General features: G+C 34.5%; 37 protein-coding genes, 6 non-coding genes and 1 pseudogene across 93 annotated transcripts; 26 read left to right on the forward strand and 18 right to left on the reverse strand.

The window, feature by feature from the left end:
- The first annotated feature begins 1,107 nt into the window (after positions 1-1,107).
- LOC102611221 (delta(3,5)-Delta(2,4)-dienoyl-CoA isomerase, peroxisomal) lies at positions 1,108-4,131 on the forward strand. Of its 3 annotated transcripts, none has more exons than XM_006482977.4 (3): positions 1,108-1,264; positions 1,366-2,013; positions 2,471-3,107. In XM_006482977.4, the coding sequence occupies exons 2-3, from the start codon at positions 1,374-1,376 to the stop codon at positions 2,659-2,661; spliced, it is 831 nt and encodes a 276-aa protein (XP_006483040.1). In that variant the 5' UTR covers positions 1,108-1,264; positions 1,366-1,373; the 3' UTR covers positions 2,662-3,107. The 3 variants fall into 3 exon arrangements, 1 of the variants encoding a protein (XP_006483040.1); XR_001508596.3 differs by lacking the exon at positions 1,108-1,264 and adding an exon at positions 3,766-4,131 and having other exon boundaries at positions 1,301-2,013; positions 2,471-2,716; XR_008054262.1 differs by lacking the exon at positions 1,108-1,264 and adding an exon at positions 3,837-4,131 and having other exon boundaries at positions 1,301-2,013; positions 2,471-2,716.
- Positions 1,202-1,273, forward strand: TRNAQ-UUG (transfer RNA glutamine (anticodon UUG)). The gene has a single exon. It is a non-coding gene; the product is annotated as a tRNA-Gln (tRNA).
- A 2,326-nt stretch (positions 4,132-6,457) lies between the features above and the next one.
- Positions 6,458-9,336, forward strand: LOC102610916 (glycerophosphodiester phosphodiesterase GDPD3). The gene is made up of 8 exons (XM_006482976.4): positions 6,458-6,663; positions 6,793-6,986; positions 7,505-7,564; positions 7,670-7,750; positions 7,874-8,074; positions 8,166-8,261; positions 8,601-8,797; positions 8,869-9,336. The coding sequence occupies exons 1-8, from the start codon at positions 6,564-6,566 to the stop codon at positions 9,053-9,055; spliced, it is 1,116 nt and encodes a 371-aa protein (XP_006483039.1). The 5' UTR covers positions 6,458-6,563; the 3' UTR covers positions 9,056-9,336.
- An 8,520-nt stretch (positions 9,337-17,856) lies between these two features.
- On the forward strand, positions 17,857-19,195 carry LOC102610605 (NAC domain-containing protein 83). Its single transcript, XM_006482975.3, has 3 exons — positions 17,857-18,305; positions 18,398-18,672; positions 18,768-19,195. Exons 1-3 carry the CDS (start codon positions 18,125-18,127, stop codon positions 19,059-19,061), a joined length of 750 nt encoding a protein of 249 aa, XP_006483038.1. The 5' UTR covers positions 17,857-18,124; the 3' UTR covers positions 19,062-19,195.
- A 3,860-nt stretch (positions 19,196-23,055) lies between these two features.
- LOC102610297 (uncharacterized) lies at positions 23,056-25,246 on the reverse strand. 2 transcript variants are annotated; one of them, XM_052440218.1, is made up of 3 exons: positions 25,048-25,246; positions 23,385-23,533; positions 23,056-23,312 (listed from the first exon to the last, which is right to left on the reverse strand). In XM_052440218.1, the coding sequence occupies exons 1-2, from the start codon at positions 25,189-25,191 to the stop codon at positions 23,414-23,416; spliced, it is 264 nt and encodes an 87-aa protein (XP_052296178.1). In that variant the 5' UTR covers positions 25,192-25,246; the 3' UTR covers positions 23,056-23,312; positions 23,385-23,413. The 2 variants fall into 2 exon arrangements, with proteins under 2 accessions (XP_052296178.1, XP_006483037.1); XM_006482974.4 differs by having other exon boundaries at positions 23,056-23,533.
- Positions 25,247-28,560: 3,314 nt separating this feature from the next.
- LOC102609498 (uncharacterized) lies at positions 28,561-34,290 on the forward strand. 9 transcript variants are annotated; one of them, XM_052440344.1, is made up of 11 exons: positions 29,425-29,481; positions 29,556-29,623; positions 29,993-30,110; positions 31,007-31,790; positions 31,881-32,027; positions 32,113-32,220; positions 32,317-32,478; positions 32,564-32,809; positions 32,896-33,367; positions 33,448-33,762; positions 33,825-34,290. In XM_052440344.1, the coding sequence occupies exons 4-10, from the start codon at positions 31,011-31,013 to the stop codon at positions 33,609-33,611; spliced, it is 2,079 nt and encodes a 692-aa protein (XP_052296304.1). In that variant the 5' UTR covers positions 29,425-29,481; positions 29,556-29,623; positions 29,993-30,110; positions 31,007-31,010; the 3' UTR covers positions 33,612-33,762; positions 33,825-34,290. The 9 variants fall into 9 exon arrangements, with proteins under 9 accessions (XP_052296310.1, XP_052296311.1, XP_052296302.1 ...); XM_052440350.1 differs by lacking the exons at positions 29,425-29,481; positions 29,993-30,110; positions 31,007-31,790 and adding exons at positions 28,561-28,696; positions 29,247-29,382; XM_052440351.1 differs by lacking the exons at positions 29,425-29,481; positions 29,993-30,110; positions 31,007-31,790 and adding exons at positions 28,563-28,699; positions 29,247-29,382.
- MIR536 (microRNA MIR536) lies at positions 28,943-29,078 on the forward strand. The gene has a single exon (NR_161554.1). It is a non-coding gene; the product is annotated as a microRNA MIR536 (primary transcript).
- On the forward strand, positions 33,712-34,223 carry LOC127901897 (uncharacterized). Its single transcript, XM_052439944.1, has 2 exons — positions 33,712-33,762; positions 33,825-34,223. Exons 1-2 carry the CDS (start codon positions 33,712-33,714, stop codon positions 34,221-34,223), a joined length of 450 nt encoding a protein of 149 aa, XP_052295904.1.
- A 6,958-nt stretch (positions 34,291-41,248) lies between the features above and the next one.
- LOC102608638 (pyruvate dehydrogenase E1 component subunit beta-1, mitochondrial) lies at positions 41,249-45,558 on the forward strand. Of its 4 annotated transcripts, none has more exons than XM_006482967.4 (16): positions 41,249-41,404; positions 41,628-41,706; positions 41,788-41,841; positions 42,125-42,205; positions 42,304-42,330; positions 42,443-42,505; positions 42,755-42,841; positions 43,478-43,603; positions 43,808-43,941; positions 44,034-44,106; positions 44,218-44,283; positions 44,403-44,441; positions 44,533-44,657; positions 44,751-44,865; positions 45,076-45,181; positions 45,319-45,558. In XM_006482967.4, the coding sequence occupies exons 2-15, from the start codon at positions 41,653-41,655 to the stop codon at positions 45,142-45,144; spliced, it is 1,113 nt and encodes a 370-aa protein (XP_006483030.1). In that variant the 5' UTR covers positions 41,249-41,404; positions 41,628-41,652; the 3' UTR covers positions 45,145-45,181; positions 45,319-45,558. The 4 variants fall into 4 exon arrangements, with proteins under 4 accessions (XP_006483030.1, XP_015387230.1, XP_006483031.1 ...); XM_015531744.3 differs by having other exon boundaries at positions 41,249-41,395; positions 41,623-41,706; XM_006482968.4 differs by having other exon boundaries at positions 41,256-41,404; positions 41,623-41,706.
- A 1,934-nt stretch (positions 45,559-47,492) lies between these two features.
- On the forward strand, positions 47,493-54,172 carry LOC102608148 (uncharacterized protein At2g33490). The gene is made up of 12 exons (XM_006482966.3): positions 47,493-47,842; positions 48,087-48,354; positions 48,700-48,772; positions 49,053-49,127; positions 49,734-49,795; positions 49,880-49,948; positions 50,137-50,165; positions 50,265-50,472; positions 50,565-50,801; positions 51,107-51,160; positions 51,972-52,938; positions 53,715-54,172. Exons 2-12 carry the CDS (start codon positions 48,238-48,240, stop codon positions 53,723-53,725), a joined length of 1,902 nt encoding a protein of 633 aa, XP_006483029.1. The 5' UTR covers positions 47,493-47,842; positions 48,087-48,237; the 3' UTR covers positions 53,726-54,172.
- Positions 54,173-55,024: 852 nt separating this feature from the next.
- LOC102607853 (leucine-rich repeat protein 1) lies at positions 55,025-57,245 on the reverse strand. The gene is made up of 7 exons (XM_006482964.4): positions 56,918-57,245; positions 56,678-56,810; positions 56,289-56,360; positions 55,815-55,958; positions 55,659-55,730; positions 55,475-55,546; positions 55,025-55,353 (listed from the first exon to the last, which is right to left on the reverse strand). The coding sequence occupies exons 1-7, from the start codon at positions 57,003-57,005 to the stop codon at positions 55,278-55,280; spliced, it is 657 nt and encodes a 218-aa protein (XP_006483027.1). The 5' UTR covers positions 57,006-57,245; the 3' UTR covers positions 55,025-55,277.
- Positions 57,246-62,207: 4,962 nt separating this feature from the next.
- LOC102613982 (leucine-rich repeat protein 1-like) lies at positions 62,208-64,594 on the reverse strand. Its single transcript, XM_015531667.3, has 7 exons — positions 64,086-64,594; positions 63,854-63,986; positions 63,661-63,732; positions 63,440-63,583; positions 63,251-63,331; positions 63,025-63,077; positions 62,208-62,921 (listed from the first exon to the last, which is right to left on the reverse strand). The coding sequence occupies exons 1-7, from the start codon at positions 64,090-64,092 to the stop codon at positions 62,872-62,874; spliced, it is 540 nt and encodes a 179-aa protein (XP_015387153.1). The 5' UTR covers positions 64,093-64,594; the 3' UTR covers positions 62,208-62,871.
- Positions 64,595-64,749: 155 nt separating this feature from the next.
- On the reverse strand, positions 64,750-68,341 carry LOC102607557 (zinc finger protein CONSTANS-LIKE 14-like). The gene is made up of 4 exons (XM_006482963.4): positions 67,220-68,341; positions 65,956-66,159; positions 65,045-65,292; positions 64,750-64,950 (listed from the first exon to the last, which is right to left on the reverse strand). The coding sequence occupies exons 1-4, from the start codon at positions 68,108-68,110 to the stop codon at positions 64,848-64,850; spliced, it is 1,446 nt and encodes a 481-aa protein (XP_006483026.1). The 5' UTR covers positions 68,111-68,341; the 3' UTR covers positions 64,750-64,847.
- A 5,467-nt stretch (positions 68,342-73,808) lies between these two features.
- MIR169B (microRNA MIR169b) lies at positions 73,809-74,011 on the forward strand. Its single transcript, NR_161503.1, has one exon. It is a non-coding gene; the product is annotated as a microRNA MIR169b (primary transcript).
- Positions 74,012-74,569: 558 nt separating this feature from the next.
- On the reverse strand, positions 74,570-76,134 carry LOC102607260 (hypothetical protein). The gene is made up of 3 exons (XM_006482962.4): positions 75,806-76,134; positions 74,976-75,102; positions 74,570-74,866 (listed from the first exon to the last, which is right to left on the reverse strand). Exons 1-3 carry the CDS (start codon positions 75,997-75,999, stop codon positions 74,783-74,785), a joined length of 405 nt encoding a protein of 134 aa, XP_006483025.1. The 5' UTR covers positions 76,000-76,134; the 3' UTR covers positions 74,570-74,782.
- A 4,675-nt stretch (positions 76,135-80,809) lies between these two features.
- Positions 80,810-82,198, forward strand: LOC102606966 (hypothetical protein). Its single transcript, XM_006482961.4, has 2 exons — positions 80,810-81,223; positions 81,703-82,198. The coding sequence occupies exons 1-2, from the start codon at positions 80,987-80,989 to the stop codon at positions 82,045-82,047; spliced, it is 582 nt and encodes a 193-aa protein (XP_006483024.1). The 5' UTR covers positions 80,810-80,986; the 3' UTR covers positions 82,048-82,198.
- Positions 82,199-86,822: 4,624 nt separating this feature from the next.
- LOC102606662 (GEM-like protein 5) lies at positions 86,823-88,282 on the reverse strand. The gene is made up of 3 exons (XM_006482960.2): positions 87,818-88,282; positions 87,380-87,654; positions 86,823-87,275 (listed from the first exon to the last, which is right to left on the reverse strand). The coding sequence occupies exons 1-3, from the start codon at positions 88,116-88,118 to the stop codon at positions 87,066-87,068; spliced, it is 786 nt and encodes a 261-aa protein (XP_006483023.1). The 5' UTR covers positions 88,119-88,282; the 3' UTR covers positions 86,823-87,065.
- A 544-nt stretch (positions 88,283-88,826) lies between these two features.
- LOC102631263 (protein CYSTEINE-RICH TRANSMEMBRANE MODULE 13-like) lies at positions 88,827-90,709 on the forward strand. Its single transcript, XM_006482959.4, has 3 exons — positions 88,827-89,009; positions 89,134-89,332; positions 90,468-90,709. The coding sequence occupies exons 1-3, from the start codon at positions 88,964-88,966 to the stop codon at positions 90,514-90,516; spliced, it is 294 nt and encodes a 97-aa protein (XP_006483022.1). The 5' UTR covers positions 88,827-88,963; the 3' UTR covers positions 90,517-90,709.
- Positions 90,710-91,901: 1,192 nt separating this feature from the next.
- On the reverse strand, positions 91,902-93,648 carry LOC107177609 (coumarin 8-geranyltransferase 1b, chloroplastic-like; annotated as a pseudogene).
- Positions 93,649-97,239: 3,591 nt separating this feature from the next.
- TRNAV-UAC (transfer RNA valine (anticodon UAC)) lies at positions 97,240-97,312 on the forward strand. Its single transcript has one exon. It is a non-coding gene; the product is annotated as a tRNA-Val (tRNA).
- Positions 97,313-102,758: 5,446 nt separating this feature from the next.
- LOC102630561 (protein TIFY 9) lies at positions 102,759-105,038 on the forward strand. 3 transcript variants are annotated; one of them, XM_006482957.4, is made up of 7 exons: positions 102,759-103,055; positions 103,175-103,325; positions 103,439-103,526; positions 103,652-103,766; positions 103,920-103,977; positions 104,292-104,326; positions 104,709-105,038. In XM_006482957.4, the coding sequence occupies exons 1-7, from the start codon at positions 102,950-102,952 to the stop codon at positions 104,711-104,713; spliced, it is 558 nt and encodes a 185-aa protein (XP_006483020.1). In that variant the 5' UTR covers positions 102,759-102,949; the 3' UTR covers positions 104,714-105,038. The 3 variants fall into 3 exon arrangements, with proteins under 3 accessions (XP_006483020.1, XP_052296261.1, XP_006483021.1); XM_052440301.1 differs by lacking the exon at positions 104,709-105,038 and having other exon boundaries at positions 104,292-104,702; XM_006482958.4 differs by lacking the exon at positions 104,292-104,326 and having other exon boundaries at positions 102,761-103,055.
- Positions 105,039-108,687: 3,649 nt separating this feature from the next.
- On the forward strand, positions 108,688-115,183 carry LOC102630063 (putative pentatricopeptide repeat-containing protein At5g13230, mitochondrial). Of its 7 annotated transcripts, XM_015531767.3 has the most exons (4): positions 108,688-111,805; positions 112,204-112,344; positions 113,141-113,174; positions 114,846-115,183. In XM_015531767.3, the coding sequence occupies exon 1, from the start codon at positions 109,227-109,229 to the stop codon at positions 111,723-111,725; it is 2,499 nt and encodes an 832-aa protein (XP_015387253.1). In that variant the 5' UTR covers positions 108,688-109,226; the 3' UTR covers positions 111,726-111,805; positions 112,204-112,344; positions 113,141-113,174; positions 114,846-115,183. The 7 variants fall into 7 exon arrangements, with proteins under 7 accessions (XP_015387253.1, XP_024956894.1, XP_024956893.1 ...); XM_025101126.2 differs by having other exon boundaries at positions 112,204-114,257; XM_025101125.2 differs by having other exon boundaries at positions 112,204-114,246.
- LOC112499117 (small nucleolar RNA SNORD36) lies at positions 108,762-108,846 on the reverse strand. The gene has a single exon (XR_003066640.1). It is a non-coding gene; the product is annotated as a small nucleolar RNA SNORD36 (small nucleolar RNA).
- Positions 115,184-126,872: 11,689 nt separating the features above from the next.
- On the forward strand, positions 126,873-134,634 carry LOC102613682 (protein LAX PANICLE 2). 2 transcript variants are annotated; one of them, XM_052439191.1, is made up of 4 exons: positions 126,873-128,307; positions 128,426-128,476; positions 128,618-128,690; positions 134,076-134,634. In XM_052439191.1, the coding sequence occupies exons 1-4, from the start codon at positions 127,367-127,369 to the stop codon at positions 134,241-134,243; spliced, it is 1,233 nt and encodes a 410-aa protein (XP_052295151.1). In that variant the 5' UTR covers positions 126,873-127,366; the 3' UTR covers positions 134,244-134,634. The 2 variants fall into 2 exon arrangements, with proteins under 2 accessions (XP_052295151.1, XP_006483687.1); XM_006483624.4 differs by having other exon boundaries at positions 126,888-128,307; positions 134,079-134,631.
- A 1,467-nt stretch (positions 134,635-136,101) lies between these two features.
- On the reverse strand, positions 136,102-140,044 carry LOC102629192 (uncharacterized). Of its 8 annotated transcripts, none has more exons than XR_008054252.1 (3): positions 138,938-140,040; positions 136,898-137,105; positions 136,102-136,365 (listed from the first exon to the last, which is right to left on the reverse strand). XR_008054252.1 is itself a non-coding variant. In XM_052440096.1 (3 exons), the coding sequence occupies exons 1-3, from the start codon at positions 139,815-139,817 to the stop codon at positions 136,399-136,401; spliced, it is 1,125 nt and encodes a 374-aa protein (XP_052296056.1). In that variant the 5' UTR covers positions 139,818-140,044; the 3' UTR covers positions 136,102-136,398. The 8 variants fall into 8 exon arrangements, 5 of the variants coding, with proteins under 5 accessions (XP_052296056.1, XP_006483015.1, XP_006483013.1 ...); XR_008054251.1 differs by having other exon boundaries at positions 136,102-136,509; XR_008054253.1 differs by adding an exon at positions 137,737-138,016 and having other exon boundaries at positions 136,102-137,031; positions 138,938-140,038.
- A 905-nt stretch (positions 140,045-140,949) lies between these two features.
- On the forward strand, positions 140,950-144,119 carry LOC107177608 (uncharacterized). Its single transcript, XM_015531665.1, has 7 exons — positions 140,950-141,025; positions 141,673-141,956; positions 143,095-143,184; positions 143,297-143,397; positions 143,520-143,566; positions 143,715-143,791; positions 143,895-144,119. The coding sequence occupies exons 1-7, from the start codon at positions 140,950-140,952 to the stop codon at positions 144,117-144,119; spliced, it is 900 nt and encodes a 299-aa protein (XP_015387151.1).
- Positions 144,120-153,954: 9,835 nt separating this feature from the next.
- Positions 153,955-157,227, reverse strand: LOC107177606 (transcription factor bHLH137-like). Its single transcript, XM_015531663.3, has 7 exons — positions 156,829-157,227; positions 156,588-156,743; positions 156,442-156,507; positions 155,188-155,256; positions 155,018-155,104; positions 154,769-154,887; positions 153,955-154,079 (listed from the first exon to the last, which is right to left on the reverse strand). Exons 1-7 carry the CDS (start codon positions 157,123-157,125, stop codon positions 154,040-154,042), a joined length of 834 nt encoding a protein of 277 aa, XP_015387149.2. The 5' UTR covers positions 157,126-157,227; the 3' UTR covers positions 153,955-154,039.
- Positions 157,228-161,923: 4,696 nt separating this feature from the next.
- LOC102613389 (uncharacterized) lies at positions 161,924-165,393 on the forward strand. The gene is given in 7 exon segments (XM_015531662.1): positions 161,924-162,058; positions 162,142-162,249; positions 162,337-162,384; positions 162,539-162,605; positions 162,711-162,942; positions 165,007-165,115; positions 165,196-165,393. Coding segments are annotated over 7 exon segments (897 nt in total).
- Positions 165,394-166,452: 1,059 nt separating this feature from the next.
- On the reverse strand, positions 166,453-167,964 carry LOC102613095 (GDSL esterase/lipase At5g03980-like). The gene is given in 6 exon segments (XM_025101567.2): positions 166,453-166,676; positions 166,789-167,047; positions 167,136-167,281; positions 167,388-167,609; positions 167,782-167,892; positions 167,895-167,964. Coding segments are annotated over 6 exon segments (1,032 nt in total).
- A 1,574-nt stretch (positions 167,965-169,538) lies between these two features.
- LOC102628749 (acyl carrier protein 1, chloroplastic) lies at positions 169,539-171,606 on the forward strand. Of its 2 annotated transcripts, none has more exons than XM_025100576.2 (4): positions 169,539-169,776; positions 170,790-170,888; positions 171,017-171,119; positions 171,239-171,606. In XM_025100576.2, exons 1-4 carry the CDS (start codon positions 169,705-169,707, stop codon positions 171,328-171,330), a joined length of 366 nt encoding a protein of 121 aa, XP_024956344.1. In that variant the 5' UTR covers positions 169,539-169,704; the 3' UTR covers positions 171,331-171,606. The 2 variants fall into 2 exon arrangements, with proteins under 2 accessions (XP_024956344.1, XP_006483012.1); XM_006482949.4 differs by having other exon boundaries at positions 169,551-169,776; positions 171,017-171,139.
- Positions 171,607-173,889: 2,283 nt separating this feature from the next.
- On the forward strand, positions 173,890-180,315 carry LOC102628448 (RNA polymerase II C-terminal domain phosphatase-like 3). Its single transcript, XM_006482947.3, has 11 exons — positions 173,890-174,842; positions 174,941-175,073; positions 175,160-175,215; positions 175,313-175,373; positions 175,483-176,865; positions 177,056-177,658; positions 177,768-178,183; positions 178,281-178,392; positions 178,479-178,736; positions 179,009-179,055; positions 179,153-180,315. The coding sequence occupies exons 1-11, from the start codon at positions 174,271-174,273 to the stop codon at positions 179,214-179,216; spliced, it is 3,705 nt and encodes a 1,234-aa protein (XP_006483010.1). The 5' UTR covers positions 173,890-174,270; the 3' UTR covers positions 179,217-180,315.
- Positions 180,316-182,485: 2,170 nt separating this feature from the next.
- Positions 182,486-187,747, forward strand: LOC102627769 (coiled-coil domain-containing protein SCD2). Of its 4 annotated transcripts, none has more exons than XM_052439727.1 (17): positions 182,486-183,075; positions 183,163-183,341; positions 183,450-183,507; positions 183,647-183,688; positions 183,779-183,841; positions 183,982-184,031; positions 184,121-184,148; positions 184,388-184,462; positions 184,583-184,693; positions 184,766-184,825; positions 185,223-185,328; positions 185,488-185,609; positions 185,787-185,856; positions 185,963-186,004; positions 186,418-186,458; positions 187,054-187,180; positions 187,499-187,747. In XM_052439727.1, the coding sequence occupies exons 1-17, from the start codon at positions 182,692-182,694 to the stop codon at positions 187,570-187,572; spliced, it is 1,632 nt and encodes a 543-aa protein (XP_052295687.1). In that variant the 5' UTR covers positions 182,486-182,691; the 3' UTR covers positions 187,573-187,747. The 4 variants fall into 4 exon arrangements, with proteins under 4 accessions (XP_052295687.1, XP_024956956.1, XP_006483007.1 ...); XM_006482944.4 differs by having other exon boundaries at positions 182,487-183,075; positions 184,766-184,826; positions 185,212-185,328; XM_006482946.4 differs by having other exon boundaries at positions 182,927-183,075; positions 183,171-183,341; positions 184,766-184,826; positions 185,212-185,328.
- Positions 187,748-193,002: 5,255 nt separating this feature from the next.
- Positions 193,003-195,968, forward strand: LOC102627177 (serine carboxypeptidase-like 45). The gene is made up of 10 exons (XM_006482942.4): positions 193,003-193,377; positions 193,467-193,568; positions 193,695-193,790; positions 194,180-194,272; positions 194,367-194,446; positions 194,566-194,847; positions 194,955-195,082; positions 195,268-195,360; positions 195,463-195,580; positions 195,669-195,968. The coding sequence occupies exons 1-10, from the start codon at positions 193,125-193,127 to the stop codon at positions 195,816-195,818; spliced, it is 1,395 nt and encodes a 464-aa protein (XP_006483005.1). The 5' UTR covers positions 193,003-193,124; the 3' UTR covers positions 195,819-195,968.
- Positions 195,969-196,086: 118 nt separating this feature from the next.
- LOC102625744 (protein NEOXANTHIN-DEFICIENT 1) lies at positions 196,087-200,315 on the reverse strand. Of its 9 annotated transcripts, none has more exons than XM_052440148.1 (12): positions 199,840-200,315; positions 199,634-199,720; positions 199,262-199,347; positions 199,080-199,163; positions 198,933-198,996; positions 198,779-198,825; positions 198,149-198,203; positions 197,745-197,783; positions 197,375-197,543; positions 196,817-196,880; positions 196,663-196,719; positions 196,087-196,403 (listed from the first exon to the last, which is right to left on the reverse strand). In XM_052440148.1, exons 3-12 carry the CDS (start codon positions 199,324-199,326, stop codon positions 196,145-196,147), a joined length of 903 nt encoding a protein of 300 aa, XP_052296108.1. In that variant the 5' UTR covers positions 199,327-199,347; positions 199,634-199,720; positions 199,840-200,315; the 3' UTR covers positions 196,087-196,144. The 9 variants fall into 9 exon arrangements, with proteins under 9 accessions (XP_052296108.1, XP_024957226.1, XP_024957227.1 ...); XM_025101458.2 differs by having other exon boundaries at positions 199,836-200,315; XM_025101459.2 differs by having other exon boundaries at positions 199,262-199,329; positions 199,840-200,311.
- A 1,878-nt stretch (positions 200,316-202,193) lies between these two features.
- TRNAR-ACG (transfer RNA arginine (anticodon ACG)) lies at positions 202,194-202,266 on the reverse strand. Its single transcript has one exon. It is a non-coding gene; the product is annotated as a tRNA-Arg (tRNA).
- Positions 202,267-205,999: 3,733 nt separating this feature from the next.
- LOC102625184 (annexin-like protein RJ4) lies at positions 206,000-207,870 on the forward strand. The gene is made up of 6 exons (XM_006482933.4): positions 206,000-206,163; positions 206,286-206,431; positions 206,547-206,765; positions 206,893-207,105; positions 207,200-207,295; positions 207,387-207,870. The coding sequence occupies exons 1-6, from the start codon at positions 206,091-206,093 to the stop codon at positions 207,588-207,590; spliced, it is 951 nt and encodes a 316-aa protein (XP_006482996.1). The 5' UTR covers positions 206,000-206,090; the 3' UTR covers positions 207,591-207,870.
- A 124-nt stretch (positions 207,871-207,994) lies between these two features.
- Positions 207,995-209,991, reverse strand: LOC102625467 (annexin D4). Its single transcript, XM_006482934.4, has 6 exons — positions 209,825-209,991; positions 209,368-209,537; positions 209,036-209,254; positions 208,722-208,946; positions 208,507-208,578; positions 207,995-208,414 (listed from the first exon to the last, which is right to left on the reverse strand). The coding sequence occupies exons 1-6, from the start codon at positions 209,859-209,861 to the stop codon at positions 208,205-208,207; spliced, it is 933 nt and encodes a 310-aa protein (XP_006482997.1). The 5' UTR covers positions 209,862-209,991; the 3' UTR covers positions 207,995-208,204.
- A 3,595-nt stretch (positions 209,992-213,586) lies between these two features.
- On the forward strand, positions 213,587-215,844 carry LOC102624042 (annexin D3). 4 transcript variants are annotated; one of them, XM_052439774.1, is made up of 6 exons: positions 213,587-213,911; positions 214,014-214,159; positions 214,424-214,651; positions 214,809-215,021; positions 215,094-215,207; positions 215,448-215,844. In XM_052439774.1, exons 1-6 carry the CDS (start codon positions 213,806-213,808, stop codon positions 215,649-215,651), a joined length of 1,011 nt encoding a protein of 336 aa, XP_052295734.1. In that variant the 5' UTR covers positions 213,587-213,805; the 3' UTR covers positions 215,652-215,844. The 4 variants fall into 4 exon arrangements, with proteins under 4 accessions (XP_052295734.1, XP_052295736.1, XP_052295735.1 ...); XM_052439776.1 differs by having other exon boundaries at positions 213,593-213,881; XM_052439775.1 differs by having other exon boundaries at positions 213,596-213,911; positions 215,118-215,207.
- A 67-nt stretch (positions 215,845-215,911) lies between these two features.
- LOC102624329 (uncharacterized) lies at positions 215,912-220,401 on the reverse strand. Of its 6 annotated transcripts, none has more exons than XM_025101070.2 (14): positions 220,107-220,401; positions 219,822-220,013; positions 219,672-219,747; positions 219,496-219,549; positions 219,196-219,253; positions 218,870-219,084; positions 218,321-218,614; positions 217,951-218,161; positions 217,646-217,738; positions 217,459-217,550; positions 217,158-217,275; positions 216,934-217,019; positions 216,682-216,733; positions 215,912-216,565 (listed from the first exon to the last, which is right to left on the reverse strand). In XM_025101070.2, exons 3-14 carry the CDS (start codon positions 219,674-219,676, stop codon positions 216,047-216,049), a joined length of 1,797 nt encoding a protein of 598 aa, XP_024956838.1. In that variant the 5' UTR covers positions 219,677-219,747; positions 219,822-220,013; positions 220,107-220,401; the 3' UTR covers positions 215,912-216,046. The 6 variants fall into 6 exon arrangements, with proteins under 6 accessions (XP_024956838.1, XP_024956840.1, XP_024956839.1 ...); XM_025101072.2 differs by having other exon boundaries at positions 219,367-219,549; positions 220,107-220,400; XM_025101071.2 differs by having other exon boundaries at positions 219,367-219,549; positions 219,668-219,747; positions 220,107-220,400.
- A 1,935-nt stretch (positions 220,402-222,336) lies between these two features.
- LOC102612792 (CSC1-like protein At3g54510) lies at positions 222,337-226,124 on the reverse strand (the record flags this gene model as incomplete). Its single annotated transcript, XM_052439945.1, has 10 exons — positions 222,337-222,493; positions 222,587-222,657; positions 222,754-222,863; positions 222,964-223,243; positions 223,387-223,685; positions 224,269-224,457; positions 224,829-225,041; positions 225,198-225,261; positions 225,502-225,651; positions 225,793-226,124. Coding segments are annotated over 10 exons (1,725 nt in total), but the record flags the coding sequence as incomplete, so codon positions are not given.
- A 547-nt stretch (positions 226,125-226,671) lies between these two features.
- On the reverse strand, positions 226,672-227,947 carry LOC107177605 (mediator of RNA polymerase II transcription subunit 28-like). The gene is made up of 3 exons (XM_015531660.2): positions 227,658-227,947; positions 226,971-227,083; positions 226,672-226,874 (listed from the first exon to the last, which is right to left on the reverse strand). Exons 1-3 carry the CDS (start codon positions 227,926-227,928, stop codon positions 226,740-226,742), a joined length of 519 nt encoding a protein of 172 aa, XP_015387146.1. The 5' UTR covers positions 227,929-227,947; the 3' UTR covers positions 226,672-226,739.
- A 3,717-nt stretch (positions 227,948-231,664) lies between these two features.
- Positions 231,665-235,347, forward strand: LOC102623752 (U-box domain-containing protein 44-like). Its single transcript, XM_052440136.1, has 3 exons — positions 231,665-232,909; positions 233,020-233,320; positions 233,730-235,347. The coding sequence occupies exons 1-3, from the start codon at positions 232,130-232,132 to the stop codon at positions 235,181-235,183; spliced, it is 2,535 nt and encodes an 844-aa protein (XP_052296096.1). The 5' UTR covers positions 231,665-232,129; the 3' UTR covers positions 235,184-235,347.
- Positions 235,348-235,395: 48 nt separating this feature from the next.
- Positions 235,396-236,214, reverse strand: LOC102623457 (protein CYSTEINE-RICH TRANSMEMBRANE MODULE 12). The gene is made up of 3 exons (XM_006482926.4): positions 236,049-236,214; positions 235,838-235,922; positions 235,396-235,732 (listed from the first exon to the last, which is right to left on the reverse strand). The coding sequence occupies exons 1-3, from the start codon at positions 236,125-236,127 to the stop codon at positions 235,666-235,668; spliced, it is 231 nt and encodes a 76-aa protein (XP_006482989.1). The 5' UTR covers positions 236,128-236,214; the 3' UTR covers positions 235,396-235,665.
- Positions 236,215-237,766: 1,552 nt separating this feature from the next.
- Positions 237,767-240,689, forward strand: LOC102623180 (uncharacterized). The gene is made up of 9 exons (XM_006482925.4): positions 237,767-237,994; positions 238,095-238,178; positions 238,298-238,407; positions 238,524-238,574; positions 238,669-238,812; positions 238,903-238,992; positions 239,740-239,846; positions 239,960-240,044; positions 240,152-240,689. Exons 1-9 carry the CDS (start codon positions 237,883-237,885, stop codon positions 240,248-240,250), a joined length of 882 nt encoding a protein of 293 aa, XP_006482988.1. The 5' UTR covers positions 237,767-237,882; the 3' UTR covers positions 240,251-240,689.
- The last annotated feature ends 1,809 nt before the right edge of the window (positions 240,690-242,498 follow it).

Consider the following 242,498-nt stretch of genomic DNA (forward strand, 5'->3'; position numbering starts at 1 on the left):
ACTGACACGAGTTACGGCTATAGTTATATAATAGGTGATTAATCATTCATCCTAGAATCCCACTATCGCAATCGATTTTAAGATAATCATAAGGTAATTCATGGTTTAAATAAAAAAAATGGTTAATCAACAGCGCTTTTGGTCCATTGAATGATGAAATCGATGGCTACTGTACTGGAAATGATACCAATCAACCTGTACCTGCATGAAAGATACTGCTCGCAATGATATGAATACTGCTGGGGTTTGCATCATTGATCGACATTTAAATCATGAATATCTTTTGTAGTAGTATCAAACATCAGCCGGAAGCGTAACGCGTGTCGACATTTATTATATTGATGTGAAAACATCTCCTATAATTGAGGCGATATTCCAGTTGTAGCTGGCGATTCAGATCAGAGCAACAGTGCTTATGAATTCTCATCATTAAATTTGAGTCAAAGACAAATCGATATTCGATTAGTGGCTACAATATTTTAGTGTCCCTCCCTCATATTTTGAGCCACTTCACCATTAATTCATCATTGAGAGAATGAGAAGGTGGTGGGGCAAAACATGACAACGACGAGAATTAATTTTATACATTTAGAAAAAGATTAATTAATCAAGCTACCACAATTTTACAATTAAAACATGCCAATTTTCACGATAAACATGCAGAAATCCTGTGTTTAAATTTGATTGAGAATCTTGTCATGAAGTGTACAAATGCATGCATAGATTAAAGGTATCGATGATGGCTTAATGCTTTGATTACGTGCAAGGTGGAGGACTTGATTTCAGCTTAATTTGTGCAAACTTTTAATACGTTTCGTCCATGACACATCATTCTTTGTGATAGGTTAACGTAACTAGTAAAGTGAATGAATAATTGATCATTCGAGGTCATCAAAGAAATAAGAAATTGCCATTGAAGTGAAAGCTGTGTACCCCACCCTAATCATCTACCTAGTAAGCTTCCGTACACTGCACACAACTCTCTCTTTCAATCATTTGCAAAGTGATAAGCTTCTTATTCAATCTTCTACCAAACATATCACCCAATTGCATTCATCATTTAATTGGGGAAAGAACGAGCATCCGCTGGACGGCCAAAATGGAATGGAGTGTTGGCATGAGGTTTCGGCAATTTGAATTCTATTTTAAGTCAATTTCAACCCACAGATATTTATAAAAAACATTAATATTAACAAATATTGGTTCTATGGTGTAGTGGTTAGCACTCTGGACTTTGAATCCAGCGACCTGGGTTCGACTCCCGGTAGGACCTTTTAGTAGTTTTTTTTTTTATCCTTAAATTTGAATTTCATGTGTTATTAGACTCCCCATTTTCATTCAGTTTTCTTGCCTTTTTCACATCAGCCAAACAGATGGAAGAGAGTTACAAATCGATAAAAATCGAGGGAAAAACTCCAAATTCTCGAGTCATTTATCTGTATCTTAACCGTCCATCGCAACGCAACGCACTATCACGTGAATTCTTCACTGAATTCCCTAAGGCGTTATCTTCCCTCGACCAAAATCCTAACGTCCACGTCATCGTCCTCTCAGGCACCGGCGACCACTTCTGCTCCGGAATCGATCTGAAAACACTAAGTTCCGTCACCGACCATTCCACTTCCACCGACCGCGGCCGCTTCTCCGAGAAGTTCCGGCGAGATATCAGGTTCTTGCAGGATGCGGTAACTGCCATCGAGCGATGTCGGAAGCCCGTCATCGCTTCTATCCGCGGGGCGTGTATCGGAGGCGGCGTCGATATTGTCACTGCCTGTGATATTCGGTTCTGTTCAAAAGATGCTTTTTTTTCGGTCAAAGAGGTTGACTTGGCTATCACGGCAGATCTCGGGACTTTACAGAGGCTTCCGGCGATTGTCGGGTATGGTAACGCGATGGAATTGGCGTTGACGGGTCGTAGGTTTTGGGGTTTGGAGGCTAAGGAGTTGGGTCTGGTTTCTCGGGTTTTCGGGTCAAGTTATGAATTGGATCAGGGTGTCAGGCTTGTTGCTGAGGGTAAGTTGGTATTTTTCAGCTCTTTGTTTTATTTATATATTTTTTTTAATCAGTATTTTGGAATTCCTGTCCTGTGCGAATGGTTATTACTTATAACATTTCTACTCTATTTAAGGATTTCAATTGAACAATAACTTTAAGTTGAAAAAAAAGAAAACTAAGGATAGTTTGTTTGTTCTGCAAAATTCATCTCTCTCTCTCTCTCTCTCTCTCTCTCTCTCTCTCTCTTTCTCTCTATATAGATAGATAGATAGGTAAATAATAGTTGTAAACAAGTAGCATAGCATTTTATTTCCAATATTTGTCCGGGTGGCAATGAAGTGTGTGTGCGGACAGTCAATTTTAAGTTGCCAATGTAATAATAAGACTGCTCAACAAACATTTTATAATTTTATTGGAGAGTTCATAACTCCTCACTAGTCAATTTGTGCTGAGCTGAGAGACTGCTGTTTGATAGGAATTGCTGAAAAATCTCCTCTTGCCGTCACCGGGACAAAAGCGGTTTTACTGAGAAGCCGAGAGCTCACTGTGGAACAAGGGTTAGATTACGTGGCAACTTGGAACTCCGGTATGCTTCTGTCCGATGATTTGAAGGAGGCAATGTCTTCAAATATCCAGAAGAGGAAGCCTGTTTTTGCCAAGCTCTGATGTTATTATTACCCCTTTCTTCTTTCATTCATACTTGGGATTGGCCTTTTGGAAGGTGCTTTTGAAATTGAGGTGTCGTATTTTTTAAGTTACATCTGCTGTGGAAAAAAAAAATTATAATTATAAATAATAATTTTGATGAAATTATTAAAGATATAATAGATTTTTTATTATAGAAGTAAAAAATTATATCAACATATTTTTCAAGTTACAGCAGTTAGTGTTTACCAAATATTTTGGTACTGTAGTTTTTAAGTTACAGCTGTCCAACTTTAATTCCAAACGCACCCTTAATTAGATAATATTGCGTCTTTGAGAAACACCTCTATGTCATCAAATCTTGTATCTTTTGCCCAATAATTAGATTTATAGTGCGTGTGATTACCAATCTATAGTCAGAATGGGCTAGAATGAGAATGGATTAGAATCGAAGTGGGAAATGAGAGTCGAAATAAATTATTTACTTTAGTTGTATGAATCTAAATTAGAATGAACTATATTGTCATTGATATGTTTATTTTATCTTAAAATTAGAATGAATTATTACAAATTCTTAAAATGACCTTAATTGATTTATTTCATTATTTCTTATAATAATAATAATAATAATTATTATTATTATTAATTTCACTTCTGTCCTCAAATAAAATAACAACAATAATAATAATAATATTATTATTATTATTAACAACAACAATTAATAATAATAATAATAATATTATTATTATTATTATTGTTATTTTATTTGAGGACAGAAGTGAAATTATAAAATTGGGTGGGAAAAATGAGAAGTTCAAATAATAGGAAGTTGATTCCTTACCCTTTCATTGGAATCAAGTTTTCATTCTTTAATTTCAAAAACATGTGAATTTTATATATTTTACTCTCTTTCCTATCTCTATTTTAGTAAATAAACACCATCAATCATTTTCACTTTAAATTTTGATTCTCTAGTCCGTTAAGTAATCGCATCATTAAAATCTTTTGCTCTTTCTGCACTTCCTCGTTTTGGGAAAGGGCACAATCAAATAATGCTCGTTCTTTTTCTTTTATTTATTTTGGTGCTCCTAGCCCATTGGGCCGATCTTACTCATTGTTTTTTAGGTTTGTTGGACATTAAACAAGGCCCTGGCAACAAAACTTCTTATGGCCCGTGGGCTTTGCTCATTTTGCAGAGCAAGCATCTACAGCGGTGAAAATTTTGTCAAGAGGTGCCGACGACGACAAGTCAAAAAACTGTCACCTCAGCTCCAAAAGAGCATGAAGCCACGAACCATCTAAAATCTCAAATGTGAATATGTAATAGTTTTTTCTAAGCAATAATTTTTGTTATGTTTTTGTTCCTTTAAAATTTTTCCTTTTTTTAATTGTTAAAAAAAAAAAAAAAGCTGGCCAACAACAACGTCAGAACGCCGACATACCACAATTAGAATTTAGAAAGTAATAAAAATACTTTTATCTTTTTGTCAATATTTTTATTTTTTTTTAAACTGATTTTTAAAGTTTTCTTTTAAAAAAAAAATTGCTCACCATTATCTACACCTTTTGCATCAAACTCAATGGGAGATATTTTAATACCCAATCACCATACTCTCTATTCAGTAACGTATATCCGATAACTCGTGATTTCATTTCACATACTGTGAATTTAAAGATTAGAACTTTATTGAGTAAATGGTAAGCTGGTTTTGAATCAAATGAGAATATAGAATATGATAGCTTATGAACAGAATGTTGAGGGACCAATAAATGTGAAAACTAGATTTGTAATCTATCAATTGAATTCGAGGCTGAAAATTAAGGGGAGCTTTTCTGCTCATATGCAATTGAACGTGTTGCTAAAAAAAGGGCATCGAATGAGATCTTTCAAATTTAAACCTTAACATCCAATTTCAGCTGTGACCACGCAAAGTATCTGTTCCCGTTTTATTTATTAATCTCAGTTGACATATCAAATTCACGATCTCTCGAAAAATCTACAAGTTCTGTTGCAAGGCACTACCCGACCAAACATTGTAGCAGCAGCAGTCTGCTTTCGGCGGAAGCGGAAAGGAATCGTCTAATGGACTTTAAAGTCTAACAGAAGAAGAAAAAGCAGTCATTCCACTACGCTCACCGTCGCTAATTAATTAATGATGAAATTGAGAATGCCCATCCCAGGAATGGACTAGCACTTTCCTGCTGGCTGTTGTTGATGAGTTTTAAATATTGTGTTCGATTATTTAATTTTTTTTATTTTTTAATTTTCACTCTCTCTCGATCTGGAAACTTCTTCGTTGTTGCTTTCGATGATCTCCCTGTTTCTGGAAAAATCTATCACATTTGTAACATATAACAGTTTCGCCCTTTTATGTGTATAAATCCTTTCTGCTTGCAGGTTAAAGTTTGTCTTATATTAAATTCATTTCTACGATGGTCTAGAAGATTCAACCATGAATGCCTCAACCGTTGAATTAAAATCTTCCTCGTCAACCATCACTGCACGGTCCAAAAAATTCTCAAGAATAAGAATCTTCACGGTCCCAAACATCATTAATAGAAAGAAAAAAAATTAAACTATGTACAGTCTTTTGACCTGTAGCCCCAAACACGCCTTCCATTCCATTTACTAGCAAATCCAACGTTCTATCGCATGGTTGTTTCACCCGCATTTTGTGTTTATTATAGAAATTTGTCTTTTGACATGATATGTCATAACAACTTTAGTAATAAAATAATAATATCCTTAAAATAAATAAATAAAATTTTCCCATGTCACATGCTTTAATAAAATATATTCATATTACGTTGATTCAAAGTAATATAATGTATCATATTCAATAAAAAAAATTTAAAAAAAGTTCTATAATGTCTCAGTCACAATGCTAAAAAAATTTACAGTATTTATAGGTACCATTAAATTCACAATCAAATTTTATTATGTCATGTGTCTAACATCGCTAAAATAATAAAAGAGTACATAAGGAATTAAGGAAAAGCGAATTAGAAAGGATCCTATATAGAGGGATGATATCAAGAAAAAAAAAAAGTATGCTAACTATAATCATATATTTTTATATCACTCGTCTCTCTACTTTGCGAGGAGGTTAAAGCATTCTTTAAGATGAAAAATAGAGAGATCTAATGCTCTTCCGGATTACTGAGAGTGCGTTTGGGATTGAGATTAGGTAGCTGTAACTGTAGCTTAAAAGATATTGCACTAAAATGTTCAGTAAACACTAATTGTTGTAACTTGAAAGCTATATTAATATGATTTTTTTACTTGTATGATAAAAAATCTATTATATCTTTAATAATTCTATTTAAGTTATAACACCTCAATTCTAAATACGACTTAATACTCTCTTAGTGCTTTTATAATTTTTTTTTTTAACAACTAAAAAGCAAAACTCGGAGTTTTAGAAATCAAGAATGAGTTCAAATCCAACAACTGCAAGTACGAAGAAAACTGAGCTTCTTCAATATTGTTAATCCAATATTAGTTGAATAGTTGCACAAAATAAATCAGAAAAGGAAGCGGAAATTTTGGGGAAAGAAAAATGAAGATAAGAAAGGTGGTGTGGCAGTGGCACATGTTAATTAAAACCAAATACGACACGTAACGCGGACACGCTTCCAGATATTGAAGGCCATACGTTGTTATTATTACTGAACTGGAAAGGCCCAAAACCGAAACCCATTCACTTCAAGTTTTGCAAAAACTAAAAAAAAAGAAAACAAAAGTTTAAAAAAAGTTAAAAAGCCAAGGGAATATTCGATTAAAAATTCGAAACCAACACTTTAAATGCGGCCTTTTGTGTGTCACGTTCTAGCCAAGCTCCAAATTCACGTCGCGTATTTTCTTATATTTCCCTTATCCTTTTCTTGAGTTCTTGCAAAAGCCAAAAATTAAAATAAAAGAAATGGCTCTCAAAGCCGTTCATGTCTCTGACGTTCCCAATCTTGATCAAGTTCCCGGAAATGTTACATTGAATTATCTCCACTCACCCCGCGTCTGCAAAGGTCAGTTTCTTTTATTAATTAATCCACAGGTTATTTATTTTCAAGTTCTTTAATGTTTTTGTAAATATAGAGAGGTCGCGTTAATTGATTTAAGTTTTTGGTTCCGAATGGGATTATATTAAAACACAGGGGTTAATGAGGATGGTGATGAGACAAAGAGTGGATATAAGTTTCCAAAATTTGTGGTGATGGGCCACAGAGGGAGTGGGATGAACATGTTACAGTCGTCCGATCAAAGAATGAAATCAATGAAAGAAAATACAATTCTCTCTTTCAATGCAGCCGCTCGTCACCCTCTCGACTTCATTGAATTCGACGTTCAGGTGAGCCTAAATCTTTTTCTCCGGCGAATCATTTTTTTCCTTTTTTTTTTTTCTTTTTTCTTGGGGGGGGGGGGGTTAGTGGCGGCAAAATGGCATCCGACCGAGCCCCGTTTGTTTAGGGGATCGATTGCATGTGACTTCAGCTCGGTTCTTTCGCAGATTTATTGGATACACGTGTCTGGTCAACTCATACGTGTACTTTAAAAACAAAGTCTAATAAAGTAGCCGGTCAATTATCTCCAATCCAAATAATGGATTAATTGGTCGTTTATTTTGTTGTCACGGTCAGGCTCTTTATCCCCAATCCAAAAAACCGTGCTTGCTTTCTCTTCTGTTTCCCAGAATCCAAATATATTTAATAAATAATTAATGGGGACCGAATTTAGTTTCTGTGTAATTACTGTTAAATTTTAATCTCAATACAATACAAGGGTACTGATCTTGTTTACTTCCGTTCGTGTATCTTTGTTGCGCCAAGAACATGTTTGTCATGAACGAAACAAAAATATTTCTTGTAGGTGACGAGAGATGGCTGTCCGGTTATTTTCCATGATAATTTCATCTTCACCAAGGACGAGGTTACCTTTTGTTCAAACTTGACTGAGGATTTATTATTATTATTATTATTTGTAAACTTGATTTATGCTGATTAATTGTTTTCCTAATATTGGTGTTTAATTTAGGGTGAAATAATTGAGAAAAGGGTTACGGACATTACTTTAGCTGAATTTCTTTCCTATGGACCGCAGAATGACCCTGAAAATGTAAGTGTCATTTGGCTACTGGACTACCGGCTGCTACCTCCCTGTGCATAATTAATTATGTTCTATTCTAATTAAAATTAATGATGTATTGATTCTAATGGTTAATTAATGAACTTAATTCAGGTGGGGAAGCCTATGCTTAGAAAAACAAAAGATGGGAGAATATTTGAGTGGAAGGTTGAAAAGGACACTCCTCTATGTACATTGCAAGAGGCTTTTGAGAAAGTTGATCAATCCGTGGGTTTTAATGTTGAATTAAAGTTTGATGATCAATTAGTTTACACGGAGGAAGAACTCACGCATGCCCTTGAAGCTATCTTGAAGGTACACTTACAATTTCTTTGCATCAAACACTATTTGGTTAAATTCTAGCCATTGGGGTTATAATATAAATGTGTTAAATTCTGTGGAGCAGGTGGTGTTTGAACATGCCCAGGGCAGACCGATCATGTTCTCTAGCTTTCAACCTGATGCAGCGCTGTTGATTAGGAAACTCCAGAGCACCTACCCTGTAAGATTCAACCTCTCCTCTGCAGTTGCTTCTTGTCTATGAAATAATCTAATAATTTACATTTAAGTAACATGACATTGGCAATTGGACTTGCGATTTGGGTCATATTCGAAATCAATGATAGCCCTGTGAATCATAGAGCATACTAATTACTGAATACTTTTGAGTTACGCGCCCACCAAATTCAAAAGTATAGCATAGTGTCTTATGATTCTCTTGTGTAATAACCCGGATGCACTGATGTTATTGATCTAATATTGAGATTCAGATCAAAAACCAAATTAGTTATTTGAATTATATCTGAAGGTGCTTGCTAATGATGTTGCGGCTGCAATACAGGTGTTCTTCTTAACAAATGGAGGTGCCCAAACTTACACGGACGTAAGAAGGAGCTCCTTGGATGAGGCCATTAAGGTGTGCTTGGCAGGCGAATTGCAAGGAATTGTCTCTGAAGTGAGAGCTATCTTTAAAAATCCTGGAGCAATAAAAAAAATCAAGGAGGCCAAGCTTTGTCTTGTATCATACGGGGAACTGAAGTAAGCTGCACATTTTGCACTTTGATTTTGAAGCAGTTGCGGAGTTTTAATCTTGGTTTCTGAATTTGCAGCAATGTGCCAGAGGTGGTGTACATGCAACGTTTCATGGGCATCGAAGGGGTCATCGTTGATCTTGTTAGCGAGATTACTGAGGCAGTCTCGGATTTCATTAAGAATGAGGAGGAGATTAAAGAAGAGATCGTCTTTGCTGAGGATGGGAAGCTCCTAGTCAAAAACAAATCCCCAATTCTCAAATGAGGAAATCTCATTCTTACTCAAGCTTATTACCGAACTCATACACCATTAACAGTGTAAAATGATGAAGACTCTTAGGCCCTCTTGTTGCCCCTCCGTACAACATTTAATTTGTTGTTTATGGTGAGTGGTAATTACCTTTTCTCTTGTATCATTTTGTACCAATTATGTATTTCTCAACTTTGTTGATTCGGAGAAGCTTAAAATTTGTAATCTTTGGACACAGAAGGAAAAAAAAGAAAAGAAAAGAAAAGTAATACATTAGTGAAATCGTTTTCGAGTAATGATTTCAAATTGAGTAGCTATGAATTCATCATTTTAGTCAGTACATTCAAATTGGAGAGACAGAGAGAATGGCGAAGTTATAATTAGAAGTCACAGGACCCGCCATCAACTACTTCGCGTTAAAAGTGTTTGGTGCCTGATAGAATTTTTCTCTTGTCATTTTGAACGTGAGGCAGATAATTTTTCCTGTGTCCGATGTTCTTCACTCCCGAAATTGTTCTCAACTTTCTCAAGAATTTTACTACTTCCCTCGATCCCTTGAATACCGAACAGAGCCTTAATGGCTTTAAGCCCATTCAAATTTTCAGCCCAATCTTCTCCCAGGAAAAATGAAAATTTTGAGCTCCAAGCCAACCAAACCATAATGGCCCAGAAATTTGGACAAGGCAAATTAAAACAAAAGGCCCAAAACACAGATTTTTTTGCCACTCTAATAAGATCGGTCATGTTTTCACACACACACTGCGTAACAAACAGGACCAATTTCTAAGACCTTCACGTCAAACAAAACAACATTTAATTCGTTGTTTACGGTGAGTGAGAGTGACCTTTTCCCTTGCATCATTTTGTACTAATTATGTCTTAGCTTTGTCAATTAGTAGAAGCTTAAAAGTTGTAATTTTTGGACAGAAAAGCAAAAAAATAAAAATAAAAACTTTTAAAAAAAAAAAGGAAAGGAAGTGTAATACATTAGTGAAATGGTTTTCGAGTAATGATTTCAATTTGAGTAAGTTACTAATTCATCATTTTAGTCAGTAGATTCAAGTTGGATAGAGAGAGATTGGGGAAGTTATAATTAGAAGTCACATGACCCGCCAACAACTACTTCACGTCAAAAGTGAAAAGTGTTTGGTGCTTTACAGATTTTTCTCTCGTCATTTTGAATGTGAAGCGGGTAAATTTTCCTCTGTCAGATGTTCTTCAATTCCGGAATTGATCAACTTTCTCAAGAATTTTGCTACTTCCCCGAGATCCCTTGAACACCAAACAGAGCCTTAGCTACCTTGGGATTGAAACAATGGCTTTAAGCCCATTCAAATTTTCAACCCAGTCTCTCTCCGGTCAGGAAAAGTAATTTTTTTTTAGCTCAAGCCTCTACCATAGTGGCCCAGAAATTTGGTCAAAGCAAATTAAAACGAAAGGCCCAAAACACCGGTATCTGCCATTCTATCAAGAACTGCCGTGTTATCGCACACAAAGTGGGTAACAAAACAGGACCTATTTGGCTATTTCCAAGATGTTCACGTTAAAGCGTTTGCTACTCGAAAATTCATAAAGAGTTATGATTAACACTCATCCAGTGACCGGTGAGTGGTTCCCTGAATTATTAGTGTTTCGAGTGAGAAGATCTTCGGAGTTGCTTTTTGAAAAGCAAAGTTGTGAAAGCAAAAGTGCTTTATGAATGCACGCACATAGGAGTTGGAACCGAATCAAGTTAAAAGAATGACAGCACTTGGCTTCCGGTACTGGAATTTGTACCTTGTAAGTTTCGAAGAACATGTCAATACACGATTTGTGTAACTAAGTTACAATGCTACGTGAATTATGACGTCACACATGCATGTTTTTTCCTAAGACTCTTTGGCCCCTTTTTTTTTTTCTTTTTTAACGAAGTTTCTGTGAAGGACGGCTTTCAGATTCGAAGCTCTGAAAGCAACTTTTTTTTTTTTTTTCTCTCTTTAACTTTTTGCTTTTGTTTTTGGAACATTTAAGTGCTTCTTGTTCATCACAACATGTACGTCTAAGCATCAAATCAAGTGACAAATTATACGAAATATTTTATCAGCTTATGTTCAAATTGATAATCATTAATTTGAAACTGATTAAAATCCATTCCAACCATTTTCCCTTTTTTAGCCACCCTGCAGGTTCATTAATTTTAACAATATCACGCGCATTCATCTTCTTTTTTTTTTTACCCAACTTCCTGTTGCCAAGCTAAATAATTATTCAATGACTTCCATACAATTGTCTCCTGTAAGCTTTGGCCTACACTAAATAAATTTTTATCAAGTGACACATCCATAATTTATGATAATATGTAGATTTATACATAACACAGCTGCTAACTAAGTCCACATACCCAAATCGCAATTAGTTTGGGGGAAAGAAAATTCTGTGGTACTAGTCTATTAGTAGGATTTTGTCATATAGTAAAATAATGGGTATGATATTTTTACTATTTAATCTATTCTGTCACGCGATAGAATACTATTAAATTGTCTGATATATGTCCTTATCTAAGTTTAGATTTTTGTGTGGTTTAAAGCACGAACAAAACTATAAAAACTCTTAAGTTGACATTTTTAGGTTCAAAACAATCTTAAAGGGCAGATCGGCATTTTAAGAAGTGAAAGCATGCGTTGATGCGAGGATGGTTAATTAAGTAATTTATTTCCTAATCAAATGGTTGGCAAGTTGCTGGGTTGCATCCGACAGTTGGCAATTTGGATGCAACACAATGCTGTTAAGTGTTAAGCTTGCGGGCACGGGTCCGCTTCAAAGTTTACGTAGTAAAATTGAGAAGGCCGGGGCTAGCTATTCAGCTTTAGCTAATTTGCTACTTATTCTGCAAGTTTGGGGTCTTGGTTCAACTTTAATGATGATTATATTTTGTCTCAAAATTCTATCTTTCCTGTAACCGAAGAAATTAAGGCAGCCATCTTCTTATCTGCTTTTTGTATGTTGCTTTGCATATATTCTTTTGGAAAATTATCAGCCGTCTTTCTTCTTCTTGTGGGTTGACAATTTTTTGCTTGAATCTGAAGAAATTGGGCCAAAAATTTCCGTGATAAAGTTGTCTCTTTTGAAAGCCGTTTACATCATGACATATATGTAATGATGTGTACATATGTACATATATGGGTCAACTTTGAAATCAATTGCCACTTTTGAATTTTTCTCCACCTTTGTTCTAGAAATTGTTCCAATTGGATTTAAAATAAGAGATAGAAAATTGATTCATGCATTGATGTATATGTGGGTATTTAAAATTTGTATTATATGATTGCTTGTGGCGTATATTTTATTGAATAAAATCAATTTATTTTTGTATATTTGTTGGAACAAGATGAGATCGAGTTACGACTTCAATATATATATATACATGAGAATAATTTTAGAATATGAATTGTTTATGTCAAAATCAGTGTCATAGTGATGAAGGAACCACTTTAAAAACATGGCACATGATGCCCAAAGAAAAAAAGCAGAAAAATAAAGGGTATAATACATTAATGATTGACGTAAAGGATTAAGAATTATTCCAATACCGGCTTCCTGTTCACCAATAGCACCTCTTTTCACTTAATAATTAGATGTAAATTAAAGATTGGCTAATTATGTTCTTGGATTAATTATTTAGTATTCTTGTATGTCGTAAAGGCAATATTAATAATGCTTCTTTCTTTTTTTTTATCAATTACAGATTGACTAGAAAAGCTAATGAAAGGCCGCTCCTTCAAATTAAAGTAAAATTAATTCTTGTGCTGATAAGGATACCCATAATGATTTATTAGGCTAGTTTAAAAGTCTTTTGCGATAAATGATTCCAAAAAAATATTGAGTAATATACGAATTAACCCAAGCATTTTTCGCACAAAATCTCCTTTACGGAGAAAAAAAAAAAAAAGGAATTTTAAAAACTAATAAATTAAAAGGAAACCAAAAACTTGTTTTAAATTCTACAGGACTTTTTTCATTTATTCAAATTAAACTAAAAATAGGGATTTTAAAAAATGTTTTTGATGGTTTTTGTTTTTTTCAAAAACACCACCAAATATCTCTTAGTTCTTACATGGGCACATCAACATTTTACAAAATACAAATAGGGGCAATATAATATTATGTAATTATACACAATTAGAATGTATTGCTCCAATTTACATTTTAAAGATTTTCAATTATTTAAACTATGAGTCCCACTCTGCATTATTTTTTACCAAATATCAACCACCCGTCTAAGTTAAAGCATAATAATTAATAAACCCCTCACCGCTCCTTCAAAACTCTTTTCTTTGTATTACAATGTGAACACGTAAGAAGTTGCCGGGTGTGACTCCAGTCCATGGAATTCAAATGCTTCTGGGAAGGGCAATCTCAAAAAGGTGTGCCTCACTTCAAATTACCAAAGTGGCCTCACTTCAAATGAAAAGACGAGCCGAGGGGGAAAGCAACCCAGACCCATCGGCATCGCCATTCGCCAGCACAAAGACAGCTTATTAATAATACTTGTAAATTATAGACTATTATTATAAGTCGAAGCACACAAAGATTAGACAGCTTCCGCTCGGCAGCATATTTTTCTCAAAACCCAATAATTGTAGCCTTTGACGTTTCTCTCTTTACTCCCTAAAACCCTCTTCAACACCCACACGCAAACTCCTTTTGACTCACAGAACAACAACAAAAAAAAAAAGAAAAAAGGATTAAAAAGAGAAATTGTATTAAAATTAATTTAAAACAATAAAATAAAATCCAAAAGGTGGGCCAAAAAAATCAGAGCCGCAATTTGGCTTACGAAAGCCTACTTTTCTCCTGTGCATACTCTATTTCAGTCCAAGTGGGCGTGAGAGCATTTGCTTTGGTGGGAATCTCTTCTTTTTTATTTTTTTTATTTAAAAAATTTAATTCATTGATTTTTTTTTTTATAAAAAAAATTATCCCTTCAGATTTTTTTATTTTTTTGTAAATGAATTTGTGGAAAAGGAGTTTCCCTTCTCTTTACGGTGTTGGGCTTCTTCTTTTGTCAATGTTTGAGGCTCCCCGTTTAACTAAATCTCAACTGTCCCACGTTACCTCTACTTCATTTCTTTAATCCCCTAACTACCCTTGCTGTGAGCGTAAAACTACAATACAGCCATTGGCTTTTGAGTTGTTTTGAAGACAAAATGTTATCTAACGTTTCTTATTCTGCTAATGTGATGCTAGGATCATGAATAATGTTAATTTAAATCTAATTGCGGGAATCAAATACTTGGATAAAAACACATATATGAATTATCGATTTTTTTAATAATTTTGTATTTCCAATCGATTTCTACATGTTCTTATAAATTTATTATAAAAAATTTCACAGGATCCTTGAATTATTGATTTGCTAAATGTTTATTTATAATTTTTTAAAAAAATTTTTCATTAAAATATTCTCCGATGGATCAGTATAAAAATGACAGTTTGTATAACTTGGCAGGAGCAGAAAAGTGCAATTTTACAACTTATTTGAAAGAGAAATTAGTGTTAATACAACCAAAAATTGTGTAAAAAATCAAACTAGCAAAAGTCTTCGTAGGGCATATTTGTCTTTTCCTGCAAGAGAGACTCTTGTAGACGATTTCTCCTAAAATTTCCAGCTGATTCAATCAAAAATGGCGAGACAAGAAGATTGCGAAAATCTTGAGATGGGGCATCATTTGAAGGTGGCAGTTTTGTCAGCTACCCTAAATCCGACGTGGGTGCCCGTCGTTTTGGAGGCAAGTAGGCCCCTTATCTTTATTCCCTCAACTACTTCCCACGAGGCCACGCCTCGTCCAAATGATGTAAATGCCCTTCTACCCCCAAAATGATTCTTTCTATGTGCTCTTAGATAAGCTTATGAACAACAACTACTTAAAAGATAAAAGAGAGGATGCCCTTTTCTCAAATGAGTTGTCAATTTCGATGACCCCCCGAAGCATCAAATATAATTTATTAGTTTCTACGAAATAATTAGTTGAGTTTAACACGCATCTTAATGCGTGTATAATAAAATGTAATTAACTAATTAATCCCATTTTTTTCAATATTAATCCCATGTTATTGGCATCACTAAAATAAGTAAAAAAAAAATACCAATTTGCGTTAGGATTGTCTTGGTTGATTTAATTTTTTTTTTTTTTAACAAGCAAACTTTGCCGACTGATTGAAGATATGAAATTGCACTTTATATGTGCTCGTGTTAGGATGTTGCTAGAGTTTAAGAATGAAAATGCTTTAGAAAGTTATTTAAGATTTTTTTATGTTTGATTGAATTTTTTATTTTTTATTTTTGGGAGGGGGTTCTTATATCTTTTCGAAGTAAAAATACAATTTCATATACATACATACACACACGCGCGCGCTAGTTGTGGCGCTTTTTTTTTTTTTTTCATATGGATCCATTAATAAGCAATATGACTTTATAGTTGATTGAATGTTGATTCTATTAAACTACATGACTTACTAATAAATTAAATCACTGAGTCCATTAAACCATATAATTTAATAGCATGTTTGTATAAAAAAAAATGAGGGCGCCCACATGAGAAAATAACTATATATAAATATATAGATGAAAATATCAATTGTTATTTGGACATTAATAAAATAACATTTATCCTTACCTAATTTTGTACCAAGATCTTATTTACCAAAACTCAATGAATTAATAATATCTAACTAATATCACAAGTCAAGGTCTAACGATATTTTGAGGGATACTACAAGTATTATGTTCTATTGATCTTCTTGATCCATGCTTATGTTAGAACAACAAAATTATTGTTATATATGTTGTGACATATAATATATAATTCATGAAAGACGAAAAAGCTTTTATTGGACTACTTAGATTTTATAATTACACCAAAGAATTCTATGCTTTTTACTTCCAATTTTCATACTCCTGTCTCCATCAAGTTCCGTGAATATTAATTAAAGAAGACCTTTTCATTTTTTTAATTATATTTACATGTTATTAAACTTAAAGAAAAGAAAACTAAAGTTTTCAATTGTTTTTAACCAAATGCATATTTTGATAACGTAGATTATAATTTAGAATGTATTAGAGGTAGAATAATTAAGAGTGTGTTAATTTATATAGGGTGCGTTTGGTACCCTTGTAAATAATTAATAATTGTATTATATTATAATAATAAATATATGAAAATTAATTATTATTTAATAATTTAAATATAACTAATAATAATTAATTAATTAATTTAAATAATATTAATTTAAAATTAATAATAATATAAATAATGATAAAAAAAATTATCACATATGCTACAATTTATATAGCACCAAATATGATATACATATACCATAATGCAATGCAGGCAGCAAACGCGCCCATAAATCTCGAAGAGAATTGAGACAGTGCGGCGAGTGTGTATGCAATGGCTGGGGCTGCTGCACATTTAAATGGCAAGGCTCGTTCTCATTTGATGCAAAAATATATGAACCTTTTGATTTCGGTTCGGGTTTTAGAAAATGATAAGAAACTATTTGAACCAGCTCGATGATTGCCCCACCCCGACAATGACAAAGACAGATCTCTAAATAACTAAATTAGACGATTAAAAAAAAAACACCTCATTAAAAAATTAAAAAAAAAAATCAAGATTCCTATTTCCAAGGCACAAGTAGGAAGCATAAATGCTGCTTTTGCTTGCAAGACTACGAGTCTTTGAAATTTTTTTTTAAAAAAAAAAAAACAATTTTTTTATAAGAAAAAGAAAATGAAACGGACATTTCGTGGGGGTGTTTTTTTGATTCCGAAAACCAACTAAACAGCCAGCCAACAGTAATTTGTTCCCCGCGGGATCAGCAGCGCCTTACCGCAACGATATGTATAATTGTAAAGACTTAAGAGGGCGGGCCCCTGAGGCTCACCCCTGACCCTCGTATTTGCCGTGGGGCTACTTTTGTACTTTCACCTTTCACGCCATTAAAAGCTTTTGGTGTTCGACAGCTGTTAGCATGACATCAGGTGACTTCACCCTCACGAGGCGTTGGCTCTCCTCAGTCACCCTTTTTATGTAAATTACCTAAATTACCCCACTTCCCCCCTTCCCTTATTCCAGTTGCGGCTGGGCAAAGAGAACCCCAAGTTGCGCGCCAGGACTAAACTGCCCCCACCACCGTCCAAAAATTTCTTAAACATTTATACAAAAGAAAACAATTTTTTTTTTTTTAAAATACGTTAGACGGTCAATATTTATATTCTATATAAGATATACCCAGAACATCTAAACCCATAACTTATCTGTTTCGTACACATACAATGTCTCACATGTCGAACACATTCTGATTTATAATAATAATAATAATAATAATAATTCATCTTATATGCGTGTTCAATTTTATAGCTGTTATCAAATGTAATGGGAATTGGTATAATTTCGTGAGTGGTTGAAAAATGTTAGTTGGCATGTAAAGGTGGATGTTTAAGATATATTTTAATTATTGTGCTTTCAAAATTGATTACAAATGGAAAAAAGAAAAGAAAAGGTGATTTAGAGCAAAAGACAGAGAAAGAAGTAATAAAGAAAGAGGAATTATGGAAGCAAAAGAAAACGTTGAAAAGCGCTTTAACAGCATCGGTTATTCCCACACACAAAGGTCGAAACAGAAGTATAGGAACAAAGCTACAGACACAAAGCAATAGAAGGAATCGTGGGGGGGTTTCGTTCAAATAAAAAATTTTAGCCTTTTCGTATAGACCCAAAATTAATTAACTGCGCTTAAATCTTAAATGTTGTTGGCTTCAAAAGAAAAAAAAAAAAAAAACAGAAAAGAAAGAGCTTGAGTCTTGTTTACGCCAAAATGGGTCGCCCTTATTTATTCCCCTGTTCCTCTTCTTAACAATCTATAAAGAAGCCTCGCTTTTCCAGCCCCCTCTCTCAATTTACCCAGCCGAGGCCAACCCGTTCCCGTTCTTTTCATGTTCCTCAGTCTTTCACTAAATTTGATGGGTTTTTAACAAAGTTTGCTCTGAGCTGAGTTTTGGGCTTTGCAAAGACTTTTCGGTTACAGTGAAGATTAAGATTAATGGAGAAGATCAATTTTATGAAGAATGGTGTGCTGAGACTGCCTCCGGGATTCCGGTTTCATCCTACGGACGAAGAACTTGTTGTTCAGTACTTGAAGCGCAAGATTTTTGCCTGCCCCTTGCCCGCTTCCATAATTCCAGAAGTTGATGTTTGCAAGTCTGATCCTTGGGATTTGCCAGGTATGTGTACATGTTACCTTGCAATTGCGTGCGAACAAACACAACTGTCGCTGGCGCGTCATCAAATTGTTTTGGGTGATTTTTTTTTTTAGGTGATGTGGCGCAAGAGAGGTATTTTTTCAGCACAAGGGAAGCTAAGTACCCAAACGGGAACAGATCGAACAGGGCCACGGGGTCTGGTTATTGGAAGGCAACTGGGCTTGACAAGCAAATTGCGACTTCCAGGGGCAACCAAATCGTGGGAATGAAAAAAACTCTCGTTTTTTATAGAGGCAAGCCACCACACGGCTCTAGGACTGATTGGATCATGCATGAATACCGCCTTGTTACTGCTGCCAATGCCCCTCAAAAGAAAAACTTTGCCCAGGTAAAATTATACTTTCATTCTCATAGCAATTGCTGGGATTCCCAATTCATCAGACATTGTCTTGCAATTAATTATCAACTGTTTTACTCGTGAAGACCCCAGCTGTGGCAACGGACAATTGGGTTCTATGCCGCATCTTTTTGAAGAAAAGAGGAGCCAAGAGTGAGGATGAGGAAACGTGCACCGAAATTGGAGGAACCAGGGCTAACGGGCCCAAGCCGGTTTTTTATGATTTTATGAGAAAGGAGGAAAGGGCTGACTTGAACCTTGTTCCAACTTCATCTTCCTCAGGCTCAAGTGGAGTCACTGAAGTTTCTTCAAATGAATCAGACGATCATGAAGAGAGTAGTTGCAATAGCTTCCCTTACTTTAGAAGAAAACAGCAGTAAACATTTTCAATAATTTCTCTCTTTTTAATTAGTGTTCTGTACAAGTAATTGGCGTTTCTGATTAGAAAAATCAGAATACCCAATTATCCATCATCATCAAGTAATCTAATGTTTGGTCGTTTAGTCTTTTGCAACTCTTGTCCCGTGATGATCATCGACTTTTACAAGAAAAAGAGATATCAAACAGAGAGGGGGAAAAAAAAAAATCGGCGTTAGTTTTAATTAATTGCAAAATCTCCTTATCTCTGTGATTAATTTAACTATCCTTTTTTTCTTGTGCATGTAAAAACTTTATTTGGGTTACCACGCAGAGCCAATTTCTTTACTAAAAGGCAAATGATTTTCAGGGGAATAGAATTGAAAAAAAGTCAGAAAAGAGACAGCATATATATCTATATGTATGCCGTATGAACTTTGCCAAAAGAAAGACTCTTTTTGATGGAGAACAAGAATAAGCATTTGATCTTTTGCAATCTCGTGATTCAATGGAGAACCCAATTCTTCGATATTGAAAAGGGATTCTCAGCCCGAACCCAAAAATCACAATCTTCAAACACGCTCTAATTCAATCTATGCAATTCTAAAATGGGTTCAACAGGAACAGACATTCTTGACATTTTTTCTACAACATTTGTTACAATTGTCAAGCACAAAAAGGTAGGTATGTTGCTGTAGGGAACATGTGGCTAACTAAATTTTGAAATTATAAGACCAGTTGGTGGATGTAGTAAGCTACAAGTTACATGAATTTCTTGAGCGAGGACGGTTAGCATTTTGAAAATAAGCTGAGCTCCTGGGGTCCCAATGGTCCGAAAATTTTGATTCTACGACTTTCAAGTGCCGATAAATAAGTGATTGCTTGCACAATCCAGCAAAGGTTTCAGTTCCAATGTAATAATAATAATTGGACAGTTTTTTAAGTTTCTTGTACATACAAGTTTCCAGTTTACTTTAATTTACAATTAAAAATATCGTGTTTGAAAACGCTGCAAATTAAACAACCGATATCAAATAGGATTAGAATTCTCTCATACCAGCACATGAAACAATGTAATCCACTGTGAGATCGTCCCCACTATTTCCCAACAAATTCTCCAACTTTGACTCTGTGTTCCATCTAATGTATTGTATGTAGGATGTAGTATTATACATTTAATAAACATGTAATCAAAAGAAATTAGTAACTGTCTTCACTGCATGTGTCGACACGTGTCGTACATGCAATGGCCAGGACCTAGTTATTATAGTTGACCGAGACAACATGGAATCGTAGAATAAGATGAATTGCAACTTATCGAACGATAATTAACAATAATTATTCATTCAGGTAGTTGTAAAATATATCAAATACAAAACTTGTAAGTTAGGTTGTGTCACCCCACAGATATAAATGATATCATAATCATATTATGCAAGATAGTTGGGTCACAAGCCCTTTATGTGAATGACAGGTGGCCACCCGACAGACACGGGACGGCTTATAATAAAGCTTGATTATGAGCTTAATAGTTCATTAATCGGGGTTATTGGCTTAGACCCATTTCATTAAAACCCAGAAAGGATTAAAAAAAATAAGCCGACTAGAACAGAAAGCTTTCTTGTGACAATGGGATAGAGTTAGATTTTAGAAAAGCATAGGCCTGGCTCTGGCTGTTGGAGTTCTTCACGTCACTATATATATATATTTTACTTTTCTTTTCTTTTTTTTTTTCTATAATTCAATATTTCATTTTCATGACAAAAAGGATTGGATTGAATTGAGATTGTGAATTGCTGACTTGGGCTAAGACATTTTTGTCAAATCACGTGGGCAGGCCGTCTTGGTAGACCACACAATAAATTTTTTTGATTGTCAGCCACTTAGCCTCACCTGATCGTGATTAGGTCAATTTCATAAAGGAAGACAAGCCTTAGCCGTTGTCGTTACGGCCTTATGTCCTGCTTGGAATTATTTTGAGGAAGTTAAAAAGAAATTTAAAAAAATTAAAAGTTAATTTTAATATTTTGTAAATTTTTTATAAATTATTTCTAATAAAATTATTATATTTTAAAACAGATTTTAAAAAATAAGGAAGTCGTAGTTTTTCAAATTATGATTTTGAGAATTTATTTTATACTTAATAGTTAATACAAATCCATATATATTATAAAAAAAACTAAGATTATGCTTATTAACTAGGAAATAAAATCACTAACTTTAAAGAGATGATTATTTTTATGAATTGGTTTGAGATAACAAAATAAAAAAAATAAAATTAACAATAAAATATTTATTTTAATTATCAATGATTGTATATACACTATAACAAATACTCTCACTCTCTCTCTTTCTCAATTCAATTATATATAAAAGAAATTTTATTCAACATTATATTTAATTTAATTATTTACATTCTTACAGTAATTTAACAATAAGACTTATTAAACATATATAACTATTTTAAAGCTCATATCACTTTTTAATGAAAGTTTACCAAATGTTTAACCGATCTGCTATAACACAACTAACAGTAATTTTTACAGCATTATCAAATTGAACTTTACTCTCGTACGTCTTAGAAATTAATTATACAATAAATAAGGGTCATTTTCATTAGTGGGCAATTTTGACATTTTACATGTAATGCCTTGCAGACAGGGAATGTATAATCAATTATGTAAGTTGACCATTTCCAAACCAACCACTTTTCTATGCTGCTTGTTTGGACAAATTTAAGTTAAAAGGGGTTGCTTGGTATCTCTGCAACAATGACACCTCCGATATTATTATTTTTTTTTTTAAAAATTTTAATTACCTTCAAATAATAGTAATATGTTTTAAATCAGATAATTAAGCATCATGGGGTCCCCTTCATTCAACCTCAACTAAAAGATCCCTCTCCGCAACAACCAGCACGGCAAATGTGCTTATCATCAATCTTTTAAATCTATATCTCATTTCCATTTCAATTTCATTTTATCATTAAAAGGGATCCAAAGCTTTTGAAAGTCTCGAGCAATCTAGACAAGAATAGTCTATTGTTTTACAACTTTGGCTATTACTAAGAAGCTAAAACATTAGGTGGGTAAAGTTGCCTGTAACAAGGCATCTTGAGTTTAAAGGGTGAATGATATTTCTGGCAATTTGCTTTTGCTTTGCCTATTTGCAACAACCACCTACGTTGTATATGTGGGTCAGCTCTCGGCTGCATGTTCATGCCGTAATTGCAGCCAAAAGACAACTTGTGCAATCTTGAATATTTTCAGCCACAGGCCGTGCACTATCAGCTGTTACACTAAAGGACGTAAAGTACTTGAGAATACTTTCCACAGAACCAACCACACCCATTAGAGAGAGTTGCGTGTAAGAATACGAACTTGCGCAAGGAGGGAACTAGATGACCGTGAGGATTACTAAAATGTAACAGTTATAAAGGGACACTCATTAAGGTTCGTCTAAACATTTTCGATGTCAAAATCATGTTTCTGGGCTGGAGAAGGAGACTAAAGCCAAGGGCGAAAGATTTCAACTTCTCTTTCCGCGGATTTCTTGTTCATGTTACCATCGAACCACGTTATCTCTACGAAAGATTCACTGTTATCCCACCTATGACTTTATGATAGAGAAAATATTCCATCAAAACTTTCAACAAAAGTGACCTAAACATGGCAATGACACCAATACATGCTGTAAAAACAACTGATCATCTATTCAATCAAATGTATGAAAGCAAAATCAGCATATCCTTTCACAACCCTGTTAACACTTCCATAACTGAACAAACAACTGCCAGGTGAACTTTCAAAGCAAAGTGCAAAAACACAATGGACTCTTTTCACTGTCTCAAACCAGGTTTCCTAAGCAAATATGCAACTGAAATGTTTGTGCCCATGTCAGATCAAATATAATTACAGAAGACCAGAAAGAACAACTAAGAAACAAGAGCCATAGATTACAAGTTCCACAGTCTCTTACAAGTCAGGCAGCCAGTCAAAGACTTGTGTCACTATCATGAGCATTCAAACTTTTTTAATATTCACCTTGATTATTCACTTCGGCAGTGGCCGAGTCATAAGAGATTATAACTGCATTTCGTACAAAAAGGAATAAGCCGCCATCCAATTCCATGCCTGAGACTTTTCATGCCATAAATTAATATTTTAATCCTCATCAAGATCAGGAGAGTGGCCAGTTACAACATTTGACTATGTTTTAATATGAAAACATAACAAAAAGTTTGGTATCATGAAGCCACCGATCACCAAAAACACCTATCTTTAAGGGTCCGTCTATACTTTTTTCAGTCATTTTGTCATCATGAAGCCACCGATCACCAAAAACACCTATCTTTAAGGGTCCGTCTATACTTTTTTCAGTCATTTTGTCCCTTAGCCTGGCTGCCTCCACTATCTCCCTGACCTCCTCCATCAGCACTAAACTCCGAAGTTTTTGAAGGTGGTGGCTCAGAACATGCCCTTAGGACAGCCTCGTTCTGCAAGGAGGGGGCAATTTACACAGCTTCAAATTTTGACCAATTGCACCAACATCATACACTAAGAACGCAGTTAAAAGTAGCATAGCCTAAATTATGTTGGTAGATGCACACAAAGGAATATATGATGAAATCAGATAGTTACAAATGAAAATATGGAAGCCAAAAAAACAAATTCATTTCACAGGTTGAGTTATTCTTGAGGCCTTTCGATTTCTGGGATCCCTGGACTAGGGAAGGCACATGAATAAGATAGGTGGCCAGCAATCATGGCTGCACTGCTCGACTTACATAAACTTGGTTATACAATTTTTACCGAAATCAACTGGAACTCATCTGATTTGTACTTGAGTGATCTTTGCCCAAACCATTACTTCATTTGAAACTGCACACATGAAATAATAGGTACATTGCTGACAGCCTTCTCTGTGCATATATCATAAGATTTATGACTAATTGGATCCTGGCAAAAGAGAAGAAGCAAAGAAGAAACAGAGAAGGCAGATTCATTCCTTATCAACTTGATGCTGGCATTACAACAGTTGATGGCAATCAGTCAAATTAGTGTGATAAATCTTGCTACAATGAGCGGAGCATAAACAGTATTCCTTCTAACTTAATATATGCCTACAGCACTAGCAAGTAGCATCCCACACATACACTAAGGCTCCGTTTGGTATAACTTATCAAGTAGAGCTTTTGATAATAGAGCTTTTACATAATAAAAAGTTAGTTGTTTGCTTATCAATAAGAGCTTTTATTAAAAATCTATGAAATTACTTTAATAGGCAAGTTTTTTTAAGTTATGTTATGAAAAGAATAAAATAAGATTGTCAAATAAGTAGAGAATATTTTGGATACTTTAACATTTAAAAGGAACTTTTCAACCTCTACTCCCAAAAGCCCAAAATTTGAGCTTTTGTTAGTAGAGACAAAATAACTTATTTAAGCTCCAAAAACTCTACTAAAAAAGCAACCAAACAATAACAAAAATTATGATAAGAGCTTACGGGATTAAATAAGCACTTATAGCTATTAGATACGTCATACCAAATAGGCATTAACTCATAAGTTATATCAAATGTCATTGAGACAGGCAAATTTTAAGCCCTGCAAGATTATGTTGGTATGCCAGCCCCTGACCCTGAGTTCTATACAAATGTTAACTTAACCAAACGGACCCAGATACTAACAACCTTCCCTAATAATAGTCCTTCAGAAGAAACCAAATCAGAACCTCGATTCTCATGAGTTGAGATATTTTTATTGTTACACAAGCACCCATTCTTGTCCAACATTCAGGCATAGAGTGCATCTTACAAAACCGGCTAAGATATTACTGATTCTAAGACAGTATTCATATGGACAAATCAAATGTCAGGATCACAATTTTGCAGCCGAGAAAAGTACTCGTATCAGAATCAGATTTCAAGAGAGAATCCTGATGATAAACCCAGTAACTATACATCCTAGATGATCCAATGCTTAGGGTTTAAGGAAGAAGAAGGGGATACCTGCCAGACTCGGAGGAGACGCTTCTTAGCGTTGGCTTTACGAGTAGTCGTCAGCTTTATTCTCTTCCAAACGAGCCCTCCAGAGTCATGTTTTTTCACAATCTCCATTACTCTTGTCCCCCAAAATGCTCCTCCCATATTCATTCTATCTCCCTCTCCCGACTTTTCAGTTTCCGCTTTCCAATCCCACTCTCTACTTTGGTTTTCTATGGAATTAGGTTTTGCCGCCGTTGGGCTAATCTTGGCAACTGCTCATTTTGGGCCTCATTTTTATTCTTGGGCCTCCTGAAAGAAGCAAATTACACAGAACAGAAGTGAATTATGGAGTTGAGCTTAAAGCTATTTATTAGTAGGATCAGGCTACGGTGCAACTGTGGCACGGTGCCACAGTTGTACCTAAAGTTCCCTATATTAATTTCATTATGTATTTAAAAGTTTTATTTCTTACGAAGATAAAATGAATATTGAGATAGAATTGATTAGTGAGACCAGACAAGGGATAAAATCTCACAACTCTTTACATCAACAACTACCTTTTTTAAATTAATTTAATTTATTCTAAAAATATCTTTTCATAAATAAAATTAAATAAATTTTATTTTTTATCTTGTTCTCTAATTATCTGCACTCTCTCTCTCTCTCTCAAACATTACCATGACAACCACCGCTTGTCTTTGATCCTGTTCGGGATTGACGTTGGTTAGTTGTAAACTACAATACTCTAAAGTGTTTGATAAACACAAATCATTGTAGGTTGGAAGGTAAGTTAATTTAATTTTACATTTGCGTGGTAAAAAATATATTATATCTTTATCAATTTTATTAAAAATATTATTTTAAAATTATATCTACTATATACCATTAATTTTTATTTTATAATTACAATTTATAGTAACTGTAGAGCTTAATGCCAAAGAAGGCTTTCGTCATGAGTCGCCACAAAATCCATTATCATCAACCATTACCATCGCCACAAAACTTTTAAAAACAGAAACGAAAATTTGAAAATACCGGTAAAAAAAACCATAGATTCATCTTCATTATTCTCCACACCTCCTTCCCTTTGTTTTGCATCTTGATTTTACATAAACGATTTTCCACCACGCCTTGATTGAATCACTCAAATCCCAATCTCATGATCCTACTCCCCATCATGGATTCGTAATCATGTGCAGAGCTTCCCGGTCATTAATGGAGGACTTCGAAAAATGGATTGGTGACTTTGTTTCCCCAAGACTTGTCGTGCAAAGTTTCACGTTCTTGGCAATAATCATTCATCTCTGTCAATATTGCTTCGGTCATCCATGCAGAGGAAACGGAAAAGTTAACTGAACCCTTCATTACATATATATATATATATATGTGTGTGTGTGTGTGTGTGGAAATTTTAGAAATTTATAGAGTTAATTACCAAAATAAAGGTGATGAGATAAAGTGATGGATCAAATATTTTACTAGTCCACTCTACCACTAAAGTGTTTTGATGATGTTTCTTTACGGTGAAGCAGCTGCTTGAAGGTGTTTTGACAATGTTTCTTTACGATGAAGCACTTCTTGGATTGAAACAGGCTTTCCGACATTGAAGTGGAACTGTTCCTAATATATATATATATAAAACCTGTGATTAGATAGTGATTAAAAAAATAAATATATTGTTTTGACTCTTAGGCTTCATTTGGTGTAACTTTTCAAATAGAGCTTATTTAAGCATCATTTTTTTTATAGAACTTTTACCCCAAAAAAATTTTAATTGTTTCGTTATCAATGAAAAATTTTATTAAAAATTATAAAATTACTTTAATAGATAATTTTTTTAAAATTTATATTATGAAAAGAATAAAATAAATAAGAAAATGATATTTTAGATATTTTAACATTAAAAAAACTTTTTTTACCTTCACTCTCAAAAGCCCAAAATTTGAGATTTCTAGTAGAGACAAAATAACATTTTTAATCTTTAAAAACACTACTAAAAAATGACCAAATAATAACAAAAATTTTAATAAGAGCACATGAGATCAAATAAACATTTATGATCATTAGAAAAGTTATACTAAGCAGACACTTAAAGTAATAGTCCATTTTATTCTTGTTTTTTAAAAATAGTCTAAAACATCCTTCGTTAATTTATCATTAGTTTATTGAGGACAAAATATAATTTTCAATTAAGAAGTCACAAAATATTTTAGAATGAAATTTGTAAACACAATTAAATAGCATTTGATTTCTATATATAACTTAATAAATCAACAATAGTAGCACTAAATAATATGTAAAATATATATTTAGGACAAAAATAGAAAACATAGATTTCACAAGCACTAGAGTGTGTTTTTTTTCTTTTTGTATATTTTAACTTGTCCTTAACTTTATTATAGTTAAGATAAATAAATAAATAATCAATCAATACATTTATTTTATCAAAAGTAAATACAAACACCTTCATTTATGTTAAAATAAACACAGTAAAGAAACAAAAACATTCATTTAATACACTACGAAAATAAAATACAGTGTGTTAGAGTGTGGTGCTTTTTTTTTTTTAGCTCATGCTTAGTTTTAATATGGTTGGTGAGAAGAAGAAGAAGAAGAAGAAGAAGAAGTGTGTGTGTGTGTGTGTGTATGCATATTGAGTTATTTTTGTTTTATTAAGTTATACTTAAATTTTAAATTTATATAGAAAGTCAAATTTTATTTAAATTGTGATTGAGATTTTTACTTTAAATGATTTATATAATCATTGTTTTCCCTTCAATAAACGAAAGGGTATTTTGAATTATTATTTGAAAAGTAAGAATAAAATAAATTATCATTTAAAGAGTAATGATAAAATATATTATTATACCAAACCCAAAGTTTAAAAGGGACTTTTTTTAAAGAGAAAAAGAAGTGCATAAATAATTTATAGCAGTCGTAACTTGGTTGTATTATGTAACCTGCTAGTACTGCAATATGTCTCTATATGTGGATGAGGCTAAGCGCAAAATGTAAAGACTTGAGAGCAATCATAAACGGAACAAAATTTTCGTCCGACCTTTATTTTTATTTTTTTTCAAATATTAAAAAAATAAAAACAAAAAAAACTTAAGAAAAATTTTAAAATACATTTGATATATTACAATGAATTAATATATGTATAACATATATAATTATATTATAATTAATTGATACATACATAACATATATAATTAAATTTAATATAATTATTATTTATATGATTTTTTTAAAATAAATACATATTTCATAATATTATTTTATTATTATTATACAATTGATATATTCTAAAATTTCGTTAAATGTAGGACATCACCCCCTCGCCTTTATTCCACGCGTCAAGTTTTTCTTTTTATTCTCTGCTGCCTTAAAAAAAGTGTAAATATAACTGTAATTTTACAAAACTCCACTTGTATTAGTGCATTATGGATGATGGTTTCTTCATTGCAGGGGACAGGACGCCACTTGGCGGGTGCGTAACAGAATAACTGGCGCGGACAAAACCCCAAAACGATTGTGAGCCATAAGAAATTTCCAAACCGACGTACGTGTCGTCTCCCAAAATTAGCTACTGAGAGAGAGGTTCAGGTTGAAACCTCTTCATCTGGCCCGAATCTGGACACATATAGATATGCACACATGTCGCTCTATCCAGGTGGTTGCGTATCGGCGGATGTTGTCTTTTTATTTCCTTTTTCTACAATTCCAACGAACAGCCCACTTGGTCCCGTTTGATTATTATATTATTTTTTGCCGTTTGCCTTTGTGTTTTCCGATTCTTCTTATCGGCCAAATGAATCATTATGCTATAAAAAGAGCAATACTCACACTCCACTCATTTTTGTGTCTTGTGTTGTTGGTATTTTGAGACTAATTTTTTATTTTTTTAAAAGTTAAATTGGTGAAGTTATGATAAGAGTAAGGATTGAGGCGCACCCCAGCGTGGAACCATCAAAAGTTGTGATTACAGTTAGAGCAATGGGTGATGGTGCCACGCTGTGTGCGTCTTGAATGCTTATTCTTTGCGCTAGACAAGCAAAGCAACCCCGGCTGCGTGCCCTTTTTTGGACTCTTTTTTTTTTTTTTTTTCTTTCTTTCAATCACTCCATTTTTTTATTTTTTTATTTTTTTTGGGGTTTGTGTTGGTGTGTTTCAGTGCCGCTGTATATTGTTTTATTTGTTTCATGTTTTATCTTATCTTTCAGGGGCAGTGAAATTGAGGATGGTTTGAAGCGAGCAGCGAGGGCAAACGTGCAATATTTGAGTGGGTAAAGAGCTCAAGTATTCAGTTGATGGTTCAGTTGCGTTCATCTGGGCTTCTTGTTGTTTTGCCAATTTCAGGCACGTGAGAGCTTGGCTCATCTTCTTATAGATCATATACCTGTGCCATGCCATCATTACCCACCAACGACATTCGAATCGGAACTCTAAAACTCTGTGGTGCGGTGTTCATTATTATTATTATTATTTTCCCTTTACTGTTTCAGCGCATCAGGTTTGAATCTGGCTATTAGGTGAAGATGAATGTTTCCTCCTAAAATACAACCCAACATCCCTGTCCATTTTTTTCCTTCCACACCATGTAAGTAAAACACTAGTGGTTCGTTTACTTTTTCTTAAATTACTAATTTATTTATTTTTAATTTTTAGAGATCACAATGAGAATAATAATTAAAATAATTTGTTTACTGTACCTTATAATTTATTATAAATTATCAAAATGTTCTTAATCACAATTTTGTATCAACATCTGTTGACTATTGAAGTAAGGGAAATTTACAAAACAAGCCAAAAAAAGAAGGCATTTTTCAACTTTAACCCTTCAAATTTTTTTCTTTCAACATTAGTCAAATCACCAAATTGTGAACGAAATTACCCTCCTCATTCTCACGTTTTCCTCAAGCAAATTCCTTCCTCTCTCATCAAAATCTCATCACCGAAAGTTTTATAGATTGTCGGCGGCAGCGTACATCGGCAGCGGAGGAAGTTGTTGGCACTTGAAAGAAGCTAAATCACATTGAAAATCTTCGGAGATCTCCAAAATCAAAGAAAAAAATTGAAAACCCTAGGTGAGTTGTTATTGCCGTTTTTCTTGTTGTTGTTTGGGTTGCTGTTGTTGTTTGGGATGTTGTTGTTGTTTGGGTTGTTGTTGTTGTTTGGGATGTTGTTGTTGTTGGTGGTGTTTTAATGGCGGTGCTGGTGAGATGCATGTGGGAAAGGGAAGAGAAGAGAAAGGGGGGAAGCCAACTCGCGCTGCGTCGCACGCGAGATGCGCGCGGCGTGCGCACCTCGCGCGCGCGAGATGGGCGTGTCGCGCGCATCTCGCATGCGACATGCGCATGTCGTGCGCACGAGGTACGCACGCCGCACGCATCTCGTGTGCGACGCAGCGCATGTCGCACGCGAGATGCGCACTGCACGCCCATCTCGCGCGCGCGAGGTGCGCACGACGCCCGCATCTCGCGTGCAACAGGCGCATGTCGCGCGCGTGAGGTGCGAACGCCGTGCGTGACATGCGCATGTCGCACGCAAGATGGGCGCGACACGCCCATCTCGCGCGCGCGACATGCGCGACATGCGCATGTCGCACGCAAGATGGGCGCGACACGCCCATCTCGCGCGCGCGACATGCGCGTGTCGCACGCGAGATGCGCGCGGCACACCCATCTCGCGCGCGCGAGGTGTGCACGCCGCGCGCATCTCGTGTGCGACAGGCGCTGCGTCACACTCGAGATGCGCACGTTGCGCCCATCTCGTGCGCGAGGGCGCGGCCTCGCGTGAGCGAGTTGCGCTAGGCTCGCGCGAGGGAAGCCAAGCGCGCGCGAGTTGCGTGCAGGCAAGCAGCTCGCGTGCTTGGCTTCCCTCGCGCGAGCCTGTCGCACCAAGAGGCAGTGCGCAGTGTTGACTTAATTTTTTTTCTTTTGTTCATAATTTTTTAATGTGTGATACTTTTAACTTGTACCAGATAAATGGGCAAATCAAAATTTGCATTGCATAACCCATCCGGACCGATTAAAGAACCGGGAATGATGAAGATACCTTGTGTTGATCACTTCCCTGGGCGTATCACGAGTATGTGCAAATTAGATGTCGTTGTTAATGCCATCCGGGAAAAATTAACAAGGCAACAGTTAAAGCTATTCAAAGACGATATATTTGGGCATTTCCTACAGTGCCGGAGCTATCCGTTCAGTGGCGTGATTGTGCACAATATATTGCTTCGGCAAGTGTCACATGGCGATGGAAATGACAAAGATGAGTTATGGTTTCAAGTTGGCGACCATTTGATACGGCTATCGATTGGAGAGTGGTGCCTAGTAACGGGACTTTGCTATGGCGAAAAAGTATTCCTGACGAAGCATAAAACAAATCATAGGTTACTTAATAAGTACTTTGGAGGCAGGATTCGCGATATAAATCTTGGCCAGTTCGAGGAAATATTTATGAACTTACGCTTCAAGACTATGAATGACACTGATGCGCTAAAAATTGTCATGTTTTACTTTGCTGATAGAGTGCTACACGGAAGAAAGGATCATTGTCAAATCAATTTCAATTTACTTAATGAGGTAGATGACATAAATCATTTTCGAAGTATTTCGTGGGGTCATTTGTCATGGGAAACAATATATAAAAGCATTGATAATGTATTGAACGGCAAAGCCAAAAAATTTAAGAAGGCAAGCGCAGAAAATCCATTGCATAGAATTGAGAAATACAACTTTTATGGCTTTACGTCGGCAGTGCATGTGAGTGAAGAAGTTTTTTTTATAACTTGGTTTTGTTATAATAAATATTTAATGACACATTTTTTTACTTCATATCTTTCCTTGTTGAAGGCATGGATTTTTGAAGCGATCGAAGGACTACCATTAGAGTGGGTGGAGAAAATTAAGAGGAAGGGTGCTCGGATCGTGCGATGGAAGCCTGTGGCTTCTTCAAATATTAACTTCGGCGAAGTGTATTCATACCTGAACGAGCATCTTGTAAGTCATTTATATGTATGTTTGTATATAAGTATTACATAATATATGGTTATACTAATTGGAAATTTGGTAATCTTTACGACAGGATGACACCATTTTCCAAACCCTGAAACCGGATGCAAAGGAGAGAGCCACAAATTATTGGAAGAGTGTCGAGGATTACGTGCCATATTTGCCAAGTTGGGTCCGTAATGTGGGTATCATCTATAATATCATTGAAAATCGGATGCAAAGTCATTTATATGTTTGTTTTTTTGGTATTTACTGTTTTCTGTTTTACTTGGTGCAGCACCAGCCTTCAATCAATGCGCCATCCAGTACAAGGCCAAACGAGGTGGATCCTGACCCCACGAGCCCAATAGGACTGGAGCATAGTCCTGTTGAGGATGCCGGTGCTACCGACGACCATTATGAATCCGCACATGATTCAGATGACAGAAATGAGCCAGAGGTAACTTCTGTCGTCCTGAACATTTACAATGCACATATACATATCCGATATTTTGTCATTACTTTCTTATTTGTGTAAATTATAGGCAAAGACTAAGTTCCGCAATGATTATTTCGTTGGACGACTGGATAAAATAAAGTCTTCCATTCACGAGTTGAGGTCGGAACTTCAGACTGGACACAGTTCCATTAACGAACTGAGGTCAGAACTTATGGCGGAACGCAGAGAAGCACAACAATATAGAGCAGCGGCCATGGGGTTTATGGCTTCGTTTGGCGCGGGTGCTTTAAAGGGCGCGTACGATGATTCTTTGTTTGGTCCCGCACCCTCGGTGAGCAAGTTTCGTATGTTTTCGTTATGTTATTATGATTTCAAACCCGAAATTATGTTAATATGTTCATCTCCTCGAAACAACAGGCCCCAGATTGCTATGGTCCGAACGTTGATGCTGGCTATGGTACGCATACTGATGCTGGTAATAACGACGAGCACACCCCTATGTCCTTGTACAATCTACATGGGGACATATGTGATAACGGTGTACAGATATTCACGGAGGCACCTCCCGGTGTTAGTAAGTTTGGGCGTCCGTACCGACCGTCGTATATATTTGGCAGTCCTTACTTTATTCCTCCTTTCAAGAGAGTTAGGAATGTCAGGGCTTTACCCGCACTCAACATTACGGACTATGAAATTGATGAAAGATCGAGTGTGGATATGAATCCGCTTAGGGGACTAGAAGACTCAAGACTATGTGAGGAGTTTGATCAGTGGTTTGCCGGCAACATTTCCGTGGATCGACTCGTCCAACAGTCTCGAAATTTCTTTGAAATACTCATGGGCAATGCTTCGATGAGGTGGCTTGGTGACGAAGTAAGCGTGTTTAATGGTCAGTACATTACAATACACAATAATATTTCTGCTGGCATGGATATTGATATAAATTTACTTGGTATAATCCCTTCACAGCATATTCACACGTATTACCGCTTGATCAGCGAGAAGCAACTGCGGTTTCCAAATGCACTACCACAACGCGTCACGCATACAGATACATACTTTTGGGCTTGTTTTCAAATTTTATAATCATTAATTATAATTTCGATGTTTTAAATATCTCGAAATGTTATTAATTTTCTACTCATCGTGTAATAGGTGTTTCTAAAGCAATTATGGAATAATGGTAGTTGTGATGTCAATTCATTACAATATGGCAACAACTTGAGCAGCTATATGGATGGGCAGGAAGATCTCATGTCCAAACCGTTTACGGATGTCAATATGGTAAGAATTGTCACTCAATCTTATGGTAATTGTGTATAAAATATACTAATTTATTTATGTAGATATTCATCCCTGTGAATTTGGGCGGCGATCATTGGGTACTAGCTCGAGCGGACCTTCGCGCAAGGAGGATGCAGATTTACGACTTGTTGGTTACCTTTCGCGAGGACAAAACATATTTGCGTAAATTCAAACCTCTTCAGGTCGTCTTCCCTCAATGGCTTCAAGATGTTGGATTCTACAATATTCGATCTGAGCTGCAGAGTACCGACCCTTGGAAAGTAAGAATCGTTAAGGATGTGCCCCAACAATCACCTGGAAGTGGTGATTGCGGTGTATTTATGTTGATGTTTACAATGTATTTGATGTTCGGGCTAAAATTTGATTTTGATAGTAGCCACGGGCATTACTTCAGGAAGAAAATTGCTGTAGATATATTCACTGGCGATATTGCCTTGTAAGTCGTATTGTATTAAGACTTGATGTATGGATGTAGATTGTTTTTTTAATAGATATAAACTTTTGATATATTCATATATTTAGCTATAAGTAATTATTGATCAACTTTAGTACTCATCATGCAAATGAACATAACATAATATACCTCATTACATATAATTGTAATATAAATTATAATAAGAGTTCATAATTCATAATTAGTTACAACGACACAGTCAGTTTGGATTCGACACAATGGGATTTTTACATCTCTTGCGGTTATGACCTGGTTGGTTGCATTGACCACATCTCACAGTTCTTCGGTTAACATCCTCATCGATAGAAGGAATTCTTAACTCTGGACGACGACCAGGTGGTGGTGCTTCGATCGGTGGGTTAACTTTAATTTCCTGAATTTCTTCTGGAATGTCCCAATCTGTCATGTCCCCAACCGGCTCTACTAGTTCTGCATATACCATGACCAATGAATCTTTAGAGTAATAATCAGAGCAAAGACTTATGTAATCCACACGGACGATCAGACAAGCAGCAATTGCATGCGCACAAACAAGCTGATCGAGTTGGAATACTCTACAGGAGCAAGTTCTTTCATGAATGTCAACTATCCCTTCCTTCATACCACCACCCAAAACATGAAATCGATGCTGAGACACTGGCCGAACGGTCATTCTTTCGGCCAAAATTCTCCTTTCGCCGACTATCTCATCTGCCCACGTCGTTAGACGAGTGCTCATCAATTCAGCGACAATTTTCCTGTCATAAAACCATTGCTGTAATGTTTTTCTAAAGTGATCAACAAGATAAGTAACAGGAAATTTTCGCGGTTCCCTCATTAAAGAATTCACGCTTTCTGCAATGTTGGTGGTAAGTATGCTGTATCTCCTACCTTCAAATTCGGACCTTGCCCAATTACACGTGCCCACATTATTCTCTAAGTAATCAGCCGCGGCCGAGTGGAGCATCCACAACCCTTCAAGTTGTCTTTTAAATTCTTCGTGTCCATATGCCTTTGCTGCATTAATAAAAGCTGGCTCGAATTGATCCCAAATAGCTTTGGACATCCTGAATTTAGACTTAATGTTGCCTTTGACATGATAAAAACAAACTCCATGACTAGCAGTGTGAAATGCTTTTAAAACGGCTCGCTTGATGGCAGTGCATCGATCAGAGATAAATACTAACTCTGGCCTATCGCCAATCACTCCGTGTAACTTCGTCATAAACCATTCCCAAGCATCATTGTTTTCTGAATCCATGACCCCAATAGCTAACGGATACAGTTGATTATTACCATCCAGACATGTTGCTACAAACATGCTTCCACGATATAGCCCCTTCAAATGAGTGCCATCTACAGCGATCACAGGCCTTATGTACTGTGTGAAGCCCTTAATGGAAGATCCAAGCGCAACAAAGTAGTATAAGAAATTATCATCTCCATCTCGCTGGAGGTGTGTCACTGTGCCCTCATTCGCTTTGGTCAAAACGTGAGAGTATTTGGGAAGTAAGTTGTATGACTCTGCAGGGTTCCCTCGTACTATTTCAAGACCGACTTCTTTAGCCCGATATGCTTGCTAATATGTTAACTGGACCCCGTATTCTTGCTGCATGTCTGCTCTAATGTCATTCGGCGTGTATATCCGTTTATCCTGAATAAATTTATCTGCAATAAGATGGCCAACAACCCGACTCCTAACTTGGCGGAGGCCACTAGGCAAAACCTCATTAGAGCACGTATGAACATTGTCAACTCTTCTCACTACCCAAGGAACATTATGCTCATCCGAACCTCTTGTTGTGCGAAGACGCCAATTACATGATTCCGAAGAACAATGAGCCTCAAAGCGTGTCGTTGTGGACCGTGCAATCTTGAAATCAAACTTTTCCCGCAAGGCCACTTTGCGCAATTCCAGTATTAACTCATTCTTCTCAATGAACAACTTTCCCACACCAATGTCGGCAGAATTACAGCTTCTAACTAAGTCTGGAGCAACCAAGTTTGAAGGCAAAACTGGAGCAAGACTCACCAGGTGATCAACTGTTGTCCTCCTCCTCGAACGGGCTATCGGAGGAATAGGTCTATTCTCTCTATTGTTAATAGGAATATCATACTGATGCTCATCCTCATTATTGATAGGAATATCGGAATGACCAGTGTCCCTATCATCAACTTCAGTATTAGAGTTCATGCCTTGCACATTATCAGCTTCTGTGTTGTTGGTGTTATAACCAGGATCATCATAACTGCGGAACTCATTATTTTGAAATGGAGAGTAATGTTGCCCTAACGATGTCCCTAATGGTAACACATTATCTTCAACATCCGCTATCGTGATGCCATTATCATCAATAGTGTCATTGTTTTCGTTGACTGGTGAGTAATGTTGTTGGAACGACATTTGTTGTGGTAACACCTCTTCCTCAATATCAGGGACAGACTCGTTTGCTCTAAGCGAACTTTCACTTTCCACAAGTGGCTCAGGATTTTCGGCCAGAACTCGAGGATGTGTGGTGACAAATATAGGGATGCATCCATAATTGACCACATCAGAGGCCATGTGCAGCACAACATTAACCATTTCATCATTAAATATATCCATAGGTAGTGAACATGCACGATACATTGTGTTACTAGATCTCAAAGTTGTCTTCATCGACAAACTATATTCAATATGATTTATCTGTAAAACTTCATACACCCTTGCCATAAATTGCTCAAACGTACAATCTTTCCGAACTAAAAATGTTGTATTCTTCGCATTCACGTATTCCGTACGGCCATCTGCTAATGTCTCCCACCAACCGTCATAACATAATTGAAGTACAACGGAATCCATTAAACCTAAAAAAAAAACAAAAGAGATAAGATTTCACGCTACAAAACCTAGTAAAAATGAATATGCAGTACATTTATGTGGATAAAATGAAGTATACAATTTTTGATTTACTTCGTCTCATCGTAAGCTTCGAAATGATATATTATACGCCTAAAACGGACACATGTAGCCCAAGTTATTACTTTCGGAAAATAACTTAAATTTAGTGAGACAGGCAGTGGGACAGGTGCATGTCTCACATAAAACCAGTAAATTTATGTGAGACAGGCGCCTGTCCCACTTGCCTGTCTCACATAAAACCAGTGGTAACAAGTGAGACAGGCGCCTGTCTCACACGCCTGTCTCACACGCCTGTCTCACACGCCTGTCCCACTTGCCTGTCCCACTTGCCTGTCCCACTTGCCTGTCGCACATATTTTGGTGAGACAGGCAAGTGAGACAGGTGCCTGTCTCACATAAAACCAGTAGATTTATGTGAGACAGGTGCCTGTCTCACTTGTTCTGGGTTTTTGTTTTACTCGATTTTTCAGGGGTTTCAATGATTGATTTTCATTTCTCAACTCAAACTAACTACTTTAACAAGTCACATTGTTTTGTTAATGAAAAATAACAACATTTGCAATAAAAACTCACTTCAATTTCGAACTCAAATGATAAAATCAATAGATTAAAAGTTTAGGTTATGGTAAGAGTATAAACTAACCTTAAGAAGCTCTTCAATTGATAATTATATCTTCAATTATGTAATACTTGTTTGATGAAATTTGCTAATTTATTGAGAGTAATGGAGTTTGTTGAGTGATGAAATTTGTTAAGTTGAAAAGGGAAAAGTGGTGGAAGTGCTGGACTTGATAAGGGAAAGTGGCATGCCTTTATAAATTTGATGAAAATGATGAGGATAATGTAGTCCAAAAATAGGGTGTTTGGCTAATTATGATAGAAAAAAATTTGAGGGGTTAAAGTTGAAAAATGCCTAATTTTTTTGACTATTTTTATAAATTTCCCTTGAAGTAAAGGGTTAATATTTAAAACAAAAAATATTATTATTTTTTAATTGATTAGATAATTTCAATTAAACGTGGATTTAACAAAGAATTGAGAAGAATGTCAGAGGTTCTACTCTTCCCAAAAGCATCGGCTGCAGCTGCACAAAATTCGTGGGATTCGTGTGGGCTTTTCAAGGTCCAGATGACCAAGCCCATGTGTTTTATACAATTTGGTCTTGGGGCGCTAAAATTGAAGAACAACGTTTGGCACGAATTGGTCGTACACATAATTATCATTGAATATTTGATAGATTATTACAACAGAGCAAAATATCCAACATAAAATACCAAAAAAGAATTTTAGCAAACATAAAACAGCAAAATATCGGGAAATAAGATATTTTCAAATGGAGATGTTGTCCGGATAAAAATTTTATAATGCTGTAATTAAAAATCTATCTATCTATTTATATGTATTTATATATCTATATAAAGTTGAGACTATTGATGTGGCATCAATATTTTTTATTTTCGTACATTATTTATTATTTAATAAATAAAGAATTTTTTTTAAAATTTAACTTTTCATCTTCTTATAATTAATTTGATTGTTATTAGATAATTAATATATAATAGTTCATCAAAAGATTTATTATCTTCTCTAATTGAAACATTCTTATCATAAATTAAGCAATAATTTATAAATATTTTTAATTACTCTTTTCCTCTGTCTTACCTTAATTGATAAGCAGCGACAAAAAATATGATATCTCACGTAAATATAAACACGACATAAAAGAAAAAAAAGTAACAATGACTCTAAAATATGTGTTTTTTTATTTTATTTTAGCTCTCACTTGCCTAATCATGACAAATATTGTAAATGCACCTAGCATGATTGATCGCCTTAACAATAATATGAAATCATGTTATGATCTTGCAACAATACTTGAAGTTAGCGGAGGCCTAACGAGTGCTGGAACGCGTTAATGGTGCTGAAATTATGTTCAAATGAGGTTGTTATATTCTTCCTTAATAGCCAGGCTGATATGGGCCCTGACTGTTGCGCGCTATTGATATCATCATCCGTAATTGCTGGCCTGTAATATTCACCTCTCTCGGATTCACTGCCGAAGAAAAGAACAAACTGAGAGGCTACTGTGATGCATCTGCTCTTCATTCTCTAGGTGGCCTCGCGATTATATATCAACTTTAGATTTCTAAGGTTTTGGCTTAGACAAGGTGCATTTATGACACTTCTATTTTTGTGGTGTTAATTTAGCTAATGTAATTTTAAATAATTAAAAAAGTATTTTTGGTTTTAGTTTTGTTTTATTTTTTCATTTTTTTTAAGTCTTGCCTCTTAATCAAATAGAATAAATCGTTAAAAGTAGAATAAGAAAAAAATGATAATACTAATTTTTTTTTTCAAAACCACATAAAATGCGGTTCTATTTCCAAGTTATAAATAAGGGTCATCTTATAAAATAAATTACGTGTAGTAAATATGATTTTTAAATAATAATTTTGATAAAAATATGAATTTAAAATATTAAATATTATAAATTTTTTATCATATAAGTATGAGATTTAATGTAGTATAAAAATATGTGATAAAATCAATTTAATTTTAAAATCATAACAGTTAGGGTTTATTAAATATTTTAATTCTATAATTTTTAAACTATGGCTATGGGAACTCAATAATAAACAAGACTGAAAAAGTTTATTCACTAAGTGATGATTAAAAGAGATGCAGAGAGTCAGGAGATAACAATTTATTGTCAGCAACAAAATTGTATTAATCATTGGACGCAAATTAAAGTAGTTCATTTATGGGCATTATCATCTTCGAACGACGTTGAGTTCTTTTACAAGCCTACCACATTTCACAGGATGCCACCAATAAAATTTGACTTAAAAACTTTTTTTGTAAAACACATTATCATTATAATTTTTCATACAGTATTTTGAAGAATCCAAATCTCCGATCAAATTTTCATTTATAAGAAAAGACTTTCAGATCCTGATATTAAAATGAATTACTAGTCATCTAGTGAACCTTTTAATGACAGGACATTTGAAAAATGATAATAGCTTTTTCTATAGAAGTGAAAAAAATAAATAATATTAGAAAATACACAATGCTAAATTTGCACTGTCAAAGCGGCAGCAATACCATGTAAGTTGAATTGTGCAAAAATATTCGACGTGGAACAAACACGATACATACAACACATTTACAGCTACACTAATGCAATCGAACAGCAACAGACGAAGTGGGGTTCGTAGTGAAAACCTATTAGATTATTTTATTTCTCTGGTACATTAATTATTGTGGAATATTTCATGAATTGGTAGTTAAATGAACACTATCTGACGATCCGTACCTACTGCCTTATTCATACTTTTTTTTTTTTTTTTTTTGCGGAGAACGACTATTAGTGGGTACCATACGCTAATTTTGTTATAATATTAAGATTTAATATGCTATTATTATCTGTAAGGTGTTTATTCATATTACTAATAGTTAATAAAACTTAGACCTATTGATGGGTTGGTAATGGAGAAAAAGAAATAGAGAAGAAATAGAAAAAACAAAAGGACGGAATCAAAAGCGACAAAAATAAAGAGAATCTTCATTAAAATTAATTTAAAGCATGGACTTTCGATTTTGCCCCTTACCGTTAAATTTAACTGAGAAAATTACGAAATTAGGCTGTGTACATTGCTGTACAACGAGTAAATTTTATTAGATGCGCTCTGTAAAATGTCAATTCATTGCGGGAGTAGGTAGAAAATTACGTTATTGCATTAGCGCCCGCCAACGGCTCTTCAACTCCTCAAGCGACACACGATCCCAGATTCCGGTATAGTTATGTTGGGCTCCCCGCAATATATCCTCGCGTGTAATGACCATCGTATCCCTACAGGCACCCCCGTCAAGGATATTTATCAAAGTCCCGTGGATCCAATAACCCCCAGCCACGACAACTAGCATTTAAGCATTCAGCTCAGCATAAGGACTACGATCCTCTACAGCGGATTCATTAACTAAGATTGGTACCCGCAGTGGTTTATCAAGTGATTGGATTCTCTCGTGACCACCTGATCATCAAAAGCAGTCTAACGTGACCAAAAAAAGTGCCATGTATATGTACATCATACCGCATTCAATTCTAACCCGAAGAGGAAAATTTTGAAAATTCGTCTAAATGAAAATACCATAATAAATAAATACAAAACTGTTTTATATTAGAATATTCGTGCTCTTCGTGTGGGCTGTGCGTTGCAACTTTCAACCTATTTCCCTCTCCACGGCGATCGGATCGCTGATAACTTTCACTTCTGGTAATCTCGGTGCGTCTTTTTTTTCAAATCTCATTTTCTTAATTGCTATTGGTCTTATCATAAACACGATTTTATTGTCTAATAACTGATTATAGCCTTCGATTTGCATTCACTTCCATACGATACGATTGTGTATCCTCTTTTTTTTTTTTTTTTTGCCCTTCCTTTTGCTATTCGCTGATTGTGTTATCTATGGTGCTGTTATTGGCGGTTAATATGGTGACTAGGGCAGGATTTTCATTGAAACAGAGTTGAAGATGTGGGGAATTATTAGGCAGAAAGTGGCTGCTGGAGGAGGTTCTCCTGTTGCGGTACTTCAAAATAGTATTCATCATGCTTCTTTTTTTAAACTGTTGACTGTTGTCTTATTGCGCATGCGATTTTTATTCCAGAGAATTCGCCCTGTGGTATCCAATTTGAGAAACTACTCATCTGCAGTTAAACAGGTAATTGTGCCTTTTATGACTTATTACTTGCAATGCGTTGATTTTGGCTGTATGATGCTTGTATTCTATCTATCTATCTGTATAGGCTTGCCTTCTATTTAAGTATTTACTTTTTCTAAGTTCATTATAGTTTTTTCTTTTCAGAGAGTTAATGGTATGAGAAATTACACATTTAATATTTATTTAAGGTAGCAATTTCTAGTTTGCGGCACATTGTTTGGGAATTCATTTTTCCAAAGTTATTTTGTCTACTACTGAGCTTAAGATGTTGTCGAATGCACAGATGATGGTGAGAGAGGCTTTAAACTCTGCTCTTGATGAGGAGATGTCTGCTGATCCTAAAGTTTTCTTGATGGGAGAAGAGGTTGGGAAAATTGATTTGGGATTTTCTTTTTCCTGGTCTGAACCTTAACCTTTCTTTTCTTGGTTAACGTGCGTTCATTCTATGTCTTTTGAGTGCAGGTTGGGGAATATCAGGGTGCTTACAAGGTTAGTTTTATTGTTGGAGATATTCACTCTGGTTCTTTTGTGTTTCTTGAAGGTCTTACAAGTATGTTTACGTTTTTCTAACTACTGGATTTTTATTTGCTGTTTTGTTTAGATATCCAAAGGGCTATTGGAGAAATATGGCCCTGAGAGAGTTCTTGATACCCCGATCACTGAGGTTATTGCTTTTACTTTATTTGAACAACTTTGTTGTTCCCCCCCCCCCCCCCTCTTTTTTTAAAAACCTAATTCTTTTTGTTAGTTAATAAAAAATTTTATGGATTCTCTTTCTTTCTCTCGATTTCTAACTATCTATTTACCTATCTTGTATGCAAGTTTATATTAGTTATCGACCAATGAATCTTCTTGTTTTATTCTTGGCGATAGCTGTCTGCCCATAATAATTTGTGTCTTGCATGTTTGGCAGGCTGGTTTTACTGGGATTGGAGTTGGTGCTGCATACTATGGTTTGAAGCCTGTTGTGGAATTCATGACATTTAACTTCTCTATGCAGGTCAAGAGGGTTCATACTTTGCTTATATTAGTTGATTGAAGTGCTAGATTTTGTTCATGAACGTTAGAATCATATTTGATCAATTAAAGATTTTTACTGAAAAGAAGAGCCACATTCTTGAAACACAAGAGTTTATATTGAAGTGCTAGTCTCTCTTCATTAATGCTAGAATCATATTTGATGAGTGAAAGAATTTTACTTGTTAGAAGAGCCACTTTGTTAAAACACAATGGTGGATAGTTGGCAGTGAAATTTTAGCAAATTGCGAGGGGAATGAGATCATATCTCTGATAATTCAGTTCAGAGCATACAATTGAAAAAGGACTTATATTCTTAAATCAGAAAAGATGGTACTTGTGTTTAAATGATCTTATTCTTGTTGGTTATGAAATCTATTCAAAACGCTATATGGGCCTACCAAACCCTTTCATGTTGACATAGACATGGTGTGTTCTTATAATTGCAGCATTAGAGGTGGGAATCCTCATAATTTCACTGCTAGTTTGTGTTATTCTCTTACCATGGCAGTTTAGGAATATCATGCTTGTTCAATATGATTTTCATTATAGGAATTTGTTAGTCAGATTTCTTCCAATGAGTACTTCTTGTTAATCTCTGTTGTGGTTTTTGTTGCAGGCAATTGATCACATCATTAATTCTGCTGCAAAATCAAATTACATGTCTTCTGGCCAAATATCGGTTCCTATCGTCTTCAGAGGGCCTAATGGTGCTGCTGCCGGAGTGGGTGCCCAACACTCTCAAGTATGGATCCCCAGTCTCTTCCATACCGTTCATCTTAATTGTCAGCTTTTAGTTTCTTCCTCTCCAAAATTATGCCAATTTGATTATCGTGGACAATTTATGCATTGTTTTCACACTTAACTTCTGATATCTTCAAATGTATCTTTGGTTCTTCAAAAATTTGTGAGCTAATATTTGACGACACTGCTTTTGTGTTCCTTGTAGTGTTATGCAGCATGGTATGCCTCAGTCCCTGGGTTGAAAGTACTGAGCCCATACAGTTCTGAAGATGCTCGTGGACTGCTAAAAGCTGCTATAAGGGATCCGGATCCTGTTGTTTTTCTTGAAAATGAGTTGTTGTAAGTAGTTTTGTGCAGTTTGATTCTGATATACTATTAGAATTTATCATCGGTTAACAAAAGTTAATGTTAACTTGAAATTTGTGCCTCAGATATGGTGAGTCATTCCCGGTATCAGCTGAAGTTCTTGATTCCAGTTTTTGCCTTCCAATTGGGAAAGCTAAAGTAATGGTCTTTTACCTTTGAAACTTGCTTGTTCTTTGATTGTCTTATTCACTCTTACTGCATAATACTGTCTTATCATCCGTTTACATTGCGATTATTTATTTCTAACAGATTGAGAGAGAAGGAAAGGATGTAACTATTACAGCTTTCTCAAAAATTGTGGGCCTTTCACTCAAGGTTTGTAACAGAGGGAGCTCCTCTTGATTTCTTTGAAATGTTTCCTTCTGAAAGTAATATAGTTGTTCCAAACAAGTCTTCCTAATCATATATCTAAATGAACGTTGCTTGGTTTTCAGGCGGCTGAGATACTTGCAAAGGAAGGAATAAGTGCTGAGGTAAATTGATGCTGGCATAAAGAACAATGTGTAGTTTCAAATGGTTCAGTCTTTTTCTTGCTGGACTCAGTTGCTGTCTCTTTTAAAACAGGTTATCAATCTGCGGTCAATTAGGCCACTAGATAGATCCACAATCAATGCTTCTGTCAGGAAAACTAACAGACTGGTAACAGTCGAAGAAGGGTTCCCTCAGCATGGAGTTGGTGCCGAAATCTGGTGTGCTTTCTTTCCACCAGCATGGTTAATCTCTAGTAATAAGTTATGAGACACTCTGGCATACATACTGACTCTGCTATTCCTTCCAAACAGTGCATCCGTTATTGAGGAAAGCTTCGGTTATCTTGATGCACCAGTTGAGAGAATTGCTGGAGCTGATGTTCCAATGCCATATGCAGCCAATCTTGAGAGAATGGCTGTCCCACAGGTCTTGTGTTTCTTATATGATTCTTTGATTGATGGCTGTTACAAGTTTCTTGTGTATTAAGGCACTTTGTGGGATATCTACCCTTGATCTGTGAAATGGCTAAATTGTAAATGTAGTCATTGTCCAATGGAACTGTACTATCAAATGCTTGTAAATGCTAGTTATTGTTTTCTTAGAGCCTTATGATCTTGGTTAATGGGTTTTGTACAGGTTGAAGATATTGTCCGAGCTGCCAAGAGAGCATGCTACAGATCTGTGCCAATGGCTGCTGCAGCATAAATGAACTGATTCTGCCCTGAAGCTTTGTCAGATCCTGGTTGGTTTTATTTGCACAAACTATTGTCTATTTATTAGTTTTATAAGGCTTTTTTTTCAGCTGGTGGCTTAAGGTCAATGCTATGGTTCTGAGTTTCAATTTGCCTATTTATTTAACGACTATTGGATCCTTTCCAGGAACAATAGAGGGATTGTACATTTTCCCCGTTCTCAACACTTTTTTGGGGGAATTGATCATGAAATAATTGGAGATTGTTGATGACAGCAGGAAATTTTGTGGCTTAGTTTTCTCTTGTTAATGTGGAAAATCAACAAGAAACCAGAGTTTTATTGTTTGATTATCAATGTACTGCTACAAGTTTTGTCAGTTACATGATATTTCATTAAATGGTGCGTGAATCTGAGTCGTTTGAATTCTTTCTTCGGATTTTTGATAATTGTATTGTCACTGTGAGAAAAGAGAAGGTGATGTGGGATTACAGAAATAATAAATTTGATGCATTGCCAACAATCCCTCCCTACATATTTTTCATTAAGTATCGTGCGTAATAGCAATAATAGAAACATGCTGTGTTTCGGGCCCCATTTTCTTTCAACGAAGGAAGAGCCGATTCAGGGGCCTAGTGTTTGTGACTTGAACAGGGTTTTTGTACCGCCGAAACTCAAAGGCTAGCTTTTCTTACGTGAGATGGTTATTCTCACGAGTCATTAAACACTGGTAAAGGGGGCCTAGGAGTATCTGTTCTATTGCGCGACAGAAACAACCGAATTAACAAATAAACCTAAACTCGCCGAGCCGGAAGAATGTACAACCCACCGGAGTTAGCTGAACTGAAATACACAAGTGGCTAAGAAGTTGACTTGCTGGTGAAAGTGAAACCAAAGCTTTTGTTAGTAAGTATCATGATTCATGATTAATGCAAGAAGAGCATATGTAATTTCAATTTTCAATGCTACAAACCACACAATAATAATTTTACATCTGTCCGGTTTAAGTTTTAATTTCTAAACTTTCTTTTTGTTAAACACTAATTTATATGGTAAAACTTACATAAATTAACAGTATTGGTATCAAGAATTTTTTTTTTTTAGTTAAGCGAATATTAAGTAATTGAATTATAATTTAGCAAGTTGACCCCAGTGGGGATTGGAAAAACTTATTGTTTAAGTGATGTTTTAATTTATTGAGATTCTACTGTATATTACAATCAAAATTCTACAGATATTTACAATTAAAAATTTAATGAGACAATATAAATCAAGTTTGTTATACACACAATTCATATTTTTATCCTCACAAATATTGGAAGAAAATATACTCCACTCACATGCTTGTAGATATAATTACCTCGATTCAGTTCTGAAATTGAGAGGGAAATGGAGTAACAACCAATGATAACACAACAAGAAAATCTTTTATAAATTTATTCGTTTACAAAGAGATGTGGTTTAAATTTATTGATTGGATAAAAATACAAAATAATAAAAATAAATCTTTTAAAATGAGATTTATCTAATCCAATCAATTAAATTATGATATATTAATTTGTATAAGAGTTTATAACTCTTGTCTTGTTATAATCACTAACATGTTCTGAGACTTCAACTCCCACCATAAAGTTGTTTAAGGGCATGAGTTAACAACAGAGCGCATTAGCTAAGTTATAAACTTAACCATGAGTCAAAGATAAGACAACATAATTCAAACATCCCTACTGCGAAACAGCGAAAGGCTGGGGTTGAACCTTCTAGGAATAGGAATATGATAGTTTTACTGGAACACTATTCTACAAAATGGGCGGTTCCAGCATTTCAACCGAAAATATATCGGAAACATCAAACGAGACGGGGCCTCAAACTGAGCCTTTTTTTTTCAATTTTTATTCTTTTCCCTTTCCAGAGTTTTCTAGAAAGAGAAGTTAACATCCGGTAGTGAAATTGCAGAGAGGCTAGCAAATCCTTGTGCTCTACGAAACACGTTTCCTTGACCAAAGAAAGTATCAGGTCTTCGCCCTAATGATTCCATTTCCATCCCCCGTGTTCTTTCAGTGTCCAATGTTCGCCAAATGCAATTTGGGATGGGTCTGGGTCTGTGACTTTTGATTTTGAGACTTTCAACTCAACTGCAATACATTCCAAAACGCAAATAAAAATTACCCCTGGTTTGTCGTCAGCTCGCCTATCCTAAACCCTCTTGTCTCTTCTGGTGTTGACTGATTTTTTTATTTCTTTAAAAACAGCAGTAATATGAATATAAATTATTCCACGACGCGGCCCCGCGCCGCGCACTAATGGTCAAAAGTTAGTTCTTGACCAGCTGAAACGTGCAATCCAATTACCGCTTTCCGATATTTTGGTCTATATTGGCTGCAACATTGATTTGGGCCTCTTTTTTTGGGCATGGTTGTATCTCGTATGTGCTGAATCATTATTGTTGTAGTTAGAACTCGCAACGACATCCCTGTGTATTATTATAAATATAACCTGTACAATTATGGGGTATATAACAATTTGAATGTCAAGTTTTGCATCAAAAGCACGACCCCTAAATCAAATGTACATTATTGGTAGGAGCAGAGTGCCCTGCACAATTGGTCAAACGATTCAATATTTGCTTTACAACACACGCATGGCATGTGTACATAGTTACAGTTAAATAATGCATGCGCTTGATGGTGGTGGACCGGTCAGAGAACATTAGGTGAGTATAGTTAACTTTATTTGGTACAAGAAGTGCTTCGATTGAATAAATTTAACTTATTGCTCTATTAATGTAACAAGCTGACGGACAACTGTTAACCCGTTTACCTGTGAAACTTACCATTAACAATAATAATTAAATCGTACAGAAGGAGAAGTAGTCAAGAAGACAAGAAGGAATAAATAAAAATCTATTTCAACATCGATTTTTTGTTTTCTTAATCATGGGTGACGTAATGATGCAGGCAGTGCAGTTGAATTCCGGAGAAGAATGATTGTATTTCACTTTGAATTTCAGAGCTAACAGATAATAGGAGAATTATATTCGAGACTTGAGAGAGGATTTCATTTTTCATTTCCATTTCGTGAGGATACGAAAAAGGTTAAAAATCGAAAATGAAGACGTCGCTGAGACGATGGCGAGGATTCACACTCCACAAGCACGGCGATTCCAAGGACCGGCGAGATCTTCGGCCTCTGGCTCAATTGGACGAGCTCGCTCAGGCTTCTCAGGTACGCCGCTGTTGCTGTTTTTCTGTTTCGTGAGATTTTAACAGAACGACTCTTTCGAGTTTTTTGAACGTGGCGTTAGGTTTCTCTGTAGTGGATGTTATGTTGGGTAATTCAATTGTCCCCCTTTTCTTTCTTTTTTTTTTTTAAAAAAAATAAACATAGTTTTGGATCCAGACTTAATGTGTAAATTGCTTAAAAGTTTGATTTACATACATAGCAAAAGTGAGACTTTTTGAAATTAAAAAAAAAAAAATCAACTGATTTATAGGGAGAATGTAAGTAATATATAAAGTTATCGCCTTTTCTGGCTGAATTAGTATGTTTTTTTTTTTTCCTTTTTAACAGGACATGCAGGACATGAGGGGCTGTTATGATAGCTTACTTTCAGCAGCTGCAGCGACTGCTAATAGTGCTTATGGTACCTCATTGATGCGGTTTTTTTTTCTTTAATTAAATTTTCTCATATTCTTTCTCATGAATGTTCTATTATAATCATAATATCTACATTATTGGCCGCGAATATGTAAGCATTTCTGCGATGTTAACGAATCCCGCATATAGTGATTAGTTGGAATATCAAACAAATGCAACTACTTTTTGCAAAACTAAGACGGGACTAGTTTAGTTTATCGTATGTCACTTCTTGATTTTGTAATCTATTTTGTTTATTTTTTGAGTGTATTCCCATTTTCTCTCAGAATTCTCCGAGTCATTACAGGAACTGGGTGCCTGTCTTCTTGAGAAAACTGCACTGAATGATAATGAAGAAAGTGGTAAGTCAACATACTTTCTCTTCTGCCTTGTTCTTTTGTACCTTTTTTTTTTGTTAACATAGATTTGGCAAGTATTGTTTGAAACATGTCTTAATTTTACTAATCCACTGTAATGGCTCTGCCAGTAAAATATTATTCAAAGGCGATGTTGAGCTTAATGTTTTGGCCATTGTTTCATTCTTCAAATCTTATGAATAGAAGAATAATTGAAACTCAAATTTGAAGAATTATTTGGGCATAGTATGGTACCAATGTGCTTCCCAGTTTTGCTTAAAGGTGTAGTTTGCCACCGTATTTATCCTGATTTTTTTTTTTTTAATATTTCACTCACTATTGTTGATCTGTCAATTCTTGCTTTTGTAAAAATTGAATTGAACATTTGTTGTATAACTTTATCCAAGTTTGTTAATAGTTTCTTGTTCTTGTGAGTGCTAAAATTATGGTCAGTGCTCAGTCTTATACACCCAAAATAAGTCAGTTTTGCCTTCAGTTAATTAATTCTTTTTTTTTTCCCCCTTAGAGATGCATGGTCAGTGACGTGTGTTTTTTCCCCATTCTAGAGAGGGGCAAAAAGAAAAATATTAAGTTGTTTTAGTTCCTGTGCAGGCAAAGTCTTGTTAATGCTGGGAAAAGTGCAGTTTGAACTTCAGAAACTTGTTGATGCATACGTGAGTGCTTATTCTTGTCTGTAAGCTGTCACAAAATTGTACATCTTGCCCTGCCCCATTAATAAATTTCTCTTCATATTGCAGCGCTCTCACATTTTCCAGACAATCACAATTCCATCAGAATCTCTTCTTAATGAGCTTCAGACTGTTGAGGTTAATTTCATGTGCACTCTTTAATTTTCTTAATAAAATTTTTCCTTCTGAGACACTTTCGTCTTTCAATAATTTGGTTTCAGTTACCATTTTCTAATTACTCACTGTTTCTATTGGTGAATTTTCTCTGCACAGTTTCTGCTTTTGTTTGTACATCTAATTTTTTTTTTTTTAACATTTTGATGCAGGAGATGAAGCAACAATGTGATGAAAAAAGGTACAGAATCAATTTTTAAGACACACTGCAGACACAGAAATTGAATGTCATTTGAGCCTTTGAGATAATTAATTTTTCATTTTGGTGCATGATCTGCAGAAACGTATGTGAGTACATGTTGATGAGGCAGAGAGAAAAAGGGAGGTCAAAAAATGGGAAAGGAGAAACATTTTCGCTGCAGCAGTTGCAAGAAGCTCATGATGAGTATGATCAGGAGGCAACCTTATTTGTTTTTCGTTTGAAATCTCTGAAGCAAGGACAATCACGAAGTCTTCTTACACAGGCAGCTCGGCACCATGCTGCTCAGGTTTATCGTTTTTCTCTATTGTTTTGTCTAATGTTCTTGTCCTTCTGCTGGATAATTTATTGATTGGTTTACTTTTCTGTGCTTGAAAACAGTTGAGCTTTGTCAAGAAGGCTCTTAAGTCTCTTGAGGCAGTAGATCCGCACGTAAAAATGGTTGCAGAGCAGCAGCACATTGATTATCAGTTCAGAGGACTTGAAGATGATGATATGGATGATGGTGACGATGACGACAATGGCTCAGATTCGCGTGGTGATGGGGAGTTAAGTTTTGACTATAGACAAAATGAGCAGGAGCAAGATGCTGTTTCTTCATCAAGAAAATCAATGGAGGTGAGAACATAATGCTGGGATGTTATTTTATGGTGCTTTAGCATTTTTGCATTGTAGTTATGGTACTATATTTGTTCAAATATCACAGAGCTAAGAATCTTCGAAGTTCTGTCCTGCCAAATGCTTTATTTTACAGCAAACAAAAGATTCTAGATGTACATGTAAGATAAGCCATATATGAAAAGCACAATCATGCCATATTGTTGGATCATTGATCTGCTTTACTTCTAAGTTAGGAATGTATTGCATTTTAATGTTGCATTCCATTTGACTCTGTGAATTGGCTATTACAAATGTTTGTGCAGTTGGATCAGCCAGACATTACATTTTCCCAAGTTGCAAGACTGGAGACTTCAAAGGTAAATGACCTGCTGTAGTTTCAATTTATATGTTCTTAGTGAACAGGTTATGAATTGAAATCCATTTAATGAGCATAGGCTGGTTGGAGGATTAAATCATGATTGTGATTGAATCTATTTCTCTTAGTTTTTCTAAGAAGTTGCAATCTTATCTTATTTAGCAAATCTTATATGGTAATCTAATAAAAACAAATTAATCTGACTGTAGGGGACTTTTATCAAGCTATAAGATTTTAGCCATTTGTTATCCAATTGTTAACAAATGATTGGAATTCAAGTTTATTCAAAAGTCAGTGGACCTGAATTGAATCATGACTATATAAGCTATTCTGATATTAAGATTCGATATAGATGAAATCGTGGAAGCGGACCTTTGATTTCCTTGGACCACGCAGGAGTTAAGTGGAAAACCCTTCCTAGTGAATTCTCATTTTAATTTGATTAATTGATTGATGAGACCAAATGGACCGCTCTTGAACAAAGGACGAAGGACTCCTCCCGTACCCATTTCAACTTCACTAGGGACCTCAAATGATTGGAATTTAAGTTTAGTAGATATATTGTCATATACAGAGAGATACAATCAATTCATTTACTGGAAATGGTTGACTCAAAGAAGTGGATTGCGGACCTTGTACTGTGCCAAACACAGGACAAGTTGTATCTCCCTGTGTGCAGCTTTAAAACTAAATATTGTATCACATTTATATATCTCATTTTCATGTTTTCTCTATATGATTTTTAGAGGTGCAGCAAACATCTATTTCATGCTCTGCACGAGTTTTATTCTTGTCTTTTGGTGTATTTGCAGGAAACTTTAGATAGAAACTACAGGAAATCTCTTTCCTTTAGTAGGGAGGTCAGGTTTAGCAGCCAATCAGCTCCACTTTTTATGGATAATAAATCTGATCTCGATGATAGAAGGAAACAGATGCGACAGTCATCCACGAGAAAGTTCAATACTTATGTATTACCAACACCAGGTGATACAAAGAGTTCTCATTCTCCAGGACCAGGTAGTCCGGTTCCTAGTGCATTAAGGCCAAGTTTGGGTGGACAGACTTATAATTTGCGGCATGAATCTCCCCTGGACATGTTGAAGTTTGATAAAAGTTTGGGAGGTGATAAAACTTCCAAAGATACTGCACAGTCAATACTTAGAGAGAGCAACAATAATACTGCATCCATTCAACTGCCACCTCCTCCCCCTGCTGATGGTTTTTTACTTTCACGGCTTGATCCTCGTGGTGCTTCTGTTCCTAAGAAAGTCAAAAGACAATCCTTCTCTGGTCCGTTGACAGGTCCGCGGCCTGCAAAACCTGTCTTGAAGGAACACCAGCAGTTGTTATCCGGACCTCTTTTAAGAAATCCAATGCCTCAACCGCCAAGCTCATCTCCAAAAGTATCTCCAAGCACTTCCCCTACGTTTGTGTCCTCGCCTAAGATCAGTGAGCTTCATGAGCTTCCAAGACCTCCGGGCAGATTAAACTTGAACTCAGCAAGGCCAATGGGTTTGGTTGGTCATTCGGCCCCCTTGTTGCCCAAAGGTCAAGTGCTTTCTGCTCCCAGTAAATCAGCAATGGAGAATGTAGCATCTCCACTGCCAAAGCCTCCTCAGACTATTACGCGTAGTTTTTCCATTCCTTCAAGCAGTCATGAAATGGAAACTGCTCACAATTTAGAGATGGCCTCACCTCCGCTTACTCCAATATCTTTAACTACCAAGAATCCATCATCAGCTGTTTCTGAACCTGTTGTTCAAACTGTTGAAATCAGAGGTAATTCAGAAGCATGTGCTGTTTTTTCTCTAGTTAATTTAACTATTTCTTCTAAACAAAATGACTCAAGTTCATAGGTATCAGTTTGGCAGTGGTTTCATTGATTAGTCATCAATTTCATCAGCATATTAAGAAATAATAAGACTCTGATACTAACTGAAATGTTATCATGCTTCATAGACTGTTTGCTCTTAGTCAAAACAACTTTATGGTGTGAAGTTGATGATGAAGCTAGAATCCAATTGACGAAGTGTTTTAAGAGAATTTGAACTGTTATTGTTGGTTATTGAAATGTTTGTTACAATTCTTCGTGTCTTGAACTTGGTAAACTGTATTGTTTCACTGATGGCTCCTATCCGGTAGGAAAGATATACTAACTGAAATGTTATCATGTTTCATAGACTGTTTGCTCTTAGTCAAAACAACTTTATGGTGTGAAGTTGATGATGAAGCTAGAATCCAATTGACAAAGTGTTTTAAGAGAATTTGAACTGTTAGTGTTGGTTATTGAAATGTTTGTTACAATTCTTCGTGACTTGAACTTGGTAAACTGTATTGTTTCACTGATGGCTCCTATCCGGTGGGAAAGATATCACTTGAGACCTCTGTATGGTTGTCTCAATTAACTTATGGCTATAAATGACGTAATCCATGTTGGTATTCATTGTTGTATGTATGCCTGTGTTATCTGCAAAGAAGTATTTTTGGTATCCATAATTTTTGCTGATATTGGTTGAATTTTATGTTCCTAACTGTTGTGATAATTATGCACACAGGTGCAGAGTAAATTTTTGGTTAGCAGGAGTTTCCAGGCCTGGCAGAAAATTCTTGAGGTGGAGATCATCCACACCATTTCGTACAGTTGCGGATGTATATATATTTCCCCATTAATCATTTTGATTCGTCGTATCCACTCCTATACTCCTTATTTATAAATGGATGAGCTCTTGGCGAAGTAAAGGTCAATTAAATAATCGCTCATGTGCTCCATCACTTGTGGAGGAATTTTTGTATCTTTTGCTAGGAATGAGTTCCCTAATTTTCCTCAACAATTCGTCGCTGGCTTATAACTTCTTCTGATCTTTTGGTGTAGTACTAATGGAAGAATTAAGACAATGCTGATTCATTGAAAAAACTTGTGGTTCCCATTATCAATTCTTTCGAGTTGTATTATACAAACCAGTAATTCTTCTGTTTTAAGGACAGGCTGCTTCAATTGCCAAAATTTTGCTAATTTTCTGATCTGTGGCTGTGGGTGGGCTGGTGGCATGGGTCCCTCCGAACCAATTTGGGTTCTGGGATTTCTGGAAAATTCAGCCAAGGGATGATGGTTCTATTTGTTGTTACAAGTATGATTCTATTTACGGTGTTCATAATTCAATCCGTTTTGTTTAATCTATCTGTTCCGTAAAAATTCAATCCGTGGACTTATGGATTGAATTGAATTAAAAATTTAAAAATATATTTTTAGTGTATTGAATATGAATTTACTTATGTAAATATATAAAAATTATAAAAAAATAAAAAAATTTATTTAATAAAAAAATTAAACTTATAAATATGACATTATATTTACTAATAAATAAATAAGTAAAAATATGATTACATTAATATCATATTGTATCTTATCCGATAATAATATAAAATAAAATTAATTACATAAAAAATATAATTTCTTAAACAGTTAATTTTCATATACTGATCTAAACAAATGATATTTTTTTTGGCATATTATATTTTAAAACTTTAAATGTATTTTCTAACTTTATTTAAATAATAAATTTATTTAAATCTAATTTAATTTTAAATTTGATTGCTAGTAAAATTATTTTTATATTAAATTTTTATTTAATTAATTTGTAGATAGAAAATGGTTACAAAAATTTTAGCCTGCAAACCAGTCCACAAAATGATGAATTAGGTCAAATATGCATCCGAACTGCAGACATATAGATTAAATTTTATATTTGAATTAAATTTCATCAATTCATAAATTAGATTAAATTAAAAATTTATAATTCATAAAATTATAAATCGAATACGAATTAATGTTCAATCCGCAAAATCCGATTTGGATCATTGAAGAGCAGAGCATATGTATCATCTATATAGTACATACTATAATATATATTGGAGCAAAAGCAAAATTACAGGTGACTGAAACTTAAATGTCACAAGCGTGGAGATTAGAATTATCTCCGCTTAATATAGGATCAGTTTCATGGTATCATATGCTAACGAACAACTATATTAATATATATATATATGCAAAAACCACTTCCATACAAAGTGACGTTGTAAGGATCTGGGGGCACACGATTGTTTCTTCTTTGGTTTTGTCATTTACAGTCTCCAACATCATATCTCACAAAGCCCATCAGTTCTGGTCCCTCTAGCCTTGGATTGTTCATAAAACTGCAGCAACGAATCAACCCAAAAAAAGAAAAAGAAAAAAGAAAAAAAAAAGACGCATTTACGATTTGAACTGCTGTTAATGAATTCTTAGCATTGGATGAAGAACAATCTGTCACCTAACCTTTCCTCTGAGAACTTTGAGAACGAACCGGCGGTCGGAATTGTGCCACACAAATCGTTGTTTGACACGTCACTGCCAAAGGAAAAAAATCAGATTAATTAGCTCAATGTCGGGGAAAAAAGTAAAAAATTAGAAGGATTTAAAGTTGCTCTTGAGATTATGATTATAAGAAGTTACAACTCACAGGATCTTGAGGTTTCCAAGTTTGGTTAGTTCTCTTGGTATCTTTCCAGTGAGCTTGTTACCGTTAAGTCTCCTGCATTATGAACTAGCCATCAATGATTCTTGACGCCAGAGGAAAAATGAAATGCTTAATCGAATTTGTTTTCTTGATGCTTACAGGAATTTGAGATTAGAGAGCCTGGAGAGTGAAGGAGGAATTGGGCCGGTGAGGTTATTATGGTAGAGATCCAAGCTGATAAGGCTCTTCAATTGTCCAAGTTCCTTAGGAATTTGACCCGCCAAATTGTTCATGTAGAGTTCCCTGTAAGGCCAGCCAACACACACCAACCAATTAAATGCTTTGTAATTTGCATGCTTGGGTGCTTCATCAGTCATGATGATGACGATTCATTTAAAGATCCAAATCTACCACTCTATGATCAACGAATCAGTCAATCAGACGGTGATGGCCGCCCAAGAGAAAAACTGACATCAATAATGGCTCAAACTTAACATATCCTTTCTGTAATTAATTAAATAATTAAATTGGTCGACTTTGATGGCTTTGTGTTCTTGTCTCTGATAAAATGAACCAAGTAAAGTAACAATAATTGATGAATAAAATAATAACGAAAATTTAAACCACACTTACAGGTATTGAAGACGTTCAAGCTTCCCCAACTCGGGAACCAAATTTCCGGACAGCTTACCATTTCCAAGGTCCCTGCACGTTTCAAATCTACTCATTAATTAATTCCGCACATTCACAGTGAGACGACGCCAAAATATAAAACTTTGATTATGTAAATGGTTACAGTTCAGTTCACACTAATTTGACAATAAATTTCAAGTTTGGTTCTGCTCTCATTAATTACATACGTGTATTTTGCTTGACAGAAGCTCGGATCCAGAGTAAAAAATCCTGATTTGAAATTTCACTCACATCAACTAACCACTCTAGGTCACATCTCAGTAGGTATTTGATTATCATTTTACGCTGTTGTATACAGAGGAAAAAAAAAAGGAGTATAGAAAATTTACAGTCGAGTGACACGATTATCGGCATCACAAGTGACATGAAACCAAGTGCAAGGATCAACTAGAGTCGGATCCCAGCTTTGAAGAACGCCTTGCGGGTCTTTAACAGCTCTCCTCAACGCAAATAGAGCATCCCCTTTTCACAATTAATACCATCAAAATTTGATCAACCAAATAAGAAGTAATCACTTTTAACAGGTGGGAAAATGAATTTTTTTTTTTTTTAAAAAAAAAAACCTGTACCTTCTACGTTCGCATTTGAGGTTGCTATGGTGTTTGATAAGACCAATGCAACAAGAAGATGAAACAGGCCACTCCTGCAGATCGCCATTGGCAAAGAAAAAAAAGACTTTGAAGGTTGTGTGGATATGCACACACTCTCTCTCAGAGCAGCGACTTTAAAAGAGTCAAGATGCTAATGGGGTTTTCTTTTTCTTTTTTTATAAGAGAAAGTAGTGTGTGACTGTGCGTGTCTCGTTTGGTTTTGTTTGTTTAAAGCAAGCAAGGAATCAAAGCCATAGTTGTTTGCAGGGGAATTTATAGAGCCCCATACAAATTAAGAACGGATTTACTTTTTTTTTTTTTTAATTTTAAAGAATAATTATGACAAAGTTTCAAACTTTTAATGCGGTAGGTCTCCCCCAACTCCTGCTCGGCTATCCTTTGTTTAGTTGTTTTCATTTCCAGAGCCGCGTGTCCAATAATATACCCTTATTCTTTAACCTATAATATCATAAATATTAAAGTTGGTTTTGTCCTTGTTGCTTCCATGAGCATCTTTAAAGTTCAGCCCCAATGCTATTGCCTGTTATATATTTATATTGCTAGGCTGGTTGTTTTTTTTTTTTTTTTTTTTTTAATTATATTACAATCTATCAAAATTATATAACAAAGGGTACTTCGAGTTAGACGGTAACTCATCTCCTCTATGCCATATGAAGCGAGGAAGATTCTTAGCATTCGGTAATTATCATGGGTGGCTAGCCTAGTTGTGTTAGGAGCTTGGAAATGGTAACCTGGAGTTGATGACCGGACATAAAATAAATTCTAGTGGGCTAAATTTTCGGAAATTAAGCTTAGGACCACAATGTTCCTGATTTGCCCTGTTACATTACATCAACAGTAATTCCACTGAGGAACAAACAAATTTGGAACTTCAAATGCTAGACTTTTATATATATATATATATATATATATATATATATAAAAGTATGCACACACATATATATGAATTTGTAGACGTGGATGTCCTTACTTTTTTTAGTATAAACACGTTATTAAATTATATAATTTAATATAATCAATATTTAATTTATTATAAAATTAAATTATATAATTTAATAACATGTCTCTACTCTTGCATGAAAGGAAAAAAATAATGACCCCTACATGAGAGGTGAACACCATATATACGTCCATGCATGAACTTCATAACATTTTCTCAGCATAATGTTATAAAATAAGCACCATTTTATTTGTTTATTTATTTTCTACCCTCTCCTATTCTCAATTTATTTTAATGGATCGATTTACGAATTAACAATTGAATAGCAGATATATTGTAGCTTTAGACCTCTTGTCAGCATTGGAAATGAAAAGGAGTTATAGGGTTTGTGAAAAACCAGGCAAATCTTTTGAACTCTGTCGGAGCCAAAACATTGATATGCATGCAACAGAATAATGTAATAATGTAGACCGAGCATGTGCGCACTGACGTCTGTTCGTGTTTACAGTCTTTATATTTTCTAATTTTTTTTTTCAATTCAAGTGTTTGTATTTTGAAATTTGGAGTGTTATTGATAGGCGTAAAGAGCTAGGCAATAGGCATAAGATAAGAGTTCACTGTGACTTTGGCAACGTGTGGTGGTCGGGCAGACGTGTCAATGGCTTTCAAAATTATAATGATTTCTCATTTATTTATTTTTTTTGTCACGAGTGTGTTACAACTATGGGAGATACCTTTAAACCCGTACCACAACTTAGATTAATTCCCGTTCGTACCGGGTCGACCTGTAAGGGATAAAATGCTTACCAAAGTGGTGACTTCATACAAGAGCGGGACTTGGATCCCTGACATCTCTTAAAGAGTCAGAGTGCCGAACCACTCACACTAACCAACTTTAATTAATTTCTCATTTATTTTCAGTATTGCCTCCGGTAAATAAATTTCTTTATGTGGAAACTCTACTTATCCCTCTAATCGGGTTGTGCATTAATAAATATTTTTTTTTATACAAACACACCATTTAATTATGCGACTTAATAAAATTAATAAAAATATATTATTAAAACACATAATTTAAGAGTATATTTACATTAATAAAAAAAAAAAGACATCAACGCCTGAAAATAATTATATATATACATGCACGTTATATTCTGATTCGGAAGTCCAAGATTAAAGATAACAAATTGGTTCAAGAAGTCAACCAAATTGCTCAAAGGAATTTGCTTTTGCTGAAGGACCAATTCCTCTTCTTCAAAAAAAGCTAGTAAAGAATTAGTTGATTTATTCTAATCTTTTCAATGACAAGACAATTTTTTTCAGAAAAGCATTTCTGTTAATGATCGAATAGAAGTTTTGACATTCCTTAAAAATTCTATTCCTAATAACATTTTCTATTCGACAGAAAGCTCGGCGAAATGTTGAAGGCTGAGTTGCTCCAAATTCACTAAATAATTGGTGATCATATGAATTGGGATATAAACTAAATTATTCAAATAAATATTCTTGACGTAAAATATATTGCCAAACTCTTCTATTTTTTTATTTTATTTTCGTTTGGTGTTTAAAACACTTGGCGGTTTTAGTTTGGTAGCATAGTTGCCAAATAGTAGAACTTAAAAGAGCCCAAATGAGCAGTTAGATGTTAATTATAATTGATGAGTAGTTGATTAATATCAACTGCCAAATACAAAATCAAAAACTAAGCAATGATAAACATAGTGTCGAACTTTTCAGGGGAGGAGCTAATTTCTTGCTCAGTTTTTCTTCATTTCGCATTCAAGTTTACGGTCCAAAGTTGACGGGTATTTTTGCTTGAAAGTGGAGCTGCAGCTAGGCAAGAAACTGATCTCATGAAAAGAAAAATGGACATAATTATTTAGCAAGCTGGGAAAAACTAGTGATTGTTGCCATGTGATACTCGTCTTTTAATGTTATTGATGTAATTGCCCTGGGGGTCCATTTTCCCGCCATGTTTGTTTGACTTCACGTTTAGATGATCCGCCTGTACCTCTTAATTTTAATTTCTTCTGCTAATTAAGATCTTGTGGGGGGAACGAAACAAGGAAATAAAAATATTCTTTTGTTTTGTATCTTGGATTTTTTTGACATTATGATAAGCTTTCTCCTCAAAAGCTGTGACTTGACTAAGCCAAAGCATTACGGTTCCCTCATCATTTTCCTTTTTCTTTCTCTTCAATGGTAATTAATATTTGAGAAAGTAAAAGCAAAACCGAAAAGGTCATGTTCTTCAAAGAGAAAAGCTTTCCATACGGACCATTGATTGTACAATCACTACCACACGAATTCTTTTCAATTTTAATTTATTTTTTAAATCATGAAAGGAGTCAATTGTTGACCATTAATCTCTTTCATTTTGCTTTTGGGACAAAAAAAAAAAAAATCAAATAATCCATACAATTAGGGTTCGCATACTTAAAATTATCGGCGCCATTTAGATATAATTTAGTCAATCCAATTAAAGACTTACTCGCAAGAAGTTAGTTGTAAGATTAGAGTGGTTACTCATAATTTACTTCCATCAGAATTAAAGTTCCGAGTCTTTATTGATATCTCTCTTTTAAATAAAAATAAATTTTATTAACTGAAAGTGCATTAAGTTAGCGTTTATTTTTTGGATTGAAGTGAGAATCCTATGATTGGGAGTGTGGAGTGGGAGTGGGAGTAGGTTGTTTACTTACACTGGAATTGAAGCATGAAATGGAGATCAGAATCCAATTTATGTGTTTACTTTGTCTTGGATTGGGAGTAAATAGTTTCAAATTATAATTTTATCCTTATTTAAAGAATTATAGTTTTTAATTACAAAACTAATAAAAAATATATTTAATGAATAAATTTTTTTTATTATATTTGTAAATTTATAATAATTATTAATATTCTTAATTATGAACATCACATTTTTTTATTAATTTTAATTTTAATATAAAATGAAACATTATTTTATTTAATATGATTATATTAAATTTAAATATAATTATATTAAATTTATTATTATATAAAATAATAATATAATATTATTTAGTACAAAATTAATATTTTCTTAGAAAAAACTATTTATTATTATTAATTATTAATATTAAATAAATATAGTACTATTATTTTTAAAATAAATATAATAATATTATATTTATTAATTATCTATTAATATAATGATATTATTTTTAAATAATTTTAACTTAGAATCAAATTATTATTTAGTTAAATATAATAATATTATTCAAATAAATATAATATTATTTTTATTTTATTTTATTAATTATAAAATATTAAATTAAATTAAATTATTAAAAAAAATAGAAAACATTAAATCCACTCCCACTCCCCACTCCAAAAATAGGTGGGGCCTACGGAGTGAGATTCCCAATCCCTCCCCAATTTAATAAAGTAAGGTAGCGTTTACTTTTTGGATTGGATTATGAATACTGAGGAGTGGGAATCCTAGGATTGGGAGTGTGGAGTGGGAGTGGGAGTGGGAGTAGGTTGTTTACTTACACTGGAATGGAAGCATGGATTAGAGATCAGAATCCAATTTATGTGTTTACTTTGTCTTGGATTGGGAGTAAATAGTTTCAAATTATAATTTTATCCTTATTTAAAGAATTATAGTTTTTAATTACAAAACTAATAAAAAATATATTTAATGAATAATATTTATTTTATTATATTTGTAAATTTATTATAATTATTAATATTCTTAATTATGAACAATAAATTATTAATTTTAATACAAAATGAAACCTTATTTTATTTTATTTAATATAATTATATTAAATTTATTATTATATAAAATAATAAAATAATATTATTTAGTACAAAATTAATATTTTCTTAGAATAAACTATTTATTATTATTAATATTAAATAAATATATTACTATTATTTTTAAAATAAATATAATAATATTACATTTATTAATTCTCTATTAATATAATAATATTATTTTAAAATAATTTTAACTTAGAATCAATGCAACTTATTATTTAGTTAAATATAATATTATTATTCAAATAAATATAATAATATTTATTTTATTTTATTAATTATAAAATATTAAATTAAATTAAATTAAAAAAAATAAAAGGGTAAAAAAGGGAGAGGTGGGAGTGGGATTTCCACTCCCTTCCCATTTAGAGGAAGTAAACGCTGGAGTGGGAAGAATCAACACTCCTCACTCTCACTCCAGCAAGTAAACACAACATAAACACTGAAGTGGGAAGAATCCACACTACTCACTCCCACGCCAAAAAATAAACACAGCATAAGAGTTTGACTCAAAATTAATCGCAAGTATTTGGACTACACCCATAAATTAGGATACTTAGAGGGAGAGGGAGAGACTAGTAGATTTAACCTGTCACTTGGAAAAGTAAAGATGATTAAAGCAGAAAGCTTGTTGGACAAAAAATATCACTATGATGAGATTGATAAAGCTTGCAAGTAAAAAGGGTCAAAAAGACCTTTTTAGTTTGAATAATGCAAACTGACCATCATGTTAACCATGAACGTAGCAATATCCTGTAGCTTTTCCTCCGGTTTGAAATTAAATCTGTCTTTAAAGAAAGACTCGGCTGGTTGATTGGGATGGGGGCGTCCAAAGTAACATCTTCAATCAACACAACTAATCAACTAAAATAATATGATTTCTCTCAATACATGTTGATCAAATTCATCATTACTTCCTTGACCAAACCATATATATGAGTTGTTGAGCTATTTGATTCCAGATGCAATTTTGATTTTGCTTCCTTCTAGATTCTTAACGTTAAAAAGGGGAAGAGGAAAAAAAAGAAAAAGAAAAAGAAAAAGGGAGTTGGGTTTTAGAGACAGAGCATGTGGAAAAATTTGTATTCTTATTATGAAAGAAAAATGGAGCTTCCAAATTACTTTATTATATCTCTGTTTAACATAACAGTGCAACAGATGAAAGTTGGAGTTCATTTACTTTTACTTAATACTTTCGAGCTCTTGGGTCTTGTATGACGCTTGTGATGGCATATCCTGCACAAAGAAAAATACAAAACATAGTTGGTGATTAGCAGATAATCAAAAACAAAATGTCCACGGAGACGGATAGAGTTGAAAGTGTTCACATAGCGGGTACCCGTTGAGTTTTTGGCCCTCATAGTCCCTGCCAGTGAATTGTTTGCTACGTTTCTGATGAACCAACCAATGGATTAACGATCATACAATCAAGCACTAGCTGTAATAAAACTACATGCTGTACGCCCGTCGTCAAAAGTCTCAATTACGAAGTGTCGGTGGTCTTGTGTAGTTTTAAAATGAAACAAAAAGGAAGCGAGATAGAGAACGAGAACCAGACAACTCACAGGATTCTTAAACTGCCATTTATAATGAGCTGAATCACCTCTCTTGGTATTCTGCCAGTTAGATTGTTATTATTCAATCTCCTGCGCGCATGTCAATTATGGAACAAACATGTGAAATGAATTTCTTTGGATGCCAAACTACTGTTATGTCTTGTTTGGATATTAAAAAGGATATATCAAATTAATTACATGAACTTCAAGGATCTCAAGTTTCCAATGGATGCTGGAATGGCCCCTGACAATTGATTGTTGAACAGGCCCAAGCTGATCAGCTTCTTTAAATTACCAATCTCGCTTGGAATCGATCCACTTATGTTATTTTTATAAACAGACCTGCCAGCAGCCGTACAAAAATATGGATTTATTCATTCTAGTGACGTAAAAACAAAATAAAATGCAAAGCTTCTTACAGATACTGAAGATTAGTCAGAAGTCCAAGCTGAGGAACGAGAGGTCCGCTTAATCCGGCATTACCAAGGTCCCTTCAATTTCATTAACAATAATAATAATAAAATTTCAAAACCACTTCGAAACGATCAATCTTGGATTGAATTTCTTCAGTTAATAATTATAAAGAAAAAAAGGAAAAAAAAGTACACATACACCCTGATGACGCTGTTCTCGCTGTTGCAGGTAACGTGAAACCAGGTGCATGGATTGACCAAAGTTGGATCCCAGCTTTGGAGAACATTGTTTGGGTCACTCAACGTGGTTCTCCAGGTATAAAGAGCATCCACTGTCAGACGTTATGTTATCCAAATAATACGATATACGTGAGCTCAATCAACATCACAATTCACACACACACATACATAAATGATGTTATTTACTGTACCTTCCATATTACATTTTACAGGGGCGGCAAAGGCAGCCACGCCCACAACAATCACAAACAGAACATATAAATGAGATTGAGACGCCACGCGGACAGGGCGTTTAGAGTTAAAGAAAATCTGATCGAGAACTAGGAGCTTACTCAAGTTTCAAGTTGCTTTTCTTTGTTGGTTGATTCCTATTTCCTAATTTATATATACTCGCGCGCCGGCCAGGGGGGGGGGGGGGGGGGGGAGAAGAACTAAAAAGCTTCGGCAATTTGCAGCAATGAAGAGATATGATTTGACAAGTTCAAAGATTCTGCATCACTGAGTCAAGTCATCAACAATGAAATTCATGCATACAAGTCAAATGTAGAACAATGAATGTAAATGTTGGGAAATCATTAATGAATAATTGTTTGATTGAAAACGGGGTCTTTCTGGAAGCATAATAATAACCACTGAAGAAGACAGATTCAGCAAGTTTCATGAATCCATCGCGTTTACCAGTTATATTTCAACGCAGCCAGCTGGATCGAATGGATAATGTTAATTTTACCAAAAAATATTCGCAGAACCTTCGTCTAAAGACCACTCATTGCATATTTCCCCGCTCTTTCTGGTGGGGGGAAAATTTGGGAAGAGCTGAGAGAGAGAGAGAGAGGAGACAGAGAAGAGGCACTGTTCAACAAATAAAGACTGCTGAATTATGCATTAACCGTAGGAATGTCAGAGTTATATACAAAAGAGCAAGCAAGAAACATCTCTATCTCAGCATGTGTTCAACCTTCAGGAGCATCACTAGCTTTAACAAATCGACCTTTCACTCTCTTCCTAGTATCAGCTCTTGCCTTCCTTGACTCATACCGTATGTGCTTGTCATATCTATCCATGAGATGCATGTATTAGAACTTCAGAAATCACACAATCTGATAAACATATAGCCAGATGGCAACAAAAATGACGAATGTGAATATACCTTCGGGTTTTCTTCTTCTCCTTGTAACGCTGCATGGCATTCCCTCGATTTTGTGCTAGCAGCTCCAGATTGGCCTTGGCTGCTGCAGTTGTTCTCACAAGAAAAGGCTGTTCAAACTGGATATTTTTAGAGCTACTAGAGCCTTTGGGCTTTCCAAAAGCTGAACCTGATGATGGCCTTGCTATCGGTAGGTTGTTGCTCTCAGATGTTGCAGACCCCTGATTGGCTGTTGGGTTATTTGAGTTATTCTGAATTTTCACAATAGGACATATAAGTACTAGATAAAACTCAATGTTATATAAGGCCAAAACTTTACCAAAATACTTAAAACAACAGGGGCGAATTAATAGAATTATATGTTACAAAGCAAATCTTATGGTCCATCCACCAAAAATTCAGAGACCTTTTCTCAACCTTCTACATCTATGCCAATATATGGGGGTAATTAAAAAAAAAAAAACAATCGATGCCTGCCAAAAATATCTACTGTTGACCATCCCTTATACATGCAGGAAACAGTTTTGCTGTGTGACAGATTGTTTTATAGGGAGACAGATATGCTCCTTTTTTTTTCATTCTACAGCCATTTTCTAATTGGAAACTCATGAGCCATTTTCTATATGTTCACAGAGTTGTTCACAAGAGAGAGGAGCATTGACGAACAATGGGCATTGACAAGGAAAGTTTTATCACTGGAGGTACTAGTTTGTTACAACTTAGAGACATCCACCAACTTAAACTACAGAAAATACACACAAGACCTCAAAAATTATCACACAAATCAAAATCCAAGTACTACAAAATATTATACGAGAGTACAAATTAATATTCCAAGCACAATATCACATGCAATCAAAATCAAAATAATAAAACAATTAAAATAAAAATGAGCAACTACTGAGAGAACGTACATTAAATGATGCCATGTCATCATGTGTGACGGGACAATTCATCGGGTACATTTCTCCAAAAATTTCAGTATTAGTAAGGGATGTTTCTTTCATCAGTTCATTGAAGTTCTTGATCATAAATACTGAATCACTTGCACCATATGCAACTTCTACCTGTTTAAATTCTTCATTGCCCCTCAATCGTCCCAAATTAAAATCCCATATCTGTGAGTGAGTAGCAAGAAACCATTATCACAGATAGCACATGAGTCTATTAGTAACATTTATTACATTTAAAACCTCGAAAAACGAGGCAAATTAATTAAAAGAGAGAAATCAGTACTAACCACAATATAACTATAAAGAGGAAAATTATCCCCAAAAAAAAAAAGGACACTATGGAAATCGATAAACTAATGTTTATTACATTAAAAACAAACTAATTAAAAAATGCAATATGCAGAGAAAAGAGCCAACAATACCTAGTTCAAATCCCAAATTGCCAAAACCTTCAACCCCATCCTTATAACCCGTAATCGATTTACGTCTGTGACATGAGACAGTCTATGTTAGACCGACTCCAGCATTACACCGCCACAAGTTTTTCTTTGCACTTCGAATTTTTTTCTTTTTTCTTTTTCAATGTTCCAAACTTTTTCGTCACAAGTTTCTTGTTGTAGCACATGTGACAGAAAAGTTGGTAATATATAGAAAAGCTTGTAAGTTCAAAAAAACTTGTAACTGTGTAATGCTTGAGCTGTCGCAAGGAAGACACGGCTCAGTGTTATTACTAGAAAGATAAGGGAGTAATGCTGAAATGACATGAAAATGTTAAACAGTCATGGTTTCACAGGTCAATTTATCAAATTGAAAAAAGAGGAACATTCCTTGGCACCATCAGATTGAAATCCAGAAAGCCATTCTAGAGAAGAAAACTCAGCCCACCTCAAGGATTATCTTTTAAGAAAACAGTACAAACACGGAATATCAAAGATAAATGCTTCCTCAAAAGGCATGCTTGTTATGGAAACAATATTAAACATGAAGTTCATATGCATTCAGATTAGTTGACACGGAAAATCAACAACACGCCATTATTTTAACAAGGAGGAATTAACGAAAACCAAGACAACTCTGCACACAAGAAAAACAAAACGTTTCTGGTTTTGTACAAGCCAAAAATAGCAAAGGAAACTCAGGATTTCAATTTAAAGTTTGACAAGCAGCATTGTCACAGATTTAAATGAAAATAACCTATAAATTCAACAGTACTCAAAAACAATACCTGAGCACCCTGACCACAAGAATGTCCATCCCAAAACATACCCTCGTCGCCAACACGATCACACTCTTTAGAACCGAATTGTCGCTGCATCATAAGCAGAGACGTGAAAGGCGCTTGTTGCTCAACCCCATTCCCCAATTCATTCATCCTCGTCGTCGGCACCAAATTCTCGCCGCGGCCGCCAACACTATTATTCATACTAATATTGTTGTCGTTATTACTATCGTTATTGTTAATAATTTTATTACCATTTTCATTCACCATCGAGTTTGTCTTTAACAACTCCACCAATTGTTTATGTATCACTTGTTTCAGCTTACCACAACTCGGACTCTGACTCTGACCTTGTCTCTTTGACATACAACTCATTAAATCTCCATTAAAAAAGAAACCTTTCTCATTCGGCACCGTTAAATCCTGACTGTTCATAATCCCGTTGGCTTTATACATCCACAAGGATTCGAAATCTTGACTCCCGTTCCAGTACTCACCAAAGGACGCCGTTTCGTTCAGTTTCTTACCCTGAAGATCGAAATTCCACATGGACGCCAGCTCGAGAGCCGATGGACAACCGGAGAAGCCTTCGATTGGGACGCGATCGTGCGCGGCAGACACAGAGCAGCTACCGTGCGCGTCCCAATCGCACTCTTGACAGAGCACCAAATTGTCAGTGGCGCACCGGAACGTCACTGGTTCGCTGCGGCAGTTATCGCAGATCTGTGACCGGATGTGTTTCTTTGAAAGTAGGTTCGCCGAGTGCACGTGGTGGTCGCAGAACAAACAGAGCTTCGCTGAGTCAGCTCTACAGTAAAGAACCGCTATTTGGTCACTGCAGAAATCGCACGGCACGCTTTCTTTGTTCCTGTCGGATTGCGGACTCACCATGTCCATTTTCAAGCAAAATATTCAATAAAGTTTCTTTTTTATTTTGTGTTTTTGTTTTCAAAACCCTAACTGATCGCAAGGGGAGGAAGATAAGAGAGTGTGTTTTGGTAATTTTCTTCAATTTCTGGAAACAAGGAGAAGAAACATTTTTGACCTTTTGGGGATTAATGTTATTTCTGTTTTTGTAGAAACCGAGGCTGGCTGATGAGCAAAGATGGTGGGTTAACTTGCTCGCTAGTGAATTGAGTGATGACCGATGATGGGATCTGTTAGTAAGACGTGGAGCCCAGTTAAGAAAATATCTTTTCACTTTTTGCTGATCTGGCACCTAAATTCAAGGCATTTCCTTACGCACCCAATCAAACAATTAAGATTTGCTAGTATGTTTCCTTTAGTAACGTGGAAAATTTGATTATCGAATCTCGAGCGTTGGATGAGTTGAGGATTGGGGATCGGCGGATAGGTGTGATTAAGGCGTAGGCGTAGTGGATTTATGGTGGGCGGTGGTTGTCGGAATGAATAGTTGAATTGGAGAAGTAAAAGAGGAGATCAAAGGCACATGATTTATTGTGTGGGCCAAGACGAGAATGGAATGGCTTTTTGATACTTTTAGGAAGAGCAAAAGCATAACAGGTTAAGATTTAACAGGATTTTAATAACAAAGGCTAATCCCTAATGAGGGAGCCCAACCGCTGATATTGTTAAAATAATTAACAATATCTCTATCCCTAAGGATAAATGATTCTCGTGACTTCAATGGAAGCATGTCGCTAATATGATATTCTAATTACTCTATTCCACAAAAAAAAAAAAAAAAAAAGGCGATCTTGATGTAGCAGTAGTACATATATGTTATATTGCATTTATTTTTTGGATTATGGATAAGAGAATAGATTTTAGTTAGGATGCATAAATTTAGGAACGAGGATTATAGAAAAAGGTGGAATGAAAAAGAAAAAAGAAAATATGAAATAAATTGATATTTTCACCCTTAGATAAAACTAAAAATTCTTTTCACCTCATTTTAATATTAAATTATTATTATTATTATTATTATGATAACATTTACAATTAAAAAATTAGTAATAATAATAACAACAAAAACATTAATAATTATTATAATTATAATTACAATTAAAAAATTGATTTTGATTTTGATTTTGATTTTGATTTTGATTTATGCAACTCAAGCAAACAACTTATTTTTATTCTTAATTCTCATTCTGATTTCAGTCTATTCCGATCCTTACTCATTCCAATTCTAATAAGTAAACATATTATTTAACATTATATGATTTTACCAATTTACCCATGAGTAGTCAAAGTACCTCAAAACCAAAAAAAAAAAAAAAGAATTGATTGAAGACAGCGTTTCTCATCCTCATCTCAATTTTAAAGTAAGAAATAAATATTACAGAAAATTACATTAGCAATACTAAATCAAATATTGCATTAAAGCCTAACGGTGAGAATTCAGGCTCTCAAACATTGTGTGTGAGTTCAAGTCTTAGTTGGAGTAATTTTCCTTTACATAGGGTATAGTGAGAATAAATTTTCGAGTTATTATTAGATAAATATTTTAGGCGTACTAATACTATATATGTATCTAGACTATCAGCAGCAAGTTTCAGGTCATGATGATGAGAAAAAGAAAGTAGCGCTAACACCGCGCGGCTCCTGTGTATCCGATGTTACGTTACGAGGGTGCAAGAACAAGATTGATTTCCAACTGTTGTAGATAGAATTTTAAGAAAGGAAAACAAATGATCGCGTCGTCGAGCCAAAGAAGATACGGACGACCGAATGAAAACTCAATTATTAGTTGGGCTTTCGTTTTCAAGAATCATTAATAATTGAGATTAGACTAAACTCAAGGGTGGGCCACAATGAGAAAGGAGGCACCAAAAGCAAGTGGGCCGGTGGCAGCGAAACATCTACATCGTAGCGGCGGGCGGCATTTGCAGTATTACCGAACGTAGTCAAGGCGAGGTGAAAACACTGTTGTGGATCACGTGTGAAGCTTTGAAAGAAGAGCAAATAACGTAATCAGAACAACATTTTGAAGCTCCCAAACCAATTCAAGTCAATATTAAAGGACTGCGCACGTCGTCATCCGTGACGTAATTTATCAAAATTATAATACTTCCTTCAGCCAACTCCCCACCTCCACCGACCACCGTCCTCGCAATTTTATTTTTAGCACCTCCCCTCTTGGGATTTTGCTTCTTTTTTTTTTTCATCGTTTTAAAACAACTTGTGACTCCTTTTCCCAATAAGAAGAAAAATAAATAACTAATCTGCGACCGTACTAGGTAGGTTTGTTCAATGCCAGCCCTTTTTTTTTTTTCTCCTCCTTATTTGGTCATGATACGATTTTGTGACTTTTCCATTAAAAATATTAATTGATAAGTCACTCACACAATTACGGGCGAGGGTAGACTTTTCCCAATTATTGGTGCTATAAATATATATAGGTAGTACGTATTTAGATTTCTAATAAATTTCGGATGGTAACCAATTTCAGAAAAAAAAAAAAAAACAGAAAAGATATTTATTATCGATTTTGCCAACTCAGCAGGATGATGAAAGAGATTGGAAATGCATCGGATGGTAACCAATTTCAGAAAAAAAAAAAAAAAAAACAGAAAAGATATTTATTATCGATTTTGCCGACTCAGCAGAATGATGAAAGAGATTGGAAAATGCATTTTCATTTTTGATGAGAAGTAGACGGGAACAAAAAGAAGAACTTGGCATCTGATTCTGATCTGATAATGAATTATTGTGAAAGGATCCTCGACGGTTTGTATTTAATTTGAAGCGAGAAACCCTGATTTGGGCCCAAACAGAATTGATCTGCATTCTTCGGCCCTTCTTCAGGCCTTATTCATGATGAGTATTTGTGGCATGTGATAAATTACGTCACGGATGACGTGCGGGAATTCTGCAACCAAAACATCAGTTGCAAGTAAATTACTTTGCGCATATGATAACCTTGTTGTTGCTGGCATTTGTTTGCATGAAATTCTTTTTATTTTAGTGAGTTTTTTTTTAATTATTATTATTATGCTAGTTATTGATATAATAGAAGTTTATTACGGCTAAATCGTTACAATTATGAATTAGTCTAGAACTGTTTGGGAGAAATAATATAATACTAAGTAATAGAACGCCATGTGTCACCAAAAAATTAATAACCTATGCGAGGCATACCAAGTAATCAAAATGGTACATGGGATACACCATATTCCTTAACTAATTCCTGACTAAAAGATCAATGATTCTTTTTGGGCAATGACGACATTTTGCATATGTTCTTTACCCTTCTTGAACCTCTAGCCTCCATTGTTGAGAGCTCGCAAGCTCTTAACACCCAAAAAATTGGCCCAAAACTAACTTGAGCTCCAAACGTAGCAAGTGACACTGTTTTCACTACTTCTATCCTTATTTCTTTCTTTTGTATGTTAAACAAAACCCTTGAAGCCAAATCTCTCCAGACTTTCCAGCTTTCACTTAAAGCCAAAACAATCAATATACTCAACTACGCTAGGCACCACTTCACCTTAGTACAAATTAATTACGTTTAACTATGTTTTTATACATTTTTCTTCACCCAAAAATCTAGTTAAAACAATAATATACATAACATAATTTAGTAATACATACCAACTATATAAGGTTGGAATTTTGAGTCCTAGGCACTGGAACTCATTTTCACTGCGACACTATAGAAGATTATGCCACTTACAGTAATCTAATTTATTACATTACATTTTTTAAGTCGCTTACCTTTAGTAATCTTTTTATAATACTCGTATTTAACAATCCGTACGCTTATGTACCACAAAGAAGCAATTTTATCTTTTCAAGATGGATTACAAAACTCTCAATTCGAAAGAGGATCCTTATCCTCTTAGTTAATAATTCGAGTATGTTAGTGATTGAGGTTAATCCATAATAATTTTTGAAAAGGACTACTAGCTATCAATAAAATACAGTGATACGAAAAAGTAAAAGTGAATGTTATTATCAAACTTTCAGAAATTTTTTGTAAAATCTTAAATGTTTCTAGGATGGTAACATTCCACCCCTGATGAATTTGGGTCGAATATGTACTTCGGACAAGTCTCAAAAATGAAATTAGGACTTCTTCGAGACAGGCTCAAGACTCCAAGAAATTCCAGGTTCAAGTTTGGAGATTTTTTGACTCCCAAACTCGAAATAGTTAATTAAGGCAATCTCTATCTTACATGCATGTAAGATACACTCTTCTCACATGAATAGTATATGTGTGGGACTCATATACTATTTATGTGAGGGGAGTGTATCTTACATGCATGTAAGATAGAGGGACCCGTTAATTAAATTAAAATTAACGGAACTCAAAAACTGTCTCATCTCTTATCACTTAGCTAAGGTCGCCCGGGTGGGGATGGTATATGGGTGGCCATATCACTGTATCTAACCTGATCTGATTTGAAAAATAGATCGGATGCAAATGAAGACTCCAACTCAATTGGATCGGGTTAGATTTGATCCGATCCGAATATATGATGAAACCAATACGCACACAAACTATCATTCGATTATAAGTTTAGATTGAGTGCAGATTACTTGTTTTTCCCAACCCAAATTTGGCCAGGAAAATCTAGAGAAATTCCCCGTGGGCAGGAGATCTTCAAGGTGACCTCGGACAAGGCATACATCAAGCTGCAATTGATGATGCTGCCAAACGGAAACAATGGTACCCCTAACCCCCACCTAGTGGGTGGCTAAAGGCAAATGTCGACGCGCTGTTAATATAGATAAGCAACTGACGGGGCGGGAAGTTGCTAGTAGAGATTCTAACGGAAATCTTGTAGCAGCTTTAGTTAAAACCACTATATACTATGACAATGTAGCTTTGGCGGAAGCAACGGCTATAGATTGGGGAAAACAGGTGTCACAGAGAGCAGGCGTGGCTTCCTTAATCATGGAATAGGATTCTCAGGTGGTGGTTGAACTTTCAGGACTTCAAAGCTCAACATACATTAGATCCCGTAATGCCGTAGCCCGTTCCTTAGCCAAGCTGCCTTAGGAAGAAAATGAAACTGTTGTTTGGTTGTATAATATTCCAACATAAATCATGTATTTTCTTAACGGTTGATCTAATGAAAGGATTAGTCTCTCAAGCCCCGTTCATGATTCATCTCGTACGTCACATGCGCTTAATAGTCAATATGCACACAATTCGATTGAAAAACTTTTACAGAAGGGTTAACACTTTTATTTGGAGCAAATATTTTGCATGCGGAAAAGATAGATACAAATCAAACGGCACAAAATCCTTCCGACTTCAGAATTCGGCAAGAGTCAAAATTCGGAGCAATAGAAGAGTGAAACTTCAGCCATACTTTAGTACTTTTCATGAGTTTGAAATTCGATTATGTTTTGGACCATCAAGGAACATGAGGGGTGGTGGGCGTACGTCTGCCCACTAAAATTCCGATATATTCTGCCTGGGAGTGGGTTATCATGCAAATTAATTGTTATGATAAAGATCATAACACTAATACAATTACGTGAATGTAACATTGAGCAATCGTCGGCCATAAATAGAGGCTTCATGATTCATCAAAACACGCCATTTCATCAGCATCGGATTTGATGATTTATCTATGTGTTAGAATTCAGGAGGAAGAGGTTCCCAGGTGAAGGTAAAGGTTCTCGTTTTGTAGCCAAGGATGACTTGCCTGGAGCCCCTCAACGGTATTCTTACTTATTTATCATTTCTCAAAATATACGAGTTAATTAACATAAAATCAGATCACGAAGTAGAGTAGTGCTTACATTCTACTTCAAGAAAATGAAAGGACTGTAGTATCTTTGAGTGGTTTGCAGGCCATCTCCTTGGCTAGCAAGATGGCTCTTATCTCTCACGCTGGACCGAACCTTCTTCTCAATGGCAGCATTACTTGCTTGAGTAGATAATGAACTTTCAAAGACACAAGTAGAGGGACATATTAACTAAGTTCACATGCTGTACTGTCCATCTATCTTTTCATCAGTAATTAAAACATAGTTGTAACCCTACACAGCAAACAGCCAACAGGAAAAAATTTGAGGGAGGTCCGCCTACTTGTTAGAAATTTATGCAAAAGATCAAATGCTTTCTTTACAAACTCTGAAAACATTTATAAGCATTTTTGAGTCATGGCATCAAGTGATTGATATATTGTATCGCATTCATGCAAATGTGGCTTTCATGACAAACTGCAATCAAGTGCCGCAGTTAGCATTTTTTATTACCTTCCTGTACAGGGTTGAGATTACGATGAAAACTATCATTAAACACATTATAAAGAGAAATTCTTGCAGCACCAGTCTATGACCAGGGGTTTTGGCCATTCTCACCCATGCAAACCTTGCAACCCCAAATAGGCATTACTAAGGAACATGCAAAACATTCCAAAAGAGGATTCTAAGTAAATCTGAGAAGCATAAACTTTATGATACATAAATATATAGAAAAATAACATTGTTTATACACTATTGTAAAGTTTATTCATCAACAGCTTTGTTTACAACTCCATCTATAGACAAGATGCAACTGAAAGAGTATCTGATAATATAGGAGAGCTCATACAATCTAGAGGAAAAAGCATAGACATGATACAATTTAATAGGCCTTACACAACACTAAGCAGGCAATGCGAAGCTCAACTGCGTCCAGTGTGGAGGATCCATCACAGCGCAGATGTCTCTTTTCTCAAAATTGGCAACCTGAACCAAGAGCCAAAGCCAGAGTAAATCACAATCTTTGAAATGAAAACACACCATGAGTGACTAGGACAAAACTACAGAAGAGAATATGACTGAAACAATTGCTTACCTTTTCATTGCATGAAGGGCAGTAGTGATACTTATGCCAAAGGCAGTCCATTGAAGGGCAAAGAAAGCATATGCCAAGAAAGAATGGCATCATACAACCAACAACAGCTGCCGAACTTGGCTTTGATCTGGGTTTCGCATTGAAATAAAGACCCGATAAGGGGGAAAAAAAAGAGTAAAATAACTGAGTAACTGACTAATAATTTGAAACAAGAAATTAAGTGTAATGCATAGAAAAAAGTGTAGAATTCATAGATGAATGGCAATTCTTCTAAATTTCTAATTACTCAAATCTGTGTTTAAGGAAACAGAACTTCAAGAAAAATATGTAAATGATTGAATTGAAGGAATGTAGCTTGTTAGCAATAATTAATCAACAAAAACAAAAACATTGAGTTTGAGCTCCCTTTTGCTTTCTGTTAATCAGAGCATCAGTAAGCCAATTACAGATTCAGAGTTCGTGCAGCTCTATAAGCATGGGAAAGGGGCGACCAAACAAGTTGAAAAACTTCCAAATTAACACAAATTCTAACGGTAATGTTAATTAGACTTAAGCTTTCTTCCATTTTACCACCCAAAAATAATCAGGCTTCAGGGTTTTCACAGATTTTGCTTCTTCTTGATTATGTATTTTAATATTTTTCATATAGCTTCAAACTATGGAATGACAAAAATGGTCTCCTTTTCGCCATTTAAGAACTGTATTCAACGCGACGGCAACAACTAATTCAATTCATTGAAAAATATTTCAATTACTGCTCACTTATTATAATCAGCAAGGTCACGCAAGATACGAGACAAAAACAAAAACCCTGGAAATGTAACCAATACCTGACTTGGGTAACGCCGGAATTGCCACAGTAAACGCAGCTGAAGGGAGCGGGAGTATCCCGATAAATCGTTTGTTGAATCGGAATTCCCATGGGATCGCCGAGTATGGCGTTTGGCGGGATCTCTCCCTTTTGGTACGGATTCTGTCCCACGTAGAACGGAACTCCGACCACCGGTTCGTCGTTTTTCGCCATTTCTCAAAACTGTTTCGGAATCCGATACGGAGGCCGAGATCGATCAAAATTTTGACGTGCAACTTTTATTCTTTAATTTGTTGTTGTTCGGATTTGAATTTTTATTACAAAAGCAACCTGTGATGAGCTGGTCTGCTCCGGCCATTTATATAAATGTTATAGGTAGATTTCCCAAAACGTCCTCGGAAACGCGAATGCGGTCTTTAGACGGCATCTACTTTCAGAAAAAATTCCCCCCCCCCCCCTAAATGACTATTATGCTATTAATTTTTTTTTAAAAAAAATAACAACTGATTCACGACCGGAAAATGTGTGTTTTTCTTTTTATATTCCTGATAGAATTAAAAGATTTATAGTAAAATATATTTCTAAGTTATAAATATCTGATCGTTCATTTATTTGGTTATTATATCAACTTTACAAATGAACAGTTAATTTTCTTTTCCTTTCAAATTTTAACTCAAATTATTATGTGGGCCTTGCTACATTACCCACAATATTTTATTATCTGAAGATAACACTGGAATTTTCTGGCTGGAAGCTTCTAATAATTGAATTTGGAAAAAAACAAAAAAAAAAAGAGAGAACAAAATGCTTTCTAGAATACATACATAAAAGACATGTTTTCCGAATTTAATCGGCCAAACTTTGACCACATAAAAATCGTTGAGTCGTGGGACAGTCTATTGCAGTGGGTTTCACTGTAAAATTCACGAATACTTTTAATATTAAAACTTAGTGGATCCTACTATAAAAAATATATATATATATATTTAGTGGATCCCACTATAGAATCCTCTACACCGCTGCAAAATGTTGACCAAGTCAAGATCACCGACAAATACGATGCTTCATTCGGCCCAAACAATTGGATCTTGTTTCTTCGATTTAAAATCCAAGCATGTTCGATGAAGCCCGTTAAAAGCCCTGTCCATTCGTCTGTCTTAGAAGTGATACAAATAAAGATGCAACCCCAAGAATTAAGTTTTAAATTCTAGGCTTCATTTATTTATTTGTATTTAATTGTCTTTTAAAAAATTTAGGGGAGTGGTTAAAGTTTAAATTAATTTGTTTACCCCGCTCCCCCCCCCCCCCCCCCCCGCCCCCCACCCCAAGATTCGAACACAATTATCTAGCCACATTATAACACTTGAAAGCCATTTAGTCGGGGACAAAAAAGTAGTTATAATAAGAAGTATTAATTTCTTATTTGTCATATGGTCTCAAATACATTGCATGACCCAAAAAAATATCAGTACGATCACTTTTAGGAAAATAAAGTTAGTCTTAATGGAGAAGTAAAACTCTATTGTTTGGAGAAAAATAAAATAAAATAAAATAAACGAATCTATTGAGTTTCATATATTTCCAAAGAGATGGGGATACAAAAATTATAGTCACTTTAATGGCTATTATAGTGCACTGATGATCTTATCTCCCTCTAAATAAATTGATATCACTAATAGAAGTGGATTTAGACACTCATTGGGTCTTTATTATTAATTTTTTTTATAGTGCTTATCAAATCATTTTGATTGTACATAAATAAACCCACGAGGAGCATCCATTCACGGATCTTATTCTTGTTTGAGTCAAGATTAATAAAATCCCCTACAAGTTCACGCAATGTTTTTTTTTTTTTTTTTTTGGTTAATGGTTATGGAAGGCTTTCAGCTTTTTTAAGTACTTGTGTGAATGTGGTATTAATTAGTATCCCGTGATTAAAAAAAAAGAAAAAGAAAAAAATAAATAACTTAAATAACCTAAGATATTAAGGTTGGTTCGATACTGCGCTTTCTGGATTGGTTGTTTGAAGCACGTAATCACCGCTTATCGTTTTGCTTATACTTAAAATCGGAAACCATTCTCCGCTCCTGGGCTTTGACAAAAAAGCACAAATGGGCACGACCAATTCCCAAAATGCGTACACAATTCCATACAAAATTCTAGGCTCCAGCTGTACGCATTTTTTTTTTTAAAAATAATAAAAAATAAAAAATAAATATGAAAATGCAGCAACACTCGCTCAACCCAAGAGAGACAAAGAGAACGAGAATTAGATTAATTTTATAATAATAGAACATGTTTATCCGTGCAAGAAGACTTCTATAGATGCCTCTCTATCTATGCGTAAAAAAGTGTTAGTTAATTGTATAAAAATGTGTGGAGTGTTGGCGTTAATAAACAAAAAAGTAGCACGCCCAAGACCAAGAGCACTAACGAGGGCATGTTCTAGCGAAGGAGGAATGAATGGGGAAACTCGCCAAAACATGCCACCTTTTAATCAATTTTTTAGGGAGAAGGATTAATCATGCACCCCCCCTCCCCACAAAACAAAACGCACATAAACTAATATTATGATTAAACCTTACATTGACGGATCTCATTAAATTACATATATTATGTATTTTTATTTATTTGGGAAACATTTTATGTATCATGTATCTCTACTTTTTTTTTTATTTTTAGATCTATGTAATAATAAGATTAGTTTCGTAAAAAAAGACAATTCTTTTTTTTTTTAGGTTTTGATGGTTTTTTTTTGTTCTAGTTTTTGACAGTTTTACTCCATTTTTTAAAAAAATTGAATTTGTTTTAAGGAGAGTAATGTTATTTGTACATAGAATAGAATTGTACAGAAAACTACAAATGACAAATAAATGAAGACACTTCTGCATTAAAAAAGAAAAAGAAAAAGAAAAAGAAAAAGAATTAATAAAATTAACTAATTTATTTTTTACTAAAAAAATTTCTTATTTTACCGGTGACATGTAACCTTGTGTGCAAAAAACATTACTCTTTTGAGAAATAATTTACGAATGCAAGAAAGCGATGCATCCCAGGGATCCAGATCACAAGGGAATATTAGTGCAAAGAAAAAGAGGGGTGATGGGTGTCAGAAACTGAACAAGTTTCAGAAAAAGATTCCACATCAGGGAAAAAAAAATCCTGTTGATTTTGGTCCTATCTGCTAAAAATTTGAACAAACAGCAGGCCCCTATACCCCCCGTACCATCTCGTGAAGTTATAATTATTATTTAATATTTAATTCAAAGTATGAACGAACGTATGCATATCGCGTACAGGTACAAAATAAAATACAAACTTGCTTTCTCATCAAATTTTTCAGAAAGCAGCTACAGGCGGCGGCTCCCCCAATACATTCGGCCTGGCGACTCTTTACTTAATACGCTCGTCTGTTTCTCTTTGTCCATTCCCTCCATTCTTTGTTCCAAAAATTAAATCCCTGTTCGATTTCTATCGCTCAGTTCGCTCAATTTGTTTAACTAATGGCTTTTGAAGATTTAGTAGGTTTCGATAGCGAACCATACTCGTCAGTCAAGCATTTCAATTCAACAAAATTACTGTACATTGGCTTGCCAAGGCCTTATTCTCTACATTTTCATCTTCGTTCGCTCACAATCTGGTTTTGGCAATTAGACGTACAAAATCATTAACTTACGAGATTAGAGTGCTTGGTTGACTGGCAAAGGTGCAATAACGCGGCATTCGTTTGCATCCCCTTTATGTGGTTTTGTTTGACTTTTGAACAGACAATTTTTAATGTCGTTTTGACTTTTCATGAGCGTGCAAGCAAATTATTTGCGCTTTTCTGTAGATGATGATAAAAAATAATAATAATTAGATTTGATATAATCTCTAATTACATTGTTCCTTAGATTGACCGACTTCTTAGCAATACGTAGTTTGGAAGCTTTCGCACTTCATAAAATACAGCTTTTATATGTAACTTTGTGTGTGGCAGGAACTTGGAAGTTGAACAACTAATTCTACAAATCTAAAACTCTCTAATTAAATCACTTATTATTATATCTATGTAAAAAGTTTATTATATGTCGAACACTTAGGTTGCGCCATAACAAAGTATTGACAAATATTTATTAAAAGTGTTAATAATGCTATTGCATTCAGGGGGCACGGTCATATATATCTTAAACAAATGTTTAAAAATGTAAGTGCGGACAAAGTGCTTGGTTAGAAGTGAAGTCATTTGGTTCACTTAATCAATTTAAAATATGATACAAGTCTTCAAAAATCAACCAACATCATAAAAATAAGAAAATTAATTAATGAACCATGCAGATCTTCAATTCAAATTTTCTATAGGAACTTAACCGAATATTTTTCAAATAATTTTTTTTTTTATAATTACCCACCTAAGTTTGAATAAGAAGCTAAAAAATTAATATAAGCTTAATTTACTCATTTCTCTAACGTTAAAAAAAATCAAAATTCAAGCAGATTAATGAATTGCCTACCCCCAAGGCTAAAAGCTTTTCACCTTGGGAAAGTTCATTAAAAGCATTTCTGACTTTGAGCCAATGTATAAAATTGAAGCATGTACCGGTACATATAATACAGCAAATAGCCCAAGGTTGCCGCAGCACGCGTGCATAACAGCGAGTGCGAGTAGCAGAAGGCATCCGCCACTTGAGAAATCCACCAACTTAATCGAAAAGGAGAAACTGTTAAAGAAAGTTGCGGCAATTCTTGTTGATAACTGCAAAAAAAAAATTTTACTTGTTCCCTGCATTTTACACAAACTCTCCTTTTTTTAAAACCTCCCAAAGAGTCCATTTAAGTTGAAACAATTTTCAAATCAAATACAATTATCCAAGCAGCTGCAGCTGCATGGGTCATGTCATATCACGCGCCACTCATTTGAACCAAATACTAGTGTAATAGATTGATGCGAGACAAAAACGCAAAGGATTCCTGAAGCTGACAGTTTCGGGCCCACTCAGGAGTTCCTGTCCATTACTCCCACGCGCATTCACAGAGTGTGACCCGATAATCCTGTCTTCAAATTCAAAGACTCAAAAACCACCACTCCTCCATTTCCTCTACTTTATTCATATTCTCTCCTTCAAAATCTCTCCTTTCGTTAACAGATTTCGTATCACTACTCGCTAGCCACTACCAAATATTTCTCCGGATTTTGTTATTGAAGATAGGGAAAAAGAAAATGACAGCACCGAACATGTCGACAATCACAGAATCCTTAGAGAGGTCGCTCCGGAATTGTTCGCTGAATAATCATCAAAGAAGAAGCGGCGTTAATGGAGGCCGAGGCATAGGAAGATCATCAAGCTCAGATGATCATATTAACAACAACGATGATCTCCAAAACGGCGACGCCACTTTAGAGCTCAATTCACATATGTCGCTTCCTTATCATTGGGAGCAATGTCTCGATTTAAAGGTTAGCCCTTTTTTTTTTTTTCTTTCTTTTCTTGAGTTACAAAATACAGTTCCTTTCGTTTTACAGAAGCAATAAATGAGGAGCCATAGCAGATCTTGTGCTTTCTTTGTTGCTTCCTGAAAGTGGAATATGGTCTTATTGATTCTTTATTGCCTTTTGTATATTCGCTCTGCCGCGTAATTATTATAGTTAAGGTATTTGCCGGTCTCTCTTTCTCCAACACATACACTCAATATTATTAGATCAATATTAGGGTTAATCACCAAAACCCTAAAAAGAGCAGACCTTTTTTTTTTACCCCTTTTGAAGGAAAATTTATTGATGTAGGCCAATTTGATTTTGATTAGGAGCTTTTTTTTTTTATTTAAATTTATTTTTAAATTTGATATTGTGGTGTTTGTTTGTTTGTTTTTTCCGCTTTCGTTCTGCCGACGCTGACTGCGTGTGTTAATTTTTGATGTGTGGGTGTGTGTTGGCAGACGGGAGAGATTTATTACATAAACTGGAGGAATGGGATGAAAGCAAAGGAGGATCCGAGAACAACGGCAGAGTCAAGTGGAGATTTCTATTACTCAGAAGAAGAAGATGAAGATGAAGATAGCTCGTATGATAGTGAAGAGTCAACATCAGAATCATCTCCAGCTCCATCATCAAAAGAACATTATCATCGATCAGTGAAGGACAACAATAACAATAACGTTTTGGTGGTGGCTGGTTGCAAGAGCTGTCTCATGTACTTCATGGTGCCTAAGCAAGTCGAAGATTGCCCCAAATGTAATGGCCAACTTCTTCATTTTGATCGATCTGAAAATGAATCTCCTTGAATCGGATTCCCTCTCACTATTTTTCTTTTTCTTATTTCATTTTACATTTTTATTTTTTTGTCCGTGCTTTATGGTGCCTGTGATTATGAAGAATTTCTGTGTGGAATTAATGAAAGAAATGCAAGACAAATATGATTAATTAATTTAGTTTCATTCTTCCTAATCCTCTCTCCTCCTTTAGTTTCCTTTTCCTCTAATAATATTTTAGTATCCAGTCCCCGCTGAAACAGCTTTAAAGCTTTCAAAGGAATTAACCAGCAAGAAGGTCACAACTTTTGTATACCATAGTTAAGAAGATTGGTTCTTGCTTGTATGGTTCGTGGACGGACATACTGTTCTTTCTAATTTGCTAGGTTCAATTAGTTGTTGCATTTTTCTCCAGTTTTCGGATCACATTACAACTTTCAGTCTCAAATTTTCGAAAAGGTTAAAGGAACACACCCTATCCGTCCAGTAATTTTAAGGAAAATCTATTGTCCAGGATTAAGTGAAATATAAAGAAAAAATAGTTAAAAGGGTAAACACGATGTGGTGGGAGTCCGCCCTGGGGGCATTAACATTATCCTCTGAGATTCAAGTTTCCGGCAGCTCTGTGCAGATGGACTCCACTCAGCACACGCATACTCGTAAAAGTAAGAGTAATCATGGACTCCATTGACGTTTACGAATTATTCAATTTGGATCCAATCAAAAGATGTGCACATGTGCATTGTGTGTATAAAAACTAATCTACGTATTTCTATACGATCATCCCGCCGTACAAGAAGGTTTTGATCTGTTTTTTTTTTTTTTTTTTTTTTTTTAAATATTAACCAATGAACAGGTAATTGAAAGGAGAAGGTGTCCAAAACATGATGTGTATGTTCCAATCACGACGCAACACGTAAATTCTTTTCGTAGCACACCCACTTTCTGTTATGCTTTTGGTCAACTGCTTCCGTCCGTTTGACAAACTGCAATCACGTTTAAAACTAGTCTCTGTGACTCATCATTAAGGTGCTTTAATTATTAACGAATCAACAAAACATGGCAAATCAATGAACTGATGCTCCCCCGGTTTTCATGACCCAAAATAAAATTATGCTTAAAAAAAATTGTATTAGATTCATGTATGGTTGAATTTTGCAAGTTGTAACACCGTCAAAATTTTGGACTTTTACCCAATTGACAAAATGAAAAGTGGATGGCAATGGCATCGATCGAGCAAGAAAATGATCGATGGGTCAGAGAATAAATTCTGTATCTTTGAAACATCACATATTACTGTAAAAACCTCAGGTTAGATGCCTATAATTGAATCCGACGTGTTATTCGTTAATGACTACTCACTTCAAGCATCTAACAGGTCTTCCCTTCCCTACTGTAAATGTCATTTCTTAGATTTTTTTTTAAAAAATAAATATTATATATGTTCAAATTACATTAGAATTTTAATAAATTAATAGTCTTGAAATTATAAAAAATTATTAATTTAATTAATATTAATAAGTTAATAATTTATAAGATAATATCACATTCGTGATAGGAATTTTTATTAAGTATAGAGATAGTATAATTAAATAATGTAGTGATTCTATTGAGTTGTATGATATCATTTTGATTTGATCTTTCTTAAGTGGATCAATCACTTAATAATCTTTTGACTGGATTATGATTACATCGTAACTCGTTAGAGAAGACAAAATATTGAGTTGATCTCTCTCTTATTTCTCTTAACATAGCACATACAATATAACAATATTTCTCATCTAAAAGATATTAACCAAAAAAAAAGTAACAATAACTAATTAAACGCTAAAAGCATTGCACCATCATAGACATATCATGTGCATTTATTTTTAAATTAATTAATTATTAATTAGGTCCTATAAAAAAATAAGATTCTTTTGAAAATTTATTCTTTAATTAAAATTATCAATTTATCGAGTATTAGTTTAAGAAAGTTCTACCGTACATATTATCAAAATAAAAATTTATACGAATCTATCAATGGAGTAAAGTCACATTTCTGATAGCCGAGCCTTCGTTGACACAATCAACCTCACAAATACGGGCAGAAAACTCGAACCCATTTTCACTAATTTAACACCCGGTTTGTTTCTAATTATTTGTTAATTGAGTCAATTTGGGTGGAATTTTCACATTACAGATATGCCCCCCGTAAGTTTTCTCTCTCTCTCTTTTTTTTTTTTTTTCCCTTGGCCGATGCAAATTGATTAGATGGGTAACCGAAATTTTGTTAACCGTGTCTTCCACTGAAATAAAATATATATTACCAGTCGGTCATTATCCTCAAATTAAATAAAGAACGTATATCATCGAGGGACTTGGTAAGTTAGATATGTCGTAACTTGGCAGTTGGCTATTATTGAATACTAATAAAGAAATTTAAAAAAAAAAAACCACAATTTTCTAATAGATTATTTTTTTTTTCTAATAGAATTGAATGCGATTAAAAAAAAAATAACAACATTACGATAGAAACAAGAATAGGATGAGCAGCTTTTCTCAGTGTGTGACTTGTGAGTGGTCACCACATGATTCAAATTTACAGCTCCAGGAAAGGATTTAACCTTCTCCAGCGACCTGTTTCTTTCTTAAAGGTGTAAAACTGTTTTGGGGGGGGGGGAAGCAACAATAATAAAACCGGGGTAGGACTAGGACATAGATTCTTCAGGGTCGTTTGCTCTAAAACACCAGTAGGTTACTATTGTTTTAACTTTTTAAGAATGGACACACACCAAGTCCCTTTATAATTTAGACCGTCATTTTCAATGTTGTGCGTACATCTCGTTTATTGTTCCTTTGGGGAAACCAATCTCATTAATATAGTTAAATAAGAATATGATTGTATGTTTGATGATGAGTATTTTCATTTTTTGAAAGGATAGGGGGTCACTAAAGGCAAAATTTAATTAAGGGCGGGTTAACGAAAACATTTAAATGCAAAAATTGCAGGTAGAAAATTGACAAGATGAAGCTCGAAAGACTGTACGTAGAAAAGGGAGGATGCACCAGGCAGGCAGTGCTTGTGAGGCCCTCCGTCCTAAAAGATTCGAAAATTCAGACAGAGAGCGACAGACAAAGAGAGAGAGGCTTTAATATAGTACAAAACTAGTTCAGATGGTCCATCACCCGACGAGCACCCTCATAACTGGACTGTGCACTCTTGAGGAAACTAATCAAATCAAATTTGCCTCCTTTTCTTTTCTCTTTTTTTTTTTTTTAATTTTATTTATTTTTTATTAATATATTATTTTACTTAAGAGAATCCAGCCACTGATGCACTGATGCTAGCTAGATAAAGTTTTGCAGTGCCTCCACAGAAAAGAGATATCTTATCATATTGATAATAGAGGGAAAATGAAAATTAATAAATGTCTCTCGTTCTTTGTGTTACATGTTAATTGTCAGTTGGTCAAAGACAAAGAAATTGAACTGATACTTGGTTACTGGGGGAAGATAAGGACTCGCATCCCCTGTTTACAGTTTTATCCTTTTATGATTCAGCCTGTTCTGAAATAGGGAATCTGTTAATCTTTGTCTCGTTCAATATCCTTGTTCTTCTGTCTTTCTTTCACTCTGCATCCTTCTACAGTTTTACTTGCACGTAGCACTGTTATGCACTTTGCCCCATTAATTTTTTAAACTACGTGTATTCTTTCTTGTCAACTTTTTGGTTGCTATCTAGTAGTGATAATGTGTTTTCTCTTCATCTACTTAAATCATTTGATCCATAATATGATTGTTCCCATTTCCCTGTTCGGTAAATGACAATGCTTATTATATTATTATGTTCTTGTTTGATTTTAGCAACTTTACCCCGTGTCGTGAGCAAAGTTCACTGTGACTCCTTCGGAATTAGTATTGCCAGTTTCGGGAACTTGCAAACTCGGCGAAATTGAGGGAATTGAAAATATTTAATTGACTCGATTTAATGTGATTACAAATGGGGCCAATAAGAAAAAAACATGGCCAAAAATCGTCTCTAATCTGCATGTTATTCCCATCTCCTTGTGAGTGCTTTGTGAATCATTTTGTGTAGAAACAATTTTGATACAACTATCTACAAATAATAATTGTTACGTCAATACATACTTTCACACTTCTAGTTTCGGGTACATCTTTTTATTTGTTATTTATTTATTTATTTTGTTAATGAGATTTGCATATTTGAATGCTGTCAATAGGCCCAAAAGAAGAAAAAAAAAAGAATAATTCACTCATCAATTAAGTAATTACTTAGTGAAGAGAAGCACGAGAGAAATAAAACAGAAAATGGTAGAGAGAGAGAGTGAGTGGGTAGAGAGAGAGAGGATAAAATTCTCTCGTCTTTCTCTCGTGCTTCTCTACACCTAGCACTACTCTTGCTTCTAAGGTAAGTTCTCATCTAGTAGACGCGCCTGCTTCTCCCATGACCATGAGCATATACATTCATATTTCCACATTGGTTATTAGGGTCCTCATTTGTAAGGGAGGAACACAAAAACATGCACTCTTGACACTCAAAATAATGCCTACATCGCGCTGAAATGGTAAAGGGGTGTAGTCAGAAGATTTGTTTTGTCCCTAAAGAATCACAGTATTTGTTTTCATAACCCAACCCTAGAACAAACCATGTGCATGATTTTACGTGGCCTAGGTTTTACATTCACGGACTGGGTGGGTTTAATCGTCTAATACTAATGGACCAATTCTTGCATTTGAGGCCCGTGCTATTCGTGTCTATATTTACCGTATAGGTAGATATAGAGTATCCGCAGGAAAGACGCCTGTGAAATTCTCGGCCGTATGCGTAAGCCGATTACAAGTGAATTGAATTTAAAATTTGATCTTCTACACTTGAATATTGAAACACACAAGCGACCTGTGTTCAGATCTTTACACACAAAATACCACATCAATTACAGCTTTACAACCAAACCAACCTATAAATTCTCAAACTGAAAGAAACAACCAAAAGCAGTGCATAAGAAAATTTTGAGTCACATGACGGCTCCAACAACCATTTTACACAGCTACTGGTCGCCCACTCGCCCTGCACTTCCAGTTGCTCTGTATTCTGACAAACTGTTCAACAAGTGGTTCGTTGCTTTCTCGAAATTGACAAAGCCCATGAACCAAAATTCATGTCCCTCCACAGTTACAATCTTCATGTACTTGTCTGATGCATTTTCTTTTAATGTCACTGGATTGACTGAGCTTATATTCGCCAAAGGTATCATAACCTGTTCAAGATAAGTTGTTCAGATCATTAAATTACCAATGCAATGCTATATTTTGATACAGTTTATTGAGTGTATTGTTATATTGATGATCATCTTATTCGTACCTTGTAGTAGCTCCAAGCTTCCTGCCCAGATGGAGCAGTAAAACACAAGGGACGATCACTGCAAAAAGCCACACGGGCCGTTGATAAATAGAGTGTTCCAGCAACAGGACCAGTTGTTGTAGAAAGATAACACGCAAAGGTCTTCTTTAGCTTCTCATTCGGATCAGTTGCAAAAATCTGCTTGAAGAGAGACTCAAATCCGCCCTCTGTTATTGCTTTCGCTGTCAAATTCACCTTCCCCCATGCAGCTTCCGACACAGAGGGACCGGTTTTCACTGCAAATTTATATTATCAATATGGATGTATTGGTCGAATCATATGTATATTACAGCTGCATAGCGTTTAATATGTATCAATATGGATGTATTGGTCGAATCATATATATATTACAGCTGCATAGCGTTTGATATATAATTAGCGGACAGGAAAGTAACTTACGATTATGCCAGATGTTGCGGGCAATGGTCTCAGCTTTGGTGCTCCAAGTATTGAACGCGTGAATTACAGGCTCCAAAGGGTTGTTACTTGGCTTGTCGATAGGAGAGTACTCGACATAAGACTGATGATAGATTTGCTGGCGGTTTTCGGCGTTCCATGAGGCTGCCTTTTGATTGTCTGGGTGAGCACTAGGCACCGCTGGCGCTCCCATGATATGGGTACCCCATTTCTTTCTTTCTTCTTCTTCTGAAGGTGGAGCTTCTGTCAGAGTGCTTGACAATTTTTCTGGTGTGCTTGTCATGGTGATGCTGGTTGTCGATTGACTGGAAGGTTGAGGCTATTGCTATGAGAACAAAAATAAATAAATAAATAAATTCTGATGGATTTATTGTTTATTCACGGTCACGGGTGAGTAACTTACCTAATCTACCCATTTTATAGAGATGATTTGCTTCCTTGGCCACGAAGCCGGAGGGAGAAAGCAACAACATTCTAGATTTTGGAAGAATCCTTAGCGGCGTAGTTTTATCCAGAGGCATAAGAGCTTTAGGTGGCAAATTCCAGTAACTTGTGGACCATTTGTTAGTCAAATAATGTAAACTATTAAAATAAAATAAAAAGGCAAGAAGCTTCCAGTGCATGGTTAATGTCTATTTTGGCTGCATTCCAGTGAGTAGCAAGTATTTCTCTAAATTTTCAATTACATATTATAGATTTTATTCTAAAGTTCCTTGATGGGTCCCCCCAACAGAACTTATCTGCTAGTGAACGTTGAGAAATTGAATTGTAGATGTTCAAATCTTACGTAGCAAGTCGTAGAGGTTGAGGCCTAAGAGATGAGCGTTACGCTACGGCAAGTGAACGTGTGATGTGATGATGTTGAAAGGCAGTTGATGGACGAGAGGAACAAGAAAGTCGGTTGGATCTTTTAGGATCACTCCACTTTCGCCGCGACACGTGGTAACGCATTCTATTCCTAAGATGTTCTCTGCTCTTTTCGGCAATCATTGCAAGAATGGTAAGTGGGAAATTTCCTACTAAATTCACATTACAATTGAGCATTTTGGTTTATACAGGGGCTTTCACACTCGAATCAAAATTACTGCCCTATCATTCTGTACCATTAGAGTCTGAAAACTCTTAGCAATGAGTTACCATCCTGTTCCTCATGATTCTCCTTGTCCCCCTCCAGGCAAGTCACTAAAGGATTCAGTTTGCTTCTGCAATTTTATGTTCACGTGTTTGGTATTTGTATGGATGTATGTATATATATTTTTAAAATTTGATTAAGCAATTTCTCTGATGTCACAATTCAGGGCAGCCACCGTCACCATATCCTCCACAGCCAGACTTTCCACCCCCACAGCCGCCAGTGGGGCAGCCATTTCCTCCACCACCACCACCTGGCTATCAGGGATACTTCAATGAAGTGTACCCTCCACCACCACCGGCTCCACAGCCTTCGCAGGACGATCACCAAAATGACACTGGATGCTGTTCATGCCTGAAGGGATGGTATGCTATACCTCTCGATTGTCTTTTCAAAGTTATTGGTGCAAACAATTTTGTTTTTCGTATTTGGAATGAATGTACAAGACATCTATTTATACTTGTGTGTTTGATGGAAATTATCTTTTGCCCTCTATTTTCTATTTTGAAGTTGCTTATTTCAGAAATAGGTGATTATAGCTTCATGATACATGTGCGCTTTTTTTTTTTTTTTTTTGGGAATCACTCAAACCAAATTAACTGCAGCAATCTAATTCGCAGCTGCAAATGACACAAGCACATACCACAGATGCTTGTTACATATCATACTTACTTGTTCAAGGTTTACTTATTATTTATTCTCACTTTTCCCCTGAAAAACAGAGGTTTACTCTTGCCAAGGCCCAAGAGTAATATTTATCAGTACATATTCAATCCATGAAAATGTACCATTTGGGGCTTCATATTTTTATTCTCATATTTATATTGTTTTGTTTTCTGGTATTCAGGAAAGTAAGACTAGATTGAGATTCGAGAGCACATGTTAGAACTTAGAAGAGACTATAGCTTAAAGGACAACCTTCAAAGGACTAGAGTACTTGAAAAGTTAGACCCGACTATACAACCCAAGAAGAACCTAGATATCTTTCTATGCAATGCAACATGATCATAGAAAATGCCATTATTGAGTTATTTCCTTTTGAAAGCGCCTTTTTTCTAGAATTTCACTTGCAAAAAATCTTTTTAGTTTTGAAGAACGGACACTGAACCTTGAACTTTAACTCTGCTGTAGCCTGTAGGACATTTGTGTGCAATGCCCTACTCTTAGACCTTAACTGTCTCATTTTCTCTATATCTTCCAATTGTAAACTCAGAAAGTGCTTGTGCTTATGGAATTGGGAGTAATAAGGACCTGAATGTAGTGTGTATTTTGGTAGATAAGAGAGAATTTCTTCTTTGAATATATTATCAATTTAGGACTAACCTAATGCAAGGGACACATGACAACACTTCATTAAATTGAGTGCAATCTTTCTAAGGCTTGTGGATATGATTCAAATAACTACTTTAATCTTCATTGTTATATGAGATGGCTTTTTCTATCAAATTGATGATGGCCGATTTCTAACTAATTTCTTCTGCTTGTTCCTTATATATGCAGTTTGGCTGCACTCTGCTGCTGCTGTGTATTGGAGGAATTGTGCTTCTAGGCCTTGCATGATTCTTCTCACTGGTTTTATGTGTGTTTTTTGTTACTTTTACTGGGATATTTCAGACAATTATGAACGACAGTAGAAAATAGTATTTACACATCCTTTAGGGACGCCAAAATGTTAAAATCAAACTTGTGTTGTTACAAACTGTCAATTTGAACTGTTGTACATTTGCATCTGTTTCTTCTGATTTGCTTTCTTTAACTCTTAGTACTGCTGAAGCTTTGGTATATGTTGATCTTTTTGAAAAATCAACTCCGATACTCACGGTGGAGAACCGAATCAACTCCAATGCTAACCAATCCAACCAAAGATTGCTGTGGTTATATACCATTGATTAAAACTTAAAACCCAAATACTTGATAAGAGCAATGAAAAATAGAAATTAATTATGATTAAATGAGAAGACAAAAACAATAACTGACCAAAGAAACAAAAGAACATCGGACTTACTCAAGACTCCTTGTGTATCGAGAGTGATATCTTATTTCGATTAGAAATTATTGCTTGTTTTCTTTATCCAATTTTTTTAGCTGTTTTTTCTTTAAAAAAAAAAAAAAATTGGAACTCCGAGATTCCACTGGAGAAGGCGAGAAAGATTTCCCTCTGCAGGGATTTGGTGGGGAAGAGATGAAGAGCTTTTAGAGGAAAAGTTTTCGGACGAATCTAGAGATTAGTTTTAAAGGTGTGTTTTAATTTTAAGATTAGAAATTTGAGATTTCCTTTTCATGTTTTAAAGAAAAAGATGTTGAGAGGATAAATACGCACTCAATTCTGTACGCTTCATGTCCATCGACTATGCGTAATCGTGACGGTCGGATTGAGTGTATATAATTGCACGGTTGATTATTAGTTGGCTCTATGTTAGAGTTGATCCAACGTAGCCAGAGCCTTTTATAGTTTTATTTGTGTGTGAGTTCATATGGTATAGGAAGTAATTTACGTGATTCAACAAATTTGCTGCGTCGATAAAAGTCCTTGATTAATTCACTAGTGAATATGTACAAGTTTTACCTCAAAACTAAAAAATTTACGAGTTTCAACATGCTTTTACAATAAATTGTAACTCAGAAAAACCCTCTTTATTTAGGTATCATGATTTCTATTTTCAAATACCATGTGTTCAAGTCTTTCTGCATTTTTTTCGTTAATGTACGTGCGATGATGATGATGATAATAATCATCATAAAGTCTTCTCGTACTTTTGTGGTGTAGATCTGGCCATTTTAAAGATCATAAGTTTAAAATGGGAGCCTTATATGCTATCCAGAGATATGATTCGTACCGAAGTTCCTGCTGTGAATTTCTCCTGGAACCAAATTTCGTGAGGATGATCTCTGAACAAAGGCCAAGCAAAACAACTCCCCGAATTTGCCATCCGTTCCAAAATCTTCTTATGTTTTCTGGAATAAGTTCCATGGCTCTACTATCCTCTTTTATCCGAAAGAAATGTTGGAATTTTATTAGTATTTAAAATTACTAATGTCCCATATTTGAGGGAGGTGAGAGCAATCACTTTTATTTATTTATTTATTTTCGATAAGAAAACAACTGATATTAGTTGTTTCAACTTTAATTTTAATGGCTGCAATGAATGCTCTAAGTTAGAGCATAACCAACACAGCTGGACCCATACAATTATTACAAAATTAACAACCTTACAACTTATTAATTTAACGCGTAACATACAACAGAACATTGTACAACAATTGCTGCGAGGAAGCACAGAGCTAGATGGTATTTAGTACGTGCTGCCGATATGATTTTGGCCGCGCGCTCTTCATTTTCTTTACTCACTTTGTTCCTCTTTGTAAGGACTTGATCTTATTCTCAGCGTACGAAGTGCAGTAAGAAGAATTCAACACAGTACAGCTTCCACGTCAACATATAGAAGGATTTTGCTGATTTATTATCGGAGGGATCATTAGTTTTAGCCTGACGCCACAAAACGAAAGCCAGTGCGGAGTGGCTTATCATAGTAACAAGTTTGCATAACACGGAAGGCGAAAATGCTCCAACTAGTACAACACCTCCATAAGCCATTAACATAATATTAACAGCAACCGAAAATACTTTTTCTTTCCCTATGATGATTGGGAGCGTTCGAAGGCCAAATGCTTTGTCGCCCTCCACATCAGGTATATCCTTCACAAATGCAATTGCAGTGTTCCAGATCACCAGGTAAGCAGCGGTAAACAACACTGGTTTCGTAAATGCTACAGGATTACCAAGCACAATTTTCTGGAAGTGTATGAAGAAAGGAAAAAAAAACTAGAAGTCCATTGCAACAGATGATGGACACTGCAGCCATCAATGGATTTCCCTTCCATCGAAGAAGGGGAGGAAGATCGATGGAATAAGCGCCTCCAACTATACACCATATGATGAAGCCTATAACTAGTGGTGGAGATCGAAGCATAATCCCCATAGCCATAGCCATCAATAGAGATGCTATAGTAATTGCTAGTCCCTCTCCCATTGAAAAGTCTCCGCAAGTGAGGGGCAGATCAGGCTTGTTAACCTTGTCGATATGAACATCCGCCAATTGGTTTATGGCATTGGCATAATTGCTCATCATTATTGCGGGCACCATGCACTTGAATGCTTCTATGATAAGCTTGGGAGTGAAATCCGCAGGACTTTGTAATGGAAGCAAAGAAGCGGATAATATCGCTAAAATATAGCCAGCGCAAGTGTGGGGACGAGTAAGCGGTAGAATGCATCACACTTCTTGGTCAAAACTTGCATAAAGCTTGTTGAAGGCAGCTATGATTTTGATGAATACCCATCTTGAGCTGCCAGTGCAACTGTTGATTTGGTCAATGGCTTATGGCTTCTATTGATTACTAAATCCTCGCTGTGTCCTATTTTATTGGTTGAAAAAAATGAACTTTCGGAGGAGCATCTGACGGAGTACTTCTTGCTCTCACTTTTGTTTGCCAAGCCATTTATGTGTTTCACACGAGTCTGGAATGTTTTAACCGAACCAGCGTGTTGCAAAGGATGGTATTTCAAAGAGAAGCTTGAACACGGATAAATTTGAAGCAACATGATGATTTGCTTCTTTCTTTCTCTCTTTCTTTTCGCGTCTGTTGTGGAGAGAGATTGCAAAATAGAGTTGCTGAATCAAATAGAGTTTAATTATAAATAGAGTTGCCAAATCAAATCGAAATGTAATTTAGATTTTTTAATTTGAATTAAATTATGAGGTAACTGGATGATTAATTCAAAGTAGATACTTTGACTAATTCAAATTGAAGTAGGTAAGGAATTACAGAGAGTTTTTTCATAAAAAGGAGATAAATAAAACCCTCAAGGTACCACTATTAACCCTCTTTCTATTTTATATTTTCTTCATCATTTTTTATAAATATATGTCAGTCTCAGTATAAGAATATGCTTCAATGCAATGCAATTCAGTATTTTGAAAGCTGCCAAACACACCCAAAATACAAATTTAAAAATGAATCATTTAAAAACATCTTTAAACTGTTTGAAAATGTTATGAACTAACCAACAAAGTGTTGGCTCCATTAGTAATGGAGTCTCCTTAAGTGGCTTGACTGGGTTTGCTCCTAATTCGAGTCGCAAGAAAGTTGCCTTTGTTGGGAGAACTTGTGCCTCCCGGTTCGAGTATGGACTTCTTGTCTGGGTTGTGGTACGGGCTTAAAGGGGGCTCTCACAGTTGAGGTCATCCCCAAGATACCCCGTGGTTAAAACAAAAAAAAAAATGTTAGGTGGGTCTCGCGCTTGAAAACTACTAATTCTAATCTTAATGTTACATTTTTAGCACATGTTAATTGAATCAATGGTTCAATTGTTTTTTCTCTTTGGAAAATTGGGTCAGTTGCCAATTGTTGACTTACAACTACACACTAGAAGCCGAATGAACATCTGAATTCCTTCACAAAGAATTGGTCGTACTTCATAATCGCAATAGAACGGTCTCCTTCGTTGCAGTTTCCTTTCGTTTGGGCATTCTTTTATTTAATCACATTTGTATGCTGGTGGCCTTTTCTTTGAATAGTCGTCGCAAGACTGCTCTTTTGGTTCAGTGCACTTATATCAAGTCCAAGCATGTGGTGTTGATTTTATTGGTTTGGTTTTGAGAAAGCATTACTTTCATGAATTCAATAAGTGAAACACATCAAAGATAAGATTACATAATAGTTTCTTACAAATTAGATTATATATATTCATCCATTACGATAAATAAATTGGCTGAGTCAGTGAATACTTACTGATGATTACGGAGGAAAACAGTCACTGAGATATCACCAAAGAATATGTCCACAAAGATGCATACAATATTTTAGAGTATAACTAGGTATATACCTTAGCTCTTTTCAGAATCTCCACCTTCGTTAGCTTCACAAATTGATAAAGTAATATCATTCTTACAGAATCTTATCTATATCTAGTATTTTTCCAGATCTGTGGCTGAAAAACTTCGAATCCACTAGATAAATACATCTTGACAGACAATAACAACAAAAGAAGCCAAATCACCTAGAACATAGTCTGAATGGAACAGGACCCATGTATCTGCGACCATGGAGGGAGCTACCTTCACACATGAAGAGGAACTTGGAAGAAAACAAAAAGACAATATATAAAAACATAAGAAAAACTGAAATGCAGTACAGTCGGAAGAAGAGCTCAGAAGAACTCTCCTTCTGGCAGCAATAAAAGGGAGATATTTTTGTCTGGTTTCCAAAGAGAGAGTGTTGTTGAATTTTTAATAAAACTTGAACCTTTCATCTTGTTTAACTAAAGAAAATGATATTTGTCCATCAACAGAACACCACAATGGCAACAGTACTGTAACATAAATTGTATTGATAGACTGTAGTATAAACAGTACCCTATTTTCTGTAACGCAGTGTCTTGATGGTGTTGAAACTTCAAATATCAGTGCTTTTAATTAAATACGAGTCGTTGGTGCAGTCAATTGTCAATATCGTTACAAATTATTTCATACAAGTTTTTATTAAATAAAATATAAAAAAATAAAAAATTACTTGAGCCATATGGTATTTTTATTTAATTATTCATTTATTCAACGTGTGATTGTGTCCTTATTTGTCAAATATTACCCTTGTCAAGTGAGTATACATCTTAATTGAAAAAGTCATATAAAATAATGTACATTCACCCAAAAAATAATAACAATAATAATAATAATAATGATAATAGTCTTAGAACAATAAAGTAAGAGCATAAACATTTGAACAAGATTTTTAAATTGCACAAAGTGTCGGCATCACGATCTTGACTACGAGTCTGCGAACCGAAGTTAATAATAACAACATCAACAACATGGGGGAGTCTAGGAGAAGAGGGCAAAAATATTTATATATAGTAAAAGATTCATTTGTTAAAAAAGAATAATAATAATGCTTTCTAGAGAGTACATGTCTTTAGTTGTGTTGTTGTTAGAGGTGACAATTAGGTTAGTGTGTCGTGTTCATGTGGTGCCACATTTGAGTTAAATTAACTTAATTCTATTTATTATTCTTATCAAAAATCCGAAACCCTATTACGTTAATGGTGTTACCTATTTAAAAAATAATTTTTAATTAAAAAACAAATTTAAAAAATTATTATATTCTGTAGGAAATTTCTAGTACTACTTACTCAAACTCTAATCAATTTTGTTTTTAAAAAATATCTAAATATTTTTATATAATTAATAAATGGTTAATTGTGGAGCTATTATATTAGAAAATTTAAATGTAAATTCGACATTATTATTAAATGGACCGAGCAAACAAGCATGAACTATTAAATAGTCATGTCAATTTTAACAAACCGAAACCCATTTAGATAAATGAACACGTTACTGTAAAATAGAGTACCGTATGTGGCTACGATGATATATAAACTATAAAGACAAGTTTTTGAAGCACGATCCTAAACAGTTTAGTAAATACTTACCCGTGGATGGCAACTTGGAGCCTGAGAGAAGAATGATGTAAAAAGGACGCCAAAAGGGGGCCAAAAAAAGAAAAGAAAAAAGAAAAGAAAGAGAGAGAGAGAGAGGTTGTTTGCGTTTAGAGACATGGAGTTTGATAAGGCGCTGGTGAATCCTTGGGAAACAGATTACCAGATGACTGTGAAGAAGTATACAGAGACAGGGTACGGGGCAGTAGTGCCACAGAGAGTTTTTTGGAATTTAACCAATTCCAAGTCCACATCAGTGGCTGGGACATAGAAAGGGGTGGCGCTTATTAGTGGATTTACAAAGAATTTGCTCACTTTTTGTTTATGGATAATGAAGGTGGAATAAACCCAGAGCTAGTCACGGAAGCTGTCATCTCTGGAGAGGAGTATCAGAAGCTAATTGTGCTGGATTGAATCTGAGCCTAATTGTATCCAAGCCAGACAATTGATCCTAGCCCTTGGGGAAAGGAAAATTGATATGTTTTTAATCTCTACATAAAACAGAATAAAACCAAACAATCAAATTGATCCTTTTATTTTAACTTTGAAGGAAAAATCACAATGGCTTGATCTAATGTCTTAATATCATTTTTTTAAAAAAATATATTATTTCTTGAGAATTTGTAATAGCAGGTAACTAGCTAAACAATCAAATTTGTGAATGTAATAGCAGTAACTAACAATGCAATTAAAATTTTAGTTTCCTTTCAATCAGATAAATAAATATGCGTTTAGAAAAACTTTAAATTAAAAGAACTTCACTATTTCTCTCAAATGGTTGCTGTGGTGTAGTGGTTATCACGTTAGTCTTACACACTAAAGGTCTCCAGTTCGATCCTGGACAGCAACATGTTTTTTCATTTTGTTTATGAAATTCCTTTTTCTTTTTTCTTCCATTTGTTTTTCCTTTAATTAGTTTTCATTTGTAATTTTACGTTTTAAATGTTAATTAGATCCATTTATTATTAGATCACCTATTTAAAAAAAAAAATCACATTTTTTACTTTTGTTATTTGTTTCTTGAAATTTATAGTAGTACTACTTTTAATCAATTTTGTTATTTTTAAAATATGAAAAATATAGCACATTTTGACTAAAATATAAATAAATTATCAATATAACATAATCATTTGACTAATTAATAGTGTTATAATCGGTTAGCGTGTCAAAAATTCTAAATTTAATCGTGTTAACACGGACACGGTTAATTTTCTAGCCATGTTACATTTAATCTCTCATTTATAATCTCATTTTATGTTAAGTAAGTGAGCCCACTCAAATTTTTCCATCTTTACTGTTGTGTGGTTAACAGTTACTATGCCCATAATTTTTTATCTTTAGAGAGTACCATTTACTTACTAACCACGCGATGACGCCACTATTTATGTTGCCTCCTTTTGCCGCAATAGATACCGCGTCGAACACGTGAACGTGGGAGATTTTTCTTTTTTATAAAATTTGAATCGAAATTGGGGGATTGGAAATAAAGAAGCCCTCTGAAAAAAATTGTGGTTCCTGACTTGTCATATCGTTAGTAGGGCCCACTGTTCGAATTACATGAAGTTCAATAACTTCACGATGGGGATAGTCACGGCGAGAGTGCGGTCCAGTACACGTCGCTTTTAATTCTATTTTAAAATTCAGGTGCGCGTTTTATCGTTTTCCTTTTATTTTTGAGAATCTCAGAGGTTACTTGTTAGACTTGACACTGCGACAACTTCTGCGGTCCCGCTCATAAATTAACGGATAATGACGATCCTTTTTCAATTTCAACACGTGAGTAGAAGCATTTTAATCACGTGATGTTTGTGCTTCTTTGATTGGTTCACGTTACCTACTGTGCGGGGCGACAGCTGGGCGCTGCCAGCAATTTTGCCGACTTCGCCAAATCACGCCAAACGACAGAAAATAATCTTATCATTACCCCCCAAATACCAAGCAATTCCATTTTTCCAGTGATTTGAATGATAATTTGTAAGAAATTTTATTTAAGTACTTGATTACGATTTTACAACTACACGCATCTTTTCAACCACGTATTTTTTTATTACGTAAGATTATTGCACTCATATTGAATTAGATTACAACTAATATTTCTTTTTTTACTATTCGAGAGATAATAGATTACACTTATATTATATAAAATTACAACTGATATTTATAAATCAGATTATTACTGAGATTACCTTATCTAATATTCAAAAAATATTTATTCCACTCATATTTCGAGAGCTATTATTAGGAGGGAGCCCCTATGTTACATTAAATGTACCATACACAACTCACAAGAACCACACAAATTATGGGACCCACATAATTGTGTGGTTCTTATTAGTTGTGTATGGTACATTCAATGTAACATAGCAAAATCCTTATTAGGATATTTCGAGGGACCTTGAATGTTAGAGAGGATTGCACTCATATTACATAATATTATAATTTATATTTACAAATTAGACTATTATTGAGAACTTGTACTCATATTATATGATATTACAACTGATATTTATAAATTAGATTATTAATGAGACTACCCTCTCTAATATACTATTACTGAGACTTACACTCATATTACATAATATTATAACTGATATTTATAAATTAAATTATTACTGAGATTACACTATTTAATATTCGAGAGACATTTATTCTACTCACATTTCTCACATTTAATATTACAATTGATATTTATAAATCAAATTATTACTAGAACTATTCTCTTTAATATTCGAATAACATATATTCCACTCACATTTCGAAGAATGTCTATCCCCTATCATATTTTAAAAGAGAAAATATTATTTTTTATTTAAATTAAAAAATAAAATTAAACTCTCATAATATATTGTGGGGCTTAAATTTATGACTTAACAATTATAAAATATGAATTCTAATTACTAGGCTAAAGTCCCGTAGCTCTTTTCAACCACGTGTTATTTCATTAAAGAGAGGGCTACACAAATTAGCGCCGAAGCCCACGAAACTGTTGAATGACGATAAAAAAAAAACTGACAGTGCCAAATTGGACCTACTCTCCTGTTACTTTTGTCCTTGAAAGATGCAAAATGTTGGCATACCTGTACATCTGTACATCTGTGCCGGCCTACATATCTTGTCACTTCACAGTTAGAGCCAAAGCCCTCTGAAAACAATAAATGTAGATAAGATTTGGGATGACTGACTATTCTACAATTTTTTTTTTCCTAACATCACTTTAAAGTATTTAGGATTTTAAATAATTTTTTTATGAGGTATTTTTTTATTATGTAATTTCAATACTTAAAAAATATAAAAGAGTTTAAAATTCATTTAATTCTTAATTCTTGAATTTTAACAATTATAAAAACATCTTAAAAATTTTTTAAATAAAACTTTAAAAAATAGCTTAGAATATTTTTTTTTCCATTAAAACTCTTACAAAAATAAACAAACAAATAAATAAGAATAATGTTATTTTCAAATAGTATATTTAGAATGCAGCAATATAAAGTTGAGATGATAAATTAATCATCAGATGATAAATATAAACTTTGTATTTTAAAAAACTAATTGTTTTTTTTTTTTAAATGAACTAATGAATGTAATAATTTTCTTTATAGAGAGAGTAAGAAATTTTTTTCATCTATTATTTTTTAGTATAAATTAAAAAGGAATACTAAAAGCCAAATATTCTAACAGTATATAATTAAGTTTTTTTAGGATTTAATTTTTTTCTTAGAAAGCCTAAAAATGAATGAATTAATAATTAGATAATATTATTAATTATATTTCTTTAATATTAAAGTTACCAAATATATTTTTTTATAAATATAATTCTTAATTATAGGATACTTACTAATCAGAGAGATGTCTAATAAGCATTCTTATTTCCTACCATACATAATTTTTTAAAAAAATCTTATTAATTAGAGAATTATTAAAAAAATACTCACAAAAATGAGACTTTTTCAAAATATAAGGGATTAGATGACCGCCAGAGATTTAGATGATCACCTCGTTACCTTATATTTAAAGCCACTCCTACTTATTTCACTAGTCCACACCTTCTATTTTGATGTGATCATTTTATTTATTTTGCAAAAAAATCAAATTTCAGACTTTTATAAAATTGTTTGAGTTATTTAAATGTTAAATTGTTTGAAATTTCATTCCTTACTTTTTACAATTTTACTCCATTTTTCTTGATGCTCTCTTCATGTATATCTGAAAAAAAACACCTCAAAATTTTGTTCATTTAAATAATTGTACGTTTGATTTTTGCCTGAAAACTTATATGAGTTGTTTTTAATCAACTTTATTTTGATTGACCACTTGATGTCTTGATCATGGGGAGATAAGGACTTAAAAAATTAATTTGAACATTTTTCACCCTTCTACCTTTATATAAATAATTAAAAATATATATAATCTTTGCTAAATACTTTATTCGTATAATGTGTTTTTAAACAAATGGAAAACTATTTGCACCTTAATTATATTTTGAACATCTTTTAACTTTGCATATCTTTTAAAAATTTTGAAAATTAATTTTTACTCCGACAACCCTTCTAAATGCCAAAAATGTCCTCAATCATACCCTTTTATTAAACTTAAAAAAAATTGTTTAAGAATTTATTTCTCTTTATACCCTCAAAAATAACCATTAACTCGTAAATTGTTGAAAATTTCAAATTCATTAAACGTTTGATGTCTGATTCTCAAACAATTAGTGTCTGCTTTAATTACGACACAAAGAATGCTTGTGATTTAGTTCTTTTTGTCTCTAATTATTCTCGTGGCGTGCTTCTTCCATGAATAATTATTGAAGCCAACTTTTGATGTTGCGTAAAAAAAAAATAAAAAATCATAATTTTTAAAAATATTGGGTGTGCGGTGTGTTCAATATTGGTTGGTGGTTAAGAATGCTGTTAGATGTTCTTAATAATAAATTACATCATGGCTAATTTAGCAACATAAAAGTTTAGCAAAATGGATATGCAAAGTATTATTTAGAGTTCGTTTAAAAAAGAAAAAAGAGTACAATTTTGAATTAAGGATGGAAAATGAAAATAACTTCACACTTCAAGTAATATACATTTGTATTATTGTACCCTTAACTACTATAGACCTCGATACACAAATTTTCAAAATTATAAATACAAAAATGTAATACTCATATTTACATGTATGCTTTTATTAGATATTGAGACTGAAAGTATTGGCATCCCTTCATTATTATCGTAAAATCCCACTTCCAATAAAATTACAGTTAAGGACAAATAAGATTTAAACTAACATATAATTTTTTTTCTAACAAATTATTTATATTCATAATCAATCCTTCTTCTTTTTTTAAAAAAAATTACCTATTAATATAAATTGTTCAAATTTAGAATAATCTATTTTTTATGTTTCTTATTGATTAAATATTTTTGTACTTAAGATTTCTTTTAAATTATAATTTTAACAATGATTAACATTAAAAAAATTGTCACCCAAATTTTTTATTTATTTATGTGTAGGGCAATGTAAGATTACAAAAGTAATAAAAAACAATACCATACTAGTTTGAGTTTAATAATAAAAGAATTGAATGAAAAGTTATGTGAGAAAATAATAAACGATATTTTTGAAGTAAAATAAGTATAATTGAAAAAAAAAGGTTCATGAGGAGATTAGAGGGATCCTAATAGTCCAACTCAGATATTTATACCTTCATCTTTTATTTCAGTTAAAGTTATTGATTTGATTTAAATTCCGTATTATCTTGTCTCTTGTAGAAAAGCATAAATAAGATAATATTCTTTTTTATTTAAATTAAAAAATGAAAAATCTCGCAAGTACGTTTTTCACAACTCACAAAAATCCAAGCGGGGTAAATTCGTCTTTCGGCACAGGGCAGAAGACCAATATTTCCACTACAAGATTTGGTGTACAAAATTAAATTCGTTCATCACATAAAGAGCCCAAGGAGAAATTTTAAAATATCTTAGGTGTACGATAATTAATTGATATATGTATAATAAATATAATTATTATTTATATAATAATAGTTTAAAATAAATATATATATATATATATATTATAATATTATTATTTATTATATAAATAACATGACATCTCAAATATATTCTAAAATTTTTCGAGTGCAAGACAGCGAGGATTAAATGTACAGCCTACGAAAGTTTGTAGAGAGATACGGTATCTTATACCAACAAAAGATTACGTAACTGCTAATTAGCGGGACCCGCTCCTTTTAATGGATACCTCGTGGAAGACGTGTGCCTTAAATCTATATAACTTTGCGAGCGCTCCACCCCTCTTTCTCTCTCTCACACAATTTCGAATTCTCATGTCATGCGTACCTCGTGCTTCATCTCCATCTCCCTCCCGCTTTACCAATTAAGTTGTTCAACTTCTCCAAACATCTAAAGCCAAAGTTCGTTTTTCTTTTCTTCAACTCGTCTCTCACGATTCATTCACTACTCAACATTTTTCTTCATTAGCCATGTCTCGAGCTACCGTTGAACTCGATTTCTTCGGCTTGGAGAATAAAGAAAACTCCTCTAACAAGCCTCAGTTCAAGAAATTTCCTCGCCAAAGAAGCTTTCGAGGTATCTTTCTTTATACTTCTGGTTTGATTTGATTTTTCCTTTTTCTATTTTCTTTTTCAGATATACATACATGTATATTTATTTATGTATATAATTGTTTTCATTTTTTTCATTTTCAGACATTCAAGGCGCCATTTCGAAGATTAATCCTGAGATTATTAAATCTGTGATTGCTTCCGGTTCTGCGAAATCATCAATCTCTTTGCCGTCTACTCCAAAAGAAGAGCCGATTACGTTTCCCGACGTGCCTCTGTACAGGCACATTCCAAAGTACTTGAATATAATAAATCTCTATTTCGTAAAAATAAAAGAATATTGAATTATTTTTGTTGCGAAAATATTTATCATTTTCTTAGAAAAGAAATATATCTATATGTTTTCAGGTCTGGTTCAGAGAACGTTTCGGAAACAGCTCCTCTGACTATATTTTATAACGGAACCGTCGCTGTTTTTGATGTTCATCGAGAGAAGGTTTGTTTAAACTTTAAAGCTTGAACCACTGCGGACACGCATTAAGTTAATTTAATTTTTAATTTTCTACTTTCGGTAAGTTTTTGGTTCTCAGAATTTGTTGATTAAAATATCAAATGTTACAGGCTGAGCACATTCTGAAACTTGCTGTTGAAGGAAACTCAAAAAGTTTCGAATCAAATGATGCTAATGTTGCAAGCGATCAGCAACAACAGCTGCTTGAGACTCTTAATACTGGAGGTTAGCGTTGATCCATGTCTCATTAATTATTATTATTATTATTATCTTTTCCCTCACAATAACCCACGAATGAGTATTTATTAAAAGCTTGAGCTTATTATTTAGATTAATTAAAAATAATAATAATAAATAAAACGTATTTGTAATTTGCAGATCTGCCAATTGCGAGGAGAAAGTCACTCCAGAGATTTCTGGAGAAACGCAAAGAGAGGTAATCCGCGTCTCAATATTGAATTCGCCTTATCAGCTTCTCTTATTTTGTAGCGAATTTTGCGTGATATTCTATTCTATTAGTTGAAAAAAGAAAATGTCACAATTACCTTAAATATGATACATTATATTTTTATATATTTCATGTAATTTATCAAAAGCTCGTACTTAGTTATAGTAACTTGCAAATACATGTCACATGAGCCTTATTATTTCTCTTTTTTTCTAAATTATTGTAATAGAGAAATGAAAAAAATTATCTTTTTAAAAGTAAGAAAACAATTTTATTTACATAAGTCTCTTTGTGAAAATCAGGAATGATATGGAGTCTGATATCAAGCAACTAAGCGGTAAATGCTATACTCATGAGAAATAGGAGCTACTCATGGCGACTTTTTAATTTTATCCGCCAATTGATTTTGTTTCCTTTTAATTTTAAGTTTGAAAACGTCTTACACACTCATTTGATATCATATATTTTAAGCGTATGTGGGATGCATGATCCCAACTGGGAATAATTCCCGGAGAGCAACACGCGATGTTGAATCACCGGGATCGGACTCTTACGATTTTTATTTTTTATTTTTCTTTTCAAAACATTGCTTCTTTTGCGAATTGTCGACATGTTAGAGCTACTGTTAATTATTTATTTTTTCTAACACGTGTTTGAATTCCTTTAAGCAAAGTACAATAAATAACACGCGGTTTTGAATTTGTGATATATGTATGCAGATTGACTTTGGTGTCTCCTTATTCATGCCACACTTAAAAAAACGCGTTTTGGTAATTGGGACATGAAGATCAATGGAGATTGATGTTATTGCCGGCCTAAAAAGAGGAGAAAGTTAATGGGCACAAGAGTAGTTTTGTAGAAATTCTGTTTCCATCTTTTCGGAGGGTGAGCTTTTGGTCGTACTTAATAGCCTGCCTCGTTTGACTCAGTGGATGTAATATTATATACAAATAGAACGGTCTCGTTCGTTGCGGTTTCCTCTCCTTTGGCCCCATTCCTAATTTTATTTGCGACATTTGATTATTAATCTATTAATGTCGTTGAAGTCATATGTATTCTGACCTTTTCTTTGAATACTCATGTTGTACCTTCCTTCCATTATTATTATGGCTATTCTTTTGGTTGAGTGTAGGGATGGCAATTGTACCCGCAAACCCGCAAACCCGCCCAAACCCACCCGCCAAAACTCGCCCGTTGCAGGTAATTTTATCCGTTGCGGGCGGATTTAGTATTATAAATTAAAACCCGCATATGGATGCGGGTGGGTTTGGTATTAACCTTATACTCGGTGGATACCCGCATGGATATCCACCAAACCCGCAATAATTTTTTCAAATATTTTTAATTTAATTTAAATATAAAAATATATAAAGAAAATAATGTAATTAATCAAATTACCAAATAGCAAAAGGCTCAAAGTTGTGTATGTGTGTATATGGCTCATCTCTTATTCTAAAGTCATAACCTAAAGAAAACTAAAAGCATTTCCCTTCGAATTAGTATTTGAAAATATTAATCTTAATTATTATTTTAGGCATTGTGTTAGATGGGTGCTTATGGTGGTGAATAAAATAAATATATTCTCTTTGATCTTGTTTTAAATGATAATATGAAATGTAATTATTATTTTTAGATATTAGTTTGTGTTTTTTAAATAGATTTGTATAATTTATACTTAAATTTGAGAATTTGTGTTGAATTGATGTGGAAATTTTAATTTTTCATTTACACTGTTTAAATATAAAATTGAATATGTTATATGGAACTTGAGGTTATTATTATAAATTTATATATTAAATATTTGTGATTTTAAATACGGAAACCCGTAAAAAATCCGCCGGATACCATTGCGGGTTTGGTAATTGTTAAAACCCGCTGCGGGTGGGTTTTTTAAAAAAAATTAAAACCCGCTGCGGGTTGCGGGTGGGTTTGGTAATTTAAATTTTGTGCGGGTTTGGGTTTGGTAATGGCAAACCCGCTGCGGGCGGTGCCCATTGCCATCCCTAGTTGAGTGTATTTATTATATGAAGTGCAAGCATGTGATGTTTGATTTAATTAGTTTGGTTTTGACTGAAAGTTTAATTCAGCACCTATTGTTCATCTATTTTAGATATGCGTAGTTGGTGCTGCCACTTACATTGCAATATCTGTTCAACAAACATTATAAATATGTGTAATAGATATATCTTTGTAATGATATCGAAAAAAAAAAAAATCAGTAACCATACAATAATTCACAAAAAAAAAAAAATCAGAAATAATTCAACGAATAAATCTGAAAGTAAGATGACAAAAAACACGTGATTACTAACTAAATCAAGTATTGGATTTTAAATATAGACAAAAGTAGTTATTGCATCTGATGATATAAAATCAAATAGATAAAACAAATACTGAAAAAAGCATCAAAGTGCCTTTGTAAGTGCAGGCTTAGTCTAATTTGTGATGATTCTCAAGAACTAAGGATTGATATTCAAGCTTGCTGATTGAACAGGTGCAATTTACCATTTGATTTTTCTTTAATTAAATAAGTCTAGATTATGAAGGTTCTTTGAACCTTCAAATTATTCTATACAAACTCTTTGTTGAATATGTAATATTTCATTCAATCAATTATCTTATGTCACATAAGCAAGTATAAAAATAATTTGTATAATAGAGTTTGTAGTTGTATCAATATTAGTCAAATATTACCATTGTGGATTGAAAATTCATCTTAGTCGATAAAACGTTATATTAGAATGAGTAATGATACAGAACATTTAATTTTATCTTGCCATCCATTTAATGAATGTCATATCATTTGAGATGAAATTTTAGGATAAAATTTTAATGCTATTATCCTTTCACTACATCAAATATTTTGAAATAACAAACCACTATATAAATTATTTAAAGGTAACACTTCACTACATTAATTTCTTAAAGACACCAGTTTAATACAATTTTATCACTGCTGTTAGTCTAATGATGATGTTACAATAATGTCACATGGGTAAAATTATATTTTCACTGAATAAAACCTAAATTTATAATTAAATCTTAGGATTTTAATCCTTTCATTTCGGCAAGTATTGTGAAATAATAAAAACAACTACATGAATTATTGAAAAGTAACAATTTACTACGTTTTTGTCAATTTACAGTTGATCATATACTAGATATCAATTACATGGACAATATTGTCATTGAGTTATCATTATAAATTTAAGTGGTAACAATATGCTGTTCTACACTAAAGAGTAGGACCTAATTGTACATTCACATGGCATTGGTTTGTATCATTTTTTTTTTAATTTTAGGATTTATTCTTAAGGTTAAATTAGTATTTTATAAGTCAACTAATGAAATTGATGGAAATATAGTAAATTTATATTTAAAAAAATTAATATAGTAAAGTGTTATCTTTTAATAATTCATACAGCAATTTATTGAAATTTAATATAACTTATATTTCAAAAATGTAATATAATTTCAAAATTTTCATAATATTTGACGTAATGAAAGGATTTATGACATCTACTGTCTAACACTATTCTTCTCAAACCAAACTCCTGGGAATTATTTATTTCTTTAAATATGCCCAAACTGAACCAAAACTTTTTCAAGTCGTGTGAGTGTGGACAAAATGCCCATGCCTGCCCAAAACAAATAAACTGAACAAATCAAATAATCAATGGTGGGAACTGGGAAGCAAAATAATTGAACTACTTTCCCCACAAAGGGTAAAGGGTGGGTTGGTGGGGATAGTTGTCCAAATTGGACATGTGAATTAAGTGATGTTAGGTTTAATTCTTTTCTGGTAGGTTAGGTTAAGTTGCAAAGTGGAAGAGGTTGGGTCTGAGTTTTTCAAAACGTGAACAATGCTGGCGGCAGATTGTTTTCAAATATATTCTGTAAACCGACTTGATCCTTCTTTGCTTTTATCTTGATACCATCGAAGGTTGCATAAGATCGTTCATTTACCTTTTATTTTAGGGTTCACAGATTGCTTACTGTTAAATTGGAGAAGTAAACTAAAGCAAACTCCTCTGTACCGTTGTCGAAAGTTTTCAGAGTTAAGTGAGAATTACTTGGGCCAACAGCCCAGCTCGGCCCAAATGTTCTAAATGCACCATCTCAGTTCATATCATCACACCCATCCCTTCCCTTCTCATTAATTAATTCTATTTATTTTCTGAATTACTCCTCTGCGTCATTTCTGTAAATAGGCTCTTATTCAAATTCATCTTCTCAAACCCAAATTTTGAACAAAAATTGAGATTATCCTACGATTAGATTTATTGAAAACTTTTTTTTTGTGATTTTTTAGTAGCCCTTATTCGCAAAATGAAATCCGCTTGAATGGTCCTAATATCCTATAACGTTAAGTTCTATGTAAAGATAAAATTTCCCAGTTCAGATTCAGCAAAGATGGGAGCTATACAAATGGGAGAAATTCTTGTGAATCTATACCCTAGCTAGGCGGCGCTTCAAAATTAGAATTTCTCAGCCACATCAAAATGTTAGCCAAAACTCAGGATAATTGTGAACGCTTTTTGGTTTCGATTCACTACCAAAATATTACATCAGAGAGTTCAAAAATACGAATTAGAATGATAAATGAGGAAATCCACAAACTCTGCTTACAACAACAATTTTTTTTTTTTTTTAAATTTAGAATATGGTAGGAAAAAGAAAAAACTAAAAAGTGTTCGACGATGGAACTTAGTAATAATAACTCAAAAAGAGATAAGTCCATGACAAGAAAGATGGGCAAGAAAATGAATTACGGAGCATCAGTTTTAAAAAGCTCGAATTTTAGAAGCATCACGGCTTCATCAGCTATGAATAATGTTTTTGTATCATCATCTGCTCAGATTAAGAAGCAAAAACAAATTGCAAAACGAAAGGAACCGAAGAAAAAAAACCGGAAAAATGAAGAAAGAAAAAGGAAAAAGGAAAAACCAAACCAAAACAAACCAATAAAAATCTCAAAGTAACCCATGCATCAAGGTCAAGAGGGGAGGCAAGCGCCGTGCAGGTGCAGCGGCCGCAGCACTCCTTTTTATAGACCACGACCCCCCCGAAACCCTAGCTTGCTAAAAGACCCCATCCAACGACGTCGTTCTTCTGTTCCCATCAGTTAAACGCACCGTCTTACTATAGCACTTTAAACGCAGCGTTTCGGCTCCCTCCCGCAGGCGGCTTGCGCCAACTCAACTCCAGTCAAAACCGAGTCTCAATAATCTCATCACATGATTAGATTGTTCAATTACAAAACATTTTCATGCAAACAACTTACACGTCAAAGTAAAATCAACGCATGGCTACGTGGGTTATCAGCTCAAGCAGCTTTATCGACTCAACAATGCAGCAATTCTACAACCACACCGATAACATTCTCAGTCTCGGAGTTCAATTCTCATTCCTACGCCACGTCACTTCAAAGCTGTATCCAAAACGACGACCTCCAAACGGCAATGACAATTCATTGTCAAGTCCTGAAGAAGGGTAACTGCTTAGATCTATTCGCAACTAACGTGCTTCTTAATGTTTACGTGAAGTTAAACCGGTTACCTGATGCAACTAAACTGTTCGATGAAATGCCCGAGAGAAATACCATATCGTTTGTTACTACAATTCAGGGTTACACTGTGTCGTCTCAATTTGTTGAGGCTGTTGGGTTGTTTTCTACACTTCATAGGGAAGGTCATGAGCTTAATCCTTTTGCGTTTACTGCTTTTTTGAAAGTGCTTGTCAGTATGGGGTGGGCAGAGCTTTGCCCTTGTGTTTTTGCGTGTGTATATAAGCTTGGTCATGACAGTAATGCTTTTGTTGGGACGGCGCTGATCGATGCGTTCTCTGTTTGTGGTTGTGTCGAATTTGCTAGAAAAGTTTTTGATGGGATTATTTGTAAGGACATGGTTACTTGGACTGGAATGGTTGCTTGCTATGCTGAGAATGATTGTTTTGAGGAAGCATTGAATTTTTTCTCTCAAATGAGGGCTGTTGGGTTCAAACCGAATAATTTTACCTTTGCTTTTGTGCTTAAAGCTTGTCTTGGATTGGACACCATTCGTGTTGCTAAGAGTGCTCATGGGTGTGCTTTAAAAACTCGTTATGAAGTGGATCTTTACGTGGCTGTTGCTTTGCTTGATTTGTATACTAAGTCTGGGGAGATTAGCAACGCTAGGCGTATATTTGAGGAGATGCCTAAAAAGGATGTGATTCCGTGGAGCTTCATGATTGCCAGATATGCTCAGACTGACCTGAGTATAGATGCAGTAGAGCTGTTCTGTAGGATGAGACAAGCTTTTGTTGCACCTAATCAGTTTACATTTGTTAGTGTTCTGCAAGCTTGTGCAACTATGGAGGGTTTGGATTTGGGGAAGCAAATCCATTCTCTGGTGGTCAGGGTTGGTCTTCTCTCGGATGTGTTTGTTTCAAATGCACTCATGGATGTCTATGCTAAATGTGGAAGGATGGAGAACTCTGTGGAATTATTTGCCGAATCACCAAAGAGAAATCACGTGACTTGGAACACAATGATTGTTGGCTATGTGCAATTAGGGGAGGTGGGGAAGGCAATGATTATGTTCTCAAAAATGCTTGAGGAGCAAGTTCCAGCAACTGAAGTGACGTACTCTAGTGTTCTTCGCGCTTGTGCAAGTTTAGCAGCCTTGGAGCCAGGAATGCAGGTTCATTGCTTGACTGTCAAAGCAAATTATGACATGGATGTCGTGGTCGCTAATGCTTTGATAGATATGTATGCAAAGTGTGGAAGCATCACTGATGCACGTTTGGTTTTTGACATGATGAATGACTGGAATGAAGTTTCGTGGAATGCTATGATCTCAGGATACTCCATGCATGGTCTAAGTGCAGAGGTCTTAAAGGTTTTTGACCTGATGCAGCAAAGAGGGTGGAGACCTAACAATTTGACTTTTGTTGGCGTTCTATCAGCATGTAGTAATGGAGGACTCCTTGAGCAGGGTGAAGCTTATTTTAAATCTATGGTAGCGGACTATGGTATTGAACCATGTATAGAGCATTACACTAGTATGGTCTCACTTCTTGGCAGAGCAGGCCATCTTGATAAGGCCGCTAAGTTGATTGAGGGAATCCCGTTTCAGCCAAGTGTCATGATCTGGCGTGCCTTACTTGGTGCTTGCATAATTCATAATAATGTTGAGATTGGAAGACTTTCCGCCCAACACATTTTAGATTTTGAACCCGAAGATGAGGCAACCCATGTGTTACTTTCAAACATATATGCCATGGCAAGGAGTTGGGAAAAAGCTGCTTCTGTTAGAAAAAGCATGAAAAAAAAAGGAGTGAAGAAGGAACCAGGGCTAAGTTGGATTGAGAACCAGGGTATGGTTCATTATTTCAGAGCAGGGGACACCTCACATGCAGACATGAACATCATTAGAGGGATGTTGGAGTGGTTGAACATGAAATCCAGGAAGGCAGGTTATATTCCTGATCTTAGTGCTGTATTGCGAGATGTGAGGGAAGATGAAAAGGAACGATACTTGTGGGTGCACAGTGAAAAATTAGCTCTAGCTTTTGCACTATTTAAAATGCCCCCTAGTAGCCCTATTCGTATCATTAAAAATCTCCGAATATGTGTGGATTGTCATACTGCAATAAAGATAATATCGAAGATAGTACAGCGAGAAATTATCATCAGAGATGTCCACCGGTTCCATCACTTTCAGGACGGATGCTGCTCTTGTGGCGATTTCTGGTGATTGATGTGCCTTATTGATATCTGGGGGAAAAGAATTTTCATCATCGACGAAGTTTCTGAGCATGTTCTCAATTTGTTTAGGTGATTGTGAATCCCTGAAAAAATCTGTTAGGTGCATTTTACAAATTATTGTTTATTAGTTTGCTTTATCTTGATCGATAAATTTTGAGTTGCTTCAAAAATAAAAGAGGTAGAAGTACAAGCAGAAGAATAGAGATCCATTTTAGGATAATGTAATTGTATGAATCTGAATTATTAATTATAAAACTTTATTCTTCTTTAAAACCATGTTTTTGCACTGCGTGAAGGCAGGTCACATGCCACAACCTTTTGACATAAAGATATAGAAAGGACCATGCCTGTACCATTTGATGTATCCCATACCATTTGATGTATCCCATACTGTAAGATTTTGTCTTAATGGCTTCTCTATTCTTGGATGGTAACCTGTTTGAACATTTTCTTAATTGAGCTTGCAGACTTATGGTTGATCACAGATCAGAAATCAGAATCTTGGAGGTTGGAATGTTCTTCCTAGGTTGAATTGTGTGGTACATCGACAAACATTCTTGTAGCTTTTGCATCCAGCAAAATCATGCAATTGTTCCTCTCCCAGCAAGGTAAACTGCAGATAATGTGAAGGCAAGATTCTTGGTATTATATATTTGTTTTATGAATGTTGTTCTTCTTAAGGTACTTTTACGTTAGTAGCTTTCTTTTGGTGTTATATTAGTTTGTATCTGAACTATGGCCTGTAATGGAGAAACAATTGGTTACTGCTAGATTACATTGTATGAATTTGGATCCTCATATTCCGGCCATGTTGGTATTAACTGTCCATACTCCTCTGGAAAGAATACTTATGGTTAAACAAATAAATCCTAAACTAAATAATACGATAACTCCAACGGTCTAATTGTTGAATCACTTGATACTTAAAATAATTTCTAGCAGAAAAAGTATTTATTAAGTCATTCCTTTTTTTGTTCGTGTATTGGATTTCATTGTTTGAAACTTCTCATGCTATGTATAATCTACATCAAGAAATTCAGATTTTATATACCTTTATTTGTTGCTTCAAAACAGTTTTAAAACGATATACCGACAGAGCCATGTAACTCATGACTAATTTTTGCATCATGTAATTTGTTATGATTGTCAAAGGCTAATCTTAGGTTTTTACTTTCCATAAACTTCATATAGACCTAATTTAGTATCTAATGGTTTACAATTAATTTATACATCATTTATGGTTGTTTGGTTTTGCACACAGTTGTAGCTTTGGGACCCTTATGTAGCATAGGTTGTCTTTTCATCTAGCCTACATGCATATATATCATTGGAATACATTTTATTTGGGAGCTAATCAATTGAGCTGTGGTGATTGTTGTTGAAAATTCAATTTCTTTGAAACAGTTTCAAACTCACATGGATCATAGTCAGCTTGAAGGTAGTGACTTTATCTGTTTCTAGTTGTATTTTCTTATTTCCCTCAACAGTTACTTAATCTCATTGCATTCACGGGCTTTTACATCTCCATTTCTTGATTGTGTTCACCTCCTTCTTTCATCTTTACCTTATTTATCTCCTTTTGGGTCCTTTCATTGAAATGATCTTTGGCTGAAGAATATTAAAATGGTGTTGTATGCCCTTGTGAATTTGATCTGCAAACTCTCTGTCTCCATGTTACATGCTATCTTGTTGCCAGTAGCTGCTTACTTCCATCCCTATTTCTGCTATAAATCTTTCTCTTTTTTAATTTTTTTTTCCATTTTTTGCATTTGCTCCTTATTTCTATAGTATTTTGATATTTACTTGGCATTCATGAAATATCTACCTAAAGTCTATCATGACCAGCATAACAAGTGACATATAGCAATTTTACATGATGATGCTGTTCTTTGAACAATCTTTTAATCGTGGGTTTATCTTTGGAGATTATCATTTTAGACTTTTAGTTCTGACCAACATTCTATTTCACGAATTTTTTGGCATGCGCCGTCATTGTCACTGTTAGGATGTTCACGCACTAACTTAACGTTATCAAGTCCTTTGTAAAGTGGGATCGTGTTTAGTTTACTATTTTTTTTTCATATTGGTATTTGCATCTATGGTGCAATGATAATATTTATGATACATGGCAAAACTTTTATAGCTTCGAACCATAGTAATTTCATACTTTCTTGTGCCTGTGATGTCAGGCTGACATCACTCAGAAAATTCAGTATATTGATTATTCAGAAAGCCATATCACTAATGTTTGGACTTGGAGATTGCTTCTCATAACATGATAGTATTTTAGGTGGTAGTGGATGGTGCAAAGTCAAAATTGTTTGGATTACCCATGAAATATCCCTTTCTAGAAATGACCTTGCCTAAGGGAAGTGCTTCCTTTTTCCTCCTAGTTCCTCTGTTGGTTATAGGGCTTGGATTGGAGGTTTTTTATCTTTCATGCTGCTGCCTTGGAATTTGCCCGCACACAACTGTTGATTTCCAGTATGAACAATTGCTTCCTACCACAGGTGTTACTAATGTTGGTCCCGTTAATTTTGCTGCTGCTTATATTTTACTTCGGATTATGCATGGCAATGTATCCACTCTCTTTTTTGCTGCATAGATTTTGATGTTTAATTCAAAGGGACTCATTGAGGGTAAGATGCTGGTACATTAGCAAGATTGAGCTAAGAAAAGAATGGACTAACCAACTAAATGGTGCCTTGTTGCTCCATTATTGCTGCTGTCACCTTACTGTTTTTCCCCTATTTAATCTTTCCCACTGGGGCTCTACAATGAAAGCCTCGATGATTCACTTCGATTGAGACATGGAATTCTCTGGAATGACAGTTGTAGCTTAGGCCATTTGCCTGAATCCTAGAAGTAGGAAACTATCCTTGTTAGAAAATTGTTGATTATGACTTGTGCTTGCTTTTGAAATGAGCAAAGGCCAAACTTTGTGAGTGTAAATCTCATGGAAATTCTTTTATATCAGGATGTTGTCAGATTTTACCCTTATGAAAATTTCATCACACTCATCAATTTATTTTCTTTGTTGTGCAATTGCACGTTGGCATTTTTTCAGTACACTTTTCTTAAACTAATTTCACTGATTCTATTATTTCAGGTTAACTATATTGCCACCGGCTCAGCTTCCGTATATTCAATACACCAACATATATGGTTTTCAAATTGAAGATGAAATTGGAGCTCACTGCATCTTGGTAGCCACACGCATTGCGTGGATAAGACAACTTGGAGAATTGCAGAAGTGGGCTAAAGTATGCTTTTGAGCATCTCAATGATTGATTGATCATGATGCTTTTATTATTGTAATTTTGTAAACTATTATTTTAGATCCAAAGTTGTGAGCATTCTCTGAACTTGTACATAGAAATTCATCAAAATCTTGTAATTTTAGCTTTGCCTATCCCACAAAATTTATTAAATTAGACTTCAAATGTACATCATCAAGACTTCCTTAAAACAACTTCAATGCAGGTACTGAAAGAGACGTGAATAATGAATCAAGGCTGTAAACATGCATGATAACTAATCCCTTGTTGAGCCATTCGGCTATAAATGACGAAACATGATTGGTTAAGGCTGAAATCATGGATATAATTTCGCTAAGCTAAGCTAAGCTGCCAATATATCACTTTTATAAATGACGAGATATGATTGGTTAAGGCTGAAACTATGAGTATAATTTATCTAGCCTAAGCTAAGCTGACAACAAAGTATCCAACTGGTTAATAAAGATGAAAAATCCTCCTCAATCAGTCACGTGCAGAACAATATGCTCACGTTCCGAATCTGAACTCAAAGTTTTGGTGTAAATAGCAAATTGGTGGGTCTTAATTTATATGTTAATAGCACGGTGAATGAAACATGTAATATAGAAGTTGAATTCTTGCCTAACTTCTAATTTCTATTGAACCGACTGCCAAGTCAGATTTCAATTGCCAAAAAGTGATTAATGCATTGCTGTACAACTAAATTACTTTTCAGTCTCTTTTCAAAAAAAAAAAATATTATACTTTTCAGTCGACAAGCTCTTGGCCCATTCACTTTAATCTGTTTGTACCCCATATGTGATTAGTTATTCAAGTTTGCTTTTCCTTTTGACTTCCATTTACACTTTCACACTCATAGACTGTGAGCCTGGAGCAACCACAGCTTATAACTGCCATGCATTTATAAAGTTTCATTATCTTGCCTTGTCTGACGATTAAAGCCTTCTGGTTTATGTTAACTGAAGGTTTTCTTTAGCTGCAAAACACGAACAACTCCAGATTGGATATGGGCTTCAATCTTTGTTTATCATGATTGTTTTATCATCAGTACCACCCAATAATCTCATCTGTCCAGAAAAAGACATGAATATAGCTTCACCGATCATTTTATTACCCTAAAATGAGTTCCCAGGAATGTCAATTTACACCATATGAGAATTTCCTTTGGCCAATCGACCATATTTTATGGACCCATATCATTCAACAAGCGATGGCTTTGATGATGGTATCGCATATATAAAAGTGCCGAGCAATTGGCATCTTGGCAAGATTCACGTTTCATCGTTTCCGTTTTCACCTTTTTATTATGATCAATCAAACGTCGACGTGACTCAACCATGACAAATGCCTTCAGCTCCATGCTCTTAGAAAATTAGATTAGATAAATTCGTCAAATGAATTTTAGTTTCCATGAACTAATGGGACCCTTTAAAGAAATAAAGACAACGGAAGAGAGAAACAAATTTAATTTTGACCAGAATGTTTAACCTCCTCTTTAAGTTTAACAAACGCTCAACTCGAAGAATTAAAGAATTAATTAATTACAGGTATTATAATAACACTAAAAGGGCTTTGTAATTACAATAGCCTTTGAAAATTGTACTAAAAAATAATGTGGATTAGTAAAAGATGGCAATGATGATGGTAATTAAAAATTATCAAATACGTGTTGATTAAAGGAGTTGTGGGGGTAGTGCGGAGCCCACAGGAGAGCCCCCCCATGAACTTGGGCTTCGCACGCGCAGCCAGGGGGTCGGGCCCCACGGAAAAAAAAACGAACGAACCCCACGCACGTCCATGCAAAATAAAATGAAATTAACAAAAAGCATGCGAATTACGAGGGCGTACGATTGTTTCTCTTGAACCATCAACTACCATATAATAACCTTTTGCGATATATAATATCATGCGCAAGCGCAATAGCGATCGTCATCATTGTTCTTGTGAGCTCGGTAATCAGTGTCCACGCCTTCGATACAGCGGATAAATTTTCTTAAAGGTGTGGCACAAACATCAATACGGTGTCGGTTTTTCCTATATAATTCTGTGTTATGTATGTATTATTTTGTACGTCTTTGACACTTTTTAATATTATAATTGGTCTAAATCATGCTTAGATTATATAGGCAATCAAGAATTTGATGACAACTGTGAATATGCACGGTGATATGCATGAAAGGTATAATAATACATATCTATACACACACAATTGAGCTATGGAAACGTGCGGAGATATATGTAGCACTTGATACGAGGTTATAACTGCTTTTCGTTAGGGTTTAGGGTTAGGGTTTAGTGCCAACTCGATTGAGCTAAGCTGCTGGGATTCATCATTTATTGCTGTTTAATTTGTCTTATGTGTTTATTATTATTATTATTATTATTAGGAACAACTTTTGTGGGTGTGCAAATTTTTTAATTTAAATAACTTGTTGCCTTAAAAAAAAAATTAGAAACCCCAGGGGCATTGATGGTATAGGGCAAAGAAATTAAAGTAAAGACATTCTTGAGATCTTTGTTCAATGTGGACAAATTAATTAGTTGGCAAATTTGAGGAGGGTTTGGTATAACATGCAAGCCAATTAGCTAGTGGAAGGATTAGTAGACATCAATGCTAGCTCACAGAAGTTCCAGATATGCGATGAGAATTAATAGATTGATGAGATTACTCTGAATATATTTTTTTTAAGTTAACATTTTTGGTCTAGGCAATTAGTTTTTTAAATTTAGTTATTTATGTAGAACGCATATGTCCACTATGGCTTGCCTTCACTTTTAAAGCAAAACAACTCATTGGAATCATATAAAAAAAATTATAATAATATTCTGTACTCGTGACTATTCTGGTGCTGTATGTATTCTTAAATTTTTTGATTATATATAATGCAACATCATGACATCTTCCTCAATTTATGTTTTGTTTGCCACTCAAAATAAATAAATATATTGATTTTGTTTAATTTTACCCATTAAAAGTTAGGGTTTGCTTTTATCATTTACATTATGGCTCATTGATTATCATATCATTCCTTGTATTCAGAAAGCAGCCATGAAAATTGTCATCAAGTATGAGTGAGAAGAAAGGAAAGACAAAATGTTTGGTTGCCTTGCAAGGCCACTTGACATAAATAAAGTCTAATCCCACCCAAATCTGGGATATTAAATTTTTCCTTTTTTTCCATTTATTATGTGAATTAATATGTGTTTGGATGCAAAAATGTAAATATTTTATTTTTTTCAAATAAAGTTCATGTGAAACTTAAGTCGTAAAGTAAAAACAATAATGCAAACTGGATGATTGGTGGCAGGATCCTGAGCTGAAATATTTGGAAACTGATCTGATAAGCGGTAGATTTTGGTACAATTGATTGGTGGGATTATGCTGAAAATTCAAAGATATGAAATTTTATGATCATTTGCATATGAATTTTATATGTATAAACGATTGGTTAATCTGACAAACGAAAAGATTTGTACAGATTTAAACGGATATAATTAGAGACAAGGGACCTGAACGGCTCTCATTAAAAAAAAAAAAAAAAAGGCTATCCAATTAGAATACGTGTGAGCTTGACCAAGAAAGGAACCCAAAATAATAATAGTAATAATAATAATAAGAAAATGTATGGGGGGGGGGGGGGGGAGAGAGAGAAGCAGTGGAAAAGGGAGAAAAAGAAAACGTAAAGGGTGATGATCCAAGTCAATTTGAGTGTAATTACGAGTACCCTTTTGGTAGTAAAACTAATAATAACAAATGGATGAAAATAATGATCAAAAGCAGGAAAGTGGTAGGTTTGTAAAGAAAGAAAATCAGAAACCAGCCGGCCAAGAAAAAGAAAGAGGGCATATAATATATTAATATCTCATGTCAAGCAAAAGATAAGAATCAGAAATTATGAGGTATTTGTGATGACGGTGAGTGGGAAGCAGTGAAGAAGAAAAAGAAAAGGATTCAATTCAAAAGAGTGGAATATTTAGGGTTTTGTGACATGCAAAAGAATTAATGCAGGCAATGCCTTGTTTGTTTGTTTGTTTCAGTTCAATTACTTTATAAATTATAGTGAGTGCGTTCGTAAATTCCTATGCATGTGATGTATGTGCCTTGATCGAATCAATTAAGCAAAGCGTGCCTGAATTCTCATAGATGAACGAACAATCAACTCTGTCAACTGGACTGTTTCAGCCTGATGCCATGTATATTCTATACATGTTTTATCAGAGAGTGATAACTCACATATAAAACACAAAAAAAAAGAACTTATTAATCAATCGTTTTTGTAAGATTCTTTATCCTCGTGCCAAATGGCAGCCTTTTCAATCTTGAGAATGTTTAGCACATCTCTCTTCATTGAATTAAGAGCTAATTTAGGATTGCTTTTTAGGGGCTTAGTAGTGATTTTAAAAATTTTAAAGTTAATTTTAGTGTTTGAGGAAAAAAATTAAAATTACTTTTGAAAAGAAGGGAATGAGTATCTTTTAGATTCTGATTTTAAAAATCAATTTTATCCTAAATATCCTTAAAATTATTACCTAAACCTAAAATTATCCTTATTAAAATTGGAAATAAAATCATTATTTTAATAAAATTTTATTATAATTCATCAATATCAATTTATTAATATCAATTTTTTTGTCGAATTATTATTAAATTTTTTCACTATATTATAAATTTAATTATCAATTGTTTTAAGATAAAAAATAAAAATAAATAAAATCAATATATTATAAATTATAATACACAATTAAAAATATTATATGTACATGTTTTTATATGTACAAATAAATTTTATTATACATTATTTACATTTTAGTCATTTGATTTCTCTCAGTAATTTAATAATAAAACTTACCAAGCATCCATAACTGCTTTTAAAACTCATAGTACTTTTGAAAATAAAATTTACCAAACACTTAACCGATTTTTTTTACAGTTAATTATTTTTACAGCACAAATAACAATAATTATTTTAGAAGTTACAACATTTTCAATTTTACCCTAAGACTTTTGGTTGAACTGTATAGTTTCACGGTAATATTAATTGGTGTATGATATTCGGGATCCGGGGGTCTTTTATTGTTTTCACAACTATAACTCTTTAGTTTAATTATGAAATAACTTTACAAAGATTGAGGTTATTCTCTTCCCACTGATCAGGTCATTGTTGGGTTCTGAAACAATATTTTCTTCATATTTTACAGGGCAAAAATATGAAATATGTTTGTGTTGTTATAGAGGAGTCTAATATTTCTTGTGTAAACATTTCATAAATGTGAGGTAGATTTACCCGTACTAAATGTAAAATTATAAACTATACTCATTAAACTTTCTACACTCACAGAGTCACAGTAAAACTTATAAAATGATCCTATATCTATTTTTTTAGAATACTGATATATTTAAGTCACAAGCCTATTGATAATTAGATATTTATTAAAACTAACTTAGATGAATTCTATTACAATACAACTGAGATGTCCGAATTTACATATCTTTACTAAATCAAACGCTTACTAAGAGCAAGAGGTTCTGGTTCAAACAATTAAGGATAAAAGTGTCATATTGGCTTTGAAAAGTTGGGAAATATCGGTGCCCATTTATAAAAAAAAAAAAAAGAAAAAAAAAACGAGGGTGCACAAAACCAATTGATGTTGATGTTGAAATAAGAGAATATTCTGCAGACGTGAGAGGCTTTGCTTGCTTTGGAAGGGGGACATGCAAATGCAATGCAAAGCGATAATTAAAAAAAAAAAAAAAAAAGATGGCTTGGATTTATGGAAAGTTGGCTCCCTTTTCACTTTGGAATGATCACCCCACATATTCCCACTATGTTAAAGGCCATGCCAAAACGATCCAACTATACTCACTAAAAAGGCATCTCTCTTCATTTCCCACAATTTTATTATCCACCATTAAAGTAGTAGACACAGCATAATCGGATCAATCGACCTTTATTTCTCTCAAAGACATGTCTCCATCACAAGATTGCAACACAAAACAAAGCATGATTTATTTTTTTGATTGTGTGAAATGAGTTTGTGGCGAGGAAAATTAAAGAAATCGAGAGCAACATTTTACTCCCTCCCTTTGTCACACGATCACATAGCATTGAAGTTTGAAAACGTGCCCTGAGAATTTGTGCTTTTTACTGTGTTGAAATATTAGGTCACCTCTCGTACGCCATTTTCCGGATTGTAAAACACTCTTTCTTATTTTGGAGAACAACAATAATCATGTCTTTTATAAATATCTATAGATGTGCGGGGTCAAGTCTGGTGTTAATTAGAAACACATTTTCGAATTAAAGCTGACTCCTAAGCCATGTTATAATTGTATAGATTTGAGAATTTCTTATATTTTTGTTGCGGTAATAAATCCGAAATCTCTTTTGCGGGATCAATCTGTAGTCCTACTAATATATATATATATATGAAAGCATATATTTGCCAATTTTAAAAGCTAAGTTGCCAATAAGAGACAAATTTCTACGTTTTCAAGAGGATGCGATTTCCTTAAGCTTGCTATGATGACGATGACATGAAGAGGCCTAACTTGCATAAGGGGACGTATAGGCTGTGTCTATTTTCTCACTTTTGAAGCTACATGAAATGATTAAACATGAAACAAAGTGCATGGCATGGCTTATAACACAAGGCAGTCACTTATCAATGCCAGGGCTTTGTCACTGCTTGTAAGTTCACCATTATTTATAATTCTCCTTTCGCAGCATTTTGAAAAAAAAAAAAAAAAAAAGGAATTATACGTGCACACGTAAGAGGGCTGGACTCCTTGTTGGTCATATTTGCTTAGTTCATAATGATGGGTCAATAATTTATTCGGAGACATGAGGCAATTCATATGTACTAACTAGCTATATGTACACACAGCTTAATGCATTTTCTTTATCTGCTGGTCCCTCTTCGTCCAAGCAGTCCTCTTTCTAAGCTTAACTTAAATTTAAAATTGGGGATATAAAATTCAGAAAAGTTAAAAAAAAAAAAGGAAATCTTGTGCATTTCTGTGGATAATCATCCTATAATATGATCTATTATGTCAAATTGAGCATCACAATCATAATTTACCAAATTAAGAAGAGACAAATCAGGCTTATTTCTCCTAATTAAATGGGCAAATCGACCAAAAAATCTTTCAGCAAAGGAAGAGCAAACCAATAAGATTCTGACATTTTTTTCTTTTCTTCCCTTTAGTAGAAATCGGCTCCTTTTTCTCTGAAAATTTTGTGGTATCCTGAATAAGCTATGCTCAGTTCAACCATTTGTATAGCCAGAATCCTAAGACCTGTCGACTATTATTGACCAAGCTCTGAATCAAGTACATATGAAAAGAGAGCACATGCATTCACTTCAATTCAAATCAAAACCCGAGACTCCGTTAAAAAATCCTGACAAAATTCCCACCATGCGCCATGCACTCTCTCTCTCTCTCTGTCTCGGTTTCAACAAATTAAACACCCCACTAACATTATCCCCAACATTCACATGCATGGACTGCCACTGCCACTCATTATTCCCACATGCACATGCAAACATACTCTTAATAATTCTTTCTTTTATTTTTCTCAATGTTCCCAAGTGAATAAATTACATGGAGAAAGTAAACAGTTGGTGGTGCGTTTTGTTTAAACCACCATCTCTACCTGACTCTGAATACTCCTAAATTTTAAAAATTTATTTATATATTAATGATTAAAAATTCAATTATTTTTATATTCTTATTCATTAATTACCCGTTAATTTTTTATATTTACATAAAAATTAATTACTTAGATAAACAAACTTATGTAAAATCATATTGATAAAAGACCCGGATCGGTTTTGTTTTGGGACTCTAGCACATTGTGATTTGAGAAGTGGTGATGATGGCATTGATGATGGTGTGATGACGAAATTATATATATAATCTTTTTCATCATCTTCTTTCATTGTATTAATTTGTTTTTTCTCCAAATATTTAGTGGACAAGAACCCCACCATGGTCTAATGGAAGAGCATGCACATTAAAAAGTTATTATTGTTTGGTCCCCCCTTTTGTACGAAACTAAATAAGCTTCGTGGACTCTGATACATGAAATTCTCTCTCCCTCTCTCTCCTCTCTTTCGTTCCATCTCTTTCAAAAGACATGAGAGGATTCCATTTCCATGCATGATTATTACGTATACACCAATACGTGCTCTCATATTGTCTCTTCCTTTCTAAAGGGCAGTTCGGATATTACTCGGTTGTATGTTGCTGCTACCTTTGCTTTTATTTACATGAGGAGATAATAAAGAGTTTGACCTCTTTATTTTATCTCATCAATTTTATACCAATACTCATATTCCCCTTGTAAAAAACTATTCAAAGGATATATAACTTTTAAGAAGTCACATGATAGTTAAATTAATATCTTATAAAAATAACTTTAGGCTCGTCTCTGTAATTTGATTCTACCTATAATTTGTTTCCATTACGTTTCATTTTTTCAAAAGAAAATTGCAATTATCAAAATGATTCAATTACATTAAATGAGCACTGAGCCGAAAATATATAAATATATATATAATTGAGAGTTCAAAACAAAAATTCCCAAGAAGGGACATTATTTGGATATATATATATATAACTGAGAGTTCAAAACAAAAATTCCCAAGAAGGGACATTATTGGGTTCTCCAGCATTTTAGAACCATACTATTAGTACAATAGCAGCACATTGGTGAAATTCCAAGTTTACATTCATTCAGTTTAAACAAAAAACAGTTGAAATAGAGAGCAACTTGAAGTTGAAATAATTTTATTTATTAAGTAAAAAGAACAAACAAACCCTTTACAATTCAAATATGCCTCAATCCATAAATTCCAAGCTTTTAAAAACCACACGGCACCACGTGGAAGAAGATGATAGAGATGCAGCTAGTGTTTACAGCAAAAACAATTGAAATGGAGTCCGCTCACATTCAAGAGGGAATGGTTTCTTCAATCCATAGATTTTGGCAATTGCTTTTCCAAACGATGAGGCATGAGATGGAAACCAAGGCTGTGATGGTAAAAAGGGGTTCCAAAAAAAAAAAAAAATAGAACGGCTAGAATTGGTGATGATAAACCCTTAATAAGAGAAGGGAGATATATTACAGATTATTGGAGTTTTTCATTTTATTTTTTAAGTAGATTTTTAAAGTTTTATTTGTTGGGTATTTGGAAAAGGAAAAAAAATATATAATAAGGAGATAAGTTATACTAAGATATAAGATTATTTAAAAATTTTCAATGGGGTTAATTGAGAAGTGGACCCTAGTGATATAAAATATGAGGTCAAATATCATCACTCATTAATAAATCCTTTAGGACCTCCACCTACTTATGGCATTTCAACTCGTTGTTAGGTAATTAAAGTCACCCTCGTGATCTAAAATTTTTCATTGGTGATTGATAGTTAATAAATATAAATAAAAAATTTAAGTAATACGTATATTATCACTAAAAGAAACAAAATTTAAGAGAATTTAGATTAAGAGAAGACCCTACCTCAAAATTATTAGGCCAAATTAATTTTTTTTCCTCCACCTATTAACGCTCTGCATCTCACTCAGGTCGGCTTAAGTTTGCAGCAAGTTGGACTATAAAACTATTATATTTTCACTATATACGATTGGTTGAGAAGTATATATGGCAAGAATTCAATACATAGAGGTTTTGTGTGTATGGGAGACTCAAATCTGTAAGAGGGCCTATACACGCAAATACTCAAACTTCCTTCCGTAGTTTATTTGTAAATCACATTGGTTTTTTAATCATTAATCGGTAGCTCATAACAAAATTCTAACCATGTTATCTATAAAACAAGCTTATAACCAAAATTTGGACCACATTATCTTTATGATTAATAAAAATACTGCAACTTTATTGTAAAAACTGTAATTATATTATAAATTACATGAATAAATAGCAACAAGCAATGATCATCAGAGGGTCTATAGATTTGTGCCACGTCTCAAGAGTTTTGGAGATGTTGTAGTACTTCTTACACCAGTGAGTAAACATATTTCTCTTACATTTCAAAATTTCAAACTAAAGTGTTAAAAGAGATATTAAAAAAAAAAATGGCCTATCATATTGATTATTTTTGGCCGTTATTCTTGAATTTTTAAGATAGATAATTAAAGCATTTTACTGTAGGAACTTCATATTTTTGGAAAGATGGGCTATTATTGCATCATGGGTGGGGGCGCGTATGTTTGATTTGAGAGAAAGAATTGTGAGGTGCCCACTTGGTAGAATCTTGAGGTTGAATTTTTGGTAGAAACATATCTCCATCAATGCCCTTGCTTTCATGCTTTTATTCCAAGCTTAAGTCATTCCATGCCCATGCACTGTCACCAGAGGCCACGCTTCCCATCTCTTACTACTGCTTTATTTCGAAGCATATTACACGCTCCTCAATTTCTTTATTTGGCAACAGGATTTTTTCTGTTCATTAAATAGAAGTTGCAACATTCCATCAGCCACAGAAGAAAATAAAGCTAGCATTAGAGATTTTTCAGGCTACTCATATTTTTATATCACAGTATCCTCCACTCTATGTTGAAAACCTTCGATTTGTTATATCTAAGTTCTAAGATAATGTACATAATAGATCATAAATTAGAGAGTGAGAAGGAAAATTTAGAGATCGACAATTGGAAAACATTAAAACAATAAATTAAGAGATTTTTTTTAACAGGAAAACTAAAGTGAGATTGATGTAACAAATAATGCCGTATATAGTTTAGACGCCCTGATCGAATCCTCTTATTTATCAATTTCATATGTGCATAACATTGAGAATTTAAATGCTTAGAATAAGAAAGGAGACTAAATCAATGTCGTTTATATTGATTGACCCATCTCTGAATCGAGAGAGAGAGAGAGCAGTGACCACGTTTGATGGGCTGGAAAAAGAATGCGAGCAGCCTTTCAGGGCAGAGATCAGGCAGCAGCAGCAAAGCAACTAGCTAGACAACAGCAGCTAGCATTGGCCGTTGTTGTTGTTCAAGTTTAAAATATTACCTCTCATTCAAGTTAATTTTTAACTGACAAAACGCATTGGAAAGAGACTCATAGAGAGAGAATTTGATATTAATTTTGACAAATCAGAAGTCATGTATTTTATATAGTACACAAAGTTAATGCAGGGAGGGTGGGGGGCACATGCTTTAGCAAACGAATGTCCTACAAGCCCACGTCGCTGTGTTTCGATTCTCGGGTCGTGGGGAAACACCATCATGCATGCCAAAGTACTCCCCCCTCCCCATTTATTTGTTTATAATTACCCTATCAATAACATAACAAACGCTAATGTGCTTCTAATGTTAATATCTTATCTTATTATTGACAGGTAATCTCATTTTGCCAGGTCATTAAATTCTTCTTAATCCCCCACAACTCCCTTGTCTCATTTAATTTGGTTTGAACCATACATTAATTTAACATTTCGAATTAACAAATATTGATATAACTATATACATACATATTCACACACTAGCTAGCTAGTATAATTAATTAATTAGCTGCAAATTCACAAGAACATGAGACGCGTGGGGTCTTCCTAGACGTGAATAAATCTTTGCTTTCTGATACATAGTTCTTCCCAAATTGTAAGTTATTAATAAGCTTATTCCATAAACATGATCTACTAGGGCTAAAAAGGACCTTTTTGTGATATTCTAGAAACAAAGGAACTTTACGGTCATTTTTTCCTAGGAACATGCCCTAAAGTTGTTAGCTGGAAGACCCTTGATTTTTTTTTTTTTAATTGCAACAACAGGTGGAAACTTATATTTCGTCTTAATAAAGTCAAAAAAATATTACTACTAACTCGACCTCCTTAGAAGAATATGTATATATATATTTTTTATTAATATAATATAATTAGAAACTGACTGACTGACTGACCACCATCTCTCTCTCTCTCTCTCTCCCCCCCTTCTGCAACTATTTCATCTCCACAAGCTTCCAAACAAAGAGAATTAATGGAAAGTGAGATTTGTAAGGTTTATTAATGTTCTCCTTGTAGTTGTATTATGTTATATTTACGACAAAATTGGCACCATACAAATACAAAATAAAAAAAAGGAAAAACCCTTATCTTTTTGTTAATGGGCAGTGTTTCTCCCTTAGTCTTTGTCAATTTATTATTCTTCAATCCCAACAAAACATGCTTGTAGAATCAACAATAGATCCCTCTTTCCGTTTCCAAAATAAAAACAACTCCTCACACTCACAGATTCAGAATTTGTTTCCAATCCATGGCTCTTGTCGATATTGATAGTATCAACAACAAAGTTAATAATCGGTTTGGGGTTTTGGGTTATAGGATATGACCATGGTTCCTGCTGCTGAGAATCGCACGAAGCATCAACAGCAACATCATAATCATAATCATAATCTTGTTTATAATTATGGTGGTTGTGGTGGCAGTTATTCAGACAGCGTTGTTGGTCTTATGAGTCGAATACAACAACAACAACAGCAAGGGTATGAGTATAGTAGTAGTGATCAGGGTTGCTTATTAGGATCTGATCGAGACGACGTTGTTGTCGTTTCTAATAATAATAATAATAATCCAATTCCAATGGCTGAAGATGAATCAAGAACTAACAGTCTTAGCGAAGCCGAAGCCGGCTCAAGCTCAAAGGATAACCAAGAAGAGAGAGACGAAGGGTGGCTACAATTGAGTATAGGAAGTCACACAAAAACAAGCCACGGTCTCAAGCATCACGACGATGAGGTGGAGGTGGATCCAACGGCCAGAAGAGGAAGAGGAAGAGGAGGATTAATTGAGCTTGATCTACTACCCGGAGGCGGCAGCTCACAAGAAGCAAGTGCTTTATTAGGTACCGCTTCTACTGCTTTTCATCATCATGCTCCTGAGTTTAGAGGTCAGCGGCCGCTACTAATGAATATGGCTGCAGCAGCTGGTGCCACCACTAGTAGTTTTAGTTCATCTTCTTTATTCTTTCAACAACAACAACAAGGCGGAGGAGGAAGTAGCAGCTTCTCAACATTTCCTCATTATCATCATCAAGAAATTAACTGGGCATTTAGGCCTATACCTATCCCTCAAAATATTGCTTTGGCTTCGTCTTCTTCTTCTTCTTCTTCTTCTTCATTGATGCCATTTGGGTCCTATTTTGCACGGCCATTTCAAGTGCATACGGGACTTGACGTTGCTGGCCCAAGTTCTGATTTCAGAATCATTGATCCTCCAAGGAGACCCCATTCTGGCATTTGGTTTATGCTATTAGCTTCACAAAATCAGTAAGTGCAATTTTCAGTTTCTGGTTTTGTCTTCATTTTTTAATATTTGCCAAAATCATTCTAATTTCAAAATTAATAACGTTCTAATGAAATTCTCTCTTGCTCTCTTTCAATGCAGAACGAAAGAACCGTTCTTGCCTCAAATACCAAAGTGCTTCTTAAGAATCAAGTAATTAATTAATTTTATTTCATCCCCCCGATCTTTCTTTCTTCTTTCTTTTTTCCCCTTTAATTTAAATTACATATATACACACACACACACACACACTATTTCAATTGTGAATTAATTGATTTCTGATCATGCTTTCAGAGATGGGAGGATGACAGTTCGATTGTTAATAAAGTATCTCGTTAACAAGCTGAAACTTGATAGCGAATCAGAGGTATTTATAACTCAATACTCCTACTTATTTTCCATTTCGATGCATTTATATGCGCTTTGTTTGCATCATTCTTTGTTATTAACAAGATTGAAAAATAAGCATGGCTCTCCACACAAAAAAAGCCAAAAAGAGAAACTCGAAATCAATTTTATCCACTAATTTTAATTTACGTGAATTAGGATATGGTTGGTGTTAGAGACATGAAAGAAACAGCAGAACAAATTAAATGCATTTTATATGTTGTTATTTATTTCTTTTGAAAAATCGTGTTTAGGAATTAGGTGAGAAGTATATTTCTAGGTAGCCATATATCTTCTCTTTTTGTATCATTAGCCTTTTACCAGCATAATCTTTTGTCTTAAAGATGGTCTTGAGACAATGTGTTTTTCTAATCAATTAAGGAAATGACTCTTATAAATTGGTCATAAACTTCATGTGTAGTTAGTTACTGGATAGCTTTTTTGATGAGATTAAAGGTGTAGGGTTCAAATTTAGAACATTGAAAATAGTTTATAGAAAGTTACCTACCACCATCTTTTGGGTACCCAGAATAAATAGAAGAGGATTTTGTGTTTGTATTTGTTTAAATACGTAGCTGTCGTCCTTGTAAAATGAGTTTACTCTCAATTTTGCTAGCATAAAATTTTAAAATATTTTTTAAAGTAACGCATAAGTGCTCCTCAAGTAAAATCTAATTTAGGTTTTAATTTATTACCATACTAATGTTTAGGATGGTAAATATAAAGCAAATATTCGCACTAATTAACCTGATCAAAAGCTTCGAACATTTTTTTTTAAAACCAAAATCTCTGAAAGGTATTTATGCAACATTGAGATAGTTAAACCTAAAGTTTACAGCATTTTCATAGCTTAAGTCTTGATGTTTTTTGGGTTTTGTTTAGAAAGTCGATTCAAATATTCCTAAAAGATATCAGATTTCTCCTAGTTCCTAAGTATATTATGTTGAGATATTTCTGTGTTTGGGATTCTCTATGTATAGAATTTGGATTAATTAACCGAGTCTCAAATGTTAAATCATGAAGAGTCTTTTCTAATATTATTAAGATACTCAAATTGTCTAGCATTAATTTGGCCTGAAAAAAGGGTTCACTTCCCATTATGCAAGTCATTTGAACAGCTCTATGGTTCTCTTTAAAAAGGAAAAATAGCTTCAATTTTGATTTTGATTTTATCACCCATGTTACATATACCACACTTAATAACCCAAGAAATTTCCCTTCGCTATACTTTTTATCAGAACCCTAAACTCTTTATAAGAAAAAGAATAAAATATTCATTGCCATCTGGCTAATAATTTTAACTGTGCATTCATGTCTATTGTCACAATTTTGTTTCATGATCTTGTTACGGACACCAGTTGTTGTGATTCTAGTTCTCGTTTGATGCAGCTAATGATAGATTACAAATTAGTTTTTAGTCATTATTACAACGGATATAGTAAATATATACAAAAATAAGCATGCAAGGTAAAAGTGTGTGTTATTTGACGAATCATATCAATGTTTTAGGTTATATGATATCTTTTAATTTTCATGTGTCAAAGTACTCATGTTTGATGATTTCGCATTCGTATCTAGTCATTACTAGTAAGAAAAGATACAGTTATACAGTAATCATGGATCCACGATATAGTGATAATTTACATATAAAATCTAATTATTGTGTGTCCATCACTCAGTACAATGCTTCCCATGCACACTTCATTATGAAATACATTCATGTCTTCTGAAATAATTATTGTAAATTAAAAGTTTCTTTTTACTAATCCCATTATAAACCTAGGAGAAACAAAACGTATGAATATATACTGGATGAAGAAAAGAGAATTTGCATAATTATATACCATCTCTTGCGTTCAAAAATTCTAATCCGAAAATCCATTTGATGATTATATTTTAAAGAATTTTAGACATATGAGGAAAAGATTCATTAGTTAAAACTTTAGAACTTAGATATACCTAATTGGTTTATTAGAATTGAAAGTAGGGGATCAAAATTGATAAGATTATTCATGACATTGTCCACGTTAGCAAAATAAAATAGAGTGATCCTCCCCCAAAAAAAAATTGGATAGAGTGATGAATTACTGATATTTTTAATAAAATTTTGTAAACTCATTGTAAGTTAATATGCCTTCATGTATCTTGAATGTTGTTGGTAGGGAGAACGGAAGGATTCCTGTTAGTGTCAACTGTTAGTATATATGGCAGTTCCTTGGCTCTGTGTAGGAGAGATTATAGTTTCTTGCTTTTCGCATTTTCTTTTCCTTAAAAATGGGTGCGTAGGATTTGAACTTTGAAGCTGTTGAGGCGTTTTCTAGGGTTGATTTTTTAGTTTCTTTGTTGAAAGTAAAAAAAGAAAAAAAAAATTGTGAGACATGAAGATTATAGAGAGGGCAGTACATGAAGAAAAAGAAAAGAAGCCACAACAAAATTGGCAGAAAATAGTCAAACATCGAGCACTCCATCTGTTCCACATAGAGAAGAAACCTAGGGCATCTCCTAATAGCTTCATAGGAAAAACGTTTTCAGTAGTCAAACTCTATATGTTGGACGGCTAAGTTAGCAACGTGAAATTTTAGTTGTTGAATTCGTCGTCTCGTTTCCTGAATGGTGCCTCAAATGTCATACGTTCGTACAAATATCTATTTGTCGTCATTATTACTAAAAACAAATAAATTAGATTTACATGTTTGCCACTCGACATTCCGTTTTGTTGTAGTATAATGAAAAAACTTTAATTAACTTAAGTTTATATGATATAAGTTCGGTGGTTAGGTCAATCCTTTATTATTCCATGCTATGGATGAGACATAGACGCAATATCTTTATTATTATTATTATTACTAATTCCAAATGTAACCACCAAGAACTAAATAATAATTGACAAACAAAAATTTTTTAAAAAAACTCACGCCATAGTTTCTAGTTTGCACCAAAATTATGTACACCTAATAACAAAACTGTCATTTGTACCATAAAATATGTTCATAATTAAATAAGAATGTATGCCACACTCAACATTCCTCCTGATTTTTTAATTTTTAAAAAATAAGTTTCCATGTGTATAGTTGGCTCTTTAGGTCAACGAAATGAACCAGTTAGTGATATGTATTGTGTCGCCTGTCACGTAAACTTCTTCTGGCCGCCCCCAGAAAAAAAATCTTAGATCTTTAAATTATATATACGGCCAATGCATAAACTTCATTTCATTTCATTAGTTACCCATATGAAATAGCAATCCTCGACTTTAATTCACACATTGCATGCAAGTAAATAAACCTAATGATTAGTTTTGCTAGGTGGCTCTCACTCTCGCTCTTTCTATCTTGTTAGGTAATTTTGTCTTCATTAATCTATTTTCACACTAGAGATCATGGATTTCTCCTTTATTTTTTTGCCATGATTGCTCACAATCAATGAGAAGCATTTAGATTGTTTTTTTTTTTTTTTCATGGGCATGGTAGATTGTTTGTTTTTTTTTCATGGCCATGATGAATAGGAGTCTTAAGGCTATAATCGTTCGAGGAAAAGTAAAAAGATGCTCTTTTGGGGGGGGAAAAAAAAAAAAAAGAGTGCGTTGACTTTAGTATAAATCTTCAAGTTGGATTATCTAGAGATAGTTGACGCTCATTAACATATAAAATGACGATGATGATGATAATAATAATAAATAAATAAATAAATTGATGGAAACACATATTAATCATCATCATATCGTAGGGCCAGAAAAATCACACGTGGACCCTAAAATTTTAATCATCCATTTGCATGCGTTATCGCCTTCCTTTCGTCACGCTTTCGCCTATTTCAACTCATCAATTCCGACAGCTAATATAGTGTAGGTCTTTCATTAGCCTTTTTATGTTTATTTTTATTTTTACTTTTATAGAATTTGTGCTTAAAAGTTTCCATCAAATTCCTTAAGTGCTGCACTTTGATCAAATTTAAAAAAGACATCATCATTTCCTACCCAAACCAACCATATATCGACAAATAATTATATTTTTAAAAAATTAGAAAAATATCATATATTTACGTCGGAGGAAAGCAATGCATGAGGGATAGATGCAACAATAGAATCATTCCATAGCATAGAAAGCAGAGAAAGACATATAATAGTTGGTGATGTGTATGAATTGCATGCAATTTAAAATATTCAGAGATAATTCTTCCAATAATATATATACACACACATACATATATTAAAAGAAAAAAAAAAAAAAAAACTCAGAGACGATGGAGGAATATTGACCTTGAATTAGGGTTTTAATTTATTAGAAAGCGACGTGAAGGAGGAGACGTGCATGACATGAGAACGAAAAAAGTTAAAAAAATAAAAAATAATTATGATTAGATATTAGTAGTGCCTATTCCTCGCCGTGCTTTTTGGATCCATTACAAATCTGCTTTTTTATATGCTGCCACTACCTATATTATTTTTCTTTTAAAAAAAAAAAAAAAAAAATCTGATACCAAAGATTAAAGTCTCTGGCATCATGATTTTGGCTTACGAGCAAAGTCTTATAAGCGGGCCCTGTAATGATTAAAACTCGGGCTGTTTGAGATCGTGGCCGGGCAGCCCTAACCAGTCCATTGCTGCCCGGACTGCCCTAAGTAATGCGTTTCATTTCTCTGTCTCAAGAGTTTTTTGAGGAATGGAGAATCTCTTGGAGTGAAAGAAAAAAAGGTTGAGAAATTTTATGGGTAAAGTAGACGTTAACAAAACATATATGGGGCACTGCATTTGCACGTAAGCTTGTGACAAAGCATGACTTCAATACTATATATCTTCTTCTTTTATTTTACTTTATATTTTGAAATTACCCAATACCGATTTGAATTTCTTGGTGCATCTTTCGTTTCTTTCAAGTGAAAATTTGCAGTCTTTCAAATGACAATAATCATAACGCGTCACCAGTAAGAAATTTTTACGTTGAATTACATTTGAAAGAGGAGTCCCTAAGAATTTATTTATATTTAGAATTAAGAGATTCTTAATTTTTTTTCGTTAATATTTTTGATAATATATATACATACTGTTGAACCATTGATGTCATTTGAAAAACAAATAGTTGTTTTTTTGTCTGTGGTTTTCTTTTCCTAGAGTGTTTTGACATCATCAAGGAGTAATGGGGGGTAATGTATTACGAAAAACGTAATTAACAGGTAGGTGGGTAACAAACAGCATAAAAATGCTTTAGGAGAGAAGCGACAATGTCCTTTTGGATTTGAAGAATTTGATTCAATCATTGATATCTTGATTTGTGTGTTTTATATGAATGTCATTATTATAATAATCTGAATTAAAATTTGTAGAGTGACTAATGATGAGAATGCGTGTGATTGTGATTGATGATTAAAGCAGATAGAGATAACATGTAGAGGGCAACAACTTGTACCTTTCTTGACGTTGCAGCATGTGAGGGATAACATATGGAGTCCAAGAGACGCTGTGACTTTACTTCCAGAAACCTCAACCACTGATCATGTTATGGTGCTGCACTATGCTACTAGGACTGCTTCAAACTGAATGCTATTAGTATTATCTCTTCCTTTTTAATTTATTTATTGCCTTGCCGCCGCCCCCCCCCCCCCCCCCCCCCCCAATGTATTATTAATTTTTTAAGTTATTGAAACCCCCCCCTTTTTTTCTATTTAATTCTTTTTTTCCCCCAAACTATTCCTTTTCTTTCTAATGGGTTCTGTTATTTATTTCTTATATATCCATTTCGTTTTCGTTTTTTTGAGTATTCTTCAGTACTTCCCTTAATTGATTGATGAAGAAAACAGTTTGGAATAACCCGAAATGATGTTTATGGTTAATTGCAACGGGAAATAACTCAAGTAGAGATGTATTTCCAAGCCTTGATTGGTTTTTAATTAATTAACTATGATCATTTATGTTAACTAGCACGAACTTCGACTGTTGCTTCTTCAACATTAATTCTTGTCTTTACTTTTTCTCTAATTACTCATGAGATTTGGAATGTTAGTGCCCCACCAATACCACACCATATGTTCCCATCGTGGTACTCGTACCATCTTAAACCAACAAATTGAAAAGTGACATTACAAAAGGCCTAGCTAGCTGCCGAGGGTCAGTGGAGACTCCTGTGCAGTACAAAATGTACAATCATGGCACAGCCTCGGCCTACACCAGCTTGTTGGATAACTCCATCTTTGAGGCCCATTGTTCAAAGGAACGTGGGCCTCGTATGGAATCGCCTATTACAATTTTATTGTTGAACTGCATTTTAAGCACGGACGGTGATGTTGCGCCCCCAGTTCCCGTCGGAAGGATCTACCGTATACTTCTTTTAATTTTGCTTTTGTTTTGCGTGGTATACGGACAAGCACGGTGTAACGATTTCCTTTTCCATTTGATCGACAACTGAGTTTCAACCATCAGCAACTATAGAGAATTTAAAATTTCTAAAAAGGAAAAAAATATTCAAAATGTGGACATTTGTTAGGTATAGTCTCCAAATCTTGCATTCACGATACCGAGATGATAATCAAAATAACGGATTCAAATACTTCCACCCTCTAAGTACAAATGGTGTACGTGGGCTTTGGTTAAGATTGGCCTTTATTCTGATCCTCCTCGGTAGATCAGCCTACGCAAGACGGATTAGAGTAGCGAGATAATGTGAGCATAGCCGACCGTCACTACATCAATAAGAGAGTAATAAGGTGTGTTCAGAATCTAATTCGATTTGCTTAATTCACATTGATCCGTAAAAATTTAATTCGTATAATTCTGATATGTGGATTAATAGATTGAATTAGATTGAAAATTTGAAAAGGAATTTTTGTTAATTTATTTCTATAAATTAACAAAAATCTACGAATCCGCAAAAAAAAATCTATTTAATTAAAAAATAAAACTTGTAAATATAACATTACTACTTACTAATAAATAAATAAATTAAACATAATTATATTAACACCATATTATATCTTCTCCGATAATAATATAAAATAAAAATAATTAAATAATTAAATGAAAACAACTTCTTAAACAATTAATTTCATAATTTTAATTAATTTTCATGTATTGATCTAAATAAATGAGATTTTCTTTTTTCAATATGTTATATTTTAAAACTTTAAATTTATTGTTCTAGCTTCATTTAAACAATTAATTTAGTTAAATCTTATTTAATTTTGAATTTGATTGGTAGTAAAATTATTTCTATATAAATTTTTTTTATTTGATTAGTTTGTTGATTGGACAAAATAAAAAAAAAATTAATCTACAAATCAATCCACAAAATGATAGATTAAATGTGGATTTGGTCCAATCAGCATCCGATCTACAAACATATGAATTGGATTGGATTGGATTTCATCAATTTGTTAATTGGATTAGATTAAAAATTTACTAATCAGCAAAATCGTGAATCGGATATAAATTGATGTTCAATCCCGCAATCCGCAAAATCCGATCTGCGATCACCCTTACAAAACAGAATGATTTCACTACAAAAACAAAAAATAAAAATTTGTTTCATCGTTTCACAACACAAATCTCACCCACAGGCACTTCAGCTGTGCGCAGAGTATTTGGTACTTCACTGTTGTAAACTCAAAACACAGCATCTGTCCCATCTAGCTCGAAAAATATGCTTACATATCTCCACCCCTAAAAGCTGAACAGAATAGCACATGCGAATCCCAGATAATCACATAGATACAGTGCAAATCAGCAAAATCCCTAGTGAGCCAGACATAGGGATGCAGCCCAATAGCAGCAGAACAACTGAAGGAAAAATGCAGACAACAGAAGCTATATCCTAACATTCATAAGAATATACAAATACCATAGCAATCAAATTTTTGACATCAATTGCAAGGACGAGCAATTCAGGAAATAGAAATTCCAGACTGAAACATGGTCAAATGTGATCTAGAATTCTCAACATAAATGGAAACCTTTTTCTCAATGTTATGAAATAGAATCTCAAGTCGTGACAATGCCCAATTCAGTTAAATGAATACCCAAATAATGGAATGAGAGACACAAGCAAGCAAAACCAAAACCAGTGTCATCCAAGATTACATACCTATAAGGAAGCTTGTATGCCTTAAATTTAAGAAACAGTTCATGTAGTTAGTCACTTTACAGTTTAATTTAAGCTGTTGATGACAAGCAATTGATACACATGACAACAGGAATCTCACATTATTGTTGGAGCCGCCACAAACAGTAACGAGTTTCCAGTTTCCAAGTTGAACAAGTGACCTTGCAAGAGCTCCAATAAACAGGAATACTTGACCAGAGCAGCTGTGGAAGGGTAAGTAAGTTATCTGCGAACCTGAAGCACAAATTTCACAATTACCAACCATTGATGCCTACCATAACTGAGGAACCAACCTTGGACACTATTGACTACCTAACAAAAGAAGTGAATTACAAAAATGAAGTTCATCAAAGAATAGCAAATCTATTGAAATAGTCAATAGTAAGAGGAGAAAGATGGATTCTCAATCATATAGAGGAGATCTCTAATCCTACAATTGAAGTAGCTAGCTGGAAATTTCCTCACATGAATTCTTAAAAAGAGAAAAAGGGGAGAGAACATAAAGGGCTTCTGGAGACAAATTTTTCAATACGATTCTCCAATATAGTAATCAAACATTGGAGTTTTCCATTTGACAGAAGAACCACTAACGTAGACCTTGGAAGATGACAAACACTAGAGATCTTTGGTAGGGAAAAAAAAAAATCATAGAATCCAGAACAAATCAATAGTATTACAGTAGTTAGTATTTTCCATTCCTCAACAAAAGGCCAAAATTTTTTACCAATTCCCAAAGGATATACCCTCAATGCACAAGTTATCCTACAATAAGTATACAACCAACTCTTCACACATTAAAGGTTGACTCATAGTTTCAAAAGATTTGGCAAAATGAACTATAATTTGCTCAATTTATTGTCGATTATGAGTATATTTGCTGATATTAAAGATGGCACTAGGTTCATTCAATCACACTGATACAAGCCTATATGTATCTACCTTCTACAATTGTAAAATGAAAGCTGTGAAGAATGAAGGATTTATTCCATAAATTCTTAAAAGGCAAAGCTAGCAACCATGTCGAGTCCAAGTCATGCCAAAAACCTTAAGACACCACTAGTTGCAGTCATTAGAGCAATTAAAGGGAACTGAGAAGGTGAATTAGTGCTAATCATAAAGATTTTTCATGCAGACAACATGACTCAGAAGATGAGCATCATCCATAATGTTTAAGTTGTTGAATCGCTGCAACACTTTGCAATATTGGTATTCTCTGCCCCTGTAAAATAACATTACAGTGAGACATGGACAAAAGAAGGGGGAAAAAATGCAAACGAATTACAAGTCTAATGGGAAAAGACATATTGACTCCCTTTGAGGTTATAACCTAAACCGTCTAAACTTCATGGTGGACCCCAATCGGAAGCAGTCAGATGGAATGACACCAAGAGAAATGGACTTTACCACACAAGTCATATGACCAAGTTACTCAGAATCTTATTACTAAACTCCATCTAGCTAATCAAAAGCCCTACATTATTGATACACAATACGCGAATCGACTCTAGACAGCAAAGCAGTCCCCCTCTTTTACAAGCAACCTTATTATCTAACTCCACTAGCCCCAAATGTCTCTAGGAAGAAAGTTCAATTAAAAACAAGCTACCAATGAAACAGTTATCATTTCCCTTCCTTCGACAAGTTTCAAGAAACTTCACTCACACACATTCCATAACTGAACTTTTCTTTTTCCCTTATTAGGCCCTACAGCAGTGTTACAATAAAAGAAACTATCCAAAAAGATGGTCCTCCCTTCTCTGCTCACCAACATGCACAAGCACTCACCATTTCTGGAGGAGACACAAACATTAATCAAGTGATAAATTTGTCTGCTGTTTTCCATCCTAAAATTTATCGAGCCATTGTAGAAACAAATCAAATACATGCACTGAGAAAGCAAAACAAACAACCATCTCAATCCAAAACTACCACACATAACAAAACTGACATCATTATCATGATCATTATTAGTAATATGATTACAACAGACAAACTCAAACAACCTAGGCGTGCAACTTATATCTAAAATTTGATCGAAGACCGAGGTTTCATCATCATCAAAAAGAGTTACATAATCATACAATTACAAATTATTCTCATCATTATCATTATTAAGAAAAAAGTCACGAAAAGCCCTTACGAAGCTTCTGAATCGCAGTATACAATTTCCTTCTAGAACCCACAGCATTTATTCCCATATCTTTAAGATCTTCAAGTGTCAACATCGGCAAAACTTCATCATCCACTTCATGTATCTCAAAAACGGGCGCGTATCGACTCAATCCCAATTCAATCAGCCACGTCCTCACTCCATCACTAGTTCCCACATTATTATCAAACTCATTATTTTCATTTTCTCGACTCTCCGATGCCCTAGCCCGGGCCAGAACTGAACTCGAACCCATTCTCCTCTGTCCGGGCCAAAAATCTAAGGCCACGTTATCCACCGAATGAACCGGGCTTTGGTCTTTTAACAGACTATCCGAATCGTGATCAAATTCACGATCACGAAACGTTTCGTCTCCGTCTTCTCTGCTGTCCCCGTCAGCTCCTTCGTCGATTTTCGAAATCCAATTCGTTCTCGCTCTCTTCGCTGTCGTCGCTCTTTTCGCTTTCACTCTCTTGTGAGTGACTTCGAGATTATTATTACTATTGTCGCCATTATGGTTTCTCTCTTCGGCGTCTTGAAAATCGTGTGAATCGCCGCCATTGACTAGGTTGGTTAAAGACCGAGCCTTGATTGATTTAGTTGAGGTGTCCTTAGGGAGGCGCCACGTGTGGTGTTGGGATTTAGTACGGCGCACGTGTGAATCATAAATTGGTTGGTCGCCGATCTCGCCTAATCGAACGCTGGGCCGCCGCTGTCTTTTTGGGGCCAGGGGTAGCCCCGTGGGCTCCGTTTGGCCCGGAATGATCGCCGTGGTTGTTGTAGCTGTCGTAGATGTCGTTGTTGTGTTAGTAGCGGTGGCTGTTGTGGCGGCGATTATTGGATTATCCGGCAACTGTAACTCTGCGGCCATAATAACAATAGTGACCAAGAGAGAGCGTGTGTTTCTTTGTGCGAGTGTGTGGGTGAAGTGTGCATAGGATAAGGAATGGTGAGGGGAGATCTGGTGGTTCTGGTATTCGTAGAACGTGTGTTGTTCACCGTTCGATTAGCTCTGTAGTCATTGGTCTTTCATTTTTTCAAAAAAATGGGACGGTAGATGACTGAGATCAGCTTTTTGGTCGTGATTTGGTATTGCTTGGGTGAATCGGACGGTCCACTAAGACCTCGGTTATCTACAATTCTGTACGTCAGGCCAACAAATTTCAGTTAGGATATTGGGCTACACCTCCACTTGGATCTCTAACAGGCCGAAAACGGGAGCTCTTTATTTTCAAGCCCAGTCGTGGATTTGCAGCGACACTGAGTGCACTCTCCTCCTGAGCATCTCTAAAAAAGTTTTAAAATAAATTTTTATTTCTTATTTAAAAAATCATATCAATATTAAACACTTTAAAAGATATATTAATTTAAATTTTTCAAATAAGATTTATTTCTCACTCTTTAATATTATCGAATGAGTTTCTCTCTCTTCTATTAATATCTTATTATTATTTATTAAAAAGATAAGACTGTAATAAGTATTATTCATGTTTCCTTTAAAAAATGGAGTGTAGTTAAATTTGATAGTGGGAAATATTTAATTAAAATAATGTTAATTTGTTCTTATTTGATGAGTCTTTTGGAAAAAATTATATTTTTCTATCCTCTTATTTGCCACATCAGTAAGTAAATTAATACTTGAAAAGTAAAAATTAAATAGCTTTTTGAAAATGCTCTTAGGAACGAGTGTTGAGCTGAGTTTTGGTAAGTATTAATTATTAAATTAAAAGTTATGAAGTAAGAGAAATTAAAAATATAAAATAAATTTAAATTTTAAATTTAATATTCAACAAAAACTTAATTTAGGATTGAATCATAATCTTTTTTTAAGAAAGACTTTAATAATAATAATAATAATAATGGAAAACGGTGATAACGTCTGACGGCCTGTGGCTACTATCCAAACAACTACCAACAACTACAATGGAGAAGAAGTTTGGCAGCACAATGATGGAGCTTCGGTAGCATGACGGTGGAGCTTTAGTACCAACAGGCAAATAGCGATGACGATGGAGGAGAAGCTTCACAGCGACGACGATAGAACTTTGGCAGCCGCAATGGACCTTGGTAGTTACAAGGGTTTGTTGAATTTTCATTTTTTTAATCTAAAGGGGATATTTTTTAAATATAAGAATTTTAATGGAGGTAAAATTTGTATTCGTGAGAACGGGGGACTGATTCCCACGCTTTCCTTAGGAATCAATCTCTTATTCTCGAAACTCATTTTGACGTGAGTCTTAAATATTCAATTTTAATTCATACTCTTATTTTCTGAAGTAAACATTATCAATAATTTTGATTTTATTTTCTGAAGTAAACATTATCAATAATTTTGATTTTGGCTTCCAATTCCTCAATTAAAAAATAAATATTCAGCGATTTTTTTTTTAAATTCAACTTCAAAAAGAAAACAATTGAAATAAAAAGTTGCCAAAACCTTAACCGGAGAAGAAAAAAACAAAAACAAATTGTAACCACAGCGAAAATGAATGCTGTAATCACAAATGTCCGTAGGCTCACAGTGATTGATCCCCTTGTCTGTTCAAGACTTGAGAATCCACAATTTTGATTCCTTTCCTTTTCACGTTTTTACCCTCTCTTGCTCACTGGACAAGACAAGTTATACACTGTCCAGCGTTCAGCTTCTGTTTAAATAGAGGCCTGAGTCTTCTAACCCCTCACGGTATTTCGAGAGAGCTGTGCCTGTGTCTGTGTCTGTGTGAAAGCAAACGCAAAGGCCTGGAGCTCAATGGCTACCCTTTTGGGTATTGATGAAGAAGAGACTGTTATGATGCCGAGTAACGCCGTTAACGGCGTTCAGGTGATCAGTCAAGATCATGCGGAGCCTGCTGGTGCTGGATGTGACTGCAGCAGGAGCCGTCGATTTCGAAGGAGAGTTTCACGTTCATGTAGACCACGCTACCAGCGGGTTGCTGCTGACAATCCATTGGTCTTTAATCCACGTGTCAACCGTCTGCCTGTTCAGCCTCCACCGCCGCCACCCGTTCGTGTGAGTTCCAAAATTTTTCTCTTAATCCGGCTTGTCACCTCTCCGTTCTCTTGAGATATTTAGCTTTTGTTCACAATTTTTTTTTTTTAATTTCTACACAGCGATCCATTTATTTAACGGCGGATCTGTAAATCTCCATTTTCCTTTTTTGATCGATCATGTTTTTGCATTTTTACACACTAATTCCATATGATATTTTGATACTGATTCCTCTTCGAGTAACTCAGTAAAAAGGTTTTCCTAATAATATAGGTAAAAATATCTTCAAGTTCTTTTTCTATGAATGCGAATGTTTTTTTTCTTTTTGATATCTACTCTGAGCTTAGTATATCGTCTTTATGATTTTGACAAAATTAAAAAGTCTTTTGACTTGAAGTGTGTACTTTTTATAGATGTGGTAAAAAACTTGTTTTCGCGCTTAATTTTAAATATTTTGTTAAAATATAAGTCTACTTTCGCGCCTAAATATAATAAAAAAATTTCAATTTATTTTAAGTCACGTGTCAACTAAGGTCTTATTTAGTATTTAAGTACTGTATGTTTTAAGTCGAAACTGTTATGAAAAAAAAAAGTAATTATAAAATAAAAGTTGATAGTGTATACATATAATTTTTAAATAATAATTTTTTAAAAAAGTAAAGATATTATTTGTTTCCCTCATACAAATGTGAGATCAAATAAACTTAATTTTTAAGTCATAACAACTATTATTTATCAATTTATTTAGTGTTGTATATCTCAATACCAAACATGATTTGAGTTGTGCATCCTAATTTGTTTTTCTCAATGATTTTCTGTAACTTAAATGTACAGGAGACGACGGAATTATCAACTTCCTAAACACAAGGACTAAGTGTGAAAATAACATTAATTATTTTGTCATGGTATGAAATGGAAGTGGAGTATATAAATCAGTTTATTTATTTATTTTTTAAAAAATGTCTGATAATCATATAGTAGTGATACGAGCTGGTTGAAGAATTGGGGAAAAAAAAATTGACTTCAGAGTTCAGATTATAAATGAAATTTAACTCTCTTAATGGCCGGACGTTCTTTCCAATATGGCATTGATTCATCAAAATTATTTATTGCATGATGTACGAAAATTTAAAAATATTTTCAACATTTTATGTAACAGGAAATCAATCCATTCCTGATGAGGTTTCTATTTGAGAAACAGCTGAAAAACAGTGATGTGAACGCAGCTGGGCGCATAGTGTTGCCGAAGGTGAATCACCAAATTTCTTTTTAAACCTTCCGATATGGCATGATTTCGAGTTTCATTAAGGATGAGTATTGTTATTTCTTCAATAACCAGCTACAAGTGTTTGTTTGATCAGAAACTTGCTGAGACCTATCTTCCTCCCGTGAACGAAAAGGCAGGGTTCTGGATGCACCTTGAGGATATGGACTTTAATAAAGTGTGGACATTCAAATTCAGGTTTTTCTCTGAAAATACAAGTCTTTTAATGTGCTTGTATTACTTATATATGTTTCACAACGTAATAATATCTGTCAATGTTATTATTTTTTAATATATCCATCTTGATCCATCATTGGCAGGTTCTGGCCTAACAACCGTGGTAGAATGTACATCTTTGAGAATACCAGTGAGCCAACCCTCTAGATTCCTCTCAACTAGTCTATCAACCTATTTATATGTTCATAATCATGATGGGCAATTAATTAGTTTGTTATTGACTGATATTAACTAAATATATGTATACGCACGAAATTAATGGATGCAAACTTGGCCAGGGGCGTTCATAAAGAGGTACTGCTTGGAACTTGGAGACTATATTATGGTATACAAAGATGAGTTGGAGGGATCATACGTGAGTACTTTCCTATGTCCAATAATTTTGCCCTGAGAGAACTTATTATCATAACCCTCAACGAGTAATTACATCTATATATGTATACACGTATATGTTTCAGCTCGTCCGTGCTAGAAAGAAAGGTAATTATGTTCCAGTTCATGATCAGTCGAACCAAGTTGATAACAATGCAAACTTCCCTAGCATTAACCTGGAAGAACTTGTCCGTTGTGGAAATAATTACCCGAAGCATGCGTGTGAAGTGGACACATCAGATTATGCACATCTTATTCTCACTCCCTGCTGTGAATCCCTTGACTTTGCTCCCGATCCGCCGCTTGGGTGAATTGAAGAAGATAGGCATCAGATCATCGATCTTCTGACTTTGGATTGCCTATCTTTGTTTTATGTATGTTTGTTTTGAAGCTCATAAAAAGTAGAGGAATACGAGACCTCCATTACATGGCTCTCCTAAGTTTTCTCTCTTTTTTTTTTTTTTCTTTTGAGGAAAAAAAAAAAGGTACTATGAGACTGCATTTATGTACGTGTGCGTTTGTTAAAATTAATGTGCTGTTTCTTTCTGCTTTGGTGGGAGTGCATGGGAAGACAATAAAGGATAATGCTGTATGTGGTTTGTGTAATTTTAGTTGTTTTATTTGCACATCTGGTGCTTCCTTAAATGAGTTCCTCTAATATGTTAGCGGCTTTCACCACTTACATATCGATTTCATTATGATCTCATTTATGCACGTTAACAAACTTTTTAGTAGAGCTATTATTCTTCCAAAGTTATGAGAATTTTTTTAATATTAATTAATTCTCCATATGTATTTATGAATAATTTGTAAGAATAAAATCTGATCGATATTGAATTAAATTAAAATAATAAATATATCAATTATATGGTATCCCATTTTTTTTTAAAAAAAACTATTTATTATTTATTGATAATATACGCACACATAGAAGAAGGAAAACGGCATTACAAATTGAGAAAAAGGACAAGTAAATGAGTTGCCAAAGCTCAAATCAACAGAGCACTCTCTTTGAAGGAAAAGCAATTAAGCAAACGCAAAATAACGAAACCATTACCAAATAAACACATATTATTTCCTGCGACAATTTTTAATTATTCTAATATTTAACGACCCAACGGCCTTTACCAGACACTGTTACAGAATGAGAGTAGTGTTGGGGAAAAATCAGGTTTTTAAAATTTTTATAAAACCTTTTAAGGACCACTCTCATATAATATATAGGAATACGTAATTCAGAAATCGTACCTTGAAAATCTGAGTTGGCTTTTTCCGCTGAAGTGATTTAGGCTCCTAGATCACGATCCACCACCACCACTCTTGTTAGATCACGATCCGTCACCACCACGCTTGTTAGATCACGAACTGTCTCCAATGATCTTCCAGGTTATGACTCAGGTTCGATCTGCACTTGACGTGTGGGCGCCTTTATCACTACCAAAGCAACTAGCACGAGAAAATTTTTCTCTCAACAATAGAGAGAAAAATCTTTTTCTCTGATCTGTATAAAAAGTGGCTTCTCTTCTTTTCTTTAGGGAAAAATAAGCCTTATATATCTCCCTTTAGTGAAAACCCTAGGCTCCAAATAATGCTCTAAATAAAACTCACGTTTATTTACTTTTTCAATAGGGGACCTACCTTGTAAAATAACATAACGCCCCTTATACAAAAGCTAATTAAATGGAGCCTCCCACTAAATGATATATTTAGGCTTTTGACCCAAATCGCTAGTTATCTTACTTATTAGTCCAGTAGTGGTGCAGTCAATTAAATGAGCTAACCCAGGGATCATTTGGGAACATACAATAGTGGCTACAATAATTAGGCCTGTAATTAAACTAGCCCAATTATTTAATTCCAAATCTACTCCACTAAAAGATTGGAACTGACTTCCATAATTGTATGCTCGAATAATAATTCGTCCCAAGCCACATTGATTTCTTTACTGCACAATCCTTTGTACCACATCGTTAATTAAATTGATATCTCAACTGTCCAATCAATTTAATAACATCTTATTCCTTGATCCTTACTGGTTTTCTCTAATGATCATTTTCAACATACTAAATATGTTGACACACTCTGGCCAGAGAATTCTATGATCAAGTGCCGAAAACCCATCAAGAGATGTGTTGTACAAATTCTATATTGTTAATCCATAACTCCAATACTCATAATTGCTCCCACCAAGATACCGGGTAATCTTGACCACAAGAATGTGTCGTGCCCATTGGTAACTCAAATGGAATAACAATTACAATCATGAAATCATAATTAACTCAAGATTAAGATTACAGTAAAATCAACGCCTATGAGATTTAATAAGTCTGACAGTTATTACAAAGTTAATTAAATCTCATATGTGATCCTGTTCAATGTAGTCGTACTACATTAATAAATTCATACATGATTAAGACAAATCATTCAATGAATTTATTACAGTCTATACCTAAATAAAGTGCTCAACTTTATTTATCAACTGCGAACTAAATTTATTTAATCATAAGATAATTTGTATTTATGTCTTCTGTGAATCCACATGGTGATCACATAAATACATATAATATGATTAAATGGACTTTAATACAAATATTAATGCAATTAAGATATTTGAATAAAATACCTCATTTATTTTATTAATCAGAAAAATTTTTTATTACAATTAAATAAACACATATGCTTTTAAAGAGCATATTTTCCCAACAATCTCCCACTAGCTCTCAAAGCATATTTGGCATCTCACGCATGCCCATGGAATCTAAGTGCAAGTTAAAAGGTTTCCCAGGTATGGCCTTAGTAAAAGGATCTGCCAAGTTTTGCTGTGACGCAATCTGAGTAACCTCCACATCACCTCTCTGCACTATATCCCTTATAAGATGATACTTCCTCTCAATATGTTTTTGTTTCTTGTGGTTCCTTGGTTCCTTAGATTGAGCTACCGCACCACTATTATCGCAAAATAGTTTCAGGGGTGCAGTTACAGCAGGTACCACCTCAAGATCTTGTAGGAACTTGCGGAGCCATACAGCTTCTTTTGCAGCTTCGGATGCAGCCACATATTCAGCTTCAGTTGTGGAGTCTGCGATACAAGATTGTTTCACACTCCTCCAACTAATAGCTCCACTTCCCAATGTAAACACATAGCCGGAAGTTGATTTTCTGGAATCCTTATCTAACATAAAGTCAGAATCAGTATAACCCACTGGAATGAGTTCATCACCAGAATACATAAGCATATAATTTTTAGTTCTTTTCAGATACTTCATTATATGCTTGACCGCAGTCCAGTGTTCAGGTCCAGGATTAGATTGATATCTACTAACCATCCCTACCGCAAAACAGATATCTGGCCTAGTGCAAAGCATGGCATACATAAGACTTCCCACAGCTTCTGCATAGGGAACTTGTCTCATTCTCTCTATCTCTTCAGATGTTTTAGGTGATTGATCCTTAGAGAATGTAATTCCATGTCTGAATGGTAATAAACCAGTCTTGGAATTTTCCATGCTAAATCTAGCCAATATCTTATCGATATAGACCCCTTGAGACAAGGCTAAAGTTTTATTCTTCCGGTCTCGTAATAATTTGATACCAAGAATATAACTTGCCTCTCCCAGGTCTTTCATATCAAATTGTTTTGCTAACCAACTCTTTATTGTAGTCAATATTCCTATATCGTTTCCAATTAGGAGAATATCGTCTACATAAAGAATTAGGAAGGCTACAGATTTTTCTTGAATTTTCTTGTACACACATGGTTCATCAATGTTCTGAATGAATCCAAGCGATTTTATCGCTTGATCAAATCTGATGTTCCATGACCCGGATGCTTGCTTCAATCCATAAATGGATCTCTGCAACTTACATACCATGTGTTCTTGGCTTCTTTGTATAAATCCATCTGGTTGCTGCATGTAGATGTTTTCTTCAAGATGCCCGTTGAGAAAGGCAGTCTTGACATCCATTTGCCAAATTTCATAATCTAGCACTGCAACAATGGAGAGCAGAATCCTGATGGATTTAAGCATAGCAACCGGAGAAAAAGTTTCCTCATAATCGATTCCCTCTTTCTGAGTAAACCCTTTGGCTACTAATCTTGCTTTAAATGTTTCCACCCTTCCGTCTACTCCTCTTTTTCTCTTGTAGATTCACTTGCATCCTATAGGTTTTACCACATTTGGTGCCTCTACAAGTTTCAGACTTTATTGGAATACATAGATTCCATTTCTTGATTCATGGCCTTTTTCCAAAATTCAACATCTCTATCTATTAGAGCTTCGTTGTAACTAGTGGGATCTTGTACATGTTCATCTGAGATAGCCGTATAGGTTTCTCCCAAAAGCATGTATCTCGCAGGTAACCTAGTTACCCTCCCACTACGACGAGGTTCTAAAAGTGATTGTTGTTCAGGGTTAATCCTGTGTTGATCATCTGGTTGTTACTGTTCTTCCTGTTCTGTAACAGGCATTGAAAGCTGAGCATCAACCTGATCACCTGACAGTTCTTCAAGTATTACCTTACTCATAGGTTTGAAGTTATTCATATAGTCTTCCTCAAGGGAAGTGAAATGTGTGCTCATGATCACTTTCCTATCTTGAGGACTATAAAATAAACCTCCCCTTGTTCCTTTGGGATACCCCACAAACATATAAACCTCAGAACGTGAATCCATTTTGTCTGCCTTTGGTTTCAGCACATGTGCTGGTGATCCCCAAATACGGACATGTCGTAAACTTGGTTTGCGACCTGACCATAATTCTATTGGGGTTTTAGGCACTGACTTAGATGGAACTAAGTTCAAAAGGTAAACTGCAGTTTCCAGTGCTAGTCCCCAAAAAGAGATTGGTAATGACGAATAACTAAGCATAGATCTCATCATATCCAAAAGAGTTCTATTTCTTCTTTCAGCTACCCCATTTTGTTGTGGTGTTCCCGGGGCAGTCAATTGAGATATAATCCCATTTTCAACCAGATACTCTTTGAAATCTCCTGAGAGAAATTCACCACCTCGATCAGATCGAAGTTTCTTTATGTTCTTATCTAATTGCTTTTTTGTCTCAGCCCTATACTCTTTGAATTTCTCAAGAGCTTCAGACTTATGACGCATCAGATAAACATAACCGTATCTTGAGTAATCATCAGTAAAAGTGATGAAATACTTATAACTTCCTCGAGCTTGTACATTGATTGGTCCACATACATCTGTATGTACCAATTCAAGTGGTACTGTTGCACGTACTCCTTTGGCCGAGAATGGCCTTTTGGTCATTTTCCCTTCTAAACAGGATTCACAGAGTGGCAATGATTCATTTTCTAATGAACCCAAGAGCCCATCTTTGATCATTCTCTGTATCTTATTTTGGTTTATATGACCCAAGCGTAAATGCCAGAGGTAACATTGGTTGGAAGAAATATTTTTTTTCTTAGATAAATGTGTATGCTCATCATTATTTATCACTGTGTCATGCATAGAATGGATCATTGGACTTAAATGATATAAATTATCTTCCAATGTACCAGAACAAATAAGTCTCTTATTATGAAAAATAGAAACAGAGGATCCAAAATTTACAGTGTACCCTTGCTTTAACAAACAAGCTACTGAAATTAAATTCCTCTTAATGTCTGGAACATAAAGACAATTATTCAAAACTAAAGTCTCATTATTAAAAGATAATAAAACAGATCCAGTCTTTACTGCTGACACGAACTGTCCTGTCCCTAACTGCAGCTTGACGCTTCCTTCACTTATTTTCCTGGTTTCCTGAAACCAATAAAGTGAATTACAAATATGATTAGTTGCTCCTGAATCCAACACCCAAGTGTCAATAGGATTCTGAACTAAACAGGCCTCAATTACAAAAAGATTTCCCATACCTGATTTCACAATCTTAGGGCAATCCTTTTTCCAGTGACCTTTCTGTCCACACTTGAAGCATTTGCCTTTCGGCTTGCCATCTTGCTTGGTAGACGGTCTCTTTTTCCCAGCTTTCTTCTTACCTTTGCCTTTCGGTTTAGGCCCAGAAGATGAACCTTTTTCAGTAATATTTATGCTTCCTAGAGATTTCTCAGCACGATAAATCTCTTCAGCAGAATGGAGTTCGTTCATCAATTCAGTTAAGGTCATGTTTCTTTTGTTCATGTTATAATTGACCTTAAACTCCTTGAATGTTTCTGGCAGAGATTCTAGCACCATGTCAATCTTTGAGTTATCATCGATTTGTGCTCCCTGAATCTCAGCCTCATTCAAATAGTCCATCATTTTGAGGACATGATCACGAACTCTTGTGCCCTTCCCCATTTTACTGTTCATAATTCCTTTCAGCGCTGCTTGTCTCGCAGAGCGAGTACTCTGCCCGAACATCTGTTGGAGACTATCCATTATTTCAGTGGCAGTCTCCAAGTTCTGATGTTTGGTCTGCAGAATATTAGAAATCGAGGCTAGAATGTAGCACTTTGCCATTTCATTGGCCTTTTGCCATTTCTCATAAAGCCTCCTCTGATTTCTATGAGCATCATCCGCTGGAACTGGGGGGCATGGCTGGGTTAAGACATATTTATAATTTTCAGCAGTTAAGACAATGAATAGATTTCTTTTCCAATCTATGTAGTTTTCTCCAGTGAGTTTGTTTTGACTCAGAATAATAGTAAGTGGGCTTAGGGAAGACATTTTTTGAAAAATAAAACATCCATGCATAAATAATTTGAAATAATATTCACAATAAATGACAAAAATGCATAAAACCATAAATGCATTTTAATTTATTGTAACGATAATCTAGTTCCGCTTTGACAAGCTATCCGGTGGGGAAGTCATGTCTATACTTACTAGACCCAATTACCCATTAGATTATTTACTTTCATGTAGAGACATGATAAATAATTATCGTTATCTTTTTGGGCCTAAATTTGTTAACAGAGCTTCGTTGGGAAGGTTAATAACAAATTTCAGTTGAGTGTATAACCACTGTTTCAATCTACGTATTTTTCATATCAATAGTCACCGTTGGGGTGAACAATCGATTGAAAAATATTTCAATTTTATCTTTGAAGAAGTTCATCAAATAAAATATCTAATATATATACCCTCCGAAGGGAGCATCACCGTATCATGAAGTCGAGGTATATATATAATTTTATTATTGAACTAACAATGGAACCCGTGGGAAAATTATCTTGAATTTTCCCTCTCCCACTCAATATTTTAAAATTGGTTTTTCCTTTTTAAAACATACATATTGTTAATTGCATGCTTCCTATAATATTATCTAGATGATATCAAATATTATTAAGCATGTACAAATTTCAAACAATATAATGAGATTCATTATTAATGAATGACATGTAACATTATGCATAGAGTTGGCACTACCTATTCTATATGACATGTTATCATGGCATGTTATCATCCAAAACATAACATATAGAAAAACAATTAAATAATCTTAATTCATGGCTTTCCTAATAATGAAAAATACATTAACTCTAAGCCTAATCTTCATTGGGCTTCTTGTCAATATCCATCTTCCATAATCTTGTTTTTGTTAATGGACTAGGGGAAATTGGGCTTTTTAATTTATAATTGGTCCAATTTTTAATTTTAAAAAGAAATAAATAAATAGATATTTTTATTATTTTTTATTATTAAAATAAAACTTTTGGACCAAAAATAAATTTAATGTATTTAATTTTGTCTATGCATTTTTAATCCATTAAGCCCAATTGAAATTGGGCCTAAAACTAGGATTAATTAAGCCCAAAACTATGTTTGGACTTAAATGCAAAAAATTAAAATTTTCTGCCCACAAGAAACAAATATGAAACTATAGGGACCTCCATGGTAAAAACCATGGAACCCTAAAATCACATTTTTCTTTTCCTCTTCTTCCCCAGCCGCCACCAGCAGAAACGGCCACTGTTCAGGCCAATCTCACCGGACAGCCGCTATCAACGTCGAGTTTGTCGTCGCCGATACGCCAGAAACAAACTAACCCTGCGCGCGCTGCTTGCTGGAACGCACGCTGCTTTTGCGCACGCTGCTGCTGCGTGTGCAGTGCGCGCTGCTTGCTGCGTGAAGCGCGCGCTGCTGGCAGCGTGCTGCAGCTGCCAGCCACTGCGCACACAGCGCGCTTGCCGCGCGCATGCGGCAACTGCTGGGCGTGCAGCGCCTGCTGCTGCCCAGGCGAGCCGCGCGCGCTGCTGCCCACGTGGGCCGCGCGCGCTGCTGTTGCTCGTGGCTGCTAGCAGCATGCTTCTGAAATTTCCGGCCTCCGTTTCCTCTGATCTGACATCCATGATTATTTTCCGTTGATTTACAAATTTCCTAGGCCAATTTTTGGCTTACAAAAATTCTATAACAGAAAAAAAAAATCAAGAGGGAAACATGGTGATAATAAACCACCCCTCTTGTTACAGATCCAAACAAAAAATACAGTAGAACATCTAACCATGAATTAAGACAAACCATAAACATGCTTTATTCATATATTAAACAAATAATATATATCTGAATAAAATGTGCCACTCTAATACATAAATTTCAAGAATGATTTCATACAATATTCTTATATATTAATATGAGATTGCTCTGATACCAATTGTTGGGGAAAAATCAGGTTTTTAAAATTTTTATAAAACCTTTTAAGGACCGCTCTCATATAATATATAGGAATACGTAATTCAGAAATCGTACCTTGAAAATCTGAGTTGGCTTTTTCCGCTGAAGTGATTTAGGCTCCTAGATCACGATCCACCACCACCACTCCTGTTAGATCACGATCCGTCACCACCACGCTTGTTAGATCACGAACTGTCTCCAATGATCTTCCAGGTTATGACTCAGGTTCGATCTGCACTTGACGTGTGGGCGCCTTTATCACTACCAAAGCAACTAGCACGAGAAAATTTTTCTCTCAACAATGGAGAGAAAAATCTGTTTCTCTGATCTGTATAAAAAGTGGCTTCTCTTCTTTTCTTTAGGGAAAAATAAGCCTTATATATCTCTCTTTAGTGAAAACCCTAGGCTCCAAATAATGCCCTAAATAAAACTCACGTTTATTTACTTTTTCAATAGGGGACCTACCTTGTAAAATAACATAAGGCCCCTTATACAAAAGCTAATTAAATGGAGCCTCCCACTAAATGATATATTTAGGCTTTTGACCCAAATCGCTAGTTATCTTACTTATTAGTCCAGTAGTGGTGCAGTCAATTAAATGAGCTAACCCATGGATCATTTGGGAACATACAATAGTGGCTACAATAATTAGGCCTGTAATTAAACTAGCCCAATTATTTAATTCCAAATCTACTCCACTAAAAGATTGGAACTGACTTCCATAATTGTATGCTCGAATAATAATTCGTCCCAAGCCACATTGATTTCTTTACTGCACAATCCTTTGTACCACATCGTTAATTAAATTGATATCTCAACTGTCCAATCAATTTAATAACATCTTATTCCTTGATCCTTACTGGTTTTCTCTAATGATCATTTTCAACATACTAAATATGTTGACACACTCTGGCCAGAGAATTCTATGATCAAGTGCCGAAAACCCATCAAGAGATGTGTTGTACAAATTCTATATTGTTAATCCATAACTCCAATACTCATAATTGCTCTCACCAAGATACCGAGTAATCTTGACCACAAGAATGTGTCGTGCCCATTGGTAACTCAAATGGAATAACAATTACAATCATGAAATCATAATTAACTCAAGATTAAGATTACAGTAAAATCAACGCCTATGAGATTTAATAAGTCTGACAGTTATTACAAAGTTAATTAAATCTCATATGTGATCCTGTTCAATGTAGTCGTACTACATTAATAAATTCATACATGATTAAGACAAATCATTCAATGAATTTATTACAGTCTATACCTAAATAAAGTGTCCAACTTTATTTATCAACTGCGAACTAAATTTATTTAATCATAAGATAATTTGTATTTATGTCTTCTGTGAATCCACATGGTGATCACATAAATACATATAATATGATTAAATGGACTTTAATACAAATATTAATGCAATTAAGATATTTGAATAAAATACCTCATTTATTTTATTAATCAGAAAAATTGTTTATTACAATTAAATAAACACATATGCTTTTAAAGAGCATATTTTCCCAACAAGTAGATGGTCGACGGCGAGAAGAGATGCGAGACGACCCTTCAAATATTTAATTATTACAAACGTAAGTAGCATTTATTTTTTCAGGCTCTCTCAAATGCTGACAATTGGACGTTACGTTCCCTGTAGAGAAACCACAAAATTCAATGGGAAACGTACACATGATTTGGTAGCTCACATCTTTAATTAGAGGTGGGCATGAGTTGGGTTAATCATACTTATAAAAAATTAATTTAAATTTATAAAATTAAGTTAATTTAACCAAATAAATGTATTCAACTCAAATTAATTTTATTTTTAAATCATCGAGTTGGGTTGATTAAAATTTAAAATTAAATATAAAAATTTATTTGATTCTTAAAATCAAATTTAAATAGTTAAAAATACATTAATTCTCCATCATAGCATTAACAGTTATCTATTGTACCTAACATATATAAATAAATAACATGATATAGTGTTCGAATGTCTATCAACTCATTTTTAGCGAAAATTTGAGTTTCGTTTTAAAATCATGAGTTTAAAAAAATTCAGCCGTGGTTAGGTTAACAAAGAGATATGAAAAGAGTCACTTTCATAAAAGAATAAAAATGATTCAAAATTAGATTTAGCCATGTAAGAGTTTTACAATTGACCGTCGGCATTAATTTTTTTTTTTATAATTTTTATTTCTCTTAGATTGGGTTGAGTTCATGTATTAATCTGATGAAAAGAATTCATCCAAATTTAATTGAATTCGATTGGGTTTGTCCACCCCTATTTTTAACTAAAAATTGAAACTTATTTAACATGCATGGCATGGGCTTGCTTACAGGTTTTGCATTCGCCAGTAGAGAGACTGGAAATTGACCAACTCACATAGGTCAGCATTAGCAAGTTCTTGAATCCGGCCGTCGTGATCATTGCCCCGTAACAAATTACCATTATTATCCTAGCAATCAAAATTATCAAGTGATTTTGGTTGTAATTGTTATATACTATTTAACCAAGTAATAATAATACTACCCTTCATGAATAGTAATGATAATAATTAAATAGGCGTTGTTAGAATGGTTAATTACCTCTTGATGGGCGAGTGGGCTTGTTGTGAAGTCCACTCCAGAGTCGCTGAACATGGGAGTTACTGAAGCAAGTTTTGCTGCAAGGAACTAAAGACAAGAAAAAAGAATCATAAGTGTTTGGTTGGTGATAATAAATACATAATAAATATGGTTAATTTAGAACTAATTACCTCGACTTGAGTTTGTAAAGTCCGGACATATTTGATTATTTCATCCAGTATTAGAGCCTTGCCGGTTATCTGTCATGTTATCGAAAACGTTAACATTATAATTTTCCTGTGAACATATAATATTCCAAACCTGGAATTAGACGATAATGTAAAATCTCTTGTCATTGTGGTGTGCGCCATGCCTTGTGAGACCTAAAAGTCAAAGTCTCAAAGATGGAGGTCTCCCGGGCATTTATGGCAATAAAATATATCATAGTTTGGCACCAAGTAGCTATAAATTGGGTCGGAATCTTAAAAATTAAAAAAAAAAATTGTGAAAGAAAGATAATGGATTTTTTCTCGTTTAGGTCACGACAAAAATTTACACTTAATTTCACACCAAAAAATAAGAAACTTCAGATGCTTTCAACAATTTACTAATTATAGTTAGACAAGATGATTTAATCTTAAGTTCGTTTTTTAAAGTATATATGTTGATTTTTTATCTCATATATATATATATGTTCTAATTCGAAATTTTAAAATACAAGAACGTCCGAAAAAATACATAAATCGTACGGTTTAAATTTTTAAAGTTTCACACTTTTAAAACTTTTTCAAATTTTTTTCACCGTTTAAGATTTCAGACCAAAGAATATATATATATAAGGTGGAGCATCACTTTATAACCACACGATTAAAGTTATAATAATTTTTTTACTATTTATTAGTTTGCATGTGTGGCTGAGATTCATACTCGAGTGTAGATCTGCTCCAACATAGTCATTTATATATATATATATCATCTTCTCACCAAACAGCAACAATTAGATATCCTTAATTCTATTCAAGTGGATGAAAATAGAGCCCCCATCCTCGACGAATTATATATATATATATATATATATATATATATATATATATATATATATATATAACATCCGAAAAAATACATAAATCGTGCGGTTTAAATATTTTAACTTTTAAATTTTTTAAGTTTTGCACTTTTAAAACTTTTTCAAAATTTTTTCACAATTTAAGATTTCAGACCAGAGAATTAATATATATATATATATATATATATATATATATATATATCTATATATATATATATATATATGGTAGAGTATCACTTTATAACCACACGATTAAAATTATAATAAAATTTTTATTATTTATTAATTTACGTGTGTAGCTGAGATTCATATTTCAGTGTAGACATGCTCCAACATAGCCATATATATATATATATATGGACCCAAAAAGGAGTGTCACCTTCTCACATCCTGGTACAAGTGATTGCAATAGCTTCATCCTTGCACTGATTTTTGCTCTTCTCACCTGCAAAGTAATTAATTCGAAAACAGATCGATAATGAAAAAACAGTTGAAAATTAAATTAAAGAGAATTGAGTAAATTACCCTCTCAGCTAGGCTGTGGCTGTCCGTGGCTTGCCCTCTCCTTGCTCGCACATGAACATAACCAGAAGGAGAAGCAGCTTCCTCAGCCAATTTTTTCTGTTTCTTGCAACGTGGCTTTTTCAGAACACCTATGTTGTACTTTCTCTCTTTCTCTTTCTACAAATCAATGAACAACTCATCATTGAAAATCCTCACATTGATTAATTAATTTATAGCACAAGGTTCTAGTAAAATTAATTACCTTTATATCCACAATGTTTCTCATATTCTTCTCCTCCATTGAAGTAACCATTTGTGAAACTTGATGCTCACCAGTAGCTACCTCAGTATTGTGATCAAGAAGGCCCCTGGTTTCATGAATTTGAGCATGTAAAGGAATCTCCTGAGAACATTCATTAGCAAGCATTGGAGCAAAATAGGTTTTGGTTCCAAAAGTGGTTCCTTCCACAGCATTGCTACGCATTTTGTTCGAGGCGGTTGGCACAAGAAAGGAATCAAACACAAAGGTCGGTTCCTGGTAAGGAGAAAAGGCTGCCATTTGATGAGTGATTGGAATTAAACGAAACAAGGACGGGCAAGACAATGAAATGATCACACAGACAGAGTGCAGGATCGATCGATACGATGGGGCGGCGAAGAGCTTGCCACTGCTAGAGTTGTATTTATGAGAAAGCAGTGATGTGACTGCTTCTGGCTTTGCATTTGAATGGAATATTTTTATTCAACGAAATTTGTAGTTTTGCTTTCTACAAGAAAAATGACATGCAACTCACTAGTCTTGAAAATTAGAAAATTGACCAAGAGAATTGTGAACCGTCACACTGAGCCTTTTTCTTTCTTTTTTTTATTTATTTATATATTTTCCTTTTGTACTGTGCATGTTACATAAGTTGCTTAATACATTGAAAATCAAGTTGGCTCTTGTTGATTAATGATTTGAAAATGGAAAAAAATGGGGCCACCTATGGAGTAGAGGGAAAGAATGAGAGAAGAAAACAAAATTTCAGTTAAAAATAAATTGAAAATAAAAGAGAAAATAGGGGGTCAAATAAAATTTAACACACAAAAACACAAAAATTGTGATACCTTGTAACTGTTGCAAGTAGGTGGATCCTGATTTCTATTACCCTATGAGTAATCTATTGGAAATTCCTAGTGTTGTAGTTTCTTTATTTTAAAATTATTTAAGGGCGCAAGATGCTGTTGGCAAAAAATCTGTTATGGGCTTCATCATGATTGTCTTGGTTTTACACCCTTGTTCTCTTTTGCCTTAACTTTGACTACTGACTAGGTATGTTTTATGTAACAAAAACCAAAAGAAAGAAAAAGAAAAAGAAAAAGAAAAAGCAAAAGCCCTATTATTCATCTTTAAAATGCGTGATTAATGAGATTAAACAGAAAATTTATTATTAAGAAAAGGACAATTAATTTACAAGTTAGCCTAAGGTTGTAGTTCATTGAAAAGTTTTGATATTTTTCTTTGAATTACTATGGTTCAAAATTCAAAATGATGATTGCTCAAAGTCCAAAAGGAAAATAGCTCGTGCCTTCAAACGGGAAAGAGTTTTTTTTTTTTTTTTTTTTTTATTAATTCCCGTTTTGGACTTTTGATTCATAAAGTCGAGCTATCGTCACAACAATGACATAAGTGCTTACTTGTCTCTACCCATACGGTTCCTATTAAAAAACAAATAATCAATACAAATATCGTTAATTTTAGTTTTTTGGATTTGGATCCCAGTGATGCCATTTCCCAGTTTCACCCAGTACAAAATCAAATTTCTCAACTTCATGAACTCAGATCAATGGTCCTAATTAAGCTATCTCACCTCGTACTTTTGTCTCTCGCCTAGCTAGTATATTCTAAGAACAAATATTATAAGATTGAGTTTTATAAATAATATAAAACTGAAGATCTTCAAAGACATACCAGTGTGTTTTCTGATTTAGTAATGCAGTTTAAGACGTGCATCCCTTTTACGGATATACGTGAATTGTACAAAGATCATTTTATGGACGAGTGATTTTTCATTATAATGATAGATCTAAGTTTTGTGAATTTCTTTTTCGTTGAGACTTCAAGGATTATTTCTGGTATTTAAACGTGCATCAAAATCTTTAGTGCGTGGGAAAATAAAATAAATAACCATTTTAGCACTAAAAGTTAAAGACTACTTTCTGCATCAGTCATACAAATATACAGCATAAAAGCATGTATTCAACACAAGTTAATTTGCCGCACCAAAAAATTATAAATTGAAAAAAAAAAAAGAGGTTCAATTTGTCACGTGGGATAATAATACAGCTGATTAAAAGGAAATTAACCAGCTAGTCAATGACTATCCTCTATCCATGCATTGTCTGGGGACCCTAGTGATGCATGCAGCATGCACCACGTTTTTATGCTCCTCTAAAGTCTAATGGGCTGGTGGAAATTTAAACAGTCACGTTGAAATTAGGTTTCGGCAAGCTTTGTGGTTCGCATGATTTAGTGTGTCAGCAATTTTTCCCCGGTTAGTTCCAACATTCGCTGGTCCATACAGCCGTTCCACCTTCTTGACTCATACTTTACGAAAATGATGAGCTCCATTTTCTTGATGATTCAATCAGAAATGGTCATCCATTAACTATGTCACTGTGCTTAAATCATCTCTTGTCAAAGAAAATTATAACCCCCTTAGGGATTGATGCGCTGTGACAGCACAATAGGCCCAGACACATACTAGATTCTTATTAAATCTATGTAAGAGATTTTACGTAAGAGATAATAAATTCGTTAAATCTATCACGGCTGAGTATTTTTCATATAATTTTAATTTGATAACTGTCTGAATTTGAATTTTGAGGAGGCAGAGGATTAACAAAATTAATTTAGATTTCGCCATTCCTTTACCCTGAAAAAAGTTCTTTAAATCAACCACTTGCCAATATATATAGGATTCCAAATAACAGTATGATCAAGTATATAAAAGGTGCTATCTCATTTTGTGTTTTAAATTGTGTAGCCTGAGTAAATAACACGTAGTTAAACAAACAATATTTAATAGATGTACATTGAAGAAATTTTATTCTAATAATAAGCAAAATAATTAATTCATTGATTATTCTATTCGTTTTAATCTAATAATCATAATTAGTTTCTTTAATTTATTATTATCTAAATACTTCCAACGGTTTTTCTATGTCAACTGGGGGAAACAATCTCGTTTCATTGTTGAGTTCATGACAGCAGGCTCATTTGACGGGCTGGTAGCAGTTGTCATTCATGGGTCAAATTAAAGTGAAAGCATTATATCAACTGTTTTTGAAATTAAGCACTGCATCATCTTCATTACTAAGACTTTCTCGCTACGAAGTCGATGAAAATATTGACCTTTGCTACAAAGTGGATGAAAATTTGTCCATATGACACTGACAGTAACTTGTCCTGGCAATTTTACAAGAATTATTGCTAAATAGACACTGAGAGACAACTTGGGTCAGTGAGGCCAGGCCAATTTTGACGGGAGTAGTGCTATTAACACCCCTTCGTTATCCTTATAGCACCCCGATCCTTACACAGTTACATTTAGAATCCTAATCTAATGTCCCTGTCTCTTTCAAACTCTTTAACATACCTGCGCATTATGTAGTTTGTTTTCTCAGCAAATTCTTTGAATACATCAACAAGTCATTTATTTAACTTTATGTTTGTAACTCCTCGTCAATCTTCATCTATGTTGTTCTGTTGAAATAATGTTTTCCCTCTCTTTCTTTAGAGATTCATTATTCACTCTTTTTTTTAAAACTTCGCATGTTGTAGCTTTTTGACATTCTATATTTTGTTCAAGATTAACAAGGAATTGTTTAGGATTTGTAAGAAATTGTTTTTTTTCTTATTATTGTCTTGTTATAAGTGAGTTTCAATTTTTGGTACTTTTGGTTTAAAGTTAGAGCTTATGTGAATTACCAATTGAAGCAACAAATAGTTGATTTGATCAGCTTTAAACATTTATTAGGACATGCAACCTAACTCTTTAGCTTATGATTGTTCTGGATATGATGTCTACCTTGTTGGACGTTGCATATGAGATCAAATCTTAAAGAAAACTCCCAAAGATTTCAACATTATTACCTCAGCGGAAGTGAAGCAGGTTATTTCTGTCTATATTTATGTAGCATTTGCATTTGCATTAAATTTCATTTTAACCAGTAATTTATTGTTCTCATTATAGACTTCTTGGGTTTAGGTGTGTTTTTGGGAATTTAGTTCACTCATGGTTTGAGCCCTTATTTAACTTGTTACAGTACTATGATATATGGACGGAAACAATGATGATTAAATATATAAGGTTTTTAGTCTGAGGGGCATGGATTTGGTGAATCTTCACCTTTATATGTAGTTAGCGTATGTCATGTGTCCCATGCTTGAGTTTGTAACTTAATATTGGATTCAACTATTTGCTAAACTATGGGACTTAAGAGACAAAACTGAAGTTTTTTAAATCCTCACTTTGGACTCGTGTTTCTTGCCTATGCAAACTGATCCCATCATGCCATTCATGATTGGTTTTTAAGTGTTGGATTTCCAATGGTTAATCAAAGTTTTAGTTGCAATGCTGTTTCATCTGGTTAAATATCCCTAAGTATCTGCGGACAAAAAATATTTTTCCTCAATGTCAAGTTTTTGGAAAGAGATTTCCTATTTGCCATCTGCACGTTGATGAAACCATCTTGGAGGTTTGTCTGCTTGTTACTTCTATCTCTATAAAATGCATCTCTATTTCTCAAGGATTATGAATCTTTTTTCTTTTCTCAATTTGTAAAATAGGTTTAAACTTTTAACAATTCTACTCTAAGACTGATGGGATGTTCGAGGATGGTTTCAAAAAGCCAACGGTAGGACTTCACAATTAATGGGTGACGTACTTGAATCTTTTTTTCAGAAGTTGTACTCTACTAATTGGATTTTTAAATGATTTGGTTTTATTACACATGCTATCACCACATTTTGAGGAATTGATGATTAACCATTGATGTGATTCATTTTTACATCTTTATAACTCCTTTTCGTGTTTGTACAGGTTGTTTTTTGATCCACGGGCAAAGTTGTGTATGACTATATTGGGGGAATAGAAGACACTAGAAAAGCTAAAGTGTGCTTTACTTTATGATGGTTTCCATTTGAGCTTATACTTTCAGACTTCTTAAAGTGTCAAGCAAGTATCATTTTGTTTAACTTGTGTCTGTAGGTACAGACCATAATGCCCGCAAAATTTTCTTTCGAGGAGGATTGTTGTGAGTATCTTTTTGCTAACTTCTATAGCTAATGGACTCTCACCTACTGTAGGCATATAATGCTTGTTTGCACTCAATTTACAGCTCACAAGTTATGTGGGGCTAGAGATGCTGCTCGATTAGGATTTCATTTATCTAGTGATATAGCTCTTTCCTTGAAACAGTTATCTCGCTCTGTGATGATTCTTGACAAGGTATCCAAAAGTCTGTCGTGAATCATATGATTCATTTATACTTTAATTTCATCCCTTTATTTTATTTATTTTTAATTTTATAGAGGAGAATCGTTATGGAGCTGAATCATATGCTAGCATTCGGGTCTGCAGAAGCTTCTTTCAGATTATTATGGAGATTCGGACTTCTAAAAATACTTATACCTGTGCAAGTTCGAAGGTTTGAAGTTTCTTATTTTGTGGTGGTATGATGTTGAATATATTATAGTGTCTTGGATAATTTAACTAGTTTGATTCAGGCATCTTACTTTGATTTGCAAGGACTCCAGAGATCCAACATGCTTCTGGTTCGCTCAAGCTACATTTGACTCATCTAATTCTGCCTATTATGTCATTATCTCTGCTCTCTCTCTCTCTGTGATGCTCTATACCCCATGGTAAATGTTCTACCTCCCTACCATTGACATATAATACAGTTACGCTTTTGGGTTTGATCCACAGAAGTTGTTTGCCAACCTCGATAGGCTTGTGACCCCTAAATGGCCATGTGACGAATGCATTTGGTAAGAACTTTAACACCTTTGACACTTCTGTTTTAGCTTTTTTTTTTTTAATGAATATTTTCTTTTTCCTGCCATTGGTACGGTATTATCTATAAGTTTTGCAGGATTTTGTGTCTTGGCTTTCCATAAAGCACTGGTTGATCAATCTCGAGATCCATTTGTTGTTTCGGCATTTGGCTACGCTGTTCACGGCCATGGGAATTTAGATGAAGCTGTAAAGTTTGGAAAAACAAACTCCCGACATGAACAGGGCTTCCCAGAAAATATTACTTGGAAAAAAATACCACCTAGTATAGCGGTGAAGATTAGGGTCATCAATCTAACAGCATCAGTCAGTACTACGTAATCCAAGATGGCATTGGCGAAAGAACGTTATGCTTCTCAGGTAATGACCACACTCCCAACGTGTGAACTCACAATTTATCAAGATCTCTTCACTCTGTAGGAAAGTGTGTTAAAGTTTAACATGCGATCGCTATTTTGTTTTACTGCATATGTTTATATCCCACCAGAAACTTCACGACGAGCACACGAGATATTTGAATGCATTAAATGGGACATGCATCGGTTGATAGTAGAAAGGAGCTTGGGGGCGGCTTGGCATACTTTAATTTGGAAGCATTGTTTATAACACTTTCCGGCATTCAAACCACATCCAAGGGGAAGTAATTAGTTTTGCGAAGGAGGGATCTTAACTTCTAATACTAAGGTACCCGATTCCCTTAAGCATATCAGTGAAGATCTGGTTGGTGATGCCATTTGACAGTTTTGTAACGGTTACTTTCGATTTCACTCTGTTGGATTCTGTACGTTTTGTACACGCATGGGGTTATCTTGAAAAAATGAAATTGCGTCAATTGCTTTTTTGGTGTTTTATTCTAAGTTCTAATATTTCTTATGTATTTTTCATTTTAAAATATTAAAGCGTGATTTGGGGTTTTTCTAAAGTTATTTTTAGATATATATCCTAAAATTAGTTGTTTCAGTTTGATTTGATTGTTTTATTCATTATGTAATTCAATTATGGGGGTTCGCTCAAATTCAATGAGAAATCAAATTTTATGAGGCCATAACATAAAACGTGTAAGTGTGGGGGCTCAATTACAAAACCCTTATCTTTCCCTCATTTTCCTGAATATTTTTACGATTTGACTATGGTAACCCACGAACCAAAGTGTAGCCCAAGCCCATTTCTCTTTTGTGATTTATACGCTACTTCGCTGCAGACTGAGACTGCGGTGTACGAAGAGGTAGGAACTCACCGCAAATCATCACAGCGATTTCAAATTTCATTATAGCTAAGCAAAGCAATTAGCAAAGAGCAGCACAGCCACCGCCAAAAGGGAAAAAAAATGATCGGAATAATATGGCGCGTACAAGGCCATTGGCTTGCAATCTTATGATGGGACGTGAGCGGATATATAGAATGAAGGGCGTGGTCTCCACTTTTCATCAAGTAACGAGGTGTGTGGCGAGTGATGGAAATGGGTTTATTGATATTTAAGGTGATCAGAAACTGGCCAAAAAATGCTCTGCAACATCAGCCAAGCTTGCAGGTAAGCCCTCCTTAGCTTACTCCAAATGATCTTTTAATACGTGTATGTTGTTACTCATATAAAATTAGGATTCTTTTATCGATTACATTCTATTTTATTAATAATCAGTTAAAATCTGTCCTTGCCCCTTAGACGTAGCATGGCTGGCCGTAAGTGCCCAGGTTTTTCATCCCATCCAAACTTGTAAAGAAAAAACAATAATAAAGTCTAGCCTCAAGGGATAGCTTAGGGTTGGCCCTTGCCTTGCAAGAGAACAAGGATCAACGATTACTTTGCGGGCGGAATTTATTTAATCCATTTTTGTGCCTGTGATGACGGAGAGATAAGAGTGTGTGAAATATAAAGTAAAGATTTATTTAATTTATTACAATTAAAAATTAAAAATCTCTTATTAGGATAGAATCATAGTCCAATTTAATGATAATTCAACATGAATGCAAGTTTTGAATAAAAAGTTGAAAGTGATATATTCTGTTATTGACAAGTTCTCTTTTTGGTTAGCTAATGTAAAAGGGGACATTCATCCTAGTCCAAATTTTGCACTTATATGTTATTGTCATTCAATCCTAGGCCATTCGTCATGTTAGTTATTGTCATACAAGGACGGACACATTACATTATCTAAATTTCAGTGTCAGATATCCTTGATTTCCTCAAAGCTCTGGTTGACCAGACCCGAGAGATCCAACACCGTTGGCTGTTGCTGCATTTGGCCTTGCTGTTCACAGTGGTGCGTCTTTGTTGGAAGCTGTTAAGATTGCGAAAAGAAACTTCCTAACCACATGATGAAAGCTGCCTTGAACTACTTCCTTTGGGAAATACATCATCAAATGGTGCGTTAATGTATCAGGTCATTGATCTTGCAACATCAGTCAATGATGCAACTACGCAAGATGATGGATGATTGTTATGTTTCCCGAGCAATGATCGAATTCTCTGAAGCAACATTCTCGGACTTGGTAAGGGCTTATCATTTTAACCAAACCTTTTCATCTTCTTGGAAGTTTTCAGTGTGTCGTGATTGTTTTTTAATCTTCAGGTTTTTATCCCACCTGAGACATTGCAACAAGTTTACGAGATATTTGAATGCATTCGAAGAGGCATGGAGAGTGGATTTGTAATTGATCAAGATAGAGAAATTGACTATGAACCACTGGCTCAGGGATGCTTGCAGGAAGTACGACATGTTTTTGGAAGGATTGTCTTTGATACCGTTTACCCTCCAAACAAAAACTAAAAGAAAAAAAAAATCCTTCTATATCATAATATTAGAGATCTACTAACCCGGTAATCTCATGTAGCTTATGAATGGCCTTTTTAAAAAAAAAAAAAAAATATTGGCTACGCACAAGATTACTACATTGCGTAGATACATTGTTATTATAACAAACATTACACTGATATTTACAATCAGATATACATAACTGAGACTTACATTATTACATTAAATTCTATAAAATACATGCCCATACGAAATAACTTTTACAAATAAGGAATGTCTCTGCTCCACTTGCATTTCATAAGAGATAAGAGTTTATAAATATTTAGCCTCCACAATGCTTTTGTGGGGGCTTGAACCGCTTGTGAGGGCAGTAGCCCAACCACTTCGTCCAAATGCCTAGTGGTGCTTATGAATGGCCTTTAGATTAAGATGATGGAGTTTTTTTTTAAGTGGCCCCGTGACATATTAGTTACTTCTAAACATGTTTGCAAGTTTTGAAACTATAATGGAATAAGACTTGGTAGTAGCCGTAAGTGTATTAATTTTTTTTTTCAATCTAATATAGTGTTGTTTGTCGCAAACAAGGTACTTTTCGAAAATCATAACTTAGGCTACAAGCATTTGTTTTCGGTGTATAATATACCGTTTCAATCCTTGCGACGAGATGAACAAAACCCAGAATGCTTAAGCTATTTTGCCCTGTAGTCAAGCCGAAAATTCCGTTTCTTTTCTAGTTGTTTTTCTAGTTTTAAGATTTTTCCTATTTTTCTTGATTCTTTTAGGTTTTTTATCTTTTTTTTTCTAAAACTCGAATTTGAGTGCTGTTTATTTTCCTTTTTTATTTTGATTAGGAGAATTTAATTATCATATTATATTTCCGATTTGCGTATTTTGGTAAATTTGTAATATTTATGTTTGTTATACACGAGACTCAAAATCCTAATTTTATTTATTCAGACTTTCAATAAAAATTTATTATTATTCATAAATCTAGTTTCTTCTATCAATAAACTCAATAACGCTTTCCTTTCATAGAATCTTTAGAACTTGTTTATAACTTAAAATGATCAATTTCTACTGTGTACATCGAATTCTCGATAGAATATCATTAATTAGGAACTCCGACATATGGCGGTTACCATTCTGTGTCAGATGAGTGCCATCCCAGCTTATGTGTTGTTCTGGATTAGGACAAACAGGCACGCCTGGTGCTCCACAAACCTTGGTCAAGTTCTTGTCAAAGTTGTATAACCCTCCTGTTCCGCAGCAAGCTTTAAGAGTCGATCTTGGCTCAAATCCTGCGCAAAGAGTTTGATATAAACTGTCAAGAGATCGACGGATATATATTTGACGAAAATTCTAGTTTGAATTTTGCGTTGAAGGGAGAAGGCTCGCCTAAAGATTCAGCACGGCGAAGAACTGATAGGAAGGCGGCATAGTAATCTGCATATATTATGTCAGCATGAGGAAATTTCGGCCGGAGCTTAGCTAGAGCTCCTTTAAGGTTATTGTTATGAGACATCTGAAACTCATTTAAATCTCTCAGACACCCTTTGTCATCATAAGCTTTTGGATCACTGTTTGGAAAAGCTGTCAAAACAATTGGAGAGCATCCTTCTGGTAAAGTTCCTGTGACAACTACTCGAATTGCACCGAGACGAATCACTTCCTTTTCGCATCAAAAAAAAAAAAAAAAAAACATGTGAGAAGAAAATCCTGATCTGATATTCCATAATCCGAACCGAAAATGCACGTACTCGAACAGCGTTAACAATGGCTCCGACAACGTCTGGGATATAAGTTTGAACTTCTTGGATAGATTTTCCTTGGAACAAAGCGTAACTGTAGTCATTGCCACCGGTCTCCAGTATGACAATAGACCTTCTAAGCTTTCTGGCACAGTCTATCAAAGAAGTGGAATGTACATTAATGAGTTAATTTGATTAATATTGTTGCAAAACATAACTGCTAAGTGCTTACGATGTCAGAAACAATAAACGAAAAACGACCTGTGTTTGACTGGCAAACTGATGAATTGAGATAAGTTTTGAACCAATTTAGCTGAACTTTTAGAGGAGCATTGTTCTTGGCCCATTTCATTGGAATATTCCTTGCCGCGAAGAACCAATCATCCAGTGCTGTACTTGCAGCTACAGCAAAGTTGGCGCCGTTATTAAACGAAGCGTTTTTGTCCAGATAAGGATTTAGAAGCGGAAGTTTAAGATCCATAGCTGCAAATTAAATGTTCACACAAGAAATATTTAGAATATATACATTTTAATAAAATGAATGAGACAATTACAATGAAAGCTAGCTAGGGTGGTGGCCTTTATTCTCTTATGCAAATTAGTTACAAGCACCAATCAATGTAATTGATCATAAGAAGGCCATCGGACCAGCGACCGGTTGGCTTGTCGTGGAAGTAAGTTTGACCGTAGGGAAGACGGGCAGCATAATATAAAACAGGATGGTCGCGAATTTGGTTACCGGTATCGGAGATTGAATCTCCGAACTGTATATTGCTTCAATTGGACATCTGGGTTCCGAGACCGATAATGCACGAGGAAGGAGGAAAACAGACGACATTTTTATTATTGTTGAAAGGGTGATGTTGATGTTGAATAAAGCAGCTGATGAAACCATTGTTGGTGAATGCATGCTTTTTATATTTTTTTATCTTTTTTCACGTACGTGCTTCAGTTTGCTTGGCTTTATAGTTAAATTAATTCTTAATGAAGATAGTATGTTAGGTTGTGTGCTTTGCTGCTGTTAATTTATTTATCTATTTATAGTATTGTATGGTTTTCCTTTTCCCTTTTTAACCCTACTTACTAGGAAATGAATAAAATTACATTCTCTCTCTACACCTAGCCAATGAGGTCATGCATGGCAAACTAAAAAAATATAGAAATACGCAGAAAAACCACTTACCTTCCAATTAGCTATAGGAAACTCGCTTTTTTCTTTCTTTTTTTTCTCTCTCTCTCTACCATGATGTGGTCCTGAGTGGGCTCCAACTATGGGAGGTACTTTTAAGCCCGTACCACAATCCAGACTAATCCCTACTAGCACCGGATCGGCCCGTAAAGGGTAAAGTGCTGGTAAAAGTAGTGACTCCATACGAGAGCGGAGCTTGAACCCCTGACATGTCTTAAGGAGTCAGAGTGCCGAACTATACACACCAACCAACTTTAGTTATAAGAAACTCGCTTTTTAACAATGAGTAACCTCTTTTTTTTTAGTGATTATTTTCTAAATTTAAAATATCATTAGCTTCTGTCAACACCAAAGTAGTAGTAAAATAAACCTAACTGGCAATTTTGCTTTTAATTATTATTATTATTATTATTCTCAGTTTTGTGTATTATAGTCTACCGAATTTTCTTTTCATTTATTTGCAATTTCAGCCGTTCGACCACATGTCCCATGTGCGAGCGAAGAAATAAAGTATTTTGACTGCGAAAATTACTAACATTATCATTGCGATCTGGTGGTTAGTAGGTTAACCAAAAAAAAAAAAAAGATTTATTGAATTTATTAGCTAGTATAGTAAAAAAAATTGTGAATTCAAATCTTAATCATATAATTCTAGAGATGTCTTATGTTATTAGATTCTCGAAATTTACATATCATTAGATTCTTGAAAACTAGTATAAATAAGAAGAGAAGAAATGAGTGGAAGACTTAAATTTAAATTTAAAATATGAAACTAAATTTTATGGTTTAATAATACCCGGCCACAATTATTTATTATGCTGTACCAATTTTTTTTTCCCCCTAAAGAAATGTTATTAAGTTTTTTATATTATTAAAATGATCTCAATGTACTTGAAGGTTATATGCAATATGCAATATGCAATATCTTATGGTAATCACGTTTACAAATTAATTCTAACCATTGAAATTACATAGCTGATATATAATTGGATTTTGGCTCAATGGGGCTGTAATCGAGAATAGCGAATTAAAGAAGCTACATTATAAAAGTTATAAGTTTGAGGGGGCCAATACATAAAATGGGCTAAATTTCAGTTGAAACCTAACGCAGTGTACTTTACATGTAAGCCAGATAAACTTGACCATGATTCACAGTGAATGTGTGGCAGCCTCTCACTCGTCAAGATTTTCATTTGTTCTGCTCTGCTTACAACAAGATTCCAAAGCCAACAATTCAAATAGTTAAGAGGACCTACGACAGCAAGTGGATAAAGCAAGCGAGTTTGCTGCATATGAACACCTAGACAGACAGCTACTTGTGTTTTCTGGTTCACAAACTACTTGCAATTTACACTTTCTCTGTTATCCATTATCTCTTCTTCTCTTCCAATGGCAACTTTCTCGGCTATTACTTCTGTTATATTTGCTCCTTCACTTGAGCCCTCATTCAGCAATAATGTGGTAATTAGCTCATTTACTTTGCATGTAATATTTGTACTTTCGCTTTGTGGGTATTGTTTGTTGGCTAGGATATTATTACTAGAGAAATTACATATACTTCTCTTGCTAGTGGGTTCTCTCTCTGATTTCATTTACTAAAGTTGGATTATTGATGTTGTTCATCACGACTGTTCGGATTTTGAGCCACCTGTATTTAGAAAATGTTTTAGCTGTATCTGAGGTTACATTATATGTGGAGCATTAATTCTGATTTCTGAAGGAGTTGAGAAAATTGGAAAATTAAGAGGTAATCTTAGGTTCTGGATGATAAGGTTTCAACTTATGCTATAATGACATAATTTTGTCCACAATTTGACATGTGGGGTATCAAATTACAGTACTCTGCAGTTCATATAAAAAAATAGTGATTGATCGATGACCGGCTATACCGTTAGCGAAGAGACGCGGAGTCAAATACTATATCAGATGAAAGTACTTATATATATTAAGAACCTGAATCGAATTGTATAATTAAAACTGTATGCAGGGATATAAATATTAGAACTCATTTTAGTCGTTAACTCAAGAATCTACGGAATTGAAGGCCTGCCCTCTTATGCTTTAATTATGTGCATTGCAAGATTCATACTTCAAAGTCTTCCATATAGGGCATGTTTTATGCATTGAAATCATTGTGTATAGCAAGCAGACATTGACTCCGACCATCTAATGTTTCATCTTCGGAGGAACCAAAATGAAATGTAGAAACTTGAAGACAGTTTGATTTTGTAGTTGAGGACAAAGTGATTATAAATGATGAAAATGTACATGATATCTGAAGGATGAAAAAAAAAAAAATTTATCAGTGCGTTTCCAAATTGAATTGCTAAGTGTAACCTGCCAGTCTAGTGGTGGAGTTCATTAGTTATATGAGAAATAAGTCTGTGTATCACTGTATAGACAACTTACTACAAATTTAATGATCTTTTTTTCCTTTTTCCTGGATACTAAATTGCTATAATGCTTTTGTGCAGATAGCTGAAAGGACATCCAATCTGAAGATGGCTATAGGTGGTTGGAGAAAGAACAGCTTTCCTTCTTTGAAAACGAATCGCTTCTGTGTCTCCTGCTCTGTACACAATTTCTCTCCTTTTACCTGCACTGTCTCCAATGTCTCCCATTCTTGATTAATTGAATATAGTAACACAATGAAGATACATTTATGTTTCTCTTGAACAATGCTTGTGTACATTTCTGGCAGGCCAAGCCCGAAACTGTGCAGAAAGTCTGTGAGATAGTGAGGAGGCAACTTGCATTGCCTGCTGAGACTGAGCTCACCTCAGAATCAAAATTCTCTGCCCTTGGTGCTGATTCACTTGATACAGTGCGTCTCACTTTACTGCTCAGTATTTGGTTAAATTTGATTTGACAATATAATCGTAATATGATGATAGAGCTGCTAAGCTAATTCTATAAAATGCAGGTGGAAATAGTGATGAGCTTAGAAGAAGAATTTGGGATTGGTGTAGAAGAGGAAAACTCCCAGAACATCACAACGGTCCAAGAGGCAGCTGATTTAATAGAGAAGCTTGTCGAAAAGAAGGCAGCTTAGTGAGAGCCTCAGTTGGCAAGAGGGTAGAGGTTTTCAACAACTGAGCTGAAATCTAGCTGAGCAGTTAGCCCATTTTGATTTTCATTTGTTTGATTGTTGAGACTCATTCATTGGTCTAAAATATGACTCCTGTTTTGGTTTTAGGATTGGATCGTTAATACGCATGCATTAACTTAAAACGTTTTTGTTTCAAAATGAGGGGATTCATCAATTGCACACGGTTGCTTTAATTTGGATTACATTACGTACGAGTTCTGAAAGTAATTTCATCCTTATTACCGTTTAGCGCGGACGCCATATGCGGTGTTAATTTAGCGCTGATAATTGCAGCTAATAATCATGTTACAAATTCACAATTTATAGAAGAGAATGTTGAAGTCCAAGAAATCGTCGCTGTTAAGTTAACAAGAGGAGACTTGGGAAGTCTAAGAGCTTGGCAGTAGCGATATGCTCACAAATATACGCACAAAGGTTTGCACAAAACGGTGCGTTTTGTGCAATCTTTAAAAGGCTCCTCGTAATTCCACAAGACACACGCACCAAACAAGACACACACATGTTACGTTTCGTTCTCCCTTCACTGTAACAGCTCGGTTTTCACTGCAACTGTGCAACAGCTCGGTTTTCATTATAAAAGACTCCTTTCATTGTAACAAAAACCCAGCAGTTTCGTTCTCCACACAGCAATAACTTCGTTCTCGGTTGTCCTCACTCTCTCAGCTCAAGTTTCAACGTGATTTTGTCAAGTTGAATGAAATCTGAGAAAACCCAGTTGCTTGGTCTGTTCATGTGGCTTAGAGATTTGTGAGTGATTATGCAGTGCATTTGCAACATGGTTTTGCAGCTGAAAATGGTTTGATTGGGAAGGGGGAAATGTTCAGCTTTCTGTGGCATTGAAGCCGTGATTTTGGCGTGCATATGTTTATTTGCAGCTGAAAATGGTTTGGTTGATGTTCCCTGTCCATTGAAATTAGTTCAAACTTTTCCTTGTGAATCGAAAGCTATACACGATTTAATGCAAAGTTGCAAATAACAGAAAATAAAATTTCAACCATAAACGTAATTTTCAGTGCAAGTAGATGAAACTGAGATCGAGAGATTGAGGCAGATCGGAACCGAGACAGTGAGGGAAATGGAGCCACCGAGAATGGGGGTGATCGGAGCCGAGAGAGTGTGGCAAAACAGATCCAGCGAGAATGAGGGAGTACAGAGCCGAGAACGAGGGAGAATGGTGTCTAGAGAATGAGGAAGCTGCTGGGTTTTTGTTGCAGTGAAAGGAGGCATACGCGAATGTGAGTGATTGCTGTGCACATGAGAAAAACCTTTTAAAGGTGCACAAAACGTACTGTTTTGTGCAAACGTTTGTGCGCGAATGTGTGAGAACATCATTTTCCAAAAGCTTGGTACTTTCCCTCGAGAGGCTACCATGAGGGTGCCTAATTGCACTTTATATTATTAATCTGTCTGCCTGATTGATCTTTTGAGTATTAGCATAACTTGTTGTCCAAGCTCTTGCGATAGCCATTTTGGGGCGAAGATTCTGCAGCTGTCTTGGTTTGGTTTTGTGTTGGCACACATAAAATATACGAATTACCTTACAAACTATGGACAATTTTATCATTTAATTTCCTCCCTTGTTGGACTCCACATGCAAGAGAATCCTTTAAACTTAATTCAAAAGGGAAGTCATTGAACATTAATAAATGCTCAACTGCACATACCTCTGCCACAAAATCTCTTACGAGTTAGATATTTATTGTATTGTAAATTAAATTGCGCTTTTGATAAAGTAAACAAGAGCATAAATTAATAGATGAAGATATTTATATTCCTAAATCTTAATTCTCGTTTACATTTCATTTCATTTTTTCTCTTGGTTTTTTTTAATAACAACTTCAACAATTTACAACATTTTAAATAAAAAAAATTATATCTAAAAGAAATAAAAAAAAATTCAAGATGGTTGATAGTACACATTCCAAATTGTGGTATAAAGTTTTTATTCTAAAACCAATATGACATTTGATGATGCTTGTGAATCAATACACAATTTATAATATTGCCACCTTATATACTATATTAATTGGAATGTAAACTTTATATCATGGTTTTATGAATTTATTGTTTTTGTAAGAATATAATAAAAAAAGAAATTTTTGAGAATTAAAAAGTTTAAACCCTCCATAATTTATAATTTTTAGAATTTATTTTTCTTTTTCAAATATTAAAATTAAATTTACTTTATTCCTTTCTTTGCCCGACAAAAACGTAAAAATCGTACGGCCCCGGATTCGGGAAGCAGAGAATCCGAACCCAAATCAACGGCTCGTCAGCTCATCACTCAGCGTTACTCTCCCAAAGTCCCACCACTACCAACACTTCCACATCACGCGTTACGTACGCTAACCAAATAAAATGAATTATTTCTGTTCACGTATCGCTGACGTGTACGGCCAAGATTCAAAATCCACCGAAATGGTACTAGATGCATCCCTCCCTTATAAAAAGGAAATTTCCCATTCGCCTCTCATCAAATCATCCTCTAACGAGTTTGTGTTGGTGCTGTGTTTATTGTTTTTCCGTCCGTTTATTTATTTTCTGGAGAGAGAGAATAATCTTTGCTTGTAATTTGTGAATTAACTGTTACACAAACAGATCTATGCATCAGATCTGAATCTGAGAATTAAGAAAAATTGAGATTTAATTGAAATTTCTTTTCTTAAAAACTTCTGGTCAACTATCACAAATCTTAGTCAAAAGGAAAAAAAAAAAGATTCAACTCTTATAAGCCAATTTTTTTGGTTTGAATTTGTATTGATTTTTGTTTATATGTTTGTTGTGGTGGTGGAGTTGTTGAGTAATTATTTAAAAAGACAACAAATTGTAACTGAGTTTGCGAGACGATGGGAAAGGATGTAGAGGAAGGTGAAATTTCTGATACGGCGTCGGTTGAGGAGATCAGCGAAGAGGATTTTAAAATTAAACAAGAAGAAGTTGTTAAGGTTGTTAAAGAAACGAAACCGATTAAAGTTGGTGGTGGTGAGGCAGCAGCTAGGGTTTGGACGATGCGAGATCTGTATAATAAATATCCGGCCATTTGTCGCGGATACGGCCCGGGTTTGCATAATCTTGCTTGGGCGCAAGCGGTGCAGAATAAACCTCTGAATGAGATTTTTGTTATGGAGGCTGAACAGGATGACGTGTCCAAGCGATCATCACCAGCATCATCCGTGGCATCTGTTAATAGCGGTGCTGCTGCTGGTAAAGATGATAAGAAGGTAGTGGAGAAAGTTGTGATTGATGACAGTGGCGATGAGATTGAGAAAGAGGAAGGTGAGTTGGAGGAAGGCGAGATTGAATTGGATTTGGAATCCGAGTCCAATGAAAAAGTTAGTGAACAAGTGAAAGAAGAAATGAAATTGATTAATGTGGAATCGATTCGGGAAGCATTGGAGAGTGTGTTGCGTGGGGATATGTGAGTGGAGTCGGTTGATTGCTCTTTTTGAGAAAAGTTTAGGATGTTAGAATTGCTATTGATTTTTTTTATTTGTTTATTTTCTTGGTGTATTGTAGATCATTTGAAGGAGTTTGTTCAAAACTTGAGTTCACTTTGGAGAGCTTGCGGGAATTGGTGAATGAAAATAATGTTCCCACAAAGGATGCTCTCATTCAACTTGCATTTTCAGCAGTTCAGTCGGTCCATTCTGTAAGGCACCAAAATTTGAAAGCTATACTTTGGCGTAATGGGTTTAAATTATTGATTCACTTGCAATACTGTTTGTTTGTTTGCAGGTATTCTGCTCCATGAATCATGTTTTGAAAGAGCAGAATAAAGAAATTTTGTCAAGGTTTTTATTTTACTATGCTCACTGTTTTCTCCTTGTGATGTTCTTTATTTTCCATCAGATTGTTTAGTTTATCTCTTTTGTTGCATTCTCGGTACAGGTTACTTTCTGTTATAAAGAGCCATGAGCCTCCTCTTTTTTCCTCTAACCAGATAAAAGAGGTGTGATTTTTACTGCACTAGTTCAGAGAATTCTATATGTTTTTCAGCTGTTAGCTTACGGTGAAGATTGTTTTCTGCTTATGAAAACTTAAATATGTTGTCTTAACAGATGGAAGCCATGTTATCCTCTCTGGTTACCAGAGCCAATGATAAAGAGAAAGACATGCTGGCCATGCACGGGGTGAATGGAAAGGATTCAAATATTGTTACTGAAAATGCTGTTAATGATTTAAATTTTAAAGAGAAGGTTCCTTTACCTGTTGATTCTTTGATGCAAAATAAGCCATTGGAAGCGTCGAAACCAGGTCCACCTGGTTATAGAAGTAGAGGAGTTTTGCTTCCATTGCTTGACCCTCACAAGGTCCATGACGTGGACAGCCTTCCATCACCCACACGGGAAACAACACCTTCCGTACCTGTGCAGAGAGCATTGGTTGTTGGAGATGGTGTGGTTAAATCATGGGCAGCAGCAGCAAAGTTGTCTCATAACGCCGAAGTTCATAAAACTCCTCATTATGAAACTGATGCCCTCAGAGCTTTTTCTTCCTATCAACAAAAATTTGGTCGTAATTCTTTTTTTATGAATAGTGAACTCCCAAGTCCAACCCCTTCTGAAGAGTCTGGTGATGGGGATGGTGACACTGGTGGGGAGATTTCCAGCGCTACCGCCGTTGATCAACCAAAACCTGTAAATATGCCAACTTTGGGACAACAACCTGTTTCTTCTCAACCCATGGATATTTCCCAACCAATGGATATTTCCAGTGTGCAAGCATTGACTACTGCTAACAATTCTGCACCTGCTAGTTCTGGGTATAATCCAGTAGTGAAACCTAATCCAGTAGTGAAAGCACCGATAAAAAGTAGAGACCCTAGGCTTCGGTTTGCCAGTTCTAATGCTTTGAATCTCAACCACCAGCCAGCACCCATTTTGCATAATGCACCAAAAGTGGAACCTGTTGGCCGAGTAATGAGTTCAAGAAAGCAAAAAACTGTGGAGGAACCTGTTTTGGATGGCCCTGCACTGAAAAGGCAAAGGAATGGATTCGAGAATTCAGGGGTTGTCAGAGATGAGAAAAATATATATGGGAGTGGTGGCTGGTTGGAGGACACTGATATGTTTGAACCTCAGATTATGAACAGAAATCTGTTAGTAGACTCTGCTGAATCCAATTCTAGGAAATTGGATAATGGAGCTACCAGTCCAATTACTAGTGGTACACCCAATGTGGTGGTTAGTGGAAATGAGCCAGCACCAGCGACAACTCCCAGTACCACAGTTTCATTGCCTGCTTTACTGAAAGATATTGCAGTGAATCCAACCATGTTGCTAAATATACTTAAGATGGGACAACAACAGAAATTGGCAGCAGATGCCCAACAGAAGTCTAATGATTCTTCAATGAACACGATGCACCCTCCCATTCCGAGTTCAATTCCCCCTGTAAGTGTTACATGCTCGATACCATCAGGGATTTTGTCAAAACCAATGGTGAGCATCTGGCTATGTATTATTTTGATAATGCAGTTATAGTTCATGTTTGATATAGTCTGAAGAATACTGCAATATTACTCCCTTTTTATTTTTCCTGCTTTGAGCAACACCCTCTGTTTTTTAAGCTTTTTTTGGTTTTCTTCTAGTAATTTTTTTGTTTATGTGAATTAAATTCTTTTCCTGCTAGGATGAGTTGGGAAAAGTCCGCATGAAACCCCGTGACCCTCGACGAGTTCTCCATGGAAATGCTCTTCAAAGGAGTGGGAGCTTGGGACCTGAGTTCAAAACAGATGGACCTTCTGCTCCATGTACCCAGGGAAGTAAAGAAAATTTGAATTTCCAAAAGCAACTTGGTGCACCCGAAGCAAAGCCAGTGCTTTCTCAATCAGTTCTGCAACCAGATATTACCCAGCAATTCACCAAGAATTTGAAACATATTGCTGACTTCATGTCTGTTTCCCAACCATTAACTAGTGAACCTATGGTTTCTCAGAATTCTCCAATTCAACCTGGACAGATTAAATCAGGAGCAGACATGAAAGCTGTAGTTACAAATCATGATGACAAGCAGACTGGAACTGGTTCAGGTCCTGAAGCAGGTCCAGTTGGTGCTCATCCCCAGAGCGCTTGGGGAGATGTTGAGCATCTTTTTGAAGGATATGATGACCAGCAAAAGGCTGCTATTCAAAAAGAGAGGACAAGAAGATTAGAAGAGCAGAAGAAAATGTTTTCTGCACGCAAGCTCTGCCTTGTCTTGGATCTTGATCACACGCTTCTGAATTCAGCTAAGGTAAGCTTCTGTAGTATGAAAACGTTCTTCTCGTGTTCTTTTCCAATGTTTTGTGGCTAATATTTGCAAGAGAATGTTTATTCAATTTCTTGATTATACTTCTGTTCAGTTTCATGAAGTAGATCCGGTGCATGATGAGATATTGAGAAAGAAAGAGGAGCAGGATCGCGAAAAACCACATAGACACTTGTTCCGCTTTCCCCATATGGGAATGTGGACTAAATTGAGGCCAGGGATCTGGACTTTTTTGGAGAGAGCTAGTAAGCTATTTGAGATGCATCTTTACACAATGGGGAACAAGCTTTATGCTACAGAGATGGCAAAGGTTCTTGATCCTAAAGGGGTATTGTTTGCTGGACGAGTTATCTCCAGGGGTGATGATGGAGATCCCTTTGACGGTGATGAGAGGGTTCCAAAGAGTAAGGATCTGGAAGGAGTTCTGGGTATGGAATCAGCTGTTGTGATTATAGATGATTCTGTTAGGGTATGGCCACATAACAAACTGAACTTGATAGTTGTAGAAAGGTAGGTATTCTTTAAGTCCAACCATCTGCATTCTGTTTCAGTTCAGTTCATTGAATCTTCTTGGATTCCCATATCCATCTATTTATGCACGTTGCAGGTACACTTATTTTCCTTGTAGTAGGCGGCAGTTTGGACTTCTAGGTCCTTCTCTTCTTGAGATTGACCATGATGAGAGATCAGAAGATGGGACTTTGGCATCATCTTTGGGGGTGAGGCAGCAGTTGCATTAGTCTCAATAGTCTAGAAATAGTTTTCCCCAAGCTCATGATCCATTGTTTTCCCCCCCTTTGTGTAGGTTATTGAGAGATTACACAAAATATTTTTCTCCCATCAATCTTTAGATGATGTGGATGTTAGAAATATCTTAGCTGCTGAGCAAAGAAAGATTTTGGCTGGTTGTCGTATAGTATTTAGTCGGGTGTTTCCAGTTGGTGAAGCCAATCCTCATCTACATCCATTGTGGCAGACAGCTGAACAGTTCGGTGCTGTATGCACAAAACATATAGACGATCAGGTTACTCATGTAGTTGCCAATTCCCTTGGTACTGATAAGGTACTTCTGGTGGTATTTTCTCTGCTTTCCTAACCACTACTGCATTAGGACTTCTTTTAAATCAGATTGTCTGATGAAAGAAATTCTTACCAATTTATCATATGATGGAGCGTTTTCAGACAAACATAACGATGTTAACTGTCTTTGCCATATGGAGCAAGTAATGATAGAATAAGAAATGTCTTCTTAATATAAGGTCTTAAATTTTTTTGTGGGAAAGTTAATTTTTATTTTTATATTTTTAAATTTATGATATTGAATTGTTTGAACAGGTGAATTGGGCTCTGTCCACGGGAAGATTTGTTGTCCATCCTGGCTGGTGCGATGATTTTCATTCTTTTTACTCTTTTGATGGTTTATATTTGGATGGATTTGACATGTCTCTTTTTCTTACTCTTCATAGTACTTATGTACAGGGTGGAAGCGTCGGCTTTGCTTTATCGGAGGGCAAATGAACAAGATTTTGCAATTAAACCATAAACAGCCATTACTAAACTTTTTTCTGATAAAAATTAAGATCGGATAACAGATTAAATCAAGAGCACATTAAAGCTGGAAAAGGAACTATCAGGTCGGGTTGGGTGGGTTTAGGTTAGAACAGAAGTCGATTGATTGGCTTTCAATTTCATGACCCATTGATATACCACCTGTTATAGCCAGCTGTTGCGTTTTCACTTCCATTAGCAATATGCCGGATGGGATTATTTAAATCACTTTAGCGCTGGCTTTGGCATAAAAAGAATATGCCTTGCAAGTCTTAAAATCTTGCATTGCATTAAAGGCCAAGTTTCACAAAAGAAGAGCGGAAAGTGAAATGCGAGGTCTGTGAGTTGTAAGTTTCATATGTGAGCAAGTTGGAAAATTTCAGTTGCCCAGGCCAATTAAATTCACATGTGATTGTAAACATGGATGGTCGCTAAATATGCGACATCCAAGATGTAAAAAGTGGTCTTAAAAATCAGAGCGTGAGAAACCGAGGTTCCTTTCCAAAGAATTGTGAGAAGCTGCAAGGGTAATTGACCCGAAAAGGACATGAACAGTTTGAATTAGGGGATACGGCACAGGATTTTGATCTAACCTTTCATTAACTGTTAGCAGTTGATCTAAAAAGCCTTACATTATGACCAATTTTTTTTCACCCTTCATGGGAAAAAGCAAGTTTGTTTAGAGTGTGTAATTTGTTTTTATTGTGAAATGTCTTGATTTGACAATATCAAGAATTAGAACAGAGGGAAAATGGGTCACAAATTGATTCCGTTAATGACAGTCATTGAAATTGTCTAAGGTGTTCCTTAACATTTGATTAAAAAGCTTAGGGATGTGTCGGCCGCAGGATCTCGTCAGAAGCGTCTTTGTTTTTAACTTTCATTTTGGGGCATTGTAGAAGAGGACGCCATTAATGTATCCAGATCCAATGAGGTCTTTCTGGTTGTCTAAATTCGAAACCAACCTATATTAATTGTTTATGAGGTGTGTGGTTCATATTCGAGACACAAAATCTCTTTCTCACTTTCTCATATCAACAAATGTCGCATTTTCGAAATCAAATTATTATTTAAAATTTTCTCTCAAAATAAAATTATTATTTAAAATTACTTGAGAAATGATAGAGAGTAAATCCATATCAACCACACACACACAAAATAAATAAAAGTTGAAATACTTAAAATTCAAATTATGGACAAAATAGTCCAAAATTTGTCTGGGTAGGGTTTATTAGTAGTGCATGTCATTTTTCAGAATAGATTAGACTTCAAGCACACGCTTTTTGTTCTCAAGTAAGGTGCATGTAAGGGTAGTGCTGTAATTCCAATGTAGTAGTATACCAACCCTTATAATATGAAGTGATATTATTCGTCTATTGATGGTAGGATAAAGTAATAAATAATATTTTAATAATTGTAAAAATTTGTCATTCAGAAAAATAAGTATAACATCTATATTTATGGTGTGTTTACTTGTGGGTTTGGAGAATGTGAACGAAGGAATAGGAATGAAACCTATGTTTACTTGGCAAAATATAATTTGGGAATGAAAATAAAATTTATGGGTCCTACATAATTTGGGAATAAGGAATGAGAATCTCATTCCCATGGGGGTTTGGGAATGAAAATGTAGCAATGGGAATGAAACATATATTTACTTTTCTATCCTTTTAATTTTTTCATATTTCCTAAATTACCCTTATTCAAATCACAAATAATTTATTATTTTAAATGTCATTAATAATAATAATAATTATTATTATTATTATTAAAATTTATTAACTTTATTATTTTAGTTATTATTAATTATTGTTATTATTATTTTTATTAATATTATCATTATTAACAATAAAAATAATGATAAAAATAATAATTAATAAAAATAATTAATTTATCGTTATTAACAATATTATCATTATTGTTGTTGTTGTTGTTGTTATTATTATTATTATTACTATTATTATTATTATTATTATTATTATTATTATTAAAAATAATAGTAACAATAATTAATAATAACTAAAATAATAAAGTTAATAAAATTTAATAATAATAATAATAATGTAATTTTCATTATCTAGATACATGTATAAATATTATTATAAAAATAATAAAAATAATAATAATAATATTATTATTAACAGTAATTAATAATAACTAAAATAATAATAATAATAAATGTTAATAATGATAATATTAATAAAAATAATATTAACAATAATTAATAATAACTAAAATAATAAAGTTTAATAATAATAATAATAATAAATGTTAATAATGATAATATTAATAAAAATAATATTAACAGTAATTAATAATAACTAAAATAATAAAGTTAATAAAGTTTAATAATAATAATAATAATAAATGTTAATAATGATTATATTAATAAAAATAATAGTAACAATAATTAATAATAACTAAAATAATAAAGTTAATAAATTTAATAATAATAATAAATGTTAATAATGATAATATTAATAAAAATAATAGTAACAATAATTAATAATAACTAAAATAATAAAGTTAATAAATATAATAATAATAATAATAATAATAAATGTTAATAATGATAATATTAATAAAAATAATAGTAACAATAATTAATAATAACTAAAATAATAAAGTTAATAAATTTAATAATAATAATAAATGTTAATAATGATAATATTAATAAAAATAATATTAACAGTAATTAATAATAACTAAAATAATAAAATTAATAAAATATAATAATAATAATAATAAATGTTAATAATGATAATATTAATAAAAATAATAGTAACAATAATTAATAATAACTAAAATAATAAAGTTAATAAATTTAATAATAATAATAATAAATGTTAATAATGATAATATTAATAAAAATAATATTAATAGTAATTAATAATAACTAAAATAATAAAATTAATAAAATATAATAATAATAATAAATGTTAATAATGATAATATTAATAAAAATAATATTAACAGTAATTAATAATAATAAAGTTAATAAAATTTAATAATAATAATATTTGTAGAGTTTAATTACAAGTTATAGCTACCTAAAAGCTAAAAAAAGCTTAATTACATCACGTCAGGGTCATTTCCGAGTGAATTGAAAAAAAAAAGAATTAATTTAATTAAAAAAGTATCTCTAATATATATATATATATGTATGTATGTATGTATTTATAAAATTTTAAAAAACTATATCGTAGACCATTTAAAAGTGGATAAATACAATTAAAAAAAAATTGCTTTTAATGAAACGAACGACGCACAGGAGTAAAAGAACAATCTCCGCCTGTCTCTCCAACACTGCATAGAAAATCAGTGACTTGTGTCCTACTCTTCATTTACACGGAGATCTAGCCTATACGCCTTCACTAACTCACACTCAAACACTCACGCACTGGCACTGCCTCAGCGAATCAATCTTCCTAGGCTTCAATAACTCTCTCTCTTACTTACATTTCCTTAAAATGGACCCGAATCGAACCGAGAGTCCGGTTTACGCGCGCCAATGGGGCAGCGAGTCCGGCGGCACTTCATCTCCTGCTATGTCCCCGGCGCGTCACCACCACGCTCGATCCTCATCCTCCTCCGGTCTGTCTTCCATCAAGCGAAACCAAAACGTCGCTGCTAAAGCCGCCGCTCAGCGGCTCGCTCAGGTCATGGCTTCTCAAACGGCCGACGACGATGAAGACGATGACGACGATCTCGGTTTCCGTTACAGTGCTCCTCCTCCTCTGGCGCTGTCACGCTCGAGAAACGTTAACGGTGCTTCAATTGCTGGTAATGCTGGAGCTACGAGTACTAAACCGGCCGTTACTTCTTCGAGGATCAATAGATCTCCTTCCCCCGCGGTAATTATATGATTACAACGTGTTACTTTTTCTTTATTTTTTAAGTAAATTCAAGTTAATTGAGGATTGTATTACAATTATGTTTAGTTGGGTAGGAACGTAGTTGATGAACCGACGTCCGTCCGATCAACATCAGCTGGACGGCCGTCGATGTCTCATTGTGCGGCTGCTGCGCCACCTGTGCCACAAAATAAACCGCTGCCACTGAGGACTGCAGTTTCTTTACCGCCAATTGATCCTCCAAAAAATCTTCACAGAGAACAAAGGTATAAAACAAACCTGTAGATAAGTTATTTTTTATTTTGGGTACATTTGCTTTTAAATATCCAATTTTTGTATGAAATCGAGATACTTGTGTTATTCATGAATGGCAGAAACTTGAACTTGAAAGATAATGGAGATCAACGTGAGGCTTCTGTCCTACGTGATGAAGTATGATATTTGCACTTCAAGTTTTGTATGCATTAATTAAATGTTCAAGTATTAGGCATTTGTATTTCAAACTTATGAAAATATTTTTTCTTTTTTCCTATTTCACTATTATTGTTAACTTGCCGTTTAATTCTTGCAGCTTGATATGCTACAAGAAGAGAATGAGAATATCCTTAACAAGGTGCCATATTTTCTTCTCCATTTAATGATTTTTATAAATGTATGTATTGTCACTTATATGAGTAAAACAATTCCATTATTTTCCGCGCAGCTCAGACTTGAGGAAGAGAGATGTGAGGAAGCAGAGGCCAGAGTCAGGGAGCTTGAGAAACAGGTAAATGATTTTTTCAAACATGTTGTGAGTTGCCTGTGTGTGTATTAGTGTGCTGCTAGCTTTTTTCTTATGGTCATTTCTAACAGAATATTAACTGTTGCAAACCTCATGTGCAACTTTGCCAATTTTTGATATTTTAGGTTGCTGCTCTTGGCGAAGGTGTATCCTTGGAAGCTAAACTGTTAAGCAGGTAAGTTGTGCATGCCAACCACCTTAATATGTGCTCCTTCTTAACTATGTAATTTTTTTTTTATAACATCTATTTTTACCCATATGCAGAAAGGAAGCTGCATTGCGTCAGAGAGAGGTAATGAATCAAACTCTACGTTCTGTTATGTAAATGACTAGGACGAGGCTTAAATTAAACTGAATTCCTACCATGCCTGTATTAGAAAAGCTTAGGTCTATTCTGAGATCATAAGCAAGTGGATTTTCAAGTGTGGATTTACGATTTGGAGTTTTGAACAATTAGGGGAAGGTGTGCTTTTCTTATTTTGTATTCCTTTTATGGAAAAATTCAAAACAAAGCATTTTTCTCTTTCATAGGCTGCACTGAAGGATGCAAAACAAAATAAGGATGAGGTAGATAAGGAAATTGTTTCTCTTCGATCTGAACTAGAGGTGAGTATGTCCTCATATGGTCCCATGTCATATTGTCTTTTGTATAAATTTAGAAAATAGTTATATTTTTTAGTCCTGCTGCACAGTCTGTTTTATGCTTTAATGTCTTGCTTGATTCAGAACACAAAAGATGACACTGCTGCTGTTTTACAACAACTTCGTGCAGCTGATTCTGAAGTAAAAGCACTTCGCTCAATGACGCAAAGAATGATATTGACTCAGAAAGAGATGGTTTGTACTTAGTTGCAGTATCTAGTCTGTGGATATTTAAATCAAATATTTACTATATCCTTTTATTTTCAGGAAGAAGTTGTTCTTAAGAGGTGTTGGCTCGCTCGTTACTGGGGCTTGGCTGCAAAATATGGTATCTACTGGCAACATCATATTCCTAATTCATCACAGAAAATGATATTCTTCTAGTTGCAAATGCTTGTTGGATTAACTTATTATTCATGAATTATGAGACAATAACCAAATGTTTGATACAACCAGTCCAGTCTTTACCTTTCTCTGTATATTATTTTCAACATGAGCAATTAATATTCTATTAGAGCTCTGAGAGTTATCTTTTCCAGAACTAATTTGACTTTGACCTTAACCAATTACTGATTCCCTTACTGGTAATAAGCACTATATCAGTTCATTGTAAATTTATGCATACCCTTCATTTTTATTGTAACGCAGATGATATTCAGTTCATCTATCATTTCTAACTTGCAGTTTCGTGTAAATATCTTTTATCTCTTTAGGGATCTGTGTGGATGTAGCCGTTTCAAAGTATGAATACTGGTCATCGTTAGCACCACTTCCTTTTGAGGTTGTCATCTCTGCTGGTCAAAAGGCTAAGGAAGAGTGTTGGGAGAAAGGCTAGTAACTTGCATATTGGTTTTTGCAATTAATATTGGGTTGTCTTGTTTTCTAAAACATCAGAGGTTCATCTTTATTCGATCGACAATAGTGACATTTTAATTATTTTATCAGCTACATAAATCATTCTGTGTGATTGTTTACTTGGAACTGAGCAGGTGATGACGACAATGAAAAGAGAAGCAAACTTCTTGTAGATATTAATGATCTCACTGGTGAAGGAAATATCGAGAGCATGCTTTCAGTTGAAATGGGTTTGAAGGAACTTGCTGCCTCGAAGGTTTCTGTCCTATTCTACTTTTAATTTTATATTTATGTTTCCTTTATATAATTCAATATTTGAACATTAAGTTATGTTCTTCTTCTCCACCTCTTTCTATTTTTTTAGCCATTCTGTTTACAACTTTTAAAGTGTTGCTGTGTATGTGATACTTTTGTGATTGCTGCTACATATAAGGTTGAAGATGCTATTGTGCTTGCACTAGCCCAACAGCGGCGTGCAAATTCTCTTAGAGTATCGATCTCAGGTGTGCCTTAAATAACTGAGGGACATGCCAAATTTCTGTGAATATTAGTCTCTCTCCTTTGTGTTCATCTTAATGCTTACTTTTCATTCATTCCCATTGCTTTCAGATATCAAATCTCCTGGCGATCCAAAGTTTATGGAGGCATTTGGTGAGTTGTAGCTTTAATAGCACATGTAATGTCCACTCTGATGAGGAGTTTAATCAATTCATTTAAGATTTCCCAGTCTGTGGTCAAAGATTGCAGTATGACTTTTGATGGTCAGTGGTTAAAAGAATTATATGATTAGAGCGACTTGTGTGCTTGAGTGCATAATTGGAATGTGTTTGATGTTAGACATATGAGCACAAATACATTTTTAAGGGTCATAATCTATCATCAAGTTTGAGAATTTCTCAGGTATTTCAGGTACATGCTATTTGCAGTTGTTTATCTAAATGTGAACTTGGAGATTGTCTTCACAGAACTGAGTGCTAATCAGTACATATTTTCATCTTCAAATCTTAAGTGTTTTGAATTGTCATTGGTCCATAAGAATGAGATCAACCCTTGTATTCTTGCAGAACTTAGCCCAGAGGAGTCGGAGGATGTTCTATTCAAGGAGGTTGGCATTTATTTCTTGTGCTTCTGTTTTCACATAATCCATGTCAATTATGGATTATGTGAAAGCTTATGTTTTCCCAGGCATTCTTGTTAAAGCTTATGAAGGATTACTGTTGGAAGGATTAATTGGCTTTTTTTTAATTCGATTGTGTTAATTTTTTTGCTTTCATATTGGGAAAAGGATCAAGATCTCAACTAATGATGGGATTTCCTTTCGATACACTCAAATTAACCTCTAGGTTTGTGGGAGAATCAAATAGTATCTACCACCTTATAAAAGATACTATATTCCTTTTTCTGTTCCCCACCCCCCCACCAACCCCCAAAAGAATGTTTAATTTTGGCTTTGTTCTCCCACCATCACAGAAGGAAGGGAAAAGATTGTCCTGCCTTTTACCAGAGCTGTATAAGAAATTCATATTTTCCCAAATATTGTAGTCCCTCAGCGATCTAGCCACAGATGGATGTTTCCTGGTTAAAATAGTCACCATATAAACATTTTCACAAGTGTTTCATATGATAATTTGATGCAATGACACATATACACATATCATGCTGAATTTGACTGTATTAACAATATAATCGATCTTGTGTAGGCATGGCTTACATACTTCTGGAGAAGAGCCAAAGCTCATGGTATTGAGGAGCACATTGCCAAAGAGAGGCTTGAGTTTTGGATCAGTCGCAGTGGACACTCACCTAGTTCGCATGATGCTGTTGATGGTAATTTCAGCTTTATTCATGGATTTATTTATTTTCATAGGCATATTACCCCAGTTCTTGGAGGAAAGGGAAAGGAATGATATTTTATGCCATCTAACTTTATTTTACTATAGATAAATTTTCAGACCTTACTCTCACGTGTCCCTCTTTCTCTCACTATTCTATGGAGTTTTGCTTATTCCAACTTAGAATCAAGCACTGTCAATCCCGTGAATTATTTCCCATCAGCTATAAATTCATTTATTTTGAGGCAGCCGTATGTTTCTTATGAATTCCCACTTATTTTTGGGGTTTTTATTTTCACATTTCTTTGTTTAGTTGAGCAAGGTTTGATGGAGCTAAGGAAATTGGGGATTGAACATCGACTGTGGGAAGCATCTCGAAGAATTTGAGCAAGAAATTTTCTAAATAACCTAAGAGTGCTGCTTGAGTTTGACTAGTGTAGCCACATAGATGTTTGTGCGTCTTTATTATTCTTTTCCAAGTATTATATTTTCTATTTTGCCTCAGATTATTGTATGTATCATTCGGTAGTGGCATGATAAATGGATTTCCTTGTTGCAGCGACCTTGTAAAATGTAGGCTTCATCCCCTTCTACATATACCTCGAAAACTCAAAAAGGCACTAGAGAAAATGCAATTTTAATTACTGAATAATGTATTTAAAGATCATCAAACTACTGCATCAATTGATACAACTAGCAATTTCCGATTGATCATGTGGGTTGTAATATCTAATTTTTAATTTCAAATTGGAAAAGTGCTTGAAGCCTTGAATTTCTTGAACTTGAAATTTATTATGATAATCTTGCTCCTTCAGACTATCTCCCCAAAGAACGTTTTGTTGCAGCACTTAATGATTGATTGATTGGCTGGCCATTGGCGGCAAAAAGGGGAAAATGTGCAAAGATGCTGCTGATCTTGGTGAGGCTCGGAATCTGCTCTTTTTCACTGGGACTGGTGATGGAGAAAAAATTTCAATCGAAATGATGAAATAAATGGGCCCAAAGCCTACGGGAAGAGGTAATTTCTGGAATTTTCTCCCTTTTCAGTCCAATTCATCATTATCTCAAGGAAAGAGAAAACGGGGGTAAATCCATGAACCATAATTGCAAACACAACGTACTTCGTGTCTTGCGTGTGCTATTGCGTTAATTTGCCAGGGCTCTTCTACAAATTGCAAATTACCATCGAGGAGAAAACTATGGTGCAACGGTGGTACCATGCCACCATTGCACTCAGCCGTTGGATCCCAATAAATTAATTCATCTAAGTGGATCCAACGACTAGATACAATAATGGCATGGTACCACCGTTGCACCGTAGCCGGACCCTACAATCGAAGACGCCTGTTTGAAATTCTTTGATCAAATTATCATTCTGTGGGGCTTTTCCTTTCTCTCTCTCTCTCTCTCTCTCTCTCTCTCTCTCTCTCTGTAGGCCTAGGCCCTAGCTAGCACTAGCAGCTGTAAAATGCAAATAAGACACCCTCTCTTGTACAGGAAAAGGGCCACACAGGCTTAGCCATAACGACTTTAGATGAAATGGAAAAAAAATGGATAATTATTCCTGGAACTTAGATTTTGTCATTTCTCTAATGGAACGTTGTAAAATGGCCGTTGAATGACCGGAATCTCCAGATAAACTTTCTAATGAGGTCCCTGACCCTCTCTATATTTCTACATCAAGTCTCTTTCACCCTGTCTTGCCTAGACTATGCCACTTAGCACGCGCTGCCTGGCACTGCAGGTTTTCTTTATCTCTTGTGTTATTGTATTGCCTCTTTCTTCGCTAAATTATTTTCATGCAGAGGAAATTAATGAATTTTCGGAATTTTGAGGGTGATGGGCATGTGCTTTCTTTAATATAATAGTTGCAGTGTACATTCTTTTTTGGTGGTGAAAAGCTCCGCATGGGGAAAGAAGAGAAAGACACTAAAAATTCGAAAAGGTGATTTTGACCTAATCCTCCCTTATCTTACAGTTTTTCACTTTCTGTTTAAGTCACATGGACCCTACCTTACAAAGTGTTAAACCCAAATTCCAAATACCCACCTGTCTGTCTGTTTCCACCTCATTGTTATTTATATTTCAAAAGCAAATCATATTCATACATACTTGGGTTTTTTCTCTTTTTGTTTTTCCTTTAGTAATTATTGCTTTGAAATGATTGCATTCAATTATGTTTGTAAGTGCACCTTTTAGCAAAATAAATTTTGACATTTGTTGTTTCTTCATCTTCTTCTTCCAGTTGTGAAAGTTTGTATGGAAGTTAGTCGAAATGATGGGCCACAAAAAAGCCAAATAGAAGATGGCTGTGAATGGATGGTACTGTGGGGAATTCAAATATGAGTATGTTTTTTCAATAGGGTTTTGCTTTTTGTCTCTAGAAACTGTTATTCTTGCTAAGTGAAAAACCGTTTCACAGTAGCATGCCATGCTTATTCTCATGATCATCATATGTTCTCCAACATGCTCAAGTGCTAATCATCACCCTCTTGACCCCATCATCACATGTGAGAGAGAGAGAGAGAGAGAGAGAGAGAGCTTCCTTCTTGTCTAGCTAGCTAGCTAGTTCGAAGCTTATCTTTGACACTTTTTTAACCCCATTTCATTTCACATTCATTTATCTAAGCATCATGCTTTCCTTTACCTTAGAAACCAGAATAGCTATGCTAGATATTGTGCAATGGTCAGTTAAAGCACTAACCATGTATAGGGGTTAAAAATAGGAATCAGGAAAGAAAAGGTGGGTATTTTGTATTTATAAAGTTAGATAGCTTTTTGCTTGTGTACATTAAAAATAGCCATCATAAGTGCTTTCTGTAGAAAAATAATAAAAGCCTAGACTCTAGAGAAAGATACAAAAGGTGAAGCTTTGCTTCCATCTCAAGCCTTCAGAAAGCTTACAATACAATACAATGAGCTTCATCTTCATTTTCATTGCTTTGCACATTTTCCAAGCGCATTGTCCAACTTGGCCTACCATATCCATTACCCAATTACCCTTGCTCTCATTTCCCTCTTTTTATTTAAAGTTATCTTAATGCTACATAAATTTTTTAGTAGTGCTCTTTCCCCCCCCCCCCCCCCCCCCCCAATGCTATTAAGTAATAACATTTTTGTGGAATTATCAATGATGAATTTATTTTTCTTGTTTTATTTGGCATGTTTTGAATTTCAATGAAAGATTGAGACATTACCTAGCTGTGACGCAAACAGAACAATGAATAAGGGATCATATTTTGTCGTTCATGGCCTGCCCCATAAAAACAATGGAAAAATGCCAATCTCACAAGCTGGGTGCTGGTGGTGCTAGTGACACACACACAGAAATATATATTCAAATAGACAAATGGATTTGGATCCCAATCCTCCTTTCTTCTGAAAATATTCTCTGAACCAAATGGGCAGAGAATATTCCCAATCCCAATCCTCGAGGAATTGCTTTGTCTTTGAAGGAAAGATGGAAGATCCTCTGTTTTCAGCTACAAGAGCAGAAGCCGTTGTGGAGTCATATAGGAGGATAAAATCTGGTAAAAATATTGCTTTGGCGGGGCAGCAGCAAAATGGGCAGCAAGTTTGGAAGCCCCCTCCACCTGGCTTGTTCAAAGTAAATGTGGATGCGGCTACAAATTTATCTAAACAAAGGGGAGGGATTGGAGCTGTGGTCAGAGATTCCAGAGGAGATTGTGTAGCTGCAGCAGCTCAGAGAACTACTCTTAAAGGCAATGTTGCAGACATGGAGGCTGAAGCTGTGCTGCTAGGCATCCAAGTAGCGAGGAAAGCAAATTGTGCCCATTTTGTTATTGAATCAGACTCTAAAGAAGTTGTGGAGCTTGTTCTGAAAAGGAAGAGCAGCTTAGCTGAAATATCATGGAACATAGAAGAAATTCAGGAATGTTAAAAAGGGCAGAACACGACATCTATTCTTTTTGTACCGAGAAGGTGCAATGTCATGGCTCATAACTTGGCAAAGGTAGCTTTAGATCGTGTAAACCCTGTCCTTTGGATAGGAAACTGTCCAGTTCCCGCTGTGGATGTTATTCTCCAATTTTAATCAATGGAAAGGCCTACTTTCTAAAAAAAAAAAAAAAAAGAACCATCAACTATCTAAACGTCGTAATTCAAAAACCCATCTAAGATGTCAAAAATAAATAAAAATTCCAAGAAGTACAATCATAGAAGAAAAATACATAAAATAAAAGAATACAAGAAAAAGCAGAGGATTTGAATGGGTCATGGACTTGCATTAGCTGTAGTGCTATCACTATCAAAAAATAACCCACATGCCACTGTGTGGAATCCACCATTTCTTTTCATATCTTTCTTTTTATTTTTATTGTTTCAAGTTTTTTATTCAATTCATATCCCCATACATTTATGCTTCTCTAGACCTTCACGTCATTGATTTCTGAACTCACGTCTACTTCACGTCATTGATCTTTGTTGCATACGTAAATTTGTGCTAAGATTAAATTTAATTTATGGCAACTGGGTATGTGAAGAAACAACTGTTTGAGAAGTTGAAGTTGAGAAAAATAATAGAGAGAGACAGAGAGAAACTGTTTGTGAAAATGCCTTTCTTACTCAGCTGGGGAACAACGCCCAGCTTTCTAGACAAACAGGCCCCATGGCCACCGTCACACCAGTGAGCAAAGGCATTGGTCTTATTGGCTGGCTTGAGCAGAATGCGCAAAGAAAGGCTCTTTCATTCTTTACATTTTATACAGTTAAAAGGTTATACTAAATCAAAGGACTCGTGGCATGGACAGGTCAAACAAGGCAATCGCAGCAAAAGATTCTAATTGAGTGAATATCTACTGGAATTTTACAAGAAAAAGTTCTGTCTCCTCACACTATAATACTGTTTACTGGATGAGGACACACTACAAAAAGGTCAAATATCATTATTAGTTACTGTATTTGAAAGCAAAATGGAACACCCAAATCCAAAACATTAATATATCCTTTAAAAAAAACTTAATATATATATGGGTCCAGTTGTAATTATGGTATGGTACCGTGTTCAGTCATTATATTCTGCTAATGCAACTGTATAACTGTAGATTTAACTAGTTGCAACATAATTTTGATATACATATATATATATATATATATATAGAGCGAGGAAAACAGCAGAAAATTTCATTAAATGGGAAAAATGAAAAACAAAGATTTGGATTTTGTACTTGATTATATGATTTCTGGACTTAATCAAACTGGTGCGTATTCTTTCTGGGAAATCCAAAAAGTGTAATTTGTCATAAGCCGTGATTCTCCCAAAATCTTTTCTGAAAACAGAAACTTTTTTATTTTTTAAATTTCTCGAAAATTTTCTTTAGAGATATAATATAGTTACCCTTGTTGTCATTTCACCATTTTTATTTTTATTTTTAATTTTCTTGTTGAGAAGATTTCTGTAAAGTACCTTTCCATGGAGAGCACAACAGCAGGTTACTTTGTGGAAGACTACTGAGTATATTTTCGCTAGCTTCTTAATTCTAACACGAGAGAAAACAAAAACTAGAACAGTAGTTCTGTAACTTCCTGATCTAATTCAGGATCAGAATTAATAAAAGCACATTCTCTCTTTTCATTTTCAGGCAACAGGTACCCACCATTTGTACCCACCATTTGCTGACTGACCCAAGTCAGCACTTTATAACAACAAAAACAAAAACCAAAAAAAAAAAAAGCGGAAAAATGAAAGCAATCAAAACACCTCTGTTTCAGCTCAAAACTTAACTCTCTCAAGTTTAACTTTTGACCCTTAAAAAAAAAAAATAAACTTTTTTTTAAATCATAATAATCATAGAATATTAGAATTAACACTACTCTTACTCTCACTATATAATGCTTCCCAACCGGGCAACATCGTATCTTAGCTGCTTCTCTCTTTATAAAGTCTCTCTCTAGGTTCTTTACTGTCTAGTGTAAAAACTATGGCTTCTTTGCCGTTGAAACTAGTGGCATTTGCTGGAATTTTGATTCATATATGCTTACGCATACAAGTAGAGGCTTATGCTTCTCTCCTGGACAGAATAACTGCGTTGCCGGGTCAACCCCAAGTCGGGTTTCAGCAATATTCGGGTTATGTGACCGTTGATGAGAAGAAACAGAGAGCTTTGTTTTACTACTTTGCTGAAGCAGAAACAGATCCTGCTTCTAAGCCTCTTGTTCTCTGGCTCAATGGGGGTAAATCCATAGGAAAATTTACATTTTGTTTTCATAAATAGATTTTTATTTACATGGGTTTTCGTTTCTTTCTGTGATAATTTATGCAGGTCCTGGTTGCTCTTCTTTAGGAGTTGGAGCGTTTTCTGAAAATGGGCCATTTAGGCCTAATGGACAGGTGCTGGTGAGGAATGAATATAGCTGGAACAGAGGTATTATAAATTCCATACTTTTTAATCTCGTTATGATGGGTTAAAATTTTCAATTTTGATCATGTTGTCTCTTTAGGATTCAAAACAACAAGAAATGCTGATTTTTTATTGCTCATTGTTCTGCAGAAGCCAATATGTTGTTTTTGGAGACACCAATTGGAGTTGGATTCTCTTATTCAAAAGATGCCTCTTCTTATCAAGGTGTAGGTGACAAGATAACAGGTATTTCTCTTCAATTTTATTGGAAAGAGAAACTTTTTTTTTTCCAAATTTACTTATGCAAGAGTTGCTGGAGAAGAAACAAAATCTGTATGCTGAATATTCAAGTCCAATTCTTTTCTTTTCCTTTCCGTTTCTTTTTTATTTTTTGGGTTACCCTTTCCTCTTTTGAAAATCCTTTTGAGTTCCTTTCCTGTTTTTTTTTTCTTAGATAAATTCTTGCTGGAATATTTCATCATGGTGTGCACTATGCATTATGTTTACTTTACAGTTTTGCAATGTCCAATGCTTACTGTTCTTGTCTTGTCGTTTTCCTCCTGAATTGACAGAAGTTTTACTTTACAGACTAAATTGCACCTTCTGAAACATCTTATTTGTCTATGTTACTATAGCAAGAGACAATCTGGTGTTCTTGAAAAATTGGTTTCTTAAATTCCCTCAATACAGAAACAGAAGTTTGTTCATTACAGGAGAGAGCTATGCTGGTAAATTTTGCTGCTCAAAAATAATTTCATCTCTCTTAATATAAATTGATTCTATAAAGATATGGACTTATTTGTTGTTGCCATCCATAACTAGGCCACTATATACCTCAACTGGCTGATCTTATGCTTGAGTTCAACAAGAAGGAGGAGTTGTTTAATTTGAAAGGAATTGCTGTGAGTAAAGAGATAAAAGGATTTTACTCTTTTACCTTTGATGGTGAATCTGGTCGTTTAACTGTTGTAATATGCTCCTTTTGATCTAAATAACATTTTTGTTACCCATTTGATTGCAGCTGGGCAACCCAGTTTTAGAATTTGCTACAGATTTCAATTCAAGGGCTGAATTCTTCTGGTCTCATGGACTGATTTCCGATGCAACGTACACAATGTTCACTTCCTTCTGCAACTACTCTCGATACGTAAGCGAGTATTACAGAGGCTCTGTCTCTCCTATTTGTTCAAGAGTGATGAGCCTAGTGAGTAGAGAAACCAGTAGATTTGTTGACAAATACGATGTTACTCTTGATGTTTGTATATCATCTGTGCTCTCACAGTCCAAAGTCCTTACACCCAAGGTGACAACTTTATTAATCAATCGTTTGTGAGTTGTCTTTGGCTTCTTGCTTTATCTTTAATGCGCTCAATTTCTAATTTGGCTTTCTCTTTCATCTTTTGTTGGCAGCAAGTTGGTGAAACAACAGTAGATGTCTGTGTGGAAGATGAAACCGTTAATTATCTAAACAGGAAAGATGTGCAAAAGGCTCTCCACGCACGTCTTGTAGGAGTCCGCAGCTGGGCGGTTTGCAGCAAGTAATTCTCTTCTGCATATACCGGTCTTATGCTAATACTAAAGACAAATTAGTTCTTCTGCTAATGTAAAACACAAATCAGTATCCTATTTTATAGGCACCCAAAAAAAAAAAAGATTTTCTGGAGATGGTTATATCTTTTGATTGCATTATTTAATTATTTTCTTTTTACCATACTAACTACAGTATCCTAGATTATGAACTACTTGACCTGGAGATACCAACAATCACTGTTGTCGGAAAACTTGTCAAGGCAGGAATCCCAGTGATGGTGTACAGGTAAATGTCTCTAACCTTGAAGCTTCCGCTTCATTTTCAGTTTACATGGGATATTTTTATCATTGAAAATTGAAATGATACATATTGGTTATTGAATGACAGTGGAGATCAAGATTCTGTTATTCCATTGACTGGAAGTCGAAAATTAGTAAATGGGTTGGCAAAGGAATTGAAATTGGGAACCACCGTGCCTTACAGAGTGTGGTTTGAAGGGCAGCAGGTAATGAATCTTTTGAAGATTGTCAATTTTTTTTTAAATTAAAAAAAAATGCTAGTGTGACAAAATCAGTATTGCTTTTAATCTCTAGGTTGGTGGATGGACCCAAGTTTATGGTAATATCTTATCCTTTGCCACCATTAGAGGAGCATCTCATGAAGCCCCATTCTCTCAGCCTGAGAGATCACTTGTGCTGTTCAAGGCATTCTTGGACAGTCGGCCTCTGCCGGAAGCATTCTGATTTTCTGTTCTGTTCTGTTCTGTTCTGTAAAATGGAAGTTTGATTACAATTTTTTTGTTTGTTTGTTCATCCAGTTTGTCCATTGTCCATGCTACGATGTGGCAAAAATTTGTAAAAAAATCAGGGAAAGAAAAAAAGTGTTCTCAAGTTCTTTTGTGAGTTTTAAACGTTTAGTAAATGGCGTAACAACAGTAGAGAATTTTCAATCAACAGAGGTTATGACGAAGGTGTTTTATTAATTTATTGAAGAACATTATGACGAAGGTAAAAAGGAAAAAAAAAAAGGAAATAATTCTATTAAACAAGAGCCATAAGTACATGATTGATCATGAAAATTTTAAAGGGCTTTCAGAGCAATCGGAAACGACAATGGGAGCTTCAACTCGCATTTTTAAACAATTGAACTCCAAAGCTATTATGGGTTTTGACAACATTACTGATATGCTCAGGTTACGACCATTTTCTATCCATTCTTCACTTTCAGAGTTTACGCTTTGGCAATTATGGTGCTCTAAAGCTTGTTCCGTGTTACCTTTTGGTGCAATAGACGGCCCTAAAACTTTTGCTGGCTCCACTGCTCTCACCCTGCACACGTCATTGATTCAAGAATCATAATTCAATACATTGCATCCAGCACACAAAGGCATCATTCTAGCAAATTTTGTCTGAGTTCAATCCCAAACTATTAATAACACTGAAAAAGGCCTAAGTAAGGATTTCACTCAACTATTTTTTGTTTATAAAAAATTATGTTAAAAGGAGAAAAAAAAAAAGAAAGAAAGAAAGAAAAGGGTTCATATGAAATATTAATGAGCAGAGGAAGCAAATATTGGTACATTAATACCTGCACTCGATATGGCAAGAATACTTTAAAATGTTTGGTATTTGCTCTGTATGGCCGCTGCACATTCAGAAGACAGAAATTATTATCCCTGTCAGAAACTGGATTTGTTTTTCCTTCTTCTTTTTTAATTTAAACAGACTTATTAAGAATATACCTAAAACTTGGGAGTGACAGTTTAATTGCTGGTCCCCTCCACTTGTCAAATTTTAATGTAGGCACTGTCCTCAAGATAACCGAGCATAAGACCAAAAAGATATGCAGTTCCATCAATTAGTAAGAATGATATTTGATCATAATCTCCAGGCATAGAGAATTAGAGATAAATGAGGAAAACTAATCTTGGAATGTTGGTCAAATTTCCAATTTTCTTTTTTTTTCTTCCTTTTTGGTTTTTGGATACTCTGATCAAATTTACCAAACTCTGCTCGCAAGTAATTCTTGCAGAGAAAAATACAAGTAATTTTACATGGTCCACTACAATGTTCTAGTTGGGAGAGGCCAAATAGGCCTGAGAGGCACTAAGCTGATAAAGAAGGCGGTGTTATTAAAACAGAGCTTTGTTTAAGATTTAACAATTTAAGGACTGGCAAACGTTCCTATCTAAGTAGTATTCGTTTTCACTTTCAGGAGAAAATGTGAAGTCATACTTAAAAATGACTAATCTCGATAACACATAGTGGCAAAAGGTACCAAAATTTGAAAATCAACTCACCATGTGTTGCAATTTGAATATTGCATATATCTGTAGCAGAAGGACCTTCCATTTCACTCACTTGTACATCCATGGAATTCTTTGGAGAACATAGAGTAGCACCCAAACCCATCATGCTCAGAAAACCATTGAATTTACCCTTTGGTTGCCCTTGAACTGCAGTAATTCTCTATTTCAATCATCAAAGAAAATGTTAAAATGTGAATCTTTTGAAAAGAAAAAATTTCTAATTGCTTTGCTTTCAGTTTATTGTAGAGTGAAAGTCCAATTTTAATCTACCTTAACATGCTAATTTAATCTACCAGTGTGTACAAATATGAAAGTTGAAGCATCATAACAGCCAGAGTGAAGAATGTAGATGAAGGATTACCTTTGAAAACCTGGCAACTTGACTTGGAAGCCCTACATGCTGCAATAGAAAACACAAATCCATGAACTAGACTGAAGGAGATATGATGGCTACTCTTCGAAAATGCAATTTTCTTCATTGGTAATTTGTCATTGCATTCTTGCTGACATTCCAGGATCAAATAATGGGTTTTTCTAGATAGAACATAGAATAGTTTTGGGTGGAATTACAAGGAATAAAGAATGGAAAATAACTATTACAAATGATCAGAATATGCCCAATCTACTTTCTACCCCTTTTCAGGTACTTCATCAGCCAGCGTCTTCAAAAACTCTATAAAGCAGTGAGATATTGTGGTGAAAATAGTTTAAACTTTCATATGTACAGAAATTCAAATTATCAGAATATGCATTGCCACCTCCCACCTTTCTTCCATGATCACAAGCCTGATCACTGTTCACCAGCACCCTAGCAGCCCATCTGTTGCAAAAGAAATGAAGTTCTATTCACTTCGGTGGTGAAATTAATATGTTGAATGCTTAGTTGCAGATCCCAAAAACCTCAAACCAACTACGACCCAATGCATTCATTAAAGTAATGATAGTGGATAAAACAAATAGAGGTTGAGACTACAAGATGTTTGAGGCCCGCCAAAAGAAACCCAGATTCTTTCAGGTGGGTTACAAAAAAATTGCCTCTATTGTAACTATTGCTCCCAGAAGGCATGAATCTGACTCATCCACTCTGTCAGATAACAGCTTGACCAATTTTTGAAGCCATATATAGAAACTAGTTGGCAAAGTAACAAACAGGATTATGTATTATAAAAGAATGATTCCTTTAATGGCATAATGTAATATGGATATTCCAGTTTAGCAATTTGAATGGGCTAAATCATAAGCTCCAATCGAATACTGCACTTGCATGAACCTGAATTGTGCCAGGCTTGCCAACAATTTAAGCCAAGTTTTTTTTGCTAGGAAAAATATGATGTATTTCTCTCAACACATAGTCATAACAGTTATAAACAAGAAAAGATAGGACAAGCAACTTACGCACAAGATGTTGGGGGATTCCACACAATTCCTGCAATAACAACAAGCTGGGCAAAATATATACAGGGACAATTAACTCCTGTATAAGTCAATGTGATCTGTGAAGCTAATTCAAAAACTTTCTAAAGCAACCATTCAAATAAATATGTGCAACCTCATCAAAGACCCCAGCAGGACTGTCTTCATAGCTAGCAAGAAAAAAACCACCAAGTGTGTATCTGCAATTTACAAAATCAGATTAAATAGTAGACAAATGAAAATGATTGAGCTCAAACTACTTGAAAGTAAGTCACAGGAGTACCCAAAAGCTTCGACTAATTTGAACTCCTTTGGAATGAATGCTCGAGCAGTTTGTGCTTTCACGAGATGGAGTTGGTACAGTGCCCTGAAGTTTAAGAGAACAAATGCACCAAAATCACTGTTGGTTAAATATGGATAACAACTATTAATAATCAAAGTGGGAATATTCTTTTTTCCCCTTGCCTGCCTTTAAATATCCAAGGAGGCTTGCCATAGCCAGATGTACATTTTGGTCCTTCAATCTCCATGGTCTGCAGTAGGTTTAAGGACTAATTTATTGTTAATGAGCAATTCTGCAAACGGAAAACAGATCAAGACCTTTGTTGCTCTGAATTCTCCTGTACTAACCAACCACTAAATCTTTAGAATAATGCCAAAAAGATCCGCTGACAGAAAATTCGGTGGCTTGCATCAAACTAGAGACCTGGGTTCCATAACATTTCTTCTCATATTTGTCACTTATAACAACCGAATTAACAAGCCGTAATCTAGCTAGCTGGTATTGCTTTTACATTCAAATTTACTTTCTAAAAGCAGCAGAAGAAGAAATTTTACCTCGTGTTATGACGTACACAAGCAAAGGCGTGTTGCTTAGAAGCTGAATAAAAGAGAGCTGTTCAGCTCACGAGGATTGGAAGTTTGCTGCAGGCAGGAGTATAATTATAATGAGATGGCGAGAGATACCCAGTAGATAAAATAGTGAAAGTAACATCAGAGTGAGTGAGAGTCGATGAATTTTTAAGGAGAGCAACCGAACCGACATAGAGAAGGAGAGAGATGGGATTGGGAAGCATAGACAAGAGCAGTGGATCGAAGTGGATAAAAAACTTTATCCATATTTCCTCCATCCAGTGCTTTTTTGGCGCCAACTGAAACATAACAATACCATTCGTTACACTCACAGCTTAATAATACCACTTTTGTTTTCGAAGCTCAATTTCTCTCCTCTCTTTTGTTGTTTGTTTATTATACTAGATTTTTATTCTGTGATCCGATAACAGATTTCTGAGTGTTACCCAGCCGCATATTTAAATTCAACTTGATTGCTGTGATCTGAATATCTTCCAATTCTTTATTCCAACTTGATTTCATCATCATCTTCACATTATATACTCTGTTTTTTTTTTTTTTTAATATATATATTTTTGAATCAAATTATAAGTTATTTGCCAATTTCTAGCTACTCTTTTTTTTTTTTCTCTTTTCTTAACAAATAAATCTCAAGCTATCATCACTGACACTGAATGTCTTTTATTCAGCAGCATAAATATATTATCACTGTGGTTTCATGTTCATGCGTCAGCACCTGAAAAATATATGAATGCATTTATTTTCCACACCCAAATTACAACTGTTTTTTGCCCTCAATTTTAACAAAACTTTTACAGCCCAATTATCTCCAAATTTTGCAAAGATGAGAGGATTGTAATGCTTTTCACAAAATTGTGTCTTGTTTATATATATATATATGAGATTGTACTTCCAAGCCAAACCTATCATTTCTTTCTTCCGTCCGTAGTAGCGCAAGCCCTCTCTTTCACGAAATTGGCACAAGGCACGTGTCTCTAAGCAATTCGATTTTGATAATTAGGCTATGTTTTTTTTAAAAAAAAAATTGAAATATTTATTGTATATAATTTAATGATAATGATGAACTGATTGTATTAGATGTTATTTTAAATTTCGATATTCACCATTTAATTTTTATAAGATTGGTGGTTTCAAATTTACGTTAAATTTTTTTAAAAAATGAAAATAATCACATCCACATTATTATGGTTTTTTTTTTTTTTCCCCAAAGGTATCGTAGGTTTAGGTTTATTATATAAGTCAATTTGGCAATAAAAGATGAAAACGAAGTTCCCAAAAGATAACAGTCGACACGCTGGCATGAACCCCACTGAAAAAGCAGAAAAAAAATATTATGACCCACAGGCAATCTATTATTAGATTCTCAGCTTTAGCTGATATGCAGCAACGTGTCAAGCTTACAAAAGCTTCTGTTTGAGGTACTTTTTGTACTTTAGCCTTGTAACTTGTAAGTGCTCCAATCAGACACAATTCAGTCAATTGTGTCATGCCAGTAATGGTTTCGTTTGAGACTGAGCCAGAAAATTTTCTGGTGCAAAGCCCTGTTGCAAGATCACGCGCGCGCAATCGGAAAACTCCGGTGGCTAGGACACCAGCCAGCCAATCCAAACCCCACTTGCATAATAACCTCACTTTCAATCTTCAAATTCTGTGTAGTTAGTTAGCCCAAGTATGCAGGGCTAGTCAAAAAGAGGAACAATAATGACATATTACCTTTCAAGTTCTTTTTTTTTTTTTCTTTTGGATAACGATCACCAGTAATCCTTGCAATTATTCAACCCAGATCCCAACTAAGCTTAATAATTTGGGTTGGGTTACTAGTTAAATTGAGATGGGTCTGAGTTTTATTATATAAGCCATTTAAATATGCAAACAAACAAATCCACCCAAATTCACATTAGAATCCGATATTTTGCGGCTATCGTTCTTGCACCCACCGACGATGATATCTTGAAGGCACTATTCATCAATCATCACAAAAGAAAATAGATCTAATTACGAGAAAAATGGAAAAAAAAGTTTTAGTTATTATTATTATTTGTTTTTTTGGTTTCCTATTTTAGTACTTACGGCACCAAAAACTCTTCAAAATAAGATTTCACTTCTCACTTGAAAAATAACATCAACAAAAGAGATTTTAAAGGAATTTTGGAACAAGATTCTCCTTCTCTTTCTTTAATATCGAAAAGTGATTTATGTCTCTTATTATTTTCTATATCATTATTATTGACGAAAAAGAAATACTATAACTATATTATTAAAAAAAATAAAGTTAGTTAAATTTGGGGAGAAGAATTTGATTAATTTACTGAAAACAACAAGAAAAGTATTATGAGCAACAAAATTAAAAATTTAGCATATTCTTACAACAAATGAAATCAAGTCAAGTTGACAGATTTTTTAACACAGTTTTAGTTATTAGTTTTTATTTACTAAGGAATACATTTAATATTGATTTTTACAGTTATTTCTTTTTTGGCAATAACAACTATTAAAAAAAAAAAAATTTAAGGAAAGAATTGTGCGACTCCACTGGGGATCGAACCCAGAATCTCTGGTTCCGTAGACCAGCGCCTTATCCATTGGGCCATGGAGTCTTCGATGTTAAACTTTTAAATCCATAATATTAATTATAAATATGTTTATCATTTTTTGAGGAAAGTACTAGTTTATACATATATGATAGTTGGTGGTGTATCAACAGCTTCTTACAAATATTTTTAATTTTACACTTATTAATGTTATTAGATTTGAGATGAATTAATAGATGAGATTTATTAAATTAAATATTCAAAGATTTTGTATATTTTCCTTCTATGTGTGGATTCAACCTAAATCTTTCTTTCTTCCTTTACTCATGCTCACTTTCTCTCTCTCTTCTCTTCTCCTTTTTTTTAATCTCTCCCTTTCAGTTTGATTATTTTTTCTCAACCATAAAAATTTCTTTACCCGTTCGAAATTCATCTCACAACTATTCGTGAATAGGAATGGCAATGGAGCAGATATGGGTTGGATCTACTCTGCTCCATATCCAAATCCATAATAAAAATTAAGATCCGTATCTACTCCAGATCTGTCATGAATCCATATTTTTCGCTCCATTTTCAGATCCAAAAAAGAAATAAATATCTATATCTGCTCCAAATCCGAACAAAATTAAAATCCAAATCTATTCTAGATATGTCATGAATTCTAAAATTCAGTAATAAAAAAGTAATAATTTTTTAGATTGAAAATTGAAGGCTAAAATGTATTGATAATAAATAAATTATATAAATTTTTCTCAAAAATATAATAAATATTGTAGCTTATACTTTTACACCAAAACAACAAATAAGAAAGATAATAAAATATCATTCAGAAGTAATTGCAGGAGTAAGATCAATCTAATATTTTATTGTCTCCTTCATTATTCTAATATCCACGATACATCTACCCCCATTCCTACAACATTAGATAATGACATATAAATGAAATATGATTTATATTGAGTCCTTTATTATTTTTATTATCACCATATTTGACTAAATATATGAATAACTATATTTCTTAAAAATTATTTGGCCAATATAATAAAATAAATTGTCAGGTTATATTACTTGGCTTGCAATTTAAATATTGCATGTACATGCTTTGGGGCTGGCTGACCTTTAAATTTACAAACTAACATTTAAGTTTTAAGAGTTTAAATGCATGGTAAATACTATTAATGTGCTATGAATAAAATTTATTATCATTATAATTCCACAATTGTTAAGAAACTTTTAAAATAAAATAAAATTAAAAGATGAGTGGATATGGATATGGATTTAGATATTAAGATAGATCCAGATCTGCTCAAGATCAGTCTTAGATCTGCACATCGATATCCAAATCCGATCTGATTGGATTTGGATCACGTGGATCTTGGATCAGATCCAATCCATTACCATCCCTATTCGTGAATATTTACAAAAAAATTCTGCCTTTTCACCTCTCTCCAAATTCATCACCATTTCTGTCTCACAAATCCTAAAAAAGCTTCAAAATTTTAAATTTGAGTGAGCTTCCCAACATGTTTCTTGATTTGCCCTTTATTTAAGAATAATTGTTGGTACGAACTATGTGATAGTTCGAGTTGTACAAGATTGTGAAATCTCTCGAGTAAATCATCCTATTCATCATTCTCAATTACAAGAACTTTGAATTTGTTAAAAAGATGTCGTATCACTGTGATATCATTCTTATTGCTTATTCTCAATTCCTCCGAATCGGAGGATAAATAATCAATCAAACCTAAACAAGCTAGAGTTGATGTTGACTTAAAATGTTTCACACAATATAATTATGAATTGATAATTAAAATAATAATAAATGATGAAACAAAGAAACCGTATATAGAAAAAGAGTCTTATATGATTTGTTGAATGATTTTCACAAAGAATTGCGAGTGAATTTAGAGAACGTAAAGAAATTTTTGTGACTAAAAAAAAAGAAAAAAGAAGGAAGGGATTAAAAAAAGGAGAAGAGAAGAGATAGAGAGCATGTGCAAAGCAAAGGGAGAAAAAAAAAATTAAGAGAGAGTAAGATCCGGGTGGGTTCACATCGAGAGAGAATATATAAAAAATCTTTGACTATTTAATGTTAATAAATCTGATTTATTGATTCGTCTCAAATTTAATAAATGTTAATAGATATAAAACTAAGAGCATTTTTTAGAAGAATACTGATCTGCCCCCATAATAATTTAAGGTTCACTGGAATTGTAGATATAGTGATATACATATACTTACAGTACGGGCTGAGGCCCCGAGCATAACTCAAATTTGTGAAACAAGAACAAAGAGCCCCACGAGCGTTGGAATCGGTGTTAAAATGTTAAGGACACTAACTCATACGTTGGAATAAAAACCCATTCGTTAATTATGAATATGAATATTTTGTATCATTTTTCATTTTTTCTCTTTATTTTAATTGTTTCCTCGGATAATATTTTTATGAGGTTGTTGTTTCAAAATATGAACCATTTTCTGCTAAAAAATCACGATCTCAAATCTATTGTGATTTATTATTTTCAAATGATTGGTTACCGGGTTGCAGCTTTTTGATATCTAACACCACTACTTGAATAGATGTCAAAATACCACACGAGCAACCCTTTCCACTAACCATTATGCATGGATGTTGATTTTATCAGATTTCCATGACGATTTTTCTAACAAAAAGAGAAAGATTCGATGCCCATATGTCGGTTAATTTTGGCTAAAGCATGTATTTTTAACACCTCTTGACTTTAATGGTTTAAGCAAATAAGGAGCACTTTACCTGGTGGAGAGGATGAACCAAATCGATTAATAAATGATTCAAAATCATAATTAGGAGAATGAACACGAAACCCAGCAAATTTCTGTTATTTTTTAAAGTACTTTTCCATAAAGAGATTCCAAGAAAACAATTTGTGTCCTTCTAGACATTTATTGGCCCTCATTTACAGGTATAGGCTTCTTTTTTTTCAACTGCAGAAATTACCTTACAACAATGGTATATCACTGCTATCATAAATTTTGATACATTACTACTTTTGTATTAGTAATCGAATGTTTATAGCTATGCTTTCTTCCTTTTTTTAAAAAAAAAAAAATTTATACCAGAATTATAGAGAGTTTACATGTAGTTGATAAAGGGAAATAAAGGAAGTTAATTTTTTCTTTTGAAAAAAAGATAATAACCAATTCAAAGATATTCAAGTTTCTCGAATAAATAGGGAAAAAAAAAAAACAGCTGAATAAAGGTTCGTAAGAAAATCTCATAAGGTAATGGTTTTGTTTTTCTTTTTAATTAATTATCGAAAGAAAAAGGAAAAAAGCAGCCAATATTATTTTTTTCTTAAATATAAAGAAAATGTAAAGTTAAAGGAGTAATAGTAGATATTTTAAATATTTTATCCCAAATTTTATGTCAAATGACATTAAGTGGTTAATAATTCTTTAAAAGATATTATCTTATCAACTAATTGATGAATGTCATATTATTTAGGATATTTTTTTATTTTGGGATGGGGCAGTGGCTGGCCAAGAATTCCATATATATGCTTTTACATTTGGCAACCTGCAGGCTGCAGCCGGTAAACGCCATCACCTAACACGAGTTGCATCACTTGTTACCATAAAAACAAGTTAAAGCGTTACAGGAAAATTATTTTGTGATTGGTTAGGAAATAAGGTAAGGTCTAACGGTTCACAGAATGCAGAATAGACATGAGTTGGCGCCAATTCCAATGTAGCGTACTGGTTAAGTAAATATTAAATGCAAATAAATCAAGGCTTTTAATCTGAAGACTCAAAACTCAGAAGCATTATAAATAGGCTGCTAATTGTGGGTTAATACAGCAGCTACTCGCACATTTCTCCTCAAGAATAAGCACTAGTATAAGTCTTAGCAAATGGCCACTCTTGTTGCCCCTGTCCAACACTCTCATATCGAAGATGCCAAAGCTCTCTACAAGGCCTGCAAAGGTAACTGTTAATAATTACTAATGATCGATCTTGATAATTATGATCTGTTTTATGAAAATTACGATACAAATTACTTGAGAAACGGTATTTAATTAATAATATTTGTTTTGACTTTTTGTTAGGGTGGGGGACCGATGAGAAGGCCGTGATTTCAATCCTGGGACATAGAACAGCAGCACAAAGGCAGCAAATCAGGCTCGCTTATCAGAATCTTTATCAAGAAGACCTTGTCAAGCGCCTTGAGTCTGAACTCAGCGGTGCTTTCGAGGTATCGTCAATTCACTGTCCTGTCTTTACCTTATAAAAATAAAAATACATATTTACTAGTATGTCTAGTATCCCGTCACTTTTTTTGATCATATTATATATATGAACGAACATAGAAAGCCGTGTACCGGTGGATATTGGAACCAGCGGATCGTGATGCAGTTTTAGCAAATGTGGCTATAAAGAAAGCCTGCCCTGATTATCATGTGATCATTGAAATTGCATGCGTTCATTCCCCTGAAGAGCTCTTGGCCGTGCGGCGGGCTTATCAGCTTCGCTACAAGCTGTCTCTGGAAGAAGATGTGGCTGCTCATACCACTGGTGATCTCCGCAAGGTATGTATTATCCTCTATTATATATTACGTAACCTGCCTTTGATAATATGATTTTCGTTTCCAACTTTCCCTCGTCCGATACTTTTATTTACAATCCAATTATCCTCTTTTTGCTTTTTCCTCGCAGCTTTTGGTTGCCTTGGTGAGTGTGCTTAGATACGACGGTCCTGAAATTAATGCAAGATTGGCGAAATCAGAGGCTGATATTCTCGAGGACGCTACCAAGAATAAGGCGTTTAATCATGAAGAAGTCATCAGGATTTTGACTACAAGGAGTAAGGCTCAGCTCATGGCAACTTTCAATCGCTACAGGGATGACTGTGGCACTTCCATCACCAAGGTCTCGTAAAATTGGAGTATGTTTGAGATTTCAAGTGTAAAATTTAATTTGTCCTGTGATAAAATTGAATATTTGTGGGATGATCTTTTCCCAGAGCCTGTTGCGTGAAGGCGATCAAGTTAATGAATTCCCAGCAGCACTACGCACAGCCATTCGGTGCATTAATAACTCGAACAAGTACTTTGAAAAGGTACAATTAGAGATCACCTCACGAAATTGTTCATGTATAGCAGTATATCTGATCTCAATTCACTCACATCTTCTTGTTGTATGTGCTTAAGATCATCCGCAATGCAATCAAGGGGGCTGGGACTGATGAGGATGCACTGACTCGAGTGATTGTTACCAGGGCAGAGAAGGACTTGAAGGTCATCAAGGAGGTTTATTACAAAAGGAACAGTGTGACTCTTGAGCAGGCTGTGGCCAAGGACACTTCTGGGGACTACAACGCCTTCCTTTTAACTCTGCTTGGAAAGGCAGATTAAACTTGGGAATTATGGGCATTTATTCAGCTTGTTTTATCATGAAATAATAATGGTGGTATGCTTGCTAGGACTTGGTTGGTTTGTTTCTGTCCCTGTTTCAGTTGTCGGGTTTTTCATTCTCTGTGGTGTACTTTCTTCTTGTCGTGTTGTTCAGTGTGACAGTGTCCTTGTTATCAATATGCATTTCAAGTTTTTATTACTTGAATGTGTTGATTTTTTCTGAAGGTTACTGCTGTTTTAAGGAAGAAAAAAGAAATTCACAATGGCTTTTCATATTGAATGCTGAGCCTGAAAACTACTGTGCTTATCTATAAAAGAAGAAAATTTATGGTAGCCACAATTCCTACTCTCCAACTTTCCGAGAAGCTGCTCTCCGGGAATCAGAAGAGAGAAACTTTGAAGCCAACAAATGGAAACAACTGATTTATTGAGGTTCTCATTATGGCAACACAACTCTTACATAAGGAACAATCTTTCAGGCACATTTAATGGAAACATGACATTCCGTTGAAAACAATTAAGCAAACAACAGAACAACTAAATCCATATCCGAAATTTTTTATCAAGGTGAAGAAATCTAAATTTCGATAATGTGGTGTTGTGTTTGTTACTGATCAACTTCCTCTTGCCATCAAAGTAAGCAGGAATTCCTTATAGCTCCCTTTGGCCTTAGCTTCAATTTTATCAGCCAAAGGAATTGCATAGTGGTTCCGGTAGTCGTCACTGATCGCTCTTATGTCTACATCAGCTCGGGTCACAAGTACTCGGGTCAATCCCTTTTTAGTATTCTTATCGGCACCATCTCTCATTGCTTCATCCAATACCTGAAAAGCAAACAAGAAAAAGCCAATGATCAAATAAAACAACCATAAATAAAAACACCAATTACTGAGTTGAAAAAGAAATGTAAGCTCACCCGGCTGAAATATGATTGAGGAGTAATTAAGCACTGCACTGCTGCTTGCAGTATCAAGTGGACATCAAGTTCCTAGACCAAGCATTAAACAGGTGGTTAATCAAAAGCTGTTTGCTTCAGTAAGAAAATTACTTACAATAACAAAATTAGAACCATCCAATTGCAGGATATCTGACAAGACGGAAAAATCAACCGCCAAAGGACTATTAACATACATCTTCAAAGTGCTGGCCGGCAATTTCCTTGTAGTGCTTAAATACCGACTTGAGATGAGGCTTGCTCCTTGTAGATAATATCCTTACTACCTCATCATTCTCAATAGGATTCTGCTTTTCTGCATTCTTTACTGCACTGATAAGTGCCTTGGCTTCTGATTTCGCAACATCTTCTTTGATCTTCGGTCCTTCGTACCTATATGCACTCACAAGTGCTACCAAGAGCTGGCCAAAGCACAGAGATTCTTTTTGAGGAGAAGATTATATTCTCTAATCAACAAACGAGATGCAATTAGGCTAGCAATGTAATGCACCTTTTTCTCCTTCCCATGGATGTGGGATGCAACATCTTCTTCGATTGAATGCTCAAAGAGAGAATGGTAAGCCTTCCTTGCTCCGAGCAACTCATCTGACGATCTGGTACTCGCAATCTCCACAATCACACTGTTCGAATTTGGTCCCTTTTTCAGTGCCTCCTTTATCAACCGAGCATCCCTTTCCCAAGGATGCATAGCCCACAACACAACAGCATTCTAACAACCACACAAGGCAAGGGGGACCATCAGTCCTTTAATCTTACCAATCTCATCCACAATTTCAAGACTTAAAAGCAAAGATTCAAATTCTCCATGAATGTTAGATGTACCTTAAATCGCATGAATTCATGCTTGAGAAGTTTGACATGATGATCATTCCAACGCTCAAAACGCCGTTCGTCCTCTGCGAAGAATCCACCCTCCTTCCTAAAGGCCTGCCTATGCTCAGGTTGTGAGTTTCCCAGTATTGAAATTACTGTCTTCTCGTCAACTCCATGCCCTGATTGAACATACATACATTATTTTTCAAAACCAACCATAAAATTTTATATCACAAAATTAACAAACAGCTTCAATAAGTATTTACTTCTAACCACAATGCATATAGCTGCAATTAAACATTATTCTTTCGATATAATCAAAACCTTGACATTTTACAAACATAATTTACAACAAAATTGCGCCAGAGTGGATCAGGAAAAGGATATTTGAACACAAATTAGTGAAAAATGGGAGCGTCATAAAGATTAGAATTAAAGTGAATAAAAGCAATACGAAACAAGAAACCTGACAAAGCCTTGATGAGAGCTTCGATTTCAGCCATATTGTTGCTGAATTGAATGGAGTAGTATTGCAGTGAGTGATCAAGGCTGGTTTGGTCTGGTGACCCCGTTCACTTGCAATGCCATATTTATATGAACCTGAAAGGCTGTTTTGGACATTTTACTGGAGTAATATTGCATGTGGGATGTGGCTTTAAAAGTGTGAAAACTGTTAAAGAATTGATGATTGTTAAAAGTACAATGTTAATGTAACAGTGCATATAATTAATATTTTTCAATAAAAAGCAATCTATGGATAACGCCGGAAATTAAAAAGCACATGGTGAAGAGTTATGTTACTTTTTATTTATTTGATTAAGGAGTCTTCTTTTGCAGTTAGGGATCATAGTCTTGCATATTTTTCATTTTACCACAAAATTTGGTGGAATATATCATTTTAACCCGTTATAATATTATTTCATATACATTGACCTTCCTTTACTGAAAATAACTGAACGTTATCATCTACGAGTCTTCTTTGTGATAAGAGTAATGGCATCATATCAAACTTCACGCCCACCATTGGCTATAAGTGAGAAAATTTAATTTTTGTTAAGTTTACGCAAATGTTATACGCTATACACTTAACTTACATACAGATATACGTGTGTTTGTGTAAAGCCATTATCTAATAAATGATCTTTTACTTTAATATGATAACTGATAAGTTAAAAGATAGAAAATCATAACTTTTAGTACATTATAGAACATAACATACAACTGCATTAGAGTATATGTTTTTCTTATCTTTTATCTTATTCATATCATTAATATGATTATGAATTTATGATTGGAAGCTCACTATTGACATTTATATTTTTCTATTTTTAATTTATTATCATTAGATTTGAATCCAGTAATTCAAATTGAGGTCTGATACTTTAACTGAAATGCAGGATCTCTCATTAGAACCTAAAACTCTCTCTCTCTCTCTCTCTCTCTCTCTCTCTCTCTCTCTCTCTCTCTCTCTCTCTCTCTCTCTCTATGTGTGTGTGTGTGGTTGTGTGTGAACATCTAACTTATTCATTGGCTTGACCAACTTAGTCAGACATGTAGTTTTTTTTTTTTTTCCTGTTGTTTCAGTTGTTTTCATTATATATGCAAATAGGACATTTAAACTATTATCTACATACGAGAGAAGAAAAGTAATTAATTGCCTAGTTAATGGATGGTTTCAGGTGATTGTAATTAATTGGGTTAATTTATCGTGTGCTGGATGCGACATTTTTATTTTTGTGTAACTAACATCCTTCATTTATTCTCTTAATTCATTCTTTGAGCATGGCGGGTAAATAAAAATGGATGCGTTCTTCTTCTTAAAGTAAATAATTTGCATCTTATCCGAAACCTTATGTGATGTGAGGGGGAAAGTGACAATTTTAAAGCAGGTAGGTATATTTATGTATGTAATGTCGTGATAAACGTGATGCTTATAATAATTAAACTAATTTTGATTTTTATGAGTTGTTCAATATCTGACTGCATTTAATTAGTATCAGCGATGTTTTATGATCTGGCAATTAGCAGTTGGTTCTTTTGATTCCTCTCACTCTCCGAAGGCAAAGTCACAAGTCTCCGGGAAAAAGGACAATATTAATATGAAAAAGAAAAAAAAAGGAGAAAATTCGACAGCCAAGCAAGCATGATTGATTTGAGTTGATAATCTTGGAACGTTTTATAACGAAAGATTATTTGTTTTATTAATTAATTTTGCTGTCACATATCAATGTCAAAGTTTCTAAGATCACTCGCATGTGGCTATCATTTTTTGAATTATCAACAAAAAATTATAGAATCACATCAACAATACACTATGTTTCTTCTTTCTTATTTAGCATTGGGAAACCAAATTTTCTCATGGTTGCAACTTGCAACATCAATGAGTAAGACAAAGGCTCATCCGAAGTTCACATCCGGGTAAACAACAAAATGATAATGAAGCAACATTAAATAGTTGTTTAATGATCATATTGATAATACGGAGTATATATATTTCACATTGAATCTCTGTGAATTGGTGAGGAAAAAAAAAAATATCTTGACTTGGTTTAAAATATAACACAAACTATTTGTACCTAAATCGATGTTCCTGAAGTTTTAGTGTGACATTTGATTTGAGTTTTTGATTTAGCTTATCAAATACATACTTTACAAACACCACTTAATACTCATATCCTCCAATTAGTGAATGATCATGTCATTTTAAATGGAAGTATTTCTATATTGTTTATCTATTAGTTTTATTTATTTATTTTTTCTCCCTTCTATTTTATCAAAGACATATCAATATGGAAATACTTTCCATCCATGCAATATAAACTTTCCATCAACAACCTATGCTATAAAATCACGAGGCCGACAAAAAAAGACACAACAAGGGGGATGCCTATTTTCTTTACTATAATCATGAAGCCCTTTTGGTAGGTAGGCAAATTGTAATGGTTTTTGAGGGGTATATCTAAATAGAGGAATAATTTAGTGTACACGTTTATTAGTAGAATTGTGGGCTCTACGACATGCTTCCACCAACAAAAGCTTACCACATGTGCAGTCGCACGCACATGATTGAATTTCATATAGGATCCTTCTATCTTATATGTATGTAAGATACATTCTCCTCACATGAATAGTGTGTGAGTTCCACACATGCACTGTTTATGCGAGGGGGATGTATCTTACATGCATGTAAGATATGGATTGCATTTCATCTAACTGTACTAGCTTTTATTTAAATAATATTTCTATATTAAACAATTTTCTCTTTTAAAATGTGACACATGAATCACATGGAGAAAGGAACACTATCCCTGTGTGTTCTATCGCATTTGTTGGTTATTACGATGGAGACAATATACAATAATTATTTAGAGTCCAAGCATACAGCTATGATCTTTTCATTATTTTAAAGTAAATGCTAAAGTTATAATTATTGTAATTTATATTTTTTATGTGAACCACATAAATTGTGGGTCCTATAATTTTGTGTGGTTCACATGAGAGGTATCTTATTTTAAATATAATTATCATAAAAAATAAAAAAAGCTATCAAGTCATCCTTTTGTAAAATGACATCAACAAGTAGTTGCATAATTGCGTGGGAGATTTTTTCATTTTTATATTTGCCAGCCCAGCATTTCCCAAGTCTACCTAACTAAAAACCCAAATGCCAGGTTTGTTGCATATTTATGTTTCCCAAGTCGTGACAAATACATAGTAGTTGGCAAGAAAATTGAAAATGATGTGTTCAAATGTCAAATCCAAAACAATAAATGATATTTTACAGTGAATTTGACTAATTGAGTTGCAGTGCTCTTATGTTAAGTTAATATGGAGTAAGGAAAACCTTAGTAGTTTAGGGGTAAATTATTTTGGAGTTAGATTATTGAGTTTCTTATTTTTATTAATGAAATTATTTTTTTCAAAATATTTAAAAATTGATCACTCTCTTTCTTGGCCAATTATATCTTAATTGCGCTATTACATAATTAATAAAAGATGTTCCCGTAAATATCAGAAAATTTGTGATGTAATGTGGTTCTGAACATAAATTAAAGAAACTCAAGAAGGGGACATTAATGCAAATATCTCAAAAGATGAGGATACTAACGTAAGAAAATTTCTCCAGTGGCCCTCTGACCCTGGACATTGGAATTTGGAAGTGCTTCCTTTGGAACTTGGAAGAGTGTGAACGCCATTTGTTTTGAGGGGTAATAATGTCCAATCTGAAAATAAATTTCCGTTGCTGAATCCAAGCTTAATATCAGGAGGGAAACTTAACCGAAACTGAACAGCCAAAAAAAAAGAAAAAGGATTGAACTGAAGAAAGATTAACTTCACCTGACAAAACACTCGAAAACTCAAAGACATCTCAGTTTCCCGTCAGGTTTTTTATTCCCACACTCTCCAGGGGAAAAAAAAAAAAAAACCATCTGAGAGAAAAAAAAAAATGTCTACACTAAAAGTGCCAGATCTTGTTCCTCCCCCAGAACAAGACGCAAAGAGACTGAAAGAAGCTTTCGATGGTTTATCAAAATTCTCATTTTCATTTCTTGGTTGTTTTTGTTTTCAATGATGAAGAGTTACAATATGTTTATGGTGATCGTAGTCATTGAGTTTATGTGAATTTGTTGTTATTGGAATGAATTTGTATGCAGGACTTGGAACTGATGAGAAGGCAGTTACATGGGTATTAAGCCAAAGAACTGCAAGCCAAAGGCAGCTAATTAGACAGGCTTATCAGCGACTTTACAATGAATCCCTCATTGATAATATCACTTCTGAACTCTCTGGTGATTTTAAGGTAGGAATTGGCTTGATTTTTCATTTAATTGATATTTTAATCACATGTGCAATTTCGGATATTACATTTAGTTCAATTTAATAGCTTATATAGTGTTTAATATTATGTGGAGACGCCCTTTAATTCAATCTTTCAAGCATATAAGTATTTGTTATATCTGGGTATGATAATTTCTGTTAAGGATTACAAGTATCGGTTAAATGTGTGAAGTTGAAGAAAAAATTGCTTGCTTTTTCATTTACTATATCTTTTCACGTGAAACAGGATGCAGTGATTATGTGGACTTTAGATCCTGCAGAAAGGGATGCGAAAATGGCAAAGGAAGCGTTGAAGAAGAGCAAGTCAGGTGTTAAGCACCTACAAGTGATTGTGGAAATATCATGTGCTTCATCTCCTTACCATCTGGCAGCAGTGAGGCAGGCCTATTGTGCTCTCTTTGATTGTTCAATTGAAGAAGACATCACAGCTGTAGTCTCTATGCCCCTAAGAAAGGTAATGCAAACTCATTCAGAAACAAAAGATACTCGCACAGAAACCGTTGTTTGAGCCTTGTATGGCTTCCATATTTCTCATAGACTATGTGTCAGTCTTGCCTTCAGTTAGGATCATAGATAATATTGTATTGATTCAAAGTGTTGGCATTATCTAGGTTCTGCTGAGATTAGTGAGCTCCTTCAGATATGATAAGGAATTACTTGATATAGAAGCAGCTGCCTCAGAGGCAAATCAATTGCATGAGGCTATCAAAGCAAAGCAATTAGATCATGATCAGGTTGTGCATATACTTGCCACTAGGAATTTCTTTCAGCTTAAAGCAACTTTTGAACGCTACGAACAAATGCATGGAAGTCCTATTGACGAGGTTCAGCTTCTGCAGTTAGCTGTGAATAATTCTTCTCTGCTTTCTTTATTCTTTTCCCACTCTCTTAAGCAGCTAGATATTTGTTTTCTGTTGCAGGACATCAGTAGTGTCGGCAAAGGTGATTTGGTATCTCTAATGAAAATGGTCATCTTGTGCATAAGGTGCCCAGAAAGACACTTTGCAGAGGTAATTTGCTCTCCTTTATAGTCAAGTTATACATGCATTCAAATTTCAAAACGACAAATATTTACCCAAATGATTTAAAACTTTCACATTAACTTAATGTTCTTTCTTTTCTGTTGAACACACTCGTAAAACTAAGTAACTTGTTCTGTGTTGTTGAGTTGTGTCGCAAATTGTAATTGATCATAAACCTTAAAATAAAATTTGGGAGTGAAGTGTTTTTGTTGATTGCATCGTGAACAGGTTATCAGAACTTCAATCGTGGGATTTGGGACAGATGAGGCTGCACTAAACAGAGCCATAATAACTCGAGCTGAAGTTGACATGAAGCTTATTAAAGAAGTGTACCCTATCATGTACAAAAACACCCTGGAAGATGATGTTATTGGAGACACATCAGGAGATTACCAAGATTTCTTGCTCACCTTGACTGGATCAAAATTCTGATTCATTCTCCTGATACACATATCGGTTATAATTTCCTACACGGCCTTCAACTGCTTGTGTTGGCGGTATCTTTGAGTAATAGTTGCAAAAGTGTGTTTGATGTTTAGACTGTTAATATCTGCTAGAGTGGGTTTGAACTTTAGATCTCTTTACTCATGGTTATAAATTGATTAATTAACGTGTGTTTGTCTTATTTTGTTCTGATGTAAGACGTTTTATTGTCCCTTCACCTCACAGAGAATGAAATTTTAACATGAAGGAAGAAAAAACGTAGTACATATGTTTTATATAATTGCCAAATTATTTTAGTTTCTGAAACATGAATGATATAGGCCTTTTAAAATCTTCAAGCAAAAATAATGCACAAATACATTGAGACTCGTCATTCGTCAAGTTTAGATGCCTTCCAAGATGTTTTCCATAGCTTTGACAATAGGGGAGGCTAAATTTTTATCAGCAGCACTTATAACAGTTACTGCTGCTCGGACTTCAATCATAGACTTTTCAGGATCTTGGACTTTTACAGTGAAACCGTCTTCTGATTCAGCATCAGTCATGCATCGTTCAACAGAGCCATTAATACCCATCTTGGATAACTCGGCCAAAAGATTTTCTGGATCTGGTGAACCCCAATGTAGAAATGGCCTGGTCTGTGAGGAGCCCCCTGGTTCATTTTCAGGGAGCAACTGATGTTTCCCATGATTGACGAAGAGCCTTCCCTTTAATCTAGTGATATTCAATTTTTTCTGTTTCAACATCCTCCACTGGAATTTGGAAGCACTGTCAGCTGCAATCTCTAGCTCTGCACTTTCCTTCAAGCTTGGAATATGTATTGTTTCATTTTCTGAATAGTGGGAGACTGAGAATGAAGTAACATCTGAAAAACTGACATGAGTCCTCAATTCCTCTGGAAACTGTTTTGAAAAGTAAAGTGAAGGAAAGGGAAATTGTTAGTCACACAAATGGGACTACATATGGCTTTCAGTTGATGAAATCTGAAAATAAATTAATAAAGAAGTTAGATGAATACCAGAACTAACTTCGGTTGCAGTATCTTTAGTAAGGGTTGAACTTTCTGAAGCCTACAAAAGACGAGAGAGTTGCAGTAAAATAGCTGTGAAATGGAAACTACAAGATTACTTCTTTGCCCTTTTAGATGTTAAAAGAAAATCGTGTAATTTCACAAGTGAAACATCAAGAAAAAAATGGGGAGAGAGGGAGGACGAAAAAAAAAAACACGAGCGCACACACACACACAAAGAAGAAAGATGGATAACTGTACTTTTTTCCAGATAAAAAAGAACATTGAAGAACCTTCATTGATATTGGTTTAAATGGCAGGACGGCCAATTCAGCATCTACTTCGTTCTGCAAAAGGCAAATTGATTATATCATCCACTGAAATGTCCCAAAACAATTACTTCCTCCACAGTTCAAGAAAAAAAAAAAACAAACACAAAAAGTGCACACTTCCCAAGGAAGATAGACCAGGGAACAAAAAAGCACCTCAAGAACAAGTAAAGAGTTATGATCCCCACTCCAGCGTCGAAGCAGATGAATGGTGGGACCAAGCCGCAAACTCCAGTGGGGAGAAAACACGATGCAAGGTTCCTGCCAATTCATCCTATGCAAATAATGTTAGTTGCTATAACAAATACATTACAGAATTATTACACAGATCATGTATTTGACTATATTCCAAAACAACGCCTAATTAATGTCACACACTCATGATTAGCAGATATTGATATATGTGCATGTTCTAACATTAGTCAGAAATACTAACAGAGACAAGTTCATATCTTACAATAGTTTAGGCGAATGGACTGCAGGAAACACATGGATCTTCTTCTCTTTTATGAGCTTGACATGGGCAAACAATGGGTCACCAGAAAAAAGCTGTTATAACAAAAGGCAACATCTTAATATGCACCACTAAGATCAATAATAAGTTCAAGAAATTTTGCACCTGTAAGCCTACGATAAAGATTTACCTTCTCTTGCCGCTGCTTGCATAGCCACTCTGGTATTGTATTGGTGTATGCCAATAACTCTTCTGCTACGGAAGAGATAATATATATTGGAATCTGCAGAGTGGATTTAAATATGCTTGTAAGTTTAGATTATGCAGATGAAATTTTTTCCTAGGAGGGAGTCTCTCACTCTCCTCCAATCCATCCATCCATCATTCCACTGTCTATCCATCCATGCAACCATAACTTACAGAAAAAACAAAAAAGTACATCTGTGCATATGAACGTATATAGCATAACTTAAAGCAAAAAAGTTGATTATACACCTTCAAACTTGAACACTCCATGAATATTGCTATCTGCTCCAATAGCTGCAGAAAGACTCCAACCCGATTAATAGGAATAAGGACTGAGCCGCCAGCTTTAACAGAATCTATTGCACAGGAGCAAATAAAAGCTAGTTTCTCCATTTCCTCCACACTCTCATCATAATTGCTTAAGGAATTGATCAATTCCTCCCAATTGTTGTTATCATCACTACACGTTATTAGAAAGCCATAATATTCAATCAAACCATTCTAGAAACTGTCAAGAGACATGAAAAATAAGATATAAATTGTACAGTTCCACAATCACATCAATTTCTGAATTGAAAAGCTGCATCCAAACACACAATTATATGAAGTTCAAAAGCACCTGAAACTTGACTGATCAATATCTTCTGTTGAGTCCAGAGATGACAAGTCTGAATACAATATTAGATCACTACCTTGAATAGCACGGTAATCGAAATCCATTGCATGACCAGAAGCAAAATTGGAGCCAGAAATGTAAGCTATATTTCCTTTTGCACCACTGATTATCCAATTGCAAGCACCCATGTCTAAACCAGAGCTAAATGCCTTGATGATCAATATCCCGTTGTAGCAAGCTTCTTCTCCAAATCTAAGTGTTTGAACCTTCGAGATGCAATCCGTCACATGAGCTGCACTGAGAAGAACCATCTATTACATCCTCACGTCTAAATTTGGCATTAGTAAGTTACAATCGATAAATGGAAGAGGACAAGCAATTTGACAAAACACGCCAAATAAACCATTCGTCATGGAAAATTCCAACACCGTTTTGCCCTGAACTGACGTTGTATTGAACATCAGTTCAAGACAAAGACACAGTTCAAGTTTGGCAGCAAACACAATGAAGCACTAGACAATTTCAAAGTTTAACAAAGGAAGCATCAATTACCTATACAAGGGCATCCACCCCCCCAGCTCTGACCCATCTTCACCTAAAGCTATCTTCCTTAATGCAGATGGAAGCAATTCAAGCTCTTCCCACTTCATCCATTGTGGGCCACTTGACTCCTCAGCTCCATAGAACTGTCTATATTCCATATTCATACAAATAAGCTCCTCCATCATAAGCTGCCCAATCCTTGCTGCTGCTTCAGTTATATATATCTGGTAATAATTGGAACCAAAACTAATTTGAGAGTCTAAGCTATTCAAACAAATCCATTTCATTTACTGAATTCAGCAATGAGAAAACACCATCGTAAAAAGTTTTGTTACCTTTGCTGAAAAGCCCTCCATTCGAGTGAGAAAGGGCAATCCAAGCATACCCATCGGGCTTGATATCAACACAACATCAATAAAAGAAACATTCCACAAGTGTAAATTATTCACAGTTTTGTACCATGGTTCTGCAAATATCAAATCATTTGCATCAAGGGGTTTCTCAACCTTCTGCCTGTTTTGAGAATCAGAATTTTCCTCGCATATAGCTTTATAAAAATCATTTGGCAGTGGAGAAAAGACTGTGAGTGCCGAAAGGTCCAATGGGCAATCAAATAAGACCTGAAATCCACTCACATTGAGTATGTGACATGGTGGGAAATTGAAGCCCCCACCTTGGCACAAGCATGTCTGCAATAGTTTGAAGCAAATTATTATGCTAAGCCCAAGAAAAAAAAAGGAAAAACTTTAATATAGTACTCACAAGTAGTTGCATATTTGTATTAAAGAGACAAAGAGAGAAACTCACGAACTTCATGAATGGAAAAAGGGCGAGACCCTTCTTACTGATCCGCAGGGAGTGTGAGACTTATAAAATTGGTATTTGGCCTGCAAAATCAAACGAACATAAACAAGATTGAAACTTTCGATCTGTTTCAGAATGACATATGAAACTCCTTTACTTATTTTTAAGCCGGTGATTGAGCACTTATTAATAATGACGCCAAAAAAACAGAGAGCGACTACGAGGGCAAGAGTGGGATTTCGGTTTTCGGTTTATATTCTGCTCAGTCATAAGCATTGGGTTTGTGTTTCGGTGCAAATGTGAAACCACCAGGATCCTTGCCAAGCAACATCTCAAATATTCGAATCTGCTGAAAAGAAGAAATTTAATATAAATAACGTTTTGCCGCACCACAGTAATTGTAATAATCTGAACCGTATTAGAATAGAAAGCAATGGCATACCCAAGCGAGGCAGAGAAGCGGCTGGAAGCAAGTGAGTCGGCGCGGCTGACGATCGATGAAGGCAGCTCCGGCACGGCTGAAGGACGACAAACGGGGGCCTAACGCGGCGGGCTGACGACGTGGGTTTGGCCGTTTGAGTCTTCGTTTGTTAATTTCGGATTTAGGGATTTCTACTTTTGCGTTTACACACTTTTCGGCCCCATCCTTTCGAAGTTGTAAGGAAAACCGATCGGGTTATTTTAAATCCGACCGACCCGACCGGTTTCTAAAATTGAACGACTCTGGTGAACCGAAGGGCTGGGAGTTTTTATTTTCACCAATTCGGTGTGTGACCACATATATAGCCTGTCGTTTACACCTCAACACAGACATATTTCTTTTACAATTTGCATAATTTAGTAAGGTAGTGTTTACTTTCTGGAGTGGGAGTGTGGAGTGTGGATTCCTCCCACTCAAGTGTTTACTTACCTTAAAAAAGGGGGAGTGGGAGTGGGAATCCGTGAGTCCCACTCAATTTTGGAGTGGAGAGTGGGATTCCTACTCCCATGGGGGGAGGTGGGAGTGGGAATCCACTCCCCCCTCTTCCAATTTTATCTCTATAATTAAATAAATAAATAATATTTAATTAAATAAATAAATAATATTTAATTAAATAAATAATATCATATTTAATAAAATAAATAATATCATATTTAATAAAATAAATAATATCATATTTAATAAAATAATAATTATATCATATTTATTTTATTAAATTTAATAAAATAAAAATAAATAAATATTATATTTAAATTAATAATATTAAACATTAATTTTAATAAATATTAATTATTTATTTAATTAATAATAATAAATATTTTATTCTAAAAAAATATTAATTTTGTACTATATTATCAATAATAATATTTCATTTGTGTTGCTATTATTAATAATTTTTATTCACATAATTTAAATTAAAATTAATAAAAAATTATGATTTACATAATTAAGAATATTAGTAATTATTATTAATTTAGAAATATAATAAAATATTTATTTTATTTTCCAAATATTTTTTATTAATTTTTTAATTACAAATTATAATTCTGTACATAAGGATAAAATTGTAATTTAAAACAATTTACTCCCAATCCAAGACAAAGTAAACAAATAATTAGGATTTTGATTGACAATCCATACTTTCATTTAGTCTAAGTAAACACCCTACTCCCACTCCCACTCCACACTCCTAATCCAAGGATTCCCACTCCAATCCAAAAAGTAAACGCAACATAAATATGTTGTTTCTACATTCATCGCACTGATGATATGTTAGTAAATTTTTATTCTAGAAAGAATATTATATAATTTGTCTTGTTTAAATTAAGTATAAGATGACATGTCGAAAGAAGTTATGGAACATGCATAATAGGGTCCCTCTATCTTACATCCATGTAAGATATACTCCCCTCACATGAATAATGTGTGGGTCCCACACATACACTATTCATGTGAGGGGAATGTATCTTACGTGCATGTAAGATAGAGATTGCCATATGGCTTTTACAATTTCAGCACATAAATGAAATATTGTATTGTCAATTGAGTGAGTAATTTAAATAAAATTTATTTGAGTATAATTACATTATATTATTAAGTATTAAAAGGTAAAAAGTAAATAAAGCTAAAATAAAATTTTAACTCTTGCATTCTCCAAAACTCCCAAATCAGACGATCAACCAAAAAAAAAATAAAATCAATATATAAATATTAGATAATATTAATTTAGTAATAGAGATAATTTGAAGTATTTTATGTATAATTATTAGTCGGTGATTAAATAATTTCACGAAATAATTTATCTATTAAAATAATTTTTCATTTAATTAAATATCAATTTAAGTTTAATCATTATTTATTGTGAAAATTAAAAAATTAACGAATTAATATTTTTTGTATTATCAATTCAATGTATGTGTTTTTAGTTACTATTTAAATTGTTAACTAGATAGCAAAAAATACTCAATATCTAAATTGCAATTAAAATTAATAATATCATAATGTAGACCTAAAGGAAAAAATAAATAAATGAACAGAGGAAGAGCTATTCTAATTCTTACTCATTTTTACCTGGTGTTTTGCACCGTCCGAACAGAAAATTAGATTAAAATTTAAAATATATAACCCGATCCCAAACTTTTTATCCCTCAACCAAAGGCATCCACACACACACACACACCATAAGCATATGTACGTAATGGTGAATGTATGGCCGTTTGAGTCATTTTCAGCCCAAAGAGGCCAATCATTGTTATTTGCATGAGAATAAGTCCGACAAATATGTAATGGTGCATGTATGGCCAGTACCGCCCGCATGTATCATATATTGTTTCATATACATCTTGAATCTGCAAAATGAAAGGGATGTTCCTCATGTGCAATGAAGTTGAAGAAATCGATTCATTGTGATTTTTCAATGCTGTGCTGGGGAAGTTGATTACCTGGTTGATGTATACGGCATAGCCCAGAAAGAAGTAGCCAACGAGAAATGGAAGCAGCAACGGAGCAACGACTGCAAATACCATACCAATGAGAATTGACAGGGAAACCAAGGGGATGACTCTGAAGTAAGGTAGTGAATAAAGATAAGGGTTCTCCTTCGATCGACCGCATGTTTGTGATTTTATGAAGTCCAGTAATAGCATGCCTGCCTGCTGCCTGAACAGCTTCCAAACAGAATCCTGAAAATCCGACCAAGGTGTATGTCAAGAAATCTGCCTGGAAATAGTTGATTGCGAAACCTGTCAGATCAATTTGCTAAATAGAACTATTCAAGTTAACAAAATCCAATTAGTGTTAGTGATTTTGGAGGCTTTACTTGAGCGGATACCGCACGGGCCAGATGACTTGGGAAGTCCCTAGGATGAGTAACAGATTCTCCAATTTTGTCCAATAAGGATCCTGAAATCAAGCTCAAAAAGAACACATTTCCCACCAGAAAATAGAAAACCATGTTGCAGGATTTTATCTCTACCTTACTGTTTGATATGGAACCGCCAAGTTTAGCTATGCCAAGCATCGCAAAGGGAACAATGTATATAAAGCCATTAAGAATGACACTCGGAAGATAACCAGTCAAAACAGAGCTTAATCCTGGTCCGTTGGGAAGTTAATACACGAAAAGATTATCATTAGATTGTTTTCCTTTTTGTTCCGGTGCTGCTTTAGAACCAGATTATAGAAAATTAACCCATATTTATAATGAAATTTTAAGGAGATACAGAGAATCAAGATTCCTTACATCAGCTCTATAGCCATGGCTGGGGGGAACCATTTCTTTAGCTTCTCAAATCTGGCAATTCCTTGAACAGCTGTGACTGGTACAGTGAAGAAAATTGTGAGAAGAGATGCCGCAAATATAACTCCAATTTTGTAAAACGGCATTATTTTATATGAAATTGCCAGATTCCTCCAGTATACATCTCTTGGTTCAGGAGCCCTTTCAGTGATCGATCGAAGTGGATGTAAATGCTGCTGAGACTGGGCAGCTAGAGCAGCATCCCACCGTGATTTGAATGTAACAAAGGCAACTGGCAACTCCTGCAAAATATGAGCTAAACAATTTGAATAATCACATTAATTTGCATTTACAAAACTTTGTGCACTAAAACAGGAATGTTTCCACTCCATTCAGCAAGTCCAGCTTAACACATGTAACATAATTATATATGTTGTATGGTTGTATACATCCACGTGTCAGACAAACTTTTAAATTTTGCAAAATATATTGAAATGATTAATCAAACCATAAGGGGACCCTTAACTTCTGCATCAGATGATTTATAATCATATTCAAAGATACTTGCATCAGACTGTTGCCATGATTTTGAGAAAATTCTTCATATTTCTCATAGAATACAGAGAGAGTTTAATCCTACCTATAATTCTGCAGCATTCTCTAAATTTTGTTGCCGATCACATAGGAAAATATGGAAATGATATTGAGGATATTCTTGAAAGAAAAACAGTAAGAAGAAAATCAAAAACAGCTTATGAAGAGGAGGCACTAGATACATATGTATCAAAGCAGGTGAAAGCACAGCCAATCTTGTGTTAATAAAATTTTTATTTTCAGACATTTAATGGAACGATAAAAGGCTAATTATTTCCACCAAGAGTTTACCATATCTTTGAGCATATTGTCACCCTGTAATTGATGCATCTTTTGATAAAGTTCTTGAAACTTTTCCTTGTGCAGGGCTATGTCTTCTATATCTTCTCGCATAGCCTCCAAGAGTAAAGGCTCTCTATAATGTTTCTTGGTTTTCTCCCTTAAATCTTCTATCTTCCTTGTCATATATCTGGACTGGTTCTACATGTAATAGTGTTTGTAAGTGGTGTCTGTTGAAATTTTGAAATAAACATGAAATTGAAGCAATTTTATCATGCTGGGAGATGATATTAAAAAAGGGTACATGTAGCTTATGTATTCAGAGAATGCAGAGTCCATTTCTTTGTAAGATCAAGCAAAAGTACCCATTTGAAAACAGATAGTGGTCACTTAATTTGAATTTTACATGTTTCACACAAATATTAGAAAATCTTGCAATTGCACGAACGGCTGTGACTCGCACACACTGAAGAAAACTGTAAAATGCTTATAATGCAGGCCATGCAGAATTAGCAGAACTACATATATAGGAGAAACTGGCGTATATATTAAATAAATTGTTCAAAACTCACCAACAAATCTTGAAGATCCTTTCCGGTGTATAACATTTGGTATGAATAGTAAATGTGCGGATGATGCTTAGAGAAGAAGTGTTCAACAGAACAGCCATGAGCCCCGTGCTCCTCGCAGAAAGGAATTTGATGAACAAGAACAGTAAACTGATCAGGCCTATGCCTGGTGCTTTGTAGTCTTTGGATCCTCTTAATCAAAATCTCATTGTATTCCTGGAGATGAAACATTATCAAAATTGTGCCAACTTGGACCTATACAGCTGTGCATATATATTTACAGCAACAAGCCATGCTAATTGGCTAATTGCTCCTCAAAGAATATTGATATCAAACAGGAAAACCTAGCTATCAGCTGAGAGCTAAACTCACCTTATACAGAAGGTATAGTCCATAGAAAGATATGACCCATAAGCATGTAAAATGCACCCAAAGCCTATGTAGGCCAAAAGAACAAATTCAGTTAATAAATTAGTTAGTTGACCATTTGTAACTAGTAAGGCTTTTATTGAACGTAGTATAATTGAGCAATTTTTACTTTTTAAAAAATTGAATTTGTAGGGAGTTTGAATTTTAACAAAATATGTACAAAATTAACGTGTGCAGAAGAGAAGATATATCACCAGTTCACCACATATGTTAGTAAGTGATTAGACAGTTGAAGCGACGTACTCACCTGTTAGAATCATTACCAATATTAGAAATTGAAAAAGAATCCAGGAAATGGTCGCTCCTAGGTGAGCGGCCTGGGGCATCCTCGCTACAATAGTTAATTGGAAGAATTATCAAAAATCCAATGAGAGAGCAAACAATAAAGAAGTTGATACTGCATGCAAAATTAACAAGCATTAGTGTGTGTGTGTGTATATATATATATATATATATATATATAATATAATAGCACGTTAATTTGAAGAGTAATTCAGTAACTTGGATCGATTGAGAAACTAGGATCCATAATACTTACCCAAATTTGAAAAGTCTGATGACGATGAGGGCATCAAGGCCACTGGTTTGGAGGATTTCTTCTTCGGTAACACGAAAAGCACGAGGAATCCAAGAAAACGAAGGGAGGATTCTGGAGAGAGTTCTAGTGAAAGAGTGATGATGATCAAATGATAACAATGGAATACTATTACGATCGTTTTGTTGAATTATCGAGGAGAGACGGCGAGCGTAGTATATGGGGGCAACGGAGGGTTGTTTCTTCAGGATTGAAAAGAGTGTGAGAATTATCAAGGCTAACGCTATGTTGATCACTGCAGATGCCAGAACCCTTCTGGGTTCATTTTCACGCGTTCAGAGTTCAACTGGATCGATCGAGACTCGACAAGTGACTGAACAAATGCAAATTACAAGAGTGAGCCAGCGACCGAGATGTCGAAACTGAGACTCGCCAGCTTTGGCGTGGTACGTGTCGGGCTTGCATTTTGCATGCTCTGTGATAAAAATTACATCACGTTTTTCTTGTCTTCTCTTTTCTTTTTCGGTCCATCATTATTTTGTCTTTTGGTTTATTGGTAATTAAGAATCTTGTTCTCAATTATCAATAATCAAACTCTTTAATAAGATCGCTAACTTATGATCTCGATATACTACACATTCTCTCTTAATTTGATCTTTTTATAAATCCAGATAAAAGTTTAGATTAGCTAGTGAAACATCATAATTTACATAATCTTGATTGGAAGGAAGTATACATTGGCTTCCATTTCTGATTTTATTTGTACCTATAATTAGTTGTAGTTTTCATTCAGTTTATTTTTTTCTAAATACAAAATTGAATTAATTAAAAATAAATATATATAAAGAAACGCATCAAATTAAACCTTAAGTTCAGCTCTTGCATTACTAGATAGATATGTACCATAAAAACAACATTGCAAAGCCTGCTTCTCATTATCTATCTAGACTCTAAACCCTCTCAAGCTCAACATTGTGTTTGTCCAATCGGTCTCTCAGCTCCTTCTTCCACTCTTGGATCACTTTCTCTTGCTTCTGAACAAGCTCATCTTTGATCTTCAACTCTTCTTCCATAGCATCAATCTCCTGTTTAAAAAGAAGAAAATGATAACCAACACCTATTAAAGATTATATATATATATATATATATATATATATATATTAATGCCTTGCTGATTTTACCCTTTTAAGTATCTCGGCTTTTGTTGGCTTGTTCTCACGCTGCAGACAGATAAAATATTCTTGAAGCTTTTTAGCGGCCTCCATGAAGTTTCTAGCATGCTTCTCCACATCAGCTGAAACAATTACCAGCAAAAGGATGCTCCATTATACATCTATATGAATCGCTAAAGCCCCTCAATCAAATTTAGGCTCAATTTTTTAGCTTTTTGCCCGTCGTGCTACAGCTACCAAAGTGTTCAATAAACACTTACATGTCTTGGCTCCTTCACAATTGTTAATCGAAAATAAAGCTCTAAAATAATTAAAAACTTTTACGCAGTAGCTCGTGGTGTTCAACAAACACCTATCAATTTTTTCTTAAATAGTAAGAGCTTTCACTTCACAGAAACTGCGTAAAGGAGAGGGTTAGTCCTCATATAAGATTTTCTGATCCATTCAGCTGATGTCGTAACAAATGAAAGCATCATGTATTCGTTTCAGCATTTGATCATCGCACATGTTCAAATTCATATAGTCTGAACATGTTAATAAGTTTTTGTGGATATGTAACAAAAGGCCACGATATTGAACTAGCATATGACAAAAGAGCAAATATATTATAACATGCAGATCGCATTTATGCAAACATATAATATATAAAATGAACATATATAAATAGTACTAGAGAATGAGGACAAGTTTACAAACTCTGATGATCAAGAGGCGGAGGAAAATCATCCGAGGCTTGCAGCTCCGTTTCCACCGCCGGCTGTACTGCTGGCTCATCAAAATCTGTTAATGGTGCTTCAAAATCGGGCATGATAGCTTTATTGAGATCTAATTCCGTCAAGCACGGAAGCAATGCATCGTCCATTACATTCACGCACGCAATCATATCTTCTATCTCAGCCTGCTGCTGCACTGATTGCATTTGTTGATCAACTTGATGCTGCTGATCCTGCTGTTCTTGATCATCCATTTTAATCCTTTAAATTAAGCCGAAAATATAGAGGAATGCCTTTTGGGGAAAACAATAAAATAAAATTATGAAATGCCCCCATTTGAAAGAAATTGAGCATGGAAACAAACAACCACGTAAATGCATAATTAAAATTTGGTTAAATCTAACAAAGTTAGTGGCAACATTTGAATATACCTGTAGATTTTTGCAGATTGTTGAAAATTGTTCAATGTTATTGAACAACAGAGAACTGCGAATATGATGTTACAGTTTTGAAACGCCAGTTTCTTCTTTCGCCACGTGTTAGAAAAGTAACGTATCAGTTTCAAGTTCTGGCCTCATTGAGCAGTGATATTTTAACTAAAGCACGTCAAAAAACTGACAAAAATACATTTAAAACGACATCATTTTTGATGAGTTTGATTTTCCTTAAACAAACCCAAAACGACTCATGCTGAGTTTGTTTTGTCAAGCTTTGGTTCTCCAATCATTTTTCTAATTATTTTGTTTTCCATAATTTTTTTATCAATTATTCTTTGTAACATCTGATGTAATTAGTTTTTACAAATAGAATAATCAATTTGTCATCCTCATCCCTTGAATTTTCATCCTTATCAAGATCAATTTTATCCTAATATATATATATATATATTAAAGAATTTAACGTATCAATTAATTAGAAAGATAATACCAAATAAATTTTCTTTGTAATTTTCCCGTTCAATCGCATATGTTTTGAATGTTATGACTACTTCATAATCTTTCTTTGAAAAAACTAGCTCCTATTGGGTATTGAAAAGTTATGGCTTGAAACTTATAATTGTTATAAAAAGTCGTAGTATGAAATAAATATTATTAGTGCATGGTAAATATGACTTTTTAAATGATAATTTTAACAAAAATAATAAACATATTTTAAATTTTTCATTTTAGAAGTGTGCGATAAAATTAATTAAAATTTTAAAATATAAAATTAATATTTACCAAATATTTTAATGCTACTACAACTATTACCACATAACCAAACATGAGTTTCATTTATTGTGAGCTCCTCGGGTAAGAAAGAACCATGAACCTCCTCTGTATCAGCTGTCGAAAAGCAACTACATATTACTGTGATACTTAGTTTTAATTCAATGTTGTTAAATTGCAAATCAAATTTGAATTGAAAAACCGTTAAAAAATCAAAATTCTTTTCTGCATTCTTACTTTCTTCTTTTTGGGCCCATCCCGTTTAATGTTTAGAGATTGTCAGAATACTTTGGGTTGGACTATTGGCTTACACGTGCTGACCTTTTCATTGTCCATTTAAAAATAATAACGTGATTTTGCAACAAGAAATGAAAAACGAAGTGGTTGAAGCCGCTATCACGCTGCCGGACCAATCCGTCCAAGTTCCAACCATTCGGTAGGTCAAATCTGATAGACATTTCTAACTAAGTAATGACACAGTTGAGAATATCTTTCCAAAAACACGTGTCTCGTAAAATCAAGGGGGGTATATACGTGTGTGTGTGTGAATTATATTCAGTTGTTCACCACAGGTGGACATTTTACTAGGAAATTTACACCAATAACCATAAAAATTTTGACTTTTTCCATCTTAACCCCCCAAACAAACTTCTATCAACATTAGCCATAAAAAACCCTTTGAGACCAAAATACCCCTCTCTCTCATCTCTCCCCCAACAATCTCTCTTTCTCCCATCTCTCCCAATCCGAAGAACCTCCCATCGTCGGCGGCAACTTCAATTTCTTAAACAAACGTAACAATAGTTTAATTTTATTAATGTTATCCCCTTCTTCATTTTCCTTCGACCTTTGAAGCCATGTTCTGTTATGCTATGATTACGAATGAAGAAACAAAACGACGCCTCGCTGCAACCGATGCTCCAAAAATGTTTATTTTCCTGTAATTGAATTGATTACGGTGTAATGTTTTATTATAAGCGCAACTGGCGGTAGCTGGTAACTGGTCACGTTTACGTAAATATAACCGATATATTCGAGCTGCCGATGTGGATCTTGAAGCGGAATAAGCTGACCTTTGTTTGTTCCAATCTGTCACCCAACAGCTTGCGTTTTACGAGAAGTTTATTACTTAAATAATTAAACATTACGAGATGATTACGAACTCACAATTACGTGTATAGTTAGTTACTCAACAGTCACAGATATAAACTATCAAGATCTTCTGGAAATGTAACTCAGTAACAGTATGGTGGTCATGTGACAACTTTACAGAAGATCGTAACATATGATGAGCTTTATATGTTCGTAAAAAATGCGAATTACATATAAAGTTAACAGAAGATCCCAATTACAATAATATTAGTTGTTGGCCATATGACAGTAAGTCAGTAACTAACAAACTACTAAGCAAAACGTGTTGTACAAAGGAGAATCCGTGAGCTGTTTGTGCAGTGCAACTTTTGAGAACACACAATGCCCACATGGAAGGAAGAAGCAGTCCCTTGGAGCATCAAAGCAAATTGCACAAAGATGCCGGGAATTGCACAAATTGCACAGGTGCCTGTCGCACCAAGTTTTGGTGCGACAGGCAACATGTCGCCAGATTCACCCTCGACTTGCAGTTCACTGAAACTCTCGAGCAAGTTCAGAAAATAACTCATACCACTATGTGTTGCCGATTAATGTTGGATCCGAATAGATTATGATCGGATTTCACTTTTATCGTTGCCTTTTGCCATCGCAGTTGGTTGATGATTCAAGAGTGGAAAGCTGCCTTTGGTTTGACGAAATGGGAGAAACAAAATTGCTTTTGGTTTGTAAAGAAGGATAATTTGGGGAGAAAAGCGTGTGTTTGACTAATGTTGATAGAAAAAAATTGAGAGGATTAATTGTGAAAATAGCAAAAGTTTTATGATTATTTTCGTAAATTTTCCCATTTTACTCTCGATGAAACTAATTGACTTACTTTGATTTAGGTATTGATTTTTAAGTCACATCTTCAAATAAATAAATAAATAAATTGAAAGTACGTGTGTGTATATAATACAATTTGAGCATCTAAAGACGTAATTTAGTAATTTTTAAGTAGGTTATGTATATATTTATAATGAAATTTAACAACACAAAATAAATCAACTGAGATATCGATTGATATTATAGTTGTATAATTACAGTATTAACATCAACTTTTGTGATGTAGAAACTAAATTAATTATATTTCATATATACATATATACATACATATATATATATATATTGTAAATTATATAAAATTTTATTATTTTTATAAAAATTAGTATTTAAAAATTATATTTATCACAAATTATCGATTTTTCTATTATAGTTACAATTTTTTTCTTTTAATACAAGCATAATTTTCAATCCACAACACTTCTAAGACCAGCCGGACATGGAGTTGAATTTAATAAAGCGGTGGCGATCGGTTTAAACAATTATATGCGAACCAAATTTGATTATAAAAATTGCAGAGACCTTCAAAAATGAAAATGTGGCAACCATGTAATACTCGATGATCAATAGTCCTTGAACTGTGGTTCCTCAAATCACACAATAAATGTGAATTGGGGGCAGAGACACAAGCTGACGCTGGCGCACGTAAGGAAAAGGAAAGGGACAGAAAACAGAGTTATTTGACTGGGTCTTCGTATCGATATATCAATTCATTATTTGTCAGATATTCAAGTCAGAGGCGACTGACACTCAACACGGTCGATACTCTGCCCACATATGATTCCAACAAGAAACTTCCGTATTACTTGCATTCATAGATAAAGAGTTAAAGACTCAGAAACTCCCACAATCTTTTTAACAAAAAAGAGCAAGACAATTTAAAGAATTAAACAAATTACAAGTCATAGTCCTTTGTTTTCATATTCTTTAATTTCTTTCATCTCTCTTGTTGTGTATCTCCCCGTCCCGTACGAAATACTCAGTTCAGCTGCTTGACAAATTCCTTCTCCTTCTCTGATCAGGTTCTGTTTCCTTATTTTTGTGCGTCAATTTTGATGTTTCAGCTATGCCCATCTCTTCAGTATATGCAGGAGTTCGTTTAGTTTCGACGGTTAATCTCTTTTCCATCGTTAGTTGCTTTGAGTTTCTTACCTCTCCTCGCTCTCTATCTCAGCTTTGTCAGATTTTTCAAAATCTCCCTCTTCACTCTCTCTGCTTTGTTTAATCCTGCGAGCTCTTGTTTTGGTTCAAGTTTGTAATATTATCTCTTCACAAAATGCAAGAAACTTGTAGTAGAAGTTTCTTGGAGCATGTAAAGCAGCTACAAGCCTTGAGTAAAGAGGTAGCTTCGCTTGCGAGAAACTCCGAGTATGAGATAGATATGTTCAATGAATTTGCTGATATTGTTGAGAAATTCAGCCCTGTTTTTGACCATCTAAAAGACAATGACAAAGTCATGGCCACAGCACCTATTCTAAAAGCTGTTGACTCTCTTGAAAAAGAGCTTAGGCGAGCCAATTCTTTGATAAAAAGTTCCAATTCGAGATTGGTAAGTAAGCAAATGGAGGATCTAACTCAAGATATGGGGAGATCCTTAGGCCTTGTGCTATTTGCAAGTGTGGAACTGGAGTTAGATGTTAAAGAAAAGATTGGATCATTGCATAGAGAGTTGATGAATGCAAGGTTTGATAAGAGTTTAAGTTCAAGTCCAATCCAAACGCCACGCCCGAGTCTTGAATCCGGGTTCGTCAGTGACTTCGAATCCAGGAAGGCAGTTGAAATGGAGGAGGAAATACAAGAAATTGTGGAGGAAAGAATTAGCCTTGGAATTGATGATGTTATGTTGCAACTCAAGCACGGGGATGACAAAAATTTGAAGTTTGCTCTCTTGGAATTGAGAGAACTAATTAGTGCTAAAACAGTTGATAGTGAATGGATTAATGAGGCAGAAATCATTGCAGTTCTTTTGAATCGGTTAGGTTCAAGCAAGCCCTACAACCGATTGATTATGATTCAAATTTTAAGGAACCTAGCATCAGAAAATGCTGACTACAAGGTATATCATATGTGAATTTGATCCACATTTGTTATTACAGCTGTGGTCTTTTTGATGTAAGATATTGGGAGTTCTTTTATTTGTTAGTTATCTTAACTTGTAGTTTTCAGGAGAAGATGGCCAATGTTGGGTCATTATCAGCATTGGTGAAGTCTTTGACAAGGGATGTGGAAGAGCAAAGGGAAGCCGTGGGACTGTTACTGGATCTTTCTGATCTCCCTGCGGTTTGGAGGCGTATAGGCAGAATCCAGGGATGCATTGTTATGTTAGTTTCCATGCTTAGTGGGAATGATCCAGTAGCTTCACATGATGCAGGGAAGTTATTGAATGCATTGTCAAGCAATACTCAGAATGCGCTTCATATGGCAGAGGCCGGTTACTTTAAGCCATTGGTGCAGTATCTGAAGGAAGGTAATTACAATTTTTCTTTTATTAGTTGCGTATGATTTATATTCTTGTTGTGCTTCCTCCCTTTCTCATTGCTTGTCTGCTTGAATTGAATCTCGAGGTAGCACAGTTTCTAGTTGGGGTATTGATAATAAATTAAGGCATGATGTAATTGCAAAAAACTATTGCATTATCATGAACCTATTACCTGAAGGGAAGTTGGATTTTCTAGTTTGATTTCTGAAAATGGAACTAGTTGTGGAAATACAAATGAAGACTAGCTAGGGAAAAAGAGTCTCACTTTCTCAACCTTTCCATCTTGGTAATCTGAATGTTGATTACAAATAAAATAAACAAGTTATCAAATTTTAGAGTGCTGTGAATTTCAGGGATTTTATTGTCTTATGGAACCATCCAGTACTACATCTTGCAGGCTCAGACATGAGTAAGATCCTCATGGCAACAGCACTGTCAAGGATGGAACTCACAGACCAAAGTAGAGCTTCCCTTGGAGAGGATGGGGCCATTGAACCTCTTGTTAGAATGTTTAGAGTCGGAAAACTTGAAGCCAAGCTATCTGCTTTAAATGCATTGCAAAATTTGTCCTTATTGGAAGAAAATATACAACGTTTGGTTATTTCAGGCATTGTATCACCTCTACTCCAGCTCCTTTTCTCAGTCACATCTGTGCTCATGACTCTTCGGGAGCCCGCCTCAGCAATTCTCGCAAGAATTGCTCAGTCAGAATCTATACTTGTCAATAAAGATGTGGCTCAACAGATGCTTTCACTTTTGAATCTTTGCAGTCCGACAATCCAGTATCATCTCTTACACGCGCTCAATAGCATTGCTGCACATTCTAGTGCATCTAATGTTAGAAGAAAAATGAAGGAAAATGGTGCAATTCATCTTCTATTACCTTTCCTTATGGAAACCAATGCTAACATCAGGGCAGCTGCATTGAACTTGGTTTGCACTCTCTCTAAAGATGTATACGAGGAGTTAGCAGAACAGCTAGGAGATAAGTATCTTAACATTCTTGTTGACATTACGTTATCATCAACATCTGAGAATGAAAAAGCTGCTGCAGTTGGCATATTGAGCAATTTACCGGTCAGTAACAAGAAAGCTACGGAATTACTTAAGAAGACAAATTTGCTGCCTTCTCTGATCTCTGCAGCAACCTCAAGTACTATAACTAAAACTCATTCTACCCCCTGGTTAGTGGAGAGTGTTGCGGGTATATTGATTCGATTTACAGATCCCTCTGATAAGAAATTGCAGCAGTACTCAGTACAACATGGGGTGATTCGTTTGCTTGTGAAGTTGCTGTCAAGTGAATCAGTGGTTGCCAAAAGCAGTGCATCAATCTCACTGGCTCAGCTATCTCAAAATTCACTGTCTCTTCGGAAGTCCAAAATTTCTAAGTGGTTGTGTGTCCCTCCTTCAGCAGATGCATTTTGCGAAGTTCATGATGGCTACTGCTTTGTCAAAAGTACATTTTGTTTAGTCAAGGCTGGGGCTGTTTCTCCTTTAATCCAAGTATTGGAAGGTAAAGAGAGGGAAGCTGATGAAACTGTGCTTGGTGCTCTTGCAAGTCTCTTGCAAGACGAAACTTGGGAAAGTGGAAGCAATTACTTAGCAAAACTTTCGGGCACTCAGGCCATTATAAAAGTTTTAGAATCAGGTAATGCTAAGGCTCAAGAGAAAGCACTGTGGATATTGGAAAGGATATTTAGAATTGAGGAGCACAGAGTAAAATATGGAGAGTCTGCTCAGGTTGTGCTAATTGACTTAGCCCAGAATGGTGATTCCAGATTGAAGCCAGCAGTTGCAAAGTTGTTGGCACAGCTTGAACTCTTGCAAGCTCAATCCAGTTACTTTTGAAACAATTCACGCAGTGTAAGCAAAATTGTGATTCTAATTTTTTTTTTTTTGTTTACATCTTTTCATTTCCTCTTGATTTTACATTAACTGTGTAATTAAGTTACGTTTTTGCCGGCTCTATGATCCTTGTTATATGCAAAAGAACAGAATTTGCCAGGTTTTTACTCCTGTTTTTGCTCAACTCAATGTACATCTTCATAAAAACATACTAATTAGTGAAGAAGTACAATTTTATTTGGTCCAAATCCTTCATTTCTGAGTCGCCTGCATATATATGTAGACAGGCATACATCTACATGTCTTTCTTGAATAAATCGCCCAGATACAAAATTATACTATAACTGAAGCTCATACATACAAAGGGTCAATCATGGAGAATTCACTACTGCACATAAATACATAGGTCTGTATTAAAGAAAGGTGTGTGCTGCAAGTTTATGACCTTGATCTGGGGACCACTACACAACCAACTTGGTTGCTACTTATCCTGCAACAACAGTTACATCAAAGCAAGCATCGCAAATCCAGCAGCAGCACAAAGCGAAAAGGCTGCAAAAATAAACACATAAATAAGATCATCACATCACAAAGCATCCAGTAAATCGATCACGCCACAGAAAATGCAGTGGTTTCTGTCTAGGAATTAAAGTTTACCATCCTTCGATAAAACTCCTATCGTTTCCTTTCTTTTTGGTACGTGCAAAACCTCTTGCACACATGGAACATTTCCTCTTCCCTCCTGTTGAGAGCATATTTGGCACGTAACTTATTAATTCAAATAGCTCCAATCATTGAAACAACCAAAGAAAATAAAAATTCCATGATTTTGTATGTACAAGTATGAACTTTAAGCGGTTCTTGTCACCTTTTCTTTGTGCCTCTTCATGCTCATGGTCCATCATAGGCTGGCTTTTGTCAGCTGATCTGGGAACTTGTGATGACATTGCAGAACTGAAAAGCTCTGTGTCTTGAACTTATTAGCATGTATGGCTTTCGCTGGTCGTAAATAAATATGCACAAGATGAAGGAATATTTTTTTTATCATATGGGGCCAGCTCCATTTTCTTATTCTCTTTTTGGGCAACTAATTCTGACATCTAGATGTTCTGTTTCTACGCACATCTTGGAACATCAAAGTCAAAAGTTATATTCTCCACAAGGACCTCAACAATTGATTCACTTGTGGAATAACGCTTCATAAGCACGTATTCCATGTATGAACTTTCATAAAGGGAATGATTCAATGTGCCAGCATATATTCTCTTTCTTTTTAAATTGCTAATTAAATGTAGGGTAAACTTTGGATTATTCCTTGTAAACTTATATTTTCAATTCACTCTCTTTAATAAAAAAATTCTTAATTTATTTTTCACTTTGTTCGAAAAATAAGGTAGATTGATGATTTCCTTTATCCTCATATAAAAATGACAGATAAATTAATTTTTGAAAAGTAAGGGAAACTATCTAAATATAATCAAGGGAATTATCTTCTTATAAAAATGACGTATAAATTAAGTTTTCAAAAGTAAGGAAAAGTATCTAAATATAATTAAGAAAAATTATCTCTGCACTATTTCTTTTTTGTCACATATACATCTAACCATTATAAAATTTTGACATATTCTCTGTATTACTTTTATTTCTAAACTTGTATCAATCAACCATTTGACACAAATAAGTTAGAATCTGTTAAATAATTTTAATAAAATGACTATTTTACTCGTAAATGAATTAAAAGACTATTTTATCCTATAAAATTTTGAAAAATAAAAAAAATTTATAATTACAAAAATGTCCTTGAATTTAATAAAATAAATAAATCTCAAAATCCAAGATGTCAACTTTTGTTTTTATGATTTTCAAATAATAATTTTTGTAATTGTAATTTTTTTGGAGAGTGTACATGCCAAGTTTTGCTTAAGCAAGTCTTAATTAGAGCCCCCAAGAGCAGCAAAGACTTTATACAATGCAAATTAAATTAACATTCAAAGTTTTATTTCAATTTTCAAAAAATATCATTTAAAAATTATAATTACAAAATTAACATTTTAGATTTTGAGATTTAAGTTTCATTAAATTTAGATGTATTCTTGTAATTATATATTTTTTATTTTTTAAAATTTTGTAGGATAAAATGACAATTTAATTCATTTAGGCGTAAAATAGTTGTTTTATTTAAATTACTTAACGGATTCTAACTTTGTTAGTATCAAAGTGGTTTGATAGAAGTTCAAAAACAAAAGTTGTACAGATAACATGTCAAAAATTTATAATAATTAAGTATGCATATAATAAAAAAGTGGTGATATAGAGATAATTTCTTTATAATCAATTCATAATCCTTAAATCTATACTTCCTTAGAGTAAACTATGAGCTTTATTATTTCCTGGCTTAGAAGCATTTAAACTCTCTTTCCAAAATATTACTTATTAGTCTAAAAAAATAATAATGATAATTTTGTTCCCTTTCGATTAAGAATAACCCCCCAAAAAAAGTATTCTAAAGCGCGGCATTTAATAAAACATACAAACTGAGGGATCTTAATGTTATAATCCCAATTCGATAAAATGTCGTGGCTCCTGGATTTTTGCTATTTCTGCCTGATCCACAAAACCCTAAAACCCCTTCGCTCGCATAAACCTCGACAACACTTAATAGCTCTTCATAAAATTTAGGTCTTTATCCAAATTCCCCAACGATGTTGCGTCGGAATATTCGATTGAGACGGGAATACTTATATAGAAAGAGCTTAGAAGGCAAAGAACGCTTGCTCTATGAGAAGAAGCGCAAAATCAAGGAAGCCTTGCAAGGTCTGCCTTTTTTTTCTCTAAATTAAATTGACATGCATGTATGAAAAATTATATCTTCATTTGGTTTATATTCTGAATTTCGATTTCTGTGGACTTGCAGAGGGAAAGCCGATTCCCACTGAGCTGAGGAACGAGGAGGCTGCGCTTCGCCAAGAAATTGATCTTGAAGATGAAAATACAGCTAGTATGTTTTACTTTTCTGTATAAAAAAATTTAAAAAAAAGTTTTTTTTTTTGAAATGTGTAATTGTTGTATTAAAAATTTGCTGATAATATGTTTATGCTTCTTATTGCTGACACTTAGTCCCAAGGAGCCACATTGATGATGAATATGCAAATGCGACTGAAAGAGATCCTAAAATTTTGCTGACTACATCAAGGGATCCGAGTGCTCCTCTTACACAGTTTGTAAAGGTTGGTCCTTGATGTGTATACAATGTTGATGGCCATGCTGTTGTTTATTTTGCAGGTGATCTGAATGTGTGTTTGTTTGATCATTGGTTGTGTTTCACTTGGTTATATTCCTGCAGGAGTTGAAGTTTGTCTTTCCTAATGCACAAAGAATGAATCGTGGTGGCCAGGTTGGTTTATTTTTTAATGTTTCAGCTGGGTTGCCATTGTGAAACTAATATGGTAGAAGATATGGGATGATTTATGAGGTTTTCCCCCTTGCAGGTCATATCTGAAATTATTGAAACTTGTCGTGCACATGAGTTTACAGATGTTGTGTTGGTTCATGAACACCGTGGTGTGCCAGACGGTTTAATAATATGTCATTTACCTTTTGGCCCAACTGCCTACTTTGGATTACTCAATGTGGTAAGTAGTTTGATCAGTGTTGTGCTCTTTTGACATTTGCTTTGGCCTATTTTTCTTTGCCCAAATATTTAATTACTTTTTGGCCTGTAGGTTACCAGACATGATATTAAGGACAGAAAAGCCATTGGTACAATGCCTGAGGCTTACCCACATCTGATTCTCGACAACTTCAAATCCAAGGTATTCCTATCTTTCTGGCGAAATCAATTACTTACTGTATAATAAACTTTCATTCTACACAAGTTGTCTTTTCAAGTAAGCTAGTTCTACAAAGAGGTCCTACTTTCTTGTGCTTACAGTGACTGCAGCTATAGTATTAGCAGCTTAGCTTAGCTTGCTACATGATGTGAATTGTTAATTATTTCCGATGAGGTTTTCTGGAACGTTATATTAGGATTAGCATAAGTTTCTCAAACTCTTGTTTTTGAACTTATCTAGAAATGTATTTATTGTGCTAAGATGAAGTAATTATTATAAGGGTTCAATTCTTGGAAATGAATTAGGATCTAGTAATTTGTTGATATAGGCATCACTAATTACTCTATAGGCATCACTAATTACTCTATACTGATTCAATGTGGTTATCTCATTGATGTGAGAATTATCAGGCATCCTATTTGTTTTGCATCTTATTGACCTCTTTTTGACATTGATTTGGCCACTCTGTTGGGATGACATACTTGAATGTTACGGTATTCTAGAATTTCATTTATGTGAGAATTATTAGGCATCCTATTTGTTTTATTTGTTTTCCAATCTTATTGACCTCTTTTTGACAGTGACTTGGCCACTCTGCTGGAATGATTGTTACAGTATTCTAGAATTTCATTTCTTGCCAATTTTATTTTGCAAACTTGACACTATTTGCTTGCATATTCATATTGGCCATATATTGAATTTGTGGATTTCTTGTTTAATTTTTGATAGCTAGGTGAAAGGACAGCAAACATTCTAAAACATCTATTTCCAGTGCCAAAGGCTGATACCAAACGTATCATCACTTTTGCAAATCAGTCTGACTATATTTCATTCAGGTTGGTCTACTTGCAGTGCCAAAGATGCTTGTTTTGGCTGTATCTTAGTTGAAGTTTTATGCATATATATGGTGAATACGAAAGTTTCATGTTTGTGTCTTATAAATGGGCAGGCATCATATATATGAGAAACAAGGAGGCCCAAAGTCACTTGAGCTGAAGGAAATTGGTCCTCGGTTTGAATTGCGGCTTTATCAGGTAACATCATGTCATTTGAATGATGTTTGGTTTTTGAAATCAGTGGGAAAATGCATAGCTCAATATTTTGTTTTCTTGATCTTTGTTCTCATTGCATTGTGTTGCAGATAAAGTTAGGAACAGTTGATCAGAGTGAAGCCCAGATCGAGTGGGTAATCAGGCCTTACATGAACACAAGCAAGAAGCGAAAATTCCTTGGGGATTGACAACCAATCAACCACTAAAATGATATTGAGCTTTATTTTCTCTGTAGAATTGTATTTCCAGGGATTTTGGTTTGAAAATACTCGAGCTGAAAGATTTAATCTGATTTTTATAGAATTTTGGTGCTCACAAAGTCTATGTGTTTCAAAAGAGAAATCACACACAGTCTATGTGTTTCAAAAGAGAAATCACAGTGCTAGTGTAAAATAATCTGTGTCAAGGCATTTGAGAACTGGCCCACAGCAGTAGTACTTCGTTCTGAGCTTGGGCTTAGTGGCATATGCCCATTAGTTGTATTGGGGCTGGCTTAAAAGGCTGGGATACGCTTTAATCTAACTTAGCCCATACCCACATTTGTATCTAGTTGGACTTAGACCCCGTTTCAAGTGTAAACAAATCATCGTACTTTTAGTTCGACCAGTGATTTTTCATTTTTATTTACACTCTTTGTATCTTGATTAAAGTATATTTGGGGTTACCATGGCTAGAATGTGTAGAAAGTGGAGGAATGGTATCTGTTATGTATTTTGTGATTTATTTTAGAATTTTTTAGATGGAGGAATTTTAGAATCTGTAAAAGGTAATACAATTAATTAATATATGTATTATTTATGTAATTAAATTTAATATAATCACCTTATATAGTGGTTTTTTTAAAATAATTGTATACATGTCGTAAAATAATTTTCTTATTGTATGGTCGGCATGGTATTTTTTAACGTATTTTAAAATTTCTCCTAAAAAGTGGAATTTTGAGGTTTTATAGATTTTCCAAATTAATGAAATTGCGTGGGTGCTGTTTCTGGGTTGTGTAAACCCCGTAGACCTATAACTGAGACTGAGTCCAGTGTTTTCTCCCATCAAATTAAAAGTAAAAAGTGATCGACTCTTTTATAGCAAGTATTCCCACCCCCAGTCCCAGCTTAAGCATACTGTTTTTTATCAATTTTATGGTATAAAAAAGAAACAATGGACAGGAATTTACATGCTTTGCATGCATGGTGTGAGAACAAAATTAATAAAACCACAAAAGCATTTGTATTCAGGACCGCACTGGCAAGGCCAAAACCTGAAGCCTCCGCCCCCTCCTCCCCGCGTGGCGCCACCAGATTGGCTGGCTGATTTGGCATGAAGTTGTTTGGCTGCTGACCAGTGGCAGTTCTTGCTCTTACTGACCGAGACAGAGATCTTAACTGAGCGGTACTACCTACTACTATTATTATTACCAGCAGCAGCAGCAGCACCTCGGCGACAAAAAGACAACGTTCTCTTGTAATTGGTGACATCTTTGTATTTGCAAGCCATTGCGGCAATCAAAGAAGCCAACGCTTTCTATTAGGAAAGCAATCGTGATGATTTACTCTCCTGTCGTTTTTCTTCTTGGCACCCCAAAGAATATAACATATTGGGAGAAGGGGAATGGATCCTTCTAAGGAGATCATACCCCATCATGTAGCCTTAGAAGAAATTCTATAGCTCGATCTTGCAGCAAAAGATTTGCTGTGGCTTTGGGATGGCCACAAGAACATGGTTCTATATAGATAGTGTTATGGACTGAAACAGGAGCGTTCCCTTGCCACAGTGTCGATATGGCTTTGTTTCAACAGGCAAATCTTTGGTGCATTCAATTGCATAAATCTTTCGTCTGCAGATTGTGCTTACAAAATGTTATTAGCTAATTCTTTAGTGATGGGAGTGAAGAATCCACGAACTAACCAAACCGTTGCATCGTTGCCACCACCGAAAATCTAGATAGGAACCTGCAGGCTTTTTGACCGTCATATCAACAAATCTTAATTTGTTTTGAGCACGTAAAGCCATCGTCATTTCACGAATTCATGTGTTGTAATTGTCCGCTGCGAGAAGAGGTAAGAGTAGCCGTTGGGCTAGTTGAATGGTATAATGAATGGATCATCCACATCTTTTACATGTGTAAGATTCTGAAAAATCCGCCACATCGGAATCTTTTGTATGTGGAGATTTCAAGAATGAAGCACGGAAGTTTACAGTCTCTCTAAACCGGCAGTGCTCTGATATCATGATTCGACAATTTGAAGACTCAACCGTAAACCTCTTTGTTTTCTATATCCATAAATAATAGGCAGATAGATAGATTACAGAATCATCACGATTGCTTTCCCTCGCGCTTAAAATTCCCGTCCAAACCGGAGGCCGCCAATTTTTTTATATTTGTCTCACGGCCTCAATCCCATTGGTGATCGTGGCTCTATCGAGTATCTACTATCTCGG

The sequence above is a fragment of the Citrus sinensis genome, chromosome 4 (assembly GCF_022201045.2).
Source record: "Citrus sinensis cultivar Valencia sweet orange chromosome 4, DVS_A1.0, whole genome shotgun sequence".
In the NCBI taxonomy this organism is placed as follows: Eukaryota; Viridiplantae; Streptophyta; class Magnoliopsida; order Sapindales; family Rutaceae; genus Citrus; species Citrus sinensis.

Bases quoted from the DNA above. Each gene is read 5' to 3' on its own strand.
- LOC102611221 (XM_006482977.4), top strand. From the start codon at position 1,374: ATGGAAGAGAGTTACAAATCGATAAAAATCGAGGGAAAAACTCCAAAT. The intron at 2,014-2,470 runs GTAAGTTGGTAT...GCTGTTTGATAG, and splicing joins TGTCAGGCTTGTTGCTGAGG to GAATTGCTGAAAAATCTCCT.
- LOC102610916 (XM_006482976.4), top strand. From the start codon at position 6,564: ATGGCTCTCAAAGCCGTTCATGTCTCTGACGTTCCCAATCTTGATCAA. The intron at 7,565-7,669 runs GTTACCTTTTGT...TGTTTAATTTAG, and splicing joins TCATCTTCACCAAGGACGAG to GGTGAAATAATTGAGAAAAG. The intron at 8,798-8,868 runs GTAAGCTGCACA...CTGAATTTGCAG, and splicing joins GTATCATACGGGGAACTGAA to CAATGTGCCAGAGGTGGTGT.
- LOC102610605 (XM_006482975.3), top strand. From the start codon at position 18,125: ATGGAGAAGATCAATTTTATGAAGAATGGTGTGCTGAGACTGCCTCCG. The intron at 18,306-18,397 runs GTATGTGTACAT...TTTTTTTTTTAG, and splicing joins TGATCCTTGGGATTTGCCAG to GTGATGTGGCGCAAGAGAGG. The intron at 18,673-18,767 runs GTAAAATTATAC...TTACTCGTGAAG, and splicing joins AAAAGAAAAACTTTGCCCAG to ACCCCAGCTGTGGCAACGGA.
- LOC102610297 (XM_052440218.1), bottom strand. From the start codon at position 25,191: ATGAATATGGGAGGAGCATTTTGGGGGACAAGAGTAATGGAGATTGTG. The intron at 23,534-25,047 runs GTATCCCCTTCT...CCCTCCTTGCAG, and splicing joins GTCTCCTCCGAGTCTGGCAG to AACGAGGCTGTCCTAAGGGC.
- LOC102609498 (XM_052440342.1), top strand. From the start codon at position 31,011: ATGGGCAAATCAAAATTTGCATTGCATAACCCATCCGGACCGATTAAA. The intron at 32,028-32,112 runs GTAAGTCATTTA...TCTTTACGACAG, and splicing joins CATACCTGAACGAGCATCTT to GATGACACCATTTTCCAAAC. The intron at 32,221-32,316 runs GTGGGTATCATC...TACTTGGTGCAG, and splicing joins TGCCAAGTTGGGTCCGTAAT to CACCAGCCTTCAATCAATGC.
- LOC127901897 (XM_052439944.1), top strand. From the start codon at position 33,712: ATGGATGGGCAGGAAGATCTCATGTCCAAACCGTTTACGGATGTCAAT. The intron at 33,763-33,824 runs GTAAGAATTGTC...TTATTTATGTAG, and splicing joins CGTTTACGGATGTCAATATG to ATATTCATCCCTGTGAATTT.
- LOC102608638 (XM_006482967.4), top strand. From the start codon at position 41,653: ATGTGGGGAATTATTAGGCAGAAAGTGGCTGCTGGAGGAGGTTCTCCT. The intron at 42,506-42,754 runs GTTATTGCTTTT...CATGTTTGGCAG, and splicing joins TTGATACCCCGATCACTGAG to GCTGGTTTTACTGGGATTGG. The intron at 44,866-45,075 runs GTCTTGTGTTTC...GGTTTTGTACAG, and splicing joins AGAGAATGGCTGTCCCACAG to GTTGAAGATATTGTCCGAGC.
- LOC102608148 (XM_006482966.3), top strand. From the start codon at position 48,238: ATGAAGACGTCGCTGAGACGATGGCGAGGATTCACACTCCACAAGCAC. The intron at 49,796-49,879 runs GTGAGTGCTTAT...TTCATATTGCAG, and splicing joins AGAAACTTGTTGATGCATAC to CGCTCTCACATTTTCCAGAC. The intron at 51,161-51,971 runs GTAAATGACCTG...GTGTATTTGCAG, and splicing joins CAAGACTGGAGACTTCAAAG to GAAACTTTAGATAGAAACTA.
- LOC102607853 (XM_006482964.4), bottom strand. From the start codon at position 57,005: ATGGCGATCTGCAGGAGTGGCCTGTTTCATCTTCTTGTTGCATTGGTC. The intron at 55,731-55,814 runs GTAAGCATCAAG...TTCATAATGCAG, and splicing joins CTCTCTAATCTCAAATTCCT to GAGACTTAACGGTAACAAGC. The intron at 55,547-55,658 runs GTGAGTTGTAAC...TTCCTTTGGCAG, and splicing joins CTTGGAAACCTCAAGATCCT to TGACGTGTCAAACAACGATT.
- LOC102613982 (XM_015531667.3), bottom strand. The intron at 63,332-63,439 runs GTAATTAATTTG...ACATGCGCGCAG, and splicing joins TTGAGATCCTTGAAGTTCAT to GAGATTGAATAATAACAATC. The intron at 62,922-63,024 runs GTACCCGCTATG...TTCTTTGTGCAG, and splicing joins GAGGGCCAAAAACTCAACGG to GATATGCCATCACAAGCGTC.
- LOC102607557 (XM_006482963.4), bottom strand. From the start codon at position 68,110: ATGGACATGGTGAGTCCGCAATCCGACAGGAACAAAGAAAGCGTGCCG. The intron at 65,293-65,955 runs GTACGTTCTCTC...GTGAAAATTCAG, and splicing joins ATGACATGGCATCATTTAAT to AATAACTCAAATAACCCAAC. The intron at 64,951-65,044 runs GTATATTCACAT...TCTCATGGATAG, and splicing joins GAGAAGAAGAAAACCCGAAG to ATATGACAAGCACATACGGT.
- LOC102607260 (XM_006482962.4), bottom strand. From the start codon at position 75,999: ATGGCGAAAAACGACGAACCGGTGGTCGGAGTTCCGTTCTACGTGGGA. The intron at 75,103-75,805 runs GTATTGGTTACA...TGCGAAACCCAG, and splicing joins TCCGGCGTTACCCAAGTCAG to ATCAAAGCCAAGTTCGGCAG. The intron at 74,867-74,975 runs GTAAGCAATTGT...CTCTTGGTTCAG, and splicing joins GCCCTTCATGCAATGAAAAG to GTTGCCAATTTTGAGAAAAG.
- LOC102606966 (XM_006482961.4), top strand. From the start codon at position 80,987: ATGACAGCACCGAACATGTCGACAATCACAGAATCCTTAGAGAGGTCG. The intron at 81,224-81,702 runs GTTAGCCCTTTT...GTGTGTTGGCAG, and splicing joins AGCAATGTCTCGATTTAAAG to ACGGGAGAGATTTATTACAT.
- LOC102606662 (XM_006482960.2), bottom strand. From the start codon at position 88,118: ATGACAAGCACACCAGAAAAATTGTCAAGCACTCTGACAGAAGCTCCA. The intron at 87,655-87,817 runs GTAAGTTACTTT...ATAAATTTGCAG, and splicing joins CCGCAACATCTGGCATAATC to TGAAAACCGGTCCCTCTGTG. The intron at 87,276-87,379 runs GTACGAATAAGA...TATCTTGAACAG, and splicing joins AAGCTTGGAGCTACTACAAG to GTTATGATACCTTTGGCGAA.
- LOC102631263 (XM_006482959.4), top strand. From the start codon at position 88,964: ATGAGTTACCATCCTGTTCCTCATGATTCTCCTTGTCCCCCTCCAG. The intron at 89,010-89,133 runs GCAAGTCACTAA...GTCACAATTCAG, and splicing joins TTCTCCTTGTCCCCCTCCAG to GGCAGCCACCGTCACCATAT. The intron at 89,333-90,467 runs GTATGCTATACC...TTATATATGCAG, and splicing joins TGTTCATGCCTGAAGGGATG to TTTGGCTGCACTCTGCTGCT.
- LOC102630561 (XM_052440301.1), top strand. From the start codon at position 102,950: ATGTCTCGAGCTACCGTTGAACTCGATTTCTTCGGCTTGGAGAATAAA. The intron at 103,056-103,174 runs GTATCTTTCTTT...TTTCATTTTCAG, and splicing joins TCGCCAAAGAAGCTTTCGAG to ACATTCAAGGCGCCATTTCG. The intron at 103,326-103,438 runs GTACTTGAATAT...ATATGTTTTCAG, and splicing joins CTGTACAGGCACATTCCAAA to GTCTGGTTCAGAGAACGTTT.
- LOC102630063 (XM_025101124.2), top strand. From the start codon at position 109,227: ATGATTAGATTGTTCAATTACAAAACATTTTCATGCAAACAACTTACA.
- LOC102613682 (XM_052439191.1), top strand. From the start codon at position 127,367: ATGACCATGGTTCCTGCTGCTGAGAATCGCACGAAGCATCAACAGCAA. The intron at 128,308-128,425 runs GTAAGTGCAATT...CTTTCAATGCAG, and splicing joins CTATTAGCTTCACAAAATCA to AACGAAAGAACCGTTCTTGC. The intron at 128,691-134,075 runs GTATTTATAACT...TGATGATTAAAG, and splicing joins AACTTGATAGCGAATCAGAG to CAGATAGAGATAACATGTAG.
- LOC102629192 (XM_006482950.4), bottom strand. From the start codon at position 139,817: ATGGCCGCAGAGTTACAGTTGCCGGATAATCCAATAATCGCCGCCACA. The intron at 137,032-138,937 runs GTAAGGGCTTTT...TTTGTGCTTCAG, and splicing joins TACTGCGATTCAGAAGCTTC to GTTCGCAGATAACTTACTTA.
- LOC107177608 (XM_015531665.1), top strand. From the start codon at position 140,950: ATGACGATGGAGGAGAAGCTTCACAGCGACGACGATAGAACTTTGGCA. The intron at 141,026-141,672 runs GTTTGTTGAATT...TCTGTGTGAAAG, and splicing joins GGACCTTGGTAGTTACAAGG to CAAACGCAAAGGCCTGGAGC. The intron at 143,567-143,714 runs GTGAGCCAACCC...AAACTTGGCCAG, and splicing joins GTACATCTTTGAGAATACCA to GGGCGTTCATAAAGAGGTAC.
- LOC107177606 (XM_015531663.3), bottom strand. From the start codon at position 157,125: ATGGCAGCCTTTTCTCCTTACCAGGAACCGACCTTTGTGTTTGATTCC. The intron at 155,257-156,441 runs GTGACACTCCTT...ATAACATGACAG, and splicing joins TTGTACCAGGATGTGAGAAG to ATAACCGGCAAGGCTCTAAT. The intron at 154,080-154,768 runs GTAAGCAAGCCC...GTTTCTCTACAG, and splicing joins TACTGGCGAATGCAAAACCT to GGAACGTAACGTCCAATTGT.
- LOC102628749 (XM_006482949.4), top strand. From the start codon at position 169,705: ATGGCAACTTTCTCGGCTATTACTTCTGTTATATTTGCTCCTTCACTT. The intron at 169,777-170,789 runs GTAATTAGCTCA...GCTTTTGTGCAG, and splicing joins CCTCATTCAGCAATAATGTG to ATAGCTGAAAGGACATCCAA. The intron at 171,140-171,238 runs GTGCGTCTCACT...TATAAAATGCAG, and splicing joins GTGCTGATTCACTTGATACA to GTGGAAATAGTGATGAGCTT.
- LOC102628448 (XM_006482947.3), top strand. From the start codon at position 174,271: ATGGGAAAGGATGTAGAGGAAGGTGAAATTTCTGATACGGCGTCGGTT. The intron at 174,843-174,940 runs GTGAGTGGAGTC...GGTGTATTGTAG, and splicing joins AGTGTGTTGCGTGGGGATAT to ATCATTTGAAGGAGTTTGTT. The intron at 178,737-179,008 runs GTACTTCTGGTG...TTGTTTGAACAG, and splicing joins ATTCCCTTGGTACTGATAAG to GTGAATTGGGCTCTGTCCAC.
- LOC102627769 (XM_006482944.4), top strand. From the start codon at position 182,692: ATGGACCCGAATCGAACCGAGAGTCCGGTTTACGCGCGCCAATGGGGC. The intron at 184,694-184,765 runs GTTTGTACTTAG...TTTTATTTTCAG, and splicing joins TATTGACTCAGAAAGAGATG to GAAGAAGTTGTTCTTAAGAG. The intron at 185,857-185,962 runs GTGTGCCTTAAA...CATTGCTTTCAG, and splicing joins TCTTAGAGTATCGATCTCAG to ATATCAAATCTCCTGGCGAT.
- LOC102627177 (XM_006482942.4), top strand. From the start codon at position 193,125: ATGGCTTCTTTGCCGTTGAAACTAGTGGCATTTGCTGGAATTTTGATT. The intron at 194,273-194,366 runs GTAAATTTTGCT...ATCCATAACTAG, and splicing joins TACAGGAGAGAGCTATGCTG to GCCACTATATACCTCAACTG. The intron at 195,083-195,267 runs GTAATTCTCTTC...TACTAACTACAG, and splicing joins AGCTGGGCGGTTTGCAGCAA to TATCCTAGATTATGAACTAC.
- LOC102625744 (XM_052440148.1), bottom strand. From the start codon at position 199,326: ATGGAGATTGAAGGACCAAAATGTACATCTGGCTATGGCAAGCCTCCT. The intron at 198,997-199,079 runs GTACTCCTGTGA...TGTAAATTGCAG, and splicing joins AAATTAGTCGAAGCTTTTGG to ATACACACTTGGTGGTTTTT. The intron at 196,404-196,662 runs GTATTAATGTAC...TGACGTGTGCAG, and splicing joins TCTTGCCATATCGAGTGCAG to GGTGAGAGCAGTGGAGCCAG.
- LOC102625184 (XM_006482933.4), top strand. From the start codon at position 206,091: ATGGCCACTCTTGTTGCCCCTGTCCAACACTCTCATATCGAAGATGCC. The intron at 206,766-206,892 runs GTATGTATTATC...TTTTCCTCGCAG, and splicing joins CCACTGGTGATCTCCGCAAG to CTTTTGGTTGCCTTGGTGAG. The intron at 207,296-207,386 runs GTACAATTAGAG...TATGTGCTTAAG, and splicing joins CGAACAAGTACTTTGAAAAG to ATCATCCGCAATGCAATCAA.
- LOC102625467 (XM_006482934.4), bottom strand. From the start codon at position 209,861: ATGGCTGAAATCGAAGCTCTCATCAAGGCTTTGTCAG. The intron at 208,947-209,035 runs GTGCATTACATT...TGCTTTGGCCAG, and splicing joins TCCATGGGAAGGAGAAAAAG to CTCTTGGTAGCACTTGTGAG. The intron at 208,579-208,721 runs GTATGTTAATAG...TGCTTGGTCTAG, and splicing joins CCGGCCAGCACTTTGAAGAT to GAACTTGATGTCCACTTGAT.
- LOC102624042 (XM_052439774.1), top strand. From the start codon at position 213,806: ATGTCTACACTAAAAGTGCCAGATCTTGTTCCTCCCCCAGAACAAGAC. The intron at 213,912-214,013 runs GTTGTTTTTGTT...ATTTGTATGCAG, and splicing joins ATTCTCATTTTCATTTCTTG to GACTTGGAACTGATGAGAAG. The intron at 214,652-214,808 runs GTAATGCAAACT...GGCATTATCTAG, and splicing joins TCTCTATGCCCCTAAGAAAG to GTTCTGCTGAGATTAGTGAG.
- LOC102624329 (XM_006482931.4), bottom strand. The intron at 217,739-217,950 runs GTGTATAATCAA...TCCACTCTGCAG, and splicing joins TGGAGTGTTCAAGTTTGAAG to ATTCCAATATATATTATCTC. The intron at 216,566-216,681 runs GTATTCATCTAA...TTTTCAAAACAG, and splicing joins TGCAACCGAAGTTAGTTCTG to TTTCCAGAGGAATTGAGGAC.
- LOC107177605 (XM_015531660.2), bottom strand. From the start codon at position 227,928: ATGGATGATCAAGAACAGCAGGATCAGCAGCATCAAGTTGATCAACAA. The intron at 227,084-227,657 runs GTTTGTAAACTT...TAATTGTTTCAG, and splicing joins TCCGCCTCTTGATCATCAGA to CTGATGTGGAGAAGCATGCT. The intron at 226,875-226,970 runs GTAAAATCAGCA...CTTTTTAAACAG, and splicing joins AAGCCGAGATACTTAAAAGG to GAGATTGATGCTATGGAAGA.
- LOC102623752 (XM_052440136.1), top strand. From the start codon at position 232,130: ATGCAAGAAACTTGTAGTAGAAGTTTCTTGGAGCATGTAAAGCAGCTA. The intron at 232,910-233,019 runs GTATATCATATG...TGTAGTTTTCAG, and splicing joins CAGAAAATGCTGACTACAAG to GAGAAGATGGCCAATGTTGG. The intron at 233,321-233,729 runs GTAATTACAATT...TACATCTTGCAG, and splicing joins GGTGCAGTATCTGAAGGAAG to GCTCAGACATGAGTAAGATC.
- LOC102623457 (XM_006482926.4), bottom strand. From the start codon at position 236,127: ATGTCATCACAAGTTCCCAGATCAGCTGACAAAAGCCAGCCTATGATG. The intron at 235,923-236,048 runs GTGACAAGAACC...TGCTCTCAACAG, and splicing joins TGAAGAGGCACAAAGAAAAG to GAGGGAAGAGGAAATGTTCC. The intron at 235,733-235,837 runs GTAAACTTTAAT...TTATTTTTGCAG, and splicing joins AGGAGTTTTATCGAAGGATG to CCTTTTCGCTTTGTGCTGCT.
- LOC102623180 (XM_006482925.4), top strand. From the start codon at position 237,883: ATGTTGCGTCGGAATATTCGATTGAGACGGGAATACTTATATAGAAAG. The intron at 238,179-238,297 runs GTATGTTTTACT...GCTGACACTTAG, and splicing joins TGAAGATGAAAATACAGCTA to TCCCAAGGAGCCACATTGAT. The intron at 238,993-239,739 runs GTATTCCTATCT...AATTTTTGATAG, and splicing joins TCGACAACTTCAAATCCAAG to CTAGGTGAAAGGACAGCAAA.